Source organism: Pristis pectinata, chromosome 20 (assembly GCF_009764475.1).
Source record: "Pristis pectinata isolate sPriPec2 chromosome 20, sPriPec2.1.pri, whole genome shotgun sequence".
Taxonomy (NCBI): Eukaryota; Metazoa; Chordata; class Chondrichthyes; order Rhinopristiformes; family Pristidae; genus Pristis; species Pristis pectinata.
This window is the reverse complement of record NC_067424.1, coordinates 33,461,312-33,727,197: the sequence shown is the minus strand read 5'-3', so window position 1 is coordinate 33,727,197 and position 265,886 is coordinate 33,461,312. Positions and strand designations below refer to the sequence as shown.

The 265,886-nt window shown below is 40.9% G+C and overlaps 1 protein-coding gene across 1 annotated transcript; it reads left to right on the top strand.

The window, feature by feature from the left end:
- The first annotated feature begins 40,250 nt into the window (after window positions 1-40,250).
- Window positions 40,251-225,002, top strand: LOC127580771 (AT-rich interactive domain-containing protein 2-like). Its single transcript, XM_052034618.1, has 21 exons — window positions 40,251-40,931; window positions 41,662-41,755; window positions 99,418-99,515; window positions 148,440-148,573; window positions 151,293-151,511; window positions 155,201-155,268; window positions 167,296-167,365; window positions 170,243-170,490; window positions 175,862-175,958; window positions 182,416-182,625; window positions 184,776-184,937; window positions 187,181-187,250; window positions 190,115-190,249; window positions 193,276-193,481; window positions 200,590-202,973; window positions 208,756-208,952; window positions 210,138-210,276; window positions 212,156-212,244; window positions 218,062-218,185; window positions 221,504-221,595; window positions 221,936-225,002. Exons 1-21 carry the CDS (start codon window positions 40,846-40,848, stop codon window positions 222,066-222,068), a joined length of 5,055 nt encoding a protein of 1,684 aa, XP_051890578.1. The 5' UTR covers window positions 40,251-40,845; the 3' UTR covers window positions 222,069-225,002.
- Window positions 225,003-265,886: the final 40,884 nt, after the last annotated feature.

Genomic DNA, 265,886 nt, shown 5'->3' with positions numbered 1-265,886 from the left:
AAAAATCTCCGCCATACTCCAGAACCTTCCACTTCATTTTTCAAGTACTGGGATAATACTGGGAATGCAAGGTTACATACAATTTTGAACTAAAGTTTCAGGTGTTGACGGATAAATATTGGTCAAGACATTACTCCTAACATCACAGGAACTTTTACAGGTGAGAGAACACTTGGATTGTCTGTATGGTACCTACATGAAAGGTAACAGACCATGTAGTGTTTCCAAAGTACCAAGTTGACCGACAATGTCAGGCTGCATTTTGAATTCTGTCTGTGGCAAAATTGTCACCAGTTAAGCCACAGCTGATCCACTGCTAATGGTTTGTAATTGGTTAGGTCAAATAAATGGAGTTCACTATCAAATTGTCCCACCCAAATATCAGTAATGTTCTGAATATTTGATGTGGGTTCCTTCCAATTTGTTGCTAGGGTTGGATCATTTAAGATGCCTAAACAGCAGGACTTCAGTTACTACAGCAACCATGACTGTTGTGTGTTGATCCCAGGTTAAGATTAAACTCTTTTATGAAGTAGTGACTGGATGCTGGAAGAGGTACCAGCTACTCATCAGGAGCTCTGTCCTGCTCCTTCTCATTAGGAGCCAGCCTCCAACACAATGCAGCCCAGCTGGGAAACTGGTGAAAGCAGCAAGTTTTGCAAAAAGGTGACACAAGCCAGGGTAGAGAGGTGACCTCACCCACTGCAGCAGAATGTTTTTTTTAAAGAAGTTTTCTTCTACCCAGGGCTGGCACCAGCTCTGGCTTTTTATTGCTTCAGGATATTTTTCCTGTTCTTAAAGTGGTGTGGCTACAATAATAGCTGGGAGCTCCAGCAGATCTCTTGCCAGATTGGGGTGTCCTTAACCATGATAAAATGGATCATTAAGAGATTGGTAAGAATGTGAAATGGTTAACTGCCAAAGTTGCCTTGGAGTTGTAAGGAATTAAAAATAAATCTGGTGCTTTTCAAAAACTTACCAGTTGTTTAATATATGGGTTAAAGTTGACAGGGATTGTTCAAAATTCTATGTTAAAGCAAATCAACTCATGCTTTGGCCTGGATTCTGGTGTTGGGGCTCCAGATACACAAGTCGTGGGGAATAAGGAAACAAAACAGCATCGAGGTTCTTCAGTCATTGAAAGTGCAATCAAACTTAACCCATCAGTTATTTGTCCATAAAGTGATAAAGCAAACTTTCCAGTTTCTGTTGTGCCTTCTAACAGCACAGCAAGGGTCAAACATGAGGTCAACAGTTCAACAACATGAATGATGTATTCTTCAATTTCAAGTAACCCACACTCCATCTGTTCCCTTTCTCTCCTGATCAACCCAGGTCCTCTTGCACATCATTTCTATCCTTACCCTTTCCCCTGTTCACACTGGCCACCATCCCTCCCTCATCTGGTTCCACTCATCACGTTCCTTTATCTGGTTCTATCATCTGTAACCCTTTGTCTCCTCTAATCACCTCCCAGCCTCACGATCTCGACCCCTCCCTCCACCACCTGGATCCATCCCCCTATCAAGCCCTCCTCACCTGGATCCACCTTTTGCCTGCCAACTCCTGCCTCGCCCCTCCCTTCAATTACTCTTGAATTGGTGCAGCACAAATTGCCTGATCTAGTGCACACCAAAGGCCAAGAGTTGGATGGTTTTCTTAAAGTATCAAGTACTTACTACGTGACAAACCAACAAGACATTTCCCTCGAGGACTAGCAGCTGCAGACTACATATACTGTGGTCCAGAGTAGTGCTTGCACAGTCAGGGAGAAAGGAAATCTGGTACTTTGTAATTCCAGTTTGTGGATTGGAGTGGAGTAGGGATAAATTGTGGAAGGAAATTAAGGATTGGTGAAGGAGTCAAACAGTAGATTGGAGGGGCATTTAGCTTCTGGATTAGTAAGCAGATGTGGTCATGTGATGGGCCAAAAGGGAGGGGGTGGGGGAAATCTGGAGAAAGATTGTGGGGCTGGAAGTGGTGCGGGAGCCATGCTTCTGTTGTCCTTGAAGTCTACACTGCCTAACTTTTCAGTGGTAACCACTGATCCAAGGAACAGACAAAAGTTCCCTTTACCTCTGTGGCAAATGAGGATTGTGCTGAGCATGGATATGACATCTATGGACAAAGATGATCAGATTTATCACGGAATTAAATGACATGAAATTTGTTTTGCAGCAGCAGTGCAGTACAAGAACAAAATTACTATAGGTTACAAAAAAGAAAAAAGATAGTGTTCATGGACTGTTCAAAAATCTGATGGTGGAGGGGAAGAAGCAGCTTCTGAGTCACTGTTTGTGGGCTCCTGTACCACCTCCCCGAAAGTAGTAACGAGAAGAGGGCATGTCCCAGATGGTGAGGGTCCTTGATGGATGCCACTTTCATGAGGCAGTACCTCTTGAAGATGTCCTCTGATGGGGAGGGTTGTGCCTGTGATGGAGCTGGCTGAGTCAACAACCCTCAGCAGCCTCCTGCAATCCTGTGCATTGGAGCCTCCGTACCACGTAGTGATGCAACCAGATAGAATGCTCTCCATTGTACATCTATAGAAATCTGTGGAGAATCATGATATTCCATTGCCACCTTCATCCAGCCTATACTGCACTACATGCCCAACCTGTCTGGAGCTTCCGTTGCAGTGACCTCCATGGTGTGTAACCTGGTTACTGAGAGGTAGTAGCTGGTCCCTGAGAGAGAGCAGCCAGGAGCCTCAAAGCCTGAGATCCAGGCTGCACAATCGGGATGAGCAGGACTGTGATGCTATGCAGCAACATGATCTTCACCTTGCTCAGTAAAAGAGAAAGAGCATGGTGAACAACCTCTGCAAATATTGAGCCTCTGTGTAGATCAAAGTGACCCTCTCTGCTTTTCCATTCATTACTGTGACTGTCAACAAATTGCCAATAGACCCCAGCTGCTGCATTTTTTTTTCCTCATTCTGCTTTTCAGTTCTTGATCCCTTCTATTAAATGGCACACCACAATATCTCCATATTTTTTGATGAATAGCACATTGAAGTAGTTTGACCAATGCAGAAAGTACTCTGCCCTCACCAACTGTTAACTGTGGTTGAAAGCCTTCGGGCTGTAGCCTACTGATCAGAACAATGGTGGATATTCAGCATTGTAGCCCATGAAGCTGAGCATAATGGACATCACAATGCATTGAGTGTTGTCAAAGTTGAGTTTATTGTCATGCCTAGGTGCAATGAAAAACTTGCTTTCAGCAGCATCACAGGCACATAGCATCAGATAAGCACCATTCACAAGAAAGACATAAACATATATGCACAAGTTTTACAAGAAAGAACACAATTAGAACAAAAAAGTCCACTATAGTACAAAGTGGTCATAATGTTGCTTAGCTGTAATGATTAGGGTTTTGCCGGTTAGTTCAAGAACCAAATGGTTGAAGGGAAGTAGCTGTTCTTGAACCTGGTGGTGTGGGACTTGAGGCTTCTGTACCTCCTGCCCAATGGTAGCTGCAGAAAGATGACATGGCTAGATGGTGGGGATCTTTGATGATAGATGTTGCCTTCTAGAGACAGCGCCTCCTGTAGATACTATACCAATGGTGGGGAGGGATGTGCCTGTGATGTATTGCGCAGAGTCCACTCCTCTCTGCAGCTTCTTATGTTCCTGTGCATTCGAATTGCCGTACCAGACCATGATGCAACCAGTCAGGATACTTTCAACAGTACATCTGTAGAAGTTTGTTATAGTGTTTGATGACAAGCTGAACCTCCTTAACCTCCTAAAAGAGTAAAGACTTTGGCGTGCCTTCCTTATGATTGCATCTATGTGCTGGGCCCAGGACAGGTGGATTAACGCCCAGGAATTTAAAGCTGCTGACTCTCTCCATTACTGATTTTCCCCCTACGTAGACTGGTGCATGTTCACCCTCCTTCCCCTTCCTGAAGTCAACAATCAGCTCTTTAGTTTTGCTGACGTTGAGCGAGAGGTGGTTGTTGCAGCACCACTCAACCAGGTGTCCTATCCCGCTCCGGTAAGCTGACTCATCGCCACCTGTGATTCATCCAACAACAGTAGTGTCGATGAATTTGAAGATGGCATTGTAGCTGTGCTTAGCCACACAGTCGTGTGTATAGAGAGTAGAACGGGGCTGAGCACGCAGCCTTGAGGTGCACCTGTGTTGATGATCAGTGAGGAGATGTTACCAGTCTTCATTCATTGAGGTCTGTTGATGAGGAAGTTGCAGAGTTCCATTTGCAGAGGCCCAGGTCTTGAAGCTTGATGATGGGATTGGATAGGATGATTGTGTTGGACGCTGAGCTGTGGTCGATGAACAGCAGCCTGACGTGTGAGTTCCCATTGTCCAGGTGGTCCAGGACAGAGTGAAGAGCCAGAGAAATTACATCTGCTGTTGACCTGTTGTGACGGTAGGCAAATTGGAGCGGATCCAGGTCATCTCTGAGGCAGGAGTCTTGATGAAAAACGCGATGATGCTGGAGGAACTCGGCAGGTCAGGCAGCATCCGTGGAGAAAAACAGGTAGTCAAAGTTTCAGGTCAGGACCCTTCAGGACTGAATGAAACGGTACACACTGCTCTGAATGTGGATTCACCAATGCCCTTCATAACTGAAGCAGAATTTCCCTACTGTTGCATTCCCTCACCTTGCAATAAACAATAACAGCTTTACCTTTCCTATTTGCTTGCTGTAGACTTTTGCAAATCATGGACCAGGACCCCCAGGTGTCTGCAACTTCTGAAGCCATTTTTTAATTTCATTTTCCTTTCAAAATGAGCAATCCCATATTTTTCCATTGATCTTTATCCACTCATTGAAGGAAGCCACAGGAGATATGGAGAAATAATGTCCTCTTCACAACCTAGAAGATATGGGTATGTTCAGAACTACACAGTCTAAATTGGAATTGCACAAAGTATTCTTAAAGTAACATGAGAATAACAGCACCACATCCTCCCGTGTTAATTAAAAGAACCATTCCCGTCCTCCTTGTATAGACTTTGTAGCAATGTGATTTGAATACCATATGAAGAATTGATGCTGTGTCAAAACTCAGTAGAATATCAAGTCACCAGAGATTACATAGAATGTTATGTTGACACCTGGATTTGAATGTCATTTACAATGAAGTGTTTCCCAGAACTGTCAAAGCAGAAGTAGGATTCTAAGGAAATGTCCTGCCTTTCCCTCACAATAGGGTGACAGTGAAGATTGGTGATAATGTGTTAGTTCATCACAGTGACAGAAGTTCCTTTTTCAGCCACTACATTGATTTGTGAGTTGCAAATGTTCTCTTCTGCCTGTATCAGAGAGCTTGGACACAGACCGTGAACAACAAATACAAACTCTGGATTGTTGTTGATTTTTGCATCGGCTTTGACACTCCCCACAGGGTTTGCTGGTTGAGGAAGTGGCCTGAAATAGTTGTTTTCCTCATAACTTGTACTGTTACGGAACATTCTGCTTCGTGAGGGAAGCACTGTTGAACTCTGTCTCGGTGATGCTGGTGAATGTTCCTTGATGATAGTTTCAAGCTGGAAGTTCATCTCTGCTGTTTATCTTCTCCTCTGATCCTACTCACAACAGCACCTTGAGTTCTTTCCTATTTCAACTGCTCTATATTCTTACTAATCAAAAACAGCTCTGTTTCAAGAGATTCCCGACAAAGTTATTTGAGTATGCACGCCTCACTGTTTTCTCAGACGTGTTCAATGTTGATCAGTTGTTTTGTTCACTTCTTGCCTTGTGTGATTGAACACAATTGCTTCATAAACCACATATGCAGTTGTGCAACTGTTTCTACTGAATGGATAGCAGTTGTAGGTAATAATTTTTCAGAAATATCCTGTAATTCTTCACCACAGTCTATTTCAAGTGCTTTCTTACCTCATCCTTGATTTCAAATTGTGTTATTGACCCTTTAAACAAGTGAAGCAACTTTTCCCAGCAGAGAGAACCCAGGATGGCTTGGAACACACATTGAATGGATAAGGTTAGGCATGGATGTCACCGTCTTAACAGGATATGAAAGCAGAAATTGGTGCACAGAACATACTGATATCACTGTTTATTCAAGCATATGTGTTCTTTGTTGGTTGTCCTGCACAGATTCTGATTAATTAGATTAGGTGTCAAAATTCAGTGTCTAGTTGGCAGCTATAGTTTACCCAGCAGACCAACACAATACAAGGGATCCTACACTGGATTAAAAACCAAGGCAAAAGAACACTCTGGATGGTCCTTACAAATGCAAAATGTTCAAAAGAACAGCAACTGTACTTCCAGTTTCTTCATCTTTCATGCCGGTGTATATTACAGTCGATAAGCTTTTGATGTGATTAATTAGATTACCTCCCTACCTCCCTGCTGTATGATTGGGAACAATAGCTGCTTTCTTTATTGCCACATCCAAGATGTAAGGCGTGTTCAGATCTATATAAGTAGATCTTAAATCTTATAAAGGAAGCATACTAACAATAATAATCAGTGAGACCCAACGCAGACTGGAGGATCACTTCATCGAGCACCTTCCTCCGTCCGCCAAACCAGCCGGGATGTCCCAGTGGCCAACCATTTTAATTCCACTTCCCATTCCCACACCGACATGTCTGTCCACGGCCTCCCCTACTGTGCCAAGTTGAGGCTAGACGAAGATTAGGGGAACAGCACCTCATATTCCACCTTGGCAGTCTCCAGCCTGGTGGCATGAACATCGATTTCTCTAACTTCCAGTAACCACTCCCCTCTGTCCCCCCTTTTCCCACCAGCCCCATCGCCCATCTCTTTCCCCTCCCCCATCCCCTCGATCTGCCATCACCCACATGTTCCTCCCTCTGGTTCCCCTCCTCACCTCCTCCCCTTTATTCCATGGTTCACCGTCCTCTCCGATCAGATTCCATCTTCTTCAGCCCTTCGTCACTTCCACCCATCACCTCCCAGCTTCTGACATCATTCCGACTCTGCCCCCTCCCTCAGCTGCCTCTCACCCCCTCACCTGGATCCATCTATCACCTGTTGGCTCTTGCTCCACTCCCTCCCCTCACCATTTTACACTGACTATCTCCCCTCTTTCCAGTCCCAATGAAGGGTCTCGACCCGAAACGTTGACTGTCCATTTCCCTCCGTAGATGCTGCCTGACCTGCTGAGTTTCTCCATTGCTGATAATAATAAAAACAACTACCATATTCATCATTCTCTCCCTGAATCTGCCTCCATCTTATCATCCTCCTGCCTGGTGTCCTATTATGGCAGCGAGGGAGAAACAAAGGGCAATGGCAAAACAAAGCAGTAATGTACATATAAGCTGCACCCTAAATTGGTATTGATTTTTCATTGTGTTGTGTGAAATCGTTCTTCTTTGTCTTAAGGATCAAGGACTCTGGACACGAGCTTTGTAGACCGAAACTAGTTTAATCACAAAGGCAAACGCGGGACAGAATAGATGGGAACAGACACACAGTCACTCTCACGCAGGATACCATGAACACGAAAGGTGATCGCAACTAGTTTAGGATACGCACACACACACACTAGCACACAGTAACAATGTACAACTTCAGGATATAACACTTCAATACCTGACCCACATTAGCATTGGCCCTTAGCGCTTCCTGAGTTTGAGTGAAATGCTCCCTGACCATGCACTCTTTCCAATGATCTCTGCAGCGTTGTCTCACTACTCCTAGGGCCACCAAAAGAGGAAGTGCTAGGGGATGCAGCCCTTTTTTATGGTGCTAGGAGGCTGGGTGGAGCCTCACTGTTGTGATTTAAATGAGCCAATGGTGTGGAAGTCAACGACAAAGGTTCCTGCCACAGCCAATGGTCAGGCAGGTTCAGAGACAAAGGGTACTGGTCAGGCAAGTTCAGAGGCAAAAGGTACTCTCACACCTGAGGGGTGGGTGGAGCTGCACCTTGATTGACAGTAGTATCACTTCCGATCAGAGGAGCAATGCTGTCCTCCGGTCAGCGGGGGTCATTGCCGTTACTGTCACGTGACAGCCATGTGGATTTCTCTCAATATATTGTCACTTGTACTGAGGTACAGTGAAAAACTTGTCTTGCATACTGATTGTACAGGTCAATTCATTACACAGTGTAGTTACATTGAGTTAGTACAGAGTGCATTGAGGTAGTACAGGTAGTGTCACAGCTACAGAGAAAGTGCAGTGCAGTTAAGTGCAAGGCCACAACAAGGTAGATCGCGAGGTCATAGTCCATCTCGTTGTATAAGGGAGCTGTTCAATAGTCTTATCACAGTGGGATAGAAGCTGTCCTTAAGTCTGGTGGTATGTGCCCTCAGGCTCCTGTACTACTTGATGGAAGAGGAGAGAATGTCCTGGGTGGGTGGGGTCTTTGATTATGCTGGCTGCTTCTCCAAGGCAACGAGAGGTAAAGACAGAGTCCAAGAAGGGGAAGCTGGTGTCCGTGATGTGCTGGGCTGTGTCCGCAACTCTCTGCAGCTTCTTGCGGATGCTGATGCAGCATCACACATACTAACTACAATGTACTTTGCTGGTCTCTACAAAGGGGATCACTGGTCATTGTTAATGAGCAAACCAGGCAGATCTTGTATAGTCTCTGCTCGTGACACCCTGATGGGCCCTCTGCCCATGAGGAGGAGGATTACCATCTTCCAGTCTGGTGATGCACTCCCATCTTGCTGGCCCCCCTCTGTTACCTCCCTGTTTTAGCCTAAAAAGGGGAGATGAAGGACATTGAATAAGCTTGTTGTTATCCTATATTTTGAGGTTTACCATTGTGTGGAGGATTGAGGGGAGTGAGGAACAGTGGTTGGGAAGGAAATGATGGGACATTTGGATGGATTGTGGTATAATGGTTTAAGTGTGTGCATATGAGTGCATCTCTGCAGTCTGTATAAGAGAACAGTATTTTTAGTGGTCTGTAGACCACCTTCATGTACCTTCTGAGATCATGAAAGTTCTTGCACAGTACTTCACTGTGCAGGGATTCTCACTCCTGGCATAGACAAGCCGCTTCCTGCTAAACCCTTCCTTTGGTAATAATGCTGGGCCTCCTGGTACACAGCGACCTTCCTCCCACTACTGAGAACACATGATGCTTTCTCTCAACTTAGGAACTTCCTCCCTCTCCCCTTGGCCTCTCTCTCCTCCACAGCAGCCACAGTGTGTGTTGCTGGCATGGGGAATGAGCATGTAAGGGCTGACACACCTCCTGCTGTTGTGCAGCAAAGCCATGGCAACTGTGGTGAATTTAGGCTCCATCAGGAATCAAGCAGGTCACATGTTGGAGCTGCTTTCTGAGTTGTGATGCACAATTGATTGCAATTTAATGATTACTCAATGGAGACCCACTACGAGGCTGCAGCAACAATGTTCAGACAGGTGCAACAATTTCCAGTGCATGGCATACATGTTGATTTGAATTTGGACTCAAGATCTGGCATGCACAAAACAATGTTAAAATGCTAAATGGTATATTTTAAGATGTTTGTTTATTAGTCACACGTACATTGAAACACACAGTGAAATGTGTCTTTTTGCGTTACTGAGAATGTGCTGGGGGGCAGCCTGCAAGTGTCGTCACTCTTCCGGCGCCAACATAGTGTGCCCACAGCTCCTAACCTGTATGTTTTTGGAATGTGGGTGGAAACCCACGCAGACACAGGGAGAACATACAAACTCCTTACAGACAGCAGTGGGAAATGAACCTGGGTCGCTGGCGCTGTAATAGTGTTATGCTAACTGCTACACTACCGTGCCGTTTAAGCTTATTACAAGAAGATCGGAATACAGGAGGAAGAAAGTATTACTATAATTGTGCAGGAGCCTTTGTGGGAATGCTCCTGAAATATTGTGTACGTTTCTGCTCTCCTTATCTAAGAGGAAGTGCAGCAAATATCTACCAGATTAGTTCCTGCGAAGGCAGGTCTGTCACATGAGGAGAGATTAAACAGGCCAAGTCTCTTTTCTCTAGTACAGTGAAATGTACAAAATTCTTGCAAGGCTTGATGAGGTAGGTGCATGGAAGATGTTTCCCCGGGACTATGGATCACAATCTCAAAGTTAGATATAGGATTGTGAAATGAGGAGAAATTTCTTCACTCCAAGGTCGGTGAATCTTCAGAATTCTCTGTTCCAGAGGGTTGTGGAGGCTCGGTCACTGATTGTATTTAAAACAGATTCCAATATATTTCTGGATATTAAATGAGGAGAGGATAGCAACATGATGTTTGATACAGAAGGTCAACCATGATCTCTGTCAAAGGACAGAGCAGTGTCGAGGGGTCAAACAGGCTCCTCCTCCTATTTCCTATGTTTTATGCAACTTATAAGGCTGAGTTTCCAGTCTGAGTCATTCCTAGCTTTAATATCTGACTTCCACTATGTCAATATTGGATTAGAGCCAGCAGAGCTTCTCAACACTGCTACATTGTCAGAGTGAACTATTCCTATAACACAGATGCTGGCTTTACCCAATCCTCCAGAGGCAGTGGTAAATGACTTTGTTTCTGTGTAATAGAAAATCGTGCAAATTTATAACAAGAACAGCAACTGCTGGAGATACTCAGCGGGTCAGACAGCATCTGTGGAGTGAGTAACAGAAAATGTTTCACTTCGCTTCAGAACTGGAGAAAAATCACAAGTCCATGTTTTGAACAAACAGAGCAGATTGGCAGCTTCAACTTATCCTGATTCATGGAAACCAGTGGTAAGACTCTGCTTTCAACATATAGAACTGGCTATAACCACTTAATGTTATATCACGTTAACACTATTGCAATGTCGTAAGATTTAACAAATGCAAACAGTGGTGATCTTTAGCAGCTTCATTGTAGTTTTTGTAAACTGTAACAGTAAGTTGGCACTGATACATGGCACTACATTTTGTACTCACCCTTTTGACTACCAACCCACAGCATAGTTTGGCCAGGCAGCTGTTTTCAGTAAAACCAGCTTAATTTGTAAATTAATAACAGCTTGTGACATATTATACAACAACTTTAGTTTAACAAAATATCTCAAATACCTTCATGGGAGAATTATTGAAAAAGTTCGGCACTGACCTACTCAAGGAGATATCTGAATGATGACCAAAAAAATATTAGTAATGAGGTTTGTTTGAAGGAGTGTCCTAAAGGAGGTAAAAGAGGGAGATAACTGGAGAGATTTAGAGAGGGGATTCTAAAGTTTAGGGCCTTTGTATCCGAAGGCAAAGGGTGGAGTAATTACGTTTGGGGATAAAGTTTTATACAGCTGCAGCATGACTTCCTTCCTCTTATACTCAACGCCCCGACCAATGAAGGCAAGCACGCCATATGCCTTTATCACCTTATCCAGTTGCTTAGCCACTTTCAGTGAACTATCAACCTGGACCCCAGGATCCCTCTGTACCTCAATGCTATTAAGGGGCCTACCATTAACTGTATACTTTCTCCTTTCATTTGACGTCCCAAAGTGCAACACCTCACTCTTGTCTGGATTAAACTCCATCTTCCACTTCTCTGCCCATATCTGTATGTGATCTATATCCCGCTGTATTCTTTGAAATTCCTTCACACTGTCCACAACTTCACCAATCTTGGTGTCATCTGCAAACTTGCTAATCAACCCATCTACATCTTCATCCAAATCATTGATATACATCACAAACAACAGAGGTCCCAGCACCGATCCTTGCAGAACACCACTGGTCACGGACCTCCAGCCAGAATAACAGCCTTCCAGCCCTACTCTCTGCCTTCTATGGCAAGCTAGTTCTGAATCCAAACTTGCAATTCAGCCTACAACCCACCTTGGTTGGTATGGACAAGTTTGGGCTGAAGGGCCCTTTTCCATGTTGTACAACTCTATGACGACTTAAATCCAATCAGATCTTTCCAAGATCTGGCTGGACTGGGATTGCTGTAAGGTAATCCTTGCACATAACTTTCATTTCCACAGCCCACTTCACATTGTACCAACCCATCCAGCACAGCCAATCTTGCTGTTGACCAAACAGAGGCCCAGGACCTGACCACCTGACGTTCCGATCTCCTGAACCAACAATCCCTGAACACCCATAGTCTAGGTGCCAATCTCAGTGTTTAGACCACTGAAACACATGATTAAGAAGCATTTAGACACACATGAACAGGCAGGGAATTGAAGAATATGGATCTTGTGCAGGCAGATGGTGTTAGTTTAGATTGGCATCATGGTTGGTGCAGACATTGTGGCCAAAGGGCCTGTTCCTGTGCTGTTCTATGTTCTATTCCCAATCCTCTAACAGCCTCAGTCTCCAATAATACAAACAAATGAATCAGGAGCAGGAAAAGCACAACTTGACTAAACAGAAATGTTTATATCTAGTTTCTAATTTCTTTTTTATGAACATATATATTGATTGGATCCTTTATTTCCTACCTTGTAGAACTCATGTAGCCAGAATTTAATGATTATTACCTGATTGCAATATGTTGTTAGTCATTAATGGTAGAATATATAACACCCTAAGTAGCTTTGAGAAATAAGGATTAATACAGTTTATCTGTAATTAGATGAGTTTCAATGGCAAAATCATTAGTCATATACTGTACAACAAAATAAATGCATAGAAAATAGCATAAATCAATCACATGGGGTTGATTCACCCAGTTCGAGATTCAGACACTCTCTAGGGAAATGGGTCTCTGTTTCAAATCTTCTTTTACAACAACTCCTTTTCAAGAACATAAAGATAAGAAAAGAAATAATGTTTAAAATGGTGCCTGGTTATGTCTATCATACAGATCTCAATGCACTTCAGATAAAATTAAATAGCTTGAAATGCTGATTGGCATTGTGATATTGTCAAACGGCAGATGTCATTTGTATACAGACTGCCATCGAATAAATGTTGACCATGAAACTGGGAGACTGTTGAGACTAAACAGCCTCAGATATTTAATATGTGCCTGAAAGAGCAAATGGGGTAAATGTTAGAAAATCAAAAATTGCAGATGCTGGAAATCTGAAATAAAAACAGAAAATGCTAGTAACACTCAGCAGGTCAAGCAGCGACTGTGGGGAGGGAAACAGCTAATGTTTCAGGTCCGAAACCCTTCATCAGAACTGGGGCCAGTGTTAGAATTACTTTGGAGGGTCAGGCAAGATTAGGTGCTCAGTCCCTAAGTAAGGAGTGGCACACAACATGCTAATTCAGGACACAGCTGTACCTGAAGCCACTTAAGCAGACACCAGAAACTCAAACAGACTGCTGTTTGAGAATACTTTTCCTATAACCTTGATTCCTTTGGGATGTTAATGACCAAAGCATCAATGCTGATTTGTGCATTACAAAGTGTTAATGCTCTTTTTTTCTCTCTATTGTGGAGAGCAGCCTCTGGAAGAAAATGATAAATTACAAATTATCTGCAGTCCTTGTTGAATGAATGCTTGCAGCTACAAGGCTTTATTTGGCAATAGATCACTTTGCCATTTTTATATACTCAAGCCAGCCATTATTGACACAAAGCCATAACAATGTTTTTATATTACCCATTGATCTAATTCCCACCAATAATATTCTTGATTCTACTTTGATTAGAAATCTACTTAATACATGTGCCACACAGAACCTGACCCTTTGTGTTTTCCTAATGGGATTATACCTTTTAAAAGGGCAGATGGTGCTGCTTTTTTAGATAAAAAGAAGAAACCAATGTGAATTCAACAATTTGTGAAATGGCTATGGGTAAGTATATTAACCTATCCCGCTGTTATAAAACTATTGAACGGTCCCCTGGTACAATAAGGTGGACTCTTGACCTCACAATCTACCTCATGGCCTTGCACCTTATTGTCTGCCTGCACTGCACTTTCTTTGTAACTGGAACATTTTATTCTGCATTCTGTTGTTGTTTTCCCTTGTACTACCTCAATGAACTGAAATGATCTGTATGGATGGCATGCAAAACAAAGTTTTTCACTGTACCTTGGTACATGTGACAATAATAAACCAATTTACCAACCATCCTGGTTTCACACATAAGTGGTGATCAGATATCCCATCTTTATTTTGACAGTAAGGGTGACACTAGTAAGGCAGTCCTCTCTGGTTAACCTAAAGCTGTTAAAGGCCAGCCATCCTTTTAAACTGGTATTGGTATTGTATTGGTTTATTAGTGTCACTTGTACCGAGGTACAGTGAAAAGCTTGTCTTACAAGTCGATCGTACAGGTCAATTCATTACACAGTGCAGTTACATTGAGTTAGTACAGAGTGCATTGATGTACTACAGGTAAAAACAGTAACAGTACAGAGTAAAGTGTCACAGCTACAGAGAAAGTGCAGTGCAATAAGGTGCAAGGTCACAACAAGGTAGATCGTGAGGTCATAGTCCATCTCATTGTATAAGGGAATCATTCAATAGTCTTATCACAGTGGGGTAGAAGCTGTCCTTAAGTCTGGTGGTACGTGCCCTCATGGAAGAGGAGAGGAGAGAGAATTGAAGTCAAGCCAAGTGTAGATGGTGGACACCCTTCCCTGAACCAGTTAGATTTTCATGACTACCTGTAAAGTTCCATGGTCATCTTTCCTGGTGCTAGTTTGCAGAAAACCAGATTTATTGAATTTAATTTCAAGATATGATGAACTGAGAGTTGATGCTGTTAAATGTAGCAGAATCAGGGAGCAGTTTGAATTTTGTTTTTATGAACACAGACTGAACTCCTTTAAACTCAGAACAGAAGTTATTGGGAATGTGTATACTGTAACTGTGCATCAACATTACATGTGTGAGCTGAGTTGAAGGAAAATTGTGGAACTTGGTCAGATGTTTTGCTTTAATTGCGAAAAAAAAACAGAATGTAGCAGAATCAGTTAAGACCCAAACTTGCTGAATCTTTCATGAGCAGAACCAATTAAATATTTATAGAGAGTTCTCAGCCTGTTGCTGGGAGCTCATCAAAGTGGAAGGTGTGAAATTGTCAGAAAATCCAACCTGCATCTATAACTATCTGTTAATTGAATTTAGCAATTTGCATGTGCAACCACATAAAAGGAGGCTAAACTATTCAACCTTTATCACTTTAATGATGTTTAAATTGATCTGTCACTAAAAAGACTATTTGAGATAAAATATGCATCAAAATCTCCTGAAACAAATTGCCACAGTTAGACTATTGACTTGTTCTTTTCCAAATACATGGCACAAGAATGCGTGCACCAAGTTTTGTGTCCATTCATTCCTTGCTGGTCCACGTGCTATTATAATACACAGTAACAATACAAAAGCACTTTCTTTTCTTACCTATTTTACAGCTCTTTGACCAGTGCTTATTGAATCTTGCAGTTTATGGGGACTACATTGGAGTCACAAGTTACAACTGAAATCCTTGGTACATTCACAGTTCAAAGGCTCTATGTGTGGCTAAGTATCCCAGACACTGAGTTTGTGCCTGTCACTGTGTACGTATTACAATAAACATCAACTGGAAATAACTCTTTGTTTGAGTGGGAATTTGGCACGGAGTTGTTTCAAACTGAAAACAGAAACAAGTGAGGAAACAACCCTGGACATTCTGGCATAGAACAGCACAGAGGATGAAGCAACAGGTCCAACAAATTCAGGACCATCCAGTTCCTATGTTCAGGCCTCACATTTCTCCACTGTTGGAAAAGGGATACAAAATACTGGACACTGTTAGGACTCTCTTGGAAGGCTCTAACAATAACTTTGTTCTTATCCTGTTATTGCATACCTAGCAAAGGATTCTGAGAGGCCACAGTAGCTGTTACATCCCTTTCATCAAACTTTGCAGAATTCACAACTCCTACTCATATCGTGGAAGATGCAGTTTGTGTACTTAAGGTTTAGCATGGGTCACAGCACACAGATGAAGAGGATCGAGAAGCATTAGCAAAGGGGAGGTAGAACTGGTTGCATCCTCCACCTTGGGGCCACAGTAAGATTAAAGAAAGAAAGCTGCTACATTTTTACATGGAACTTCTCACATTCTTGGAATTCACAAAGCATTTGGCAGTTGATTAACTGCTGTCAATGAGTCATTTACCCAGTGTGTCAGGCTCCCGCAGTTCTGGGGAAAAGGAGAATGCAGCTGTCCTAATGCACATGTGAGACAACACTGCTGACAAATTACACATGTGGAGCAGTGCTGACCATTACTGCAGTTCTTTGAAGTAACAAGTGCCATAGATAAAAGTGAACCAATAGATTCATTTTATTATGTATTTAGATTTAATAAGATGATCACACAAAATAAAAGCTCATGATATAGAAAGTAACATATTGGTGTGGATAGATGATTGGCTTGAAAGTAGGCATAAAAGGACCTTTTCCTGGTCGACAAGATGCAATGAGTGGTGTACCGCAGTGATCAGTGCTGTGGACAAAACTTTACAGTTTATAAAAATGTCTTGGATGAGGGCACCAAAGGTACGGTTGCTAAACTTTCTGATCACATAAATTAGATAGTGAGGCACCGAAGAGGGAACAAAGGGATTTAGAAACATTGTGAATGGGCAAAGATTTGGAGATTGGCATATAATGTGGAAAAATGTGAAGTTGTTTATATTACAAGGAAAAATAAAAAAAGCATATTATTTAATTGGTGAGAGGTTGTGGGGTTCTGAGATGTAGAGGGATCTGAGTGTCTTAATGCATAGATCGCCAAGAGCTAAATAATTGAGAAGGCTGACAATGTTATCCTTTATTGCTGGGGGAATTGAATACAAAAGTCAGGAGGTTATCCTTCAGTTATGGAGGGCAGTGGTGAGACCATATCTAGAGTACTGTAGCAGTATTGGTCTCCTTATTTAAGGAAAGATGTTCAGTGGGGGTTTACAAGAATAGTGTCTGAAATAGGTGGGTTGTCTTATGAGGAAAGGTTGGACAGGCTAGGTTTGTATCTGCTGGAGTTTGGAAGAGTGAGAGGTGACTTGATTGAAAGATCCTTTGGTGTCTTGACAGTTTGGATGTGGAGAGGATGCTTCCTCGTGGGAGAATCTAGAACTCAGTCACTGTTTAAGGGCTGCCCATTGAACATGGTTGTATTAATTTTGATCTCTTGGAGAACTGAGAGTTTTTGGAATCCTCTTCCTCAAAGGAAGAGTCTTTGAATAGGTAGATAGGCAGATAAATATCTGATAAGCAGGAAGGTGAAAGGTTACTACCGATAGACAGGCTGGTGGAGTTGGAATTAAGATCGGCCATGATCTTAATAAAAAGTGGACTGCTCTCTCACATCTTTTGAAACTCCATCCATGTGTGACAAAGATTCTGTAACAAATGTACACAGCCAATTCTCCTACCTATCAACCAAAAGCACCTCCAATATCAATGAGACTTGAAATAGCACAGGTTCTAAACAGGGGGTTTCCCATGGGTTTTTAACAGAAAGTGTTAGCTGGGCCACCGGGCCCAAATTAGCAATGATGATGTTAAAACAGCAATGCACTAAGACTGATATCAAGAACTGCCTGCTCTGCACATTTCTCTCATGTGTGAGTGACTCCAATATGCTCCACTATGTAGACTTGTTGGCGGACAAGTGAGCTGCACATAATTTGTGTGTTCACAAACTACAAATAAAATTGGAACCAAACCATAGCAATGATGAAACAACAACACAGTCCAGTTCAGATTTGAAAACTAGTAGGAGCTTTACACCACAGACTATAAACCACACTACCAAATAATGGGCAGAAGAGAGAAATAAAATGGTAGGAAAATTAAGAAAAATGTAATAACTGTGGCGTTCTTGTAGAACTTCAAGTGTTCTAATGTGGATTGTGATAGTAAGGATGCAAAGAGGGGGATGAATTCCTGAAGTACATCAACAAGAACTTTCTTGATCAGTGTGTTTCCAGTATAACAAGGGGGGAAGCAATCGTGGGTCTACTTCTGAGATATAAGATATTTAGTTGTTAGTCACATGTAAATTAAAACGCACAGTAAAATGCGTCTTTTTGCATTACTGAGAAGGTGCCTGCAAGTGTCGCCACGCTTCCGGTGCCAACATAGCATGCCCACAACTTCCTAACCCGTACACCTTTGGAATGTGGGAGGAAACCCATGCAGACACGGGGAGAACGTACAAACTCCTTACAGACAGTGGCGGGAACTGAACCCAGGTCGCTGTCGCTGTAATAGCGTCATGCTAACTGCTACGCTTCCATGCCAAGGAATGGTGTGGGGCAAATTTCAGTGGGACATGGAATCATGACATTATTGAGCTGGGAAGGATTACAGGTCCTCCCCAACTTACAAACACCTGACTTGTGTACAGCCTATACGTATGAGTGAGCATTTGGGAGATGGGTGGGATGGATTTGCCAGCTGCTGCGGGGCTGCAGGTGACTGTTCTTGACACAAGCTGGAATTGGCCACATCGAACCCAAGAAGAATACATTCTAGTTAACAAGCTGATGTCCATTTTGCGCATCCTAGCTAGAGACACACCATCTGGGCCAGCAACAGTGTCCTTTTAAAAACCGTCAATAGCATTAAAAACCTTGTCTGCAATAAAATCTTATAAAATATCATTATTAGCCTGAAATAGGCTTGGGCTAAATTTGTTAATATCAGCTTTATTATTAAGAATGGCAAATCAAGATTTAAAATGCTTCTGCAGACTATCTTTTCCTATGGGACAACCTACTTCCGCCGGCATCTTCTGCCTTATGGGACCTGGATTGCTGCTGCATTTCCGACTTGCAAACAGTTCTCAGGAATGGAACAGTTCTCAGGAATGGGAGGACCTGTATGGAGAATGACAGGGCACAGACAAGGGTGAAAGAATATTTTGTAGGAAGACTAACTTCAGTGAGTTGAAATGGGATCAGGCCAAGGTGAACTGGAATCAAATTTGGCAGAACAAAAATGGCAATTGAACAATGGGAGGCTGTTAAAGGAGAGGTCATTTAGATAAAAAAGGAGACATATTCCCACTGGGGAGAAAGGAAGGGCGTCCAAATCTAAAGCTGCCTTCATTTCTAAAGATAGAGTGAAGTTAGAACGAGGCAGAAAAAATGCACTGTGTGACTATTTTGATAAAGGCTGGCCTTAAATCTGTTTCTTTTAAGAAGATACTGGATTTTATCATTCTTGCTTGTGCTTTTTTCATATAGGAGCTAAAGTGAGCATATTCGTAACCCGCCAAAATGTGGTTTAGCACCAGAAGCGATGCCATCAGTCAGAATGTCTCAGTGGTCTTCATTTGCCAATGTGTTAGCTGCTCAGCTGAATACTGGAGATCACTGACAACATTTCTATCAAACAGCACAGCCACTGGAGAAAATTCCTTCAGACTAAGCAACTTTGGCAAAATCTTCACTTTGCAAATGAAGTGTACACCTTTGTTTCTTTTTTTCCCCATTTCCTCCCATGGTTTTACTCTTTGGTTGTTTCTTAGCCATCATGAGGCCATTAATCAACACATCCTACAGACAGATTACATTGGTCAGTACTCTGTGCAGCAGTTTTGAAAGCCATGTAAAGCACTCAGAGAGCATGGTTGCTATTTAGCATTAGTTGTATCTTTAGTGAAATAAAATGTTAATTTCTCCAAGTTTGTCTTCTGAGATTTTTTTGTTTGTTAATTTTTTAAATCACATAGAAGGCAGCTATTTGGCCCATCAAGTCTATGCCAGATCTGAGAACAATCCCATTGCCCCACTTATTGGTTAAAATTAAAAACATTCCAGCTAATAATGCAGGTGAAAGGTATGCCTGAGTACTTTACATTTGGCTGTGCTAAAGAAGATGCTGCCAATGTAGAAGTATATCTTTATTAGTCACATGTACATTGAAACACACAGTGAAATGCATCTTTTGTGTAGAGTGTTCTGGGGGCAGCCCAAAAGTGTCACCACGCTTCTGGCGCCAACACAGCATGCCCACAACTTCCTAACCCGTATGTCTTTGGAATGTGGGAGGAAACCGGAGCACCCAGAGGAAACCCATGCAGACATGGGGAGAACGTACAAACTCCTTACAGACAGCGGCCAGAATTGAACCTGGGTCTCTGGCGCTGTAATAGTGTTACACTAACCGCTACACTACCGTGCCTGATAAAAATCAATAGAGCGAATGCACTCAAGGTTATTGAGGATGGAAACTGTGGAGCTGGTGCCACAATCTTCCAGTCCCCCTTGGATATGGGAGAGGTGCCAGATGATTGAAGGGTTGCAGTCCTTTGGTGTAGGATTGGTGAGGGATACTTCCAGCAACCACAGGTAAGCACACCTTTCACAGTTCTGGGGAAATTTTGATAAACAGAAAAATAATTAGAATTTAGAAAAATATAAATGTAGGCACAGATTTGTTGAAGGCAATTTGTGCTTGATTGACTTATTCAAATTCACGATCAAGGATGAAGAGAAGACTTACGGGAATGATAAGAGGGATGAAGAACGTCAGTGGAGAAACTGCACCATTGTACTGCTTAGAGCAGAGAAAGTTACAAGGAGATTTGATAGGAGTGCTGAAAATCCATAAATAGAGTGAGTAGGGAGAAAATGTTTCCAGTCGAAGAAGGGTTAATAACAAGAGGACAAAGACCTAAGGCAAGGCAAAACTACAAAGAAGGTATAGGAAAACATTTCTCAAAAAACAAATTTGCTGTTATCTAGAATGCATTGCTTCAAAAGGTTGGTGGGGTAAATTAATTAGTAACAACAAGAGGAGAATTTGGCTATTACCGAGAGATTAACAGAGAGCCATGGTGAAAGAAGGTGGAGTGGAATTAATTGGATACCTCTACAAAGTCCCAGCACTGGTAAAATGGATCCAATGGCCTCCTTCTGTATTTAATATTCTCTTGTTCCATTGTTGTGAATTGAGTTGGATTGGTTGCTCTTTTTCCTCTCTCTCTTTTATTGATTTGTGGTTCTATTCAACTCAATAAGGATTGTCCAAACAATAATCAGAAGCTTTGCTTTAAATAGTTTAACCATGTTTTGATATGAGATGAAAGCCTAAAGCAAGCAAAAGTCAAGATAATAAAGACCAAAGAAAAGTAAATTCTTGCAGAAGTTCTATTTAAACGTACTGAATGTATAGATGGCCCTATCACAATGATTTGAAATTCCTTGTGTTTATACATTTCAAGGGTTAACTTAAATATTTAAAAAGTTCATCCACAAGCTGTACCAGGCAGTATGTAGTGGTATGCCCAAATCAAAAATTGTAGTCAGTGGGGACCCTAGGAGAATCAAGTGAGATCGGGTGACCATCCCTTTGCTTCCACAGATGCTGCTTGACCCGAGTTCCTCCAGAACTTTGTTTTTGTTCCAGCTTCCGGCACCTGCCGTCCCTTGTGTCTCAAGTGAGATCACTGTTGAAGTGCCCAATCTCATGGATCATTCCAGCAAGGTTAATTACACTTAGTGAAAAATTTCTCCCACTTTTCTCACTGGTGACCCAGATCCTATTAATCATGATCCAGAGTTCAGCACTTGAAGGATAATAAGAGAAAAACAATGATAGGACTATGGGGAAAGAACAGGAAGGAGAATGAATTGATAGTTTTTTTCTAGCACAGGCATGTTGGGCTGAATGGCCGTCTGTGCTGTATTATTCTATGGTTACTTCTGTTGCTCACATATCTTGAGGTTATTGTCATCTTGCCTATTTGGTTGGACAATCAGCCTTAGTGAACTTCACCTCAGAGCCTGGGTGGTTACGATTTAACAGTACTGACAGAAAGTTACACTGCCAAACGTTGTATTTTCATAGATAGCTGGTCGTCATAAATGATAGCAGCTTTAACAGTCACCTCCAGAGGTTTTAGATATCAAAATCAAAAAAACTGCAGATATTGGAAATCTAAAATAAAAACAGAAAATGCAGGAAATACACAGCAGGTCAGTCAGCATCTGTGGGGGAGAAACAGGGTTAATGCTTCAGGTTGAAGACAAGCTTCTTTTTTCTCCTTTCCAGCATTTTTCTTTCTTGTAGATATCAATGTTGGGGCTTCTACACTTCATAATTTACATCAGTGACCTGGGTGAAGGCTGGTTTAAGAACAGAGAAAAGGAATATAATATTCTTGAGAATCAGTGGCAGAATCAGGACAGGTGAAATGTAAGGCAGAACCATGCAGACTTATGCTTATGGCTAGGGCTAATGACAACAACAACTACCTGTATTTACACAGTGCCTTTCACAGAATAAAACATGCCAAGGCACTTCACAGGAGCTTTAACAAACAAAATTTGACACCAGCTGCTGGCATTTCAGGCAACAATTAAAATCACGGACGTTCATGAAATCACTATTGAAGGAGCAGTCCAGGAGCAGGGGTGCGTGGGTGCGGAGCTGTACACTGGAAGAGATTACAAAGACAAGAGAAGTGTGAGACCGTGGAGGAATTAGAAAAGCGAAGATGAGAATTTAAAAAACTGATGTCTTGCTTAACCAGCAGCCAAAATGGATCCGCAAGCACAGGGGCGATGGATGAACAGTATCTGACACGAGCTAGGACTGCAGATGACCCCAAGTTTATGGAGTTCAAATGAAGGAAGAAAGCATCAGAGGCAGCTGATTGGCCGGTGCAAAGCAGATCATGAGGATCTCATATGCTGTTATATTTGCATTCCACAATAATCCTGGAGCAGTAAACAGTTTCAGCTGATGAAAGCGGTGCTTTATGTGGTCTAGCAGTTCTGGTAATGTTAAATCGGTCGTCTGCGTATTTAAACAAGTAAATACCTTGCATTGAAAAAAAGGGGAGATGGAGGTTGTACCAGTGAGAGAAAGCAATGATTTTAATCAACTGGAGTATCAAAGGTGGAAGTAAAACAATGGTTGAACAGATTGGTCACTGCAGAAATACGAAGGAGACTGAAGAACTAAAGTTTGGAGAGTTGGAATTCTGAAAGCCTAGTGCAATTATTTTGAAGTTTGATTTGAGAACATAAAAACAAGTGGGGTTGGGAGCAGGAAGGGTGACATAGGTGGACAGCAATCTAAAAAAAAGCAAATAAGGAAGTGATCAGAGATGAATTTAATGTGTCTGATATGATGAGATTAGCAAGGCTAAGTGGTTAGAGCTGAATATAGGTTGTGGAGCTTATATGGAAAGAGGCTAAGGATAGGAGGGCAATGAGTGCAGAGGAAAGAAAACATGATTTATTGAGATGGAGTTTAAATAAGACGTTTTGATTTAGACTATGAGAGAAGAAAGCAATGGAAATACCCCAGGAAAAAAAATGTTTATGGTACTTGTTTGGCCAGTAGAAAATGAGGATGTTAAATGGAAGGCAAGAGAGGTGGAACAAAGTGAAGAAGAGAAAATGCCAGGGTAGGGGAGCAGATCAAAGTGTGATTTAAGAAGAATCATACACCATGCTGCTGGCCTGACTGGGACAAGTGGTGGAAGGTAAAGACAAACAGTGTGGCAAGAAATATTAAAAACAAAGATTTTAAGAGCTTCAACAATTATGTAAAAAGGATTTCCTGTGTGACAAAGCTTGGTGAAATTATGGAGGATGGGAGGTGACTTGATAGAGGTGTACAAGATGATAAGAGGCATAGATCAAGTGGACAGTCAGAGACTTTTTCCCAGGGCGACAATGGCTAACACGAGGGGACATAATTTTAAGGTGATTGGAGGAAGATATAAGGGGGATGTCAGGGGTAAGTTTTTTACAGAGAGTGGTGGGTGCATGGAACGCACTGCTGGCAGAGGTTGTGGGGGCAGATACATTAGGGACATTTAAGAGACTCTTAGACACATGAATGATAGAGAAATGGAGGGCTATGTTGGAGGGAAGGGTTAGATAGGTCTTAGAGCAGGATAAAATGTCGGCACAACATTGTGGGCCGAAGGGCCTGTACTGTGCTGTAATGTTCTATGTTAATTAAGCAATGGTGGAGGCATTAAATATACAGTATGTTTTCTATCTGTCTCCAGTTTAGAGGACATAATAAATGTAGCAGAAAGAGAGGGAAACTTAGGATCTAATGACAGTGATGAATTTAAGGTAATTAATAGGATCAGTGAAAAGAACTGAAAAAATAGTGGAGAAATTGCAGCAATTAAAATCCTGAGAAACCTCCTGGACCTGAGAGCTGACATCCCAGTTATAAAAGAGGTTGTTACAGAGAGAGCAGATTAGTAATGATCTTCCAAAGTCTCCAGATTCTGGAACAGTTCCAGCAAGCTGAAAACTAGCAAATGCAACACTGAGGATTTAGGAATGAGGGAGGGACAAAACAGAGAACGATTGACCAGCTAGCACGACATCAGTTGCTGGAAGAATATTAGAATGGATGTTTAAGTATGTTGTAACAGCACACTAAGAAACTCATATGATTTGACAGAATCAGCATGGTTTTGTGAAAGAAAATGTTTGACATACAGAACCTTTTTTGAGATTGTAGTTACCAAGTTGCTAGAGTATAGTGAAGAACTAATGAATATATGTAAATTTTCACTTGACAAGGTACCACATAAAAGGGTATCATGAAAAACAAAGGCCCTTGAAGTTAGGGTAAGATATCGACGACTTAACTTGCCGATCCGTCCTGCCTTGAGTGGGATGGCAAGATCTGAATGCTGACCGGACCATGGGTGGTGTAATGCAGAGGTCCCACCTGGAAATCCCTGAAATTAAAAGCATAAAACTGAAACAAAATAATTTAAATGAAACAACATTTCCTCTTTACCTGCTAATGTGCAGCACTACAATCCCAATTGAAATCAATGAGGTCTCAAATACCATGCCAGGCCTGGCTGGGACTGGATCGGGACTGGATCAGGCCTGGTAGGTAAAGTTAGGGAATCTCAGCAAGACTGACCCCTGCTGTTAGACTCCATGGGAGAATCCAGAGGCAGATCACAGTGCAGATTCAGCCCCTGAATCTGTTAATAAATCCTTCCATTTGGAGTCACAGCAACTGAGTGTAGTCTGGTGCAGAAATATAATCTTGAAGTCTAGGAATCTAAAACCCAGATTTGAGAAAGGGTATAGTGTTCATGCAGAAGAGTAGCACATAGGCATGGCCAGAGAATGAGCATACCTACAAGTGAAAATTGCTGATCAGATAATGCACCTTAATGGAGCCTGGTAGCATTCAACCTTAGCTGGATCAATGCAAATTTGTGAGGTAAGTTCTAGAAAGTAACAGGAAGTAAACAGTTCAAAGGGTTTATTAATGCCTTATTTAAATGTTATAATTGGCATTGTACTAGATGTGGCAAGAATTCGTAGGATGACATTCTGGAATCATTCAACACTAAATTTCCTGATTCTCTGCTGCTCAGATCAGGGAGGCTGCCTGATTCTCTCACTAAAGAAATCAGTTGTTAACATGCATTTTCTTTTATCAGTATACTTACAATCAATGAGCACCTCAAAGTTAGGCACTCCCATGAATGGTGGCAAGATTCATTTCCTTCTAGTAAACTCTATAAACTCTGGAAGTAAATGTACAAGTGCTAGTTAGAATGCAATACTTATTTCCATTTTCCAACTGAAATCTAAAAGTTATTCAGAATCCAAACTTAAATTAATGATTCACAAATCCACCCAAAAGATGGAACATTAGAGATGCAAGAGAATGTCTTAGAGCAGTTAAGAAGTATCTAGATGAGCACTTGAATAGAAAGCCACGGACAAGGTGCTGGTAAATGGGATTAGAATAGATAGGTTCTTGATTGTCTGCATGGACATGGAATGCCGGAGGGCCGTTCTCTGCGCTGTACAACTCTAGAAATCTTAGATATTCTCCAATAATGAAGCTCATCCCAATATACTTGTTTATTCAAGAAGTTTGGAGGTCAGCTGTACACTTCATATATCTTCATTATAGAATCTTTCTGGCTGTATCACATGCAACCTTGGCCAAATATGTCAGCTCCCTGTTTAGAGCTATATACTTTTTTGAAAACAAATTGGCTATAACAGGCCTTTTGCATTACATTATCTTTAGCAGTAATTTTCCACTGGATAATGATCAAGGAACTCCAAAAACACATAAAAGGTAAGAATTCTGGCTGCCTGTTGAGAGTGAAACAGGCCTGAGGCTCTAAATGTTTGCAAATGCTGAATATGAAGCATTTGAAGAGGTATAATCAGGGAAATATAAAACAGAGAGCCATAATCTCCCTGTACAAGGCCTTTGTTAGGTCCTATCTAGATTTATGTCCAATTTTGGTCCTACAAAAAATTCAGAGAAAGGTAATTAAGTTTGATATCTAGACTCTCAGAATCATAGAGAGATATAGCATGGAAACAGGGCCTTCAAACTGCCTCAAGAAGGCAACATTTATCATCAAAGATCCCCACATTCTGGGCCATACCACCTTCTCGCAGCTACCATTGGGCAGGAGTTACAGAAGCCTGAAGTTCCACACCACCAGGTTCAAGAACAGCTTCTCCCCTTCAACCAGTTGGTTCTTGAACCAACTGGCAAAACCCTAATCACTACGGTTTAGCAACACTATGACCACCTCAATCACTTTGCACTAAAATTGACTTTTTTTGTTCTAATTGTCTTCTTTCTTGTAAAATTTACATATAATTTATGTTTTTCTAGTGAACAGTGCTTATCTGATGCTATGTGCCTGTGATGTTGCTGCAAGCAAATTTTTCATTGCGCCTGTGCAGACATGTACTTGAGCGTATGACAACAAATTGGACTTTGACTTTCAGCCCACCAAGTTCACACTGACCATCAACCACCCATTTACACTAACTGACATTAGTGGTTTGGTTAAAGAGGTCCTCTTTAACCAAACCAATCTCCTCATACAAGACTTTTGTTAGGTCCTATCTAGAATTGTGTGCAATCTTGGTTTTGGAAAGGCCATTAGTTTAATGTCTAGTTTATAAACCTTTATAATAGAGCCAGGGAACTCCATTTTTAGCCTTACAAAGCATTGGCTCTGGAAGATTTAATTGATGTACTTAAAATGCCACTACACTTGTATTCATGTGAATTATATAGGTCAGTAAAAACTAAGTGATATATGTATAAATAATATTGAACCATGTTTGGAGATTTCTCATTTCACAGGTCATTGATCTTTAGAATAAGTTGCCATCTCAGGCAGTGGGTGCAAGTTCATTCCAAGTATTCAAAGGGGAGCTTAATTTCCTGGCGGAGACTGATATTTCTGTGTACAAAATATAGCGAAGATGTTTGGAAGCATATACCCTGGTCACTATTCTTCTTGAAGTCATTTTGGATTGATTTGAGATTCTGGGAGAAATTTCCCACAATTCTTCATCCCAACTCGCCTTTGGAGTGTTTTTCTTTAAACTAATTTTGGACTATGGTTATAATATGTGCCATTTACACAGTGCACTGCAAGAACAAGCAAATACATCCAAATGCAACAACATCTCCCTATTCTCCAAGCTTTACCACCTAGAAGCAAAAAGGCAACAGGTACATGGCAGTATCATCACGTCCAAGTTTTTTTCCAAATCACACACCTTCCTAACTTGGAAATAAGCTGATTTCCTTTCACTGCCTCTGGGTCAAAATCCTAGAACTCCATACCTGGCAGCACTGTGCGAATCTCAGCACCACAAAGATTGCAGCAGTTGAAGAAGGAGGCTTACCACCCTCTTCTCAAATGCACACGGGGATGGGCAATGACTACAGGCCTTGCCAGCATTGCTACATCCTATGAATGAATAAATAATTGATAGTGAAGCGCTTCAGGGTGATCCTGGGGATGTGAAAGATATACTATAAATACAGGTTCTTTCAATTACCATTGTTGTTTGTGGGACCTTGCTGTGTACAAATGGTCTGCCACATTCACTGGGATAAGAACAGTCATTGTATCTCAAGTAATTAGTGGTATAAAATGCTTTCAGATATTTTGATAAGTTGCCAAATAAATGAATGTATTACTATTATGCATAGTGCAACTGGATATACAATATATATCTTTGGATTATTGGCCCAGATCTTGCAGAATAACAATGGCAAAACTGTCAGCATTCACTGACTCTACCCCACATAATTGACAGCAATTAAGAAACTTCTGTGACTGTGGATGCAAAAACCGAGATACAATAGTTGCTATTGGCAATTTGTCTCTGGCAACAGGCTTTTCTCCAACATTGGAATCTGCATGGAGTTCAGCATGGGAGAAGGAACTTAGGCTAAGTGCCCACCTGAGAATTCTGTGCAAGGTCCCAGGATGCTCAAGGAAAATTCTCCGTGGTCTAACAGGAACAAAATAGTTGGAAGAGCCTCAGGTTAAGAGTGTGGTATTTAGGAAGACATTTAGATAGGAGTTAGTTTAAAAATATTTTCCTAAATTTTTCTAAAACTTTTGAAAACATCTCTAATGGTTTGCTAAATTAGATTTTTTGGAAGTGTTCTGCATTGCAGATATGTGGTTTTAAATTTAAGTTATTTTGTTTAATTTTTTAACAAGTTTTGGGATGCCTCTGACATGTTCAGAACGTTTATTTAGGTCGTCCCATGTGATGCTTCTTCTTTGGCATTCCCTTAGTTAATGGCAGTTGGTTTCAGTCCAGTGGTGAGGAATGCAAGATGCCTGTGCATGACTTCTCTTAATGTGGAGTGGCTGTTGTACACCAGCTATTACGGTTTTATCACCAGACCAATCCTTGATCTGATAGGGAGGTCCAAGGCAATTGGAAATCAGGCTCTACTGTATATACTCAGTGTGTGTACACACGCATACACACACACACACACACAGATGCATTCTGACCACATGCACCGCTATCTTGCTTGCTCACTTTTCTACAGCCTCCTTCGCTGCAAACCCCGATCACCTTCCTTCTTCAGTCCATCCTTCGAACCCCTCCTTCAGTCTCCGTACCACTGTCCCCTTCCCTTAACTGTCTCCAGTCTCTCTCCCCCCCACAAACCCAGTGGTTTTCCATCTCCTGCACCCCTCCCAAACCCAGGGGTTCTCCATCTCCTGCAGCCCTCCAAAACTTAGGGGTTCTCCATCTCCTGCAGCCCTCCAAAACTTAGGGGTTCTCCATTTCCTGCAGCCCTCCCAAACCCAGGGGTCCTCCATCTACTGCACCCCTCCCAACCCTAGGGGTTCTCCATCTCCTGCACTCCTTTGGCCTCTGTCTTGTAGCAGATCCAGGGGCCTCTGTCTTGTAGCAGATATGCTGAGGTATGCGGCCCCTTTCTGTTACACCACTGCAAATCCAGTCAGAGGTTTCCCACAGCTACTAACCAGCTGGGAGTCTGCCTGGATCTAAATGAGGTTTGGAATGTAACCTACTGGAGAAATTTAAAGTGAAATTTATTGCAATATTCAATTATGTTTGACGGTGCCTCTTTGCAGCTGAATGGTTCAAAACTACCTGCTCGTGACCTGCAAGTTATTAGTGTGAAATAAATGCAGAAAATGCTGGAAACACTCAGCAGATCATGCAGCATCTGTGGAAACAGAAATAGAGTTAACATTTCAGGTCATAAACCCTTCATCATATTTCCAGCATCTGCAGTTCTTTTGACTTACAAGTTGTTAAAGTTAGTTCTTGGTTAAAAAAATGAATCCTCGAAGTAGGAAACATTATTTTAAATATTTATCATCTAAAACCGTGCAGAAAACGCATTGGTAAACCTGTGTTCAACATGTTCATTTAAACCATGAGGTCTAAAGAGATAAGGCCAAAGAGAGTAATTGCTGTTTGCTGCCTCTTCAACACAGGGCAGTACAGAAGATGACGCATGTTTCCCATGTTTCTCTTCGACACGAGGGAGAGGCTCTCTATCCTGCACTTGCCTTCAACTCAATGGTCCTTAGGACATGGATGGCTCATTCAATATACAGGCCATGCCACTGAAAATTCTTCCAGCAGTTTCTGCAAGTTGCCCCTTGGATAACTACCAAAGGTATGTCTGTATTTTTTTGAAACAGAGTCAGTGTCAAGCCAACATTGGTTGCCCCTGACCTTAAAATATGCTCCATTGAAACCAAAGCAGCAATTTGTTCAAGATATTAACTGTGGAATCAGATTGGCATGAAGGATCCTCACAAAAGAATCTCACAAAGCCGTCATATGAAATTCAACACTTCCGTGCAGTAGCTATTGGATAGTCCTTAAAAGTGGGACTACTGTTAAGATATACAGAAAATGTTGAAAAAATTCAGTAACTCAGTAGATTCTCCAGGTTAATTCCTCAGACAAGAGGGTTGTTCTATCAAGAGAGGCCATATGGTTCAGGTTATTATTCCTTGGAATTTAGAAGAATGAGGGGGTAGCCTTATTCAAACATATGAGACCCTAAGAGGAGTTGGCAAGGTAGATGTTGAGATGGGAGAGTCGCGAACAAGGGGAAATATCAACAAAATAAGGGGCCAGTCATTTAAAACTGGTGCATAGAAATTTCTTCTGTCAGAGGCCAGTGAACCTCTGGAATTCTCTGACCCCGAGGATAGTGGAGGCCAGATCATTAGATATATGTGAGGTGGAGATAGATAAATATTTGAAAGATCGAGGGTAAAAAGGAACTGGCACAGAAGAGGAGTTGAGGCCAGCATAGATCAGCCATGGTTATACTGAATGGAGGGGTAGGCCTGAGGGACAGGCCTGAGGGGCCTAGTAGCCTACTCCTGTTCATATTTACTTGTCAGGCAACATCTGTGAGGAGAGTTAGAATCAATGACTTGAAATCCTAACCTTTGGTTAGAACTTTGATGGAAAGTTAATGACCTGAAACTTTAACTCTGTCTTCACTTTATTGATGCTGTCTGACCAAATGTCTCTTTATCTATCAATGTTCTTAATCCTAATGATTATCATAATATGACACCACATGGAACTGTCCATTTCAGAGGAGGTCAGGGTATGCAAGGTTCATGTGTAATGTTTCTCAGATCAAAGCTACATTATGGACAATATGTACCATGGGTTTCAAAGAACCATTGAGATAGTTTTGACCAGTAACTCTGTGGGTGAATTTCCTCTTCTTAAATCTGTGGTGAGGAAGCTAACTGTGGTGCAGTGTAGTCTTGGGAGCGATGAAACTAATAATTTCCTGCTACCCATGCCTCTCAGGCCATTTTATTTGACTACCCAGTGCCTATATTGTCTGAGGCATCAACACTCATCTTTAAAGAGCAGAGAGAACTGGATTAGCTATGGGGAGGACATTCCAAAGACTAGGACCTGGACATCGGAAGGTACTCAATCCCCTGTGGCAGGGTAAAAGGGAAAGGATGCATGTGCAGCTGGAGGCAGAGAGAGGATGCCGGAGAAAGATGCTGATAAGGTACTGAAAAGCCATGTGGGGGATTTAAAAATGCCTTATTTAAACAAGATTTGCTACAAGGGAAGCCATGGGATTACAGAAAATGTATTCCACATGCAGGGACCATCTGCTGCACAACAAATCCATGTCAATATACCAGCACTCATACTACACAAGACTTCTCCCAGCATTTGTATATTCTTCCACTTATTTCTCCCTCCTGTATATGTCCTGCTTCCCTTTAACAAGAATCTATACAAGTGGCCTTATCTACTTCGTACTAGGGAATTACACATTTTCACCAGTCTATAGGTAAAGAAACTTCTTCAGAGTTCCCTGTGGATTTATGAATGACCTTGTTTTTTGTTGTTCGACATAATGTGGGTATCATTGGCATTTATTTCCCACTATGGATTGCCATCCTCTTGAACTGCTGCACTCCTTGTGATGAAACTAATCACTTAGTCCTACCAAAAAGGAGCTGCAGGAATTTGAACAAGTGATGATAGGGAGTTGATATATTTCCAAGTCAGAATGGAGTATGAATTGGAGGATAACTTGTTCCAGGTGAGTTTTCAAAAAAAAAACATTCTCCCATCAATCATGTCAGAAGTGGGGATCTTCGCACAATGTTTAATTCTATTTGCAACATCTCAGCAAACAACTTGTTCCTTCATCATCAATGGGTCTAAATCCTGGAACTTCCTGCCTAATGGCTTTATGTGAGCACCTTCACCAGAAAAATGCAGTGGTTTCAATACGGTTGCTCATCAACTTTATAAGGGCGATAATGGGATAGACGAGAAATATCGTCCCTGCCTGTGACACCCACATTCCATTTTAAGAGGTGTTTAAAAAGGTATATGAGATGCATTTTTTTGTATTGGCTAAGACAAAAGATATTATAGCAGGGAAGTTATGCTAGAAATATAGAAATTAGTTAGACCACAGATTGTGCACTGTGTATGGTTCTGGTCACCACATTACAGATTACAGGAAAGTGATTGCTCTGCAAATAGAAAAGAAGAAATATATGAGCATGTTGCCATGGCTAGAAATGTTTAGTTATGAGGAAGACTCGAGTTGTTTTCTTTGGTTGCAGCTCGGGGAGACTTATTATTAAGTGTCTAAAGTTATGAGGGGCCTAGACAGACCAAATGAAAGAAACTATTTCTGTTAGTAGAGGGGTCAAAAAGCAGGGGCCATTAATTTAAAAGCAATTCATAGAACAATTAAATGGGAGAAAAGGAAAACATTTTTCAAGATAAAGGTGGTAGAAATCTTGAATTCACTGCTTGAAAGAGTGATAGAAACAGGAGTCCTCATAACTCTAATTGTACTTGGATCTGCACTTAATGAGGTGGAAATAACAGGGCTATGGACTAAGTGTTGGAAAGTGGGATTACGCTGGTACGGATACAATGGCCACCTCCGGATTTCTCCATCTCCAGATCGAATTTCAATGATTTTCTCTCTGATCCTATAACCTTTGAGATACATCTTTTAAAATTTAACACATATTATCTTTAACACCTCGAGGAAGACTTGTCGTTTTTTTGTATTTGGCCCCAACATGGCTTACAACTGGATCCTTTCTAATACTCTTTCAAGCTAGATTGAGATGTCCCTCACCCTGGCACCCAGAAAATGTAACAGATCCAGTGCCTCACATCTCCCTCATTACAGAATCCTTGTAAATTGCACAAAATCCCTGCTACAATAAGATGGACTCTTGACCTCACAATCCGCCTTGCACCTTATTGTCTACCTGCACTGCACCTTCTCTGTAGCTGTGACGCTTTACGCTGCATTCTGTATTGTTTACCCTGTACTACCTCAATGCACTGTGTAAAGAATTGATCTGTAGGAATGGTACGCAAGACAAGTTTTTCACTGTACCTTGGCGCAACTGACAATAATAAACCAATTCCAATTATGCCTCTCCTCCTTCCCATTTTGGATGGCCAAGTCCGCTACTTCAGCTGTCCTTCCATTAGTCTTTATGCTTTTCCCACAGACAGCAAATGCATTGTGCAAATTGGATCGATTTCCATGGACACTCATCTTCCAGGGCATAATGTTGCTGCTGCACAGCTCCAATGACCGAGTTCGATCTGTGCGGAGTTTGCACATTCATGCCGTGGCCATGTGGGCTTTCTACAGGTGTTCCAGTTTCCTCCCACTTCCCAGTGTGGTAGGTTAATTGACCTCCGTAAATTGACCTCAGTGTACCTGGGTGGCAAGAAAATGAGGGGGCAGCAGGTGGGCTGCCAAATGTTTCCAGCATTATACTCCGCACTCCCTGCGTTACAGCCATTGGGGTTATGGAAATTCGCCCTTACAGAATTCACAAATCACTACCCAAAAATTTGAGAAATAAAATTCACTCTCACAGTATTTATTCTGTATGATGTTTTAAAGACTTACTTCCTCAAGCTTAAATAACCACTACAAACACTGGAAAGATGTGGCAGCACCTTATTAGTCTTCTGCATTGAATTCCCTATTGACCAATTTCTCAACACGCTCTTTAAGACGCACTCCATTTAAGACTAAACATGGCAAAGGCAAGGCCTATTAGTTGTTAGAAAGGCTTTGCGGAAATCAGGAAGTTGACACATTCACAGCAGATTACAAACTTTCTCAACTGTTATTGTAGCCACAGTATCTACATGGCTGTTTCAAATGAGTTTTGAGTCATTAATAATCTTCTGAATGGTTTGGTGACTGTAATATTGTTGAATGTCAAGGAAGAAGGGGATGGACTCTTGTTAGAAATGGTTAGTTCTTGGGTCAAGTGATGCAAATATTACTTGCTGCTTTTCAGCCTGAGCCTGAATGTTGTTTAAGTAATACTGCATATGGGCATTGACTACTATATCATCTGAGGAGAGTGGAATAGAATTAAGCCACTTGAGTGGCAAACTGTAATTTGTTTTTAATGGACAGTAGAAAAACAATAACTTGGTAAAGGCCATATTCTGACCCTGATAGAAAACAATCCTCAGTTTAATTTCCAATGTTACCCAAGGTGTTTCCTGACTCCTTTGTAACAAAAATAAAGAATTTTGGTACTTTGCACCGTAAATACTACTTCTACCCAGGAAGGATTTTGCTTTCATAAAGGTTGTAGAAAATGAATCCTCCAGAGTTGTAAAGATCTTGATTAAGTATTGAGAGTATAATCCATTCTTGTTGACCCATAAAGCACCTATTGAGCCAAAATCCTCGTGATTTATGAAACAATTTTATTGGAATTTGACAGTTGTCATTTTCACCAGCAGTAAGTTTGATGCATGTGTCATTGTTGATACCAGTTCACGCCATCTTTCATGACTACTGTCAATCCTTCAAATCTACTTTTAGAAAAGTAAATTCATCTTCATATAATTTCAAGATCTCCTCCCCTCCCCAATCCATAATGATAATTCTTCTGACAGGGCACATATGCAGTGGACCCCAAGTTAGTAAATCTTGACGACTGAGTAATGCTGAAGGTTACCATTACCAAATTAGTGCATCTACTGTGATGGTCAGCAGATCTACCAACTCTCTCATGTTATGCAGTAGATTTACCATTGTTTAAATGAAACCTCTGGCGAGGGTGAGCATGGTAATTCTAAAGCTAGCACAGGAATTACTACAAATAAAAGGTCCACTTGTTATATTCCACCACACTAGAAGTGTTGAGTATCAATTAGCTTACAAAAGTCACAGATGTGTTGTAAGGAAAACACTGTAAGATGGTGGAAAGCTTTGGGAACCATAGGTCCCAAGTTATGTGTTTTTCGCAAGCATACTACACTAATTATACAAAGGTATCACAAATGACTTGTATATCTATATCATAAAATATTCTTCAACACAATGTTGGTTTGAAGTCCAGATATTTCACAAGTAGGTACCATAATACACAAATGAAGCACTCTCTGTTAATTAGTCACCTTCTCTCTGTGGCACAATGTTTTGTTTCACATTGGGGGAAGGGATATTTTAAAATTAGTTTTAATAATTAGTTCTATTGTTTTCAGGCCGAGAATTAACATTGGAGTGCTAGAATCAAAACCAGCAGAATAAACTAAGATTAAAAAAAGTGCAAGTCAGTTGATCTGAAGCAACGAATTCTGCCTACAGGGACTTTCCTGTATGTGTCACTACACCAAAAACTCGAAATAAAATGAGATTAGACTGTGCAAGATGAATCATTAAAAACATTCTCAAATTCACGCTGAATTTATTGTTCATCCATAACTATACTGATAATAGTGAACTGCCTTCCTGAATACGGCGAAAATGCTTAAATGCTTGAATAACGCAGATTATCATTTCTTTCAAAGCATGGGCATTTTTAAGAAAATACACATACTGTTGAGTTAAATTAGTTTGGTTGAATTAGATTTAAAAAAAATGTTTCACTTATCTGCTCTGACGTAACTCCAATGATTTCTTCCTAAAAATTACCCAGTATTCAAATTTGTTTGAATTACAGATTTTCTGTAAATCCCTTTCCTTACTGTATATTTTTGCTTATAAAAATGTAGCCTAGATATTATCTAAACTTACAAAATTCCAGCCAAATCATTACTTGTTACTACCATCTGGGAAGAGGTACAGGAGCCTGAAGATCCACACTCAATGATTCAGGAACAGTTTCTTCCCCTCCACCTTCAGATTTCTGAATGGTCCATGAATCATCAACACTACCTTTTTATTTCCTTTGTTTTGCACTATTTATTTATTTTTGTAATTAATAGTAATTTTATGTCCTTGTACTGTACTGCACTGCAAAACAATTTTTACATCATATAAATCAGCGATAATAAATCTGATTGATTACCAGTTTACAAATGGGTTATTTTGCCTTTTGTTCCTCACAGTTGCGATCTTCTTTATCTGAGAGTTCTACCTAGAGTCACATCCATGAATGCGAGAGCTCCCAATCTGATCACTGACCGAATCTTACATCTCCAAACAGCCAACTTCCCTACAGTGACGAAATGAATGATCACTTAATTTGATAATATTGATTAAAGGGATGAATGCTTCAAAAAACAATTCTGAATGTAATAAAAGTGCCAGGGTACTTGCTTAAATCTTTAATATCTTATCTGAAAATGCTGCATAATTTGTTATCCAATGACAAATAATTTGTTGAAACTCTTATTTTCTTCCAGTTACACAAATACAAATAGTTCTGATTGAGTGTTCATTTTATATCTTTGAGCAATAATTAGCCTCCATTATGAGAAACAGAATTTTGAGAAGACAAAAAAGGAAATTAAGAGCCATTTTCTTTTGACTCCTTTCCAGCAATAAGCTATGCACAGCCACTTTATCGTTATCTAAACAAATAAATCAAATTGTTTAACAGATTATTTTCCAATCAAGTCCCTCAATGGGCAAGTGGCCAGTATCATCCTGATACATATCCGATTTATCCAAAACCTGCTTAAAAACTTAACATCAGAAAATGCATGACTTTCATAGGTTGTCCATTTAGCTTGCGTAGAACAGAGTTTATCACTAACTCTGCACATTGTGCAGATAAGTTACAAATAATTAAGATCGTAAGAAACAGGAACTGGAACAGGCCTTCTGGCCCCACAAACCTGGTCTGCTATTCAACAAGGTTATGGCTGACCCAACATTCGTCAAATCCACTTTCCCACCTTTCCCCCATTACCCTTGATTCTGTTATTGATTTATCGCCTTTCTCAGCTTTGGATATTTCAGGGATTCAGCCTCCACAACTTCTAGGTCAAGGAATTCCAAACCCTTTGAAAATAAATTCTTCTTCATCTCAGTCCTAAATGGGTGCCTCTTATTCTAAGACCGTGTCCACTGGTCCTAGACTCTCCCACAAGCGGAAGTATTTTCCCAGCATTTACCCTGTCACACCCTCTAGAAATCTTATGTTTCAATAACATTGCCCCTCATTCTACTAAACTCCGATGAGTACAGACACAACCTCTTTAACCTTTCCTCATATGACAATCATTTCATATCTCCTTTGATCTAAACTTCAATGTCAACACATCTTTCCTGAAATAAGGGGACAAAAACTGTTCACAGTATTCTACATGTACCCTTGCTAGTGGATTGTACAGCAGTGGTAAGATACCTCTACTTTTATACTCCAGCCCTCTTGAATTATCAGCCTTCCCGATTACTTGCTGCACCTGCATGCTAGCTTTCTGTTTCATGTATGGGGACTCCCAAATCCCATTGTGCTGCAGCTTTCTCCATCTAAATAATAACTATGTATTCTCCTTCCTTCCAAAATGAATAGCCTTATGCTTTCCCATGTTATACTCCATTTGCCAACTTTCTGCCCATTCACTTAACCTATCAGTATCTCTCTGTAGACTGTTTGTATTCTGTGCACAAATGCCTTTCTACTTACTTTTGTACTGCAATTTTGCCACAGTACAGTCACTTTCTCCCTCTTAATCACTAATATATATTGTAAGCAGCTGCAGTATCAGCACTGGCTTTTGAGGAACCACTGGTTACAGGATGCCAACCTGAAAATGACTTCCTTATTACTGCTTCCTGCTAGATAATTAATCCTCTATTCATGCTAATATATTACCTTCCATACTATCAGGTCATTATTTTGTGAATATCTTTTGAAACCCAAATGTATTACATCTACTGTAAGGCTTAAAAAGATGAGCTGGATTATCATAAATGTAACTACTGTACCAAATCCCATTAAAAAACCTTGGGACAATTAATTTCTAAATAATATATATACACAAACAAAATATAGATATAATACTCATAATAACCTTGCAGTATTTTTAAGACTGCATTGGTGCTGCTCTCTGCACTCATACGTAACTCAAAAACTTCATTACCTTTGCTGCCAATCTGCATCCTGCTCTCACCTTCACATGCTCAATATCTCTCTGCTTCCCTTTCTCAACTTTCCATATCAAGAAATGGTCAGCAATCAATATCGGTTACAAGTCCAGTCTCACGCAGCGATTTTGATTCCCACCCAGCTTCTGCAAGGACTCCATTCCATTCTCACAGATTCTATCACATCAGTTCTAAAGAGATTTTCTACACCAGTCCTTCTGAGATATCTTTCATTTTCCTTAACAGTATCCTCCCCTCTGCCACAGGTGGACAGCCTCTAAACTGCATCTGTTCTGTTCCCTACTCTCTTCACCTCACAGCCAGAACAAAGATAGAGTTCCCTCCATCTTCACTGTCCATCCTAAGCAGTCATTCCAGGATAAGCAGCAATCCACTTGCACTACTTTCAGCCTAGTGCACTGCACTAAGATGTGGTTGCCTCTATGCTGGAGACACCAAATGCAGATTGGCTGACCGCTTTGCAGGACTTCTCCATTTAGTCCACAAGGATGACAATGAGTTTCCAGGTTATCATTTTCATTCTTTTTCTCACTCTCTGACCTCTCCGTTTTTTGTCTCCCACAGTATTCTAACGAAGCCCAATGCAAGCTCAAGGAATAGCACCTCATCTTGTTTAGGCACACGGCAGCCCTTTAAACTCAATAGTGAGTTCAATAATTTCAGATAATCAGTCCTTCCTCTGTGTCAGAACTTGTCAGTACTGATGTAAGGTCACCTGTCTGCAACATTAATTCAGTTTCTCTCTTTTCACAGACTGCATGACCTGCTGGGTATTTCCAGTGTTGTCATTTGTGGCAGGATCTCTAGCAACTGCTGGGCTCCATTTCTCAGTTTCCTTACTTTTTTTCTGGAGACACAAGAGACTGCATATGCTGGAACTTGGAGCAACAAACCATCTGCTGAAAGAACTCAGCGGGTTAAGCAGCATCTATGGGTGGAAAAGAAATGTTGACGTTTTGGGTCAAAACCCTGCATCAGGATAGGACAAGTCCTGATGCAGGGTTTCAACCTGAAACATCAATTCCTTTCCTCCCACAGATACTGCTCAACCTGCTCAGCAGATTGTTTGTTGCTCCATTAATTTTTCTCTCAAACTGTTCTCAGTCATGTCCCTCCCTTTACACTCCTCCGGATAGATTAGCTATGATTAACTTGCATTCATTTCCCTCCCTTAGGTGGAAACAAAAGCAAACGAATAACCTTGGTCTCCACCCTGTCAGATATTCCCTGGGTTCTCTCCGCCCCTCCCTGCAAATCCGTGTTTTCTCACTTTTCCAATTCGGTTGAAGGGTCATTCACCTTGATACGTTAGCCCTGTTTTTCTTTCCACAGATTCAGCCTCACCTGGTAAGTATCTGACCTGACCTGACATTTCTTGCAGTCTTTTCACACCAGCAATTTTACGTTTCTCATATTTTAAAGGAGTGGAAAAAAATAATGTTGTAAAAATATACAATGTTTACAAACACAACCATCTGTACTCAACGCCTCCAAATTTATCTTGTTATAAATAACCGTCCAAATATTTACTATAAGCCCAGCGACAGCAGGTGCCAACTATACGATTCAACTTTCATATTTAGGGAGATAACAGGAACCCAACTACCAACGATCTCTTGCCTGATCTGCACAATGAAACCTTAACCCATCTTTTTTTAACACCAAAAATTAGTTTCTGTAGCACAGCCCAACGCCAAACGCTGCACATCGCCATTTTGAGATTTTGACGGAAACAAATTAGCCGTGCGCGTTGCATGGTGGCGGGTGAAGTTCGTCGGGTCGCTCCCTTTCTCTCTGTCGGTTGGGATTCAGAGTCCGAGGCAACTACACGACGGCGCCGGACGCCGCCAACCTCCGTTAACGACCTGCGCTCCTCGAAGCTGGGCTCCTCCACCGCCCCCACGGACTACACTTCCCGACCGCCCGCGCGCGCTCCGGCGCCTGCGCCGTCGTCTCCAGCGGCGCCTCTGGCGGCCAGAGGAACCCGGAGAAGCGGCCGCCACGCACCCCGGGAACCGTAGTCCACCCCTCCGCCGCTTCTCCTTGTTGCCCGGCCCGACGGAACTCCAACTCCCAGCCTGCCTCGGATCGAGCAGGCAGCCATGGCGGCGGGCTGTTTGGTAGAATTGCAGGACCCCCCCTCTGGCGGGTAATTGCTCGGCCTTCATTGTCTGTGAGGGAAGACAGCGAGAGAGAAAAAAAAATTTGAAAAAAATTAAAATTCGATTCGTTTTTTTTCGGGGGGAAAAAATAATATCTATAAATTTCAACCAAAAAATCGGAGCCGATGGAGAGAAACGAACCGAACTCCTGCCAAAACCCCCGGCCCTTTGAGAGAAAAAAAGCAGGCGAGAGACGGTGATAAGGAGATTAAAATCTCCCCCCTCCTCCCCCCTCACAGGCTGGCAGGATTGTTATAGGAGAGCGGCGGAAAATATAGTCTCCCCGGTGAATCGGACGGCGAGGGCCGAGCCGCCTCACCGCGCTCCGGCTAGCCTGCGATCAGCGGGCTCTGGTGTCGGCGAAAGCCTTGCGCTCTCCCTCTCCCCGGCGCTCTTCCTCCTCCTCCCTGTCTCTTGTTTAATTCCCGTCGTGGCCGGCGATGGCTCGGGCTCCGGCGCCCGACTCTCCGGAGATGAGAAAGAAGAAACTGTAAAAGAACATACAGCAATCCTGTATATAGATATATATTTAAAAAATATAAGGATTGATTCACCTCCGGAGTTCTCCCTCCGACCTTTTTGTTGTTTTATTATTTATTTGGGGGAGTTTTTTCTTGTGTGTGAGAGGGATTATTATGGCCAAAACTCCGAGTAAAAGCGGCGGCTTGAGGACTGGCAGGAGTTTCATGGATGAGCTGCGGCACTTTCACAGGAGTAAAGGGTAAAAAGAAATATATTCACCAGAAAATAAATACAACTTTTAATGGAGGGGGGGGGGGATGAATTAACCGTCTAAAATAATACAAGGGGAGGGACGAAATGTGTTGTTTTTATTCAGCGGCCTTCAAAGGCTTTCACTTGTCACTCGGTGTCTGAACAGGCACCATAGGCGACAGGGAATGAGAATTATTTCATTGTAAAGGATGAAATATGTTCACTTAAACTTTTTTTTTAAATGGTGAGGGAGGTCGAGGACCAGAGAGGCTCGAGTATTAGCAGCCGTTGTTGCCTTGTGTTGCCACCTTTTTGCCAACAGTGATTCTTGGCAAGGAAATTGATTTTCATTCGAACTCTTTTTAAACAAAAAAATCATTCGAATTACAATTTTAAATTCTGCGCAGTGTGGAGTTGTAATTATCTGTCAGGTTGAAGGGGGAGTGGCGGGGGGCTTCTGAATCGCCGAGAGTAGGAGGGATGTCAAACTTTAAACATACTTTTTCATTTATTGAAATGTATTTTTATAATTTGGCTTTGGATTTGACTCAAAGATCTGACTAACTTTGAGATGGTATTTGCAATAAAAAGATTTTTTTTGTATTTAAATTCATTACGTTAATTTTGTTCTAAACTTTGAGTGGAACTTGAGTTTGTATTTTTAAGATGTTTGCTGCCTTTTTTAAACAATTGCTGTAAAAAAGGTGAAACTAAGATGTATTTAACAATGTTTTTAGGACATCCTTTAGAAAGATCCCGATCATCGGAGGGAGAGAGTTGGATTTGAGTGCTTTATACAGCAGAGTTACTTCACTCGGGGGATTCGCCAAGGTAATTTGGGTATTTATTAAGAGTATATATAATGCTGTCTAAATTTTATGGAAGTTCATATTTGATGCTCCAGGCATCGAAATGCATCCTCGTTTCTTAGAAGTCATGCGTACGTTTGTTTACTACTGGGGTGACATGTAGTTGGATTAAGGAATATAAAATGTTGATTATTGTGAATTTTGTTTTTACAAATAGATTCCATTGTTTACTGAAAATAGTGCGGACCTCACAGATCTCTGACATAACTCTATATGTATCTAATAAAAATAATCCCACAAATTTAAAGAACATTTTCTGCTTAATAAACTTGTGGATTCACAATCTTTATCGTTATTAACTATTAAAGTATATAAAAATGTCTAATTTTGATATTTTTAAAGGCTGACTTCCAATGTAGTTTACGTGAACCGGTACAAGGTTTGCCGCCTCTTTCAATATACAAATAATGTGTACGAATATAATATATGAATAAACAAAATTAGGGGGAAAAAACAATCGGGCCGCCTTAGAAGAGAATTTATAGGGTCATTTGAACCACTTTGCTTTCGCGAAATGAAACGGCTTGTGTGAGCCCTTTTAAGGCCTGTCTCCCAGTCGAAGTGTGGGAGCGAGTGAATGAACTGAAAATTAGCGACTGTGTAACATCAGTAATGTGAGCGGGATCCGTGAGAGTTAGCAATGCAACCGTCTGCTGCAATTAAGCTTAACTCTTAAAGGGGATTTGATCGCTTATTTTGTTAAAGAAAAAAAATTGGTTGTTAGGCTTCTTGCCCAGCTAGGCCTTGTAGAGGCCTCAATCAATATAAATTAAAACAAGAATCTACAAAAGGCGTTTTTGACTTTCAGAGGCATTTTCTTTGCAATTTGGAGATTGGATAACTATTTTTTGACCACATGTTGAATATTTGTAAGAAAAATACTTAGCATTAATGAAATATAAACGTTCCCTTTTATAATTGCTTTCCACATTATCTTTGAAGAAAATTACTTTTATTTGGTGCTGTCATTGCCATAAAACCTCATTCCGCTTCTCATTCTTTTACTCGGTATGGGGGGAGGGGGGGCAGGCGGGTGGTAGAGAGTCTAATTATTTGAATCAATCATAATGGGAATAGTAACCTGGTATTCATTTAAACAAACTGGAATTACTGATGAATTGCTGCAGTGTATTTTCTTGCATTGATTACCAAGATATCTGCATGTTGGGTGAGAAACTATGCCAGAGTTTTTGTGAATTGTGTACTTCTATTATCCTTTTGAAAGGAAAGAAAAAATTTGCAGTGGTATAATATGAATAGCTGAAAATCAAATTGCAAATCTGGAAATCTGAAATAAAAATAGAGAATGCTGGAGATACTCCTCAAGTCAGGCAGCATCTGTGGAAAAAGAAACAGAGTTAATGTTTTGGGTTGAAGGTGTTTTGACTTTAGTAACTCTATTTCTCCTTCCTTGGATACTAGCTGACCTGTTGAGTATTTCCAACATTTTCTGTGTTTAGTTTGTGGAAGGTTGTAGGTTGGAATGAATTGCATAGCCGTGGAAGGATTTCAACGTGGGTAAAAATTTCAAATTTGAGGTGAGATGGATCAGAATTTCATACGTCGGCGAACGCATCGGTGATTGAGTGGGATCTGATGGAAATTGGGATATCAGCAGGAGTGTTTTGGGTGAGCTAAGTTCATGGAGGATAGAAGATGGCTGGCTAGTTTGGACAGCTTTGGAATAGTTGGGTGCCAAAATATGGATCAGGATTTCAGGAGCAAATCAGCTGAGCCACTGGTAGAAATGGGCAATAGTTTGAGGCTGACCTGGGTGGGAGAGGATATGGGATTGTATGTTTACCTTGATGTCAGATGCCAGGGTTGAAAACAGGTTAGTTCAGCCTAAAACAGATGACCAGGAAGAGATGTATAATTGGTGAAGGGACAGAGTTTTGTGTCTGGGGCAGTGTTTGATGGTGGGTGAGAGGGAGGCAGTGCACTCATAATTAAAGGTGCAGGCTCTGATCTTTCCATTATTTAACTGGAGGAAATTTGGCCCATCCAGGATTAGATATTCAATTAGCAGATTGCATGCTTAATAGTAATAACTGTGAGGTAGAAATAAAAAGCAAATGCTGGAAATACACAGCTAGTTAGTCACCATTTTTAAACAGTTAATGTTTCATTAAAATAGGTGTCATCAGCCAGAACTTGACATCACCTTGGGATAATGTCGTCAAGGAGTAGGATGGTGATGAGAAATGGGGGCGGGGGGGGGGGTGGAAATTAGATCTGTAGAAGTAATGGTGCTTAGTATATTAACTATATTAATATACTAAACTAATTAGTATACTAACTATATTAATGGATCAAAATAGGCATAGTGTTATAGCTTATTGTGGTTAGGTCAGCCTAGTATGATTCCATCCACTTCAATAGTTAGAAATTATATTTGCTTTGTTTTTATGGAGAATATAGCTTGGCAAATATGATGGGGTTATGGACTGATAAATGGATTTAAAAAAAATTTGGTCTTTAATGTGATTTTTGCTTTGGCCTGAGGTCTCTGATTTTTTTTTCTGCACCTCATTTCAGAGAATTTTTGCTCTCTATTGAACAGAAACTTTGTTTTACATTTGTACTTCCACTCCCTCAACTTTACCATGCTCCCTTAGGGAATCTACTCACAGTTTGAAAACCTAGGGGCCAATGATAAGTGAATGTGATTTGAAGTAGCCTGAATCTATGCTATTCGAATCTATCTATCTCGAACCATGTATTTGGATAATGAACTAGATAGATCAATCAGCTATCCCAATTTTTAGAAGGGGGCTTCCAGAAATTTCCTCAATTCTGTGGAGACCTCTTTGATCATACTTCTTAAAAGATACATAAGTATTGAGTGTTCTCTCATTACAAAGAATTGTATCAAAAAAGTTTATTTTTTTACATACAAGTTGGGAGCATTTGTGAACTGAATGGGGTATAAGGGAATGGTAATATTTTAAAAGTGGGGCCCAATTTCAAGTTCCGAGCTTCAAGTTCTCAGGAGTGAACATTACCAATAGCCTGTCCTGGTCCAACCATGTAGATGCCATGGCCAAGAAAGCTCACCAGCGCCTTTACTTTCTCAGGAGGCTAAAGAGATTTGGCATTTCCCCTTTGACACTCACCAACTTTTATTGGTGTACCATAGAAAGCATCCTATCTGGATGCATCACGGCTTGGTATGGCAACTGCTCTGCTGGTGACCACAAGAAACTGCAGAGAGTTGTGGACACAGCCCAGCACACCACGGAAACCAGCCTCCCCTCCATGGACTTTGTCTATACCTCTTGCTGCCTTGGTGAAGCAGCCAGCATAATCAAAGACCCCACCCATCCGGGACATTCTCTCTTCTCCCCTCTCCCATCAGGCAGAGATACAGGAGCCTGAGGGCACATACCACCAGGCTCAAGGACAGCTTCTGTCCCGCTGTTATAAGACTGTTGAACGGTTCCCTTATATGATGAGGTGGACTCTTGACCTCCCAATCTTACCTTGTTATGACCTTGCACCTTATTGTCTACCTGCACTGCACTTCCTCTGTAGCTGTGACACTTTACTCTGTATGCTGTTATTATTTTTACCCTGTACTACCTCAATGCACTGTGTAATGAATTGATCTGTACGAATGGTATGCAAGACAAGTTTTTCACTGTACCTCAGTACAAGTGACAATAATAAACCAATACCAATTGGGTTGGAAATCCTGTTTGTTTTTCAACCTAACAGAAAAACGGTTCCATACCTTTTTGCATATTATCAGTTTAAATTTATAATTTCATACTGCAAGCCTTTAGAGTTATAGTATCATTCTGGTACAGAAGGAAGCCATTCAAACCAGAAAGTCTGTGACAGCTCTTTGAAAAACACTTATGTCAGCCTCAACTCTTACCCTACAGCCTTCAAATTATTCTGTAGGGTACTTATCCCTTGCCCTCTTGAAAGTTATGTTTCCACTAGTTTTCCAGGCAATGAGTTCCAGATCATAACTGTGCAAAACAATTCCTGACATTCACTCTCTTTCCATCACTTTGTGTTCCCTTGTTTTTGAACTATCGTCTGATCTCAATTTACTCTATCCAAACTTGTCATGATCTTGTATACCTGAACAGATCTCTCAACCTTTACTCTAAGGAAAATGACCCATTGCTGCAGTCCAGCTTCATTGCTGAAGTACTTCATCCCTGAAAACAAATCTCTTTGCACCTCCTTGAGGACCTTCACATCCACCCTAAAATGTGATGATCAGAATTGAATGTAGTAATCCAATTGTGGCCTAATAAGAGTTTTAAAAAGATCCAATCAATATAACCTCCCTGCTTTTGTATGCTTCTATTTATGAAGCCCAAACACCCATATGCTTTACTAAGGTCACACTTTCAACCACTGTATATTTGAGAGCATTTTTAAAACATGAAAAGTCCTTCCCCCTCCTCACCTAAACATGCATCTTGGCTTTGCATTATCTGATTTTGAGCATTGGCAGTCTTTGGGCAATTTGCCCAATTAGCCACTCCTCATGTTTGAGGCTGAGTGGAATGGAATTGGGTCAGATTCCGTCCTTGCTTGAGCACTGGGTTACATCAGGGGTAGTTGTGTTAATCATGTGGGAACTTTGATTGATTTGTGTTCTCTATACTATATTAGAGCTAAATGACTTGCTATTGTCTGCCTACAGTTGTACTGTCTGGTATCGGCAAATCAATGTAAAGCAGGGATTGAGTGTAGTCTGTAAGGCTAATTATCTCCCCAGGTAGTAAATTTACCAGTGAAACCACTGAGCAGGACATTTTCAGATTTATCTATTTGTTGTTTCGAGGAGGTGAAATCCCAGGTGGATCATGACTTTATGTACCTGTGGCATTATTTTATATGTAGACTTCCAAAAATCTCTTGACACAGTTATGCACAAAAGGCCTTTAGGTTAGCTCTGGTTAATCAAGTGGATTCACATCCTTGGTGATTTCATTCTCTGTCTTTGCTCTCTCATCCAAATACACTGTCCTCCAATCCTCCTTTGATATTTCTCTCTCCATGTAAACTCTCTTGCTCATATTTATGTTCAGTCTCTCAACTATGCTGTCAGATGTGGTCTTGTTGCTCTAAGTGTGTCAATTGATGAAACCTTCTCCAGTCATAACTTCCTTGTATTGCTCTTTCACTATAGACCGGCCCTCTCCTTATCCCATTTTCTTCAATCCATTTCTGAAAATAGCTTTCCCCAACATATACAGTGGCATGCAAAAGTTTGGGCACCCCGGTCAAAATTTCTGTTACTGTGAATAGCTAAGCAAGTAAAAGATGACCTGATTTTCAAAAGGCATAAAGTTAAAGATGACACATTTCTTTAATATTTTAAGCAAGATTACTTTTTCATTTCCATCTTTTGCAGTTTCAAAATAACAAAAAAGGAAAAGGGCCCGAAGCAAAAGTTTGGGCGCCCTGCATGGTCAGTACTTAGTAACACCCCCTTTGGCAAGTATCGCAGCTTGTAAATGCTTTCTGCAGCCAGCTAAGCGTCTTTCAATTCTTGTTTGGGGGATTTTTGCCCATTCTTCCTTGCAAAAGGCTTCTAGTTCTGTGAGATTCTTGGGCCGTCTTTCATGCACTGCTCTTTTGAGGTCTATGTACAGATTTTCGATCGGGGGGCCATGGCAAAACCTTCAGCTTGTGCCTCTTGAGGTAGTCCATTGTGGATTTTGAGGTGTGTTTAGGATCGTTACCCTGTTGTAGAAGCCATCCTCTTTTCATCTTCAGCTTTTTTACAGACAGTGTGATGTTTGCTTCCAGAATTTGCTGGTATTTAATTGAATTCCTTCTTCCCTCTACCAGTGAAATGTTCCCTGTGCCACTGTCTGCAACACAAGCCCAAAGCATGATCGATCCACCCCTGTGCTTAACAGTTGGAGAGGTGTTCTTTTCATGAAATTCTGCACCCTTTTTTCCCCAAACATACCTTTGTTCATTGCAGCCAAAAAGTTCTATTTTAACTTCATCAGTCCACAGGCATCCAAAATGCATCAGGCTTGTTCAGATGTTCCTTTGCAAGCTTCTGACACTGAATTTTGTGGTGAGGACGCAGGAAAGTTTGGAGAAAAAAGGGTGCAGAATTTCATGAAAAGAACACCTCTCCAACTGTTAAGCATGGGGGTGGATCGATCATGCTTTGGGCTTGTGTTGCAGCTAGTGGCATGGGGAACATTTCACTGGTAGAGGGAAGAATGAATTCAATTAAATACCAGCAAATTCTGGAAGCAAACATCACGCTGTCTGTAAAACGATCCTAAACACACCTCAAAATCCACAATGGACTACCTCAAGATGCACAAGCTGAAGGTTTTGCCATGGCCCTCGCAGTCCCCTGACCTAAACATCATCGAAAATCTGTGGATAGACCTCAAAAGAGCAGTGCATGCAAGGCGGCCCAAGAATCTCACAGAACTAGAAGCCTGTTGCAAGGAAGAATGGGCAAAAATCCCCCAAACAAGAAATGAAAGACTCTTAGCTAGCTGCAGAAAGCGTTTACAAGCTGTGATACTTTGCCAAAGGGAGTGTTACCAAGTACTGACCATGCAGGGTGCCCAAACTTTTGCTTCGGGCCCTTTTCCTTTTTTTGTTATTTTGAAACTGTAAAAGATGGAAATAAAAAAGTAATCTTGCTTAAAGTATTAAAGAAATGTGTCATCTTTAACTTTATGCCTTTTGGAAATCAGGTCATCTTTTACTTGCTTAGCTATTCACAGTAACAGAAATTTTGACCAGGGGTGCCCAAACTTTTGCATGCCGCTGTAACTGCATTTTAAAATTCTTAACTTCATAGGGTTTGGCATTTTCCATAATTTTGTTTTACAGCGACCAACACCTTCACTTCTACCTTTTCTCATTACCCTAGCCCCAATTAAAGCCATTGCACACTCGGTTTAGCTGTTTTTCACTTTATCTGGCCAGACCATGTAGAGTAATATTGGATCAAGTCCCCTCTGCTGAAACAACTTGTTATTCCTGGATTGTCTTGAAATATAAGTATAACCCCCGGCTCCTCTTCAACACAGGCTGTTCTGCAGCATGCTGTTGTGCAGAGGGACTTGGGAGTGCTTGTGCATGAATCGCAAAAGGTTGGTTTGCAGGTGCAACAGGTTATCAAGAAGGCAAATGGAACGTTGTCCTTCATTGCTGGAGGGATTGAATTTAAGAGCAGAGAGGTTATGATGCAACTGTACAGGGTACTGATGAGACCGCACCTAGAGTACTGCATGCAGTTCTGGTCTCCTTACTTGAAAGAAATACTGGCTTTGGAGGTAGTGTAGAGGAGGTTCACCAGGTTGATTTTGGAGATAAGGGGGTTAGCCTGTGAGGAGAGATTGAGTTGTCTGGGACTATACTTGCTGGAATTCAGTGGAATGAGAGGGGATCTTATAGAAACATATAAAATTATGAAAGGGATAGATAAGATGGAGCCAAGAAAGTTGTTTCCACTGGTAGGTGAGACTAGAACTAGGGGACATAGCCTCAAGATTTAGGACAGAAATGAGGAGAAACTGTTTTTCCCAGAGAGTAGTGAATCTGTGGAATTCTCTGCCCAGGGAAGCAGTGGAGGCTACCTCATTAAATATATTTAAGACACAAATCGATTTTTGCATAGTAGGGAAATTGAGGATTATGGGGGAAAAGGCAGGTAGGTGGATCTGAGTCCACGGACAGATCAGCCATGATCTTATTGAATGGCGGGGCAGGCCCAGTGGGCCAGATGGTCTACTCTTGCTCCTATTTCTTATGTTCTTATACCTTTCAGTCTCTATAAAGATAGTGAGGAGCATGGGGACTTTTACTGCTTTCTTCTCTTTTCCCTAGCTCATTGAGCCTTAAGCTTTACCTAAACCCCACTTCCAATCCCAGTCTGATCTGTCATCTTTCCCTAGTCTCTCTCCTTTTTTTTTTGCTTGCACCCCTTCTTGAATCCACCTTGTCCATGAGACAGCTCCTGCTCCTTTGATTTAATTGTGATAAAACTATTAGCTGTTATTGGTAATGGTTTTCCCCTCATCCCATTCATCTTTAAATCTGCTGTCAGCACTCTTCTCAGGAAAAAAAACAATCTTTGAACCCTCTGTTCTCATAAAGTTAGGATCCATTTATGCTCCTTAGCTACTGAACTCTGCTAAGTGAAATGGGTCCTTATTGCTTATTATATCTCAGGCTCTCATAATTTTATACACCTCAATTAAATTTATTTTGTTACCTTTTGTCAGAGAAAATTATCCCAGCTCCTAAGACAATTTGTTCTTTTACTGTAATTCTCCAGCCTTGGCACAATCGTCATATAGTTATCTGCACTCGGTCTTGTGCTGTCACATCCCTTCAGTAGTGTAGTGACTGGACTTGTAGCCTAACTATGTGTCCTCTCTAGCATGACTTGCTGCTCTTTCTGTTCAGAGCCTCAGCCAGTGAAGAAAAGTATCCTCTATGCTGCCTTAACCAATTTATCTCTGAAGGTATCCTGCTACCTTCAGAGATTATGGACATGCATTTCCAAATCCCTCTGTTTCTCTCTGGTTCTTAATAACTACAAATTATCATTTATTCCCATGCCTCATCTGCCCCCCATCAAATGTGTTTACGTTGCACTCTAATTTGAATTCCATTTGCCACTTTTTGTCCCCAACTAACTAGTCCATTGATACCTTTCTGGTTCTATCTTGACTTTCGCTGTCAGTGTTTTTCTTACATCCTCTTTGTGTTCCTAAATTTCTTTATGATTGCACCCCAGCATCTTCTGTACTCTAGGCATTTTGCAGTGTTGAGCTGTCAACATCTGTTGTTTTACCCTGCCGTGTTTGTTTTTACATCAATGGGAATTTAGATTTGGGAGCTCCCTTTTTCTTTTAATTTGCCTCCTAATCTTCAGCATTTCCTGTGTAATGTGACTCTGACTGCTCTGACACTGATCATTATCAACTGGCTGCTTTCAGTCCATTTTTACTAAATTGTATCTTAGTCTAGTAAAAGTGGCCTTGCCCCAATTTAGAACTTATTCTCCAATCTATCCTTGTCCTTTTTCATAACTGCGCTGATCTAACTGCATTATTATCGCTGTCCCAAGTGGCCCCACTCATTGCTGTTTTTCTTATTGCTTGGGTTCATTTCTTAAAGTTAACTTTAGAATTGCTTTATCTTTTGTTGGGTTTGCTCCGTACTGACTAAAAAAGGTTCTCTTGAATACATTTCAAGACCTCTGGTCCTTCTGTACCCTTGGGTGTTGTCCAGTAAATTTTAAGCAAAGTGAAATTCCCAACCATCACAGCCTGGTTATTTTTGCACATTAGAAACTTTATTGCATATTTTTCTCTTTTAAGTCCTTCTGACCATTAGATGGCCTATTGTACACTTCAATCAATGTGATTGCTCCCTTTTTATTCATTTGTTGACCTTTCTAGTCTATCATCCCTCCTCAGAGCGGTAATTATTTCCCTTACCAACATTGTTGTGCCTCCTCTTATTTTATCTCCTGTGTCTTCCTTAAAAACCCTGTAACCAGGAATGTTCAGCTGTCACTCTTTCCCAGCTTTTGCCTTGTTTTTGTACTCCACAAGTTTATCTGTGCTCTCAGTTCATTGCGTTTAATTCACTACATTCATTGCATTAAAGTATAAATGAATAAGCATTGCCAAAAAATGGTTTCTGATTTCTGGGTCTTTTTCTCCTCTGCCTTCTAATCTCATTCTTCTACCTTCTAATCTCATTCTTCTACCTTCCAGGCTGGTTTAATTCCCTATCTTTGACATCCAATTTTGCCTAGTTGTTTTCTGAAGCCTAGCCTGTTTTCTGAAACGCTATAAAGTCCATTTTTCCCCATGCCAAACACTCAGCAATGGCATTTGCAGATCTCTGCAGAAGAATGTTGGTCTCGCGCCTCTTGAAATGCAGCCCACCGGGCTTACAGAGGTTCCACCTTTTTTAAAACCATTCCCAAGAATCTAAGTCCTCTCCTGCACCACATCTTTAGCCATTTTCACTTTCCTCCTATTTCTGAACTCATTGGCTTGTGACATAATCATTGTCTAATCTAACTTGTGAGTAACTTGACTTTAAATAACTGAGAATGACTTTTTACTACAGAACTACACAGAACTGAATATTAGTGTTGGTGTACACCAATCAATTTCTTTGTAAATTAAGTAAAAGTTCAAAAGTTCGTTGAATGCCAATTAACCTTTTGTGTCGAAGGATGTGTTTCAGAGCATTTTATGTGCAAAAAGTAAACTGGCTTTGGTGTTTAATTCAATTTGGGAGCCTGTTTATATCATTATATTTCTTAGAGTAGAATATCACACAGACTGAATGTGAATTTGACATAGCCCTTATGTTAATTTAGATGTTGGGGAAATCTTTTTGAAGGCAGTGCAACCTAGTGAAAATTGCTGCTTTAATGGGAGTCAAGTACAGGCAGATCTGGGATTAAAATCAATCATATTTTATCAATTTAATAAATCAAAGTAGGCTAGTGCTGAATTTGATGGTAATTATAGTGGCAGTGAGGGAGGAAATCAAATACAACCACAAGTGAACACTTTTCCCCAGAAAGGGGAGTTGGGCAATCTGTGGTCTCAGTGTGGGGGAAATGTTAAATTGCAACTCATACATATAAGAGGAACTATTTATTCTTACAATAATGTGTTTGGCAATCTGGATAGTTCAGTGGAATAAATTAAATGAATGGCTGTTGAAGTAGTTACATTTATCTGAGATGCCATGGAAGAATGAAACATCAGTTCTTAATAAGAGTGAACAAGGATTCCTGAAGGTATAGTCTTTCTGGAAAGGAAAGGGAAGCCAAGGTAATGTCACTAATGTGGAAATAATGTGATGTGTTGTAGCAAATGCAGAAGATACTCCTGTGGGGGTAGGACTCAATCTTGCCATTGTCAAGGGAGAGAGAATGTGGAAAATTATTACAAGCGTAAGGTCATAGCCCTGTCATCATAGGTGAGGGAGAAATCCCAACTAAGGAAGAGGAGAATATTTCAGAACCAGCAGTGTGGAAGTTATCATGACAAGTAGTTTTAACTGGAGAAAACTGATAATTTACATAGAGAAACGTGGGGGAATGCTTGGTCAAGTAGTTTCTTAGTCAATTTCTGATGGAAAGCTTTAGTAAGTCTTAGCCAATTTTTAAAAGTGTCAGGGAAGAGTCGGAAGTTACAGTAGTACAGTGTTCGAGTTACCAGACCAAGCATCCGGAGGTCTAGAACATTGATTCAGAGACATGGTTTGAATCCCAGTCTGGCGGTGGGAATTTTATTCCTGTAAATAAATCAGAAGAGGTAATTTGGTGCTCATGCCAGTCCAAAAAGAACTATTTAACTTAATCTCATCTCAAGCATTGGTTCTGTAGCACTGCAGGCCATGACTCTTCAAGTGCACATTAAGTAGCTTTTACTTATGACAAGAATCTGCCTCAATTATTGTCTCAGCAGAGAGTTTCCAGACCCTTACCAACCATTGGGTAGGGGAAAGAATCCTTGACTCTCATCTACACCTACAAATAACTTTAAATCTGTACCTCCTGGTTTTTAAACCCTTTTGCCAAAGGAAATTGGTCCCTTCCATTTGCTTTCCCTCGGCCCCTTCTAATTGTATACCTTTTCAGTTAAGTCTCTGCTTAGCCCCCTCTGTTCAAAAGCAAATAAAACTTTTCCTTCTCTTAAGTGTGGATAAAATGTTAGTTTTGGTAATGATAATCATGAATCTACTAAATTGTCATTAAAATCCCATCTGGTTCATGTCCTTTTTAGTGGAAGGAAGGAAATCTGTCATCCTTAACTGGTTTGGCCTATATGTGGCCCTAGACAACCAAATTTGGGGTTAAATGATAAAAACCAAAATTGTTAATGACATTTGCATCCTATGAACAAAATTCTGAAGATAAAGCAAACTCAGTACTTTCATAACATTGGTGTAATGAAGATCCAAAGGTAAGATTGTAACTTGCATTCAGACATCTTTTTATTCTGAGCGAATTATGGAAATATGTTGCTGGAAAGACCAGCATTTACTGCCCATCCCCAATTGCCAATGAACTGAATGGCTTTAGTAAACAATCTGGTTTGCAAGTTCATTGTCACTTATAGAAGATGCTAGTTTTCATTCCAAATTTAATCATATTTAATGTTTTGAATTTAATTTCACTCCTTGTTGTGTTGGAATTTGAACTTGCTAATTGCTTAATCATCAGATTTTGGGTAATCCATATAAATGGCGAACTGTTCCAATGCAGGATGGCATAATGGATACAGACACAAATCAAGTTGGATCATTTGAAGTTAGTACAGCACTGGGTGTACAGGAGCTGTATTGGAGCTACATTTTTTGTGGTGAACTAGGTGGTTTTACGGCTGACAAACTGAAGTGGCCAAGAGCATCAGAAGCTCTTGCATATGGGGAAAATGGAGACTGCATAAAATGGGAAGGGAGAATAGATTGTGGTCTGGATGCAATTCCTGATGTGAGTCTACTTCAGTGTAATGAACAAACAAAAACAATGCAATGGATGGAACAATCTTTTTTTCTATGTATTTTGGAGACTGGAGACTGAATAACAATGAGAATTACTGGAGTCAGGGAGAGGAAGAATGTGAAATATCTTTAGAAGAATTTGGACAATTTTATCGTCTGGGAGTTGATAGTTTGGTGGCAATGGAATTGTGGTCTAGGTAGAGAGAGGAGTTGATTGCCATTAGCATCAGGCACTGTGGCGCTGCGGTTGGCACAGTGGAGCTGTAGGTAGTATAGCTGCTTCACAAGTCCAGCAACATGAATTTGATTGTGACCTCCAGTGCTGTTTGTGTAGTTTGTACTTTCTTCCTGTGGCAGTGTGGGGTTTCTGCTGGGTGCTGCAGTTTCCTCCCATATTCCAAAAATATGCAGGTTGTTGTGTTAATTGCTACATTAAACTACCCTGGTATAGGTGAAAGGCAGGAGAACCCCTGGGAGTAAATGGGTATGTGAGAAAGGATAGGTTCCAGGAAAATGAGTGGGGAATGGGAATGATGCAGTTGCTCCAGGATCAGACATGGGCTGGATGGCCTCTTTCAGTGCCGTAAGGAAATATGGACGCAGTCTGTTTTTTTTTCAAAAGAAATTTTTTTTAGGAGAATTGGATGTACTGATACAGAAAGATTAGTGAATAAAGGGAGTAGAGATGTTCAAATGAGGTCACAGAGGAACAGGACTGGGCTATTTAGTAGGCCACTGAATGGCATTTCTGCCATTCAGTCTGATCGTAGTTGGTCTGTGACAGGTCAGACCTGGTGTTGGATTTGTAATCCCATTGATTGGGGATTTCAGGCCTGTAGATTAGGAGGGAAAGAAGTGTCATTAAAAAAAAAATTATTTGTGCTTGTGCTTTTAATTGCAATAAATTTATTGAAACAATTTTTTAAATTGTGCCAGAGAAAACTTAATCCTTGACAACTTTGGAAGGCAAAGCTCTGCCTCCAACTTTACTTTCTGTTAAAACTTCAGGAGTATGACCTGTGCACTCTGACACTTGTCTAGCTTTCACTGAGACCTTGCTGCCTGAAGGTGAATGAAGTTGACCTATCGAGTCTGGCTCACTGATACTGCCAGAGGTAAACTTCCCCATGCTTGTCCATCCCCTTTTTCCCCATCAAAACGGTACAATTAAATTTAGAGCCAATGCATAAATATTGGAGCTGTTCTTTGTTCATTTGAAGATATTGATTATTTGCTAGCATATAGTTGTACATGTGGGGCTTTTCTGAGTAGTAAGACAATAATATCTGAGGAGCGGGTACCGTTTAAGAGTGAATGTTCAAAGATGACCTTTTTTTGGTTAGTGACGGGTGGTGGGAGTGAGGAGTTTGTCCCTTCCACTTTGTAAGCTGCAGCTGAGAATGCTTAGAAGTAGCCAGCAGCTTCTAATAATTCTTGTTGTAGGCAGTTTAGTAAACATACTTGCCTAGAAATCCTATCATGTAGTGATGCACATAAATAAACTTGTCTTTGGGAGTACAGCATAGTTATGCAGTTCTCTTCAGTGAATCATGCTCTTCCAGAGATTTGATGGGGCATTTTCCATTGGAAATCATGCTTGTGCAGTTGAGTTATTTTCTGTGTCAAATGTGCATGTAATGACAACGTTCATAATGCTGGGAGAAATTAGGTCATGCTGAACCAAAGTGTACCTGTCATGGGCTTTTTGCAATGCAACCAGATTTACATAGTGCTGCTTGCTCTTCACCTGTATAATTTTAAGAGGGTTTTCCTATACAGGTCTCAAACTGGTGCTGGGAAGTTGAATAGGGTAGGTCCTCTGTTAGTTACTTATCAGATCTCTATTGCCCACACCCCACCCTAGATAATGGTACGGATCTCCACCCCTCACACCGAGCATGCGACCTCCTGTGTTAGACCCTGATCATCTGATACAAGCCACTGCCTCACTGCTGATTTTCTTTCTTCATGACCCCTCCTCTCAAAAAACACCATCAAATATAACACTTGATCTACAACCCATAACATTCAGACTGGCAGTTGGAGCCCCACCATCGCCTGCAGCTGACCTTCACTCTGATCCCACTAATGACTACCCCCGCCCCCCCCCCCCCCCCCCCCCCCCCCCCCCCCCCCCCCCCCCCCCAACAAGATCTAGAACCTATAACCTTCATGGTGCCTTTTGCCTTTGGGTTCTACTGAATTTCCAAGCAGATGACTCACGACCTTAATAGTTGTTGGCCTGCCACACTTCAACTGATCAATGCACCATTTGATACACCGACAAAATTCTAGGCAGCTGAAAATTTCATACAGCTGACTTTTTTTTCTTTATCAGGCCCAGTTAAGATCTGTCAAATCTACTGTCCAGTGAACTTGCAAAGCACCATGCATCTGAGACCAGGGTCAAATTGATTTTCCCAAAGCCTATTCTTGGTGAATATAGGACATTAACATTATGTTTCTGGCTTTGCTGGATATGTGATTGGGAACTGGTAGTGCAATAAACCATCGGTAGACTAAAACTTCTCTTGCATCCTGGATCTTTGTAAAGTTACAGATTTAAGTGTGCAGAATCATAACTGCATGGCAATTTCATAGTAGTTTGGAAGCTTGGACTATTGATCTAGAGAAATCAAGTTCAAATTCTACCACAATGGAATTTTAAATTAAATTTTAAATTTTTAAATTTTATTTACAGCGTGGTAACAGGCCCTTCCGGCCCAACGAGTCCGCGCCGCCCATTTTAAACCCAAATTAACCTACCCGTATGTCTTTGCTATGTGGGAGGAAACCGGAGCACCCGGAGGAAACCTACGTAGACACGGGAGAACGTACAAACTCCTTACAGCGACGGGAATCGAACCCTGATCGCTGGCGCTGTAATAGCGTTGCGCTAACCGCTACGCTACTGTGCCGCAATTTAAATGCAATTTTATGAGAAAAGTATGAAATTTTAAGTTGGTGTTGGTAAAAAGTGTCCATGGTACTTTTAACCCAGTTAGATCACAATTACTCTTGAGGAAAGAAGAAATATTGTTCTTACCTGGTCTGACTCTGGTCCTACTCCAATGTGGATGACTTTAAACAGCTCTCTGGAATGACCCAGTGAGCCATTAAGTTATATTATCACTTTTTCATGAATTCCGAGATGGGCAAAAATGCTAGGTTTTCCAGGGAAAGTCGTATTCTAAGAGAAAATAAATAAAACCTTGCTCATTCACTTTTGGTATCCAGTGTCAGCAATTGAGCTTCTGGTCAGATATAATAAGATCTTGAGGGGGTCTTGACAGGGTGCATGTAGGTAGAACTTGTTTGAAAATAAATAATTGCCCATTTAAGGCAGGCTTTAAGTGATTTTTTTTTTCCCCCCTGAGTATTGTGAATCTTTAGAATTGTGTTCTTCGTGGGCCTGAATATTTTTAAGGCAATGTTAGGTGGATAAGCAAGGTGGTGAAAGGTTACCCGAGATGTCAGAATAGAGAGTTGAGGTTGCAATCAGAGCAGCTATGATCTTATCAAAAAGGCAGAGAAAGGTTGAGAGGCCAAGTGGCCCATTTCTGCTCCTATTTTATGCATTCATTTAGAAAATTTATGATCCAGAAACATTTGGCCTATTGTTTCCATTCTAGATGGAAAAAGAGCTACCTGGTCTAATTCTACCTTTTAGCACTAGGTCTGTGGTCCTTCAGGGACGTCAAGTACTTTTCATAAAATTAGGGTTTCTGCCATTTTTGGCAGTGAGTTCCAGATCACTACCACCCTACAGGTGAAAACAATTTTCCTATTTTTCAGTGATTTTTAAATGCCTGGGGTTTTTGACCCTTCAGCTGAGGGGGGGAAAAGGTCCTGCCTCTGCTCATTTTAGGTACCTCATTTTATTTACCTCAATTAAGTCTCATTTCAGTTGCCTCTGTTTCAAAGAAAAACAATTACAGCTTATCCAAGCTTTATTCATTGCTAGTTTTCCAGTTCTGGCAACATCATCGCAAATCTTGGCACCCTGTTCAGTGCCATCACATCTTGCTTGTAAAGTGGTGACCAGAATTGTATGCAGTATTCAAGCTGTGGCCTACCTGGTGTAAACAGTTCTAGATAAGTTCCCTGCTCTTGTCTTAAATATGTCAGCTAATGAAGGAGAGTGTGCCTTTGTAACCACCTTTTTGACTTGTCCTGCCATCTCTTAAGGATGCATGGACATGCACCCCAGGGTCCCCTTGTTCCTCTTGAGCATTAAGTACCATGCCACTTATTGTATGTTCCCTTTCCTTAATTCACTTTGCCTTGCACTCCTCTGGATTAAATTCTACTGGCTATTTTTCTGCCTAACTGACCAGGCCATCCACATCTTTCTGCAGTCCCAAACTTTTCTCAGCCTTGTCAACCACAGTCAGTTTTTGTATCTACAATTGTAAACTTGCAGACCACATTCAAGCTGATTACCCTTGACATTGTTCACGGTGAGTCGCCCTGTACAGTGCCATACTGCTTATTAACTGTTGGTAATTTATAATTGGAATAAATTTTATTACTTGTTTCACCTTGGAATTAAATTAAAATAAAAACATTTTTATTACTGCAACAGTTACTTCACTAGTTTCTCCAATAAAGTCTGCTGCATACAGTACATCTTGGATATAATCCCTTTATACTGGAGTTAGGACTAGGACTAGGGCTAGGTCACATTCAGTGACAGGCTGTACAACACTGATCTTCAACACTGGAAATGGCAGTCAAAGCACCGGTCACAAACACGATAGACAAATAGCAAAATACCCTTTCCACTTGAGTCAGACACAAGATTTAATATTTTTTTGTGAAGGGACACTTAAATACAATAGAAGTCTGTGTATGTCAAATAATGCTATTGCACAGCCTTGCTCTCTGATGACTTGCTTACTGAAGTCCAGTTTAAATTTCACCAGGACCACTTGGTGCTAGACCTCATTAGAGCCAAGCATGGAACAAAAAAGTCCAGAGATGAGAGTAACTGCCCTTGACATCAAAGCAGCATTTTTCCTGGACTCCTTGAAGTGTGGCATCAAGAGCCCTGGTAAGAGCTAAAACCAGTGGTTGGTGTTGTAACAGGGGAAGATGGTTGTAGTTGTTTGAGGTCAATCAACCCAACTCCAGGGCGTTGCTGGAGGGGTTCCTCAGGACAGTGCTCTAAACCAAACGATCTTCAACTGCTTCAACAATGATCTGCTCTCCATCACAAGGTCAGAAGTGGGGATATTTGCTGACTCACAATACTTAATTCCATTTGCAATTCCTTTTAAATGAAGCAGTCCCTACTGTTTACAGGATTGAGACAACATTCAGGCATAAGTAGCAAGCATCATTCGTGTCATGAAAATGCCAGCCAATGACTATTTCCAACAGGAGAGTCTAACAATTTACCCATGATGTTCAGTGGCATTATCATTGCTAAATGCCCTGTCAGTATCAACTAGGGGTCGCCATTGACCAGAAACCTAACTGGACCAGCACACAAAAACTGTGACAACAGCAGCAGGTCAAAGCTTGGGTATTCATTGTGAGCAGCTCACTGTCAGATATCCCAAAGCCTTTGCAATAATTACAAGGTGCAAATCTGGAGTTTGTTGGAACACTTCTATTTGTCCAGATGTGTGCAACTCCAACATTGCTAAAGGAACTTGACACCATTGCAAAGAAAGTAGCCTGCTTGATTGAGGCCATGCCAACTCTGCTAAATATTCATTTGTTTCATTGTTGTCACATGTGGCTATAGAGTTTACACACTACAAAATGCACTGCTGTTACTTGCCTAGACTACTCCAGCAGAACTTTCCAAATCTGTATCCTCTATAACCAAGGAGGATGAGGTTCCCCATAATATCAAGCACCATCCTGACGTAAAAAATGTACTGCTGTTGAAAATTGTATCTCCTTTTCTCCTTCATTCTTGAAATTCCCTACCGAATAGCATTGTGAGAGTACTTTCACTAGATGGACTGCAGCCGTTCAGGAGGGTGGATAATCACTACCTCCCCAGGAATCAGTGTGATAGACCTTTGTTTGCACTCCCTCTATCATAAGTATATTCTTAGGGAGACCAGACCTGTAGGTACTGTCTTGCTGGGGCCCTATATAACTGTACTAAGATATCTTTCATCTTGTTCTCCATTCCTCTTGTAATAAAGGTCATTATGGCATTTGCCTCCTTAATTGCTTATTGTAGCTGCACATTACCTTTCAGTTATTTCTGTATAGGAACACGCAGGCCTGTCTGAACACCAGCTTATTTTGCTCTCTCCCAGTCTCTTGCCTTGCTGGCTTGGAAATACATGACCATTGCTGGGCTTAAATCCATTGCTGGCTAAGGTATTCTTTACAACACTGTCAAAATGCCTCTGCCAAAAGAATGGCAGGGAGTGAGAAGGCAGCATGTAATCGTGCTCTCAAGGGCATTTGGAGCAGGGCAATAACCGTTGGCTTTGGCAGAAAAGCCTAGAGCTGGAAAGTGAATAAACAAAGATGGTCAAATTCATAGTGGTGGGTTATAGGAAAGGTATATTCTAAACAGTTCAAAAATGTACAGCATCAAGGAGCATATTGATTTGTGTTTTTTTTATATAGTATTGGTGTGGTCCAAGTTTCTAAGAGCCATGGAAGAAGTTGGTTGGACACTGAATTTATTAGGAAAAGTCAGGCAGCATCTGTGGAAAGAGAAACAAATTTTAGTGTTTCAGGTCAGAGACCCCTTGTCAGAACTGGGAAAGAGAAAACAAATTAGTTTTTAGTTGTAGTGAAGATGGGAGAGAGGTGGGAGAACAAAGAGGAAATCTGTGACAGGGTGGTACAAATTGGGTTAATGTGACAGAAGCACAATGCTTTTGTTTGTTATGTGTTGCTAATAAGAGAACTGTGGGACATGCCCAGCAAGCCAAATGCTGCCTGACCAGCATTTCCTCTCTTGATTTGAGATTTCCAGCACCTGCTTGTTTTTTTTTGATTTTTCACATATTACCTAGAGTTCTTCATGGCTTGAATATGTCAGTGACAATGTAGAAGTTGTTTTGGAGCTCTGGTGGAGCAGCAGTGGGAATGCAGTGGAAACTGATTATTCTGGATATCAGAAGGGGCTTTTCCAGGCTTGTGTATAATGAAAATTGTTTTGCAGGTACTCTACATGAAAACAGTATCGAGAGTCCTCAAACAATAGTAAATTGGATGTTCAAAGGAGAAGACTGGGTTGTAAGCATCTAGGAAGCACGTCAGTTTTTTAGCTTTACTAGGAACATGAGAACATAGGACATAGAGGGAGCAGGCTACTTGGCCTTTTGTATGGTGCTGGAGTGTGGCAACTCTTCACAAGCTGCTCTCTGCAGATCCACTCATTACTTCTATTATAATTTGAGAATACCAGTCATTTCATTCAATAAAATAATGGCTGATATTTTTAACTTCCAGTGCCACTTTCCTGTGCTAATCTCCATATCCCTTCATTCCCTTAATACCAAAAAAACCTAATGATCAAGTTCTTGGCTTAAGCCCCATAGTCCTCTTGCGTGGAGAATTGCAAAGACCACCTGCCTTATGAGTGACCAAATTTCTTCCTGTGTCAGTACTGAATGACCAACTCCCTATCCTGAGACTCTGATCCCTGGTTTTAGACACCCCAGCCACCAGAGCATCACATACCCTATCAAGTTCTAAGAATTTTGTATACACTTAGCCCTTGTTACCTGCTGATTGTCATACTTGCAAGGTCAGCCTCCGGTCCTAAATTTTTCTCTAACAAATGTATCTATACACATACAGATTGGTTCCTCAACATGTATCCTGTATAATCAGATCAGCTTCCAGATCGCTTGTGTCTAGCCCCCTGCTGTGCACTTCTACTGGAAAGCTGCTTTTGATTATATGCTCGCAACCTGTGATTTCAAAACCCATCACGACTTGTAAAGTTATCGAGTCATACGGTACAGGAACAGATATTGATCATCTGGTAAGTTAGACAGAGCAATGACAGGTGGTATTTAATCCTGATAACTGTGCAATGATGCATTTTGGGAGGTCAAATAAGGGTAGATCATACATGATGAGTATAGGACCCTAAAGAAGATTGACAGTATGCAAGTCTAAAGATTGCTGAAATTGGCAGTATAGATAGAAATGGTGGTAAAGAGGGAATATGGGATGCTGGTCTTTATTAGCTGGGCAACGTCCTGGTAATCTTTTCCACACTTTCCAGAGCAATCCTGTCCTTGCTATACTGTGGTGGCCAAAGCTGCATACAATATTCCAGATGTGGCCTCACCAATATTTTATAAAGTTGTATCATAACTTTTCTGCTTTTGTATTTTATGCACTGACAAAGCATTTTTCAGAAGTTCAGCTGGAACCAAATTGATTTCCAACTAATGAATACTTTGGAACTGTAATCACTACAGCAATAATAGGGCGAAAAGCAATAGCTAATTTGTATGCACCAAGATCCTGTAAGCAACAATTTGATAATAATCTAATCCCCTTTTTTTTAGGTGTTGGTTAAGGGATAAATATTGGCCACTTTGAAATAACATTGGGATCTTTTACATCTACCCACAGAGGTCCCACCTCACCTCCACCCACAGGGGCCCTCACCATATTTCTTATTGATAGGAGTACCTGTTCCAATTTCACCAACTCTCACAAGCATCTAACCAAGTCATCTCAAGGGCTTACCATGAACCCAAACTAGCTTATGCCCCCATCCCACCCACACACCCATGCACAAACCCTTCTCCTCCATTCTTATTGCACCCTTTCCCCACTCTAATCCATTCCTTCCCAAACTTTCACTCCTACCAAAAACCCTTCCCCACTCTCTCCTCACTTTTCTCTCCGACTCTTCACCTCAACTCTCTCCCCAGCCCTATTTCAGCTTGCACGCAAAACAACCTTTCTGAGGTTGCTTGCCTTTTTGCTGAATAAGTCCCAGTTTCTACACCAGTCATCTGAATGGCATCTCTGAATGCAGTTGCTAATTAAGTATCAAATTATGGGTGGTATTGTGCAGTCTACTGGGAATTGGACTGGCATGTTACTTACTCATTTCCCATGAAGCTTCACAGTCAATTTTGGTCAGTTAAGGCTGCTTTCAAATCCATTTCCAAAGGTGAAGTAAAACATTACAACTCAGTAGGATACCTAGTACTCTGTAGTATTTTAGTAGATGATTCCACCTGATTCTACAAGTAACGAGTCAGTACTTTCATTGTATATTAAAGGCTTAACCCTGCTTTATAATCAAAGGTGCTAATCTGTGTTGATGTATCAGTACATTTCATCTTTGAGTAGAGATGGTTCATTATAGATTCTCCTGAGTGACATTTATCAAGCCCCTTTCTTGGGAAAGGTATTGTCTTTTTTTCCTCACTTGCTGCTTCCCCTTTAGTTGTTTTTCTATTCTTGCTGCTTTAGTGGACTGGGTAATTTGGTCTCTGAATTGCCTTGCGTAATATATTGATCCTCTTATATTTCTAAAGCTGCATAACATTTTTAGACCATCCAATTACAGCATATCTTTTTGCCTCTGTGTTAGGGTACAATATGCTGTAAAACTTTGAAATAATACTGACTAATTTAAGTATGTTTATTTCATTTGCTCTTTGAACAACCACAGATACCAAAATATTTCTACTGATTTTTACTAAGAAGGCATCTTGCATTAGGCTTACTAACGTCAGCCTGCCTTTGCAGCCAGCTTTGGTGGGGGGGGAAAAACTCTGCAAGTGAATGAAGAAATGCAGTGCACATGGCTTTGGGTTTCTCAGGCATTCTGTTATCAGAACAAATGAAATTAAATAAGCTGGTTTCAATTTAGCTGGCCAATATATCAATGACTGGGAGTATTGACTGCTCCAGTGAATGCATTCATGTAACATCATGTTCTTAGTGCACTGAGCTATGTCACAGCAACCTGAATGCATTGGAACTGTTAGTGAAAAGTGTGCACCTGTTCATGTAGTACCTTTTTGGTTTTGAACTTGTACTAGTAATCTTTGGTGGTCTTAATTTCAAGTCAAACCCTTCTTTTAAAAAAAACCCTGCAAACTACAGTTCATATTTAAAGTTTAAATTTTTCATCCAATAACATCTGTGAAATTTTGCCTTTCATCCATATCCATTAAAATTCACCTGCTTTAATGCAGGTTAATGTATTTTAATGTTCGGAAGCTATGTGAAGTGTTTATGCTATAGTTACTGAACAAACATGGATATTCACATAGAGTAACTAAGTGAGAGAAAGTGGAGTGGGGAAGGGGCAGAACAAGTGTGATATACCATAGAATTCTTAAAAACATGAGTTGTGAAACACCTGAGGATTTAAAAAAAAATCCACATCCAGGTATTCAAAAACTAAGCAGTGTGTGGATCTGGAAATTAAATTTCTCCTCATTTTTCATTATCTCATTCCTCTCTGTTATTCACACCATTAATGAAATGACTTGAAAAGATCTTCATGTCAAAAAATGTAACATGACATGACATGACATAGACTATTCAAAAACATCTTTCCCAATTAAGTTCAAGAGCAAAGATGTGATAGGTGGATAGTGGTAAATTAATGCTGTGTGGCCCTCAAACAACAAGTGTTCGTAGACTCAAATACTGCAGCAGAAGTGTAATTGTTGAGGGATCTGGATGTGAATAATCATTCACTGGAATTTACTATAATAATCTGGTTGTCAACAGAATAGTTAATACAGGCTCAGCATCTTAGGGCAGAGGTTTTCTACAAAAGAAAACTAATGTCAGCTTTGTAACATTGGGGAAGGAGATTTTGCAGATCATGAAGTTTGACCAAAGTCTCATGGCTTGAGTAGGGCGAGACATCTTCTAGGACATAGGAGCTTTGCAGATATAAACACTGGATTCTCCAACATTCAGGAAGTGAAATCTTATGGACCGAGAGCATTGTGAGCAGATAATAGAAGCACCAGGCTAGTATTTTTATGGTATTAGTATTTTTATAGATCTTTTGATAAGATGGAGCAACTGGGGGAATGAGGTTTAGTTTTCTTAGACTTTGCATTATCAATGTACTCTGTGTCCCATCCATTGACCCCTCTGGATCCGCTACAGATAGTAATCACAAAAAGGGAAAAAGATGATCAATATGCCAAAGAAGCAGCTAATGTCATAAATTGAGACTTGCTTGTTTCCTTTTCCTCCTTGTGTTTTGTTTCCATTCTGATCTTCTCTGTGCCTTTTCTTAAAAAATTAGATGCTAAATGTAAACCTAGTAATAGAGTCATAGTTACACAGCACGGAAACAGGCCCTTTGGCCCAACTCATCAATGTCAACCAAGTTAGTCCCATTTGCCTGTCTCTCTCCAAACCTTTCCGACCCATGTACCTGGCTAACTGTCTTAAATGTCGTAATTATACCTGCCCCTACAGCTTCCTCTGGCAGCTCATTCTATATACTGTGCGTGTGTGTGGAGGGTGGAATTGCTCCTCAGGTCCCTTTTAAATCTTTCCCCTCTCACCTTAAACCTATGCCCTCTAGTTTTAGACTTATCTACTCTGGGGGGAGGGGGGGTGCGGGAAGACTGTGACTGTCTACTTTATCTATGCCATATTATGCTATATCATAATTTTGTATACCTCTATAGGTTGCCCCTCAGCCTCCTACGCTCAAGGCTTCATGCAAGCAAGAAATTTCGGTGAACCCTGGTGTATGTGACAATAAACTAATCTGAAAAAAGTCCCAGCCTATCCAGCCTCTCCTTGTAACTCAAGCCCTCCAGTCCCGGTAACATCCCCGTGAATCTTTTCTGCATTTTTTCCAGCTTAATGATATCCTTCTAAGTATGGCACCCAGAACTGCACACAATTCTCCAAGTGTGGTCTCACCAATGACTTTGCTCAGTTGTAACACAAAGTCCCAACTCCTGAATTCAGTGCCCTGATCAATGAAAGCAAGTGTGCCGTGTCTTTTTCACCATCCTGTCTACCTGTGTCTCCACTTTTGGGGAACTATGTACCTGTATCCCTAGGTTTCTTTGTTCTACCACAGTCTCCAGGGCTCTACCATTTGTTGTGCAAGTCCTGCCCTGGTTTAACTTACCAAAGTGCAACACCCTGCACTTGGCTAAGTTAAATTCCATCTCCCATTCTTTGGCCCACTTCTCCAGTTGATCTAGATCCTGTTGTATTCTTAGGTAACCTTTTTCACAGTCCACCAATTTTGACGTTATCTGCAAACCCACTAACCATGCCAGTTACACTCATCCAAATCACCAAGATAAATGACAAACAGCAGTGGACCTAGCACCAGTCCCTGCGACACACCACTGGTCACAGGCCTCCAGTCTGAAAACCGACCCTCCACTACCACCTTCTGACTCCTTCCACCAAGCCAATTTTGTATCCAATTGGCTAGTTCACGCTGAGTCCCATGTGATTTAATCTTCTGGACCAGCCTACCATGCAGAACCTTGTCAAAGGCCTTGCTAAGGTACTTGTAGACAACATCCACCACCCTGCCCCCATCAATCCTCCTTTTCACCTCTTCAAGAAATAACTCAATCAGCTTTGAGACACTATTTCCCACACACACAACCATATGGACTATTCCTAATCAGACCCTGTCTTTCCAAATGCTGGTAGATGCTGTCCCTCAGAACCATCTCCAGTAATTTTCTCACCATTGATGTAAGGCTCACTGGCCTATAGTTCCCTGGCTTGTTCTTGAGCCCTTTTCAAGTAAAGGCACAGTATTTGCTGCCCTAATTCTTCAGTATCTTGTGTGTGGCTAAAGATGATGCAAATATCTCTGGCAGCGTTCCTGGTATTTCTTCCGTAGCTTCCCGTGATGTCGTAGGATGCAGTTGATCAAGTTTGGACTATTGCATCTACCTGTGAATAACCTTGTGTTTAAAAAAAGATGATAAAATTAAAAGGACCACTATAAATTAACAAAAATAACTGCAAGATTTTAAAACTGTGTTTTAGGCAAATATTTGTATGTATCGGTTGTCATTAGAGAAAGGATTAGTTGGATTAAAACATCTATTTAGGTGAGTCAAATGCAAGGCTTTTTGAAGCTATTAAGCATGAAACTAAAACATTCAAAGCTAGGGTGTGATTAGGAATTTAGAGAAAGACACTTGCAGCAAAATTGCTTAATGCCTCTTTGGATACTTTTCCCATTATTGTTACAAAAACTCTGGGATTGGTAATTGCAAATGGACTGTGTTTAGTAGAGCAAAATAGTCCTTGCTGTTACTTTGAGTAAGTAGGTGGAAATAAATTGCTTGCAGGCGAGATATACTTAGTGAAGCTGAGAGAATGAATAAATTTGTTCTTTGAGATCAGGATGTACTTGTACATAATTTTTTATCTGAAGATTAAACAGTTTAGGCCATTTGATAGGGTAGAATAGATAGAGCATTTGGAGTAGAAACAATAGGTTTGAGCATATAATCCATAGTAACACTTCAGTGCATTATTAGAGAATAACAAATTTCAGTGGAGTAGCAGGCCTTTTAGCCCAATCAGGATGTGTTGGAGGAACTCTTACAAGAAAGCAGTAGTCATAAACACATGAAAGTCAAAAACTATGGATGCTGGAAATACTCAACTGGTCAGGAAGCATCAGTGGAAAGAAACAGTTAACATTTCAAGTTCAAGTTTCAAGTTCAGTTCTCAAGAACTGGGAAAGAAAACAGCTTAAGTTTCATGTGGCAGGGAGGATGAGCAAGGGATGGCTAGGGCAAAGGTAATATTTCCGATCGGATTGGGCTAGGTTTCTCATGATCATTAGCTTCTGATGAAGCCATCTGGTTGATAGATTAATGAGTGGGGGAGAGAGAAAGGGAAAGGTGAAAGCTATGAAATGCAGGTTAGAACTGTAGGAAATGCCCAATGCATCAGGCAGTGTCAGCAGAGAGGGGAAAAATTGGTAAATTGGTTTATTATTGTTACATGTACCGAGGTACAGTGCAAAACTTTGTTTTGCATGCCATCCATACAGATCATTTCATTACAACAGTGCATTAAGGTAGTACATGGTAAAATAATAACAGAATGCAGAATAAAATGTTACAGTTACAGAGAAGATGCAGTGCCAGGCAGATAATAAAGTGCAAGGCCATAAAGAGGTAGGTTGCGAGGTCAAGAGTCCACCTTATCATACTAGTGGAACATTCAGTAGTCTTATAACATTGGGATAGAAGCTGTCTTTGAGCCTGGTGGTATGTGCTTTCAGGTTTTTGTATCCCCTGCCCAATGGGAGGGGGGGAGAAAAGAATATCTGGGATGGGTGGGGTCTCTGATTATGTTGGCTGCTTTACAGAGGCAGCGAGAAATGTAGGCAGAGTCCATGGAGGGAGGCTGGATTCTGTGATGTCCCGAGCTGTGTCCACAACTCTCTGCAGTTTCTTGCAGTCTTGGGCAGAGCAGTTGCTGTACTAAGCAGTGATGCATCTGGATAGTGTAGAAAGTGGCAATGGAATGATTTTTTGCATTCTCCATTGAAAATGCAGTTTTAGCCAAGTTGGAAGTTTTGTGATACCATTAGCATTAACTTTCTGGTGTCAAAGTTGTACAATCAAATAAATGTTACCAAAGGACTCAGCACCATGAAATACATAAAATAAAGTGGTTTTCAACAAGTTACTATGTTGTTTTATTGTAGAAAGTGGCAACTTTCTAAATGTTGTATTGATTAAAAATTGGTGAGGGTCAAAGAGGACATGCCAATTTTCTTTAGCCTTCTGAGGAAGTAGAGACGCTTGGTGTGCTTTCTTGGCTGTGGCATCTATGTGGTTGAACCAGGACAGGCTATTGGTGATGTTCACTCTTAGGAATTTGAAGCTTTCAACCCTCTCGACCTTGGGACCATTGATGTAAACAGAGCGTGTGCACCCCCCATTTCCTGAAGTCAATGACCAGATCTTTTGTTTTACTGACATTGAGGGAAAGGTTGTTGTCATGACACCATGCCTCTGAAAAAGTAACTAGTACAGATGGATAATCTCCAGTAAATCTGGTCTGTTCTGATACAAACTGAGAAAATGAGTTACCTGAACTTGTTGAGTTTGATTTGAGTCCTGATAACTGCAGTGTGCCCAGATGGAGAATGAAAGGCTGTTCCTCAATCTTGCATTGGGTATTGTTGAAACAGTGAGGAAAGCTGCAGAGTGTGGGAGTTATAAGCTTAATGTGCTCCTTTATTCCCATTTACATTCATTGCCTCTCTATGCTATTCTTCAGCGTTGATTTGCTTTATTTCCAGTAGTAATTCTAGCAGTACATTTCAAATCTTCTCATTTCTGCCTCATCCCTCACAATTATATTTGCATCTGTCCTTTCATTGTAAGCCACTTATCCTCTGCAAGTGTGTTTTTTTCGATCTATTTTGTACCATTTCTTGTGGACCTTCTCTCTCTTGTATCTGCCAAATCTTCTTGTAATCCCTTCTGTTCCAATAAAGCTGGTCCAATTTTTTGAGTCTTCAAATTTATATTTCCTCACACTAGACAGTATTCTAGTGAATCTGCACTGAATCCTATCTATTATCTGAACATCCTCCTTGTGCTATGTATTTAATATTTAAGCTGTTATTTTACTTTGGTTTATATACATTCACTAATAATTTGTATTTTTATATTATGTACTACTTGTCATAAAACTTTCTAATTTCCAGAATATTAAGATTTTCTATTAATCTCCTTGAAATGTATAATATTTAAAATGAGTCCTTCCATTGCTGTGGCTGACATTTCTTCCTAATCAAAAATGACAAAAGGCCTTTGACCCAAAATGTTTATTCAGTTTCTCTTTACGCAGATATTGCCTGACCTGTTGAGTGTTTCTGGTATTTTCTGATTTTATTTGTAAAAATATTCCTTGCTTAATTTATCCCATTATGATGGGATCATGCTTGCCATGCTTTTCCATACTTGCTGCTGAACCTGTTTAACCCTTGTCTGTGAGCTTCAAACACAACTTTGTTTACTATTATTTTAGATTTTCTCTCATTTTAGTCCCCATATGCCATTTAACCATGTTCTGATCTATGTCAGTACTTTACAAGTATTTTGTGCATGTATTCTCTCTGTCTTTTCTGTTCCTATGCTTTGTGGTAGAATCCAGTTTAAGTATTATTTTGCTTTCTGGTAGAATCCTGTTTAAGTATTAAATTTGTTCTGTGCTGGGTATGTGTAAGGAAGGTTGGGTGGGTGTTTTGGTATTTCCTTATAAGGAAGATGTTACATTAGAAAAGGAGTATTTGTAGATCTGTCTTTCCATCATTCCTCCCCCTAAATTTTACATTGTGTGTTATTAGTAGTATGTCACAAAAATACATCTTATTTAGCAGGCAACACTTATAGCTTCTAAGAAATCTTATTTTGCTGAAAGTTTGGTTAAGAAATGTCTTTTAAAATGTTACTGATTTAGGAGAGAAGAAAAATCTGAAATAAATCTATAGCAGATTCTTCAGGAGAAAAAATGGCCTTTGACTCTGGTGAAAGAAGAAACACAATTAATGCAAGTTCAGCAAGAATTCTTTTGCTATGCAAACAACAGAATTGGAGAAAGTGCGGGGCATGGGTGACTGGATCTTTGGCCTCTTGAGGATTGATGCAAAATGAAGGGATGATTGAAATGAAAATAAAGCATCCTGTTCAGACAGCAATTTTCCAAATACATTTTTATATTGTCTGCAGATTTTCTTGTTCATCTGCAGTGTATTAACTGAAGTTTGTTATTCCTGCCTTCCAGCAATGAGTCCAAAGAACAAATAGTTGTAACGTTATAGTGTTTCTTGACAAACTACTCTCAGCAGCCAGATTTCTTAGCACACAGTTGAGAATAATAATTTGGCAGAATATTCTTGTGGGCAAGTTATTCAAAGTGACTTTACGCCCATTTAACGAAACATTTGCTTTCTTTGCTGCTGGTTATGTAAACAAAAACAGATACAAAACTGCCTGTTGAATAATATAATTTTTTTGCCATGGCGTATGTTTGCATAATCGTGTGCAATGTAAAGTGAGGTTATATATTTAGACTGTTCCTTTATTGCTATCTTCTAGTTATTCATCAAGTTTCATCATTTTTGAAACTTTAATTTGAAAAATTAAATTAAGCACACTTGTTCCTCATTATGATTTCTACTTAATCTTTAGATGACACAGGCCATCATGAAGCAGTGGTTAATTAAGTTGTTACTATATTATTCAAATTCCCACTCTTGAATGGTACTATTGGAGAGTGGTACATCTGGGAAATTACTGGTTCAGTGAATTCAAAATACAGTTTTCCGCACTGACCTCTCCCCCTGACCCCCAAAGAATATTTCATTTGTTGCCATCATGATGGCCATACTTATAGAAAATTGCAGTTATGCGTATGCAGTCATTGTCATATAGCGTGAAAACAAGCCCTTCAGCCTGCCGAGTTCTCACTGACCGTCAGTCACCTAATTACAGTAATCGTACATTAATCCTATTTTTTAATTTTACACCATATTCCCATCAACTCCCCACAGATTCTACCATTCAACTAGGGGCAATTTACAGTGGCTAATTAACCTACCATCCTGTATGTCTTCTGGATGTGGGATGAATCCAGAGCGCCTAGAAGAAACAGTGCAGAGTCCACACAGACAGCACCCAAAGTGGGGATTGAGCCCTAGTCTCCTGCGCTGTGAGGGAGCAGCTCTATGAGCTGCATTACTGTGCCGCCCACTTTTCAAATTGAATTTTTGAATTTTGCTCAGTTGTATGGTGCTAAACTTTATATGATGCATTATTTGTAAAGCTGCTGCTGTATTTTCCCCATATTAATGTAAATTATTGTATTGTTCCTGGCCAGTACTTCAAGTATAGCAATTCTAAAAGCTGCTGTGCAGACTGCATAAGTGCAATTTTATAGTTTTATGCAAGTGTTCTATATATAGTGGTACCTTGCTAAGCAGTTGGGGTGCTTTCCCAGGATTGAGAGTGCTAATGGCAACAGACCGAAAATGGGTCATTAGGATATTTGAGAGATGTGTTGTTGACAACATTGCTGTGATATGAATCTGGTATGAACCTCTGCCTTCCCTGTTACTATGTGTTGCAGTGCCAGGAATCTGAATGCCTGTACTCCCCATGGTTATTTATTACTGTGCCTGGAACTTGAGAAAATTCCTGTCCTTTGCTGGTGTTCTCACAACAATCGATCGCCCCATGCCCTTGAGGGCTGGGGTTGGGCAGGCTGGAGTGCAATGTCCACGCCAACAAACCACTCTGTCCTGAGGTGTAGGGCTGAGGAGCTGTAGGGCTCTGCCCTGAACAGCATGATAAGTGCAGGCCATTGCTGGGGAGTAGCGCAGTGTGTTCTGTTTGTTGACAGACTGCAGGATCCTTTGGTCTCTCTCGTCACTTGTTAAAGAAGCTGCCATCTTCTCCTATTTATGCTTGGTTGCATGGCTTACCCAGCCAAAAGATTTCTCAGTAGTGCAGCTAGTCCCCAGAAATGGCCTGCACTTGTGCTGGTCAGGATGCAGCCCTGTGCCCCATCTCTCATCATTGAGTGGCCGTGATGCTCCCCCCAAGCCCATTGAACACCAGCTCTCATGGGCAGCTTCTCTGCACTGAACAGTGAGGAAATTCATTGCTCTGAGTGCCAGCAGAGAACGGAGGGCAGGAGTTTGCGTCAGGTTCCTAGCACCCTAGTTCCTGGCACACCATTAAGCAGGGTGAGGATTCGTGTCAGGTTCCTGGAACAGCAAGGGTAAGGGATCACCCTAGGTTCCTGGCACAGCAGTGCATAGCCTGTTTGGGTGCCTTTTTTGGGGGGGGGGGGGGAAGAATGAATATGTGAGTATTACAACTGAAGGATTGAGAGCACAGTAATGAATCAGTGCTCTGCTGGATAGCACTAAGTGGGACACTGGTGTAAGTGCAAGTTGTTTAATTTATGTTATTTTAATTTGTTTAAATATTTGCTGATCACTCTTCTAAAGGAATTGGGAGCCGTTTATACTTGGCTAATATCCTTGATATGAGTAATTTGTCGATGCGGAGCATGAAGGGTAATTTGGTTTCAAAAATTTGAATGAGAAATTGTGTTGAAAATCTGCTTCATGTCTGTTTTTTGTTAATTTTATTCTGAACAGTGTTAAGAAACGATTGAAGCCTGGTCATAATTTAGTTGAGAGAAAAATGTAATACTTTAAAAAAAAATTATGCCTTTTCATATTCTGGGAATAGTTCTCGGTGCTTTATAGCCAATGAAGTACTTTTCCAGTGTAGTCACTACTGTTATGTAGGAAGCCCACTTCCAATTTACATGCAATACAGTCCCACAAATTGTATTGTGATAATACCCATTGAGGACCAATAACAAGCAAGGTTACGTTACTGTCCTAACACTTTTCTCAATCTTTCTCACCATGTTGTTACACCTTACCTTCAACAAACTTCCTGTGGCAGCTAATCTTCATAACTAATGGGAAATTGCCCGACCTACACTCCAGAATCGAGGTCAGCCAAACCTTGGTAGTTAAGTTGCAACAAGCAATCAACACGTGCTCAGAGGCTGAACTCCAAGATATCTTTTACTCGTTCACTGAAGCATGTGAGAAGATGGGCTTTAAACTTGAAGTTTGCAAACTCTTCAACCAATATGCCCTAACTGTATCACGCTGTCCTTTGACAATAAAGGTTTACAATGAGATTCTGGAAAATTTGGATCACTTCCCATTTCTCATGTGCAACCTCTCGACAAAGGCAGACATCGATGATGAAATTCAATACAGCTTTCAAGGCACCAGCACAACCATTGGTTGATGGTGGAAAAGACTATTTGAAGATTAAGATAAGATATCTTTATTAGTCACATGTACATCGAAACACACAGTGAAATACATCTTTTGCGTAGTGATTTTGGGGGGCAGCCCGCAACTGTTGCCACGCTTCTGGTGCCAACATAGCATGCCCATATCTTCCTAGCCTGTACGCCTTTGGAATGTGGGAGGAAACCGGAGCACCCGGAGGAAACCCACACAGACATGGGGAAAACGTACAAACTCCTTACAGACAGTGGCCGGATTTGAACCCAGGTCTCTGGCGCTGTAAAGCATTATGCTAACCACTATGCTACTATGCCTGCCAGATCTCCTTCAGATCCCTCAGTCAGACCCCTCAGATCTGGCACAAAACTCATAGTGACCAGGGTAGCAGCGATTCCTGCCTTCCTATATGTTCCTGTGACTTGAGCCACCTATAGTAGTATCCTAAAGAAAGGGGAAAATGCTAGTTTGCAGGTTTGCTTATGCTGCCAGTAACAGTGTCCTCATCCTCACCATTTAGTTCCTGGTTATTGTCAGTTGGCTATGTTGGGGTAGCTATTATTCTGCAGTCTGTTGTTTTACTTTGTATTACTTCAATGCACTGTTGTAATGAATTGATCTGTGAACAGTTGCAAGACAAGTTTTTCACTGTACCTCAGTACAAGTGATAATAATAAACCAATTTAATTTACCATGTTATTCATGTGCCTGACATGAGACTGCCATGTCAGACTGTCTGTTCTTAGCCTTTGTCGGAAGGGGGGGGGGGGGGGGGGGGGGTGGTGGGCGGGAGGTTACCAGGTGGACAGAGAGAAAGATTTGAGGGTGTGTTCAAAGCTGCTTGGAGAAATGCAAAATTCCCATCAACTTCTGGGAGCCTCTGGCCCACGATCACTCAAAGTGGAAGAAGAGCATTCAGGATGCTATTGAGAATCATGAGGCCATGCATTGGGAGGATACAGAAGCCTTGTGTAAGTGAAGGAAAGAATATACCACCTGACAGCTACCAACCTGCTTGCCATGTCTGCTCTCTGTGGAAGAGTCTGCAGTTTCCACATTAGCCACCTCAAGAATGCACTAAATCCAAGTGGGAAGCAAGTCCTCCTCGATCATGTGGAATGAGCTAAGAAATGAAGATTATCTAAATTTTAATGAAGTCAGTTGGCCTGAACACTGGGATTAAACTCTGCTCCTCATTGAACTAGTACCCCTGAAAGGGAGGGAGATTCTCAATTTTAGCATCTCATTTGAAGGGCTCTTTGTGCTCAAATCTTTGGGGTCTGATTGCACTTCATAACCTGATTTAGGTAAGAATTCTACCAATTACACCTTAAATGACACACATTTCATTAGAAGATAATCGCTTCTTCCCTCGTCTGTGCCCTTCCCATTTTTATCCAGAATTTTATGCAAGCATTTGCTTGCCTTGGCCTTTTTTAAAACAAAAATCACTTTATCAATGTGCATTCAGCCTTGTGTAGCCATCAGAGCAAGGTGAATATTTATGTGATGTTAGATACACTGCAACTGTTACATTTAACTACTTTTTTGTTATGCCATCAGATATTCAGAAGCTTATGAGCCATTTCTCAGTGTTATTGCTCAATAAGTGGATTCTTTCTGCCTGTCTGGTCATTTGAAAAGACTGCTGCTTTTAATTAAATTCTGTAACACTTAATGGAAACACATTAATGTGAGGGACAGCCAATGATGTTTATTTTATGAAGGATTATTGTGAAGTGTGATCCAGATCTTGGTCTGTTCATCCTGACCCATGTTTTTCCAGAAAGCTTATATCCAGTGGGTTTCATCTGGTGTTGTAATAAAGTGCCACAGGAACAGGTCTGAGTGTTTCCCTAGTGATTTGGTTCACTTTTGCTGCAATCTCTTCCAAGTGCTTAAGAACTCCATGTATAAATGAGTTTCATGGGTTTGCTCCTTCCGTTACTAGTTAATAGAACAAGTGATCTTCATATCTTGCCTTGTGACCAGTAATGCAGTTGGATTCTATCATCCTGTTACTTAGTTTGATGCCCAAGTACAGGAGGTAAAACTGATTGATTGCTTTCTAGTTGTGTAACATGTTATGAGTCTACATCATTAAATACAGGTGTTAAGTGTAATTTTGTAGAAGTGTGCTGTTCTATTGGTGCGTCTACCATGATACATAGTGGTTCAATTGCTAAGTCATGCTGGCATGAGATGGCAGGTACCAGTGCAGAGGCTAAACTATGAATGTTCTGAATGGGATGTTTATAGATCAGAGAGGTTGGGATATGCACATGGTGAAGAGTGCTTCTGTTCTGTAATGTTCATCATTCTTTGGCTTGATGATTATTCAGATAGAATAGTGTTGCTAATTTATTGATGTTCAACTGTTAGTGCCATTTGGAGAGGTACTGTAAAACTCCATTAATCTGGTATGCTTGGGACTTCGGTTGTGCAGGGTAAATAGATTTTTGACACTACTGCATGTATTCCTGTTGATACTCCAACACATTTTAGTTCACTTTCTTTGCATGTTATGTAGTAAAATAATATATTTTCAAGTGAACCAGGTGAGTTTCAAGGGAGTGTGGGAAACAGAACCACCTGAGTTTTGAGGGAATGCTGGAACTGGGGTGTCGGTTAGCCATGTGCCAAAATATCAGGATTTCTGTTGGATAGCGGGTTATCGGAGTTTTTCTTCTACTGTAGACAATGGCTTCAATATCAATATTTGGTATTCTCACCAATTCTGTTCTGTTGCTTCTGCTGCTCATGGCTGTATTGTTGGTATACATTGGGGTGGTGGTTATTGGATCAATAGTCCAGAAGCTTGGATCATCATTCTCCCTTTTCTCCCTCTTTCTCTCCTCCCCACCACCCCCCCCCCCTCCCCCACCCCACCCTGCCACTGGGACTGAACTCCTATCCAACAGCACTGCAGGACTGTCATTCAGAAAGGTGTCTCTTCACTACTTTTTCAAGAGCATTTGGGGGTGGACAATAAAAGTTGGCCTTGCCTGCTATGACATCATTGCACAAATGAATATATTTTTAAAAAAAGCCCTTAAATCATAAGTAGAAAGTTTGAAGTGTATGCGTTGAAAAGAACTGGTGCTGGTACTAACTCTCGAAGGACTCCATTCATTCCTCAGGGTTTATACAATGTTTTATTTTTTCTTTGACCAGCTATGAGTTTGAAAGGCCTGTTTGGTTTATAGTGCATAGTTTGAAACGGGGACTGGAGAGTGTGATTTCTATTTGATGCCCTGGTCCCTTTCAGTCAGTGACCTTTAAGATCAAGATACCTCTTTTCTGCTTCATTTCAAATACATTCTTTGCATCATATGTGAGTAATTTAATTTTGGTTGATAGCTTTTTTTCAATATCTACTTTGTTCTTTGTCTGCTCTTAGTGTTTACTGTTGTATTCCATAGGTTTGCATGCAAAACAGAGCAAGCTGAATTGGTAATTTTTTAGATCCCTTTAGCTATGGTGTCAGCTTTTCTCCAGATTTTTGTGAATCATTTACTTTTTAGGTATTTATAGATAAATTGCTGAAACTAATGTAATATCAAGCTTCTTAATATGTTCTGGGAATTTATAATATTGTAGATACTGAAAATGCATATCACTTCCAGAGCTGTGCTAAGAATTTGTTTTCAACTTCTACAGTGCTGAACTTTCTTTAAAATTAAAATCTCAAGAAGTTAACAGAATAGAAGGATACCATCAAGATTTGCACTGGGTAGTTTCCCTGTGAACATATTGCAATATCTGTCGTATGACAGGGGTCAAGGGCAAGGCATGGGATATTGATGTGCAAAACTATTTGGAAGTATCTTGTTTTACTTTTAAAGATTTCCTTTTTTCCCTAATCATTCAATACTTATATCATCATTTTCTCCAGATTTCAGGTTAATAACATTCCAATATAATTACATTTATCTGTACTAGAAGTGTTAAATAATTCTGCAACCTATTGTGATCTGTTTAACTCTGATTTGTATGAAACTGACTTTATCAGCAGTAGGAAAGCTGGCCATATGTAGCAGCACTGTTGGACCATATGTGATATTTTCAATGTAGTGAGCTTGAAGTGTTTAATGATGTAAGCTTCAATGGTACTATTTCTCTCAAATTTAACGTGGAACTGCAATGCTTGTATATTTAAAATCTTGTTAATGTGCAAAGTAACTGGATAATCAATCACAGGGAAAATTGACAAGATTCTATATAACATTTGTCAGAATTAATTGCTGTATAATGTTATCCTCGTGGAATATTGTAAAATTTGTGTTTCATCTTTAAGTGTTTTAGGATCACTACATAACAGATCAATCTGCCCATACTGAGATGAATTGTATTTCTCGGTGGACAAATTATTCTACAGTAAGAAAGAATAGCAACTATCCTGGTGAAATCTAGATTTGTACTAAATAAAATGAAACTGAAGGTGATGTAAAGTTGTACACTTCTGGAGGTAAATGTTAATTCGGATTCATGTGAAACTGATGGAGTTAGTCTTGCAACTTTTCATAGAATCTGTTCAACCTGTTGAAATCATTGGAACATGAATTGTCTGGGTTACAGTGCATGTGGGCAATCCATTTGCCAAGCATTGCTCAATACTTGGACAAGTTGTTATGCCAAGCCATGCTTGAACTTCGGGTGAGTGACTACACCGGGCTTTATCCATCATCTGTAGTGCCCTTGTATCCTGGGCATATTGTATGCTCCATTTCCGCAGGGTGTGACCAAAAAACAGTGCAGAATCTTAGTTGATTTCTTTCTATTGGCTGAAAGGTTCAGGGATCATCTGCAGTACAAAATTGCACCCCTTTTAACTCAGAAACTAAGGCTAAAATCTAGGCCACTTAATCTATATGGCTAAGTTGCATGATGGTTTTGTCAAATTGCCTCTGTTTTAATGTGTAAAATAAACATAATTCCACCTTCAAGGTTATTACCCAAACACCTTTTTTAAAAAAAATATTTGTGTATAGGCCTTCAGCTTGGAAGGGTTAGAGAGGTAGAGTGATGAACTGAAAGCCTCTTGTCTTATTCTGAATAGATCAGTTCTCAAGAATTTTCGTTGAGCAATAAACTTCCTTGATCTTAAAATCATTATTTGTGATGAACTGAATTGTCATTGTTTGGGAAGGAAGCTGCTTTTCCTTTTAATGTATTTTTAGTACATAATGTAAAGCCATGATTTCATACACTCTTGATTCTATACAAATATATATACATTGCTTATTTTCAGAGTTGCTCTGATATCTGAAGTAATATATCTCTGGCTTGAAGCTGCATTTGCCAAACCAATTATGTGAAAGTGTATATGAAGTAAATGGATTCAATTTCATGTAAAATCAAATGGAATTTTCAGTAGCACAGATTTTCTTGCAAAAGAGTTGCTTTCACCAGAAATTCACATTGGATTATTTATGGAATGTGGCATTGTGCCAGTTGCGCTTTGGTTTACCCATAACATTTTGGAAAAGGTCCATTACAATTGCAATAAGTCATTCCCCGTATAACTCTAGTTGACTATTGTATTTATCTTGCAGTTTGTTATTGCAGATAGAATATTGCTTGGATGCCTATATATAAAATATTTTTAGTTGTGCAATTAATATGTTCTGTCTATGTTTCCTTCATTGCTTCATCCAAGTTGTTTTGAGTATGAAAATCCCTGATTTGTCAGTTGAGAAGTACAGTTAGCAGGTTGTTTTCTTGAGCTTCTTTGACCTGAGATTTTAGAGCCAGTATTGTGAGCTATCAGATACATGCCTATCCAGATGTAAAGCATTTTCTTTCACCTGTAATTTCATTCCAGGCACAGAATTGGGAAATAAAAACTCCATGGGAAGAATAGTCCATTCATGATTAATTGAAGATGATAGGAACAGTGTTAGAATTAGCTGAGACTAGGTATAAGCCAGCAAAGGAAGGCCCAAAAAATGAAAACTGGAGGAGATGGAATTTAGGAATAAATTAACATGAAATATACAGAAAATATTATTCCAAGAACTTCTACAAGTACAAGTATTTTATGATTTATGAAAGGGTGTGTTCCTGAAAAGATTTCGTTTAGCAAAAATTCTTAAATTGAAAAGATGTTTCCTATCGTTTCAATGTAAAAACACTGGTTGTTGTCAAGAGATCAAGAATCTCTCAAAAAAAGTCCAACGCATACATCATCAAAAGCATTTGTAATAACAAAATATCATTTTCTTAACAAAACTGGAGCTAGGGAGCACAGTCTTAAAAGGGCTTAAGCTTTTAAGATGGTGATAAGGTGAAAGTCTTTTTAATGGATGTAGGTCTTTGGAATTCTCTCAATGTTAATCAGATGTCCAGAGGCAATATTGTGATCCAAGTTACCTAAATATTGTTGTCCGTTAACTGTTGTCCACGTTATTCCTTATTGTTCGCTAAAGTGGGAGAGAAATTGTGATATAATCTTGGAAGAGCAGTGCTGGCATCCAGGCTTTTTTTATTAGGACATCACATCACTGAAAGACTGAATATCCCTTTAGTGCCCTTGGATTCTGAGGGGTAGTTTGAGAGGTTTAAACTTAGTCATCCTTGGCTTTGGCTCCAAGACGAATAGTAAGATGGTCTTTGGCTGCTTTGAGCCTGGAGCAATTTTCTCATCCTTCAAGGTGAATGTACATGAGGCATCCTCTTCCAAAAGAGGCCTATCTCGTCCACGTCAAACACTTGCTAGGGTGAGTTGCCATCTTCCTACATGATTCGTTTCAGCTTTTTGGGAAATTTTTCTGCTATTACAATATCTGCATTTCATCCTCCCTGGCAAGAACTGGTTTCACATGTATCAGTACTTTCAGAGATCCACTATCCACCTTGCATTTTTTTCCAAGTCTTGCCTTAACTAATTTGGGTTTTCCTGGATTATCGTCAAACATGGACACATGCAGTTGATCCTAATCTATTTCTATTCTCCCTATTATAATGTTTCTGCCTATGTGACGCACTTCCAGGGGTAATGTTTCTGGCAATGTTTTTATTTTCCATTCATCGTGTTCATATGATGGATGTAACTGATGCTCACCAACTTTGCTTCTGTTCTTTACATCCAGTTTAATATTAACACTTGTAGTTTGCTGAGATCTCTTTGAAGAGGAGCAGACATATGATTTGCTGTGGTACCCTGAAGCCGTGTTGAAGGATGCGCAGAATAAATTATGATGAATCACAACAGCATTGTGCTCTCAACAATCTCAACAAAGACAAAATGGCATGAGAGGGAGTATGATATGCATTATATGTAGAGTTGGTTGCACATTTCCTGTGGAAGCTTTGTAAATTGAGACTTAATGGTGAAAATTAAAATGAAAGTTTATAAACTGTTCATAAACTGAGGAGTATCTATGTAAAATGTAAATCTTGTTCCCTTGGAGGCAGAGGCAGGAGGAATTATAATAGCAAAATGGCGTGGATAATAGGTAAATTAATATTAATAACATTAGTAAAGAGAGTGTATTAGATTGAGGAGACCAAAGGTGATGACATCTTCTAGATTGGATTGTCTACATCCTAAGGTTGCAATGATAGTTAGATACACCAGTCTTAATTTTCCAAAATTCCCCACTTTCTGGAATAATCCCAATGGATTGGAAGATAGGGGTCTAGAAATTCCTTTGCATCATCGTGGAGTATAAGAACGGTATAATATGTGTTTAATATGCCGTAGAGTTATGATGTGCTCATTTCTAGGCCAGTTGGCAGCCAGTGCAAGCCTTGATCCCTGAAACTTTTTTCCAGCATGAAACTCTGCAAATGATGTCAAACAGTAGTCCAAAGCTCAAAATCTGTCTTCAGTGTGAGTTTCAGCCTTGCTAATCTGAAAAGTGACCGTTTTTTATTTACTTGCAGGTTTTACGAACCTGTTTCTGCTCAAGTGACATTAATTAAAAAGTATTTTGTTCAAAATGCATTCTTTGACCTCACTCAGATCTGCAACCTACTCAGATCTCCAACCTCCTCTGACCTTAAATACAGGCTTGCACGAGTGTCTGGACTATTTTGTCAGTGGAGGGCTAGATCCTCTTTGATTTCTATCCTCTGTTTTTCCAGGCTGCTTCTGCTGATCTCTGCCATGCTTAGTTTTCTGATTAGTGCTGTATTAGGAAGGTCGTCCAAACTCCATACTTAAGGAGAAGACAACTACTTCAACTGTTCTTTCAGTCCATTGGAACAATGAAAATTGTGGTCTTTCACATCATGTGTGCATTCATAAACTGCACAGAAGTGCTGCTCCACAACTATCCTATTGGCAATTTGCATTCTTCTGTCATAATGGTTGGATTTCAGTTCTGGATCTCCCTCCCTGATGCATACTGGGAATACCTTTTCCCAGAAGGACTGCAGCAGTTCAAGATAGAAGCTTCTGGAGGATTATTGGGGATGGGCAGTAAATGCCGGCTTTGCCAGTGACTCCAGGATAATGTAAAATGACTGAGTTCCAAAAAAAGGTAGACAGGGTAGTTGAGGTAGTGGATGTGATGTATCTGAATTTTCAAAAGGCATTTGATGAAGTATTACAAAAGTCATGCCAGACTATGCTGGTGATAATATTAGCATGGATTGAAGAAAATGGTAGAGAATAGATGGAATAAACAGGTTGGTGGATTGTTACTAATGGGGTACCACTAGGATCTGTACTGGGCCTTCAGATGTTCACAATGTCTTAGATGAAAGAACAGGGTAATATATCAACCAGCAAAACCTACTTACAAAGTAAGTGGGAAAGTAAGTTGTAGGGAGGTTGTAGAGCATTGCAGATTGGTTTTAGTCATTGCACTCATTGCATAGTCATACCACCTTCTCGTGCAGTAAGAGACTTTGGCACAAAGAGAAGTAACTGGGAATTTTTCTCTTAAAATGATAAACTAGTGAACGTTAGTGTTTAGGGATCTGAGAATGGATGGTATACAAAAGCAGTAAGTTAACACAGGTGACGCAACACTGATTAACTAGATTGACCCCTGGGATGAAGTTGTTGTCCCATGAAGCAATCAAATAGGACAAGCCTATACTTACCATAATTTAAATGAGGCAATCTTACTGAAACTTGAGATTCTGTGATAGGTTGACTAAATAGATGCAACAATGGTGTAGCAAGCAATTCTGGAACTAGGATACATAGTTTTAAGATATGGGTTTGGTCATTTAGGACAGATGAAGAGAAATTTCTTTACTCCCTTTGGAATTCTTTATCCCAGAGTGCTCTGAATGCTCATTGATTATATTGCTGGGTGGAATAGTAGTGCAGCTAGTAGAGCATTGGCCTTAAGGCAGCAGCGATCTGTGTTAAATCCTGATCTAGGGTGCTGTCTGTTTGGAGCTTGCACATTCCCCCTGTGATTGCATGAGTTTCCTCCCAGTGCTCTGGTTTCCTCCAAGTCCCAAAGATGTGCCACTGCAAATTGCCCCTTGTGTAGGTGAAGGGTAGAATCTGGAGACAGTTGATGGGTGTGTTGGGAGAATAAAATAAATGGGATTATTGTAGATTACTGTAAATGGGTGTTTGGTTGATCTGGACTTGGTAGGCTTATGGGCCTGTTTCTGTGCTATATAACTTTGTGACTATGACTCTATATTCAAAGCTGAATGATATTTATGGAAATCAAAGGGAATGGGGATTGGACAGGTTCAAGGACTTGATGGCTGAATCAGCTGTGATAAAGAATGGTGGAGCATTCCAATTTCTTAATAGGCCTATTTGCAGTTGCAGAAGAACATGGTGATGGATTCTGGGATGCTGGCTAGTTGAAATGGTTGAGTACAACTGCATTGAGGCATCACTTGATTAATCAATGAGATGGCTTACCTACGTTGCATGATTAGTTAAAAATGATGTTTTAAAGTGATATTTGGATTTTTGATTATTTAGCATTTATTAGAGATCGTCAACTCCATATATAGACAATTTTAACATTGTCCTTCAGCAGGAAGGCAATTAAGACTGTAATCATTTTAACAGTTAAGCAACAATGGGGTTGCCCATAATTCTTACATGTGCTTTGGCCATAATTAAGAGAACTATTAAAAGCACAATGGAGACTGCAGATGCTGGAATCTGAAGGAACACACAAGGCTGGAGGAACTCAGCAGGTCAGGCAGCATCTATGGAGGGAAATGGACAGGTGATTTTAAGGTTGGGATTGGTGCGAAGAGCAGTTCGTTCAGAGGGGGTGTCCACTTCCCTCCATAGATGCTGCCTGACCCACTGTGTTCCTCCAGCCTTTTGTGTGTTGCTATTAAAAGCATAACCTGTCCTTCCGAGTCCATCTTTGTCCTCCCATGCTGCATCTATGCTGTTCCCACAGCAATGTGCCCTCCCCACCCCTGCCTCGATTGACAACCTAAATGTGAGTAGGGTCCAGTGCCAATAAATGAAGGTTTTAGGTTTAGGTTTGAGCTAGTGGGTAGTCTTCTCAGTATTGAGGCAGTCTGTATGGTGGAAATATAAGCGAACCCAGGCATAGTGTTGTTTCCTGTTCTAAAATTTACTAATGGCACCAATGGCTAGCAGGTCTTAATTTTTCCATCCCTTCCCCAATAGTGAGTCACCAGAATGGCTTGATTTGTGCAGTGAGAAAGTCGCTGGATCTGGGCCTATATAGGTGAAATTATGAGACGAGCCTTGTAACCAATGCTGAAAATGGTGGTGGTATTCATTTTGGGTGCTTATTTTGTTTTATTAACACCCAACAGATGGTTAAATCACATTTTCTCAAAAACAAAATTACAAGTTTGGGATGCATTGCTTATTTTGATGAAGCTTGGATCCTGATGTTACTGACTTATTTTCACATCATATTTTGCATGTTTGCATTTAATTCTTAAGCAATGCCCTATTTTGCACTACATAAAAATACAGAAACATTTGTAATTGTAGTCTATGTGCCTCAACTCTCCAGCTTGTGTCCTGGAGAAGATTTTAGAGGGGAGACAGCATTTTCACTCAGATTGTTATCCCTGACAGAGTTGAGGGGTTCATTGAATCAAATTAAGGCTGATTTACCATTTCAATAATGGAACTTCACTTAACCCAACATCCTGACACTGGATGATTAACAATATACATAGTAGTACACAAATATAAGGTGACAAAATGTAGTTTAAGAAATGTCCAAACTTGGCAATTACAGGGTATATGACAAAGTTTATGAAGTTAAGAGTTGTCTGCAATGCAATGGACATTACAATGTGAAATATTTCGCAGTTTTTACCATGTAAATACCTTTAGTGATTAAAAGTTACCCTTGTTCAATGATGGCATAGCCAACTATATGAGTGACATTGCACTGGTGTTTGTATGCCTGCAGAAAATAGTAGTTGAATTTGTATGTTAATTTTCTGAATAATTTGTCATTATCATTTTAAACCATAAGCTTTTTGAAAAGCCTGGAAGTAGAACTGTGACATGTAAAAGAAGTAATAATTAGCCAGAGCTGTTAAATTAGATCTAAGTTTAAAAATGTGCACTGCTTTTTTGGTTCATTAAGTAGCATTGAAGTACAATTCTGAAGAAGTTGCATTATAGTTAGGTAACTATACTGTTCATCTCAGCTGTACTAAACTTAGGATTCTTTAAGATAATTCTACAGATCTTTAATAGGACCTTGTATGCTATCACCTACCCCCTAGGACCTCTCTTGGTCTAGCTTCTTTTGCTTGCTATTTTCTTTGCCCATTTTCTCCAGTCCTGAAGTTTGTTAGGATATGATAATCTATCACAAGGGTACCAATACAGACTGAACCTCGATCCTGTCTCTTCACCTTTCCCCACCCCAAGGCGTTTACATGCAGTTCACTATGAAAGTTTCTGACATAACATTTGATAAGGATAAAGATCATGCAGGAAGGTTGACTTCAATGGAATAAGGTAAATGCTCTGCATGTTAACTTGGTTCAGAGATAAATCAACAGTGAGGGGTTTTCAAAGTGTCTTTTGGTGCTATAACAATGCATCTCTAAAGAACCAAAATTTCCACTTTATGTTAAAGATCTTGATTATATTATATTGTATAACGTCGTAATACTACTGAATACAGAGAGGATGAAACCTTTTCCTTTGATTTCAGTTCAGTATATTTTTTTGTACCCTGATTTTGTTTTATTTCAAAATCTAGATTAACAATCCAGAGACATCAGTTGAAGCTGGTGACAAGCCACCCTCTTTTCAAGGACAGTTGGGGAAGGGTATAAAATGCTGGCTTCCCCAATGACACCCATATTCTGCCAACTAATTGTGTATGGTAGCTTTCTTACCACCTCATGTATTTTTTTTAAATACCCAGGACCAGTTAAGCACATGTGAGCTACACTTAATGATGTTTTTTTTGTTTTCTTGCATGCCCTTGTCTATACCCTCCCTCTTTTACCCTTTGGAGTGGCAAAAATGAATGACAGTTAATTTTTGTTATCCATTACAAACTTCTTTCCATCTGGTTCCTTGAGTAGTTAGGAAAACCCAACCCCATATCTTGCATGCCTTGATCACATCATCTAAGATTTTTTTTTCACTCTTTTTGTCAGGAATGTAAAAGGTCATTCTTTACTACCTTAAAGCCTGAACTATTAGTCAGTCACACTAGGATAACAGTAAAGACTTCGATCATCTAACCCTACTGTTGTTTTATTTTCATTTTGTATGGTTGACTCCCAATTATACTCAATTGATACGAAGCATACTGGACTTTTACAGACCTTTCATGTTAAAGTACCTGCAACCAGTCAAATTAAGTCTACCTCCTCCTATTAAATCATAGTTTAATGATATAAAATTAGGAATCATCTTTGATGTCTTTCTCTGTACTTTTATTAGAGTCACAATGTCCTTGTTTACTCAGGGGCGCCAAGGTTGCTCATGATTTTTCAAATGAGGTAACTTGCTAACAGACACATGGATTGTGTTAAACCTGGATTGTGTAACTCTTTATTGCTCTGTCCCTCCGTTTTGTGTTATGTCTACCAGGCAATACAGCTCAGAACCCTGTTTGCTATGGCTGAAGATTTCTGACTTCATGGTTGAACTTTAAGGAAGCAGTTAAAGGCAATCCTCAAACTTTCTGAGCAGTCATCTATGTTCTTGTTCATTTAACTAAATTTTAACTTATTTTCAGATTTGGACATAATTTGTTCAGACCCTTTTGCAGATTTGTTTTCACTGACCTCTGTCCTGTTTCTGCCAGTCATCTGACATCACTGGTGAATTTAATTGTGGCTGTCAATGCCATTCTCCAGATCATTAATGAATATATAACAAAAAGGAGCCTAATATAAAACTATCTTAAGGAACTGGTTGCCTTGTGTTACTTTGAGTTGGTTGTTGATGTTTTTGCATTTTTTTTGGAAAATTGAATGTAGTAGAAGTATAGGCAGGATAATTAACAGTTTGACAGGTTGTGACTTAAATTTCCCTTCTAGGTTTAACACAATCCATGTGTCTGTATAACAAGTGCATTTTAAGGGTCCCACAATGCCTGTAATTGTGGAGGTTGCCCTTGCAGTCCTTCAGTTGAGGATAATGTGGTAGATAAAGACCCAGAATTGACGGTTAGCATTCCAGTCTCTAATTATTAGAGCAACCTGGAGTGGGATTCGAACCTTCCACATTTTGGTTCAGTTTATGCCATTACTAGGTTAAAGCTCTCTCTGTTTTGAACATATTAAATACTGTTTTTTGGAAATAATTAATTTTACATTGTTTTTGTTTCTTGGTTGTAGTAACTTCATGTGTATACTCCTTAAAGGAATGCTGGTGCCTTCCAATGTCTCTTCCAGGTGGCAGTTCTTTGTGACTCATTATTTACTGTCTTTCATGTGTGGCATTGTCATAGTGGTGGAGTTACTATTGCTGCTGTAAGTGTACTTGTTGGAGAGTCATTGGAGTTGAAGCTTGGAGCAGATATTCTGGGAGTATTTTTTCTTCTCTTGCTTCTGTACACCCTACCCCTCCTTGCTACATACAAGTCTTCGATCTGAAGGAAGTTTTCTTTTATAGCTTTAATTGGTTTAGCTCAAATTTATAACCAAGATATTTTGAGTCATTATAGCTCAGTACCACTACGTAAATGTATATGTCTAATGAGTGAACACTGCTAAATTCAGAATCAGATTTATTATCACTGACTTGTATGTCATGAAATTTGTTGTTTTGCGACAGCAGTATGGTGCAAAGACACAAAATTACTATAAATTACAAAATAAATTGTGCAAAAAAAGGGAATAACGAGGTGGTGTGCATGGACGGTTCAGAAACCTGATGGCAGAGGGGAATAAGCTGTTCCTAAATCGCTGAATGTTGGTCTTTAGGCTCCTGTACCACCTCCCCGATGGTAGTAATGAGAAGAAGGCATGTCCTGGATGGTGAGGGTCTTTAGTGATGGATGCTGCCTTCTTGAGGCACTGCCTCTTGAAGATGGCCCCTGGTGGGAGAGTTGTGCCTGTGATAGAGCTGGCTGAGTATACAACCCTCTGCAGCATCTTGTGATCCTGTGCATTGGAGCTTCCATACCAGGCTGTGATGCAACCAGTCAGAATGCTCTGCACCATACACTCTATAAAATTTGCAAGTGCTAACGAAGTAGAGCCACTGGCGTGACGCCTTTGTGATTGCATCAAAGCTATTTACACAATTCTTTGAGGAAGATCATCTTTTCAATTTTTGTTACAAATTCCTAGGGTACTAGTTTTTCTGTCATATGTTGCCTTAATGCATCAATGATATTCCTTCTCAGATTAATGTTTACTGCGATTCTTATGTGGGTTCCAATTTTTGCCAGAAATACCGAAAATATGAGTTGTAAAAAAATAAGTTCTACCAATTGCTATATTTGCTAACCTCATCCTTGGTTAAGTAGATTCAAAAAAATTCTGAGCCACATATTTTTTAAGAAAGTGTATGAAATTGGCCCATAACTAGTTAAGATGTTGAATTTCAGCCCCAAATCATAAGTGTTCCTTTATAGCAGAGCCTTGTAAGGAATCTGATGCCAGATATGTTTTGGTGTTACTGTTCAGATGAAGCTGGGCTATGGATAGCCATGAAGGTTATAACAAGCATTCTATTTTAGCTACATTCTCTGGAGAAAATAATTTTATATGTTCGTGAAAGATTTTCAAAAAAGCAGCTAGATATAAAAATGTACTGAGATTTTAAAACTATTTTGAAAGTTGTTTGAATGTTACCTCTTATACTTTTTGGTATTGGTATGGACAAGGAAGCAATTTATGCTTCAATTCAAGGTTAACAATCTGTTCAGGTGAGGTGGTATTGAACAGTTGTGACGTTGCTGGTATTGGATCTTTCTGTGCAGGATTCAATATGTGTGTGATGGTCTGACTTTGGCCACAATTGGGTTTTTCCTAATATTGTCATTGTAGAGTGGGTGGCCACAATTTCCATGGCCTTGAGTGGTTGATGGATGTAAGGTTTTCCTTGGAATCACTTCATTGTTCAATCAATTACCTGGTTTTGGTTGGTGATGTTTGTGGTCAGTCAATTTGTGTACTATCAAGAAGTGAGCTGGCATTAGTTTTGTGAAGTTTTGATTTGTTCCAGTAGGGACTGCAAGATTTTGGATGAGAATGTTGGGGGTGGGCATTGGTGAAATGGTGCTTGAAGGAAGTGGGAGTGCTTTGTTGGCTGTCAGATGGTGGTGGTCTTTACGAGAATGTTTTTCCTGAGGACATCAGGGTTCAATGTGGGTTAGCCTCGGAAGCTATTGGAGCTGTGCTGGACTTAGTGCTCCGGATTTGATCATTGATGCTTCCTGGAGATGGCTGTCTACCATGTAATGTGCGAATAGCCTCTGAGCTAGTTTGAGCAGCATTACTCTGTTGTTGGGTAGATCAGAGCAAGTGAAGCACTGTATATCTTATCAGTTCTTTCCCCCACTGGTACCAGTCAGTTTCTACATGAGATTTGTCTTGACCTTGGCTCTGATGTCCAGGAGGTGTGGAAGAGTCAACACAGTCAAGAATGATACCAAGAAATTTTGATTTTGGATTATAGTTGAGTGGCCAACCACAGAAATGAACATGGAATTCTCTGCTGGCTTTCAAATTGTTCAAATGGAAGGCTGAAACAACTTTCTTGGCAGGGTTTGTCAAAGCCACCATTTTCTGAAGTAGCTTTCCAGAAAGTCTAGAACGTGAATATTTTTTCAATGTTTTGAAGTACCTTAGGCTGGCAAGCCAGGATTAATGTCATTAATGTGTGTGATGAGCTGTGACTTCGTGGGATGAAAGTCACTGGTATGAGCATTGAAGAAGCCTGGTGCCGAAACTGATCTTCAAGTGAGCCCATTGTTTTTTTTTGCGCATTTGTAGCTGATTTGATTGCCAAAATGCAATTGCTGATCATGGAATTATTTGTAGGATTTTCAGCCAGCAAATGATTTTGGAGAGCTTCAGCAACATGCTGCATACCACATTTTGTCAAAGGCACAGGGGATGTCAACAGATACATCTCCTGGAATCCAGCCTTGATGTGGGAGATCAGGGACAGGACCTACTCAGAACAGCTATCCCTTGTACAGCAATCTTCCTGCTGAGGGGGCATTGCTCCTTCTAGATTAGGGGTCAGTCTATTTTGTGCAAGGTATTCCAGGATATGGTCAGTTATTGAGAGCAAGGCAATGAGTTGTAGCTGTGCGAATCATCACATTTTCCCTCACTTAACAATGGTCACTTTCTTGGGTTGATGACAGATCTTTGGAATGGCGCCTATGTGGTGCTAACTGCTTCCTTCCCTATGATCGGTTTAGGAACTCTGGGTAGGTTCCATCAGCCTGTGCTGCTTTCCCTGACTTGCCATCAGTGCACTGTCTGTTTGCTCTCTTGTGAGAGGACTTTAAAAGCATCTATGCATTGGGACATTGAAAAACTACATCTTGGCAGTTTTATTGGCTGTTCATCTCTGCTGCTGGTCAGTGTCTGAGTTTATTAAACCTGTGAAGGCATGGCATTTAGTCTCTGGGCAGTTGGCTCCTCCCAGATAGTGCAGGAGTTCCCATACTCCTATGGATTGAGTTCGTGAAGCCAATGTTCTCTATGGTTTCCTCCTATCTTATGAGATGACCTTCACTGAGGGAATTGAAGGCCACTTTTGCCACATCAGGGTCATCATTTTGCCATTATTCTTCCAGGAGCTAACGACTTATTGCAGTGCAGTAAGGGGAGAAAGTTTTTCTAAACCTCTAGGTAACACCATTTCATTACCATTTTGAGAAGTGGAGTAAAGCAGCTGTTTCGGAGTTGGGGCAGCAGTCAGTTAATGGTGTTTTTGTGTATTTGCTATAGGCCTAACTTTCTTTCTGCTGATTCCAGCTTGATTTTGCTTTGAGTTCATGGTTGGTAGTTCCAGGCCAATGTGAATGAGACTTGGGCAGTGTTGGGAGTTGAGGTATGATGGGTAGTGCTCTAGGAGCATGTCAGTATTTGGTCCAGAAGGGCTCAGCCTGTGAAGCCCACAGCCCTTGAAAGAATGATGATAAGGATGTATTTATGAAGATTAATCATCTTTCCTCTAAGGTATTTTAATGTCAGCTGTTACTTTAATGTTGCTGTAATCTCTTAAAGTACAGCACCGCAGAATGAGGAACTCTATTCTGTCATTTATTAAATCTCTAAGTTGCACATCTGCATAGCCAATAGGAATTCAGTCCCTGCCCAGTATAAAAGTGGGTGTACTGGGAAAGAAACTTGTCCTATGGGAGTCGATTAAAGACCAGCTGGTCAGAATTCAGGACCAACGTGTTTGTGTGAGGAAGGAAGATGTTGGACATCAACATTTGGGAACCTTGGATGATGAGAGATGTTGCTAACTAAGTCAAAAGAAAAAGGAAACGTTTGTAAGATTTAGGAAGCTGAAATTAGACAGGGCCTTTGAGGAATATAAAGGAAGAAGGAAAAAACTTAAACAGTGAGTTAAGGGGCTATAAAAGGGGCCATGAAATGTCCTTGGCGAGTAGGATTAAAGAGAATCCCAAGGTATTTTATACATTAAAATCAAGAGTAACTAGGGAAAGGTAGGACCGCTCAAGGACAAAGGAGGAAATGTGTGCCTGGAGCCAGAGAAAGTAGATAAGGTACTAAACAAGTACTTAGCATTGGTGTTCACCAAGGAAAAAGATATAGAAGATTGCTAGATTGGGGAGGGGTATGCTAATAGTCTAGGGCATATTGGTATCAAGGAGGAGTTGGGGCTCTCAAAGAACATTAAGGTGGATAAGTTCCCAGGACCTTTTTGGAAGGTCAAATGTAAGAGGAAAGTGCACATTAAATTGCTGGACCCTAAGGAGCATTGATATACAGGGGTATCTTAGGGTACAAGTCTTTAGCTTCCTGAAAGTGGCAACACCAGTAGATAAGGTGGTAAAGAATGCATATGGCATATTTGCCTTCATCATCAGTTGAGGTGTTGAGTATCAAAGTCAGAAAGTCGCATTGCAGCTGTATAAAACTTTGGTTAGGCCACATTTGGTGTATTGTGTGAAATTCTGGTTGCCTCATTACAGGGAGGATGTGTAGGCTTTGGAGAGGCTCAGAAGAGGTTCACCAGAATGTTGCTTGGATTAGAGAGTATTGCTTATAAGGAGAGCTTCAACAGATTTGGATTGTTTGCTCTGGAGTGTCAGGGGCTGAGGGAAATATATAAAATTATGAGAGGTGTAGATAGGGTAGATGGTCTTTTTCCCAGGGTGGAAATGTCAAATACTAGAGGACGTAGGTTGAAGGTGAGAGAGAGGAAAATTTTAAAGGAGATTTACGAAGCAAGATTTTTCATATAGAGTGGTAGATGCCTGGAACGTGCTGACAGGGAAAGCGGTGGAAGTAGATATGATAGCAGTGTTTAAGACAGGTACGTGAACAGGCAGGGGATGAAGGAATGTAGTGTCTGTGCAGGCAGATTGGAATAGTTTAAATTGGCATCATGGTCAGCACAGACATCATGGGCTGAAGGGCTTGTTCCTGTGCTGTACTGTTCCACGTTCTATGTTGTTGAAGTTGTAAGTGTGGGTCATTGTTTGGCCACAGATCATTTGGTTAATTGTAGACATTTGTGATGGTTAGTTTGTTGATTTTGATTGAGATGGAATGGGGAGGTGGAGTCATTTGATTTTATGAAAATCATGTGCAAAATGAAAGCTTGCACTTAGGATGACAAATCAGTAAGTACATTTGCTGTGGTGTTTCAACATTGACTGAGGCTGTCACCAGTTGCTGTCTTTCATCTTTCTTCTCTTCTTTGTGTGATATAACCAAGTGCTGAATTCTTGGTGGAGCCAGTTCACTAGTTCCAGACTCTCACCTGGAGGCTGGAAACTAATGAAGAGGGATAGGTAGGAAGCTGTAACAATGGCTTAATGGTATGCATTCAGCATGGCAAAACATCAATACAAACTTTTTGATTATCTGTTGTGACTAAGAACTATTACAAATCACAGACAGCATTTACCATGCATAGAGACTGATTAATGAGCTGAAGTTTTGAGTTTTTCTTTTGTTTGGGTTAGCACATAGCCCAAGGGTTCAAATATTTATGTAGGAATACTCCATTTTAAGATCATGTTAATGAAATGGCATTTGACCATAGAACTATAGAAAGGAAACATTTCTGGTGATAAACTTCATTAGGCTTGCAGTGCAGTTGAAATTGCTTGCTTTATTTACAGTGTTATCCTCTGTATACTATGAAACTTATTGATCTTAGAATGAACAATGCATTATTCTCCCCATGTAGTTATTTTAAGAACAGTTTTCAAGGCATTTATCAGCTGTGTGTTGAAGTTGATAACTGGGGAGGGAGTTGTGGTGGTGCACTGCAGTCCTGTCACATTCAATAATGAGTAGTGATAGACAATTAACAAGTAACATGAGGAGTAGCTCTTTTAAAAATATTCCCATTTTCAGTAATTGTGAATCCTTCACATCTCTGAATGATGTTGAAGCATTTGTACTTTTCTGACATTGCCATGTGAAAGAACAGTTTCTCCCCTCTTTGTACTGAGCTCACAGCATGAAGGTTTTTCTACACTTGTCCCTTTTGTCTTCTCTCCAAGTTTATCTTGTCTACTACACCTTTGATCCTATTGTCACTGAACCTATTAGCACCCAACTTTCCTTTCTGCTCCCAAGTTTACTGATATTAAGTTTTTTTCCCCCTCTTTGGATACTCATATATTCACAGTGTCTTACAGCACAAATGGGCCCTTTGGCCCACCATGTCCAAGCTGACGATTTGCCCACATTAGGTCCATATTCTTCTACACTTTGTCCATTCAAGTGCCTGTCAAAATACCTCTTAAATGTAGTGATGTATCTGCCTCCACCACCTCCTATAGCAGCACATTCCAGATATCAACCAGACTGTGTGGAAAAACTTCACCTCAGATCATCTTTAAAACTCCTCCCTTACCTTAAACTTGTGCCGCCTTCATTTTTGCATTCTTACCACGGGGACAAAGATTTTGACCATCTACCTTATCTATGCTCCTTAATTTTATATATCTCTTAGGTCATCCCTTAGCTTCTTTTGCCCCAGGGTAAATTCTGGCTATCCAATCAAATTCTATCTCCTTCAAATCTGCCATCACCACCCCTTTCTTTTCAAAGAAAAATCCCTTGGCCACCCTTTTTGAAAACTGACATTACAACACAAACATACCTTGCATCTTAAGTCCTTGAATTTGATGCAGTTTTCTAAACCTGTGCCCTTTTTCCCCACAACTCTCTTTAAATCAGTCTTGAGTGATAGAAAACAGAATGATAGAAAAATAGGGGGCTATGTGGGATGGAAGGGTTAGATAGATCTTGGAGCAGGATAAAATGTCGACACAACATTGTGGGCCAAAGGGCTTGTACTGTGCTGTAGTGTTCTATGTGAGTAGGCTTCTGTTCCTGCCAATGTACCAAAGAGGTTCTTGTCAAAGTCACCGTGACATGGGTAATCCACCATGAAAATCCTTCTCCAACTGCATACAGTTTTTGATGTTATTGAATGAAAAAATGGAGAAGAGTACATCATTCACAAGGTGTAGGTGGCATTGGTAAGGCCAACTTTTAATGCCATTTGCTCATTGCTGCTGAAGTACCTTTTCAAACAGCAGTCATATTATTGAATGGCAAAAACACTGAACAAGCTGCAGTAAAAACAGGAAAAGCTGATATACTGAGTAGGAGAGAAATAGTTAAAATTTCAGGTTAATGACCTTTTCATCAGAACCAGATAAATACAAAAACAAATGTGTTCTAAATTGCACAGAGGTGGAGAGAATAAATGGGATGATTGGGAAAGGGCAGAGATCAAGATTGTCCAGGTGGCGCAAATGCTACTGAATGCTGTCTGAGAGGGAAGTGAATATTAGTTAATCATAGCTAATCTGTCTGGAGGAATGTAAATAGAGGGAGATAAATGAGGGTCATCAGAAGAAGAAAAATATATACTGTGAAATGTAGGACACAATAGTTGCTAGAAATCTGAGCTATAAGAGAATGCTGGAAACTCTGAGCAGATCAGTTATTATCTGTAGAGAGAGGAAAAGTGAATCGAGGTTCTATGATTTGATGTGCTCCTCCTGTTTATACTCCTGAATGTAAAAGCAGACACATTGGCAGCTGTGTCTTCAGCTGCCAAGGTCAGAAGCTCTAGAATTCCTTCCCATACCCTCTCTGTATTTCAGAATCAGGTTTATTATCACTGACGTATGTCGTGAAATTTGTTGTTTTGTGGCAGCAGTACCGTGCAACATGTAAAAATTAATATAAGTTACAAAAATAAATAGTGCAAAAGAGGAATAACGAGGTGGTGTTCCTGGACTGTTTAGATGGAGGGGAAGAAGCTGTTGCTAGAATGTTGAGTGTTGGTCTTCAGGCTCCTGCACCCCCTCCCTGATGGCAGCAATGCGAAGAGGGCATGTCTCCAGATTTCTTCAAAGTCATCCATAAGTCCAATCCCTTTGATTTAGTTTTTGGTCACTGGCTGTAAATTCTATGTCTACTTGCATAACTTGGATCATATCTTTGTTTGATGATACCTCTTTGGCAAAGCTGGGATATTTTACAATATTAAAAGTGCTACATTAAAACTCCGATAATTTGGCATGCTTGAGACTTCGATGCTGGACAGGCAGATTTTCTGGACTCTTGGATGTTACTTGTACTAATACTCCAATACACTTTAAATTCCTGTTTTTAAAGATATTATACACTATTACAGTAAATCTCCCAGTGAATTAAGTTTAAAGGATATTTACCGGGCTCCCTTTCCACTTTCTGGGGCTTGGGGTCCCAGTAAGTGGAAAGGGAGCCCAGTAAACATCACCTGATTAGAATTGTTCTTCTGCTTCTTTAAACTAGAAGTAATGAAGGTAATATAACTTTAAACACGCAAACAATGAAAAAGTTAGAGGATTTCCATACATGGTAGACATTGGTAAACTCCAGATTTAATTTTTCAAAAAAATGTTCGCATATTACAGGTCCTCCCCAAGTTATGGTAGGGTTCTGTTCCTGTGAACTACTTGTAACCTGAACAGTTTGCAAGTCAGAAATGCAGCCGAGAATTGAGTTCCCAGGTGGCAGAAGATGCCTGCAGCAGCTGGCAAATCCATCCCACCGGTCTCCCAAACGCTTGTTTGTATGTACAGGCTGTAAATAAGTCAGACATTCATAAGCTGGGGAGGACCTGTAACTTCACTGGGCATCTGTAAGCTTTACAAAGATAATATTGTTATTAGTGAAATTTTGGAGAAGTAGAATTGTAGCTATGTATGTGAAAATAAAATTATAGATTGTGTCCTTTTAAATTATGGTTGAATCTAGAGAGGGTATTAATGTTAAAGGACTGTTCCTCAGACATTCATGCGGTGATATTTTGGGGTTTTGGTGATTTACCTCCACTAATTGTAAATCTTATGTCATGGTAGTAACAATTATTGGAAATCTTGTTCCTATGACTATCACTCACTCTAGCTTTAGTATGGTTCCTTGGTTTAAAAATTCTTCCTGTTCAATGAACAGGCCTATAGTGTGTTATTTTTTCCTTGTAGTCGATTCCAATATGACTGCTAGCTCTTCCCTTCGTCCTCCTAAATTTTACACCTGATACCTCTTGCCCTGACACTTGGGATTGAATTGCATCTGAAAAATTGTCCATTCCCTTAACAGTCATCTATTATCATGACTACATTTCTGCACCTCACATTCTGCTTTTTGGCAATAATCTACTCCACTGTACTATAGATTTGTTTGTTGCTTTCAGAATTGCTATCAATGTCACAAATTATTCAATAAAGACAGTTTTTAAATGGTGAGAAGTTGAAAGGTGTTATGTGTTCAGATGATCCTGCAAATTTTTGTACACTAAAAATGAACATTCAGGTCCAGCAAGCAACTAGAAATGGCACATTGGTCTTTACCGCAAAAGGATTTGAGTAGGGCCATCTTGCTGCAATTACATCAGGCCTTGATGAGACCACATCTAAAATATTGTGTATAGGTCTCGTCTCCTTGTGTAATGAAAGGTGTCTTGTGGGACTATGGTGAAGGTTCACTAGATAGGCTTCTTGGATAGCAGTTTTAATTTAAGTAATAAATTTAATTTAATTAATAGATAGTAATTTAAGTGCACTGAACCAATGCTCTCAACTGAAGAAGAATGTTAGGTGATCTCATTAAAATGTACAAAATTCTTAAATGGATTGACAGGATAGATGTGGAATTGATGTTACTCCTGGCTGGGATATCTGGAACCATGGGTTGCAGTCTAAAATAAGGGGTCTACCATTTGGAGCACAGGACATTTCTTCAGAAGGTAATGAATCTTTGGAATAATCTACCTACAAGGGTTGAGGAGGCTCAGTTGCTGAGAATTAATAGATGTTTGGGTGTTAAAGGAATCGTGGCTATGGGATTATTGCAGGAAAATGGAGCTGAGTCAAAGTCAACCTTTGATCCTATTGAAGGTGGAGCAGGCATGTGGGGCTGAATAGGAATGGCCAACTTGCCTAGAACAGTACAGCATTGGACAGGCCATTTAGCCCATGATGTGCCGATCTTAATTTCTGCTGATCTTAACTGCTGCTATTTGCATACTAATTGATTGTTAGTGTTCGTCAACACATGATACCTCCACGTGTTGTAATGTTTAATTTGACTTCTTGAACTGAGGCAATTATAGTAAAGTATACTGTAATTTTTATATTTTTCATTTTTCTTTCTTGGATTCTTTAGTAGTGATCAGTGAACCAGTAACTTGTTTCTGTCTTGTAAGATGAAATGAATGATTGAATATTACACTAGCTGCAGTTATTTGTCATATCTGATCTACATTTAAATAGCAGGAATACACCAACTTTTCTTTGATATCTACTGGACTGGAGTAGAAATTTTTTTTTCTGTGTTGCCTTTCTTGATTTTATTACCATATTTTGTACTTTTTGTTTGGCCTCTAAGTAGCTAAGGTGGACAGGGAGCGACTTGATGTATAGGAATAACTATTACAATGGTATCAATAGGTATGTAGACATTCAGAGTGAGATGCATGTGACTCTTAGGGTGCCCAGGTGCCCGAATTGAATCTGAATGTCCTGTGCCAGAGTCTGAGGTAGAGGCATGGTTATTGTTATCCTGATGCATGTTCTAGACTTGATGTAAACTTTCCCTTCACCTCCACAGCTGCTGCTGAGTTCCTCCAGCAGTTTGTATTTTGCACCAGATTCCAGCATCTGCAGTCTCTTATGTCGCCATGGTTATTGTAATGTTCAATCATATAAAATGCAAACGCTCGAAATATCTGCAAACACTCAGTAGGATGGATAGCACGTGTGGAGCAACAATTTTGGCTTAATCACTATTTGTCAGTTGCAGTGACAGCTCATGACCGGAAATGTGAATTCATGTTCTTACCATTGCATGACTTGCTTCGCAATATTGTTTTTGTTTCGAATTTCCAGGGTCCGCAGTTTATTTTTTATATAAATTGATTTGGATTCAACAAGGTTAGCAAGAAAATCCTGTTTTAGAGGCTTTATTTAAAAAAAACACCAAGATCGTAATTTTGACTTGTTGACTTGTCGATTGTTGTTTTTAATATTATGTGACATCTGACTAATAACGCGAAGAAGAAAAAGAAATGTCAGCACACGATTTATTGAATTGGCTGAGCATCAACTCTAGTTACCATACTAGATTTTGGCTGTAATTTTATGTTTGCTAAATGTTAGTAGTTGGAGCATGACAATTAGTATCAATTTGGTGTGCACAACCTTAATATCCCTACATTTACTTTTCAGGTAACAGATAAAGGTCTCTGGGCAGACCTTTTGGAGGAGTTCAACTTTCCAAAAGGTTGCGCCAATGCAGCTTTTGCTTTGAAGCAGTACTACCTGAGGTGAGTGAAAATGAGAAGCAATTGCTCCTTGTCCTATTTGCATGTTGGATTTTTTTCTTGCTGACTCAAGTATGTGTGAAATTCTACGGGTTAACTAAACGTTAATTGCTTAGCCATTTAATTGTTGATATCTTTATCTCAAATTAGCCATTTGTATTTTATAATTCTTTCAGAACTAAGTTTTCCATCAGTATTTAATTGTTAACTTTCTATATTAAAATTTTGGTGGCTTGTAATTGTACAATACAACATCTGAAAATAAGCTTGATGTGATGAATGGATAGGCTATGCAATTCTCCTTCTACTGAGTGCATGTAGATAGAAATCAAGAATATTGTCATGAAGTACAAAAGTCATGCTTCCAATTGATAATGGACGAAGAACCAAGGGAAGAGAGACTTGAATTTTCAGGGCATTACAGGCACCATGCCAACAACAAAAATACTGGAAAAAAAAATATAGCTCTACTAACTAAGATTCTGAGATGGTAGTGCCATGTGGAAAAATAATGCAGTGGCAGTAATGGAGATGTGGTTTAAGAAAGGTAGGATTGGATACTAAATATTTCTGGTTACAAGGTGTTTAGGAAGGTATAAAAGTTTTGTTGAGGTTAAACTATTTAAAGATAATTTGGTCTGGCTCTTGCTGGCCTTTACCCATTTAAATGTAAGCAAGTTCAAGACTTCTCCCAGTGACTTGTCAAATGTGGAAGTCCCAAGCCTAATGATGGATTTGAAATGCTGAATTTGTCAGATTGCTTTGCACTGGGACTCCATATGAATCAACTCTTAGAATCTTCATAGTTAAATGTGAGTAAGTTCGGTAACCTCATTGATTGCAATGTGGAATGTAGAACTGCATATTACCAAACAAAGAGGATGGTGTTCCTTCTCTAAATGTATTTATATTTTTTATGATGATTACTTAATTTATAATAGTTTTTAAAAATGTTAAGATCAGTGTCATGCAAAAACCCTCTCAGCTTTTGTAGTTGGCAATGCAGGGAGTGGGGATTTGCTAGCTGATGGTTTTCAGAGACATTTCAGGGTGGGGCATCACTACATTCAGGATGCTTGGAGTCAGCAAGAAGGGTCCCCTGCATCTGGACCCTTGTATAAGACTTCTGTTTTTAATAACAAATGGGGTGACCTCGGGTGGTGATTGTAGGGTCCGTGCCAGTGCCAGCGAGATCTGGCTTGACAGTGCAGGAGAGAGGAATTCCTTGAGGGGTTGATAACAGAATCCATCTGGTGACACTCAAACAGTAAGGGTCTCATTACTCAACTGAGTGTACTCTCATTAGCTATTGGCCACCAAGTAGTGGAAAGGAAATAGCTGAGCAAATCTGCAGCAAAATTACAGTGGTAGAAGAACTAGTTTAGTGATAATGGAAGACTTTAACTATCCAGAATGTTTAGGATAGTATTCGAGGAAATGGTAAACAATGGGAGGTTTTTTTCTGAAGCATGTTCTGAAGAACTTTTCTGGATCAATAGTTCCTTGACCAGAGAGGATACAGGAATTGCTGGATCTGGTTCTGGGGAATGATGTGGGTCAAATTGATGTAGGCTCAGCGAGGAGAGCACTTGGGGAATGGTAAACTACCCTAAAGCTTGGATTAGAAATGGTACCAGGCAGTGAGAAATCTAGCAGTAGGCCACTTGGTCCCTCAAGGCTGTCCCTTCATTCATGGCTGATCTAGACATCAACTTCTCCTTTGCACCAGATCCCTATGGTCCTCAATCCCCTGATCCCTCAAAACTTATTTACCTCCACTTTAAATACTTCTAATGAGATGGCCTGCATAACTCTCCAGGCAGAGAGTTCCATAGATTCACTACCCAGATGAGATCCTCAAAGTCTTGTAAGTTTTAATCAAGTTCCCTCTTGTTTTTCTATACTCCAGCAGTTACAAACCTGTGTGTTCTTTCCACATAAGACCACCTGACCATCTGAGGTATCAGTCTAATAAACATCTTTGAACTGCTTCCAATCACATCCATCCTTAAAGACCAATGGTGTATATAGTATTCCATATGTGGTCTCACGAATGCACCATATAAGTGAAGAATCACTTTCCTACTTTTGTATTCAGTTCCCCGATGATAAGTATAGCATTCTCTTAGCTTTCCTAATTATTTGCTTTAGCAATATGTCAGCTTTGTGTGAATCATGTACCAGGGCACTCAGATCCCTCTACACCTCAAGTTCTACAATCTCTCACCATTATATGCTGTTGTTTATTTTTCTTATGAAATGGACAACTTCACTTTTTCCCTTCATTATACTCCATTTACCCTATCTTTGCCCACTCATTTAAACTATTTATGTCCTTTTGTATCCTTGATCTTTTCACTACTACTTTCCTTCTAGCTTTGTGTCATCAGTAAAGGGCTAAGGGGGCAGCTTTAATATGGAATTAAATTTAAAAAGCTAGTCTTAGTTATGGAGACCATCATACTCCTGAACTGAACCTGTTTTGCTCAAAAACATCCTTCAGGGAAAAAAAATTTGGTCTATATACGACTCCAAGTCCAACAGCGTACTCACTCGAAACTGCTCTCTGAAGTGGCCAAGCCAGCCATTAGTTTGAAGCAAAGCTGTTACATTAAAACAGAATAAGATCACCTGGCAACAATCTAGACACCAAAATTAGACACAACATAGTCACACACCCCAGCCCAATCAACCTTGCAAAGTCTTCCTCTCAGACATCTGGAGACTGTGCCATAGAGAAATTAAGCAATAGCTTGATATAGTTAGACTTTGAATCATACCTTGCAGGCACTGTGCCAGATTGCCTTGTCCAACTTCCAGCATGAACCCCCAAAAGTAATGTAGTGATATGCAGGCTAGAGGGAGCGATTCTGGAAGTCCTGGTCCTTAAACTTCAGACCTCCATGAAGTCAGGTAAAATAAATGTGAGGAGACTCCCTCCTAATTACCACCCAGCATGCTCTCTCAGCTGAACCAGTACTCCTCCACAGTAAATAGCTCTGGGTAGAAGACAAATGCCTGTCACCATTAGTGGCTTGGGAGACACCATTGCCGAGCTGGGAGAATCCTAAAAAACATAGTTGCCAGACTGGATCTGCGACAGGAGAACCTGCACAAAGGGATATCTATTTGGCATCATTGTCCCCAGTCTATCATATGCATGACAGTATTGTTGGTTGAATCCACTTAATCCTTCATTGTGTTGTATGACATGGTTATCATGCTAGCAGAACTAGCAGTTGCAATCTATGGTTATGGAGTTGTATTTCACCATAAATTGTATCTCATGGTCTGGCATATTCTGCACACACTATTTCATTCAAACCAGAGGACCAGTTCTGGTTCAGTGAAGAATGCAGAAGAACATGCCAAGTACATCACTGGACATGTTGAAGGGTGGGGTGCTGATCTAGTGAAGCTGACATTAAATTATTTGCATGCTGAGCAACATACAATAGATGGAGCAAAATGATCACCACAACAGGTCAACGGCAGATGTGATTTCTCTGGCTCTTTGCTCTGCTCTGGACCATCTGGACAACAGGAACTCGTATATCAGCTGCTGTTCATCGGTAGATCAACTACAGCTCGGCGATCAACACAATCATCCTGTCCAAACTCATCAGGTTTCAAGACCTGAGCTCTGTACCTCCCTCTGCAACTTGATATTCAACTTCCTCGTCGGCAGACCTCAATCAGTGAGGATTGGTAACAATATCTCTTCCTCGCTGATCATCAACACAGGTGCATCTCAAGGCTGCATGCTTAGCCCCCTGCTCTACTCTATGCACATGACTGTGGCTAAGTACAGCTCCAATGCCATCTTCAAATACACCGCCGACACTACTGTTGTTGGACGAATCACAGGTGGCGATGAGTCAGCTTACCAGAGTGAGATAGGACACCTGGTTGAGTGGTGCTGCAACAACAACCTCTCGTTCACTGTCAGCAAAACTGAAGAGCTGATTGTTGACTTCAGGAAGGGGAAAGGGGGTGAACATGCATCAGTCTACATGGGGTGGGGGGGGGGGGGAGAATCGGCAATGGAGAGAGTCAGCAGCTTTAAATTCCTGGGTGTTAATATATTGGATGACCTGGGCCCAACACGTAGATGTAATCATAAGGAAAGTGCACCAGTGTCTTTATGTAGGAGATTAAGGAGGTTTGGCTTGTCACCAAACACTCTATAACAAACTTCTACAGATGTACTCTTGAAAGTTTTCTGACTGGTTACATCATGGTCTGTACAGCAATTCAAATGCGCAGGAACGTAAAAAGCTGCAGAGAGTAGTGGACTCTGCCCAATATATCACAGGCACATCCCTCGTCACCATTGGTAGTATCTATAGGAGGTGCTGCCTCAAGAAGACATGTCATCAAAGATTCCCACCATCTGGGCCATGCCACGATTTCACAGCTACCATTGGGGAGGAGGTACAGAAGCCTGAAGTCCCCCACCAGGTTCAAGAGCAGCTACTTCCCTTCAACCATTCGGTTCTTGAAGCAACTGGCAAAACCCTAATCACTACAGTTTAGCAACACAATGATCACTTTGCACTAAAATGGATTTTGTTTTATTTTGTATGTTCTTTCTTGTAAAAATTGTATATAATTTATGTTTAATTTGTTTTTCTTGTGAATGATGCTATGTGCCTGTGATGCTGCTGCAAGTAATTTTTTCATTGCACCTGTGCATACATATACTTATGCATATGACAATAAATTTGACTCTACTTGAAACCTACTGGATCAGATAAAAACTCTGCAATCCTGTGCCCCATGTAGTCATGAATGAAGGTGGACAATTAAATGTTATTGGAGATGATGGCCTCAAGAGCATTCCCATCTTCAATGGAAAGGCAAAGCATGTGAATGCCAGAGGTAAGGCTGAAATATTTGCTGGCGAATTCACCCATGAGTGCAGAATAGATAATACAGCTAAGAATACAAGGATGTAAATAGGAACAGGAGTAGACCACTTGGCCTCTCGAGCCTGCCCCGCATTAAATATGATCGTGGCTGATGTGCCTCAGGCTGCCTTTCCTCTTCTGCACACAGGAAGATGTTCATAGTTGTGGGTCAATTGTCCCAATTCCATATCATCACAGGAGTTTCTAAGGACACTATCTTTGGCCTAATTGCTTCATTAATGACCTTCTTTCCATCAAGTGGGGTTGCTTCTTGCTAATTGCACAACCAGAGTACAATATTCAAATCCATTCACAATTCCACAGATAATGAAATGGTTCATGTCTGCAAGCTGAAGGGCTTGGATAATGTTCAGCCATGGGCTGATAAATGGCAGATAACATTTGCATCACATAAGTGCCTCCAACGAGAAAGTTTCTAACCACCTGCCTTTTTATTTCAACTGGATTTTTGGTGGTGTGCAACTAGGCAACAATGTGCTCAGGACCACCATTGACCAGAAACTTAGCTAGACCAGTGATATAAATACTGGTGACAAGAGAAGGTCAAAAGGCTAGATATCCTGTAGCAGGATTTTGCCTTGTATCCCAAAGCCTTTCCACCTTCTATGAGACAAAAATTCCAGAAAATGGAATAATCTCAGTTTTTGTGGTAGAGTGCAGTTCCAAAAACATTCAAGAAGCTCAACATCTATCAATTTAGCCATTTTACTTGACCCTCCATCTTCAACAATAACATTCACTCCCTCTATTATAGGTGTAGGTTACCATCTACAAATGCACAAAAATCAAAAAAAAACATAATTACTTGTCTAGGCTCCTCTGACAGCAACTTCCAAACCTGTGACCTTGCTCACTGGGAAGGGCAGTGGCAGAAGATGCATGGGAAAAGCATTTGCTGTATACCATCTGTCTCAGACCATCTGGAATATGCTGCTGTTCCTTCATTGTCTCTGGGCCTAAATGTGGTTTTGCCTCATGTTTCTATAGGATTGCTTGAAGGACTGCAGTGATTCAACAATGTCACTCATCACCACCACCCTGTGCAATTATGGTTGGGTAACAAATGTTGACCTTATTAGCCACACTTGTGTCACTTAATACCAAGTTTTTATATTAAAAAAGAGAGAGACTAGAGAATCTTGAAGCAGAAAAGTTTGAAAGGAGGTTTGATAGCAGTGTACAAAATCATGATGGTTTCACATAAGCCAGTGAGATCCCAAAATTTCTATGACATGCTCGTGGTCTCAAACAACTACTGTATTCAGTGTTTTTGAATGATTTTGCTTTATGTTAATATTTTTAATTGCATGTTTTAAGAGCTTGTAAAAGAATTTAGTTAATTTTTCATTTTTTAATTTAATAATTGAGTGGCACAGTGGTACAGCAATTAGCACTGCTGTCTGACAGATCTCAGGATCTGGATTCAATCCAGATTTCAGGTCTTGTTTTATGGAGTTTGCACATTCTCTCCCTGACCATGTAGATTGCCTCTGGGTACTTGATTTCCTCCCATGACTCAAACACATGTTGGAAGGTTAGTTGGCCGCTGCAAATTGCTCCTTGGGAGTCAATAGATATATGAAAGGGAAGGACAGAGGGAAATAAGGAGAAAAATAATGGGTCTTATGGGATTGCCTTTCTGAGAATCAGGATGGGTCCAGTGGACTGAACCGTGAATGCAAGTCAGATTCAGTTAAAAACTGTTTAAAATTGCTTCAGCTTCTGCGGCTGGTAGAGCTGGGGTTAAGGATTTGTCTGGTCTCAGTAGCTGTCAGGGGTACTTTGGGGAGTGGGGCCTCTTCACTGAATTGTCAGAGGTCCTCTCTCTTGCCAGACTCTTTGCTGCTTTGGGCCAATGAGATGCTGCTCTGCATCTGGATCAGTAACATTCTGGCAGGGAGACCTTGCCTGTGAGGTTTGGGTCATTCTGTTCTCTATCTCAGATGTCAAGGACTAGTGGATTTGGATTTGAAGTAATTGGCAAAAGTGTGAAGGGGATGTGAGGAAAGATTTTTAATGCAGGCTGTTGATGTATTTGGAATACATTGTGTGAAAGTGTTGTAGATATCGATTTGGTTGTTACTTAAAGAAGAATTGAATAAAATATTTAAGGTAAAAACTGGATTAATGGCTTTAACTGCTTTACTCTATAAAGTTACTACAAATTTAACTGGCGTCTTGTTCTGTAAACTGAAGGACAGTTGGTGTATTTCAGGAAAAACTAGGAAAAAAGTCAAAAGGATGCATGATACATCAGGATCTGATTCCATGAAAGGCAGAGATCTGTTTAGATTTTCTGACTTCAACATGAGTACTCGTCTTCCGTAGACTGCTTTGCTATTTGTACTCTCTGGTTACCTACCTATAAATCTGCTTTTAATTGGAGGAGATCCCTATTGTGAGCCTCAGATCTCTATAGATCTAATTACACAGGAACAGCAAGCAAATTTTCCAGCTTGAGCTTGCACTTTGTTTAACTGTCAGAGCTCAATTGGAAAATCCCTGTAGATTGGTTGTGTGAAGGTTTTGGACTTCCATATTTGTATGGATGTCCTGAATTGTTGCATGGTAATGGTGCTAAGAGGATGGTGATGCACTGGATTAGAGAACTTAATGTTAATGTTTGTAGTCAATTAAATTCAAGATAAATGTTGAGGTTAAAGGTAGCATTGTTGGTAAACAAAACACCAATGTCTAAAGCTAAAAGGCAGCAAGCTTGTCTTGGCTTTCTCCAGTGATTTCTGATACACTTGATCTGTAGTGATGACACATTGTCCTTATTGATAGGCATCAGTCTTCACCATCAGATCTCCCTTTTAAAAATGATCAATTCAAAATGATCAAGTTCTGGCTTTTATTTCTCTTATAGCCAGGAGAGCTGTGTTGCTTAAATGGAAGGAAGTTACTTTGCCTACTCATGCTCAATGGTTACGGGATGTTATGTCATACCTGAATCTAGAGAAGATTCATTGTTCAGTTTTTGAATCTAATTTAGACTTTCAAACCCTGTGGGGACATTTTGTGAATTATTTTCAAAACCTTTGATTTGGTGACTAAAATACAGACATTGGCTGACATTGTTACATTAAAGGTTTTTCCTTTTGTTTTTAATCAAACAGCTTCAGTTTTTGGCAGTGGGAGTAGACTTTATTACAAAATATTCCAATTTTTCCTTTAACTTACATGTGATTATTAATTTAGAGTTGTGATCCTAAGTATGATTTAACACAATGTATTCAGTAGTATTATTACTCTTGATGCATGTACTGTATTTTCATGGATTTAATAAAAATATTGTAAAGAATGATTAGTTTACTTTCTTGACTCTGCTTCTTCCTTTTGATTATTAAATTGATGTTGATCTTCTGAAATATTCTGAAGACTACACTCCTTACCATTTCTTACTCTGCAAATATTTTTTGGTTTGATTTTCTTGCACATTCTGCTGGACCTGTGAATTAAGATGAAAGGCAGGATCTTGAAAACATGGAAAAAACTGGCAAGGCAATACATTAGTCAGTGTAAATGGATAGAGAAAAGTGATAGTTAAGATGCATATGCACTGGGACTGAAAAGTAGAACAGACATACCAGAAAGCAAGGGAGAGTAATACTATCAAAAATAGTATCATCAGAACATCTGTAGTGAATCACTCTCAAGTAATGGGAAAAAAAAATCTGTACTATAGGCCTTGCACTTCCTTATTCAGTTTTTTTTTAAAAAGATCCCTCCCAGTATTGTACATGCTTTTAACTGCCAGCTGTGGGGTGGTGTCTGTAGCACTGGAGTAGTGGGCTTTCAAAGCAATATACCAGTACTTGCAAAGTAATACACAAGTTATGAAACAGTCATCAGTATGTGTGTTAACAACAAATCCTGATATTTTCATGAGAGAATTCCATGTTGGAACCTAGATAAAGTTGGCTGGGAATGAAATAGCAGTCTCATCTCTGAGAAGGGGAGTATCCCTCAGAGCTTCCACAACGTATGCACTCCATGCTGAACAAGAGAATCAGTATTTCCCTAGTAGTACAACCAATTGTTAGACCACTGGTTGCAAGCATCCTGCTGGAGTTCTTGGACTCCAATGGAGCATTGATGGTCTGACCTTCACACACTGCAATTGCTGTGCCTGGCCCCATGTCATTGTTTTAGGAGCTGCATTCAAGATGGAAAAATTGGGCTTTAAAATAGAGCCCAAATCCAGTGTCCTCCAGATTGATGGGAAGTACAAAATAAATGCTCAACAAGTACACTAGTCCTGTGATCTTGAATAAAAACAAAGTACTAGAAATACTCAGATCACTCTGCATTTGTGGAGAGAGAACCATAGTTGATGTTTCAGGTTGATGATCTTTCATCATAAATCTTAAACCTGCATCAATAATCTCTCCACAAAATTCCACCACCATAAGAAAAAGATGCAGGAATAGGCCATTTGGTTCCAAACACACCATTTAAGGGAAACATCAACCCTGTGAAGCCCTGTAAGACTTTAGTACATTTCAATGACATCAGCATTCATTCTTCTGAACTGGAGTATACATCTATTCTGCTGAATCCCTCTTCAGATTTTTCCATTGATATTCTTTCTGCCCTGCCAACAACTATTTGCTTGATCTCTGCTCACCTCCCCTGAAGCCCCTTCACAGCTAACTTTTAATATCTGCAAACTTGGATATATTACACATGATCCTCTCATCCAGATCATTTGTCTAGATAATGTAAAGCTGGGACTCTAGCAGCAACTCTGGTCACAGCCTCCCAACCCAAAGTGACCACATCGTTTCTTCTCCCTTTTCTGTCCGTTAACCAAACCAGAGTATATTATCCCATTGTGCGCTCCAATTTTGTTTAATCTGTTGTGTTGCACTTTTCAAAGGCCTTCTGGAAATATACAAGATCAACTGGTTGCCCATATCTGTTCACTAACAAATTTATTAAACAATTTACTGCTCTCAGAAATCCATGTCAACTCTTACCAATTGTATTATTTTCAAAGTGTCCTTTTACCATTTCTTTAATAGATTCCAGCAATTTCCCGTCCATGAATATTAAGCTAACTCTTCTATAGTTTCCCCCATTTCACCCTACCTTTCTTAAATATTGAGATTATGTTTGCCACCTTCCAGTCTGTGGAAATCATTCTCAAATTGTTATTGGTAAATGTGCAGTGTGGATAAAGTGCTTGATCCATCTGAAGTCAAGTGCTTTTAGACCCATAGGCTTAAACTACATTGTTTAGAGCTGAAATTCTTGGAGAACTGAGATTGGAGATGGGCCTGGAGTGTATTGGAATAATCTAGTTTGGGAAAAAAAATAAAGATTTCAGCTGCATATCAGCCAAGGCGTAATAGATGCAGGTGATATGATAGTGTGCAGTCTTGCTGTAGTGCTGCTCTGATGAAGTGGAATGCCAGGGTATTGCAGTTTGATTCTACTGGAGACATTTGCTTTAGCAAGGAATTGGATTAGTAGTGGGGAATGGAGGTGAAAATTTGAGTAATCCAAAATTTAGCTAGAGAAAATTGTGGATCTTGCAAAATATGTTGGGCATCCAATCAATAGAACAGTGATGAATCAAGAAATGTTGGGGACAGATGAACTTGGATCTTGTCAGAATTCACGTGGCTGCTGACTCCACATGTATGGATGAATGATGTAGCTAATGAGTAAAATCTAGTTGGGGAAAAAACCAGAGGCTATGAATAAATTCCTGAAGGGAGGAGTACCTTGATTGGCAAGAGATGGCTTTGCTTGAAATGCTTCAGCTGTGATCAGATGGGCAAGTACAAAACTAGAAATTGATATGTGAGATGGAGAATGGAAAAATTGAGGGTGGTGTGGTCAATAATGTTGAAAAAATAAGTATAGGTGGCATGTTAGGCTGGTTTGGAGGATGTAATTTGTTTAAAAAATTTCATTGCTTTTAGGTAGTTAAGTGTTAGCCAGCTGCCTCTTCTCTCTGGTAACTATTGTATTAAGTGCTGCCTCTGTTACAGATTTTTTCCTGGTTGTATTCTGCAGCTACGTCATCAGATCTTACCCAATTTGTCTGCATAATTTCAGGGTCTGTTTCTGCTTGGGTTGTTACTTCATGGTGTTATCCATCAGATGACTTGGGAGGAACCAGTTCATGATAGACAGGAGCAAAGAAGATTGGTATTTTTGCACTAGAATTTGAAAATGGAAATAAAAAGCAACCATTTAGTAATTGATGGATTAAATAGTGGATGTGCTTGTGTTTTCAACTGAAATTCAAAGTTAAAATTTTAGAACAATTGGACACCTGAGATGAAGGAAATTATGGAATTTTAACAGAATACTATAGTACAGGCCCTTCAGCCCATGATGTTGTGCCGACATTTTATCCTGCTCTAAAATCTATCTAACCCTTCCCTCCCACATAGCCCTCCAATTTCTCCATCATTCATGTGTCTGTCCAAGAGTCTCAAATGTCCCTAATGTATCTGCCTCCACAGCCTCTAGCCAGTGTTCCACACACCCACCACTCTATATAAAAAAAAACTTACCTCTGACACCTCCCCTATACCTTCCTCCAATCACCTTAAAACTTTGCCCCCTCATGTTAGCCATTTTCCTCCAGGTAAAAAGTCCCTGACTGTCCACTCGATCTATGCCTCTTATCATCTTGTATACCTCTGTCAAGACACCTCTCATCCTCCTCCTCTCCAAAGAGCAGAGCATTAGCTCACTCAACCTATCCTCATAAGATATGCTCTCCAATCCAGGCAGCATCTTGGTAAATCTCTGCTGCACCCTCTAAAGTTTCCACATCCTTCCTAATAATGTGACCAGAACTGAACAATACTCCAAGTGTGGTCTAACTAGAGTTCTATAGAGCTGCAACATTACCTTGCAGCTCTTGAACTCAGTATCACAACTAATGAAGGCCAACACACCATATGCCTTCTTAACAACCCTATTGACCTGCACAGCAACCTTGAGGGATCTATGGACATGGACCCCAAGATCCCTGTTCCTCCACACTGCTAAGAATCCTGCCATTAACCTTGTATTCTGCCTTCAAATACAATCTTCCAAAGTGTATCACTTCACACTTTTCCAGGTTGAACTCCATCTGCCACTTCTCAACCCAGCTCTGCATCCTATCAATATCCTGTTGTAAACCTGCAGCAACCTTCTACACGATCCACAACACCAACCTTTGTTAGTAGCAAACTTACTAACCCACCCTTCCACATTCTCATCCAAGTCACATATATATAAAAATCACAGCAGGGGTCCCAGAACAGATCCCTGCAGAACACCACTGGTCACCAACCTCCAGGCAGAATACACTCCATCTACAACCAACCTGTCTTCTATGGGCGAGCCAATTCTGAATCCACACAGTTAGTTTCCTTGGATCCCATGCCCCCTGACTTTCTGAATGGGTCTTCCATGAGGAACCTTATCAAACTCCTTACTAAAATCCATGTTACACCACATCCACTGTTCTACCTTCAATGTGCTTTGTCACATCCTCAAAGAATTCAATCAGGCTGGTGAGGCATGACCTGCCCCTCAAGCTATGCTGACTGTCCCTAATCAGCCTATGCTTCTGCAAATGCCCATAAATTCTGTCTAAGAATCTTCCCCAGTAATTTGCTTACCACTGAAGAAAGACTCACTGGCCTGCAATTCCAGGGCTACTTCCTTTCTTGAAACAAAGGAACAACATTTGCCACCTTGCAATCATCTGGCACTACTATGCCCAGTGAGGACGCAAAGATCATCGCCAAAGGCGCAGCAATCTCTTCCCTCGCTTCTCGTAATAACCTTGGATATATCCTGTCTGGCCCTGTTGACTTATCTATCCTAACGTTTTTCAAAAGTTCCAGCACATCCTGTTTCTTCACATCAATGTGCTCTAGTATCAGCCTGTTGCACGCCATCCTTAAACATAAAGGTCTCTCACTGGTGAATATTGAAGCAAAATATTCATTAAAGATCTCCTCTACCTCATCTGACTCCAGACATGTTTCTTTATCATTCCTAATCAGTCCTACCCTCACTCTAGTCATCCTCTTATTCTTCACATGCGCATAGAACACCTTGGGGTTTTCCTTAATCCTACTCACCAAGGCCTTCTCATGCCCCCTTCTAACTCTCCCAAGTCCATTCTTAAGGTCCCTCCTGGCTACCTTGCAACTCTCTAGGGCTCTCTGATCCTTGCCTTCTAAACCTTAGGTAAGCTTTCTTCCTCTTGACAAGATATTCTACGTCTCGTCAACCATGGTTCCTTCACTTTACCATCCTTACCCTGCCTTAATGGGACAAACCTATCCAGAAGTCCATGCAAGTACTCCCAAACAACTTCACATTTCCATTGTTCACTTCCCCCAAGAACATCTGTTCCCAATTTATGCTCCCAAGTTCCTGCCTAATAGCATCATAATTCCCCCTCCCCAATTAAATATATTCCCATATCATCTGCTCTCATTCTTCTCCAAGGCTATGGTAAAGGTCAAGGAGTTATGGTCACAGTCTCCAAAATCTTCTCCCACAGACAGATCTGAAACCTGATTAGGCTTATTGTCTAGTACCAGGTCCAGTATGGTCTCTCCTTTAGTCGGCCTGTCCAGATACTGCATCAGGAATCCTTCCTGGACACACCCAACAAACTCTGCCCCATCTTATCCCTTTTACACTAGGGTGGTGCCAATCAATATTAGGGAAGTTGAAATCACCCATGACAATAACCTTATTTTCGCACCTTTCCAAAATCTGCTTCCTGATCTGCTCCTCAGTGTCTCTGCTGCTATTGGGGTGGGTGGGTGGGGTGGGTCTGTAGAATATTCACAATAGAGTGATCGCTCCCTTCCTGTTTCTGACTTCCACCCACACTGACTCAGTAGGTGATCCCACCAGGACATCCTCCCTTTCTACAGATGTGATACTGTGTCTGATCAACAAAGCCACTCCCTACCTTTTTTCCCTCCATCCCTTTTGAAACATCTAAACCCCAGAATATCCAGCAGCCATTTCTGCCCTTGTGACAGCCAAGTCTCTGTAATGGCCACATCATAGTTCCATGTATTTATCCATGCTCCAAGTTCATCACCCTTGTTCCTTCTCGCATTAAAGTAGACACACTTCAGCCCATCCAACTGACCGCAATTTTGCCCTTTCAACCACCTATCCTTCCTCAGTCTTTCTACACTCTGCATCTACTTGTCCATTAAATGCACCAACCTATCATTCTGGTTCCCATCCCCCTGCCAAACTGGTTTGAACCCCTCCCTCCCCCAATAGCTCTAGTAAACCTGCCCAGAATTTTGGCCCCCCTCCAGTTCAGGTGTAACCCATCCCTTTTGTACAGGTGTTACCTTCCCCAGAAGAAATCCCAATGATCCACAAATCTGAAACCCTGCCCCCTGAACCAACTCCTCAGCCACACATTCATCTGCCAAATCAACCTATTCTTACCCTCACTGGCACAGGCAGCAATCCAGAGATTACTACCCTTGAGGTCCTGCTTTTCAGCTTCCTACCTAGCTCCCCATATTCCCTCCCAAGGACCTCATCTCTTTTCTTACCCATGTCATTGGTACCAATATGTGCCACAACATCTGGCTGTTCACCCTCCCCCTTCAGAATGCTGTAGGCCCAATGCAAGACATCCCTGACCCTGGCACCTGGGAGGCAACATAACATTCCAGGAGTCTTTTTCACATCTATAGAAAATTCTGTCTGCCACCCCCCCCCCCCCCACCACACAACCAGGCTAAGTAATAGAGACCTGGTCACTGCAGCTTTCCCATGGTAGGCCCCCCACCCCCAAAGCAGTATGCTTGTTATTCAGGTGAATGGCCACAAGGGTACTCTGCACTACCTGCCTATTCTCCTTACTTCTCCCAACAGTCACCCAGCTATCTTCCTCCTGTAGAGCCAAAGGTCATCCAACTGCAGCTCCAGTTCCCTAACAGTCTGTAAGGAGCTGCAGCTGGATGCACCTCATGCAGATGTAGCTATCAGGGAGACTGGAGGTCTCCCAGAATTCCAAACATATCACAAGATGAACACACCACCTACTCTGGAGCCATTCTAACTACTCAAGCCTGGGAGAATGAGGAGGTGATAGAAAGGAGTTATAGGCAGGTGGTCACACCAGGGCCATGGGAGTCAGGCAAGTGGGTCACAGTCAGGAAGGGGAAGAGGAAGAGTCAGGTACTAGAGAGTACCCCTGTGGCTGTAACCCCTTGACAATAAGTACTCCTGTTTGAGTACTGTTGGGGGAGACACCCTACCTGGGGGAAGCAACAGTGGCAGTGTCTCTGGCACAGACTCCGGCCCTGTGGCTCAGAAGGATAGGGAAGGAGAAAGGAAGACAGTAGTGATAGGGGACTCTATAGTTAGGTGGGCAGACAGGCGATTCTGTGGACGCAGGAGAGAAACTCGGAAGGTAGTTTGTCTCCCAGGTGCCAGGGTCCGGGATGTTTCAGATCATGTCCAAGATATCCTGCAGAGGGAGGGAGAACAGCCAGAGGTCGTGGTACATATTGGTACCACTGACATAGGTAGGAAAAAAGATGAGGTTCTGAAAAAAAGACTATAGGGAGTTAGGAAGGAAGTTGAGAAGCAGGACTTCAAAGGTAGTAATTTCAGGATTACTGCCTGTGCCAAGTGACAGTGGATATAGGAATAGAATGAGGAGGAGGTTAAATGTGTGGCTGCGGGATTGGAGTAAGGAGCAGGGATTCAGATTTCTGGATCATTGGGGCCTCTTTTGGGGCAGGTATGACCTGTACAAAGAGGACGAGTTGCACTTGAATCCCAGGGGGACCAATATCCTGGCAGGGAGGTTTGCTAAGGCTACTGGGGGGAGTTTAAACTAGATTTGTTGGTGGGTAGGATCTGAACTGGAGAGACTGGGGAAGGGGTGTTTGGCCCTCAAATAGAGAAAGCTAATAGTAGGTACGAGAGGGAGGATAGACAGGTGATAGAGAAGGGACATGCTCAGACCGGTTTGAGATGTCTATTTTAATGCAAGGAATATTGTGAACAAGGTGGATGAGCTTAGAGCTTGGATAAATACTTAGAGCTACAATGTGGTGGCCATTACAGAGACTTGGATGGCTCAGGGACTGGAATGGTTGCTCTAGTGCCAGGTTTTAGATGTTTCAGAAAGGACAGGGAGGGAGGCAAAAGAGGTGGGGGAGTGGCACTGTTGATCAGAGTGTGTCACGGCAGCAGAAAAGGTGGACGTCATGGCGCGACTGTCTATGGAGTCTCTGTAGGTGGAGGTTAGGAACGGGAAAGGGTCAATAACTTTACTGGGTGTTTTTTTTTAAAAAATAGGCCACCCAATAGTAACAGGGATATTGAGGAGAAAATAGGGAAGCAGATCCTAGAAAGGTGTGATAGTAGCAGTTGTTGTGATGGGAGATTTTAATTTCCCAAACATCGATTGGCATCTCCAGACAGTGAGGGGTTTGGATGGGGTGGAGTTTAAGTGTGTTCAGGAAGGATTCTTGACACAATATGTAGATAGGCCTACAAGAGGAGTGGCTGTGCTTGATTTGGTATTGGGAAATGAACCTGGTCAGGTGTCAGACCTCTCAGTGGGTGAGCATTTTGGAGATAGTGATCATAATTCTATCTCCTTTATGATAGCACTGGAGAGAGATAGGAACAGATAGACTAGAAAGGTGTTTACTTGGAGTAAAGGGAATTATGAGGCTCTCGGGCAGGAAATTGGAAGTTTAAATTGGGAACAGATGTTCTCAGGGAAAAGTACGGAAGAAATGTGGTAAATATTCAGGGGATATTTGTCTGGAGTTCTGCATAGGCATGTTCCAATGAGACAGGGGAATCACGAGATGATACAGGAACCGTGGTGTACAAAGGCCATAATAAATCTAGTCAAAAGGAAAAGAAAAGCTTACAGAAGGTACAGAGAGCTAGGTAATGTTAGAGATCTGGAAGAGTACAAGGCTAACAGGAATGAGCTTAAAAAGGAAATTAGGAGAGCCAGGAGTGGACATGAGAAGGCCTTGGCGGGCAGGATTAAGGAAAACCCCAAGGCATTCTACAAGTATGTGAAGAGCAAGAGGATAAGATGCGAAAGAATAGGGCCTATCATGTGCAGCAGTGGGAAAGTGTGTATGGATCCAGAAGAAATAGCAGAGGTACTTAATTAATACTTTACATCAGTATTCACTACAGAAAAACGTCTGGGGGATTGTAGTGAGGCCTTGCAGCAGGCTGAAAAGAGGAGGTGCTGGCACTTTAGGAAAGCATCAAGTCGGATAAGTCGCCAGGACCGGATGGGATGTACCCCAGGCTGCTGTGGGATGCGAGGGAGGAGATCGCAGAGCCTCTGTTGATGATCTTTGCATCATCGATGGAGACGGGAGAGGTTCCAGAAGATTGGAGGGTTGCGGATGTTGTTCCCTTATTCAAGAAAAGGAGTAGAGATAGCCCAGGAAATTATAGACCGGTGAGTCTTACCTCAGTGGTTGGTAAGCTGATGGAGAAGATCCTGAGAGGCAGGATTTATGAACATTTGGAGAGGTATAATTAGGAATAGTCACATGGCTTTGTCAAGGGCAGGTCCTGCCTTACAAGCCTGATTGAATTTTGAGGATGTAACTAAACACATCATTGAAGGGAGAGTAGTAGATGTAGTGTATATGGATTTCAGCAAGTCATTTGATAAAGTACCCCATGCAAGGCTTATTGAGAAAGTAAGGAGGCATGGGATCCAAGGGGACATTGCAATGTGGATCTAGAACTGGCTGGCTCACAGAAGGCAAAGAGTGGCTGTTGAAGGGTCGTATTCTGCATGGAGGTCAGTGACCAGTGGTGTACCTCAGGGGTCTGTTCTGGGATCCTTACTCTTTGTGATTTTTATAAACGACCTGGATGAGGAAGTGGAGGGATGGGTTAGTAAGTCTGCAGATGACACAAAGGTTGGATGTGTTGTGGACAGTATAGAGGGCTGTCAGAGGTTACAACAGGACATAGATAGGATGCGAAGTTGGGCTGAGAAGTGACAGATGCAGTTCAACCCAGATAAGTGTGAAGCGCTTCATTTTGGTAGGTCAAATATGATGGCAAAATATAGTATTAATGGTAGGACTCTTGACAGTGTGGAGGATCAGAGGGATCTTGGGGTCTGAGTCCATAGGACGCTCAAAGCAGCTGCACAGGTTGACTCTGTGGTTAAGAAGGCATATGGTGTATTGTCCTTCATCAATTGTGGAATTGAATTTAGGAGCTGGGAGGTATTGTTGCAGCTATATAGGACCCTGGTCAGACCCCACTTGGAGTACTGTGCTCAGTTCTGGTCACCTCACTACAGGAAGGATGCAGAAGCCATAGAAAGGGTGCAGAGGAGATTTACAAGGATGCTGCTTGGAAATGCAGAGAATGTCTTATGAAAGCAGGTTGAGGGAACTCAGCTTTTTCTCCTTGGAGTGACAGAGGATGAGAGGGGACCTGATAGAGGTGTACAAGATGATGAGAGGCATTGATCAGGTGGATAGTCAGAGGCTTTTCCCCAGGGCTGAAATGGTGGCCACAAGAGGACATAGGTTTAATGTGCTGGGGAGTAGGTATTAGAGGAGATGTCAGGGGTAAGTTTTTTTACTCAGAGTGGTGAGTGTGTGGAATGGGCTGCCAGCAACAGTGGAGGCAGATACGATAGGGCCTTTTAAGAGGCTGTTGGATAGGTACATCGAGATGAGAAAAATAGAGGGCTATGGGTAAGCATAGTAATTTCTAGGGTAGGGACATGTTTGGCACAGCTTTGTGGGCCAAAGAGCCTGAATTGTGCTGTAGGTTTTTCTATGTTTTAAGAAAGAAACTTACCAGAGATTTACCTTTGCCTCCACCTCCTGTCACCAAAGCCTCAAACACTCCACTCCACTCCAACAATAGCTGCTCAGCTTATACCTACCTTCCTTTTATTGGCTGCTGTTATTTAGCCAATCAACTATTAACAATTTGCAAATGTGCCTCTTTTAGACTCCTGCAAGGTGAAACTCTCAAGCACAGAACTCCTTTTTTTTCCAGCACTTTTTGTTGATTTTTATTTCCTTGTGTTTGTGCCAGGTGTTCAGTTGTAACACTTCACTCCATTCATCTTTCTGTGCTTCACTTGTCTTTGTACCTCAGCCAGAGTTTTTGCAAATTGGCCAGTCAGCGTACTTGTACCTCATTTGAATTATGTCTGGATTTGAGGATTAATTTATAACTCCTCAGATCTCATTATTCTGGAATGCTTTTGGTTGTTGATGGTTTCAGGTCCTTCTGTTCTCTGGTTACTCATTTGCTGGTTAATGAAATAATTCACTGTTTATTGCATCAACACTTCTCAGATTTTGAAAGCTTATTTGTACCCCTTGATCTCATTTCTAGAGGGAATGAAAGTGTTCAGTGTTCAATTGTTGCTTAGTAACTCAAGCTTCCAATTCCAAGTATGCCAAAGAATTATATCAACTTGATACAGGTGGGGAGGAATCATTCTGGAAGATGATTTCAGATTGAGGTTTCCTGTCCTGAGTTTTCCAATAAACTGTGATTGCAGGTGTTTTTTACAGTGGGGTATTTTGTGTATGATTCAGTTTCTATTGTAAGTTATTTTCCCAGTGATTCTTGAAGTATTTTGTTGTGGTTGCTGTGTTTCAGATCTTAATGTTGCCGTGAGCATTGGATATGGCCTGACTCTCACTAGTCAAGCTGGAATTTACAAAATTCGGGGGAGAAGCCATGATATAGCAACTCCCAGTGATATGAACATGATTCACAAATTTGAATATTAGAATGTTGTTTAGAGAACAGATTATTACATGGTCTTTTAATTAATGAACAAGACCACCTCCTTTGTGCATCATGCCATTCTTGCTGATCTCCACTGGTTTTTTTGTGTAATAAAAATCAACATGCTTGTCTTGAAATCCCTCCAAAGCATCACTCTACCTTTGAAAATTTTTCTGATCCCAACACCTGTATTCTTGTTTTGTGATGCTCAGCCAGCATTGGCCACCAAAAATAGATGCCCAACCATAAATGTTTTATCACGTAGATTAAGTTTGGTGGAAAATGCCTTTGTGTATATATAAAAGTATAGGTTGCAAAGACTGGACGTCTGAAAGGAAAATGGAAAATGCTAGAAGTGTGTGGATCAGGCAGCATCTATGGATCGAGAAGCAGTTCACTTGTGTAACATTGCACGTAATCTATCACTGTTTTGATATGCCTTTGTTACCTTGGCACCTGTTCATTCCAATTTACTATTGGCAAGCCTTTCTCATTATGTACTCCATAAAACAAAGAATGGTAGCAGCATGGTTATGCTGCTGGACTCAGTGTAAAGATGGAGTTCAAATCTAACTATACGGAAAGGGACCTTATTCCATTAATTAAATGGAATCCTAGAGTTGTGCAGTGCGGAAATGAGTCCTTCTGCCCAACTTGACCACACTGGCCAAGATGCCTATCGATGTTAGTCCCATTTGCCTGTGTTTGGCCCATGTTCCTCTAAACCCTTCCATTCCATGTACCTGTTCAAATGTATTTCAAAAGTTGTAATTGTACCTGCCTCTATCAGCTTGTTCCACATACCTATCACCCTCTGTACGGAAAAACTTGCCCCTCAGATCTCGTTAAAATCTTTCCTCTCTCGCCTTAAAACTATGCCCTCTAGTTTTATAATTCCCCCACCCTGGGAAAAAGACCGTGACTATCTATCCTATCTATGCCCTTCATGATTTTATAAACCTCTTGTCGCCCTCAGCCTCCTTCACTCAAGGGAAAATGGTCCCCAGCCTAACCAATCTCTGCTTTTAACTCAAGCCCTCCAGTCTAGGCAACATCCTTGTGAATCTTTTCTGCACCCTCTCTAGCTTAGTCATATTCTTCCTGCTCATAACTGCACACAATACCTCAAGAGCAGTCAAACCAACATTTTGTATGACTGTAACATAGATGTGGAATAAAATGACAGCATCAGTAATGATGCCATATGATACAGCTAAGTTATCGTGACCCACCCAGTTCACTACTGTTTGAAAAGAAGTATGTTGTTCTTGCTCACGCTGATTAATAGTTGACTCAAACCCAAGCAGTGTGTTTAATTAAACTCAAAGTAATCCAGAAAGTAACTTAGTTATACCATTCAATCTCAAGGAATTCAAGAAGGTAGCTCGCCACCAATTTTTCAGGGCATTTAGAGATGGGCAATAAATGCCGGCTTTGTCAGTGATGACCACATCCTGTGAATGAATAAAATAAAACAAGTTCATTGAAAATTCTGCTCCCCGTGGCCTAACTTGCATTGAGTTCCACTCTCTTCTTCCCCCTGTGCTTGCTTACACACACTGACCCCAGTCAAACACTAATTTTAAAATGTATTTTTTTCTCTAATCTCTCCTCAGTCGCTCGCTTATATCATTGAAATCTCTTTCATTTGAACCTGCTGAGTGCCCAGACTTTTTCAACTTAGTCTCTTGGTCAGTTCTAGCATTCCTTGAATCTTGCTGCCTCTCATTCTCTTAAACCCAGCTATTGCTTGTCTGCTGTAGTACTTCACATGGTGTGATGTTGTAATTTTTTCAGTAACACTGCACTGAAGTGCTCAGAGGGTTTTTGTTATATTAAAGGTACTATACAAATACAAATTGGTGGTGTTGTTATCACATATAGCACATTAAAGTAGGTCCAGAAGTAGCAAGCAGTACTTGGTGATGCACTGGTTGCAGAGAATGTTGATGTGCTCAAAAGGATTCCCACTTATCAATCCACTTTTGTTGTTGGTTTGTTTTGCCTTCTTCTATGGTCTAGCTGACCACAGTGTAAGCTCCACTCTCATTTGTGTTTCTTTGGTGCTGAATGCTTTTCTGATTTTAAAATTTATTCTTTTTTTCTAATCTCTCCTCAATCTCTCACTTATATCATTGAAATCTCTTCCATTTGAACCTGCTGAGTGCCCAGACTTTTTCAACTTAGCCTCTTGGTCAGTTCTAGCATTCCCACCCTGCTCCCCCCCCCACCTCCCGTTGCATGTTACAGTATTTAAACACATAACAATCAAGTAATTGAGAAAATGGAGTAATTGCAGTCATGCATAACTGAATTTCCAATTTTCCACATAGATTTTGGCAAATGTATTGAGTAATTGGTTTTGTATTTTTTCCTGTTCTCCATGGTTATTGACAGAATAACCAGTTACCATTCTCTGATCTGGGGAACTCTTTCTAAATATCTTTCTAAAGCTACACTAGGATGTGCTTTATCTGTTATCAACAACAATTTATATTTATTTGGCACCTCTATGACTTGAGATTTCAGATTTATGCAATGCTAAATGATAAACTAATAAGCATTTTTATGAAAAGCTATTTTGTGATTTTTGTAGGGATGATTCGCTCTGCGGGCCATCCCCAAGAAAGCCTAAGTTGTGCTTCTAAAAGGCATTTCATAAGTTCTGTACAAATGGCTATGAATAGGAAGCTAGCTAAAGGTTATCAAATTATGGATATTTGGATCAAAGTAATATGACCAAAGTTCAGAGAGGTGGTGGGATGGACAGTGAAAAAAGATGAGTACTGTAGGGCTCCACAGATGTCATTGTTTTTCTTCGTGCCAGGTCCCTTGCCTCTTACAGGGCCCCAAACATCTTGCAGTGTCCAGATCAAAGAAAGGCTTTTTGTCATGTGGGCTTGGCAGTGAGTGCAACAAAACCATTTGACAGTGAACCATTTGGTTGCCAATGGTGGAGGGGGGGTGGGGGGGGGTTGAAGGAAGATGGGGATGTACAATCAACTGGAAATGTAGAACCACAGGCATTGAAGCTTGTAGGCTTGGGGAAGGTTACAGAGATGAGGGAAAAAATGTTGATTGCTGAGAATGTAAATCATTGTTTAACATTGCACTTAAAACTGAATAATAGCACATATATAAATTTTCACATGGCCAAAGGGTTAGTTTCAGTACATCTTCTACGGAATGTTGTGTCCACCAGGTCTGTTCTCTTTAAATTCTAGCAAATCAGATTGTTTAGACATCAAAACTGACTAAAGGCTGCATGCAGTTCAGTGCCGACGTGATATTGTGGCTTAAAGCACTGACATTTCATCTCCTGTGAATTAAATTCAACCACGTTGAAAATTGTGGTTCCACGACTGAGATCCTACACAAACTGAACTTTGGGCAGCTGAGAAATTACTTGTGTTTCCATTGTGCAAAACTGCTAATAATTCTGCACTCGTTGGGCAGTCTTAGGGAAATCTTATGCAAAAAGTAAAGAGTACAGCAAAACTCTGATAATCTGCTATCTGACTATTTGAAAATCCTGATGGTTCAGCATCTGGGCCACCAGTCGATGGTTCCTGCATTTTCTTTCGACTTGTTGGGCCTCGGTACCCGCACTTCCTTCCTACTTGCCAGTTCTCTCTGAACTTTATTCATATTACTTTAATCCAAAAATCCATTATTTGATAACCTTTAGCTAGCTTTCTATTCATAGCCATTTGTACAGAACTTTTTTTAAAAAAAGGTCTTTAAAATGTGTTGCAGTATTAATAACATTCAGTAGTACAGAAAATCTGTGTCTGACATCACAAAAGTCCTGAGCTTGCTGGATTAAAAATTCTTCACTAGCTCTTCACTGAAACTGAGGTTTTAAGCATGATGTGGAGACGTGATAAGGGAACATTTTTATAAAATTGTAATATTGTAAAAACTTGAGAGCACAGAGGGGAAACCATTTAGTACAATAAGCCCATACTGTTCTTTGTAGATCTATCTATTTTGTAGATAGAATAGTATGATTTTCCTTGGAGGACATGGTGTTGATGGTGAATGCTTGGGATAGTCATTCTTTTTCTGTAATGCTATCCTTCCAAACCTGTTTTTCTAAAAAAAAATCACTCTGTATGCTCAAATAATTCACTAGATAGAAATTTTCAGGACTTGAGATGGTTACATACATGTTTTCAACCTCCTTGTGCAAGTACATGCTAAAATCAGACTTTTTTATATATTGGATTGCATAAACTTGTACTTTAATGTACTGTGACATCAACCAGGTTTTCATTTTTTCCTGTAATTATGGTATTATGCAATCCTCAGATTCTGAATTTGTTAAAAAAATACTTCTGAATTTCCTCACAGCTCCTCAAATTCTAGCAGATGGTGACATTTCTTTGAGCATACTTTAGAAATCAAAGCTACTAAATTTCTCATAAAAGGTCAAAAAATCTATTCTTTTTACATTAGAGTTCAGCAACCCTTTGTAACTATAGAAATACTTAGAGCAACTTGGGAGCTTGCTGCTGTGGTTAGACACAGGTTTCTGCTGGAAAATTCTAATCAGTAACTGTTGAGAGTCTTAAAATATGCTGACAGGCATTCCTCCACTTGGAAGAAAATTGTCGGCTGGTAATCCTTGTTATGCTTTTGTATGTTTCTGTTGTCTGCTGGTAATGGTGCTGTTAGCAGAGGTTTAGGAGTAGATTGCCTGATTTGCATTCTCGTTTTCACTTGTCGTAGCTCATTTGCAGTTGCTACAGGATTTGCAGTGCACTGCAAAATAAATACATTTGTTGCTGTTTTCATATAAAGCTATACAATATACAGTTAAAATAATCCATTTGCAAAATAGACTTGGCCACAAATCAGGTAATCATTCTTGTCACTGGACATGACGTTCACAGTTGTGAACCATGTGTTAAGACTAGTTTCTCTTGATTTTCTTTGCCACCAGCACCACTCCCAATCCCGTTATCTCTATTCTCTGTTCCACTGATCTATATTAGTTTCTACTCCAGTTTTGATTTTTAAATTCTCAGCTGTTTAGTCAAATCCCTGCATAGTCTCATGTCTCCCTATCTTTCAAACCACCCTAAGCTCAATAATGTTTTGTTCCTTGTGCTCTCACATATCCCACATTTTCAATCCATTATTGACACCACTATCTTTGGCTGTGCAGGTCCTTGATTCTAGCATTCTTGTTGTCCACACCCCTCTGTCCTCCCTGCCACCCCACCCAAGCTCTCATACACATTTGCCTGGATGATTACAACTCCAACAACATTCAAGGCTCAACACCATCCAGGACAAAGACTGCTTGATTGGCATTCATTCCCTCCACCATCAGTGTGACTGCAGTGTGTGCCATCTACAAAATACATTGTAGTTACTCGCCTAAGCTACTCAAACCCTCAAACTCATGATCACTATCACAAGGAAGGCTAAGGGCAGCAGATGCATGGAAACAGCACCACCTGCAGGTTCCCCTCCAAGTTGCACACCATCCTGATTTGGAAATAAATTACCTTTCCTTCATTGTGGCTTGGTGAAAATCCTACAACTCCTACTCAACAATGTTATAGGGGGATCTTTATCAGAAGGGCTGCAATGCTTCAAGAAGGTTGCTAAACACCAACTTCTCAAAGTTAAGTAGGAATGACCATTGCACTTAAAAAAGTAAATGCCTCTCGAGTTGTTCTCTTTGATCAAGATTTTGGTCACGTGCCCTAACATTTTACTTCTGGTGTCTGGTTTTCTGTTCCTGTGAAGTTTCTTGGAATGTTTTTATTGCATTAAAGGTAATTCAGGCTCCACTGCGCGCGTGCGCGCGTGTGTGTGTGTGTGTGTGGTGGGGGGGGCGGGGATGCGTTCTTAGAAAACAGTCCATATTGCGATTTTCTTGAATTGCATTATCTGCGCATGCTTCAAGAACCATAGAACACTACAGCACAGAAAAACAGGCCATTCGGCCCTTCTAGTCTGTGCCGAAACGTTATCCCACCAGTCCTATTTACCTGCACCCAGTCCATAACCCTCCAGACCACTCCCATCCATGTATCTATCCAATTTATTCTTAAAACTCAAGAGTGAGCCCGCATTTACTACATCAGATGGCAGCCCGTTCCATACTCCCACCACTCTTTGAGTGAAGAAGTTCCCCATAATGTTCCCCCTAACCCTTTCCCCTTTCACCCTAAAGCCATGTCCTCTCGTATTTATCTCTCCTAATCTAGGTGGAAAGAGCCTATTCGCATTAACTCTGTCTGTACCCCTCATAATTTTGTAAACCTCTATCAAATCTCCCCTCATTCTTTTGCGCTCCAAAGAATAAAGTCCTAACCTGTTCAGTCTTTCCCTGTAACTCAACTCCTGAAGACCCGGCAACATTCTAGTAAATCTTCTCTTCACTCTTTCAATCTTACTGATATCCTTCCTATAGTTAGGTGACCAGAACTGCATGCAATACTCCAAAGTTGGCCTCACCAATGTCTTATACAACCTCACCATAACATCCCAACTCCTGTACTCAGTACTTGGATTTATGAATGCCAGGATGCCAAAAGCGTTCTTTACAACCCTGTCTACCTGCGACGCCACTTTCAGGGAATTATGTATCTGAACTCCCAGATCCCTTTGTTCCTCCACACTCCTCAGTGCCCTACCATTTACTGTGTATATCCTACCTTGATTTGTCCTTCCAAAATGCAACACCTCACACTTGTCTGCACTAAATTCCATCTGCCATTTTCTGGCCCATTCTTCCATTTGGTTCAGATCCCTCTGCAAGCTTTGAAAGCCTTCCTCGCTGTCCACAATGCCTCCAATCTTAGTGTCATCAGCAAACTTGCTGATCCAATTTACTACATTATCATCTAGATCATTGATATAGACAACAAACAACAATGGCCCCAGCACAGATCCCTGAGGCACACCACTAGTCACAGGCCTCCAGTCTGAGAAACAGTCGTCCACTACCACTCTCTGTCTTCTCCCACACAGCCAATTTCGAATCCAGTTTACAACCTCTCCATGGATACCTAGTGTCTGAACCTTCTGAACTAACCTCCCATGTGGTACCTTGTCAAAGGCCTTACTAAAGTCCATGTAGACAACATCCACAGCCTTTCCTTCATCTACTTTCTTGGTAACCTCCTTGAAAAACTCTACAAGATTCGTTAAACACGATCTACCACGCACAAAGCCGTGCTGACTATTCTTAATCAGCCCTTGGTTGTCCAAATACTTGCATATCCGATCTCTCAGAACACCTTCCAATAATTTACCCACTACTGATGTCAGGCTCACCGGCCTGTAATTACCTGGCTTACTTTTAGATCCTTTTTTAAACAACAGAACAACATGAGCTTCCCTCCAGTCCTCCAGCACCACACCCGTGGCTAAGGACATTTTAAATATATCTGCCAGGGCCCCTGCAATTTCTACACTAGTCTCCCTCAATGTCCGAGGAAATATCTTATCTGGCCCAGGGGATTTATCTACCTTTATTCGCTGTAAGGCAGCAAGCACCTCCTCCTCTTTAATCTCTATATGTTCCATGACTCTATTGCTTGCTTCCCTTCCTTCCATATCCACTATGCCCGTTTCCTGCGTAATTACTGATGTAAAAAAATTGTTTAAGGTCTCCCCCATCTCCTGAGGCTCCACACATAGACGACCACTCTGATCTTCTAGGGGACCAATTTTGTCCCTTACTACCCTTTTATTCTTCATATACTTGTAGAAACCCTTCAGATTTACCTTCAGATTATCTGCCAAAGCAACCTCACGTCTTTTTGCTTTCCTGATTTCGTTTATTAGTATTTTCTTACTTTTTCTATACTCTTCAAGTACCTCATTTGTTCCTAGTTGCCTATACCTGCTATACACCTCTCTCTTTTTCTTAAGCAGATCACCAATATCCCTTGAAAACCAAGGTTTCCTATGCTTTTTAACTTTGCCTTTAATCCTGGCAGGAACATGCAAACTCTGTACTCTCAAAATTTTGCCTTTGACGGCCTTCCACTTACTGAGCACATCCTTGCCAGAAAACAACTCATCCCAATCCACTCTTCCTAGATCCTTTCTCATTTCCACAAAATTGGCCTTTCTCCAATTTACAACCTCAACTCAAGGACCAGACCTGTCCTTATTCATAAGTAACTTGAAACTAATGACATTATGGTCACTGGACCCAAAAATGCTCCCCTACACATACTTCTGTCACCTGACCTGTCTGGTTCCCTAATAGGAGATCAAGTATTGCATTCTCTCTCGTTGGTACCTCAATATATTGATTTAGAAAACTTTCCTGAACACATTTGACAGATTCCTAGCCATCCAGCCCTTTCACTGAAGGAATCTGAGGAGTGACCTTACAGATGTTTATAAAATTATAAGGAGCACAAATAAGGTTTTGATGGTTACATTCATTTTCCCAGAATAGTGGAGCCTAAAACTGGAGGGCATAGGTTTGAAGTGAGAGAGGAAAGATGTAAAGGGGACCTGAAGGGCAACTTTTTCCACAGAGGCTGTTGTATATATGGAAAGAGCTGCCAGAGGAAGTGATAGAGACAGGTACAATTACAACATTTAAAAGACATTTGGACAGGTGCATCATTAGGAATGGTTTAGATGGGATATGGGCCAAACACAGTCAAATGGTACTAGCTCAGGTGGACACTTTGGTCAGGATGGATGAGTTGGGCTGAAGGGCCTGTTTTTGTGCTGTATAACTCTGACTATAAGAACAGTTTTCAAAATAGGTTCATGCCATCCCGTACAATCCCAAACAGATTTAATTAATTACGAATTGATGTACTTATTAAAGTGGTACCCATCAGGAAAGTCTTGTATTAGATTGATCTGTGTCTCTTGGCTGAAGTTGCTTATTGGCAATGTAATATTAGTGGTGATTGTTGAACTGTGATACTATGTTTTTGGGACTTTTGAAATGCTGAACGTGGTGTTTTTGATATTGGCTGTAAAAGGGTGACCTTGGCTTTAAAGCTGCTAGCTCGCTAAACATTGTGTCAAGTGATTGACTGGTTTCTTGCTTGTAACAATTGTCTGTGGAAGCTTGCACAGCCATTCCAGAGAGTGGAAAAAGTCATGCTGTGCTAAACTCCTTAAGTTCCACGCCCATACATTTATACAAACAACCCAGATTCTATACACAGTGTAAAATTTTGTTTGTTAAGCTAAAATTTCAAATGCTGTTTTTTAAAGCTTGGATTTTGTACTTGTCTTTGAAGTTTGTCTTGAACCCTCAACCTTGTGACTCAGTTGAAAGTGCTATGATGAGTAATGATTGATGCACGTAATATACTAATTTGTTTAGCTTCTATATCAGCAGAGAAGGTAATGTCATCTGTGAACAGAAGTTGAGCTATAGACTCAATGACAGGAGAAAATTGGCAGGGATTTTAAACAGTTAAGTGAAGGACTTTTGAAAAGTTTGATTTTGTAAGTTTAATTTTTTTATATGTTTATTATGGTAGCAATGTCACTTTTAATACCGTTTCTCTGATAACGGCAGAGAGCACTTTCAAGAAGTGTCTAGAATTATTTCACCGGTTTCTCCCTTCCCAGGTAATACACCCACTGCACTGTCATTCCTAGTTAAATGATTATGAAGATGCTTCTTTAATAACTACATTGAATTTAACATTTGTGATGAGCAATTGAAATATACCAGTCAGGTTGGCCAAATGTTACAAGGCACATTGGAGGCAAATTGCACATGGTTGCATTTGTCCATTTGTAGAAATGTCTACCACCACAGTCCCATCTTCATGCTAAGGACACCCTCTGCTGTGTGACACTAAATTTTTATGCTAAATGGAATAGACACAGAACAGATCTGGCAGCTCAAAACGGGGCATCCATGGGGCACTGTGGACTATTGTTGTCAGCAGAAATGAACACCACTACAATCTAGCCTCATAGCCTGGCATATCCCTCACTCTCCCATTACTATTAAGCTAAGGGATCAACACTGGTTCAGTGAAGAGAGCGGAAGAACATGCCAGAACAGCACTAGACATGCTTAAAAATTATGAGTTAACAGCCTAGAGATGCTACAACTCAGGACTAAGCAGCAAAAACAGCATTCTGTAGCCAGAGCTAAGTGAACTCAATCTACTGGATCAGATTAGGGCATTAAATTCTACCATATTGGGTCATGAAATATGGTGGATATGGTAGAATCCACAGGAGGAGGAATTCCTCATTAATGGCAGGGCCCAGTATATGAGTGCTAAAGAAGGGGTTAAGCATTCACTCTCATATTCAACAAGAAGTGCTGAATAAATGGTCTACTTTGTCTTCCTCTTGTGATCCTTCCATGTGATAATCAGGAAATTGCAGAAAACACTAGATACTCCAAATGCTATGGAGCTGGGAAATATCCCAGCTGTCTTACTGAACATGTGCACTCCAGAACTAGCTGTGTTTCCATTCATGTTGTTCCTGTATAGTTTCAAAACTGGTGTCTGTCAGGCATTGTTGAAACTGGCCCAGGTATGTCCTGTCTACAAGCTGTAGGACAAATCCAAACTGGGCTACTTATCGCCCAATCAGTCTACACTCACTCAACCTTCAGCAAAGTAATGTAAGATGTCATTGACAGTGATATCAAGCGGCACTAGCTTACCAATAACCTGCACACTGATGACTTGTTTGGACTTTGCCAGAATCACCACATCTGGACCACAGCACAACCAAGGATAGATCAAAGAGCTGAATTCCAGAGGTAAGTTGTGAGAGACTGCCCTTGATGCCAAGGAGCCCTGGTAAAACTGAACTCAGTGGACATCAAAGAGAAAACATTTATATGGTTCAAGTCATTTTTCACACAGAGGAAGATTATTATGATTGTCTGAGGTCAGTCATTCCAGCCCAAGACATCACTACAAAAATTCCTTGGGGGAGTGTCCTAGGGTCCAACCATCTGTAGCTGCTTCATCACTGAACTTCCTTTTATCACTTTCGCTGATTGTGCAGTGTTCAATATCTTCAATTCAGCCTTTTAGCAACTGAAGCAGCCCATGCGAATGTGCACCAAATCCAAGAACATTGAGGCTAAGTGGAAAGTAGCATTTGTGCTACAAAAGTTACAAGCAATGAAATATCTCCAACAAAAGAGAGTCCAACCACCTAACTTTGAAATTCAATGGTGTTACTTTCACTTAAACCCCACCATCAACCACTTGAAGGATCACCATTGACCGGAGGCTCAACTGGACAAGCTGCATGAATAAAAATCAAAAAAATTGCAGATGTTGGAAATCTGAAATGAAAATAGAAAATGCTGGAAATGCTCAGCAGATCAGGCAGCTTCTGTGGAAAGCAAAGCAGAGTTAATGTTTCAGGTTGAAAAACCTTTGTTAGAACTGAAGGCTTTTGAGTATTTTCTGATGAGTGGTCTTTGCCATGAAACATTAACTCTATTTCCCTTTCCACAGGTGCTGCCAGACCTGCTGAGCATTTCCAGCATTTTCTGTTTTAATTTCAGCTGCATGAACATTATGATTACAAGAACATGCGAAAGGCTCTATATCCTGTGGCAAGTGATGAACTCTAGACATCCCAGAGCCTTTCCACCATCTATAAAGATCAAGTCATGAACATGAATGAGTGTGGAATACTCTTCACTTGCCTAGGTTTGTACGCTCAGGTAGTTTGACACCATCCAGGTAAAAGTAGCCCTGCTTGATTGGCATCCCATTAGGCATTCAAGCATTCATTCCTCCACTACTAGTGCACAATGGTTGCAGGCGTACCTGTTATAAAACACACTACAGTTACTCACCTAGGTTACTCCAAGATTTGCACCGAAAAACATGACCTCTACCAGTGAGGAGGACAAGGGCGGCAGGTGCATTGGTGAAGAACTCCTTTTTGGTTGCCCTTTAAGCTGCACACCACCCTGAGTTGGATGTATATTGTCAACCTTTCATCATTAGCGTGTCCATATCTGGAACTCTCTCTCCAGTAGCCTTGTGGGAACACCTTGACCACAAGGAGAGGCAGTGGTTTAAGAAGGCGTCTCACTGACACCTCAAGGGCAGTTAGGATGCGTAATCAATGCTGGCCTTGCCATTGACAGCCAGATCTCAAAATAAGTAAAGAAAATTATTATATCATCATTCCTTAAAAATGAATCCTGATTTATTCCAAATAAACCTGTTAAACTTTACAGTAATGTTTTAGTTATCACAAAATGAATTGTGTCATAAATCGTATTCAGGTTTGTTATCTGGGAGCTACCTTAACTCTAAACAGACTCTATTTACCATTTGCTCTGGAAGATGTTCACCAATTGATTGTCAGCCTACTGACAAGTGTATATTTGGATCTTTGGCGTGCCAAGAGATCCTCAAAAGGGCTCCTCATAACTTGTATGAATGAATTGTCACAGTTGTCAGTACCGCATGCACTCTCTCTATATCCCCTTGAATGGTGGCTCTGCTTGTTGGTAGTGTGTGTCTGCTGCAGCAGTGGCTGTCAATTTATGTCAGCCAGCAAAGCCATGATACATGTATATCTTGTACTGGGCCTGCAGGCAATTACTCAAGCAGCATGCATGCCAAGTTTGCTTTTTCATGCAGAAAACAATAGATACCTACTTCTAGTAGCATGAGAGGACCAATACAAACTACTGAAAGAGATAATATTAGTAGTCTCTCAGTGTAGAGAAGACACAGAAAGTTGCTCTGATCTTATTTAAGGATTTTCATTCCAAAATATGCAAGTTTCAGCATATTATGCAAACTTGCCTTGGAATACCGTTGCACATGTTGTTTGTTGTGCCACATAGTCCCAAAACTGTCAGAATATTAGGAATGCAGTGGTAGAATCTAGTAGCAGATCTGTAAACTTTGTACTAATATCCCTCTTGTCAATGTGAAATCACTTCCATTTAAGTTGGTTCCTGATTCCTATCAAGGCAGATTTGCCCAATGTATATTGAGGACGGATGTGTCAATTTTGGAACAATACACTTGTGCAAGATTTATTCATGGTTAGTTGATATTGCTTGTTTTGAGATTTACTTGTTAAGGCACTGCCCAAATCTATACTTCTCAACTGAATGAATAGTTTCACTTGTGTTCAGAATATAATTCCAAATCTTTATGTGGCAAGTTTAGTTAAAGTTTTGGCCAATGAAGATTCTCAAGACGTTAATGATAGGAAAATCTGTGATGTCATTGAATATAAAAGGGAGGTGTTTAGACTCATTGGAGATGGTTATTCTCTGGTGTGTGTGTGTGTGTGTGTGTGTCTGTGTGTGTGTGTGTGTGTCTGTGTGTGTGTGTGTGTCTGTGTCTGTGTATCTTAATTATCACTAACTGGCCTATGCCTAAAAATTGTCCAGGAGTTGCTACGTGTAGTCATGGGCTTCTTTATTATCTGATGTTATGAATGGAATTGTTCATTGTGCAATTATCAGCAGTCAAACCAATTTCTGATCTTATGGTAAAAGAAAATGGAAAATAAGGCTGAAGGTGGTTGTGTCTTTAACATTGTCACGATGAACTCCTGCAGTGATATCCTGGAGCTGAGTTGATTGACCTTGGCTGCAACCACCATTTATGGTGATTATGACTTGGATCAAAGGAAAGTTTTACTTTAATTCTTACTGTTTTACTGAAGCTTATTGATATTAAGTTGAGTTATTCCCATTTTGCTCAGGAATTCAACCCTTGTCCATGACTGTTTTAAGGTGATCTGGAGCCAAGTGGTCCTGGCAGAATCCAAACAGAGTATCTGTGCAGGTTATTGGTGCGTGAATTGTTGACAACAAATTCCATCACTTTGATGGTTAAGTGTAGTCGGAATGCTAATTTTACAGATTGGATATGAATAGCAGGTTGTGGACAGGACATGGCTGGGAAGTTTCTTGCTTTTTTTGATACATGGCAGTGTAGAAGTTATACATGGGCAGCTTGGCTGGAGATCTGGCTACTTATTAAGCATGTGCTCAGTACTAATAATGGAATGTTATTGCGTCACCTAGCCTTTGCGGCAGACTTACTTCTGTAATGGTGGAGACCTAAGGAAGAGGTCAAGGTAGATTATCTACTTGGTACTTTAGAAGAAAAAAACTACTCAGCTATGGCTTTTACACTCATTTGCAGTGCTCCACCATCACTGAGAATGGGGGCATTCATGAAGTCATTCCTCTCATTAGCTGCTTGATTGTCTATAACCATACACCGCTGCCTTCACAGTTTTGATTGGGGCCATTAGTTATGGGATTGGTTTGTATTTTCATTGCTTGCTTGCTTCTACTGTTTAACTTGTATGTAGTCCTGTGTTACATTTTCATCAGTTAATTTTCAGGCACCATTGCCCCTCCTGACTTCTGTTCTATATTCCTGTTTGATCTGTGGTTTGTCCCGTTGCTGAATGGAAATGTAGAGTGAGGAATTGATGTAATCAAAATCATTGATACAAATTATAGATAGCTGAGGCCCAAGCACCGATCCTTCCAGTAACCAGATAGTTACTGTATACAAGCATTTTTTTATTCTTTTGCTGGATTTGGGTATCATTGCTAATCCTTCCTTTTGAGATCATGGTGCTAATTGGCCTCATTGAACGACAGCTGTCCATGTGGTGAATTATGTGGCTTCCTTGGCCATTTCAGACAGCAGTTAAGACTAAACTATATTGGCATATGCCTACATATGTATGCCAGCTGGATATGGACAACAGAATGCACATTAAAGAGCCAGATGGATTTTTAGGACAATATAGTGGTTAAGTGATCACCATTACTGATGCTAGCTTTACATTCCAGATGTAAATTCTGTTGCTGTAGTGAATAAAACCAAAACTTTTGAAGTATGTTGAATATCACGTTGTAATGTTTTTTCTATATTGGCGTGTGTTCCATATGATTGTGACATTAACACAAGAAAATTCTATGTGCTAACTAGACCATTGTATCTTGGAATACTTATACCATACAATGGGCATGCCTTGTATCTGCATGGAAAGATGGTCAATTCTGGGTTTGGCATGTTAAGAAGCCATATGAAAGAAATTGAGACACGAGATTCTGCAGATGCTGGAATCTGGAGCAACACACACAAAATGCTGGAGGAACTCAGCAGGTCAGGCAGCATCTATGGAGGGAAATAAATAGTAAATGTTTCAGGTCGAGACTCTTCATCAGGACTGAAAGAAATTGCTTGTTTGGGCGAATAAAAGTACACCCGTGTCTCTGGATCTGCACTTCATTGTTAGATGTTTGCATGAGATTCAGGCTGTGCTCCAAAATATTTTCTACCTTGTCATCCAAGCAGGGTGCAAAATTCTGAGGAAAAAATAGTAGGGGGTATTTTATTTTTACTGAACTTGTTTAGTTAGATTTATCTATCTTAGGCATGCAAGAGAAGTGTAAAATATTTAGTAGTGTTAGCCATTGTTTTGAGTTACTACAATCTTTCTGTCAGTAAGGGCAAGAAAATTAGTACAAGAACTGAAGAAATCATTTTTACGGCTTAAAATTAAAAATGTTTTAACAATATTTCATTGATGCATGTTCCTAAGTCTATTTGTTATATGCTGGACATGTTACTACTATTTCAAAGAATATGTTTAGGTTGATGTATTTTTAAACAGCCTTTGTGATATACTCTCATTCTTGCTTACAGTTAACTATCAGGAGTGATATTTAACTGTAGCAAGAATGAGAGCATATCATTTGTTTATTGGAGCCGTAACTAAATTTTTTGTTCTACTTTGTTCATGAAGATAAGTTGAATTTTAACAGTCTACATGTCTGGATCATGCTGTGGTTCTTTTGTCTGTGTCTCGATTTAGAGACTGATTGTAGGGGCAATACATTATTACGTGATCATAAACTTGTGTTAAATTTAGGAACATTTTTGGTACGACTGATGATATTTACGATTGAACTGGAGCATTTACCAAAGTAGAGCCAAATGGGATTTATTGTTAGAGTGAGAGGTTTGTCTTGTGATAGAGAGTTTCATATATATTCTAGAAATATGTTTTGTTATTTACTTCATAAGAATGAATGAGTTATAGTCTATTGCATTGGAGAGAATACTTAAAGTTCAGATGCAGGTAGAGCTGCAAGCCAATAACTCTTGATGGATCATTAAATGAATATTAAATCAAGTGCTGGAACAGCATGTATGTTTTTGTGTGCTTTTGGACACAATATATTTTTACATATGCAAAATAACTTGGAGTGTAGAATTAAATAGAACCATTCATTTGTCTGAAATGGCTGAATACTTAAGTCAGGGCACCAAAATCAACTGGTTTAAATATTTGCAACACAGGCTTCTGATTTACTTTTAGCCTTTAATTAAGATATTTTGCGCATTTGACCCCCTTTCCAAAGACTGAGTGAAGGACAAAAGTCATACAGCATGCAAATGGGCCCTTCGGCCCAACCCATCCATGTCGACCAAGATATTTCTGAGCTAGTCCCATTTCCCTACATTTGGCCTTTATCCCTCTAAACCTTTCCTATCCACGAATCTGTCCAAATGTATTTAAAAGTTGTAATTGTACCTGTCTCTACCACTTCCTTTGGCAGCTCATTCCATATACCTATGTTGGAAATTTGAGCTCTTCTCTAACTTCATCTTGTTTTTAACCTACCCCCTTTAACTTGCCTTAAACCTATTCTCATTTGAAGAACAACCCTATTGGCCCACCCCTCTGCTTTTTGCCCCCCAAAGAAGTGCCAATATTTCCATTTTGGAAGTAATAATTGAATTTGCTTCCACTTTACTTTTGAGTGTGCAGTCCAGATTGTAACAAGTTGTTAAGTAATGTGCACTTCTGTTTTACTTTGAGCCTGCATATAATGAAACTCAAGACCTCATTACTTTTGTTTCCATATTGCGTTTTTTCCTGTTTTCTGTGTCTATACTGTATTTGATTAACTTTTCAGCTCTGTTTTTATTACTTAGATTTCTGCTTTTCTGTTCAATAAATATTTTATCAGTCTTCGTCATTTTGCCCATCAATTTCTATGCTAAAAGCAACTTCTGTGTATAGAGTTCCTGCTTTGCTGTCTTCCAATGACTCCTTGTGATTACTAATCTCTTGCTTTATATTTAAAGTAAATTTCACAAAATAGGAAGGTGCAGTTTGCCCTTGAGCAGCATTGATAGGAAAATTGCTGTATTTTTGTTGTAGTTTGCACTGTTAATGTACTGGGTTTGGAAAACTATGAATGGTAATAACAGCAAAGTCCTGCAGCAATAATAAAGCAAATCAAACTTGAGATCAGGAGTCTTCTGGTATCTGATATAAAGTAACAGGGCATACTCTTGTAATGTGATTTTTTAGAATTAATTTGGATAGGTGATACGCTCTATGCACCCCTGCTCCATTCACCCACTTAGCTCCATTTCCCTTGATATCCTAGCCCTACATAAGAATTTCTATCTTGAAAACTTGTATTGATCCAGTATCCCTTTGGATTTTGGGGGATGTGTTTGATTTCTGTTACCCTTTATAGAAAATTGCTTCCTGATTGTGCCTCTAAATAGTTTTGCTCTAATTTTTAAGATTCTTACCTTGTTCTTGGTTATCCCATCAAGGAAAAGTTCTTTATTGACTTTCCATATCTACCTTATCCAAACATTTTAACCACCACCTGTGACAATAAATTGGGTTTGCTGTTGAAGTGTTCCAAACTGAATATTTGATTTGAGGGCATTGATCTATGGGGTGGGGGTGGTAGAAGTATACTTCTTGAGACTTTCTCTCAACCTCATCATTTACTTGGCCAAAATATCATTCTGCTCTTAAAAATTTAAATTTTTAAGCTTCAAAACTTTCTGCAGCTTGGGTGATGCTTGCATTTGTTTTTAGAGTCGATGCCCATTGTAGCAAGTGGGAGAGCATAGGGGATGGGCTGTTAGGTTTTAAGATTTGGCATGTGGTTACAGTTTCTTTATCCTTTTGCTCTTTTTGATGGACAGCCATGAGGCTCATTTTGCAAGTGATTAGTGTAGTGAAGATTGATTTTTTTTTTGGTCCTGAGTGAACTGAAAATTTTGCACAATGATTTGAAGGAAATTATAGAAGTTACAGTGAAGAGGGAAACTGTATGTCCCATCATGCTTCTTTTTCTACTCTGACCTCATTTACGAGCTATTTCCTCATATCCTTTTAAATTCTTCTATAAAAAAGAATCCTTATACAATTACCTTTTGAATGACATTACTATCTCTATAGGCACTCATAATATATTCTTCTTTATTATAAGAACTTAGGAAGATTAAAGGAGCAGCAATATTGCAAACAACAATGGGAAACACTTAAACATGTTCCAACAGAGTACTGGAGAAATATATTCCGTAAAAGGAAAATCACATTAAACAATTAAGAGACCCCATAGATGAATATATACAAAGGAACAACTGAAGACAAGAAGAGTGGCATACATAAAGTACAAAGACAGGAGAGTGGTGCATGGTAAGAAGGACTAGGGGAGATCAAAAATAGGGACAGGAAAAGGATCTATGAAATTAAATTATCAAGGAACATTGAACAAAATACTAAAATACTTTAAAGATAATGTCAGTATGAAATTTGCAGCAGCAAAAATCATTGATTAGACCACAGTTGGAGTATTGTGTACATTTCTGGTCACCACAGTATAAAAAGGTTGTGGTAGCAACAGAGAGTTGCTGGAGTGGAGGGCTATAGTTACAAGGAGCAATTGAATAGGCTGGGTTTATTCTTACTAGAACATAGGAGGTTGAGGAGTGACCTTGTATAGGTTTATAAAATTAAGATATGATAGATGATGGTCAAGTCTTTTACCCAGGGCAGGAGAGTCTAGAACGGGAGGGCACAGGTTAAAAGTGGGAGGACAGAAATTTAAAGGAGATCTAAGGGAGAAGTTTTTCACACAGAGTGTGGTGGTTATCTGGAATGAGCAGCCAGAGTAGGTGGTAGAGGTAGATCAGTTACAACGTTTAAAAGACATTTGGACAGATACTTGGGAAAGGCCTAATGCGGGCAAATGGGGTTAGTGTAAATGAACATCATGTTTGGTATGGAGGAGATGTGGCCTGTTTCCTGTGCTGAACAATTCTATAACTCTATGAAATGGAAATCTGTACTTGGAACAGGGCCATTAAAGCATGGACGGGATAATTCCAGAGATAAACGGAAATGGCAGAAATAAATCGCCTCGGTTTGGTATTCTCTGGGGTGATGGAAGAGAGGGACATGAGGCTAGGTGTTGAGCTGAGTGCATTTAAAATAGAAATAAGCTAATGAAACTTGGATAAAACTCTTGGTGTGGATGGATTGCATCAGAACATTTTAGAAGAATGTAGGGAAGAGATAGTAGGGGCATAGTGCATGTTTTTGATATTTCCCAGGAAGTTGTCAATAAATAACACCTATATTTAAGAAGGGGAATAGAAAACGCTAAAGGAATTATAGATCATTCTCCTTAACCTTGGTGGTGGAAACAATAATGGAATCTCTACTTAAGGAGAAAATAATAAAGAAAAACACAATGAAGAGTATAATAAAGCATAGTCAGCATGGCTTTAAAAAGGAAAATTTTGTGTGAACAATCTTATTGAATTTTTGAAGTGGTAACAGATAGAATTTGCATGCAATTTAGATGGATTTTCAAAAGACCTTTTTCTAAGGTACTCCAAAGCAGACTAATATTTAAGGTCAGATAAACTAGAGTTGGGGGGTGGGGGGGGGGGTGGGGTGGAAGTAGTAGAATAGAATTGCCAGGTGATTTCAAAACAAAAAAGCAGAAAGTGTGAGTGGAAAGCAGCAATGCGAAAAATGGATATTGGTGATCAGTCCTGGGACTACTGCTATTTACAATTTACTGTAATGATTTAGACTCTGCAATCAAAACCACTTTTTAAAAAATTTGTGAATGATACCAAATTGGAGTGGGGAGGGGAGAGGAAGACAAAGTTAAGGACTGCAACAGGTTACAAGAAGTCATTAATAAGCAAAAAGGACAAATGTTTTTATAAATATTACGTCTATTTTATTGAAAGAATTGTGATGTCACTTATTGCTTGGAAGCTGTGAATCTATGGAAGGTAGGGGGCAATGGGATTTTGGAGTACAAATACACCAATCGCTAAGCTGCACCACAGGTTTAAAAACATAAAGTTCTGGGATTTATTTCTTGAAAAGTAGGGGATTTATGCTAAAACTGCACTAAGTCTTAGTTAGGTCATGCTTAGATTATTACATATAGTTCTGGTTGCTATATAAGAGGGTAGAGAGGCACTGGAGAGGCTGTAGGGAAGATTTCAAAGGATGATACCAAAAATGTGAGGGTATACATTATCAGAAAAAGTGGTACAATTTTTCTCTTGACAAAGTAAGGCTGAGGGTATCTTAGAAAGATCTTTGAAAGATTTTGATAGATTGAATACAGAAGGAATGTTTCCACTTGTGGAAATAAAGCACAACTAGAGACCATTGTAGTGTCATTAAGGAATACAATAGGGAATTCTGGCAAAGCTACTTTATCCAAAGACTGGAGGAAATGTGGAACTTGTTACCTAGGGAGTGATTGAAGTGAGTAATAAAAATGCATTTAAGGGAATGCAGGAAAAGGAAGAAGGAGAAAAAATAAAGGGTTGATAGTTTTAAGTGAGGAAAGATGAGAAGAGACTCAAGTGGAGTATTAATGCTGGTATGGACTGGCTGGGATGAATACAGTGTTTCTGTACTAGATGAAGTGGAAGTGAGGTTACCTGGCCAGGCCATCACAGGCTCTCTGAATGTACAGGATGAGTTCTGATCACTTAAAAAAAGACTGCATTTTGAAAAAAAATATCAGTTGTCCCCTTTAAAATGCATGAAATTCTGTCTGTGTTTTAACAAAAAAAATCCTGAATATTTAACATTAACTGGACCTCTGCCAATACTGTCATTATTGTTTTTCTGTTTTTATATGTTGGCATATTTAGCAGGTCACTGAGTTGGTGTTCATTCGAAAGTATATAATGGAAAGTTTACTAAAGTTAATCTAATGGAGTGTCAAGGTAAAAGTAAACAAAGGATAGCCATCAAGAAGAGGCCACAACACTCTTAATTTATTTTTGTATAATTTTGAGGTTGAGAAAAGGAGCTTGATGGCTCTGAACATATGTGTTATGTACTTGGATTATAGTAAGACCTTTACCATTCCTTTGGAAATGCTGGTACTGAAAATAAAGCATGAATCAGTGTATATATATTGGAATGAAACTTAATTGATAGACCAAAGCAACCCAGGAGGTAATAATACAGGGATTATCATCTGCCAGGGAAAACACTAACAATAGTGTTCCAACGTGGTCTGGTTGGAGATTCCATGTTGTACTGACTAACTTTTATGGGCAGACACAGTGACACAACTGATAGAGGTGCTGCCTCATAGATCCAGCAACTCAGCTGCTGTCTGTGTGTAGAGTGCGTGTACTCCCTGTGACTGCATAGGTTTCCTCCCTTTTCCTCCCATATTGCAAAGATGTGTGGGTTGGTAGGTTAATTGGCCATTCTCAATTGTGCCTAGTGTGTAGATGAGGGGTAGAATCAAGGAGGAATTATGGGGGTGGGAGAAGGGATTACAGGGAAAATTAGTGGCAGAAGAGGATTGTTCATTAAACCGTCATAAATTTCATTGGCCCAAATGACCTCCTATATTATAAGGAAATATGGGAAGTATATGAAATTTCACAGACAACAGATTGTACCATATTGCCGTCTGTTTTTGTTGCATAAATTGGTTGCCTTGTTTCCCTCATTGCCACAATAACTATTAAGTTGACATTATGCCATAATAATGTAATCTTGCAGTGTTATAAATTATTGGTTCCCTTGGACTTCAGTTGCTATATTCAGTTCTGGTTGCTGCAGCTGTTATCAACTTGCATGTATCTATTTGAGCAGCAGGTTAAAGTGCACGTTGACACTGTGAATCCACTTAGTAGCTTTAGGTATAGCTGTTTGGGCAGGTATTAGATAACATTGAAGGAGTGTTGAGGAAACACATTTGTGAAGTGAGCCACAATCGTAAAGCTCCATGGTTTTCTGGGGCTTTAGTGGAAAGTAGCCATGTCCTCCCTGGCTGTTCTTCAAATGGTTCAAAATGGACAGATTTTCTAAGAAAGGATAAACTGGGACTTCCATACTGTGGTCCTTTCCTAGGGCAGAGTTGCAATAGGAGCAACTGTGCCACTGAGTGGAGTAATATTCTTGTGTTTGAAAATTATTGACCACTTTGCAGAAAGATGTACAAGTTTGGAGCTGCATTCATGGAAGGTGTTTAAGGACTTCTATTATTGAAAGTGCATCATTTACTGCCAGTCAATTGTACTGTTAAAATCTGTTCTCAGCAGACATTCGTGATTCATTGTATGAAATTATGGGAATCTGGATTGATATGAACAAGCTCTCATAATATTATTAAGTTCAAAAGTCTGACGTGTTATTATGAATGGTAGAACTAGTTTCCTCTCTCCACTTTTAGTAATTATTCTTTATTATCAGTCTTGTGTATTTATGATGCTATTCATTACAATTACAAAATGTCAACTGTCCATTTCCCTCCACAGATGTGGCCTGACCTGCTGAGCTCCTCCAGCAGTTCTCTTTTTACTGTGGTGGTATGGTTACCATATTGAGTGATTTTTTTATGGACAAAATTGATTTAAGGACATCTGTAAAAACAGAACCCGTTTTGTTACCTGGGGTCAGCCTGCCTTTTAACATTGCTACTTTGTATCTGCCTGTTTACGACAAGGCTGATTGGAGGGTAATTAATAACAGAAAATATTGGGAATACTCAGCATGCCAGGCAGCTTCATTAGAGAGAGAAACAATTAAGGTTTCAGATCATTGATCTTTCATCAAACCTGGGACTGACATGACCCGAGACATTGGTCTATTTCCCTCCATAGATGCTGCCTAATCTGCTGAGTTCCTCCAGTGCTTTGTGTGTTGCTCCAGGTTCTAGTATCTGCAGTCTCTTGTGTCACCATGGGCTCTTATTTTGTTTAGCAACCACGTATGTGGTACCCTGTCAAAGGCCTTATGAAAATCCAAGTAAATAAAGTCCATGGACTGTCCTTTGTCTAACCTGCTTGTTACCTGCTCAAAGAATTCTAACAGATTTGTCAGGGAAGATCTCCCCTTAACAAAACCATGCTGACTTCATCCTATTTTATTATGTACTTCCAAGTACCCCGAAATTTCACCCTTAATAATGAACTCTAAAATCTTACCAACCACTGACATCAGGCAAACTGGCCTATAATTTCCTGTCTTTTGCCAGGAGTGTTATATTTGTCATTTTCCAGTCCCCTGGGATCCTCCTCTAGTGATTCTTGAAAGATCACTACTAGTGCCTCCACAATCTTTCAGAACTCTGGGGTGTAGTCCATCTGGTCCAGGTGATTTATGCACCTTCAGGCCTTTCAGCTTCTCCAGCACCTTCCCCTCAGTAATGGCCACTACACTCACAGGTAGTGTGATGTTGGTGTATGTTAGTCTCATATGATGTTAGAAATGTGGGCACCTGGGCTGTACTTGTCAGGACCGTATTATTCCTGTCACAAAACAGACCAGGACAGTACTCTTTCACCAAACTGAAAGGAAGGTGTTGCACCAGGATTTATTTTTGCAAGGTATGGTGAATTCCTGCCTATGGGCCTTGTCTGATAGCTGTTCACTATTGTAGGTATATCTATAGCAATTTTTATCAGTCATCATTGTTATGTAATGTAAATGGCTACATGAGACTTAATCTGGAGTGTGATGTTTGGTCACAGGTGATTGGTGACTTGTACGTATCTGTAATCAATTTACTTACTATGGTGGAGATGGAAAGGGTAGATTGAACTTGAGTATCATAAAACTGTAGATTTGGGAAATCTGAAATAAAACCCAGAAAATACTAGAAACACTCAGCAGGTTAGGCAGTATTAGTGGACATCGAGGAGTGTTAACATTTCAAGGAGGAAAAAAAGTGTTAGTATTAAGTTGTAGGGAGGGTGGGAGAAGGATAGGTAAGACAAAGAGTATATCTTTAATAGGATGAGGCCAGGGTTACCCTGCAGTTGACCTGTAAATGAGGTCATCTGATTGATGAGGTAGTTAGGAAGAGAACATGGTCCTTTATTCATAAATGCTGTGAAAAGAGGATATTTAGAGAGTAAGAACATAGATAAAGGATTGTAGAAGTTGCAGAATGCAGGGTTACAGGAAATGCCCAGCATCTTAGGCTGTGCTATTAGAGAGAGGAAAAAAAGAGTCATTATCACTGATGGACGACCTGGACTGTTCTGATGTAGACACAAAGTGAGTTACTTGTATTTCATATTGAATCTCGAAAGCTACAATATGCCTAGACAAAAGATAATGTTTCTCAAGTTTACATTGGCCCTTGTTTTTACAGTGCATGAGACGCAGACTGGTCAGAGTGGAAATGCGATGGAAAACTAACATGGCAGGCAACAGGAAGCTCAGGGCCGCCTCTGCAGTGTGAACACAGGTGTTCCGCAAAGTAGTCACCCAATCTGCATTTTGTTTCTCCAATGAAGCGATCACATTGTGAACATTGAATGCAGTACACTAGATTGATCTTTAGATCTTCCACATCATTTGTAGACCTGCCTTGATGTAGTAAGCAATGACACATTTGTTGTCTCTGGATAAGAGTTGATATCCAGTTAAGTTGTGTCAACAATTTGAATAGTCATTGAGTTGGATCCGCTGCAAGTCAGCAAAATCCATGTTCTTTTCCCCAAATAGCTTTCATGGATATTAGGTACTTTACATACATAGTCCAACAATGTTGAGCTGATACTTAATTGTCACTGGTCTGGTTTCTTGGATCCTGAAAGGGATCTTTGTGATTAAATAGCTGCGTGCCTGATGTCTGGGGTTCAGTTGCTGTCACGATGATGTTGGTCGGTAGACTGTTGTGGAGTTTGTTGTAACGTGAAGGTCACTTGAAGGTTTTTTTTCTCATGTTGCAACAGTGATGGAAATGTGGTGTATGAGTAATTTGAGACTTCAAGTACAACATGCTGGGGAGGGAATGGTTCCAAAAGCTCTCCATCATTGGGGCTTTCCTATATCATAAACAAATTGATAGAGATTGATTGCCTTTATAGAAAGAATGCAGCAATAAGTAACCAGAATTATTGAAGGGATGGAGGGAGTAGATTTTGAGGAGTGATTATAGAAATTTGGCTGTGTTCCTAAAAGGGAATGTTGAGTAGTGATGATATGATTGCTCAGTCTGGGATTATTAAGGCTCTAAAGAGTTTCAGCCACAATGACCAACAGGAGAAACGGGGGAGATGGTCAGTGCTTGAAATGGTGTAAATTCCAAAATAAATTTGTGGAAGCAATATTGCAGTTGTCAAGTTGTCAGTCTAGTGGAAAGACTCCCTTGGGAGATGATGGTAGCAATTAACATCGATTCATTCAAATGGAAATTAGGTTACTTTCAGAATATAACATTTTGAAATATGGATTTAAGAATTTAGTATACTGTGGTAGTATAGAGAAAAGGTGGTTCTAAAAGCTCAGCATCATTTGGGTTTTCCTTAGGCCATTTCTGAGTCTATTGTAGCTTAATTGAGAGATTGCCTGGCACGATTAGTCAACAATTACATTACCATTTTGTAATTGCATGAAGCAATGGTAGAGGGCAAAGTAGATGAATGCTTGTAAAGCATCCACTAGATTGTTGTTAAAAAAAAATCAGTTTGAATCACTTGTGTCCTTTTAGGGAAGGAAATTTGATCTTGCTAATCTGCTCTATGTGTGACTCCAAGCACATAGCAACATTGACTGTAAATGTTCTCCAATATGATCAAGCAACCCATGCAGTTGTATTAGAATTTCCTTGAAAGCCAATGATAAGAAAACCTGGTAGAATATCTGACATCAACCTAGACAGGTGCATCCAATGCAAGCTGCAGTATGAGCATTTACACTAAAGTTCACGTTTGTTCATGTTTTGCCACATTCTTAAAAAGCAGGACAAATCTAATCCGGTTAGCTACAAATCCATTTACGCCACAAATAGAGCTTGAATTTTTGCCTTTAAAATGGAAAACACCCCTGAAGGCCTGCTTGGAAAATGTAGTTTGTATTTTTTTACACCAGCATTACACTATGCTGGCAATAAATGATGACCATGCAGAATCTTGTTTTCGATATGCTGCACGTGGATTTGAAAATGCACTGGTAGACCACTGACCTATTTCCGTTTGTCTGTGTGATGCACTAGTCAATGTCATTGGTGAAAAATCGAAAAGTGCAAAAGTGCAGGTGGAAGTGCTGTGAATAACCAAAGCTGTGTGTGATTGTGAAAGAAAATCAGATTTCATCAATATTGTTCAGAATGACAGTTTTTCTTCCAGAAACTGTAAAGTAAAACTTCAATAATTAGTTATCTGATTATTCAGAAATCCTGAAGGTTTGAAATCTGGCTCACCAGGTGATGTTTCCCATGCTCCCTTTCAACTCTCAGGGGCCCTGGTTCCTGCACTTCCTGTCGACTTTCTGGGCAACTGGAAAATTTATTCTAATATTGTATAGCATGCTTTTAATGCTCTTTTTACAAAAATGTTGGGGTTTTAATAGGAATAACATCCAATAAACTGGAAAATCTGCCAGCCCTGCATTGCTGAACTCCTAAGTATGCTGGGTTATCAACGTTTCACTGTATCACTTAGAAAAAAAATTATGTAATTTCCAGGATTCATCTGAACAGCTAGTTGCCTTGGTAAAAGAAAACCAAAGACACCCAATCACTTAACATACTTATTTCCTGGCAGATTGCAAAATAGGTCCCCTTCAACTCACAGAAGTATCAGATTGAATGATGAAATCCACCCTTAAATTAGGACTAAAATTAAAGCCAGCTTTTATCACTGCGTCCAACAAGTGGTGAGGGTTCTGGGTGTTTACTCTTCTAAATAATTTTAAGTACTTTTTAGTTTGCTAAAGGACTTCACCCTATAGATTGCAGATAATATGCAGACACATCACATCAGCACCTAGACTTTGTTGTTATTTTGACTTGGTTGCACTTATAGAGACCAAAAGTTAACTTATCTTATTAACAGAAGTTTTTCAATAACAGAAATTAATCAATTTTGCTGGACACTTAAGAAAAACATTTAAAAACTGAAGCCAGAAAAATTAAAAGGCCTAATCAATGAAATGTTGGAATGCTTAGTGGTCTGTGCTTTCAAGTACTGATAAGTCATCAATCACCTACTTACTGGCATCAGTTGAATACAGCTCTCTCAGCCCCAAACCATACTGTGGCCTTGGACCAAGCATGGAGGTGAGGTAAAGGTTCTTGCAAGGGCTCAGCATCAAAATAGCATTTAACCAAGTATAGCATCAAGAAGCTCTGGTGAAATGGAAGTCTAAGAATCTTTATGATGAGGTGTTGCAGACCAAAAAAGCTCACTGCATATTGCTGCAAGAGTTCCTCAACACAGCAAGGAAGGAGACCTTTTGAGCTGCTTCATAAACTAACTCTTCATCATGTTAGATGTAGAAGTGCTCACTGAGAGAAGAGTGTTTCCATTTGAAACTTTTTATGACGCAACAATTCATGGCCATATGTAGCAAAATCCGGATAGTTCTGGCGAGAAAAAGATGCTCTCATTTTGTGTGGGGGGGGGGGGGGGGGGGGGGGGGGCAGGAAAATACTGATGGAAATTATAGTGATTGTTCTTTCAGTACTTTTTCAAGCATATTAATGTCCCCACTTTGTCATATCTCTAAATGAGTTAGAATAAGTTTTGTTATATATATTTTCTAGTGAATAGTTATCATAATTTCTCCAAATGATATTACATATCAAAAATTACTTTGCTTTTGAATATTCATGATTAAGGTAAGCTCAGTGGAAATGTTTTTGCAACAAATCCAGCATTCTTTTCAGCTGTATTTGAAATTGTGGAAGCGTATAGAGCACCATTAACTCTCGTTCACTTTTACATTGAAAATGCTGTACAGGACTCTCTTGGTGGCGCTAGATGGAGTAGGTTGCATCTTGGCACTGCTCCATTCACTTTGTAATATTTTGTTCACCACCCTCTTAATATCTATGCTAAGGTTTTAACAAGACTTTTGTAATACTTTTATAAGATTGGATTTTGATTTTTAACTGCTGGAAATGAACACCAGAGCTAAAGGTGCAGCTGAAAATGCTGTACTTCGTGAAGACCTATGTTTTTTATATGCAAAGTGATTTAAATGTAAAGTAGTTGCCAGGTATGGTTAATGTAAGATTTCTTCACGCTCTGCACTGTAGTCTTAACTCTTCTACTGTGCAATATAATATAACCCGTAAAACTTTAAAAGCGCAGTGTTTACTTGGATGCTGTCAGTTGCTGTTGAGATCAGCTTGTTTGAAAAATGTGAGTTCATTTGGGAAAAATCATTGCTTTGATATAGGATTGTAGAATTTATGGTATGGATAGTTGGCCATTTTTTCTCTGGGTGGTCTTGCCACCTATCCTTGTATATTCTTTCTTTACATACATTTTAACAATTACTTTGGTTTGATGTTAACTTATGATAAAGCAATTCATGCTTTAACAATCCTATAATTTAGTGAAGGTGGGCATGGAAAGTAGCCTAATTTTCTGGTTTTCTAATCTTTACCATAGTTACTGGAAATGATCTTTCACTTTGCATTCCTAAGTTGTGTCAGAATTTTGGCCATGTGTAGATTTTTTTCTCAGCCAGTGAGAAAAGGGTTCAATAATTTTCACTCTTTCACAATAACACTGAATTAATTGTTCCTTTCCTTTATCTTCAATGCCTTTTAAAGTTCCTTTTGTTGTACATTTTCCCAAATTACATTACTTCATATTTATTTAAGTGAAATGTGCTGCAACTGACCTATTTCTTCCCTCTTTTATGTACTGTATCCTTGCAATCTTTGTCAATTGCTGTGCTGGTAATTTAGTATATGCAAATATCAATGCCACTCTATATGTTGTTGTAGTTTTCTATCTTACCTTCTGTTGCCCATCTGCTTGGTATTAAGCTATTAATAATTAAAGATTCCAGTTTTGAGATGTATTTGTGAAGAGATTCAATTATAACAAATAACTTTGTTCTGTTTTGACTTGTCAACTGCAGTGTAACCTCAAGAAAGTATATATTCAATTCAATATGCTTTGTGCAGGTACCTGGAGAGTTATGAAAAGTTGCATCACTTTGGTGAGGATGAAGAAGTACTCACACCAACTAATTCTCGACCACAAGCTGTTGTCTCTGGGGTTCATTTGTTTTATAATCGTCATCAGCACATTATCCCAGGTAAGTACCAATAAGACAAAGTCTAGAAGAAATTAATTGAATGACTTGTGTTGGAGATTGATTTTAGACTCTTTCAGAGAAGATACAAGTTCCCAGTTGCTGTTTTTATTTTCGGATGGTTTCTCTTAACCCTCCACTTTTAAGAGTGAGCTAACTCCTTGTAGGTGAAAAACACTATGATGCTGGAGGGACACAGCAGGCCAGGCAGCATCCGTGGATAAAAGCAGGTGGTCAACATTTCAGGTCAGGACCCTTCTTCAGGACTGAAGATAGGAAAAGGGGAAGCCCAATATATAGGAGGGAAAAGCAAAGCAGTGATACGTGGAAAAAAGAGGGGAGGTGGGGCGGGCACAGGATGGTGATAGGTAGATGCAGGTAAGAGACAGTGATGGGGAAGTGAGAAGAGCAGATACACTGGGGGGTGGGTCAAAGGTAAGGAGGGAAAGGAAAAAAAAGGGTAGAAAAAAGAGCGATAGACTAGGAAAGGGAAGAAAAGAAGAAGGATGGTGGGGGGGGGGGGGAGGTTGTGGGGAAAGGGTTTTGGGGGTTACAAAGTGGGAGAAATCAATGTTCATGCCATTAGGCTGCAAGGTTCCAAGATGGAAAATGAGGTGCTATTCCTCCAGTTTGCGCTTGGAATTCTCCTGGCAGTGGAGGAGGCCGGGGACTGACATATCTGTGATAGTGTGGGAGGGAGAGTTGATGTGACTGGCAACGGGGAGATGCAGATCACTGTTACGGACAGAGCACAGGTGTTCTGCGAAACGGTCACCTATTCTGCATTTGGTCACACCAAATGAGGAGAGACCATTGGTGACACTACATGCAGACTAGGTGACCGTTTTGCAGAACACCTGTGCTCTGTCCGTAACAGCGATCTGCATCTCCCCGTTGCCAGTCTCTTCAACTCTCCCTCCCACACTATCACAGATATGTCAGTCCCCGGCCTCCTCCACTGCCAGGAGAATTCCAAGCGCAAACTGGAGGAACAGCACCTCATTTTCCGTCTTGGAACCTTGCAGCCTAACGGCATGAGCATTGAATTCTCCCACTTTAAGTAATCCCCACACCCCTTCCCCTCAACCCCCCACCCAACCATGCTTCTTCTTTTCTTCCCTCTCCTAACCTATCTCTTTTTTCTACCTCTTTTTTTCCCTTTCCCTCCTTACCTTTGACCCATCCCCCAGTGGATCTGCTCTCCCCTCCTCCCCCGCACCTGCCCATCACTGTCTCTTACCTGCATCTACTTATCACCACCTTGTGCCCACCCCACATCCCCTCTTTTGTCCACCTATCACTGCTCTGCTTTTCCCTCCTATATATTGGGCTTCCCCTTTTCCTATCTTCAGTCCTGAAGAAGGGTCCTGACCCGAAAGGTTGACCGCCTGCTTTTCTCCATGGATGCTGCCTGGCCTGCTGAGTTCTTCCAGCATCATGGTGTTTTTCATCTAGATTCCAGCATCTGCAGTCCTTTATTTCTCTAACTCCTCGTGGATGCTGGTGCCTACAAGCCAGTAGTACAACAACCTTTATCTGTCTATTTCAGTTAGTGTACATGTGTGAAGTAAATGGACCATGGGATTTCTTCAGAGCAAATATAAAGTGGCCTTTAACGGTAGTAGAACCATAGAATGATGCAGCACAAAACAGCCATTCATCCCATCGTGCCTTTGATAACTATTTGCAATTGGTTCCATTCACCAGCCCAACAATCTTTTCCCCTTAAGCTGTTTCTCCCATTAAAGTTAGTGCTGAACCTACACCATCTTTTGAGTCATTCCACATCAAAAAAGCTCTCTACTTAAAAAAAAATACTCCTAGCAAAGTCCTTGGTTCTTTTAGCAATTACAATAAATCACGTCCTCTTGTTATGGTCCTTCTGCCAATGGAAACATTTTCTCATTTTGTGACTCCTGTTAAATTTAAGTTTGTTCTTTTGAGAACAGAGAAGGTTAAAACCCTCTTCTCTAGTCTTTTCACATAACCAAAATTCTGCATCCCTGGTATTGTTGACGTAAATCACCTCTGCGTCCTTTCTGTGGTCTTTATGTTCATCCTAAAGAGTGACATCCAGAATTCAACAGTGCTCCTCCTGGAGCATGAGCATTTATAAAGGGTATTCATTTCTATTTCTAAAAGCCATGGATTCCAGTGTGGATTATTCTAGTTTTTCAACCTGTGCTAACATTTCCAAAGATCTCTAATATAGTTGTAGTGGGCATGGAAAGGTCTTTCTGTTTCTGCAAGTTGTGCCATTTAATTTACATTGCCAATCTTTATTCTTTCTAACAAAATCTATCAGTTCAACGCACTGCAATAATTTCCCTTTATCAGTCTGTCTGTGTTCTTTGGAAGTTTGGAACTTACCTCTTCACATTTTTTTTTGCATTGTCATATCATTTACAAATTGAATTTATGCCCTACATATTCATATCCAGTTCATTAATGTATGTCAAAAAAAGCAGTAGTGTAAATGTGGGTACAGCTAGGACATGTCACATCATTCTTCACTTTATCTGGTAAAACAACTTTTCACTGCTACACTCTATTCTGACTCTTAACCAATTTTGTATCCACATTACTTCCATTGCCTTCCCACCAGATGAGCTATTAAGCTCTACCTCTAACATGACATGTACAATTTTAAGCACAGCTTTGGCAATTGGAAACTATTGTAATTTAGGGAGGAAAGATAAACTAAAACTTTTCTTTTTTCCAGAAAGTGTACGTCGTGGTTATGGCCTGTTTACAGAATTTACCACGATCAGTGACTATAATAAAGTGGTGCTCTCTTTACTCTCCGGACTTCCCAATGAGGTGGACTTTGCAATTAACGTTTGTACATTAATGTCACATGGAAACCAACAAATTCTGCAAATGGAAAAAGACCCAAAGGTTGTTACACTTCTTCTTGCACATGCTGGGATTTTTGACGATAGTAAGTAACACTTTTTCATCTGTATATGCAAAAATAAATTATAGCATTTAAATCTTGGGAGTAGTAATATTCCTGAAGTCATAGCTTAGGAGAGGAGTACATATGCTTTTATCAGAGCTGATTTATCAGAAGCTGGGAGATCCTGATAAAGAGCAGCAATGGTAATTTTGTAACAGTGGGAAATCATTGATAAGTAGCAAATGAGTAGTAAAATTGTAGTTTCAATCTGAAATGTAGTAATTCTTCTTGAAAATGTAGAAACTAAGGTGTTGGCTAATTTAAAGTATAGTAAATAATTAATTAACCTCACCAGAGGAAATAAAAATAGTGACCTTGTGGTTGACACTAAGTGGAGTGGCAGAACTGATGGAAAATGAGGGAAGCATATGGTTAAGAATTTAAATAACCTGGTGTTTAGTTTTAAGTGTGAATCACCCAAGTAAGTCAAAGGAAAACAAGTTTTGTGTTTAAATTTGAACTGTATTTAAATTTGCTGCTAACTGATAATTAGTGAACTAATCACAGTAATTATAAATTTTAACATCAAGCTAAATCCACTACTTTATAAATGTAGATCTCAAGTGATTAACTTGTTCAAGAAATAAACTACAGAGGAACTGCAAATGAATGGAGGTATGAAGGTGTGGTAGTGGAGGCAGTGTCAGGATTGCTGGAGCGTACAGTGAGACTGTGAATACTTTTGTGCTCAATCATTAACCTAGCCCAACACTGTCATGTGAGAGTTAGGAAGATACATTGAAAGCAGTGCACCATGAGTCAATTTGGGATAAATGTCCTCATAAAAATGGATTACAGGACTACAAACAAATAACATGGGAAAAGTGCACCTTTGACATTACAGAAATTCCACTTTTCTAAGATGATGCTATGGAAGGAAATAAAAGAAATGACCAGAGATGCATGTTCATAGAGCATCAAGGTTAAATGACATTTTAAATAGAGTTTTAAATTATTGTTGCACCAATGTATATGGTACACCAGTATCCCACTTAGTGCTGCCCTGAGAAGCTCTGATTTATGAGAGGACTTATAGTCCTCCAATCTAAACACTCAAAAGGTATGTACCCCACTCTCAGCTCTGGCTGCAGGCTGTTATGCTAGGCACCTGATGTGAACCACTACCCTCCCCATTGCTGTACACTGCTGTGCTTGAAATCTCATTTGCAGATGCCTGCCCTCTTCTGGCACTCAGTAATTGCACCTAGTAGCCAATGACCTGAATAACATAACTGCTTGATTATGCTCCAGTCAGGTGATGAGTGAAACAAAGGAAATTTCATGCATTCCTGGTCACCTGTTGCAGATGTAGCTATCCATGATATTATTGGTAGTGGTAACCATTCTGTAGCTGTTGTGGAATGAAGTTGATTATGCATACCATGAACACTCCATGTTAAGTGGCACTGCCACCATTTTAAATGGGATATGTCTCGGGGAGATCTAGCTGCCCCAAACCTGGCATCCACTGGGTACCAAAAGTGTCCAGTTGCGGAACTAAGTTTTGCCACAATTTATAATTTTGTAGCATGGCATGTCCCCCCCACTCTGCCCTACCCCTCAACCCTGGTTCAAAGAATAGTGCAGAATAGCATATCAGGAGCTGCACCAGGAATAACTTGAAGCTGCAGAACAGAAGATTACAAGCATGCTAATCAGCAGAAATGACAATGAAATCCATATGCAATGAAACAAAAAAGCCAGAAAATATTGGGAATTCATTTAGCAAGGTACCTGTGTATCCTTTTTGCAATTACCCCATGGAGCACTGATTTGTTATAGTGTTCTTGATCTGAACATTCACAGGTACATATCCAATGCTCACTTTATAAAAGGCATCCACTCTCTGCGCAATGTTATATCAGGAACATGGTGCAAGCCCATCAGCTAACACTACCCTGCCAATGAATTGCCCATACTCAGTGTGAAGAGCTTGTGAAGGCTGATGCTGGCTGGGCCAGGATGAGTGGTGCAACTGCTCAGTGCTGGGATGTAGGCTCAGAGCTGCACTTTGGCTTCTGCAGTAAATACGGGCCACTGCTAGGGATTGGCAGCGCCTGCTCCATGTGTTGATGGACCACTTGGTCTCTCTCTTCCCCTCTTGGCTGTTGTCTTTCTCCCCTCCTGCACCTTTCTGTTTGCCTGCACAGCTTCTTCAGATTGGGGATTTTTCTATGGTGACCAGCCCAGTGGCCAATGAGCACCAAGAGAGCTGCTTCCATCATATCCCACAGGAGGGGATGAAGGAAACCATAGGATCCAAGAACTCGGTCAACACATGGAGCAGGTACTGCCTGTGCCCTACAATGGCCCATGTTCATGATGCTGGCTAGAGCGCTGCTGCAAGCTGCACATCTCAGTATTGAGTGGTCGCACAGCATGACCCAGCCATTGTAAGCATCCTCTCAAAATTGAGTTGTTGCTAGTTCATTACAGGCCGTCCCTGGGTAACAAACAGGTTCTGTTTTTACAGATGTCCTTAAGTCGATTTTGTCCATAAATCAGAAAAAACACAAAAATCACTTGATATGATAATCATACCGCCACTGTATTGTAATGAATGACATTAAAAGCACATAAGACTGATAAAGAACAATTACTAAAAGTGGAGAGAGAGGAAATTAGTTCTGCAGTTCATAGGAATATCAGACTTCTGAATTTAATAATGTTATGGGAGCTTATTCGTATGTATGGGTGTCCGTAAGTCGGATGTTCATAATGCAGAGACAGCCTGTACTGGATTTGTGCTGGGTCTCTGGCACAACAGTGGGGAGGACTGGTGTTCACGATATGTTTCTGGCACAGGAGCACCATTGATAATGCAACTCTTAGTGTATAATGTTAAAATGACCCCTTTGAGCACCAATTCCAATGGTGCTGTCAATCCTAGGAAAGCATCCTGTGCACTAAAAGTGAGGTGCCAAGAAATGAAGACACCAACAATGTAAAAGAACTAAAATAAAAAAAAATTAATAAAGATACAATTTCTTGGATTAACAAAGGAGAAGTTGATGAAAGAGAATTGCAAAAATGTTGAGAGATGTTAATGCAGGCTAATCCAGGAAGGGAGGAAGAAACTGAAGTCACTTACTTATTCATGGAATGTGGCTTGTTGTTGGCGAGGTAAGCAATTATTGGTGGTGAGCCAGTGTTTTGAACTGTTCATTTAGTGTGGCTATTCTCATAATGACTGGTAGAGTACTCAGAATTTGGAGCCACTACTGTTGAAAAGTGGCAGTATGTTTCCTAATCAGGATGATATGTGCCTCAGAAGGAAACTTGGAAGTGGTGGTATTCCCATGTGCCTGCTGCCCTTGTCCTTCTAGGTTATGAGCTTAATTATGGGATGTGATGTTGAAGAATCTTGGTGGGTTGCTGCAGTTAACCATGTAGGTATACACACTGCATATACGGTGATGGCAACACAATGCATAAAGTGAAGGGGGTGCCAGTGAAGCAGACCATTTAATCCTAGATGGTTGTCAATGACATTTGATATTTTTCCAGATACATTAATATGCTGGCACTCGTGTGCTTTCTCTGTCTCTGCCCAATCTTCTCAATATATAGACATGTTTATAGTTGATGACAACAGTTGCATATGTGTAATTTACAATTTGTTTCAAGTTCCTGGTCCTCAGTTTGCATAATGTATATTCTCTTTGTTTTAGGTCCAGGAAACTATTTAAATGTATATGAATCAGAATGGAAAATAAAGTCTGGAAGAGACTTCATAAAGGTGACTATGTTTTTGGTAGATCACAGCATGCCTTTGTTGTAATTAATCAGAGTGCAGTTCTCCAGAATCTCTATTTAAATTCATGTAAATTAAACCACTGTTTAAAATGTATATATTTTGAAAATATTTTTGGACTTGCATTGTACAGCTTAAAGTAAATTAAGAATAGCATGTGTATACTTTACTATCAAAGTGGTGAACAAGGCAGTTAAGCTGACCTATTTGCCTGACTAGTTTACAGATCCAGAAGTATTGAAATGATGAATTCTTGTGGAATTCCCTTTGGAATTCACTTTCACTGGAGGAATCTCATCTTTAAACTGAAACAAAATGAACCAAATTCCAAAGATGAGTAGTGTTCTTTTGAACTATCAGTTTAAACAGAATATAGTGCATTATTTACCTAATCAAAATAAAATGGACCATGAGCATTGGTATTACTTCCCTACTCCCTGTTCTGGTTTCCAGGACATAAAACCTCATTTGAAGGTGAAACTATTTCCTACAGGAATTTGTTAATAAATGTACCCAGCCTGCTCAACCCCTGTTCACCTCTTTCATGCCTGCACTTACAAGCAATGGTAACTTGCCTCCCAAAGACAGTTCCTGATTGATAAGATGCTATGGAACCTGGAACCATTCTGCCAAAAATGGTAGGTCCTGCTTCCAGAAATACTTTGATTACTGATTATTTCCCCCAAGACATACCTGCTGTAAGAACTGTCTTTGAATGCTTTGAATGTCTACAAATGTCTCTGACAAACACACAGACTTTAACATTCATCATGTTTTAAGCGCATTGAAGTTACCAACTGAGTAACTGATTCAATTCAGTTTCTAAAAACAAAATGAAATTATTTGAAAGTTAACCTATCTCTCTCAGACCAATTTCTTTCCATGCAAATGAGTGGAGTTACTGAACTTAGACCAGATCTAATTGGTGCCGGTTCAGAACCAGATTTTTGTGGAAGATTGACAAACTGCCACTAGATTTTGTGGGGAGTCCAACATTGGAGATCAGAGGAAATGACAGTGCTGAGGCTGTCTCAGAAGGTTTGGGTCTTTCATTTTCACATGGATAACCTTGGAAGTAATTTGGATTATCAGTCTGATGCTTATTTAAAAAAAGTGAACCACAATGTTAAGTGCTGTTGAAGTGGATCGTATTCAGTGGAAAGTCAGTAAACTGTGATCTCATTTATATAGTACATCAGGTTTATATTAAAAATATTTTCATGTTCTTGAAATCTAATATTTTATACAGTTTAAACAATTCTGTGCTCATGGTACACTCAGAGTGGCCAATTTACTGCATATCAGTTCTTACTCTGTGATCCACGAGAAGTTCTGTAAATCTTTTATTAGTTAAATTGGACTGTATTAGTTATCAACTATACTCTAAACTTTTGTATTTGTTTCTGACTGACACACTAATATATGAAATCCATACGTGACAAAACTTTGAGTGATGGTAAAGTCATTGAATGTGTCAGGTTACCTAGCAAGGGTTTTTTTTGTTGTATTTATTAAGTTTCAGTGCAAGCCATAGCACTCTGTCTTCTTGCCTGATGTCTTGGGTCTGGATGTGCCTGGATTGAGAGAGAAGGGTAGTCTCACAGGCCAGCAGCATGTTTCTAGTAATGCCATTTTTTTTCTGGTGGAGAGACGAGAACAACTTGGTATTAATATAAAATCAAACAAACAGGTTTAATGCCAGAATTAGGAACATGTCAGCATAGGCGATCAGCCATCTTCTTTCACCTCTGGCACAAACTCAAATCCAGTCAAGAATGAGAAGATACAAATCTCTTTTGTTAGCTATATGGGTTCTGTATGAAATAGTTGGTCAGTTTCTGAGCTGTCATTACATTATGTTCAGCACTAATTTGCAGGATCATTTTGAATGCTAGTAGAATGGAAGGTACAAGTCCAGGCAGTAAGCAGTGGTGGGAGAAGGACTTCCGCACTAATGCTGTAGTGGCAATTTTAATGTGCTGCCTTTAAACCTAACACAGGATGCCTGAAATGAAAAGTCCACCATCTGTAGCATTATCCTCCCTTGGATTAGCAGAAATTGATTTATTTTTTAACTTTATAGCCAATGGAGAGAGGTTTTTTCAAAGTTTTCCTGCCATGTTGTAATTTTATATTGGAAGCTGAGAGAAGGAAAAATAGGACAGAATTGCAGGATGTATCCACTGGCACAGACTGACCTCAATTTTCTCTTTGTCTCGCCTTGACTTGAAAATGGGAATTGCAGGTTGACAGCTTTTTGAAGGAAAATACAGTAATTACCTTTGTTTAATTAGATTTATAATTGGAATATGTCTTTTGCCTTGTAAGCTGATAATTAAACCAATTGGCCCTGAGCAATTGGAATTTACCTTAACCTTTTGGCAGCCTGAGAGTTAACAATTAATGTATTAAGCAACATTAATAGAATAACAGCTCAGCACAAATGTACCATCTATTTTGCATCACTTTTAAGTACTAGAAAAATGGTACAAAAAAACACTCGCATTTTCTTGATTTCAAAGAAAAATACTTTTTTGATGACAATTGAATAGTGCCGGTGTACACATGCATTATGTACGAGTGGATATTTATTAATATGAGCATTATTAAAAAAAGTATAAACAGCAACTGTTTCTCTGCTGCTCCAGTGAGTGGGGAGATCATTGCAGGCCAGCAGGAGGAAAAGCTGCTTGCACAGGATAGGTGATGTTATTTCCGCCACTTTTGCAGTGCCGTGTGTTTAGCAAATCATTGGATATTCTGGCTCATCATGGCAGAGCAAGAAAAGGTCATTATTTGCCAGTACAAGTAGTCAAAGGATTTGTAGGAAGAAATCCTACCTATTGTGATAATCCTAAGCTTCTGTCAAACAATGTAAAATGGACATTAATTTAGCATTGAGTAGCAATTTTGTTAGCCATTATCATCAGTGTTTAAACAGCTTTCAAAATAACACTGCACTTGTTTAAATTGAGGAATTGTATTCAAAGTGAATGCTAAAAATTGGTGTGAAGGGGAAAAGTTCATGATTGTATGGATGATCATGATCAAAGCAAAATCCTGTCGTGTTCGAGGAAAGACCATTTTAAAGAGGGGAGGCTATCTGAAAAGTGAAATGATCTTGAATTTAAGTGACGATGATTGTGGCGTGGAAGTTAGATGCATAAAAGGAATAAAAATTTAATCTTAAGTGGCAGTCTGTAACCAATATAGTAAAGATCAGTTAAGGTCATTTCCCTAGATACTTAATATACTGCATTAAAACAATAATTAGCAATGCTTAAACAGATGTTAAACTATATTACCCGTGTCCACTGGGTAGAGCACACATGCCAGCGATGTCCAACTGGACCTCAGGAACAAGTTCTGCAAGTATATCCTGGTCAAACCAGTCCAGGCCCTTCCTGTTTTCTGTGAAACTGAAAGGGGCGATTGGGTTTCAGCCAGCACTGGTGCCCCTCTTAAAGGCCCCAGATGGCTGTTCTGTTTTCAATGATCATAAAGCTTTGCTTCTAAGCTATGTTTCTATCATAAATTTACCCAAAATCTTCATGCTAATACAAGCTAAATAGTAATTGGAAAACTTTTCTTCCAGTAATCAGAAAAATCAGACTGCATTTTCATGTCTTTATATCTTTCATCAATTTTATTCTCATTAGCACAATAATAATATAAAAGTGACTTGACTGCTACAAAGATCTTTCTTGTCTGTTGGTTTCCAAGTACAGGGTTATTCTCATAGCCTGTCTTCCAGCTGCCTGAGCATCTTAAGCTTAGCATCTCAGTTCTGGCCTTTCCTCCCAAAATTCCTCCCAGCTATTTCCATTTTACATTTGCAAGATTTTAGCTGGTGTGTATGTTCTTAAAATGATGGGTCCTTACTACTCCATTCAAGACATTTTGTTTTGTGGGCTAGATGTTTTGTGCACTGGAATTAATCAGTATATTTATTCTACTGGAATCTTGATTTTTCATGAGAAGAGCTAACAGTAGCAGTTATTATCAATGGTCTCTGTCTGCATTCAACTCCATTGATTTTAAGGTTTAAAGCACCACTGAGATTTGTGCTGCAGAACTTTGTGGCACATGATCCAGTGTCTGGCAAGCTGCCTGAGCTCACCTCACCAGTCACACACAACTAGGAATATTCTGTTTCTTCTGGAATGCTTCCAGGTGCAATCTTCTGAAGGGAGGCCAATCCCCAGTCTCCAGTCCCCACCTGATCAGTAAGGAATTGTGCAGTCCAGGACTTTTCCAACCGTAAGTGACTGTCTCTGTCCTAGTATGGATGTGACAGCTGGTGACACTCCAACCCCAGGTTCACCTGCTGCTGAGGTAACTCCATATTTGGATCCCTGGCTATTTGAGTAATGATTTGCTTGATTTGAAAACAAGATTTAAATGGATCTCATGCATTTATGTTCCAGCTGCCTGTTTCTGGGGTCTCACTGAACCAATCACCACTCCCCGAAACCCGCTGTATCTATTTTTTCACTCAAATTCCATGCTGAAGATAGCTCCACAAGACCAAATTATTACATGTAGCTAATTAGCCCAGGAACTCGGGGCTGTGCCTGGGATGGATTAGGTCAGATGGCCAGAAACTGCAAATGTGACACTGGCCATCCAGGAATGCCAGCCCATATTGGCACTGCTTAGATCCTCAGTATCGTGAGCTGTTGACAGGGCAGTAGTCAGGAGATTCCATTATGTTGCGGAGCATTTTGAATAGATAAAAAATGAGGCAGAGATCCCCTCTTGGGTGGATAGGTGGAAGATGGGCAAACATGAACAAAAGCCAGTTTGGTTGTCTTATGATATGAAAGAGCCTGTATTTGCTAATTGCCAAGGATAATTGCTGGTACACCATCATAAAATTGGCCCTATTGTTTGCATCATTGAGGTAAATTAAGCTTGTTTAAAATCTAACCAGGGATCTGTTATTGCAATTGTCATTAGCCTGGACTGTGCTGGCTTCGAACCTGTGCTTGAACTTGGAGTCTATAGTATATCCAAGCCTATATTTACTGGGGCTGGAAGTGGAACATTTATCTCACTTGCCCTCTGCATCCCAGAGTTCAGCGGTTTGATGGCATTGTTGTTAGGAGGCTTGCCCCAAGTGCCCTCAGCCTTTGAAGCTGGAAAAGCTGGGATCACAGCTTTGCTACCATAAAAGTTCTGTTCAATATTAACAATCGTTCAATATTGATAACATTCAGAAACATTTTAAAAAATTTAAACTTTAAGTAAATGTTAATAAATCAATATTTTTAAGAAATAGAAAACTGCGTAGATAGTAAAACACTTGTGAATAATTTAAAAACTAATGCAAATTAATTTTTAAATAAGCAACTTCTCCTTTGTCTCCTAATTCTTTGCCCTATGTTCCTTGATGAACTCAGTGGGTTCATGGATCTTGGGCCAGCTCTGACCTAGCACAGGGTTGAAGTGGCAATTCCCTGGAGTCCAGCAGTTGGACAAAGATTTGATCTTCTGAGTCTGTCAGTAAATCTCAGATTTCTACACTTCACTGTCCAAATGGAACGAGTGGTTAGGACAAACTAGCCCAACATTCTTGACCAGTTCACTTGCATCAGTGGTGAGCCCAGCAGCCATAAGTTTTTCGATTTGTTGTTCGCTATTGCTGGAATTAACAATAAGGTCAGCACAGATGAGTGGTGATAAGAGGACTAGAGTGAATGGAGGTAGTGCATTTATAAATGGCACAATTTGAAAACTTCTAATTACCAATATTAGTGTAGGTAATTGAAGTCTCACAATAACATGTATGTTTATGAAGAGTTTTAATAAAAGTTTGTGTTACTTGATAAATTCATTTTGTAGCTGACGTAATAAAGATGTTTTCAAAAGTACACTTTTCTTGAAAGAAAGCATAGACATGAAGCATTATTCATTATATAAAACCTACAGTCAGGTCTTTTGGGCTTTTTGAGTGTTACAAGCTGAAATAAACAGATGAAGTTTTTAATAAACTAACAACAGTGTTGATTGAAAAAAATTATTTTCGAGAGCTTCGTATTTGCACCCAACCTGAACAGTGCAGTCTAGGCACCTTGGTACTGTATTAAACTCTTTCTTTTGCAGTTCCTAAACTTCTCTCAGCTGAACTTTTTGTAATGTCTTAATGGGTCCCAAGTCACAATTGTTTTTGCTTGTTGCAAACAGTACTAATGCCAGCTTATGTAGCAAGTCTGATATACGATGTGCTCACTCAGATCAAACTGCAGTTAGGTAGGAAAAAAGCCTGTTTTTGAAGCTCTATGTGTCTCCATTTATCCTATGGTGTATATTTATTAACACTGTAGTCTCAGTATGAAAACTGCTCAAAATTGCAGAGTGAATTGCACTAGAATTATATAGCACAGCAGGAGCATTCAAACCCATGTTGCCTGTGCTAGCTCTCTGAAAACCTATCTAATTTGCCTGACAAGTTTCAAGTGTGTTTCTTTAATTCATTTTTGTTCTAAGATGTGAATGTCACAGTCAAGGCCAGCATTTGATATACACATCCCAATTGGCTCTGAACTAAGTAGTTTGCTTGGCCATTTCAGGGAGGCAGATTTGAGAGTGGTAAGGATGGTGAGCCAGTGTTTTCTTTTACAGCAACCTGGTAGCTTTGTGGTCATCATCATTATGACTAGCTGCCTTTTATTTACATTATATAGCATAGGATTTGAGCTTGAGACTCTGAATTACTAGTCCACCACACTTTCAAAAATGCTGTTGAAGTTGTGTTGCACATGCTGGCATGCAGTCCTTGTTTGCCTTCTCCCCTGACATTGGAAGTAGCTTCTCCTATTTATAAAAGCATATCATAATTTTGGTCACCAAAATTACATATTACAGTGATTTATTTTTTAAATCTGCTCTCAAATATGCTTTCTTCATTTGCATTGTACAGATTAGTAAAGTTGCCCTGAATGGTCATTTAAGTTTTTAATATTTGTATGCTTGGATCTTCCCATGTGCTTTTTGTTAATAAATAAATAGATAATTGAGCCATTGTTGTTCCTTTAAGAAGGGCAATAGGGAAAATGAGGAAATTATGGGTTGGTGAGCCTTACATCAGTGGCAGGGAAATTATTGGAGAAGATTCTTAAGGGTAGGATCTCTTTGCATCTGGAAAAGGGTTTGTGTGGGGGAGGTCATGTCTTACAAACTTGATTGAGTTTTTGAGGAGGTGACAAAGATGATTGACTGAGGGTAGAGCAGTGGATATTGTATACATGGACTTTAGTAAAGCTTACGACAAGGTCCCTCATGGTAGGCTGATCCAAAAGATTATGGCACATGGGATCCATGATGACTTGGTAGATTGGATTCAAAATTGGCTTGGCCATAGAAGATGGAGGGTTGTGATGGAGGGATTTTATTCTGACTGGAGGTCTGTGACCAGTGGTGTTCTGCAATGATCAGCACTGGAATCTCTGTGTGTGTATATATATATACATATATATATATATATATATATATATATATACACACACACACATACATATACATATATATATATACATATATATATACATATACATACATACATATATATATATATATAAAATGTAGGTGGGCTGATTAGTAAGTTTGCAGACCACACAAGAATTGGCTGAGTTGTGGACAATGAGGAAGGTTGTCAAAGGATACAGCAGGGTATAGACCAGTTGGAAATGTGGGCAATGAAATGGCAAATGGAGTTTAATCCAGACAAGTGTGCGCTGTTGCACTTTGGAAGGTCAAATGTAAGAGGAAAGTATATAGTAAATGGCAAGACTCTCAGGGTCATTGACATACAGGGGGATTTTGCTCTGTCCCTAGCTCCCTGAAAATAGCAACACGAGTAGATAGGGTAGTAAAGAAGGTGTACAGCATACTTGCCTTCATTGGTCAGGGGACTGAGTATAAAGGTTGGTACACTGAGTTGCAGTGTATAAAACTTTGGTTAGGCCACACAAGGAGAATTGTATGAAGTCCTGGTTCCCATTACAGAAAGGATGTGGAAGCTTTGGAGAGGTTGCAGAAAAGGTTCACCAGGATCGTTGCCTGGTTTAGAGAGTATTAGCTATAAGAAAGGTTGGACAAACTTGGATTGCTTTCTTTGGAGCATCAGAGGCTGAGGGGCGAACTGATAGAAGTATATAAAATTGTGAGAGGCAGAGATAGGTTAGATAGTCAGTCTTTGTCCTGGGGTGGAAATGTCAGATACTAGAGATTACTTAATTTAATGGCAGATACTCAGCATAGCTTTAAGGCGAGAGGGGGAAAGTTTAAAGGAGATTTATGAGGCAAGTTTTTTTTTGCACAGTGAGTAGTAGGTGCCTAAAATGGCATGCCATGGGAGCTGCTGGAAGCAGATACGATAGCAATGTTTAAGAGGCATTTAGACAGGCATGTGAACAGGCAGTTTAACTTGGTATAGACATTGTAGGCCAAGGGGCCTGTTCCTGTGCTGTACTGTTTTATGCTTTAATTATGCAGTATGATAAATGTAACTCCACACTGGTATCTTTTTGAAGCTCTACCTGCTATACAAAAGAGCTTAAGCTACAGTTTATTTTGGGACTGAAAATGTCACTGCAGTGTTTATTATGGGGAAAAAGGCAATTGTGGAATGTGATTCCCAAAATACTTACTATAAACTCAGGAATCCCTTGCAGTAGTACTAAAAGAAAGTTTCAACTCTTAATGAACTTGAAAATTATCCACCTTGCAATACGTGATAGACTTCACAACAAAGGAGTACAGTTTATTTGGGGAGGGCCTTATTGGCTGTCCAGATAACTTCAAAGGGTACTAGTGTAATTGAGGAATTATTGAACTTCCTTAGAAACCCTGACCATTGTTATCCCCCCATGCTCCAATGTTGAACTCTTCATGGACCGACAAAGTGCCAACTTTCTACAGTTTCCCAGCAGTTATGTCAAGGAATCTTGGTGCTGAACCTGCACCAGACTAGATTTGTTGCTGATTCACTGACTCCAGTCATTTTAGTGAAGAAGAATGGCTGCGAGGGAGGTGGATAAACTTCAGAGCATTTACATTTCCTTAAATGAATTTAGTTAAATTAAATGTATTTAATTGTATTTAATTATTTTTAGATTTCAGGTGTTTTAATGTTTATAAATTATTAACCATATTACATTTTTAATAACATAATTAATTTTGAAAGGCATTCAGACTCTAGTAAGTGTTTGAATGTCTTAATTCCCAAAGTCTTCTGATGGCTGTAAGTTTGTGAGTGAGACTTAACCAGCTGTCAAAGCTTTTATGTGCGTTGGGTTGCCTTTTCCAACAGAAGGCTCTGCATGCAACAGGGCCTCGCAATTCGAGGTGAATTTTTAGGGGAATGGTGCTGTGGCAGGTAAGTGTTGCTTGGGGAATGGCAAGCCTGGTTAGCCAGTGGGCTGGACAGAACCATTCTCGTGTCAGATGCGGCCCATGAGCATGTATTGTTCACTGCTTAGAACAATTGTGTTTGATTTCCAATTGGGCAGAGAGGAAATGAGAAACCAAGCTTCCTGACCTGGAGACCAGTGTCTGGGGCAAAGCGGCTTATTAACTCATTTGTTAGCATTTTATCAAGATGGCAGCCAGCAACTGAGCAACTTCTGATGTAATCTTAAGGAGGCATGAATCTTCATAATTTTTAAAGGTTTTGTATATTTAAATTAATTATTATCTTGTAAGCAGAATGTATAACAGATGGTTTTTTTCTCATTAGGTGCTCTGTTCTAAATGCAATAAGTTATGCTATTGGCTTAGCAATAAGATAGGGATTTTCACAATAATGATTCAAAATTGATTTCCCTGCTCCCCTCAGCTTCCACACGCAGATTTTAAGTACAAAGAGAAATAACTACATATTTCATCTAAGAAATTTCAGTTGTTTCAAAGTAAATAACTACAATTGCTTTGGAAGTTTGAAATAAAATCAGGAAATGCTGGAGATACTCAGCAGGTCAGGCAGCATCTGTTGCAGACTGATGACCTTTCTGAAATGTTTACCTGTGTTTCTCTCTCCACAGGTGGTGCTTGACCTGCTGAGTATTTCCAGTATTTTCTATTTTAAATTCAGTTTTGTTAAGTTCCCTTGAGCTTTTAAATTGTATAACCTAGGAGTTTAGGTTCAGTAAGGAACCTTTGCTGATATTTGGTCCTGAAACTGATTTTTTTTTCAACCATTCACCTATTATACAGTTCTATTGTAAGTAAGGCATCTGCCAACTGGCGAATTTCTCTGTGTGGTGACCTGGCAGCAGTAGAAGGAGCAGGAATAGGAGTTTCCAGCTGGAGCACAATTAGCATTGCATGATTGCCAGCTTTGCGCTTTTGACTTGAAAGTAAACCTATCTGATTTGAAATAAGAGACCGTCATATTTTATTTCATGTACATTGCAGTGCTTTATGGGGGTATTGTGGTGCCACAGTGATTAGTCAAGTAACTTGATCAAGAGGCCTGGAGAAACAGTCCCTTTATGGAATCTGTGGAAGTTAAAACTAAAATTGATTTTTAAAAAAAAATGCAGAATTGGCAACCATGAAGCCACCAGATTGTTGTAAAATTCTGTCTGGTTGACTATGGCCGTTAGGGGAACAAAATCTGTCTTCCTTGCCTGATCTGGCCTGTTTGTGACTGCAGACCCACTTCACTATGATTGACTGTTGACTGTCAAAATGACTGTCAAATGTCCAGTTGCATTGTGATCCAAAGTGGCCTGTACCTGTTCAAGGGAAATACACAAAGCCCTTGCTGGTGGCACTAACCTCTCAGTTGCTGAAAGCCAAATGCAGATGCAACAAGCAATTAGGAAGACAAATGCTATGTTAGCTTTTATTACAAGAATATTTGAGTACAGGAGTAAAGATATCTTACTGCAGTTATATAGGGCCTGTACGGAGAATATTTTGTAATTTTGAGTGCCTCACCAAAACAAAAGGATATACTAGCTGTAGATGGAGTGCAGTGGAGATTCACTATCTGGTTTCAAGGATAATGGGTTTGTTGTAGGAGAGATTGAATAAAGTTTAGAAGAATGAGGAGAGCTCATTGAAGCTTAAATAATTACTGTAGAGCACAATGAACTGGATGGAGGGAGATGTTTCCCTTAGCTAAGGAGATTCGACCCATGGGTCACAGCCTCAAATAAGGTTTAAGATTGAGAGGAGGCAACATTTCTTCACTCATTTGGGGTGGGGGAGGGTAGGGGAGAGAATCTTTGCAATTCTATGTATACTCTGTCATTAACTATATTCAAAATGGAGATAAACTAATTTCTGGCTATTAATAGAATCAAGGGATATGAACAGTGAAGGAAATGGCGTTGAGGTAGAAGATCAGCAATGGTCTTGATGAACGGTGGAGCAGGCTCGAAGGGCCAAATAACCACTATTCCTTGTATTCTGTGCCTCCCTACTTGTCTTCTTGACTTTGTTTCCTTGCTCTCTTCCTCCCACATGCTGTGCTCTTCCCGTTCTTTCTACGCCCCCCTCCCCTAACCTAGTGCATTGTAAAGTCTTGGTTTAACTGACATCTCTGGTCATGAAGTTCACTCTGACAGCAAAATATACAATTAGATTTGTTAAATTGCATCAAACTTTTCAGATGGAGAGTTTTTTTAAACTGATACCATTTTATATCTAATCTTGTTCCATTAATTATTTTACATTTATTTACCCAATGTGCAGTTCTTTACATAAAGTGTGTGTTTGCAAGTGTGTTCTTTTGTTGTTTAGCTGTATGCTTAATATTATAGTCTATTTTAAATGCACCATACATTAAAGAAGTTTAAAGAACCCTGATTTTGGATAACTGAATTTTCCTGAAATCATGTTTCAATATCAAGCCAAATTTATCAATGTTTTTTAAAATGAAATTTACAAGGTAAACATCAGTATTTGAAGGCACTGAGTTTGGTGAAAAATAAAATAGTTAAAATGATATATGTCTAACGTGGTGGTATCCTGCAACTACTAAACTTAGAAAATTGTTAACAGTTTTGGAAAGATACAGTTGAAGACCATGAAGTGCGGGAGCTTATCGGAGATAAAAATCACAAATCTAAAGGTAAGACAGAGTTGATAAACAGCAATTAGGATGGCTAATATAAATGGTTAAAGGAGAATGCAGTGCAGCAGTCCCAAAGGTCGCCTAGACTTGCTTAAGTGTTCATGTGCATTTGCTCAGCTGTCTTTCTTGTTACAAGGTAAAATTCTACTTGGAAATGAATCCTCCTACGTAGGATGCATCTTATCCAGTGTGAGACTACTGGCCAGATCAGTAATGGAAATATCAGTTTAGAATGTGTTGGTTTCAATAAGAGGTTTTAGCAGTAACACCCTGCTTTGATAGGGATGAATGCTAGGGACAATTGGAGCAATTTTTGAGAGCTGCTATTAGGATGTATATTCTGGACTAGGGTGAAGCAAGAGAATTGGAAGTCTTTTAATGTTAAAAATGAAATAAAAGTTGAATTTTGTTTGAAAAGGGGTGTTGCTCACAGCAGATGGTGCTATTGTGATTCTATCATAAATAATACTGGTTTATGTAGCTTGGTAGCTCCACCTACTGACAGAAAGCCACACTGCATTTAAAAAATTGCTGCCACCTAATGAATATGTAATATGGATTTTATTCAGAGAAAAGAAAAAATGATGGTTAACATTACAGTACTCAACATTAAAAACATTGTTTCTGATGCTTTTAACCCTATTAATATTTAAAGTAGGGTTACATGTTGAAAAATTGATTGGGATTTCATAAAATTTGAGTTTTTTTGTAGCCTGATAGTAATCAGTCTTAAGTAGGTATTGCTTATTGAACACAGATTCTGCCAGAATATTTATATTCTGGAAGTTGCTCCAAAATGTATCAAAACAGTTGGTGCCAGTCATTTGTACAGAATGAATTTTAGAACACTGGCAATAGTAAAGGAACTGTGCACTTCATAAGTCACAATTGTAGCACTCCTTTGTTCAGCCTGGTGCTTCTTCCATAGCCTAGTGCAAGTGAATTCAGAGCTGAAGAGCTAGTTCACTTTGAGGATTTATCTTTTTTTAAAGGAAAAAAAAATCATTCCAATCAACATTTTCTACCTGAGAGGACAAGTGGCTTTCTGACAATATTTGTGTTGAGCCTACTACTAGGAGACAGCTAAGTGAACAAATGACACAGAGATTCGTGGAGTGACAGTGTGGAGGATAGTCTTGGGCTATAGGGTGTTTATTGATGTGTTGGTGAAATGGGCTGAGAAATGGCAGATGGAGTTTAGTCCTGATAAATGCGAGGTGATGCATTTTGGGAGTACTAATGAGGCTAGGAGGTGCAGCATGAATGGCAATGTCTTGGGGAATATTGAGGGACAGAGGGACCTTGGCGTGCAAGTCCAAAGATCCTTAAAGGTGGCAGCACAGGTAGGTAATGTGGTTAAGAGGGTATATGGGATACTGGCCTTCATTAATCGGGGCATCGAATACAATAGCAGGGAGATTAAGCACCAACTTTATAAAAAAAATTTGGTTAGACCTCAGCTGGAGTACTGCGTGCAGTTCTGGTCACCACACAATAGGGAAGGATGTGATAACGCTGGAGAAGGTGCAGAAGAGATTCACCAAGATGTTTCCTGGGACGCAGCATTTCAGTTATGAGGAAAGACCAGGGAGGCTATATCTGTTTTCCCTGGAGCAGAGGAAGTTAAAAGGGGACATGATTGAGGTATATAAAATTATGAGGGGCATAGATAGAGTACTCTGTGTGTGTGTGTGTGTGTGTGTGTGTGTGTGTGTGTGTGTGTGTGTGTATTTTTTATTTATACAGATATATATATATATTCACCTCTGTACTTAGAGGTGAATATAACTAGAAGATACAGATTTAGAGTAAAGGGTAAGATCCTCAGAGAAGATCTGAGGGGGACAATTTTCAGCTAGAGATTGGTGAGAATGCACTGCCAGAGTGAGTGATGACACCATTTAAGAAATGTCCAATGAACATTTAAATCGTCGAGGCATAGAGGGCTATGGACCAAGTGCTGGAAGATGGGATTACTGTGAATGGGTGCCTACTGGTCTGTGTGGACGTGGTGGGCTGAATGGCCTGTTTCCATGCTGTATGACTTTGAGTCTATGAACAGGTAGCCGCTCTGCATTCCCTTTTCCCTTCCTCTGTGGAAAATGTTTGGACGTAACATGATGACCTACGTGATTGATATTGAGAAGAGTCGTTGCATTTAGAAGTGAACACCTAAAATACGTGGCAGTGCCATACAATATTTTACATTATTTTCATCTTCTACTTACACTAAAATTTGTATGTGTGTTAGACAATGGAAAGGATGTTAGCTGTTCAAGACTAATCAGCTCCAGTGCCAGGACGCATCAGCTAATTCAGTGTAGTTTAAATTGCACACATGAAATTTAGTAAAAACACAGGCAAAATTTTTTTCCCTCTTTGTTCTATGCTTGGTTTAGAATTAGAAATGTGTGTATTTAACACACAGGCCCTTCTGCCAATTGTATCTGTCAGGCTCTTTGCAACAAATCCCACTTTATTTTACTGCCCATGTTGGCATGTGTCTTCCTTGCTTCAAAATAATTCGTGCATTTACAACAGAAAAGGAAATTGGAACTGATTCTATAAATTTGGCCTGGTGTACATTACTGGCATAGATTTCAGTTTGCTTACTGCTTTTATTTGTAGGCGAGTTAAGTGTCCAAATATTAAATGTAATGATTCCACTTAATGGGATATATTTAAATTGTTTTATGATTTCTCCTTTTTTAATTAACCATTTGTGTTGTGGTAATGAATCAGTAATGTAGTTCTATACTGGAATTAATGCTACTTAACAAAGATTTTAAAGCATTTATTATGTACTGTGGAAAAGTGGCCTCAAATGTCAAAACGATTGAATAATTGTGTTTCAATGTTTGTCCCCAATACTAGAAGCTGCTAGCGATGATGGATGGGACTCTGTCTTGTTCCATCCTCCACAGAAATTGGGTATTAATGACCTGGAAGGACAAAGGGTGCTGCAGATAGCTGTTATTATCCACAATTTGTCCATGGAAGAAGGGAACGCCAAGTTATTAGCTAACCGAACGTGCCTGAGGTTTCTGCTGCTATGTGCTCACAGTAAACACGTATCACTTAAGCAAATGGGATTGGATACACTGGGAAATGTAATGGCAGAGGTAAGATAGTTTTTTTTAATTTCCTTTTGTGGATGGAGCTGCTCCTTGTTGAATATGTTGCAATTGCAAAATGTGATCATCATTTACTGTTTGGGACTTGAAATATCTCGATTTGTTTTTGAGCACCAGAAGTATTTGCATTTTTTCAGCATAGCAAATTGACTACAACATCAGAAATTATGGATTATTCAAACTGAACGTTTGCATGACACAACATTGGTGTTTGACATGCAAATGTAATCAGTCACCACCATTTATTTGAATTGCTGATGAAATAATAAAAGATCTTTAGAAACCAGTGTATTAACTTCTCAATACTTTGAATGTGGTCAATCCACAGCCAGATTTTGCACATTAGGGTGAGGAAGTTGGATTAAATGATTTGATTGGGATAAAAATACAGTCTTGTGGACATTAGTTATCTTTATTTGTTGATTTTATGAAAACCTTTTACCTTGGTGAAGCAGTTATAAGGATTTTATTGTTTTGTATTCCACATATTATCTGTTAAATTTCTGATTTTTACATTATTTGAATAGGGGAAGATTTTGGATAATTTACATTTCAGATGCTTCAGTTAATTTGAATTCAACAGATAAGGGGTCTTATCCACAGACAACTTTTTGAGAATGAAATTGCATCTCGTTGATTTTCCTGGAGGAGAAACTAGCGTCCTGTATGCCACACTCACTAGAGACAATGGAGGTTGTGGAGCTCAAACATGCAAACATGATGAGTTGGAATGGCTTTGTTCCCATGAATTTAGTAGTGTGGGGTGGGTGGGTTATAGCCAATATCATTGGCAGCTCACTGGGCCAACCCACTGATCCACAGTGCTGTAGAAGGGTTGGACATCAAGTTTATGGCTTCTTGAAAAGCTAAGAAAGAAGTCTGTGAAACAAAAAATGATGTGGTAGATAAACAGAATAGATGACAACAATCCACTTATATTTATCGCAATTTTTTGGGTTTTCAGTTGAAAGTTTTAAACAAAGATACCTGGCTAGATAAAATAGACTTTCTGTAACTGGCAGGACTACAGTTGAAATTACAGATGCACAATTGTTTAGGCATTTGCTATTTTCCTGCATCTGATAATCAAGAAGTTCATGCAAACAAGTTGTAGAATTCATCAACCTGAACTATCAGTCTCTGGGTGATGGTTGAGTAACTGAAAGAATAGAAGTTTCCACTTGAAAGCATGGCAGATCTTATTTGTACAGCACTTTACAACACCTCGGGATATTCCAAACTGCATTACAGGGTTTTCTCAGTGTAGTCAGTGTTCTTATGTGGCTATTGATTGAGCATTGGCACTACCAAAGAAATGAAATTCCACGAATCACTTAATAGTATTTGGTAAATTAACATACAGTAATTGAACTAGTAGTGTGGGGAATCCACAGTATGATGTTTCAGAAACATGGTGTAATTATCATTGGATAACAGGCAGTTAGGTGAAACTCCAGTGAAGCCAATGTGATCCAAACCACAGTTGGTATTCAAGGTCATGTTCACTTCTCATCCTATCATACTTAATAGATGTAAAAAATTATTTAAATCCTGAATAGAATATTTCATTGTTGTGTTTAAAGCCAAAGAAGCAATCTGGAAACCTGTATGCACTGGTCATAGATTCATAGTTCATTTTGGAAAAATCATAGCTGTTCTACTGCTGAAAATCTTGATTGATAATTGCAATTAATTTATTCCAAATACAGTTAAACTCCAATAATCCACTATCCCAATTGTTCCCAAACATTGGAAAACCTGATGGCTTGGCATTTGGCTCACTGGGGCTCCACATCCCATGCAACTCACTGGAGCCGCATTTCCTGCACTCCTTTTAAATTGCACCAGGTTCACTGGAAGGTTTATTACACTATTATGTAACATCTTATAAACAGTTACTTAGAAGTGAGTTATGGTATTAATAGAAGAAATGTCCACTTGGCCAAAAAATCTACTAATGCGACACCATCAAATTTCCAAGGGTGTTGGATTTATAGAATTTTACTGTGGAAAGTTGTGTAACACCGTGATAATAGTTTAAAATTTGCTGCAACTTTTCTGAAATGCCAGAACATTTTTATTCCACTGAACTGTCCTTGCAGTTCCCACCAGAGAATTCCCATCTAGTTTGAAGGCAGTGCCCAAAGAGGCAACCTACAGCAGAGAGTAAAGGGAGGAAATTTCATGTTTTAAAAAAAACATTAATTGCTATATAATAGTCATAGATTTGTACAGCATAGAAACAGGTCTTTTGGCCCATCACATCTACGCTGACCATTAACCCTATTCATAATAATCCCACTTGCCTGCATTAATCCCATATCCCTCTATACCAAGTACCGAGATGCCTCTTAAATGTTGTTATTATTCCTGCCTCCACCACCTCCTCTGGCACCTCATTCCAGACACTAACAACTCTATGAAAAATCAGATCCCTCATATCCCCTTTAAATCTCCCCCCTCTCACCTTAAACTTACGCCCTCTAATTTTAGACACCCTTATCATGAAAAACAGACTCTTGCTATCTATCCTATCTATGCCTCTCATTATTTTATATACCTCGATCACATCACCTCTCAGTCTCCTTTGCTCCAGGGAAAACAGACCCAGCCTATCCAATCTCTCCTTAGAACTCAAACCTTTCAGTCTAGGCAACATCCTTGTAAATTTTTTTCTAGATTAATCACATCCTTGCTATAGTGTGGTGACCAGAACTGAACATAATACTCCAGTGCGGCCTAACCAACGATTTGTACAACTGTAATGTGATCTCCCAACTCTTGTACTCAGTGCCTCGGCTGATGAAAGCAAGCATGCCATATGCTTTCCTCACCACCCTGTCTACCCATGTTGCCACTTTCCGTGAACTATGTACTTGTACCCCAAGGCCTCTCTGTTCAACAATACTAATTCAGGGCCATAAGGCCTTGCCATTCACTGTGCATGTCCTGCCCTGATTTAACTTCCCAAAATGCACCACTTTGCATTTGTCTGAGTTAAATTCCATCTGTCATTCCCTTGCCCATTTTCCCAGTTGATGTATATCCTGTTGTAACCTCAGACAACCTTCTACACTGTCCACTACCACCAATTTTGCTAATCATGCCACCTGCACTCTCATCTGAATCATTAATATATATGACAGACAACAAATGACTCAGCAGCAGTCCCTGAGGCACACCACTGGTCATAGGTCTCCAATCTGAAAAACAGCTACCACCCTTTGCTTCCTACTACCAAGCTGATTTTTTGCATTCAGTTAGTTAGCTCACCCTGGATCCCATGTGATCTAACCTTCTGGACCAGCCTATCACGCGGGACCTTGTCTAAGGTCTTGCTAAAGTCCATGTGGATAATGTCATCCACCCTGCCCTCGTCAATCCTCTTGGTCATATCTTCAAAAAAACTCAAATTTGTGAGATGTGATTCCCCACATACAAAGCTGTGCTATTCCTAATCAATCCTTTCCAAATGCAAATAATTACTGAAATCAGCATCCCTTCCAATAACTTTTCCACCACTGATGCAAGGCTCATGAGCCTGTAGTTGCCTGGCTTATCCCTGCTGCCCTTCTTAAATAAAGGCACATTACCTTTCCTCCAGTCTTCCAATAGTTCACCTGTTGCTAATGGAGATGCATAAATCTCTGCCAAGGCCTGAACAATCTCCTCCCTTGCTTCCCATAGCATCCTAGGATACACCTGGTCAGGTCCTGGGAATTTATCCACCTTTTTGCATTTCAAGACCTTCAACACCACCTCCTTTGTATTGTTGATATGCTCCAGGATATCACTGTTCTGTCCCCAGAACTCACTAGTTTCCATGTTCTTCTCCACAGTAAATGCAGAGGAGGTGTACTCATTTAAGATCTCGCCCATTTCCCGAGGCTCCACACATAGATTACCGCACTGATTCTTAAGGGGACCTACTCTCTCCCTAGTTAGCCTTTTGCCCTTTATATAGTTATTGAATCTTTTAGGATTCACCTTTATCTTATCTACCAGGGATATTTCATAGCCCCTCTTTGACTTCCTAATTTCGTCAAGTGTACTCCTACATCCCTTATACTCAAGGAATTTGCTTGATCCCAGCTGCCTATACTTATGCTTCCTTTTTCCTTTAACAACCAAAGTTCCCTAATCTTGCCGTCCTTGCCTTTCACTCTGTCCCTGAATTCCTATCTCTCTTTTAAAAGCCTCCCACTTCCCAGACATCGTTTTACCTGCAGACAGCCTCTCCTAATCAACTTTCGCCAGTTCCTGTCTGATGCCCTCGAAATTGGTTCCCAACCCCCCCCCCCCAATTTAGAACCTTAACGAGGACCAGTTCTTTCTTTTTCCAAAATTATCGTGAAACTGATAGAATTATGGTCACTGGATCCAAAGTTTTCCTCTACTGACACATCAACCACTTGCCCAGCCTCATTTCGTAAGAGGAGGTGAACTGTTGCCCCTTCACTAGTAGGGCCATCTACATATTGCTTCAGAAAACTTTCCTGGACATGCTTAACAAATTCTGCCCCATCTAATCCCATGGTACTAAGGCAGTCCCAGTCAATATTAGGGAAGTTAAAATCACCTACTATTACAACCCTGTTATTCCTCCACCCATATATGACTTCCCTACATATTTGCTCCTCTAACTCCCGCTGACTATTGGGAGATTGCCAAAGTGATTACCCCTTTCTTATTTCTAAGCTCTACCCATATGGATGTTTCCCCTGGGGATATCCTCTGTAGGTACTCCTGTGATGTCCTTGCTAATCAATAGGGCAGCTCCCCCTCCTCTTACCTCAACCTCATCACTCTGGAAGCATTGATACCCTGGAACAGGTGCTGCCAGCCTTGCCTATCTCTCGACCATGTTTCTGTAATAGCTATAATATCACAATCCCATGTGCTTATCCAGCCCTGAGTTCATCTGCTTTACCTGTAATGCAGTTTTAGCCTCTGAGACATTCCACACTCTCCTGCCCCTGCCTGGACTTGCCTGTTTTAACCTCTAAACTTCATCTTTCTCATTTGCTATTTTGGGGTCCCACCTCCCCACCCCACACTCAGCCATCCAGTTTGCCAGATACTCTCTAAAAGTCTCCCACAACATCAGTGATTTTTTTACTCTGCACTTAATGGTGCATAAAGTTACCCGCAGCACTGCAGATAAGGGAGCATTGTGGTGCAGACTCCAATTTGATAGGACCAGATGCAGGATATGACTTCCCTCAACTTTTTCTTAAAACTATTTAATTTGTTTCGTTGGATTCAATCAACGTGCACATTTTGTAGTTCACAATCTTACTGCATGACTTGTTCAGATCAGTTGAGCTTTCAGAATTCTCATGTTTATTTTTCTTTTCAGCTGCAATTGGATCCCATAGACTTCCAGAGTACCCAGGTGATTTTTCACACCATTACAAAATGCCTTCACTCTTCAGACAAATGGTTTCGAATTCGAGGTATGTCTGCCATTCACTGTCTGCCCCACTTCCTCCCTTGTGTTTCATGACCTTCCTGTTCTCCCCCCATCTCCTGGCCTCCCTCCTGGTCTCGCTGCTTGATTTTCCCCTCCCCACCTTCACTTCCAGTCTCCTGCCAGACACTCTCCCTCTGCCCCTCACTGCTCCTGGTCTCGCTGCTTGCTATCCTCCCTCCCTCAAAGCTGGCCATACTACATGCCTCCCTCACTCTTGGCCTTGCTGCTTGCCTTCCCTCTTTGCCCCTCACAGTCTCGTTGCCTGTCTTCCTCCCTGTTTGTCCAAAGATTGATGAATATGCAGTAAAATTAATTGTACATGGGATGGATGTATGTTTCTAAATGAACAACCCTTTGGATGGTCAAATGATTGATACTAATGGTTATGTTGGAAAGTTTATTATCTGTCTTCCATAAGTTAATAATCTACCAACTTGCCCTGCTATCCATTGGCCTCCAACAGTAAAGGTTCATGGTGTGATCCTGGAAAACGTGGATCTCTTCCCATATCTTGGGAGCCATGTTTTCCAGGATCACATCATGGAGGAATTTGCATTGAATGCTTTATTTCATCATCAACACCTCCGTGATGTTGATGATGAAATAAAGCATTCAATGCAAATTCCTCATCTCCAGTACAAACTTTTCGCCTTCTACAGCATAGAATGTTGAAGATCTAGACCTCAAACTCAGCACAAGTGTAATAGTCTACTGAGCAGGAGTGATTTCCTGTTCCCCCTATATGTTCCTGAGACTTGGACAGCAGGCACCTCAAAGCACCAGAGAGAGGTCATCAATGCCGTCTCAGCAGAATCCTCAGGATCTATTGGCAAGATGAAGAGACCATTTGAATGAACAACACCATACTGCCAGAACAGATATCTTGTTCCAAGCTCTTAGAGACTGTCATGTAGACAGAGGAAACAATTCAAGGATGTTCTCAAAGCCACCTTGGAAAAACAGTAAAATCCCCACCAATTCATGGGAATCCATGGCCCATTACCACTCAGTGTGAAGAAGGAACATGAGGAATGGCAATGAGAACCCTGAGTCCACACAATGTATGCACACAGAAACCCAGAAGGAGCACTATCGCACAAACTGCCCTCCCGTTTTCCCCACCTAGAGCAAACTGTAAGAATAAGTGTCATCAATTGCCTGAGAACCCACAGAACTGAAGTGAGAGCAAACCATCCTTGATCGTGAAGGACTGCCTAAGAAGATGAAGGGTGCAGTGAAGCAACTTTTACTTAGCTTTTCAAAACTGCTTTAAAGATGTGCTTTCAACATGAAAAATGGATATTGTATATTTAATAGAAAATCAAAAAGTTGTAGATGCTAGAAATCTGAAATAAAACAAAAAAATACTGGAAACACTAAGCTAGCCAGACAGCATCTGTAAAAACAAAAATGGTTGCCATTTCAGGTCAAAGACCCTTCATCATAAATGGGAAAGAAAGCAACTTAATTTTCAAGTTGCATAGAGGGTGTGGGAGAAGTTCTTTGCTTGACCCTCAAAATGATCTTTTTTTCCCAATCAAAATGTTTTTTGGTACACTTGTGCATTTCCCTAGTATCATGTTAAATCATATTGTAATGTAAGTCTGTCTGATTCTGTTACAAGAATGAGGATGAGATAACTCCTCTCGGCAAGTTCAAGGAGCAGTTAAGTGTTTGGCACTTTTAAATATCACCAGTGACTGGAGGACAGTGAGACTCGCTATACGATGTGATTCAACATGAGGAAAATGCATCAGTATTTCTCAAACCATTTTGACTGGAAAAAATATAATTGAGAGGGGCAGCAATAGAATTTGAAAAGATAAATTTGTAATAGTCTGGAATTAAGGATTCTGAGTTTATCTGTTGTAAGCAAAAAAGCAAAACATTGCAGATGATCAGAATCTGAAAGCAAACTATAAAATGCAAGAAATGGCCAGCAAATACAATGAGAACAATAGAGTTAACACCTGAAGTGTTGGGCTAGGGCCTTAGTTTACGTCTCATTGGAAAGATGATATCATCAACAGCATAGCTCCTGGTCAATCCCTCTTTCTACTGCTGTTAGAAAAACTAGCAGATTCGTAAAATTTCAACAGCAAATCATTTTGGTGAAGGAATTTCTATTGAATGCTTTATTTAGCAATCCAATAATCACATTCAATGTATAATGATAACATGATCTGAAATAAGATTTCTTTTACTCTTGCCATATTTGCCAGACAGTGGGATTGGTTGCTAATCATTTTGGATCTAACTGGAGTGTTAAAGCCAAAGTTATCATGGTTTACACTCGGTCTTTCTTTCCACTGCCTGTGCTTTGCTGATCCCTTGGCCTTGAAGTAATTTTTGACCATTGTTCTGCATGTCTTGTAACTGGCATCCATTCTCTCTATGCTATTATAGCAGCCCCAAAACCATTTGGCTTCTCTGTAGTTCAGTATTACGAATTTGTACTATAAATTATTGCCCTGGAAAAACAAACTTCTTTGTTCCTCAACAGGTTTCCTCTAACTAATATTAACTTTTATTTCCAATTGCTATGTTATCCTACAAAACCTTCCATGTTTTGTAAGCAAAACTTCTCTGTAATGTCTAAACAAACTCGCTTAATCTCTTGCCAGCAGCATTTACGACCCCTTAGCTGGTGTTTCATAAGAATCAGGACCAGGGGAAGGCCAGCTTTCTCTTCGACAATGCTCTGCCATTCAACAAAATCTTGGTTGGTCTTCTAGCTCCATGCCACTTTCCTGACTACCGCATCTTCCTTGATTTACCAAGTACCCAGAAATCTATTGATCTTTGTTTTGAATGAGAATCAGTGACTGAGAGACCTTCTGGGTTAGGGAATTTCAGAGATTCCCGACTATTCCTTCTTATTTCAGTCCTAAATGGATTTCTTCCTTTTCTGGCACAGAGACCCCTGTTTCAAGACTGAAATGACTCGGCCCAAAATGTGGACTGTTTATTTCCCTCCATGGATGCTGTCTGACCTACTGAGTTCCTCCAGCAATTTTTGTGTGTTGTCAGCCAGGAGAAACAGCCTTGCATCCACACTGTGAAGACTTCTTCTAATTTTTGTTTTAATTTAGACACTAATTAATATTCTATATAGAACAATTTAAGTCCATGTTAGAATGGTGACTTCCATATGATAGACTTGCATTATCCAAGCTTTATTCTTCACCTTCTGTGAAAATCCAGTGATTAAGGTTTATGATGATAAAGTCACGTGTTGTAATTTCACAATTTGAACTCTAAATTTTTGAGTGATTGGATCAGATTCCACCCTTACACCTCATCTGGATGTTATATGCTTGATTCATAAGAAGCGACAGCTACTTTCATTCTTATAGTATACTCTCCATAAATGAAGTCGTCAGAGGGCAAGAAAGGGAGAATTGCAATACTAGTAAATTTTGGCCACATCCAAATATGTTTCAATGTCAACCTTAATTGAGCGATGCACTTGATAGGTAGCTATGTAATTTTTTTTTCTCCGTATATTGCTGCACATAGAGTCATGGAGTCATAGAGTGGTACTGCACAGAAAAGGGCCCTTCGGCCCAACACTGCCTACCTATGCTAATCTTATTTGTGTGCATTTGACCCTTATACCGCTACTCCTTTCCTATGCAAGTACCTGTCCAAATGCCTTTTAAACATTGCTTTTGTATCTGCCTCTACTACTTCCTCTGGTAGCTTGTTCCATATAACCACCACCCTCTGTGTGGAAAAATGTGCCCCTCAGATCTCCTTTAAATTCTTCCCTCTCACCTTAAACATATGTCCTCTAGTTCTAGACTCCCCCAACCTAGGAAAAAGTCTATCTACCCTATCAATACCCTTCATGATTTTATAAACCTCTATAAGGTCACCCCTCAGCCTCCTATGTTACAATGTGAGTAAGTCTAGTCTATCCAATCTCCCCTTATAAGTAAAGCCTTCCATTTCAGGCAGCATCTTGGTGAATCTCTTTTGCACCCTTTCTAATTCTATTACATCCTTCCTGTAGTGTGGTGACCAGAACTCTACATAATACTCCAAGTGTGGCCCGACAATATTTTGTACAGCTGCAACATGACATCCCAACTCTTGTACTCAATTCCTCAACGTGCCGAAAGTCACCTTCACTACCCTCTCCATCTGTGTTGCCATTTTCAGGGAACCAGAGTTTGTACCCCAAAGTCCCTCTGCATCAACATTCCTGAGGTTCCTACCATTTACTGAATATGTCTTGTTCGTATTTGACATCCTAAAATGCATTACCTCACATTTGCCTGGATTAAATTCCATCTGCCACTGCTCTGCCCAATTTTCCAACTGATCTATGTCCCTCTGTATCCTTTCACAACCTTCTTTACTATCTACTACTCCACCAATGTTTGTGCTGTCAGCAAACTTGCTAATCAGTCTACTACAAACGATAATTGTCCCAGTACCAATCCCTGCAGTACACCACTGGTTACAGACTTTCAGTCATAAAAACACCCGTCGATCACTATCCTCTGCCTCCTGCCATTAAGCCGATATTGGATCCAGTTTGCAAATACACCTTGGATCCCATGTGCCAAACCTTCAGGACTAGCCTACAGTGTAGGGCCTTGTCAAAAGCATTGCTAAAGTACATGTGTAAACCATGTCTACCACTCTGCCTTCATCAATTTCCTTAGTTATCTCCTCAATAAAAAAAACTCAATCGGAATTGTGAGACAGAGTTTCCCCTGCACTAACCATGTTGACTCCTAATCAATCCCTAGCTTTCCAAGTAAACATAAATCCTGTCCCTCAGAATTTTTTCCAATAATTTCCCTATTATTGATGTAAGGCTCCATGGCCTGTAGTTTTCTGGCTTATCTCTACTGCCCTTTTTGTATAACGGGTGAATAACATAAGCTATCCTCCAGTCTTGTACCTCACCTGTGGCTGACAAAGTTGCAGAAATCTCCATCAGAGCCCCAGCATCTCTTCCCTTGCTTCCCATAGCATCCTGGGATAAATCCTGCCAGACCTGAGAGATTTATCCACCTTAATGTGTGCCAGTATCTCTAACACTTCTTCCTGATATGGACAAGTTCCAGGATATCAGCATACCTCTCCCCTAACTCTCCATCCTCCACATCCTTGTCCCTGGTGAATATTGATGAGAAGTGTTCATTTAAAACCCGACTCGTATCCCCTGGCTGATTTCGCTTTTGGTCCCTGAGGTGACATACTCCTTTCTTTAGCTACCCTCTTGTTTCTAATATGCATTAAAAAATTATGGGATTCTCCTTAATCCTAAGGCCAATTCATGTCCTCTTTTGTTTTTTCCCCCTTCTAATTTAAGTTCATTCCTACATCCCCAATAAAGCTCAAAGGACTCGCTCAAAACCTGATATATGCTTCCTTATTTCTAATCAAACCTTCAATTTCCTTTTTGCTATTTGTAGATTATCTCAAGCCATTTCTCCATTCTTATTAAAGAAGTTCTTAATTATCAAATATTTCATTTGTCTTTGAGCAGAATTCATCCTCTGGCTATGCTCTGCACTGCATAATAAAGTTAAAGCAAATTAAAACAAGTGAATTTTTGCCTTGACATTATTAGACATCTCACATGGTTTACTCTATAAACTATATTGTAAATTCAGATATTTAATAGGCCTGGAAGGGTTAGTAGTGCAATCCTGGCACAGAGCCACCATGGTTGACCAATATTGCAAAGTCAGCAGATTGATATATTTCTGTGGCACCCCTATATCATGGCTTAAGAAACACTGATCACATCATGTGTTTGGGGCCAGAAAATTATATGTCTATGGTCAGTGCAGCACAGCACTCACCTAGTGAAGCAACTTAAAGGCAGAGTGTAACTATTCCAGACATACCATGAGCCGGCCCCTACTTTGTATGGTGTTCAGAGTTTTGGTAAGCAGGTGCCTCAGTAGTTCACACCTGCATTGTACTGTGTTTAGTGCCTCAGGCACATCATTGTTCTTTGATCTCCACATTCATGTATTAAAACCCTGACTCCCATAAGGGCAGCAGGTTGCATTTTTAACCCATAGGTAGTGAATACTTTGGCCCTTATTTCTCAATTTTTCTGCTCGAAAGCCATCTGATTTACTTGAGTTAACATTCAAGGTCGCTGAGATTTTGTCTGAATTTGGCAATACTGGAGCAGGTTTGGATGAGAGTTCACATAGCCAAAATAGATGCTGTTTGACTAGCATATTTTTCCTGTATTTTCTGTTTTACTTGATTTCCAACATTTATAGTGATCTTAAATTATAATTTCCCTCCTGGGAGTGACTTGAGTTTGTAGGGTCACCGCTGTTATTTAGTTGTAACGATATGATTCATTGTCTTACTCTTTAATGCAAAACTATTTACAAGATGCGTGTTAAAATGTTTATTTAATATTAATGTTTAATGTTGATTTTTTTTCTTGATTCTAGGTATGGAGATCTTGGCTAAACTTTGCAAAATTGAAGAGAATGTAGATATTATCTGTGAATGTGTGGAACAGGAATCCTATCGTGAGATTGTGAACCATTTATCTCTCCAAGATATATTGCTATTACTTGCTAGTTTGGAAGCCCTGTATATGCTATCAAGTCTGGGAGAGATGACCTGCACCAAAATCATCAAAGTGGAAAGAAGTATTGGTAAGTTAGAATGTTGAAATGTGGTTGGTGCCTGCTTTTCATTCACACAGGACATCACTGAGATTTTAGTAGTTATTGTGTAAATACTTGGTTGGAGAAAGACTATAAGTCTAAGTTCCCCATGATTTTATCACCATTCAGCTGTGGTTATTTTAGAAGGTGCATTTTCCATGCCTCCTCATGAGATCTGTATTTCCAACAGAATATTCCTTTTTGATATCTTGGCTAATAGATATTATACTGTGTACTGGTGCCTAGTTTTATGCATTGAAGGGCAATGCTTAAAGAACAAGTTCAAAAATTAGATGAAGCACAAGAAAAATAGAAAGGCTGAATGTGAAAAAGGTTGTAGTGAGCAAATAAGGACATGTGGGCAGAGCATTCAGGTAGCTTATAAACTTCAGTGCTTCCATGTACAGTAGTATATTTGTCCAGTTGCCCTGGACAAGTAATTAGGACATTTTGTTTTTGCTTAATTAGAAAATGCAGAGCTGAGGATCATCATTTCTCTAATTGCCATGTAAAATTTGTATTCTTGAAAGAATAAAGTTTGGTGAAATCCAATTTGAATATATCTCCTATATGTATACATACAAGAGAAAGTGCTGAGTTTGTAATAGATAGTGAAAATTATTTTAAATGCCATCACTTGAATTTCCACAGAAGAAATCTCAAAACCGTTACAGTCCTTTGCATTTAGAAGTATAAAGGACTTCTTTACACTTTTAAAGTCCCTAACTTTATCCCCAGAACGCCTGGCAGTAATATTTGTAGCATGCCTCTGTGCATCCAGCCTCACATTCCCAGACTATGTAGCCCACAAAAATAGTTTATCTGTATACTATCAATTGTCTTTGATAATGGACCAAAACACCATCTAAGTGACTGAATTTCACAGAATATAACTCCCTTGTACTTTAGTTCTTTGCGGTCTAGAACAATATCTTGAGACATGGTAATCAAAACTGCTCTCAGTGTGTTCTAACTTGGGCTTTGATTAGCTGTAATGTTGCTTCCGCACCATTGTATTCCAATCCAGGGCCAGAAATCCATTTTGGTTATTTTCTGTATCTCTCCATCATATTGTTATGACATAGATGTGTTGACCCTTCATTTTCTTTGGACCTCAACTTTTTTTTTAAGTGTTTCACTATTTGGAAAATCTCTTCTACACCTTTTGGGTAACATGGTTGACTTCTCTTTACTTTTATTGAAATCTAATGTTTTGGTTTTGTCCCTGTGCTTAATTTATTGATTTTTCTAATTTTATGATTACTTACATTGCACTGCTTCTGATGTCTCCTCATTATATTATAAGTAAGCTTGTACAGTTTTCCATCACATCTTTCTTTAATTTATAACTGTAAGTTGATGTATCCAAAACACAGATTCTGTGGTTTAACTTTGGCTGCATATGCCATCCTGAGAATGTGCCCACCATTCCAATGCAGTGTGTTGCTCAATTTTAGAAATGTTCTTAAACAGGTTCCATGACCCCACATTCCATGAACTTCAAATTTCTTAAGGAGGACTATATCAAATGCCTTAAGGAAGTCCATGTAAATGATTTTCATAGACATTTTCTTTTCCACCTTGTGGAATAAAAGAAATCCTTCGGGTTTGTCAGTCTACCATTTAGGAAACCATGCTGCCTTGTCTAATCAGCTTGTCTTGTCAAAAATTCAAGGTGTTTAGCCACTCTCACCTTATTTATAGACTTGGGTAATTTCCCCACAGCAGATGTTAGGCTAACTGACTTATAATATCCTAATCCCCCTCTTTTTAACTTTCTTAAATAGCAGAGTGACATGCACTATTTTCCATTTGGAATGATTCCTGAATCTAGAAAATTTTGGAAGATTTTAGTAAGGGTATCTGCAATGCTACCCAATTTTTTAAAAGCTATGGGATGAAAGCTTGCCAAAAATTTCCAAGTCCTGGAAAAAAAATTGAAACCACTTATGTTGACACTTGGGTATCTGCAGAATTTATGGCAAAAACTCAGGAGACTGTTTTTGAAATTCTTCTTTATTCATCTATATGTTCTATATGTTTGGCATAACATTACATTTGTGCAGTGTAGCTAGTGGTATTAGGTATTCTGATTCATATGTTATTGTTTTAACTTAATACTTTAAAAAAATCTTCAGATCAGCTTGTTTGCCTGGTGTCTGTGGATATACAGAACTTTCCTCCTGATGCAGTAGCAGCAGTCAAAGTAGTTGAACAACAGAGCACTCCTCGACCAGCATCCGAGACCAGTTGGTCAGTTACAACAGACAATGTTTCAAACCACAATGCCCCTGCAACAGGTATAGTATTTATTTCCATTGCATCTTGTTAAAATAGCATTTAATTGATGTGGGTAAAATGCATGAGATGAAAGATAAGATTATCTTCCTGAAGTTATTATGACACAGTATTCCAGAATGGTGCATTGGATAGCTATCTGTTCTTATCCCATGGTTTACAGAAATCTTATCACATGATTAGAATTAACCATTAGTTCTCTTTAGATATCATATTAGATAACATATCATAACCTGATCTTAACCTATGCCATGGTGGAGTAGCTACATTTGGACCCCAGCACCCTTAGCCTAGAAAGGGAAAATTGAATTGGCTTTTTGGTTCTAATCTCTTTAAGTGATTCGTGCTGATCTGAAAGGATGCTACTGTGCTTTTTTTAAAATTCTATAATTGCAGTTGTTTATCTCAAAGCTTTTGCCACATTCAGTCTTTACTTTGGGTAGAAGGAGCTCTTTGCAATTCCTTAATCTTTAGCTGCTGAATTATATATTCCACTCCCTGAAAAGTCATTTTTTGTTCACATGAGGATACCATCTTTACCTGTGATATCAGCCATTGAGGATTCATGTTCATCTTTTTTATGAGTGTTTCTGTTCACAGATTAATTCAGTTTTTAATCGTGGTGAAAGCATTAAACTATTCAATATATTATTTTGCCTTTTTAACTTCTCAGTTTTGCTGCCTAATTTTCCAAATATGATGTGAAATATAAGTACAGATTTTTATTACTTGGGATATTACAATCTGACATTTTCAGATAATAAATAGCACAATAGTTTCATTGTAGACAGGTTTGATATAATTAATGCTGAATGGTTTTCAGTACTACATTGTGGCTGATATTGAGTGCCATTTCTTTACATTTATTATCCTACTGGTCCTGTGCAGAGAAGTTTACATTTCATCCTACATGAACATACTTGTGCATTTAACCACTTTATGGCATGAAATATGCCTTGCATCTGTGAAAGCGAGTAAAGTTTTCTTGTGTAATGTGCAAAGGGTTAATTTTGTGCCCAGTTATGAAGGAAAAAAATCCTTAGTTTTCACATAGCTCTTCAAAAGTTTTAGTAACTAATCCCTGAGGAGAACTTCATTTCTATTGGCAATATTGTATTTGAGATTAAGAATTAGCAAGTAAATTACTAATCTTGTATTACTGAGCACATTTTATCTAAAGGGGCAACTTTAGAACTCTTTTTACTATTAGAAAGACAGCAGTAAATAAATCATGTAATCTTTTATTAAGTCCAAGCTATGTATTGCTGGTTATGCACTTTTTCCAAGTCTTTACAGATACTGTTTGCAATGCTATAAAGCAAGAATTAAAAATTTTGTCTAAAATGGGTTAGGTTGGCTACATTTAGTGCAATCTAAATACAAGTAATCTTTCCTGTAAGCAACACCTTGAGAAGTGTTGTTTTAATGCTCATAGTAATAAAGTTTTTGGGGCTTTCAATAGTAGATATTTTCTCAGATTCGGTATCATTGCCAAGTCTCATTAATAGATTATTACACCCACTTCTGCCGAATATCTAATGATAGTTGACCTTCAAAATTGTAAACTTGAACTTTAAGCACTGAAATTTTGAAATTTATTATGTTCTGCCACATGAATTCTGCTGTTTATAGGGAACAGACTGTAGAATTATCATGGTACCAACAGCGGTTCCACAGGACTTGGCTGAGCAAATGGAATATCAGGTTTCTGCTTTGGAGTAAGCGAACTTTGTAGCTGACAGAGAACTGGCCCCCTTAGCCATAGCTCAATCATTACAGCCCGCAACTTCCTCAAAATGTTTTTAGGAATGAGCCAAACTACATAAGCACTCGTTTGCTGATATAACTTTGCATCACACTGTACAATATTTGTGTATTGTTGCGAAGTAACTCGTTACCTTTATTACTATGAGCATTAGAACAAATATTGTGTAGTGGAAAAAAATAATTCCAGTGTTAAACATGCTCGATAGCAGTGATCTTTTGATAGAATATCAGGAATTAATCTAATTGCATCCAATTAATGTCTTCCTCTTACAAATGTATCTTTTAATTACTTTAACAGATTTGGTTGCTATGGAAGAATAATATTTTAAAGAACTAGAAGGGGTAACCAGGAAATAATTTATTTGGTTGATTGGAAAGTTAGCAAGTTCAGTCTCCTGCTAGTTGATTGCACTTGATTATTCCAGCTAATTTAAAACTAAATTTGCCTGACTGGTGGTATGTCTTCTGATTTCCACAGCACCAAGACCTGTTGCAGTCCCTTCTGTTGGCCTCTTGGAATTAGACAGTGAGACTTTTACATGCCAGTGGTAAGTGAACTTTGTTTTCCCAAAATCCTCTTTGTTTCATTCTCCTCAGAATTTTATTTTTAAAAGCACATTTTCCAGTCACTTTTGACATGAGGTTCTCACTAAAACAAATGTCTAGTTTGGCTAGATAGTTCACTGCAGTCTCATAATTTTATTAATGTCTGTGCTCTCTTATACCTAATACCATTGTAATGCCATAAACCCATCATGATTTATCTTTTCTCAATCCATCTTTCCTCATTTGTGTTAATTCCTTGGTGCAATCTAATTTCATGCACTTCCATGAGCCAACTTGTCTGAGCATAGTCCTGACTAAACCAGTGCTTCTAGCAGGGCTGCAATGTAGCAGTAATGGAGAATTGTTTGCATTGGTATTGGTTTATTATTGTCACATGTCTAGATAGTGAAAATCTTTTGTTTGCATGCCATTCAGTCAGATCATGCCATACATAAGTACATCGAGTAGTAAAAAGAGAATTTTCTTTACCCATTGACTGTAAAGCTGAATTGCCATTTGGATTAAATAAATGAGGTTTGTGTGTCGGTTTACCTCGACGGTTTAACTTATCTCCTTCCTCCATGTTCTATGAAATGATAAGATAGTAGCATAAAAAGAGGCCGTTTGGCCCATATCCCTATGCCTCATTTTTGCTGGAGCAGTTCAAAAACTAAATCCAGGGCCCTGCATAGTTTACATACCCCAAGTTATATCATCTGGTTCAAGTATTTATGTAGTTATTCCTAACATGAAATGTTTCTGTATCAACTACAGAGTCTAACAAAAGAGACTTTGCCCCAGCAGCTCATGTTTAAATCCCTCAATTATAGTTGCAGTATTGAATATTACTAGTGACACTCAGTTCTCTAAAATGAAAGTTAATAACCCTACATCAATGGCTCCTAACCAAAAAATAATGTTTTGTTTCCTAATCACAGTAACAATCTCCACATTATTGAAACCATTCTGTTCATCCACGAAAGTCAGTGTCTTTCAATGACGTGTACATTTCTATTTGCCATTTTTGTCCCACCTAGCTATAAATAATGTTGCATCTACCAGCTCTATTTACCTGTTCCATTAACCAGATTACCTTATTTGATCATAGTCGAACAGAGGGAGCCCATTTGTGCTCATTGTGTTGGCTTTTTGAAAGAGCAGTTATTAGTATTGGTTTATTTTTTTTTAAATTTTATTTACAGTGTGGTAACAGGCCCTTCCAGCCCAATGAGTCCGCGCCGCCCATCTTAAACCCAAATTAACCTACCTGTATGTCTTAGCAATGTGGGAGGAAACCGGAGCACCCGGAGGAAACCCACACAGACACGGGAGAACGTACAAACTCCTTACAGACAGCGACGGGAATCGAACCCCGATCGCTGGCGCTGTAATAACGTTGCACTAACCGCTACGATACCGTGCCGTTATTATTGTCACTTTTACTAAGGTACAGTGAAAAACTTGTCATGCATACCGTTCGTACAGATCAATTCATTACACAGTTGCAGATACATTGAGCTAGTACAGAGTGCATTGAGGTAGTACAGGTGAAAACAATAACAGTACAGAGTAAAGTGTCACAGCTACAGGGAAGTGCATTACAGGTAGACAATAAGTTGCAAGGTCATAACAAGGTAGATTGTTAGGTCAGGAGTCCATCTCATCGTATATATGGGAACCGTTCAATAGTCTTATCACAGTGGGATAGAAGCTGTCCTTGAGCCTGGTGGTACGTGCCCTCAGGCTCCTGTATCTTCTACCTGATGGGAGAGGAGAGAAGAGAGAATGACCCAGGTGGGTGGGGTCATTGATTATGCTGGCTGCTTCACCAAGGCAGCGAGAGGTGTAGACAGAGTCCGTGGAGGGGAAGCTGGTTTCCATGATGCACTGAGCTGTGTCCACAACTCTCTGCAGTTTCTTGCGGGTGGTCCTGGGCAGAGCAGTTGCCATACCAAGCCGTGATACATCCAGATAGGATGCTTTCTATGATACATCGGTAAAAATTGGTGAGTGTGAAAGGGGACATGCCAAATTTCTTTAGCCTCCTGAGAAAGAAGAGGTACTGGTGAGCTTTCTTGGCCATGGCATCTACGTGGTTGGACCAAGACAGGCTATTGGTGATGTTCACTCCTAGGTACTTGAAGTTCTCAACCCTCTTGACCTCAGCACTATTGATGTAGACAGGTATATATAGACCGCCCCCTTTCCTGAAGTCAATGACCAGCTCTTTTGTTTTGCTGACATTGAGGGAAAGGTTGTTGTCATGACACCATGTCACTAAGCACTCTATCTCCTTCCTGCACCAGTGTTGAGAATAAAGTTATCTTTCCATCCTTCATTTTCATAAGCTGCAACTTCACTAATGGTCTTTATCAAAGGGTTTTCTCAAGTGTTCTGTGTTCTGGAAGCATTTATAAAGTTCAGAAAGGACAGCATTAGCAAAATTTAGTTTGTCTAAACCTTTTTGTTTTGATTTAGTGGTCCAAAATCATACTGAAGTTTTTAAAAAAAATGATTTTTTGATTTTTCATGCTTGTCTGTGTTATTTTGAACTCTCTGGGACATATCTTGAATCTTTGCCCCAAAGTTCATTTTCTTGCCATTCCTGTGAAAAGGTTTCAAACCACCTGTTCTTTTACATTTATGTAAGAATCCAGATATAAGCATGGCATTTGATGAAATTAATAGGATAGAAGGCATAACGTCATTTGGGAAAGCACAACTGATTATATATTCAATGCAGTGCTGGAAAATGGGCTATCCCAAGCTATATTTAGGTTGATTTTAATTCCTCTACCCCCATCCCTAATATGACTCTTGGAGGAGTAGAGGGATGTCATAACAAGTAATTTTTGTTCTGTTTTAGGTTGAAAGCCAACTTTGAAGAAAGTGCAGATAGTTCAATCTATCGAGTAGACCTGTATTCTGAGTACCTCTCACTGTGCAGTAAACTTGGAAGTGGTGCCATTCTGACATCTACAGGGTTCACTAAATGTCTCCGGTATGTTGAATTCTAACTGGTGGTGCTCAAAGTATTTATCAGATAGATAGTCATTTCAAATGAGGGTTACAAAACTGACAAATTTTAAACTGATTTAATGATGCTTGTATATCTACTGCTTTCGATATCCAAAATCCCATTTACTACTATTTATCTCATCTTAACTATTTTAGAATCACTATATAATGCTTTTTTCTGTATTTTACTCCATTCATCTTATAAAATGGGATCCTGAGTTTTGTTTAGATTTATTTAGAAGTGTGTGATTGCAGAGAATAGAGAATATTTGGGGAGGTTTGTATGTGTGTATGCACACAGCAGCATGGGGGTGGTCTGTCATTTGGGGCTCTTATTTCTTCACTCAGAGGTGATTCTTTAGAATCTACTCCAAAAGCATCATTAAGAACTTCATGCAGTGGCTCATCAATAGAATCTAAGCTAGACCAAATGCATCAAATAATGACTTACAAGATCAGATTAATTAAAAATTCTTTTTGATTACTCAGTGCCTCAGTGGTTGTTACAAGCCTTGAGGTCCAGTAAAATTCTGCTTCGGGCTAGAGATTGCACAGCATCTTAAGTTAATGCATGTTCAGATAAAACAAAATAATGCATCTGAACAGGAGAGCAACAACTTATTATTGAATGCTGCAGATTCCATTTGCTCTTCACATTTGCATTATTCATGTTGAATCCTGTGCAGTATTCACTAGATCTTAAACTACAACACCTGTAGTAAAGGGGAGGAAGGAGGCAATTTGGAACTAGTTCAGGGATATGAGAGCTGGACAAGTGGAGTTTGGTTCAGTGGAAGAGTTTTTGAGGAAAAGTAATCAGTAACTTCATGTTCAAAATAGAAAAAGGTGCAATTAAGTATAAGGGTCATTAACTGGAGTAGGGACAAATTCAGGTGAGTTAGGATCAAAAATTGATTGACTAAATAATAGTTGAAAATGGAAGACTTGAAAATAAAGAAGTCACTCAGTCCAGATGGGAAGCATCCAGGTACTGAGGAAGTTCCTTGGATATGGAGGATTAAAAATGTTACATTAATTTTTTTTTATTTTAAAAAGGGTAGAGGGATACACAAGCTTCTCAGCCACTGGTACAAGAAAATTCATTCAAACAATAATCTGGGAGAAAGTTAATTGGTATTTGGGAAAATGTAGGTTTATAAATTGATATTCAGCAAGGATTTGTTAAAGGCAAATCGTGTTTTACCAACTAGATCTATTTATAAGCCACTTTTGTAATGAGAGTTGTAGTGTGAATGAAATGTATATGGATTTTCAAAAGCACTTGACAAAGTTACATTTGCGAAATTAAGTTTCAAGGGTCAGTGGCAGGATGAATGCAAAATTAGCTAATGAACAGAAAAAGAAGTCACAGTAAATGGAAGAATGTATTCCATGTTGTTTCCAGGGGTCAATGTTAGGAGTTTTCATTTTGATACACATTAATGCCCTGGACTTTGCAGACAATATGAAAGCCAGCAAGCCCTTAACAATGAGGTGATGATAAACTACGTGAAGGACAGAAAACAGACTGATAATATGAGCAGATACAGAACTGAAAACCTAAAGTAGGAAGCGAAACAATATGAACCAACTGGCACAACTTTAAATGAGGCATAGGAACAAGGAGTCCTGAGAAGTATATGTATGAAGGTCTTCGAAGGTGACAAGTCTGAAAAGTCAGTTAAGGACATAAGAAGTAGGAACAGAATTAGGCCTGATGGCTCCTCATGCCTGCTGAGTCATTCAGTAAATTAATGGGTGATCCTTGTTCTTCACTTCATTGCCTCATCTCCATATCCCTTGATTTTTCTTAATACCCAAATCTGTGTATGGAATGCACTTAATAACTAAGTTACACATCTTTTTGGGATTGATTCTAAAGACTTATCTTTGAGTGAAGAAATTTGAGCCCTAAATGACTGACCACAACACCACACAGGCACACGTGCACACCTCCTTCATCTTGTGACTGTCTCCAAGTTCTAGATTCTCAAGGCAAGGAAACAACATCTGGACATTCATACTACTAAATATTCTCTGCATCTTATCTTTATCATGCAATCACACATGTTTAAATAAATGTAAACTTAAAACTAAGGATCCCGTTTTTTTTAAAAGTGAATGCAGGAAGAAAATACAGAAGCAAGGAAGTAATGCTAAACCTTAATGAACATTAGTTAAGCTTCTGCTAGGCTACTGTGTTTATTTATGGGCACTCTGCTTTAGCAAGGTGGCATTGGAACATTTACAGAAATTTACTAGAATAAAAATGGTAAAATGTTGGAAATACTCAGCAGATCAGACACTGTCAGTGAAGAGAGAAACGGGAGTTAACATTTCAGGTTAATGACTTTTCTTCAGAATCTTTCTTAACCACCTGAATATTTTCAGGTTTTTTTTGTTTTTACTTCAGATTTCCAGCATCTGTTGTTTTTGCTTTTTGCTTGGGTAATTACTAAAATTGGACAAGGGCATAGGGATTTCAGTTATTTAACATGAGAGGCTCTGTGATTGCTTTTAGTGTAGTAAAATATAGAGAGGTTGATAGTTTTCACCATCATGAATGATCACAGAAAGGTCAGTAATTAGAGGACACCAATTTAAGTTGATTGATGAGAGGTGACATGAGAAAATAATTTTTACTTAGAAAATTGTTGTTTTCTGGTATGCACTGTTTATAAGGTTGTTGAAAGCAGTTTCAAGAATATTCCAAAGGGAGAAGGATAAGTACTTGAAGGATGAGACATTTACAAGACTAGAAAAGCTGGAAAGTAGTGTTAATTGAAAATCTCCTCCAAAGACCTGGCACAGTGGTCTGAATTGGCCTCATTCTGTGCCCCGTCATTCTAAGATACAAAGTCTCTACTAACTCAGTACTGTGTAGCTTATTGTGGTGACTAGCCTGTGTACAACCTGCAAACTAAGAAGCATGAGAAAATCATTCTGAACAGGTTATAATCATTCAAAAACCATTACAGATTTGGGTAACACTTTTATAATCTGAATTAGGTTGACTTTTCCGAATCATACAATAAAGAAGATAGAAGATGCTGGTGCTAATGGTCAGTCACAGTTTCACGTGGTTGGGATCAAACGTAGAGCAGTACCTCTACCTATTGGAGCATTTCATCAAGAGCAGCAAATGCTAAACCATTCCTCAGTCACGATGAAAACTGGCTCTACTTCCAGTACGACACTGAATTCCACTGCTATTGGTAAGAAAATAGGGAATGACATTTATATTTGGCATTTAATTGCATAACCGCTATTTTCAAGAAAAATAAATGTTAATGCACTGAAGTAATCATCCTCCTGCTTTTAGAATATTTTAGATTGTGATGAGAACATTTTCCTCCTTCAGGAATCAAAGAATGGTTACAGTGGCCCAGGATGCTCTGTACACTCTGCCTAAGTAGTTGCTTTGATAACATTTTCATTTGATGTAGACAATAAAAACTAAGATATTTTCAATTCATTTTACACTGAACTTTAAGGCAAACATGCCCAATTTACATTTAGTTCTTTGTGCACATCTTTTCATGCGGAGGGCCAGATTTCCATCCAGATCACTCCTGATGGTACTTGTGCGAGATATATTTTAGCCATTCATAACCAGACACTGATATTTTCAGTAATGTATATGAAGACACAAATACTAAAGTTTATTAACAGCCCTTCAGATTACTTCCAAGCAACAGCAAGCCAAAAGTGGTTTTCTTATTTGAGATCCAGAGAATTATAACTGGTGCTTTTGACAGAATGTTTGAAATCATTTTTAAAGCCCATTTTTAGCTCTGGAGATTCTATAACTGTCTGGATACTTGGTAGTCTGATGGTTGATTTTAATATGTTCACGGCTTTACAAATTTAGTATTCCTGGGTTGTATACAAAATAATTTGGCATTGTTATTTTAATCTTACTAAATTTTCTATAGTTTCCTCTCCTAAATACTCTCTGAATTATACATTTGTATTTGTTTATTCTTTACGAAATCATCCCACTATTCATTCATGGAAAACTGTCTCACATATTTACAATTTCTGTTGGAAAAAATTCTGGTATTCTTCAGGAAACAGCCCTGAACCCAAGGCATTGACTGTTTTTTTCTTTCCACAGATGCTGATTGAATTCTTCAAGCATTTCTGTTTTTGTTTCTGGTATTCTCAAGTTCCCATGGAATTTTAAAACTTGCAATTAAAAATAATTTGATTTTTGCTTTCAATCTGTATATTTGTAATTAAACAATTTCCAATTACAATTGTATTTTCAGTGGCTTTCTGAAATATTTGCAAGGTGAAAAATGGAGACAGAAAGCAGGAATCTACACCCAGTTGGTGTAATATCAGTCATTAGAAAATTGTTGAAATTCTTTATTAAGTAGCAGAGCATTTAGAAATTCATAATTAGGCATGGTCAATATGACGTTTGACAAATTTGAGTTCCCTGTAGATATAACAAGCAGGGTGGATGAAGAGGAACAAGTAGATTTTGAAATGTGCGACATAAAAGTTACTGTCCTTAGTATTGGGTGGGTGCAGGGGAGTGTAACACATTAGTATGGACAGTAGATTGGCTTGCTACAGAGATTTGAAGTAAATGGTCATTTTCTGTTGGCTCGTTGTAATTGGAGGGATGTTGCAGGGATCAGTGCTGTGACCTGAACTATACTGCCATTTTTATTAATGACTTCAAGAAAGCAACCGAGTTTATTATGATCAAGTTTTGTGAAATTACAAAGGTAAGAAAGCAGGTTTTAAGAAGGACACAGTCTGCAAAGGAATACAAGAAGCCTATATGGCTAGGAAAATATAGGCAGGTGGAATATTAGATGGGGTTATCCACTTTTGTAGGAAGAATAGAAAAGGATGTTATTTAAATGGAGTGAGACTGCTTTACGGTATGATCTGGGTGTTCACATAGATGAAGCACAAGTTACCATGTAATTAGGAGGGCAAATGGAAGTTGGAGTACAATAGTAGCAAAGTCTTGCTATAGCTGTTCAGGCTACATTTCTGTTCTCTATTTTTAAATATATTTGCATTCGTGATAGTTTAGAGAAGGTTCTGTGTTCGTTCCTGAAATTAAGGGTATGTCTGTTTTTTTAAAGAAATGGTTGAGCTTAATGGATATGAACTCAATGGGAATATATAGGAATGAATAGTGATCTTATTGAAACTGAGATTCTGAATAAGATCTACAAGGTAGATGTTATGAGAATGCTTTCCCTTGTGAGGGGATCGAGGGAACATAATTGCTTAATTTATCCATTTAAGATGGAGGTGTGGAGGAATTTCTTCTGAGGGCCACGAATCTTTGGATTCTCAAGTCCAGAAAGCTGTAGAGGTTGCGTCACTCTCCAGCCTAAACATATTTCAAACTGAGGCCAAGATCAAATCAGCCATGATCTTGTTAAATGTTGGAGCAGATTTGACGGGGCTGGACAGCCTATTCCTGCTCCTTGTGGTCTGAGGTGTATCTTTAATTGTTTCTCTCACTATAGGCAACATGAGCAACAGATTGGGGGTTCTTGGAGAAATGTGCAGAAACATGCCCTTATGGCCATGTCATGGGTTATTGGGCAGGCTAATCCCAGATGTGTGGGGTTATGTTGTACATCACAGATCTATGATATCTTTATACTGAGCGACCAGCAGTCCTCTGAGTTGGCTTGTGAGGGAAAGCATGTGTATATCTTCAATTTGCAGTTATTCAGAAATGCCCCAAATTAATTGGAGAAGTACTTTGCATATATTAGCTGGCTTTCCATTGCCTTTGGTATCAATCCTATCCAGCCACTTCCTCTAGAACTTTGGAATGCATGTTTCTTGGGATAAGAGGATTTGTCCAATTTTTGTTAATTTTTTTTAGGCTTTTTTTAGAACTCTCTCTATACCCTTCCTCTTATTTTTTTCTACATTTATTGTCTTCTGCATTGAAGGAAGATGCAGAATATTTGTGTAATGCTCCAGCTTTATTCCTTCATGACTTTTTCTTTTATTGTCTCTAATGGGAACCACATTTATTTTTGCTACTGTTCCTTTCTTACATAGTTGCAGAAGCCGCTACAATCTGCTCTATCTTGCTGATTTACTTGGACATTCTGTTTTCTCCCTCATCATCAATTTTTGTCATTCCTTGCTGCATTCATATTCTCAGGCTTGCTGCTTTTCTCAGCAACATTATAATCCATCTAATACAACTATAATCACCTTTGATGTCCAGAGATGGATTACTTGTTTTTATTTCTCAGAGGAATGTGCATTTGTTCAGAATATTGAAATATTTCTTGAAGTGCTTGCCATTATTTATCTACTGACAAACTTTTAATCTAATTCCCTATCTATATCATTGGCTTTTTATTTTGGTTCTCTAATTTCTGACTGATCTGTATGTCTCTTCAGCTGCCTACTGAATTCTGTCATTTTGTGATATTTCCTCAGAGAATCCCCTTTTATGAGGTTACTATTGATTTTATCTCATTGCAGAATATAAGGCCTACTTCAGTCTGTTCACTGGATTCTTACATTATGTATTGTTCCAGAGAACTTCTCCAAATGAATTCTTTGAGCTCCTACTCCAAAATGTATTTGCCCATTTAATTTCTCAGATGGCATGAAGGCTAAAATTCCAAGATGATTGCTATTATTTTTGTTACGTCCTTTTCCTATTTCCTGAGTAATTCTTCGTCCAATTATATTACTGTTGTTAGAGGCCTGTATGCCACTCTTAATAGTTTTTCTTGTGGAAATCGATAAAATTGCAGAGGCTAGAAATCTGAAATAAAAACAGAAAATGCTGGGAATACCCAGCAGGTCAGATAGTATCTGTAGAAAGAGAACCAGATTAACCTCTCGTGTTGAAGACCCTTCATCGGAACTGGGAAGGAAAAGACTAGATACGAGTTGTAGAGCAGCACGGCGGCGTAGCGGTTAGCACGATGCTATTACAGCACCAGTGATCGGGATTCAATTCCCATTGCTGTCTGTAAGGAACTTGTATGTTCTCCCCGTGTCTGCGTGGGTATCCTCCGGGTGCTCCGATTTCCTCCCACATTCCAAAGACATACTGGAGGTTAACATGGATTTAAATGGACGGTGTGGACTTGTTGGGTCGGAAGGGCCTGTTACTGTGCTGTAAGTAAAGTTAAAAAAAAATGGAGGGTGAGATGGAAAGGAGAAAGGCAATATCTGATAGGGTGAGGCCAGGTTACCATGGGGATATATAGTGGTTGATAGGTGAAACGCGATAATACAGACATCAGAGTGAAAAATGTTGTGGAAAAAAAGTCCGTCAGATGTGCCTAGCAGGTCAGGCTGTGCTACTGGAGAGAGAAAAACTGAGCCAGTGTCACAGATGCATGACTTGTAGCAGAACTGGCCAGTTGTGATACAGAGAAAACAAGTTACCAGAGATTGTGGAACTCGACATTGAGTCCAGAAGTCCATAGGAAGATGGGGTGCGGTTCCTCGAGCTTGAGTTGGCCCTCATTTGTAACAGTGTTGGAGGCCACAAACAGGTTAGAGTGGAATGGAGAAACAAGAAACAGGCAACAAGAAACTTGGGGTCAATCCTGCAGGCTGGTTGCAGGTGCTCTGCAAAGAGGTCACCCAATCTGTTCTTGGTTACTCCAGTGTAGGGGAGCCCATATTGTGAACACTAAATTTGTACATTAGATCAGAAGTTGTTTTTGCCTCTTGTTATCTTTTATCTCCCCCCATTCTAATTCTATATTTTGTTCTTCTAACAAGGATCATTCTTATTACTATCCTAGTGTTTACCTCCACTCCTTTTGCACTTTGGCTGTCCTTATTAAGCAGCAAGAACTCTGGAATATTTAACTCCTGACCTTGCTTGTTGTGAGGTCATATAATAGGTTTTAGGTGCTTATCTATTTTGTTACAAATGCTTCATGACTTCAGAAACTTCTGTAAATTTAGCTTTTTATCATTTGCAAATCTGCTTTTACTGTTAAACTCTCACTGTGCTTATTATTCTGAAACTTACTTTACTCTTTAGCCTCATCCTTTCACTTTAAATCTATAAGCTTTCTCTACCTTGAACTCTGCTTTTCCTCTATGTATAGCCTTAATTTTCTGATTCTCTGGAATATGGGCACCAGGCTGGTTTAAACTTGAACCCATCCCAATGGAATAGCTTTCAGTTCTGCAAGTATTGATGACAGTGTCCCATGAAATAAAACTCTCTGCTCGCACCACTTTTTGAGTCATTCTAACCTTTGCCAATTTGTACAATTATTAGTTCTGAGGTGATTATTCTTCATCTGGAGAATTACAGTCAGTTATTTCCTTCTCCCATTCCAAGATTTTGTACAGTTAAGAATTGGTGTCCAAAACAATACACCAGACAGATAATATAGTCTTTGGGACTTGCAGTGAAAATACTGTGGATAATGCAAATGCAAAATAAAAAGTGAAATACTCAGTCAACCTGAAATATTAACACTGTTTCTCTCTCCTGAGATGCTATATAATCTGCTTTCAGCATTTAGTTTTCATTTGTCTTTGGGTCTCCCAGTCATACCTGTACGGAGCCATTTCTATCCATCTGACTGCCAGTTCTATGTCCATTTTACTCCCGCTCCCTCCACTTGAATGGTCTCCAATGCCATGTCAAATCAACTATCCTTCCAACAGTCTTTGTTCCCATTCTTGGAGGCATCAAGTGCCTAGTACCCATTGAACTAGGTCTTTATTACCAAGTCCTGGGTCCTCGTACTTGCCTGATCTGCAGCGCCATCCTTTTGTGTCTGACCACTGGGCAAATCGAGTATCTCTTTATCCCTTTAACATGACCACTAACTAGAAAACTGAACAAAGAAGCAATAGGCAAACCTATGTAACATTTACTTACAAACCTTTAACCCTTTACATTATTGAAGTTGTGCTCTCATCTACTCATTGAGCTTCCTAAACTAGTGCTATCTATATTTGATAGGCTGTTTGTTCATCCAGATCAAGAAGCTTGTGAAATATTGCTTATCACATCAGTTTACTTATGCTCCCTATCTACTTATGATCCAAGTAACTAGCAACCCAGGACACACTTTGGGAGTCATTATTCCATTGGTTATTTGAGCAATAACCTATTTATATGACATGTTGGTACTAATGCAAAGCATCCTCAAACTGGACCTAATCAGTCTTAAGCAGATTGTTTGAGAGCTGCTTAAGGAGTACGTAAATTGGAGAATCTTCAGCTTCATAAGATCTATATAAAAAGCTTGCAACCCCATAGAGAGTACTGTGTCATATTCAGGACACTGCATTTTTTGGAATAAATTGATGACTTTGGAAAGGGTATGGATGAAATAGGTCCTGTTTCCGTGCATTGAATTTCTATGAATCTATGAAATTTACAAGAATGGATTCAGAGATGAGGGGTTGCAATTACAGGGATGTGTTGGGTGCTTGTTTTCCTGGGAGAAGAGAAAAACTGAAGTAATTCAAGAAGTTTAAAATTATGAAAGTTTTAGATCAATTTAATAAAAAACTGTTTTTATTGGTAAATGTTTGATAAGCAAGGGCATAAATTTAGGGTGACTGGCAGAAAGAACAATGCTGACATCAAACTTTTTCTGTGCATCAAGTGGACAGGGTTATAAATGCCTTGTCAGGCTGATAAAACAAAGTCAATAGTAGCCTTCAAAAGTGTACATGATTCTTGAAAGGTAATTTTAAAAAATTGCAGAGATTTGGAGAAATGGCAGGCAGTGGGAAAAGGCAGTGCAGACGAGATTGGTTGAATTGCTGTCTTCTATACTGTATTATTTTGCTTCTATGAAATGGGCCACAAATGTCATATTCAAAATGTTGTCAGGTAATCCAACTGACTGGCAGTTAAGTTTGACATATTAAGGCAGTAGACAGCTGACAGATCACCAGTTATTTGCTTAGGTTACAAGCTATCCTCCATCATTTGTATTTGAATATGTGTGACCAATGTAAAGATTGGGCTTGCTGTAATGCCCCAATGGACTAAAATACCACTATACCCTGTCCAGGCTCTCTGCTGTTGAACAGGTGAAGAGTTGTAAATACTTTTTGCACTGTACTGTAGTGAAAATGCTAGAACACTTTCAGCAGTGGAAAAAATTGAGAGGAAAGAAATTAAATTAGAGACAGTAATATCAATACGAAGATTAGTGGGGAAAAATAAAGCAACCATTTTTATGAATCGTTCATGAAATGTTTTAATACAGTTATATTTGGATTAATGAAAATAGGCCAGTTCCATCTTTACAGAATGCTATTGCAATAAAGTTAAATATGTTTTGTATTTAAATACTTTTTTGTTCCTTCTAGGTACTGCTGCTCCTCCTGTCCAAAGCCCTTCTGCTCCGATGCACAGAACCCTTGTATCTACCTTTTCTACAAGTCAACCAGTCACACAAATCCTCTACACAACTCAGACCCAGAACGTTACCCAGCTGCCTCCTGTGATAAGTACACCTGTCCAGCAGCATCAGTACTGTACTATTGCAAACAGTAGAGGAATACAACCTAATACTCTACTAACATCTGCTGTTCATCCAAATTTTCATTCTGGAATAACCACAGCGGTTTCTGGAAATGCTGTAGTTCAAGTGGCAGCAACCAAAGTTACTACTGCAGTGCAGCTGCCCACCATGACCACTTCTGTTCATCTTCCTCAGGTTGCAGTTGCTCACCAATCCCTCACTGGACAGCAGCATGCCTGTTCAACCTCGACAGTTTCTGTTCTCCATCAGACACTGCCTAATTCACAATTAGCTTCAAGAACACAACCCATTACAAGTGCTGCCTTATTCTCCCAAGGACCGCTGATCCAACCTTCTACCGCCCAACCTGTGCAAGTGCATCTTCAATACACAGCAGCTCCCACCACTGTTGTATCTGCTGCTGCACTTCAGCTACCAAGCAATCAGACTTTTACCATAGCAGGCAGCCAAAACTCTGTCTCTTCACAGACATTTCAAAACATTAGTCCAACGCCATTAACTATTGTCAGCAATTCCACCCAGCTTCAACAACAACAACAACCCCAGCAAAGTGTCCAAGTGATAGTAGGACATCAAGGCCAAGTTTACCCTGCCAGTTTTCATCAGATTGTTCTAACAAATCAGGGTGGAATGTCATCTGCCCAAATGCCACCATCCTCCATAGTGAACCCCAGTACTTGTGGACAAATGGTTTCTGTCCAGCAGCCTCCAATTCAAGTCCATGTTCAGCAGCCTTCCATGGGAGGTCCACAAGCTAATACTGGTGAAACCAGTGTAATTAAACAGCTGCTACTTCCTAAACCACCACCTCATTCACAAGCTGGCAAGCTCCTACTTCCAGTCCCACAAGTATCACCTTCTGTTACCAGGGCTCAAAGTCCTCAGATAGTTTATCAAATGATGACCAACACAGTACCAAGTGTTCAACCCCAATCTCAGCAGCTGGTTGTGAGCCAACCAAACTTGCAAATCTTACAGCCACATGGAGGCCTACAGACTGTGCAAATTATCCCTGGCCAGTTCATTTCTACCACCAGCCCAAGCACCATTCTCCAGGGACCGCCTCTCAATCAACAAGTCACAGTCACTGTCGTACCAAATACTAATTTAACCAATACAGATGTGAACCAAGTAAATACAAGTTCAGCAAACAGTCTTTCTGGAGATCTTGGTGAAAAGTTAGTCACCAGTACTCAACCTATCCAGTCGTCCTGTGTCTCAATCAACCAAAGCAACTCAACGGTAGATGAGTTTGAAGGAGAGAAAAAAGTTTGTCAGAAAACTGAAGATGTTACAAAAATGTTTAGTTCACAATCTCTAGAACAAACTTTTGGACAGATTGAAAATGCTTTTGTGGCTAATGCTTACAATTCGAGCAATGGACACATAAATGGAAAACTTGATCAGACTGGAAAACTGCTTAACGGGGAAAGTAAGAAGGAGAGCCCCAGCTCAGGGATGAATCATTGTAATTTTGTGGAGAGCACACCAGGTTTGCCAGAATCAAAAGCTAGTAGCGAGACAAACTTGACGAATGGAGATCCAATTTTAGGGAAAGCTGGTGCAGTAGAAGTTAAAAATGCATTAAAAAGGCCTATGATCAATGGGGATTCTGATTTTGCAAAAGGTGATCGTTCACACATAGGAAAGGACGTTCCCAGTGAGAAGTCAGTTGGGTCTAACCACTTAGGGAATGGGGAAATTCTTAACCAGGAACAACAGGATATCAAGTGTCATCTGGACGGTGAGACTAGTCAACCGGGCAAAATGTGCAATGGACCTTCTTCAGTTTCCAGTTTGAAAGTGCATGGACACACTACAGTAATAGTACCAAATCCTACGGTTCAATCACACAGGAACTCATTATTAACTACTGGAACTTCAGCAGTCACTTTTAATGTAACCATGCCTCAGCCTCATCATAACGGCAATGTGCTTGTACAGTCCAATCCTACAGAGTCTTCTCAAGTGATCTCCTGTCAGAACAGCAGTACAGTCTCTGCTTCAAAGCTTTCTACCTGTGAAGGTCAGCCATCTCGCCAAGCAATTAAGAGGCCTGGTGAAGACACGACTGGTGTTTCCATGGCAGGTATCCCAAATAAAGTAGGGGTGAGAATCATGACTGTTAGTGACCCTACAAAAGCTGGTAGCAACACCATGATGGTGGCTGTTCCTGCTGGAGCCACCATTAATACAGCAACAATAGCAGTAAGTATATAAGATTCACTGTTAAGTTAAATTATTCCAAAATTATGTAAAAGATACTTGCAGGCCTTTGACTTGTCTTGAACGTTTAAGGAAATTCCAGTATCCCAGTTGACAATACATACAGAATATCTACATTAATTGCCTAGGATATTAAGAAAACGGCTAATTAGATTTAATGCATATTGCCAGCAACATGTAGCACTTGTTTGTAAAATAAGGATTTAGAAGGATAATCCTGGAAACAACACAGCAATACATCTTGAAAAAAGAATATTAAATGGCCTTGATAAATGTGAACCCAAAGAAAGGTGAATCAACATAGCTTTTGTTAGAAATGACCTTTAAAGTTAATTGACTTTTTTCAGGGAGGTAACAGACTCGATGAAGAGAAGTTCCAGTTCAATATTCTGACACCACACTGTGGGATATTGTACATACCAATAAATAAGCAAATATGGGGAACGCTCCTAGAATGGTCAGAAATTAGTTTAATCATAGGAATCAAAAAAGTAGCTACATATGGATCTGTAAGGAAGCTAGAAGATAGGTCATTAGTGCGATGTCTCAAAAGTTGGTGCTACAGAACTTAAAGGGAATTAAATTTTGCAGAATAGGAAACGCAGATCAAATGTGGAGAAGTAAGGATGTGGAAGTAAGCACCTGTGATGAATGATAAAGGCATTATGCTAAAATTTCAAATAAATATGATAGCCTTGATTCCATGGTAGTGCCCTTTGAGTCAGAAAACCATGGAATCGAGCCTCTCTTGGTTTTTGAGCATGTGTTTTTGATAAGTCTTAAAAATTGTATTGTATTTTTGCACTAAGATTTTCTACAGAAAAAAGAAGGGAGGTTAAAATTGTGAACTAGAGAAGTTAAAGCTTTCTTTATTGAAGCTGAGTAGTTAAGGACAAGTTTGAGTATGCAGCACAGAATGCAGGTTCAATGTATTGTAACTTCCACAATAGAACAAGAATTTGGTGAGCTGGGAATCCCGTGAAGCTGGGAGGAAAGGTGCTGCTTTATATTTTTCAAAAAAACAGGGTTTAAATCAGAAAATAACTGTAAATTACATTAACCAGTTAACTAATTCTTCACATTGGATTTTAATTTAATAAATGGCTTCATGGATGGTGAAAATACTTTAGGATGCCAGGATGTGAGTTACGGGCTGCAGAATATCCAGCCTCTTGCTTTCTGCTAATGGAAGGAGCCTGACTTTGGCAGTGCTGTTGAGCTTTAAGATGGTTATATTACAACAGATATTGCTTCTACAAAAAAATGCATCGTCACCCCCGAAGTCTTCTAGGACATTAGATTTTGAAAGCTACTATATAAATACAGTTCCTCGTTCTTTAAAATATAAGGGTGCAGCAGGAACACATTTGAGTTAAATTAGGTAGATCTTGTCAAAAAAAATTGATGCACACTCGATGGGCTGTCTTGCCACTTTTTGTGTTGTTTTGATTCTGAAAAGTTCTGTAATCAGGAGACGAAAGCTGGAGTTGTGAAGAGAGAAAATGATTAGATATTGGATTAAATTAAATAGAGTGGTCACTGTTGAACATCTTGGGAAGTTTGAGGCTTAATTTTTTTTTTGAATCTCACTGCTGAACATCTTGGGAAGTTGAGGCTTAATTTTTTTTGAATCTGGAGAAACCAGCTTTTCAAGATGGGCAGTATAGATTTGCAATGCCACAGAAGGAAGTATGGCCTTATCTCATGCTCCAAGTATCTGGGTATGATCTATGAGGAATGCTTGAGCAAGAACTCAGTGACTGGGATGACATTAACCATGAGTGATTAAAGCATACCTTTAGCTAAAGTAATAAATATAGGCAGAGAGGCCCATTAATGACAAATAGGAAATGATAAACTATTAAAATCATTAGTGAACAGTTAAGGCATTGTGTTTTGAAAGAATTGTCTTTAGTCTGAACAACCATGACTGTATATCGAGAGTTTTTTTCAAAATATTCAGTATCTGATACATACTTTTCAAATTATGTAGGATGAATAGGGTGCAGTAACTTGCTTGTCATAGTTATTTAGCAGATGAGAGAGCTACAGAAGTTGAAAAACTACTCTTTCCACATTGTTTGGCTGATCACCTGTACAATACGTCATAGTTCCATCCATTTACACCACTATCAAATGCTTGCTTAAAATGTGTTATGAACTATAGAATAAACCTAACAAATGTATTGTGCAGTTTTCCCAGATAGACAGTAAATTCAGAGATCTAGAACTTTAGACATAAAATATGATGTTTGGTTATAATAGTAGAATGCTCTTTTTCTCTTAATATTGTAACTATTTACATAACCCCAAGGGCCTTTTCTGTTCAAGCACATCTTCCTTCTTGCTTTTCTTGATCAGGCTTGGATGTAGGGATGGGAGAACAGGACTTGTGCATTAACCCTGGTTGGGTTCCTCCTCTTTATTTGAAAAAATATTAAATTTCAAAATAGTGACAATTGTCTTTTTACTGTCCTATAATGGGCAACTATATTTCTGTGTAAGAACTGCAAGATTCTGCTCACTGTAAATAGACTGTTCTAAAACACAGTCATTGTAGATGCATTCTGCAGTTGGCTAGTATATGTGAGAGTTCAGTGAAAGTAAATCAAGCTGTCATGAATGCTATTTGAATAAAAGTAGTTTCCAGCAAGAATAGCCCAAGACTGAGGATGTTCACATACACTAGTGGGTGCAAGGACCTTAAATTAGAATCAACACACAAAATGCTGGAGGAACTCAGTGGGTCAGGCAGCATCTATGGAGAGAAATGAATAGTCAATGTTTCGGGTCAAGACCCTTCATCCAGTCAAAGTTAAGGGTCTCAATCCAAAACGTTGACTGTCCATTTCTCTCCGTGGATACTACCTGACCCGCTGAGCTCCTCCAGCATTTTGTGTGTTGCTCTGGATTCCGGTATCTGCAGTCTCTTGTGTCCTTCAATTAGAATGTTGGTGTAATCTGCTCAATGGCTATGGCATCAGATAACACCATTTATTTCTTATATTCTCCCGTATGAAATTATTGAAGTCAAATATTTTCTCTTCTGCAAAAAAATATTGGGCATAGACCCTGCTGTTTAGCATACCCTAAATTAGTGTACCTATACTTGGCCTCCACAGCTCTATATTAAGTGGAGAAGAAATTGTCCTTATCAGACTAACTGAAGGTACGCACTAATAACATCCAGGCTTTGACTTGGCCACAGCTTTTTTTTTGCAGTTATAATTACCAATGGCTTCAGTGCTGGAGTGCCAAATATAGTCCATTGTTTTCAGAACACTGCCATGACTGCAGGAAACTGAGATTACAAATACCTTAAATTACCATGATTTCAGAAATAACCATTTTGAACTCTGATCAATATTTTATAAATAAATCCTCAAAATATTTAGCATTTTCAGTTAGGACTCTCAGCTGTGACAAAGTTATGGATATAAAATCCAGTGTGCATGTCCTTTTTTGTGATGGAAGTTTATACATATCACATTTTTTGCATCTTAATGAAAGTAGTTGCAAATTCCATTCACATGTAGTAAAATGAAGTGCTTCTGCACTCGGCAGAGCTGTGGAGTTCTTGTAGTTTGTTACCTAATAAAATGCAACTCTCTAAACTGCTGAATAGTCCTTTACCAATAAGACAAAAAAATTAAGTATTCAAAAATTGAAAATTTTCTTGCCATATTTGTTGATTTTCATATCCTATACATGACATAGTGCTGCCTGAAAGTGTTGTAATACAAATAGAGGAATAAGCATTCCCCTGAAAGCTGGGTACATCATCTCACTAATGTGAGTGTTGCCATAGTGCTTGTTCAGACTTCATGCAGACTATGTTCTTTTCCACTTCCAGATTCCAAGTCTGTAATTCTCCAATGCCAAATGTACTTTCTAACAATTAAGCTGATTAAAAGTAAAATTGTACATTTTAACACCATGGTAATATGAAGCAGAACTTTCAGAGGTAGATATGTGCGTAAAATGCATGCTTATTGGTGCTGCAAAATAACTGTCATTGTAAACTATACCAGAGGCACACTGACTATACCAATTCTGGTAAATTTTTGAGCTATAGATCAAATATTACTCCATTTTTCAACACCATCACAACTCCTATATCTGAATCTGAAGTTTGTGATGAATGATTATATTGCTAGATTCCTCTTTGGCTTGCCTGTATTGAGATTTGAATGGTCTATTGCAACTGCTGACCTGGCATGAAATTGTTTGAGTCCCTGTTGGCCCCAGGGATTGAAGCTCCCCTGTGGCCGCTGTCCTTGCCTTCACTGGGGTTTAAATTGTCTGCTCATTTACTAAATTGTTGTTGCATATTGTTAGTTTGCACAAGATTATATTCCTACCCCCCACCCCCAGTTACTTGTGTGCTGCTGACTGGTGTTGACAGGCTAGAACCTTTACAACCAAGTCTAATCCATGTCCAATGTACTTTCAACTGGAGTATCGTGCGACAGAAGCACAGACCTTGTTTAATCCTTCTGGTCATCCTGAAGAAAGTTTGAGGTCAGTTGTAGCACCAACATTGCTGAAAAATGGCTAATTCAGCACAGACAAATGACAAAAATAAGGACTCTTATACTTATGATACAGTAACTTAGTGTAGTTGTTGTAATATCTTCATCAGTATAATGTAAACAAGTGACATTGACAATTTTGAATTGCTGTCTGTGAGTTTGCAAACATGCAGCCCCCTTTTCTTCATTACAGTAGTGATTACACTTCAGAAGACCTTCATTGACTGGAAAGAATGTTGGGGTGTCCTAAAAGGCATTATCTAAATGCAGTTCATTCTTTGTTTCTTTACAATTTCATATACAAATTTAACATATATCTGATGTCTTAAATATATAGTTTTAAGAGTATTGCATCATATCCAGATTTGATGATTGTTACTCAGCTAATTTGGATTTTCCCAATTCAGTCTGATCAGGCAGATTGTTCAAATATAGGTGCTGCATAGATGGTACTGGGAAGTCCAATTGATCACTTTTAAAAATATTATCTGGATAAGTCAATGAACAGATTCATTTAGTATTTGAAAATATTAAGGTGAGTATTTAGCTTTCTCTGAAACTTTTCTAAAGTATAACTTTAAACTGCAAATGAAGTGCCATTACATTGAGAGTTTGGGTGTGACCAGTTACTGGGATGGAATAGAATGAAACTTGTTCGGGAAAGATAAATAGTTAAGAAATGCATTAATTATATATCCTTTATTGCATTGCTAGTTTAGGGAAGGCAGATTTTTCTTGCCCTTTGTACTAGTTAGCCAAGAACTAAAATTGTTTTCATACTAAGCAACATACAAGCTTACAAAAAAGGAGTCACATCTTGATATAACATGTAAAGTAGGCAAACAATCACCCTTTCCTCCTGTAGAATGATCATATGATAATTTGCTCAATTCCAATGTTTGAATATTTGATCTGGATCAGGGACCTGAAAGGATCAGGGAAATGGAGAAGTATTATTCTGCTTTCTGGCTTTGGATTAACCTGACTATCTGTGGTTCACTAGGATAACTCAAGTCACTTGATATAATTGGAAATGCTTTTAAGTAGCTTAGCAGATTTCTGTCTACTTCTGCAGTTTGTGATGAACTGGCATGGTGAGCCAATTGAGCCAATATTTTCTGTTGAGATTTATTAAAGGTTTTTGACATATAAATTTGATTGAATTTGATATGATCTTCTCAGCAACCTTGAAAGTATAGCAGTTTGGTTATAACACTTTGTCTTGTTTACAGGGAGTTCCTAAAGTGGGTTCTCCTGCTCCAGTGTCCATTCAGCAGACAATGACCCAGCACCCACAGTCGCAGATTTCCCCTGCAGTGGAACAGTTTACAGGGTCCCAGACCTCTGAGGTTTCGGTCTCCTCTACGGAAACGGAGTCTGTCAAGAAAACTAGCCAGAGTTTTATGTGTTTGTGGAAAGGCTGCAAGAGGTCAGTCACCTATTTAACTTGCAAGAAAGATACACAACAGCAACCCCTGAGCAATGACTTGTGTCAGCTTAGAAACAGTACAGCTAATTTTGCTAAATGTGGTGTTCAGAGCAGTTCCACAATTTAAGCTGGGCAGCTCGAATTTATTTGCACAGATTGGAATTTTGCAGCCATCCTTAGTGGAACTTTCTTAATACCAGGCGATTCATTGTGTTGATATTGAGCCAATTTCTGAAAAATCACTTTACCACGAAAGATGTAGTGAACAGGATATAATAAGAGTAGTTTTGCTGATGTGAATTTGCTACAGAAGTGTGTTGAATTAAGCTATTAAACTATTGGCACAGTCACCATTGTACTGAAATGTGATGCTGTAAATACACTTGTATCATACTCAGTTCCTGATTCAAGCTGCCCTTCTGTGGGACTTTGCAGAAATCTTATCAGATATGTCTCTTTTACAAGGAGAAAATATCCACCTCAATTGTGAACCCATCTTGCCCTGCTCTTTCCTCTGCTACTGGCTTGTTTGCCTCCCCACTGAAACCATTGGATGCACTCACCCCAATGCTCACTATTATCCCCTTGTTTCACTAAACCACTCTTTCACTTCTAGCTTCTTGCCTTCTCCTCTGCCATAGTCCTGTGAAACATTGCTATTCTAGCCAGATTGAAAATATCATTAGACAATATCTCTGGTTTGATTGCCACATTTTGCATTAGTTAATCTCAGTTAGAGCAGGGTAGTCTATATGTCCAAATATGTCCAAATCAAATTGTCCAAAGCTGGAGGTGAAGAATCTAAAATTTTACAAAATGCTATTGGGTAGTCTTTTGAAACATTTTTGAGTAAAGGAGCCTTTGCCAGATCTGGTGAGAAGATTTCTAATCCTGTTCTTTTTCCTCTGAGCATGAAGGCAAACAGTTGCTAAATAACTATTGAGTTAGTCCAAAATCCCATTTCAATCCTGGCCTCTAGTGCTGTTTGTGTGGAGTTTGCACATTCTCCCAGTGATCACATGGATTTCTCCCAGGTGCCTAAAGAGGATGACCTATATATGGGAAAAAGAGGGAATTAAGTTGACCTTGGTGGGAGTTTCAGAATATTTTGACGTGTTCCCTGTATGGATGTTTGTTTCAAGTGTAAGTGATAACGAGGTTCATTTTCGTTTTGATTATTTGTAGGTGGTTTGAGGCACCCTCGCAGGTGTTTTACCATGCAGCCACGGAGCATGGAGGAAAGGATGTGTATCATGGTCAATGTCTGTGGGCAGGCTGTGAGCCACTCCCTCGGCAAAGACTGTCATTTATTACACATTTGCAGGTAATGTGACTTACAGTTAACAGTTTACTTACTACCCAGTTTAAACTGATCACTTTAGCCTATCTAATAAATTGTCATTGTGTTTGCACGAACAGCATGAAACATGTAGGAAAGAACAGAAGTGGCTGAGAGCACATTCACTATTACTTCCATCCTCTCTGTAACCCTTAATAAGTAAACACAATTTTTGTCAGGGTTGTCAAAATTTGACTGAAGTATCAAGCGTATAAATGTGATGATGCTGTGAAATTTATTTCTCTCTTCCTCCACCTCACTCCCCAGTTCTCAAGCATCTGATCTATTGTTCCATTAGACAATAATTAATAAACAAATAATTGGGCAGCCTGTTGTGCAATTAGACACTAAAGAATAGCTGACAAAAGGCTGAGCGAATAACAATTTTAAAACTACTTCCATTGCTAGCTATGAAACTCAGACATATTTGGTTGAAAAAAAATAAATCAAAGTTAAACATATTGCAAAGTGCAGCAGTGAAGTTGTGGTCACTTGGCCCATAGCACCATTTATTATGAATTTTCTCATTCACTTTGTGCCATTTCTTTCGGTCTAATTGGATAGATTTTCATATATTGAGATGGGGCTTCAATATATAAAACATAAAATTAAGTTGGTTTTTTGGAAGTTTTTGGGTTTTTCAGAAATTTTCAGGAATAAATAGACTTGAATGATATTTACAAGCTGAACAGGTGCTAAGGCCAACTGAAAGAATTGTTATCTAAATCTTAATATTGATAACATATTGGAGCATCAGTTTCTGGAGGAGCACTGACACAGGTTGGACTGGCCCCCATCCTCCAGAGGTTGCTGCACTCTTGTGGCTTTTGACTTAAACACTTATCAAATGATGAACTGTCTCTATACTCTGCAGGCAGAGAATCAGAGGATTTGGAAGCAATTAGGTTATTCAAATGCATGCTATATTCACACAGTGGCCAGGGAAATGTGATTTCTAGCAGCCAAAAGGTTACTTTAGGTCAGTTAACAAAATGTTTAAAATTCTAATCGAGGTTTTTTTTTCTAGAAAAGCCCCAACAAGGATTACCTGTTAATGTTAGCCCAGGAATGCTGGATAAGATTGGTCAGAATTATTTCTCTGGTTCTTTAATTCAACTGAATAAGTAATGCAAGCATGCTGAACAAAGGAGGTTGCTTTGTTCAGTATACCTGCCGTTCAAGGGAAGTTCAAGTTTATTATTGACACAGACGTACATACACAGGGTCTAAGTGCCATGAAAGTTAGCTTTTTCCAGTCAGTACTGCATGTGTAGAGTTTGGAAGTATATTGAAGATAGATTACTACTTACTTGCTCTCTGATACTTGCTTTACAGATGTGAAAAATTTAGCCAAAGGGAGGTTGTGTAAATACCATTGTGAGACTACAGCAAAGTTTCTCCTGACTCTCAGGAAGCTCTTGATGCAGGGTTAGGGTAAATAGATACTTGGATAGGATGCCAATTCTTTCCTCCGTAATCAAGTTTTTTACAAAAGGAAATGCTGTATTTCTCTGACTAACTTTAGATAGGGAAAGTTTCACTTAGTGGTTATGATGTTACCTCACTGTTTACTCTCGCATTGGGAAAGGCAAGACAGACATAATTTAAGGTCAAGATCAGAAGGTGAAGAGCTGTATACCTTTCATACCCACTTGGCAGACTGTGAAAAAGAAAATAGACGTTTTATTTTAGAGATGGGGAGAAGGAAAATCTTTTTAGTGAAACATTTAAGAATGTCATTAGCCTTATAGCATTGCTTATAAGTTGATTCTGCTGAAAGTCTACACTATGTAGAAACTGAATGCTTTTACTTTAAATTCAGAACCTCTGTCATGGTTTTGCTAATTACATGTCGTTTCAATAGGACAAACACTGTTCAAGGGAGACTTTGCTCAATGGACTGAAGAGGTTGGAGCAGAAAGCACAAATGAGTAATGCACAAGGTGCAATAAGGTAAATGCCCACCTCCTGTTGGGCTAGTATTGATTATTCAATGTATGAAGGTACTGTTAAAAGATGGGTTCATATTTGCAGATCCTTATGTAATTGATCCTTCAGCTAGGCTTTCTATTAGTGAATTCTGACTGGAGAACTAACTTTTTTCACAGCAAGACTAAAATCAGCAAGGAAAAAGTTGGCACAAAAACAGTGAGTTGAATAATGGTTTCGTCTGCTGTAAACTTGTACGGCTCTGTGACGGATCATACACATACACCTATGTGCATGAAGTGAGTGGATCATTTTGCTGGTTGAACTGGAGTAGACATGCAATGCTGAACAGAGTAGGGTAGTGGGAGGAGGAAGAGCATTCTTTTGGATTATTGGAGTGTGATGTAGATTTAGAAAAATTCTGTGTTTAAAGGTTATCTTTCCTCTAGATTCTATTGTAATGATTCTGATGTTAACTACAAAGTGTTGGCATGGCGATTTTATCAAACATCATTTTCATAGTTTTCTGCGCATGTTTCTTAATATAAGAAAGGATGCCAAAACAGAGACTAGGTTGAAAGATCATTTGTGTGGAGAGCAGAGAAAGATAAAGCTAGATGTAATAGGAGTATTCAAAATCTTGAAGGGCCTTGAATAGAGTAAATAAAGAAAAATTGTTTCCATTGGCAGAAAGATTGATAATTAGAGGTCACAGATTTAAGGGAATTTGCAAAAGCAGCAGAGGTCGTACAAGAAAAAAAAATTATGACATGATTTGAAATACTTTACCTAAAAGTATAGGAACAGATTAAATAATGACTTTTTAGGGTAACAGGACAAATATTTGATAAGGAGAGGTTTGTTGGACAGGAGAAATCACTCAGGATCAGATAGCTCAAAGAATTGATGTAGGTATACCAGGCCACCTTCTGAACTGTATTATGCTTAGATGATCTGGCACCAATTTTGAACCTGTTTTGATAATAAATTATATACTACTTGCCATGAATCATTATATATTTGAAAATTAGGCCTTCAGTCTTTCTTTCCAATATACACACGAGTATTTAAAAAGCCAAGAGAACAAAATTGTTACTCACTGTTTTCTTCTGCTGTGTTTCTTTGCACTTTGTCCACATATTACTTTGCAGCAAAAGCTTATTCCAAAATAGGGGTGTGATCCTATTTATTCCCAATGACTACTTATGATTTTTACTCTTAATTTTAGAAATCTAAAGGCTGGAGAAGGACCACCAGTAGTTACTGTTTCAGCAGTAAGCAAGTTGTTCTGTGTTATAGGATCTGTTAGCTCCTATCAACTTCATTTTGGTGAACTTAATGCTAGTGGTCTTAGAGCTTAATAACTATAATCAGTTAAAATGCTCTGAGGGGTGCAATACCTAAATGAAGTTAGGCGGCCACCCATGAGATCATTAGAGCAGTTGAATCTGGGGATTTAAGTGTGTTTGAAGATTTCAATGGCAGATGTTATATCTCAGGGTAAACGTGATTGATAATTAGTTGCAAAATCATTTGTTTTTTGAGGTGCTTCATGTTGGTCCACTGGTTCATTTCCATCTATAAATTTAGTATTATGTCTGTGGATGTAGCACCTCACCATTTTGACTGTCACAGTCAAATTCCATTTTTTCTGTTGTGGAATCAAGTGCCCATAAGGTACCACTTCCTGAAGCAATTAAAACTTTTAAAGGATATTGTGTTTGGATTACAATAACTGTTCCAGTATGACCGTGCTTTCCTTAAATTCAGCCTTTGCCTATTTTGAATCCTTTTTCACAGCAACTGATTTTGTGAAAGGAATAGGATATGACCAATTTATTGGAGTCCTTTGTAAAAGTAACTAGTGTCGTGGAATTCTTTCTTAAGATGCATTATAGGGGAAAGGGTAGATATATTTAGATTTACAGAGGTGTTTAATAAAGTACAACATCAACTGTTATTGTGGGAAATAAAATCTCGTGGTACGGGAGGTGAAATTTTGGCATGGATCGAAGATTAGCTTGCTCAGAGTAGGCATAAATAGATGTTTTACTGGTTGGCAAGATGTAACGAGTGGTGTGCCACTGAAATCGGTGCTGAATGCTCGGCTTTTTACAATTTACATAAATGATTTCGATAAAGGGACAGAAGACATGATTACCAAATTTGCTGATGACACAAAGGTGTATATCAGAGTAAATTGTAGAAAGGACAAGGGATACAGGTATGTTAGGTGAGTGGGCAAAGATCTGACAGATGTAGTATAGTGTGGGAAACTGAAATTGTCTACTTCAATAGGAAAATTATAAAAAAGAAAATTTATATTTTTAAAAAAGCACATTACCTGAATGGTGAGAGATTGCGAAGAGATCTGGGTGTCTCGTGCATGATTCACAAAAGGCTAGTAAGCAAGTATAGCAAGTAATTTGGAAAGGCAACGACATTGTCGTTTACTGCAAAGGGAATTGAATAAAAAGATGGGCAGGTTTTGCTTCCATTATATAGGCATTGGTGACACCACATCTTGAATAATGTGTACAGTATTGGTTTCCTTATTTAGGAAAGGATGTTAATGTGTTGGAAGAGTTTCGGAGAAGGTGAGCTAGACCAATGAAAATCAAAAATACCTGTAGATGCGCGGAACCTGAAATAAAAACAAAAAAAATACTAGAAATGCACAACAGGTCAGGCAGCATCTGTTGAAAGAGAAGCAGTTACTCTTTTAGGTCTGAGAAGCTTCTGGGCCCATTTAATAGACTAATAAAAGGAATAGTCGTGTTGTCTTCCGAGGAGATGGACAGGCTATGCTTGTATACACAGGAGTTTAAAGAGTGAAAGAGGACTTGATTGAACTATATAGAATCTGATGTGTCTTGACAATGTGAGTGTACAGAGGATGTTTACTTGTGGGAGAACTAAGAGCCTGGGGTCACTTTAAAATGGGTTGTCTACTAAAGAAAGAGATCAGGTTAATTTTTTTTGCCCAATAGTCATGAGACTTTGCAGCTCTCTTCTTCAAAGGGCTGTGGAAACGGTCTTTGAAAACTTCAAGACAGAGTTGGATCGAAACTTAATAAGTGAGGGGGTTAAAGATTATCCCAATTTAATTGGGGAAGGGCAAATTATGAAGCTATAAGGCTGGAACTTGCAAGAGTAAATTGGGATGATATTTTTGAAGGGAAATGTACTATGGGGATGTGGTCGTAATTCAGGGATCTCTTGCAGGATGTTAGGGATAAATTTGTCCCGGTAAGGCAGAGAAAGAATGGCAGGGTGAAGGAACCATGGGTGACAAGAGAGGTGTAACAACTAGTTAGGGTGAAGAAGGCAGCATACGTAAGGTGTAGGCAGCAAGGATCAGATAGGGCTCATGAGGAATATAGGGTAGCAAGGAAGGAACTTAAGAAGGGACTGAGGAGAGCAAGAAGGGGACATGAAAAGGCCTTGGCGAGTAGGGTTAAGGAAAATCCCAAGGCTTTTTTCACTTGTGTGAAGAGCAGAAGGATGACGAGAGTAAAGGTAGGACCAATTAGAGACAAAGATGGGAAGATGTGCCTGGAAGCTGTGGAAGTGGGTGAGGTTCTCAATGAATACTTCTCTTCAGTATTCACCAAGGAGCGGAGCCGTGATGACGCTGAGGACAGTGTCAGTAAGGTTAATGTTCTAGAGCATGTAGATATCAAGAGAGAGGATGTGTTGAAGCTGTTAGAAAATATTAGGACAGATAAGTCCCTGGGGCCTGATGGAATATTCCCCAGGCTGCTCCACGAGATGAGGGAGGAGATTGCTGAACCGTTGGCTAGGATCTTTGAGTCTTCGTTGTCCACGGGAATGGTACCGAAGGATTGGAGGGTGGCAAATGTTGTCCCCTTATTCAAAAAAGGTAGTAGGGATAGTCCAGGGAATTACAGACCAGTGAGCCTTACGTCTGTGGTGGGCAAGCTGTTGGAAAGAATTCTTAGAGATAGGATCTATGAGCATTTAGAGAATCATGGACCAATTAGCGACAGCCAGCATGGCTTTGTGAAGGAAAGGTCATGTCTCACAAGCCTGATAGGATTCTTTGAGGAGGTGACCAGGCAGATTGATGAGGGTGGTGTAGTAGATGTAGTCTACATGGATTTTAGTAAGGCGTTTGACAAGGTTCCACATGGTAGGCTTCTTCAAAAGGTCAGAGGGCATGGGATCCAGGGAGGCTTGGCCGTGTGGATTCAAAATTGGCTTGCCTGTAGAAAGCAGAGGGTTGTGGTGGAGGGAGTGCATTCAAATTGGAGGGCTGTGACTAGTGGTGTCCCGCAATGATCAGTTCTAGGACCTCTACTTTTCGTAATATTTATTAATGACTTGGATGTGGGGGTAGAAGGGTGGGTTAGCAAGTTTGCAGACGACACAAAGGTCAGTGGTGTTGTGGATAGTGTGGAGGACTGTCGAAGATTGCAGAGGGATATTGATAGGATGCAGAACTGGGCTGACAAGTGGCAGATGGAGTTCAGTCTGGAGAAGTGAGGTGGTACACTTTGGAAGGACAAACTCCAAGGCGGAGTACAAGGTTAATGGCAGGATTCTGGGTAGTGTGGAGGAGCAGAGGGATCTGGGGGTTCATATCCACAGATCACTAAAAGTTGCCCCACAGGTGGATAGGGTAGTTAAGAAAGCTTATGGGATGTTAGCTTTCATAAGTAGTGGGATCGAGTTTAAGAGCCGCGAGGTAACGATGCAGCTCTACAAAACTCTGGTTAGACCACACTTGGAGTACTGTGTCCAGTTCTGGTCGCCTCCTTATAGTAAGGATGTGGAAGCGTTGGAAAGGGTGCAGAGGAGATTTATCAGGATGCTGCCTGGTTTGGAGAGTATGGATTATGAGGAGAGACTAAGGGAGCTAGGGCTTTACTCTTTGGAGAGAAGGAGGATGAGGGGAGACATGATAGAGGTATACAAAATATTAAGAGGAATAGATAGAGTAGACAGCCAGCGCTTCTTTCCCAGGGCGCCAGTGCTCAATAGAAGAGGGCATGGCTTTAAAGTAATGGGTGGGAAGTTCAAGGGCGATATCAGAGGGAGTTTTTTTACCTAGAGAGTGGTTGGGGCATGGAATGCACTGCCTGGGGTAGTGATGGAGGCAGGTACGTTGGTCAAATTCAAGAGATTGTTAGATAAGCATATGGAGGAATTTAAAATAGGGGATATGTGGGAGGAAGGGGTTAGATAGTCTTCGGCGTGGTTTAAAGGTCGGCGCAACATGGTGGGCCAAAGGGCCTGTATTGTGCTGTGCTGTATGGATTCTATGGATTCTATAAATGAGAATGCAGAGTTGAAGTTCTAATCAGATCAACCATGACCATATTAAATGGTAGAGTGGGCTTGACGTGCTGAGGGACCAATTCATATATCCATGTGACCTTCTTAAACCTGCAAGCAAATTTATAGCTTTCTGTACATCTGTAATTTAATACCAGAGATCTAATGTTTGAATAATTCATAATGGTGTAATTGTTGATTTTATTAAGATGTCATTTATACAGGCTAGATTTGCTACTTGTGGCCCTTTCAATGGATCGTAAGCTGGACAAACATCCCATGTTGAATTGTATTCCATGAGTTTATTTTCAGGACCTGTTTAATGCTCAGAATAAAGTTATTAGTCTTTGGTGGCATTTCAGTTCTTAGTTTTCTTCTTTATTGTAATTTTTAAATGTTCTGAGTCCATACATGTCAGTTATCATTTCTTTGAATGAATTGCTGATTACTATTTATATATGACTCATAGTTGTCTTTGAATTAATAATGCACCTGTATTTTGAAGTTCCACACATTAATGTGTCTCATTATTTTGTTATTCAGGCAGTCTCCATCAGAGATTACATCTCCGACACCTAAGACTCACAAGGCCTTGGCTAACCATCCCAGTGCTGCCCTAATGGCTCTAAGGAAAGGCTCCCGCAACCTTATTTTTAGGAATTACTTGGTAAATAATCTGCACAAACACCTTCTGGAAGGGAAAACATTTTATTTTAACTTAAGTAACTTCTGAATGTCTGCTTAGCATAGTTTGAATACAATCACTTCTAAGTCAGACAGCTCTGCATTCAGACTCCCCTCCAGGACTTGAGCCCATAATCCTGGCTAATGCTTCAGTGTACCGCTGAAAGGATTGCCGCCTTTCAGGTGAGATACTAAAAGGAGGCTTGCAACTAAATATGAAAGATCCCATCAAGAAAATTAGCAAGTTGTGCTAATGTCCAAGTTAACATTCCTGTCTCAACTAACACCACCAAAGAATTGTAAACTATTTGCTGTTTGTGAGACCTTGTACTGGGGTTCTCATGTTTATTCTTGTATTAAATTGGTTACCAAACTCCGAAGTATGTTGAAGACTACATGCAGATAAATATATTGTATTTATTTTTTATGTTAGACTCCAAAACATTAACTTACCACAATTCTACAGATGTCATGCAACAATAATATCCATTTCCAAACACAGAATGAGATTGCATGATAGTGATTAAAGATGAATATTTCTATTGCTTAGCCACCAATTGATATTGGGCCTTGATTGGATGATGCTTCTTTGTGTTCAAGTACTCTGAAAATGAGGTGTTTTTAAGCCCTTAGCAAGCTCACTACCAATTCTTTTGAAATGTAGTTACTCTTGCATACAAACATATACAAGACTCTCTAATAAAAAATTGATGGGTAAATGACTTAGAATTGAATGGAGTGAGGTGGGGCAGATCTGTGAGCATTTGTGTTCAAGAATTTGTCATTGTATGGTGTTATGTGCAAAGGAATAGATCTTTGAAGGCCTAAGGCCTTTCCTTCACATTGTCTGCCATGGCAGAGGCATTACAGAAGAAATCAACCCTAGGAAGGGAAGGAAAGGGAAGGAGAGTTCCCTTCATCAACACACACACCTTAGGACTTAAAGACCACGTAGCTCTCTGTAATTGATTTGTCATAAAATTTATGAATGGAGAATTATGAGCACAATTCCCAGTCTAGTGACAATAGGATTTGATGACTAGGGGGCAGTTTTAGTATTACCTTGAGACTACCTGTTGCTCTCTCCAGTTTGGTATCCTTACAATTCAGGGCAGCAACATTAAATGAAAGCAGGAGGATATTGGAATTGGTTTATTATTGTCTCTTGTACCGAGGTACAGTGAAAAACTTGTCTTGCATACCGTTCGTACAGATCAATGCATTCCTTACACCTAATCCTCATGTTTTTCCTCACAGACACCAAGGTGTTGATTAGTGAACTCAACTTCTGCCTTCTGTAAATAGTTGGCATTAATTAGATAACTACTATTGGGGCTACTTTTGAGCGCTAATCAAGATGAGGCGGTTCCTTCATGTTCAGCCAAAATATCTATCTTAAATAAAACAAAAATTCAATAGATACATAGTAGCTTTCACTGTGGAGAGGGAAAAACTGAGTTAACGTTTCAAATTAGTGGCTTTCATCAGAATTGGAAAAGTAGAAAGACAAGTGTGATTTATATTGCAGTTAGGTGGGAATGCCTGCAAAAGGCTGGAGACCAAGGTTGTCCAGGTGATGCAAATACTGTTGTTGCCATCAAAGGCAGGATATTGAATACTTGTTCATCACAGTTGAACTACCTGGAAGAATGTAAATAGAGGGAAATGATTTAGTGCAGTGGAGAGGAAATAACAATCCAATTTCAGAAATCTAAAAGAAAAAAAACAATGCTAGAGATACTTAGCAGAACAGCATCTATGGAGAGAGAAAAACTGATGTAATCTTTCAGGTGAATGAACTACTGTTGGAAATGGCCAGTCCTGATGCAAACAGGAAAAGCTGTTCATCTGAAATTGATGAATTCAGTATTGAGTCCCAAAGGCTGCAGTGTGTCTCGGCTGCAGTGTGTCTCGGCTGCAGTGTGTCTCGGCTGCAGTGTGTCTCGGCTGCAGTGTGTCTCGGCTGCAGTGTGTCTCGGCTGCAGTGTGTCTCGGCTGCAGTGTGTCTCGGCTGCAGTGTGTCTCGGCTGCAGTGTGTCTCGGCTGCAGTGTGTCTCGGCTGCAGTGTGTCTCGGCTGCAGTGTGTCTCGGCTGCAGTGTGTCTCGGCTGCAGTGTGTCTCGGCTGCAGTGTGTCTCGGCTGCAGTGTGTCTCGGCTGCAGTGTGTCTCGGCTGCAGTGTGTCTCGGCTGCAGTGTGTCTCGGCTGCAGTGTGTCTCGGCTGCAGTGTGTCTCGGCTGCAGTGTGTCTCGGCTGCAGTGTGTCTCGGCTGCAGTGTGTCTCGGCTGCAGTGTGTCTCGGCTGCAGTGTGTCTAGGCTGAAGATGAGGTGCTGTTCCTCAAGCTTGCATAGGACTTTGTTGGAACAGTTTAGGAGGCCAACCACAGAGATCAGAGTGGAATGGAGGATTAAAGTGACAGGCAATTTAGAGGATTAGGGGTCATTCTTGCAGACTTAAATGTCCTACTTGTCTAAGCTAAGGAGCAGCTGCCCTGTTTATTCAGGTGAAGGTGGCCATGAAAAAAATGAAGTACTCTCCTATTGGTGTTCTTAGAGACTTGGGAAACCACACTGCGTCATTTCTCTGTATCTCACTGGTCTGAGTTTTTATTGAGTGCAGTGCTGGCAGTGTCTGTTGAATCAAAATCCATGTTCCAAAATACCATGATCTCTATTATAAACTTGATAACCCTGATGGCATACCTAATTTGATATACATGAACGCCAAAGCTTCCTACACCTAATATAAAATTCCTGTGAGTATGATACACAAGTTTTAAATCTGCAGCAGACATCATTTTCCGTTTACCTTTTTATACTTTCAATAAGCAAGGTATTGGAATGTCACTTGGAATATAAGCAACCCCTCATTACAGTCATTCAGGTAACAGAAATTCACCTTTACAGAATTCACAAATCACTACCCAATAATTTGATATATGAAATAAAATTCGCTCTTACAGAACTTATGTGAGAAGAAAGGTAAATAAATACAATTTATTTTTTGTCAACTCTTGTTTCTTGACATGTGCACAGATGACATGCCTTCCATAATGGAAAATCATGATATGGACTGGTTTCTAGGAACACAGCCCACCACCCCCCCACCCCCTCAGGAGAGGTCATTAGCCTTTTCAGTTACTGCTAATTTTCATGTGTGCTGTTGGAATGGCTGAGACAAGAGTATGGGCATGAACCTGAAATCTTATCTCTGTTAGGCAAAGGTCTGTTTCTCTCCATATTAAGTTATCAGATCAGGTTTATAGTTTCCTGGATTTTCATTCTTGTTCTGTTCATTGGCAGGATGAGAAGGAAGGGCCGATTGTGAAGCACATTCGTTTGACCTCTGCCTTAATCTTGAAGAATGTCGCAAGATACTCTGAACTTGGGCGAATGTAAGTTGCATTTTGCCTCTTTATAAAACATTAGAAATCTTTCTATAAAGATGACCATATATGCAAAAGAGTGTGAAGTTCAATTCCTTCTACAGCTAACGCTGAAGTAAGAGCAGCAGCTCTTTTGAGTATTCAAATACACAATTCTCTGATAATGGCTTTCCACTGAGACAGCCTGCTTGTGTTTATTTAAAACATTTTTTGTCTGTCATTTTCTCCTGATAGTAGAGCACAGTTCAAGACTTCTTGGGAATAACATTGATGTGCAATAATTAAAAACTTTATCCATTTTATACTCTGATGAGCAATAGATATAAAGCTGTTTTGCTTCCCACCTCAGGTTGCTGAAGCGGCATGAGAACCACCTCTCTGTACTGGCCATCAGTGGTATGGAGGCTTCCACTGCACTTGCTAAATGCCTTTATGAACTAAACTCGCAAGAACAATCAGAGCCAACAGAAAACAAACGCTGACAAGGATTGGACACCATAAAAATCCAGCAACAGTAATCAAGGGCCAAAGGAGGAAATGTAATTATTGTGCAGATGAAGAACTGGAACCTTGCTGTCTACGTTTTGTACCCGTTTACTATAACATGAAGTTAAAAGGACTGATCTTTTTAAATTATTGGTTTTGCAGGAAAGTCCCTGTTTTGCCAGAAAACAGAGCCTCCTGCATCACCTTAAACTCTCATCTCGCTCTAGATGTTTCCGTCAGAATGGAAGGTTTTATGACACCTGAAGATGTGATCAGTCTAAAATGAGAACAGTAGCCTGATCACATGCATGCACGCACACACATCAAAGAACCTGGACAGAAAAACTGCTGGGTACTGTCTCCAGGCAACTGTAAAACTGTGCAGTCAGTCTAGGCACCTGCAACCTGCCTCTGGGAGCCTACAACTCGACTTGCTATTCTTCCTATGAGAGATTTGAAAGCAAAATGCCCAAGAATGTTTGTCCATATATTTATAAAAAATCTCATTTATATTTCATTTCTTTGTACTTTTTCAAAATGTTACAAATTTATCGCTCTTAAGAGCATCAACCTCTAGTATTCCTACTTTGTAGGTTTCACTTGCCCTGAAATCCTGCACGAAGCCCATTGGCTGCTGGTCACAACTTGTGCCAAGAGCTACGGTCCCTTAGCTTTCTTCCAGGGTAGAATTTCGTACATTGAGATGTCTGGATACAGCTTTGCGTTTAATGTTTACGGTTTTAAAAACTGCAAACTGCACAACACTTGAAGTTTTCCCACTCTGTCCCCTATTTGAAGTGGAGCATTTCCGATTATTTATTGTCTATAACTACCACAGATTTGATGTCCCCATTTCAATCTTGTAAATATTTGTGAATATCAAAGATGCCTACATACCATCGCAGGAGTATGAAGGGTGGAGGAGTGCAACATTGCGAGTAGTGAAATCTGGGTGAGCGCTCGGATAGAACCTGAAACAGCCACAGGTCAGAGACATGAGGTGTCTTTCATCCGTACCAAGTGGCATTTTATCAGTTGCAGTGTGAACTTTGTGCCACTAGATGTCACCAGCATTCTTTTTTAAAAAAAATGCAACACTGAAACAATAACAAGTTTACCTGATGCAGGTAACCTGAGAGTGCAGCAAATTTCCCACTGCAGTCGATTCTAGTTATTTGGGACACCAGGGTGATATTTAAATCTTCCTATTTATCAAAAATATTTTGCTTCAAAAGGGACAATCAGTACAGATCGAACTGCACGGAATCGATTGGTGCTTGAGGAAAATATTACATATGAAAATTTGCACCCATTAACCCTTGTCCCTATTAATGGCATGAATTTCATTTTGTCTTGATGGCACCTTTTTTTATTTTCTTTGGTCAACTTGCATTCATTGCACCTCTGTCTAATATGAAGAGCAAGCGCCCACCTAGAATCAAAGGATCTAAGTTTTTGTATGTTACCTGCCATATGTATGTAAAAGCATATACATAAGACACTGCAGACAGTGTGGAACTTTGTACATAACTTCACAAAGGTACTGATGCTGTATAATAAGATTGGCACAGTTTTGTGCAGCTGTGGTTTTTGTATTATACACCATGTAAAGCTTTTGCTTGTTATGAAATAATATATCACATCATTTTTCTATAAAAGGTAAAAATTCCAAAAGAATTTTAAAAAAAGATCTGTTATAGCATTTTTCCTGAGATTAGGGCCCATTTTAGAAAACCTTTAGTCGCAGCACAACCTTCAGAACTTGTATAGGATTTTTTTTTTAATTTGTAAATGTATTTAAATACATGATGTTTTATACAGCTTTATTTTCACCTGTTATATTTGTAATTTGTGTAGGTGTGATAGTTCCCTTGTTATTCCTTCGTTCTGTTTTTTACCCGTGACATATTAAAGTGTTTTTTAGTGTACAGTATAGTGCCTCCGCTTTTGGTACAACGTGACTTTCCTGCCTATGGCCGGTTTGTGTTCCCTTGGTTTCTTTGTGTGCCTCACCACTGATGATCCTGGAATGGTTGAGTAAAGAGGGAATACGTCATAATTAAAACACACTACTCATAGGATTTCATTTTGCTCAACAGATTAAATCAGTGAGGATCAGACATTCACAGACCAGCAGTCTCCTGAGCTTGACAGTGTTGATCAAAGTTAGCTGATCTCATCCTCTTAGTGGTCGGGGTTGCAAATAGCCTTGGCACCCCTGAGCAAGTGAAATTAGTTATGTTCCCACTCCAATAACTACTTAGCAGCATCTTCCAGAAGCGCATGTGAAAGATGTTGAGGACCACATCATACTCAGCTACCTTCCCAAATATGAGTTTGCAAAAATTCTGTCTGGCCTAGGCTTGAGAGAGGTACCTTCCAGAACTAAATCCCGACAATGACTTGAATGCCATTTGGAATGTGGGGTGGTGGAGGGGAGGAGGAGGAGGACGAGGAGAAACAGTAGGAAAGGGGGAGCATTCCTTGATTACAGGGCAATCTCACAGTTATTAATTCTCCAGAAAGAGCATCACTGTGCAGTGCACACTGCAGAAACCAAAATATTCTGAATAAACCCATCTTTGCTTTAAAGCTTTGGAATTTTTGGAAGGCACTTAGCCAGTCTTGAGGTTTGGTCAACTTTTCACAAACTGCTTGAGATTTACTCATTCAGTTTATGAGCAACATCTGAAGCCATTGATTAGATTGCCATGTTGTAAACTGTCCCAGATGTCCATTATTCTTTGTGTAATTGCAAGTATATACAAATAATTTAGTATCTCCTAGTACGTTCAGCAGAACATTCACCAAACTGCAATGCAAAAAAAAAGTTTTTTTAAAGAATGTATTTTAAGATGTATGTGCAGTACTGTTTTTTGTGCACTGTATGACCCAAGTTCTGTTTTACAGTAAAAGTATAAAATATGGAACATTTTGGTCTTCTTTTACAACCTAATTTCGAAGTTTAATGCAGGAGAGAAAATTTCAAAGAGAGTTTGTGTAAACCGTCTAATTCAAGGTCCTGATTATTAACTGGAGACACGAGACTGCAGATGCTGGAATCTGGAGCCAAAGAACAAGCTGCTGGAGGAACCTGGCAGGTCAGGCAGCATCTGTGCAGGCCAAGGGACAGTCAATGTTTTGGCCCAGAATGTAGACTATTCCTTTGCCTCCACATATGCTGCCTAACCCACTGAGTTCCTCCAGCAGCTCATTTTTTTTGCGCATGAAACCTCTTACTACTTAGGCAAGTATTGTACACCACCTCATGAATTACTATGGGATACAGTTACTAGAAGTAGAGTGTGGCTACCCGACTCAAGCCTGATAGGCCAACTTTATGTCACATTCAAGTCGGGTGTATCGTTCTGTTAATGCTGTTTCCGTTAAAGTATTCAGGTTCCTGTCCAAGTCAGGATGATTTGCTTAGTGTTATGGTGTGTGTCTTCTGTTCTTGATCAATAGCAATATATGTACAGTACAGCAAGTCTTTTTGCCAGCTGGTTTGCAAATACACCAGTTTTGGGTATATGATTAATAAGTGCTTCATTCAAGTTATGATTGGCTAGGGTTGGGATCTGGTCAGATTTCAGTCTTATACTTTGGCAAACTAATAACCAGCAGTAGTAACAATGTATCTTGTTTGGATACATTTTCATTGATACCAGCAATTCTTTGTAAAGTAATCAAGTGGCCTTTTTTAATTACTGATTTCACAATGGACGTTGGAAACCTTTGTTGCAAAGGGTGCAGTCTGAATAAAGTGCTCATGAGTCATGCACACGGGTCTCCCAGTGGTGAGGTCACTGAATCGCAACAGGGAGCAGGCATCCTGGTTAATTTTCACTTCTCTAGTTCACATGCACTTTAACTGCAATAGTCTTTACCAAGATCAGTTAATGATTAGCTTGCCAAAATCAGATGACCAAATAAGGATGAAAACCATGATGATGCTGGAGGAACTCAGCAGGCCAGGCAGCATCCGTGGAGAAAAGCAGGCGGTCAACGTTTCGGGTCAGGACCCTTCTTCAGGACTGAAGATAGGAAAAGGGGAAGCCCGATATATAGGAGGGAAAAGCAGAGCAGTGATAGGTGGACAAAAAAGGGGAGGCGGGGTGGGCACAAGGTGGTGATAGGTACATGCAGGTAAGAGATGTTAGGGGAGGAGGGGAGAGCAGATCCACCGGGGGATGGGTCAAAGGTAAGGAGAGAAAGGTGGAAAAAGGTAGAAAAATAAGAGGCTAGGAAAGGGAAGAAGAGAAGCATGGTGGGGTGGGGGTTGTGGGGGTGGGGGCTGGGGATTACCTAAAGTGGGAGAGTTCAATGTTCATGCTGTTAGGCTGCAAAGTTCCAAGACGGAAAATGAGGTTCTGTTCTTCCAGTTTACGTTTGGAATTCTCCTGGCAGTGGAGGAGGCTGGGGACTGTCAAATCAGTGATAGTATGGGAGGGGGAGCTGAAGTGACCGGCAACGGGGAGATGCGGGTTGCAGTTACGGAGGGAGCACAGGTGTTCTGTGAAACGGTCACCTAGTCTGTGTTTGGTCTCACCAATATAGAGGATGCCACACTTGGAGCCTCGAATGCAGTAGATGATACTAAGGGAGGTGCAGGTGAATCTCTGTCTCATCTCAAAGGACTGTTTGGGTCCCTGGATGGAGGTGGTGTAGGGGCAGGTGTTGCACCTATGACAGGGGCAGTGGAAAGTTCCTGGGGTGGGAGTGGGATGTGATGGGTGGGTGGGGGAGGAGTGAACTAGGGAGTCGAGAGAGTGGTCCCTGCAAAAGGCAGAAAGGGGTGGGGAGGGGAAGATATGCTTGGTGGTGGGGTCCCATTGGAGATGGTGGAAGTGGCGGAGAATGATGTGTTGGATACGTAGGCTTTTGGGATGAAATGCGAGGACAAGGGGCACCCTATCCCTGTTGGGTCTGGGAGGGGTGGGGGTGAGAGCAGAGGTGCCGGAAATGGCAGAGATGCGGGTGCGAGCTCTCTCGACCACAGTTGGGGGGAAGCCCCGGTTAGAAAAGAAGTTGGACATCTCTGATGTCCTGGAGTGGAAAGCTTCATCATGGGAGCAGATGCAGTGGAGGCGGAGAAATTGAGAAAACAGGATAGTGTCCTTGCAAGAGACAGGGTGGGAGGAGCTGTAATCGAGGTAGCTGTGGGTGTCAGTGGGTTTGTAGAAGATGTCAGTGGATAAGGAATCTCCTGAGATGGAGACAGAAAGATCGAGGCAGGAGAGAGAGATGTCAGATATAATCCAAGTGAATTGGAGAGCTGAGTGAAAATTAGTGGCGAAATTTATGTTCTCCACGGGTACAAGAGGTGCCACCAATGCAGTCATCAATGCATCTCCCACCCCGGGAACTTTCCACTGCCCCGTCATAGGTGCAACACCTGCCCCTACACCTCCTCCATCCAGGGACCCAAACAGTCCTTTCAGATGAGACAGAGATTCACCTGCATCTCCCTTAGTATCATCTACTGCATTCAGTGCTCCAAGTGTGGCCTCCTCTACATTGGTGAGACCAAACACAGACTAGGTGACCATTTCACAGAACACCTGTGCTCTCTCCGTAACTGCGATCTGCATCTCCCCGTTGCCAGTCACTTCAACTCCCCCTCCCCCACTATCACTGATATGTCAGTCCTCGGCCTCCCCCAGTGCCAGGAGAATTCCAAGCGCAAACTGGAGGAACAGCACCTCATTTTCCATCTTGGAACCTTGCAGCCTAACAGCATGAACATTGAATTCTCCCAATTTAGGTGATCCCCACCCCACTATGCCTCTTCTCGTCTTCCCTTTCCTAGCCTCTTTGTTTTCTACCTTTTTTCTACCCTATGTTTCCCTCCCTCTCCTTACCTTTGACCCATCCCCCAGTGGATCTGCTCTCCTCACCCGCCCATCACTGTCTCTTACCTACATCTACCTATCACCACCTTGTGCCCACCCCGCCTCCCCTCTTTTGTCCACCTATCACTGCTTTTCCCTCCTATATATTGGGCTTCCCCTTTACTTATCTTCAATCCCGAAGAAGGGTCCTGACCCGAAATGTTGACCGCCTGCTTTTCTCCACGGATGCTGCCTGGCCTGCTGAGTTCCTCCAGCATCATTGTGGTTTTCTTCTAGATTCCAGCATCTGCAGTCCTTTGTTTCTCTGGCCAAATAGGGATATGTACATCCACCTCCAGATCTCTCAGTTCTTGTACCTATTTAGAATTGTGCCCTCAAGTTTATGCTCCCTCTTCTCATTCTTCATAGCAAAATTCAATACTTGTCCTTTCACACATTAAATTTCATCACCTCAGTCTCCACTCTGCCATCCTATCTTTAACTCCTTGAAGTCTATTACTATCCTCACATTTCACAGCAGTTCCAGATTTTGAGTCATCTGCAGATTCTGATATTGTGCCCTGTATACTCTAGTCAAAGTCAGTAATTTATATGTTAGGAAAAGTAGTGGTCTTTGTTTTGATCCCTGGGGAACACCATTACATACTTCCCTCCAGTTTGGGGAAAAAGTCTTTCATTGTCTCCTGTCACTTAACTAATTTTCTATGTTACTATAGCCTCTTTTATTCCACGGCCTTTCATGTTATGATGGGACTATAATGTGACGTCTTATGAAATGCTTTTGGAAGTCCATCTATACCAAACCCGGTGCATTTCCCTTTTCCATTCTCTCTTGATCATTAACAAGCTCTTATCAAGATAGTTAGATGTGCTTTGTCTTTGATAAATCTATGTTGTTCTTTTCTGATCAACCCATACTTTTCCAAATAACTGCTTATTCTGCATGTGATTATTGTCCTACACTGTCCCCACTACTGAGACTGAACTGATTTGTAGTTGCTGGGTTTATCCCTGCACCTCTTTTTGAACAGGAGTGCAATATTTGCAATTTATGGATGAATCTACCAATGTTTGGAAGATCATGACAAGGGGATCTTCAATTTCCTCCTTCCCTTGACAACCAAGGATGCATCCATCTGGATCAGGTGATTTATCCAAATGTAGGTATATGGAACATGATCAATTTTTAGCCCATCCAGAAGTTTCATTACAGTTTACTGTGCTAACACTCCCATAGCAGCATCTTCCCTAATGAAGGCTGACATAATGTACCTCAACCTCCTGCCTCCGTGAGCAAATCTACCACTCGACTGTACACTTGGGGCAAAAGCTGTAGAACACTCCAGTTGGAGAAGGGCCAATTTCAATGAGATGAGAGCACATCTGGCCCAGGTACATTGGAATTGAGGCACAGCAAAGTGGCCAATTAACCTACCAACTCACAGTAGCATAGCGGTTAGTGTAACACCATTACAGCGCCAGCGACCCAGGTTCAATTCCTGCCACTGTCTGTAAGGAGTTTGTACGTTCTCCCCGTGACTGCATGAGTTTCCACCAGGTGCTCTGGTTTCCTCCCACATTCCAAAGACATACAGGTTAGGAGCTGTGGGCACACTATGTTGGCGCCGGAAGAGTGACGACACTTGCAGGCTGCCCCCCAGCACATTCTCAGTAACGCAAAAAGATGCATTTCACTGTGTGTTTCAATGTACGTGTGACTAATAAATAAATATATCTTTGGGGTGTGGGAGGAAACCTGTGTAAACTCCACATAGACAGCACTGGAGCTGTGAGCTAGCAACTCTCCTTGCTGCCCCACTGTACCGCACCAGAATCTATATGTTAAAACTTCATTCTGCCATTGCTGCTGTGCCTGGGCCCAATTTACCTGAGCCAGATCTGCTCTCATCCGATTGAAATTAGTCCTGTTCCGGTTGACTTTTTTTTAAGCCATGAAGTTTTCTATATCTTTTTCCACAGTTATTCTAAACCTTATGTATGATGTTATGGTCAGTGTGTGTGAGATGTTTCTCTGCTGAAATTTGGTGCACTTGCCTTGGCTCATTTCCCAGACCCAAAGCCAGCAATGCTATCTGCCTCATTGGTTAAGAAACCTACTGATGAAGGTTCTCCTGAACACCTTAGAAACCCCTCCCTTTCTTTGCCCTTTGTTTTATTGCTAGTCCAGTCTATACTTGAGTATTTGCAGTCCCCATTATCACTATTCTCTGGTATTTGTGCAAATCTGCAATTTTCCTGCAAATTTGCTCTTCATTTTCCTTCCCACTAGTTGGTGGCCCATTGTTCACCCAAGAAACGACCGTCATTTTTCATAATATACAGTGGCATGCAAAAATTTGGGCAGCCCTGGTCAAAATTTCTGCTACTGTGAATAGCTAAGCGAGTAAGAAATGACCTGACTTCCAAAAGGCATAAAGTTAAAGATGACACATTTCTTTAATATTTTAAGCAAGATTACTTTTTTATTTCCATCTTTTACAGTTTCAAAATAACAAAAAAGGAAAAGGGCCCAAAACAAAAGTTTGGGCACCCTGCATGGTCAGTACTTAGTAACACCCCCTTTGGCAAGTATCACAGCTTGTAAACGCTTTCTGTAGCCAGCTAAGAGTCTTTCAATTCTTGTTTGGGGGATTTTCGCCCATTCTTCCTTGGGCCGTCCTGCATGCACTGCTTTTTTGAGGTCTATGTACAGATTTTCGATCGGGGGACCATGAGGGTCATGGCAAAACCTTCAGCTTGTGCCTCTTGAGGTAGTCCATTGTGGATTTTGAGGTGTGTTTAGGATCATTATCCTGTTGTAGAAGCCATCCTCTTTTCATCTTCAGCCTTTTTTACAGACGATGTGATGTTTGCTTCCCAGAATTTGCTGGTATTTAATTGAATTCATTCTTCCCTCTACCAGTGAAGTGTTCCCCGTGCCACTGTCTGCAACACAAGCCCAAAGCATGATCGATCCAACCCCGTGCTTAACAGTTGGAGAGGTGTTCTTTTCATGAAATTCTGCATCCTTTTTTCTCCAAACTTTCCTGCGTCGTCACCACAAAATTCAGCATCAGAAGTTTGCAAAGGAACATCTGAACAAGCCTGATGCATTTTGGAAACAAGTCCTGTGGACTGATGAAGTTAAAATAGAATTTTTTGGCCGCAATGAGCAAAGGTATGTTGGTATACTGTAAAAGATGGAAATAAAAAAGTAATCTTGCTTAAAATATTAAAGAAATGTGTCATCTTTAACTTTATGCCTTTTGGAAATCAGGTCATCTTTTACTCGCTTAGCTATTCACAGTAACAGAAATTTTGACCAGGGGTGCCCAAACTTTTGCATGCCGCTGTATGTAATGACTTGAGAATGTATGGGATCTGATTAATAAGTTTGCAGATGGCACAAAAATTGGTGGAGATGTAGAGAACAAAGCAGGTTGTTTAAAGATGCAGTGATCAGCTGGGAAGCTGGGTGGGACGGTGGCTGATGGAATTTAATCCAGACAAGTGCAAAGTAATACACTTTGGGAGATTAAATTCTGTTAGGACGTACAGAGTAAATGCCAGGAATCTTAGGAACATTGATGTACAGAGACACCTTGGGGTGAAAGTCCATAGCTCTCTGAGAGTGGTGACACAGGTGGATAGGGCAGTGAAAAAGGCATTTGGTATGCTTGCCTTCAGAGGCCGAGGCATTGAGTATAAGAGTTGTGACGTGGTGTTGTGGTTATGCAATACATTGGTTAGACTGCAGAGTGTTGTGTCTGATTCTGATCACCACACTTCAGGAAGGATAATAGTAGCAATAGAAGGTGTGTGGAAGAGATGCACCAGCATGTTGCCTGGGATGGAGGCTATGTTCACAAGGAGAGGTTGGATAGGCTGTGTTTATTCTCTGAAATGTGGGAGGCTGAGGGGTAACCTTGTAGAGGTTTATAAAATCACCATCAGAGGCATAGAAAGGATGGATAATCAGAACCTCTATCCCAGGGCAGGGGTGTCTAGAACTGGAGGACATAGGTTTAAGGTGAGAGGGGAGAAATTTAAAGGAGATCTCAGGGGTAAGTTTCTCACACAGGGTGGTGGTTATTCGGAACGAGCTGCCAGAGGAGGTAGTGGAGGCAGATACTATTACAACATTTGAAAGGCATTTGGACAGGTACTTGGATAGGAAAGGAGTAGAGGGATGTGGGCCTGATGTGGGCAAATGGGATTAGCATTGGTCGACATCACAGCCACATGGATGAGCTGGACCATAAGGGCCTGCATCAGTGCTGTACATTTCTGTGATAGAATAATCCCAGTGGTGTAGTTGCATCTGTATTCTTAGCTCTAAATTGATTTATGCCAGCACATCCTCTCTCCCTCCAGCACTGCAGTGTTCTCCTTATCAACACTACCGCTCCCCTCCTTTCTCCACTTCCCTGTCTCTTCTCAACACGTTGTATCCAGAAATATTTAGACCCAACTCTGCCCCTTTAGACAGATCTGTCTTCCTTCACCTTGTCGAGCAGGATAAGTGAACAGTGCCAGCATCGTACCTCAGCCCAACCACTGAGGCTCTAATTGGCTCCAATTACACTCAGCTCTGATGCATAGGCCATGTCATGTGCATGAGCCCTGATGTGGCAAGAGTTTAGTAGGAGAACAGCTGAAATAATTCTCAGAGCCTCCTTGTGTAACGTCCCCACTGTCTTGTGAGAATCTCTGGCCCGTGACACTCCTACCAATGAAGGAACGTGTGGATGGCAATGAACATCTTGAGCCCCTTCAAACACCCCTCTCAAGTTACTCATGATTTCCCCCATTCAGCACATCTTGAACCACTATGGATCCCACTTTACTGCCTTGGAGTGGAAGGTAGTCATCCCTGATCCTGAGCTACTGCCTAAGAATAATAAGTAGAAAACACAGCAGCCAATATGGTCTTAGCAAATTCCTCGAGGAGCAAAGTGTTAATGTCAGATAATTGGATGTAGTGAGCTGATTTTGAGGGATACATCTTCTTAGAGGCTCTTAGATAGGCACATGAATGTCTAGAGAATGAAGGGATACGGACACACAAGAGAGACTGCAGATGCTGGAAGTCTGGAGCAATGAACACACAGTGCTGGAGGAGCTCAGCAGGTCAGGCAGCATCTATGGAGGGAAATAAACAGTTGACGTTTTGGGCTGAGACCCTTCATCAGGACTGGAAAGGAAGGAGGCAGAAGCCAGACATTGATATGGACATTGTGTAGGCAGAAGGGATTAGTTTAGTTATGCATTTAATTAATTTGGCACAACGAAGGGCCTTTTCCTGTGCTGTACTGGTCTATGTTCTGTGTTCTCCGGGACACTGCTCTTCTTCAAAATAGAGCATGTAATTTTTTTTTGAAAGAACACCCGGTGCCAGTGTTTGATGTCTTAGTCAAAAGGCAGAACCTGTGCTGGTAAGAGCTGAGATTTTGTGCTCAGTTCTCTTGAGTGGATTTGAAACCACAACCTATTGACTAAGCTACCAGCTGAGCCACAATTCTCAGGGAAATCTGAGCTAGCTTCTTTCCACTGAGATCATTAATGAGATGGTTTGTTATCTGTGGGGCATGAGATTCCTTCACAACAGTTCATAAAATCTACATAATTCCCTACCACATCTCCAGGCCAATTACAGATGGGCAATAAATGCTGGTCTTGCCAGCTATGTCTAGATCTTGAAAATGAAATAAATACTAAGAGCATAAAAAATAAGATCAGGAGCTCAAGCCTGTTCTGCCTTTCAACAAGATCGTGGCTGGTCTTCCATTCAAACACCATTTTTCTGCCCTGTCCATTGATTCCTCTCCTATCATGAAACAATCAACAACTGAGATTCCACAACATCCCAAGGCAGGGAGTTCCAAAGGAGACACAAGAGACTGCAGATGCTGGAATCTGGAGCAAAAAAAACCAAACTGCTGGAGGAATTCAGCAGGTAGAGCAACACCTGTGACGTTTCGGGTCGAGACCCTGCATGTACAAGATGGTAAGAGCATAAATCGAGTGGACAGTCAGAGACTTTTTCCTAGGGCAACAATGGCTAACGCAAGGGGGCATAATTTTAAGGTGATTGGAGGAAGGTATAAGGGGGATGTCAGGGGTAAGTTTTTTTACACAGAGAGTGGTGGGTGCATGGAACGCACTGCCGGCAGAGGTTGTGGGTGCAGATATATTAGGGACATTTAAGAGACTCTTAGATAGACACGTGAATGATAGAAAAATGGAGGGCTATGTGGGAGGGAAGGGTTAGATAGATCTTAGAGCAGGATAAAATGTTGGCACAACATTATGGGCCGAAGGGCCTGTACTGTGCTGTAATGTTCTATGTTCTATCAGGACAGAGAATTTTAAAGCTTTATCATGTTTTGAGGAAAAATGATCCCCCTCATTTCAGTCCTAAATGGCAGTCCCATAAATGGATGCAGCCGCTGCTTTGCAGAAGGGTAATCAACATAAACGTTATGTGGTGCATACATATTTTGTCAAGCAGCCATATGTATTTTTTTGCCCTCTGATTTAACGCAGATGAAACAGATTCTGGGGCACAGACCAAATTGATAGGGAGAGAGGGGCACCAGTGCTGCTCTTGTACTTTACATCTGCGTAGTAAGTTAACTGAATAAATAGTGCAAGCCAGGGCAGGTCAGACTAATGAAATTCAAACCCTGTGCCAAGGGGGAGTCTCAAATGTTTCCCATGTCCCAGAGAACTATATTGTCAGTTGGACAAGTTTGTGAGATCCAGGTTTTGGAGCTTGAGCATCAGTTAGAGTCCCCGCAGTCCATCTGCAAGGCCGAGTCTTTCACGGGGAGTACATTGGGTGTCACACCGTGCCCCCTCCCCTCACAAGTTCAAGAGTGCAGGCAGAGAAGGGTTGTGTGACCACCAGTCAGACTAAACTAGAGCAGATAAGTAGTTCAGGAGATACCTGAGGATATCTTGTTCAGTTTGGACTGCTGAAGGGAGTGAGGTTTCCCTTAGGGAGTCCAACCAGAGCCAACAGACCTTAGCACTAGGGTTGTCTCACTTGTACAGCAAGGGAAGGGAAGGTTCCAGAGAGCAATAGCTATAGGGGATTCTACAGGGAGGGCAGCAGACAGAGAGTACTGCAAATGCAGATATGATTCCAAGATAGTTCATTGCCTCCAGGTGCCAGAGTCAAGCACGTCACTGGGCATCCTGAACAGAAATCATGATCCATTTTGGGACATGTGACATAGGTGGGAAAAAGGATGAAGTCCTGCAGACTGACATTAAAGACATAAGAGGTAAAATCTCAAAGGCAGCAAGTCTCCTAGTTACACCTGGTGACAGGCATGTATGAACCTAGAAATAGCAGGAGAGTGCAGATGAATATATAGCTGGACAGATGGTGCAGATGGGAAGGCTTTAGTTTCCAGCAGCATTGGGACCAGTTCTGGGGGTCATGGGACCTGTACAGGACAGATGGCCTACTCCTCAACAGGGCCAGGACAATGTACTTGGGCCAGGTCTGTTGGTGTTATTGGGGAGGATTTAAATTAGTTTGATGGGGGAGTTAGGAGCTGACTGTAGATTCAGAGGTGAGAAAACAGAGATCAAATGGAAGGCATAAAATTAGTGAGACAATTTGGAAGGCAGAGCAAACAAATGTTGACAATAAAAGGGGCTTGGCTGTTGTAAAATGTGTATCTCTGTGTGCCAGGAATTCAATGAAAAGAACAGATGAACCAAAGGCATTGAAAGACCCATTGAAATATGATGTGTTAGCAGGGATAACCCTTAAAGAGGGGCAGATCCAAGAGCTCACACATGAGGTAACAGGGATTACAAACAAGATGATAGTTAGTTAAGATGTCCCTGTGTTGGCTTTGGTTGGTGAGGATGTCCCTGTGTTGGTTGGTGAAGATGTCCCTGTGTTGATGTTGGTTGGTGAGGATGTCCCTGTGTTGGTTGGTGAAGATGTCCCTGTGTTGGCTTTGGTTGGTGAAGATGTCCCTGTGTTGGTTGGTGAGGATGTCCCTGTGTGGGCGTTGGTTGGTGAAGATGTCCCTGTGTTGGTTGGTGAAGATGTCCCTGTGTTGGTGTTAGTTGGTGAAGATGTCCCGGTGTTGGTTGGTGAAGATGTCCCCGTGTTGGTGCTGGTTGGTGAAGATGTCTCTGTGCTGGTTGGTGAAGATGTCCTAGCGTTGGTTGATGAAGATGTCCCTGTGTTGGCGTTGGTTGGTGAAGATGTCCCTGTGTTGGTTGGTGAAGATGTCCCTGTATTGGTTGGTGAAGGTATTCCTGTGTTGATTGGTGAAGATGTCCCTGTGTTGGTTGGTGAAGATGTCCCAGTGTTGGTGTTGGTTGGTGAAGATGTCCCTGTGTTTGTTGGTGAAGATGTCCTAATGTTGGTTGGTGAAGATGTCCCTGTATTGGTGTTGGTTGGTGAAGATGTCCCTGTGTTGGCTGGTGAAGATGTCCCTGTGTTGGTGCTGGTTGGTGAAGATGTCTCTGTGTTGGTTGGTGAAGATGTCCCTGTGTTGGCGTTAGTTGCTGAAGATGTCCCTGTGTTCGGTGTTGGTTGGTGAAGACGTCCCTGTGTTGGTGTTAGTTGGTGAAGATGTCCCGGTGTTGGTTGGTGAAGATGTCCCTGTGTTGGTGCTGGTTGGTGAAGATGTCTCTGTGTTGGTTGGTGAAGATGTCCCTGTGTTGGCGTTAGTTGGTGAAGATGTCCCGGTGTTGGTTGCTGAAGATGTCCCTGTGTTGGTGTTGGTTGGTGAAGACTGTCCCTGTGTTGGTGTTAGTTGGTGAAGATGTCCCGGTGTTGGTTGGTGAAGATGTCCCTGTGTTGGTGCTGGTTGGTGAAGATGTCTCTGTGTTGGTTGGTGAAGATGTCCCTGTGCTGGTGTTGGTTGGAGAAGATGTCCCGGTGTTGGTTGGTGAAGATGTCCCTGTGTTGGTTGGTGAAGATGTCCCTATGTTGGCGTTGGTTGGTGAAGATGTCCTAGTGTTGGTTGGTGAAGATGTCCCTATGTTGGCGTTGGTTGGTGAAGATGTCCCTGTGTTGGGTGGTGAAGATGTCCCTGTGTTGGTTGGCGAAGATGTCCTAGTGTTGGTTGGTGAAGATGTCCCTATGTTGGCGTTGGTTAGTAAAGATGTCCCTGTGTTGGTTGGTGAAGATGTCCCTGTGTTGGTTGGTGAAGATGTCCCAGTGTTGGCGTTGGTTGGTGAAGATGTCCCTATGTTGGCGTTGGTTGGTGAAGATGTCCCTGTGTTGGTTGGTGAAGATGTCCTAGTGTTGCTTGGTGAAGATGTCCCTATGTTGGTGTTGGTTGGTGAAGATGTCCCTGTGTTGGTGTTAGTTGGTGAAGATGTCCCGGTGTTGGTTGGTGAAGATGTCCCTGTGTTGGTGTTAGTTGGTGAAGATGTCCTGGTGTTGGTTGGTGAAGATGTCCCAGCATTGGTTGGTGAAGATGTCCCAGTGTTGCTGTTGGTTGGTGAAGATGTCCCTCTGTTTGTTGGTGAAGATGTCCCTGTGTTGGTTGGTGAAGATGTCCCTGTGTTGGTTGGTGAAGATGTCCCTGTGTTGGCGTTGGTTGGTGAAGATGTCCCTGTGTTGGCTTTGGTTGGTGAAGATGTCCCTGTGTTGGTTGGTGAGGATGTCCCTGTGTGGGCGTTGGTTGGTGAAGATGTCCCTGTGTTGGTTGGTGAAGATGTCCCTGTGTTTGTTGGTGAAGATGTCCCTGTGTTGGTGTTGGTTGGTGAAGATGTCCCTGTGTTGGTGTTGGTTGGTGAAGATGTCCCTGTGTTGGTTGGTGAGGATGTCCCTGTGTGGGCGTTGGTTGGTGAAGATGTCCCTGTGTTGGTGTTGGTTGGTGAAGATGTCCCTGTGTTGGTTGGTGAAGATGTCCCTGTGTTGGCATTGGTTGGTGAAGATGTCCCTGTGTTGGTTGGTGAAGATGTCCCTGTGTTGGTTGGTGAAGATGTCCTAGTGTTGGTTGGTGAAGATGTCCCTATGTTGGTGTTGGTTGGTGAAGATGTCCCTGTGTTGGTGTTAGTTGATGAAGATGTCCCGGTGTTGGTTGGTGAAGATGTCCCTGTGTTGGTGTTAGTTGATGAAGATGTCCTGGTGTTGGTTGGTGAAGATGTCCCAGCATTGGTTGGTGAAGATGTCCCAGTGTTGCTGTTGGTTGGTGAAGATGTCCCTCTGTTTGTTGGTGAAGATGTCCCTGTGTTGGTTGGTGAAGATGTCCCTGTGTTGGTTGGTGAAGATGTCCCTGTGTTGGCGTTGGTTGGTGAAGATGTCCCTGTGTTGGCTTTGGTTGGTGAGGATGTCCCTGTGTGGGCGTTGGTTGGTGAAGATGTCCCTGTGTTGGTTGGTGAAGATGTCCCTGTGTTGGTTGGTGAAGATGTCCCTGTGTTTGTTGGTGAAGATGTCCCTGTGTTGGTGTTGGTTGGTGAAGATGTCCCTGTGTTGGTTGGTGAAGATGTCCCTGTGTTGGTGTTGGTTGCTGAAGATGTCCCTGTGTTGGTGTTAGTTGGTGAAGATGTCCTGGTGTTGGTTGGTGAAGATGTCCCTGTGTTGGCTTTGGTTGGTGAAGATGTCCCTGTGTTGGTTGGTGAGGATGTCCCTGTGTGGGCGTTGGTTGGCGAAGATGTCCCTGTGTTGGTTGGTGAAGATGTCCCTGTGTTGGTGTTGGTTGGTGAAGATGTTCCTGTGTTGGTTGGTGAAGATGTCCCTGTGTTGGCATTGGTTGGTGAAGATGTCCCTGTGTTGGCTTTGGTTGGTGAAGATGTCCCTGTGTTGGTTGGTGAGGATGTCCCTGTGTGGGCGTTGGTTGGCGAAGATGTCCCTGTGTTGGTTGGTGAAGATGTCCCTGTGTTGGTGTTGGTTGGTGAAGATGCCCCTGTGTTGGTTGGTGAAGATGTCCCTGTGTTGGTTGGTGAAGATGTCCCTGTGTTGGTGTTGGTTGGTGAAGATGTCCCTGTGTTGGTTGGTGAAGATGTCCCTGTGTTGGTGTTGGTTGGTGAAGATGTCCCTGTATTGGTGTTAGTTGGTGAAGATGTCCTGGTGTTGGTTGGTGAAGATGTCCCTGTGTTGGCTTTGGTTGGTGAAGATGTCCCTGTGTTGGCGTTGGTTGGTGAAGATGTCCCAGTGTTGGCGTTGGTTGGTGAAGATGTCCCTGTGTTGGTTGGTGAAGATGTCCCTGTGTTGGTGTTGGTTGGTGAAGATGTCCCTGTGTTGGTTGGTGAAGATGTCCCTGTGTTGGTGTTAGTTGGTGAAGATGTCCTGGTGTTGGTTGGTGAAGATGTCCCTGTGTTGGTGCTGGTTGGTGAAGATGTCCTAATGTTGGTTGGTGAAGATGTCCCTGAGTTGGCGTTGGTTGGTGAAGGTGTCCCGGTGTTGGTTGGTGAAGATGTCCCTGTGTTGGTGTTGGTTGGTGAAGATGTCCCTGTGTTGGCGTTGGTTGGTGAAGATGTCCCTGTGTTGGTGTTGGTTGGTGAAGATGTCCCTGTATTGGTGTTAGTTGGTGAAGATGTCCTGGTGTTGGTTGGTGAAGATGTCCCTGTGTTGGCTTTGGTTGGTGAAGATGTCCCTGTGTTGGCGTTGGTTGGTGAAGATGTCCCAGTGTTGGCATTGGTTGGTGAAGATGTCCCTGTGTTGGTTGGTGAAGATGTCCCTGTGTTGGTGTTGGTTGGTGAAGATGTCCCTGTGTTGGTTGGTGAAGATGTCCCTGTGTTAGTGTTAGTTGGTGAAGATGTCCTGGTGTTGGTTGGTGAAGATATCCCTGTGTTGGTGCTGGTTGGTGAAGATGTCCTAATGTTGGTTGGTGAAGATGTCCCTGAGTTGGCGTTGGTTGGTGAAGGTGTCCCGGTGTTGGTTGGTGAAGATGTCCCTGTGTTGGTGTTGGTTGGTGAAGATGTCCCTGTGTTGGCATTGGTTGGTGAAGATGTCCCTGTGTTGGTGCTGGCTGGTGAAGATGTCTCTGTGTTGGTTGGTGAAGATGTCCCTGTGTTGGTGCTGGTTGGTGAAGATGTCCCTGTGTTGGTTGGTGAAGATGTCCCACTGTTGCTGTTGGTTGGTGAAGATGTCCCTATGTTGGTGTTAGTTGGTGAAGATGTCCTGGTGTTGGTTGGTGAAGATGTCTCTGTGTTGGCTTTGGTTGGTGAAGATGTCCCTGTGTTGGTTGGTGAAGATGTCCCAGTGTTGGCGTTGGTTGGTGAAGATGTCCCTGTGTTGGTTGGTGAAGATGTCCCAGTGTTGGCGTTGGTTGGTGAAGATGTCCCTGTGTTTGTTGGTGAAGATGTCCCTGTGTTGGTTGGTGAAGATGTCCCTGTGTTGGTGTTAGTTGGTGAAGATGTCCTGGTGTTGGTTGGTGAAGATGTCCCTGTGTTGGTGCTGGTTGGTGAAGATGTCCTAATGTTGGTTGGTGAAGATGTCCCTGTGTTGGTGTTGGTTGGTGAAGATGTCCCTGTGTTGGTTGGTGAAGATGTCCCTGTGTTGGTGCTGGTTGGTGAAGATGTCCCTGTGTTGGTGTTGGTTGGTGAAGATGTCCCTGTGTTGGTTGGTGAAGATGTCCCTGTGTTGGTGCTGGTTGGTGAAGATGTCCCTGTGTTGGTTGGTGAAGATGTCCCTGTGTTGGTGCTGGTTGGTGAAGATGTCCCTGTGTTGGTTGGTGAAGATGTCCCTGTGTTGGTTGGTGAAGATGTCTCAGTGTTGCTGTTGGTTGGTGAAGATGTCCCTGTGTTGGTTGGTGAAGATGTCCCTGTGTTGGTTGGTGAAGATGTCCCAGTGTTGCTGTTGGTTGGTGAAGATGTCCCTGTGTTGGTGTTGGTTGGTGAAGATGTCTCTGTGTTGGTTAGTGAAGATGTCCCTGTGTTGGTTGGTGAAGTTGTCCCAGTGTTGCTGTTGGTTGGTGAAGATGTCCCTGTGTTGGTTGGTGAAGATGTCCCTGTGTTGGTGTTGGTTGGTGAAGATGTCTCTGTGTTGGTTGGTGAAGATGTCCCTGTGTTGGTTGGTGAAGATGTCCCAGTGTTGCTGTTGGTTGGTGAAGATGTCCCTGTGTTGGTGCTGGTTGGTGAAGATGTCCTTGTGTTGCTCATGGCTGGTGTAGATGCCGACCTCCCCTGTCTGAGACTGTACGCCGAGGGCTCTGCTCTACTCCTGCAGATGTCGCTCCTGTGAGTGTATCGTTGCCCTTCCCCAGCTCTGAGGCAGGCTGGAACCGCACTACGTGCGCTCCCTCACGCACACAATGGCTCCATGCACAGCCCATCGGCAGAGAGCAGCAGCGAAACTTCGCCAATGCACCTTGACTGAGTGATTCTCCGGATGAACCCGTCTGGGGAGAGGGCAGAGTCTCCGCAGTGTGTGGGACACGGCCGCCGGCTTCCACTGAAACGCGGCGGGGCTGCCAGAGATGGGAGCGGGCTGTGTGCCTGGAGTAAGGAAGTGCCTCCCTCCTGCTTTTTGTCTTGTCTTGAAACCTTCCCACTTTGCCGGTGTTTGCAGAGCACCAGGCGAGCCTCCAGGTGAGTGAGAAACTACTTGAGATGTGTTGAAGTGTTGGAGGATGTCTGGCGAATCCGTCCCCTACCCCGTCCCATCCCTCCACCGGCCCCACCTCCACCAACTCTTGCTCGCTCTATTTTCCTGTGCACTGTGTAAGAGGGAGTTGTACTTCACTCCAAATGTAGCCTGAGGGAAGAAACTGTCAGGGCAGTCCCCGCGCCCCTTGTCACCTGGTCCCGTTACGGTTTCACACCGTTTGAACTGAAGTCTTGGGCGACTCCTTTTAAACAAGTCTACTCCTTCATAAAATCGAATTGCTCTAACCTTTCCTCTGAAGCTGACCGCTGGCTGGGTCCCTCTCCTCCCATCTTCAGCCCTATTGAGTGTGGCCATTCTAAAACATTGTTAGTGGTCAGTAGGGGCTGACCAAGGGGCAAGTCAAACCTGACCTGGTCCACCAATGGATGGCCTCCCACGCTACTTTCAAACCATGGTCAATGGTTGGTGGTAGTAATGGGGGTGCTGACTGGGTCCCCCACCCCTCACTTGGGCACGTTGAGACCTCCCTCCATCAGCTAAATCAGCGACAGAGGGATGGCTGAACCTGACACCATTTGCCTCAACTACCAGCAGACTGCACCTGCCAAACCTTCAGGTGACCCCCCCCCACCTCCGTTTGTTTCTCAAACCAAGTTGTTGTTCCGGCTCCTTCCTCGGGTGAGGTTCCTCCATGCAGATGTTTCCTGCTCTCTCTCTGGCAGGGTTACTAACGGGAACTGGTCTGAAGATAAGAGAAGGTCCGTTCACCTGGATCCCGACACTTTCCCGAGTTAGAATTGTGAGCTAGGGTAGAGACTCAGAAGCATATAATTTAGTTTGGAAATGAACCCGATTATTAACAAAATGTTAGTAAAACCTCCAAAAAATAGACGTTGACATCATCATTTGAGAACTTAAAGGTCTCTGTGACACCGTACACTGACTAACGGCAGCCCCTGGGACTTTGCCAGGTGGATGTTGCTTTTATATGAGTCTGCTCCTTCCTTGTCCTTACCTTACCGAGCTGTGCAGCACAGAAACAGGCCCTTCAGCCCATCATGTACCTGCTGACCTTCTGCCCTACACTAATCTCATTAGCCCACAGTAGGACGATATCTTTCTATGCCTTGCTTAGTTATGTGTCTGTCTAAACGCCTGTTAAATGTAGTAACTGAATCTGACTCTACTACCTCTGGCACTCATTCTCGATATCAGCCACTTGTTGTATAAGAAATTTATCCCTCAGATCTCCTCTAAACTCCTTTCTCTCACCTTAAACCAATACCCTTCTTGTTTTTGATGCCCCATCATGGAAAAAAGATTCTGACTACCTACCCTGTCTATGCCTCTTATAATTTCACACACCTCATAACGTAACAGACCTGCTAATTTCATAACAGGTCACCCCACATCCGCCTGTGGTCCAGGGAAAACAAGCCCAGGCTATCCATTCCCTCCCCATAAACTAAAGCCCTCCAATCCAGGGAACATCCTGGTGAATCTCCTCTGCACTCTCTCCAGCACAACTACATCCTTCCCATACCCGGCAACCAGAACTGCACACAATATTCCTAAGTGCGGCCAAACCAGATTTATTAACTAAATTTAAAGAACACTCAGTAAAATAGACATTGATAACATTTCAAGTCCAGTTCAAGTTATACTCTATTGTCATTCACCCAGATGCTATTAAAACACATGGAGGAACGAAATGTTGTTTCCCCCAGACTCACACAACAGAGGACATACAATAAATGCAGACAGAAAAATTGTGCAAGCACAAATAGTGTAAAAAACGGTATATACAGAGTACAAAATGAGTGCAGGGTTAGTGCAAAACCGAGTTGGACGAAGAAAATACTGAACTCAGTGTGTTGCACTAAATGTATAAACATGCTCAGCAGCAGCCAACGTTCTTACACGCCGTTGTGCAAACCAGGGCTTTTGACGCGGCATTTGTCTGAGACTGCCTCCAGGGTATTCAGGAGCCTGACAGCCTGGGGGAAAAATCTGTTGTACAGTCTAGTAGTTCTGGCCTTAAAAAGGTAATCAGACAAGTAAAACTGAGTAGGGTCCAGGTGGAAGGGTAGGTGAAGTGTTATAGATGTGACCCAAAGAGGCAGGTGGAAACCCAGTGAAATCTCCTGCACTTACATCTGCATGACGTGCCCGGACCTGCTGGAACTGGTGTAGCGTTGGTGAGCTGGAGTCTGCGGGCAGGGGAAACTTTGGAGCACTTCGTTCCAGGAGGTGTGACCTCCCTTGGTAATGAAGTGCTTTAGCTGTAGTCGGTGGACTTGAAACGAAAGGACGTCGTTTCAGGATAAATGGCTGGTCATTTACAACCGAGGTTTGTAGAAATTTCTTCTCACAGGAGGTGGTGAACCTCTGGGATTTTCTGCCCCAGGGAGCTGTGGAGCCTGGCTCAGTAAAAGTGGAGGCAGATACATGTCTGAAAGATCAGGGAATTGAGAGCAATGGGCATCTGATACAGAGGAGGAATTGAGGCCCGGGGTAGATCATGGTGGGGCAGGCTGGAAGAGCCGAACGGCCAAATCCTGCTCCTATTTTCCTGTGTTCTTGTGGTGGTGGACAAGGGTGTGTGACTCTGAGTTAAAAACAAACTGCTGGAGGAACTCAGCGGGTCAGGCAGCATCTGTGGAGGGAAATGGACAGTCGATGTTTTGGGTCGAAGCCCTTCATCTGGTTTTGACCCAAAGTGTCGACTACCCACTTCCCTCCACAGATGATGCCCGAACCGCTGAGTTCCTCCAGCAGTTTGTTTTTTTGCTCTGGATTCCAGCATCTGAGGTCTCTTCCGTCTCCGTGACTAAGAATTAGCCAGGCACAAGGGCCCAGGATGAAATGATGGAGGAGCGTCAGTCTTAGAATTGCCCGAGGGTCTTAATGCCTGTTTGGGTGAGATCATGGAGAGTAAAAGAGAGCTGAGCAAACTGCTACAGGGACTTGTTCAAGGAGAAGGGGTGAGAATGAATATGGTGTGGAAGGGGAGTGTATGGCCAAGGGGGTAATACTGTGCCCTTTGGGGAGTGTTACATGCCCAATGTTGGGTCATCTTCAAGGAGCTCAGGAGAAATTCAAGTTGTTAGGTGAGGGATCTAGTTGCAATTGTCTGCATGATATAGGTAGAACTCAGAGAGGTTCTGTTGAGGGTGTATGAGGCAGGGTCTTAATTGGCAAGCAGAACCTGTGGAGCTGTGCGCAAAGGGTCCAACAGTACTGAGAGCTGATGCACGATGTGGGAGAAAGGTGTTTCCGTCATGGGGCATATACCCCAGTACTGAGGAGATAGCTGCTTCATTGGGATGTTGAATTGAGCTGGGACCGGTGTCTGGACAAATCAAGTAACCAGGGCTGTAGGTAGAGCTTTAAGTTAAATATTGGAAAGGGTTGTCCAGTGAGAGGAAACTTAAAAGTATAAAGATAAGATAAAGTAATAGTGTAGCGGTGTAGCGATGTGGGCGTTGATAAGTGGGGTGCAACCAGAAGAAACAGTGCACATCGTGGTAAGAGTACCATAGCAATCAGGTTAAAGTAGAGAACAATGGTGAAGTGAAGGGCTCTTTATTCTGAATTCATGGAGCACTTGTATATGGATTAGTGTATAGGTTGAGATAAGTGGTTTGATCTGATAGCCATTATGGAGTTATGGTAGAGAGGTAACAGAGATCAAGAACTGAATATCCCACGATACTTAACATTGCGTGAATACTGGAAGAATGGAAAATGGTAAAGTTGATGTTAAAACGATAGTGGCAAAGGGTCCAGAAATAATTTTGAGTGGAAATAAGAAGTAAAAAGGAGTAGTGTATCAGTCTCTGAAGGCAGCTATGTTATTTGACAAATTATCAGTTCAAATGTGACAAAGGTAATCAATAGCCATGGGTGACTTTAAACTTCATGTAGATTAGACAAATCAAATTGTCAAAAGTAGTTTTGAGCTCATGGAATATATCTGAAAGGTATCAGCATTAACTCTGTTTCTGCCTCCACAGACGCTGCCTGATCTGCTGAATGTCCCCAGCATTTTATGTTTGTATTTCAGGTTTCCAGAATCTGGAGTTTTTTTTCTTTTTGATTCCTGGAACTCTGTCAGGGAAGAAGCTGTTTCAAATCTGGTTATTGTAAAAAGACAGGGATAATTAGTAATCACGTAGTAAATGGTCCTTGTGAAAGAGCAATCATAATATGATGGAATTTTACATTCAGTTTGAGAGACTAACTGACAGTTGAAACAGAAATGTTAAGACTTAAATAAAGGCAATTACATAGATATGAGGGGCATGTTGGTTATGATAGATTAGGAATTAAGTTATAGGTTTGACAGAAAATAAGTAATAGGGGACATTTAATGAATATAAATGCCATTGAGAAATGAAACCTTAATAAGAAAAAGTAATTTATTCATGGTTAAGTAGGGAGGTTAAGAATAATATTAGATTAAAAGAAACTTGTAATGTTGCCAAGAAGAAAAGTAGGCCTGTGGATTGGAAGAATTTTATAAACCAGCAATGATAGCTGAACAAAAAATGACAAAGGGAATAAATACGACTCATCCGGCAAGGAATATAAAACATTGTATGTAAAACAAAGCAGCTAAAGTCAATATTGGTGCCTTGCAAGCTGAGACACTAATTAATAAAATGGAACAGTAGACCAGCTAGGCTAAATTTGTTGCCAGGAAGATGTGGAATCTTTCATTGAGAAAAGTATAACATGATTAGGCAGAGTCAACATGGCCTTATGAAAGAGAAATAGTATTCAGAAATTTATTAAAGTTCTTTGAGATGGAACCATCAGGATGGGTAAAGGAGAGCCAGCGAATGTAGTGGTGGCACAGTAGTGTAGTGGTTAGTGTGATGCTATCACAGTGCCAGTGGTCCGGGTTCTGTAAGGAGTTTGTGCGTTCTCCCCGTGTCTGTAAGGAGTTTGTGCGTTCTCCCCGTGTGTCTGCATGGGTTTCCTCTGGGTGCTCCGGTTTCCTCCCACATTCCAAAGAGACGTACAGGTCAGGAGCTGTGGGCATGCTATGTTGGCGCCGGGAACATGGCGACACTTGTGGGCTGCTCCCCAGCACATTCTCAGTAACGCAAAAAGATACATTTCACTGTGTGTTTCGATGTACATGTGACTAATAAATAAATATCTTAGTGCATTTGGATTTCCAAAAGTCATTCCATAAGGTGCAGCCTTTAAAGTGGCCTGTGACTTCTCAACAACAACAGCATGGCAAGATCAGGTATGTCTTTTGGCAAGGGCATCGATGGAGGCGGTCGCTACTGAGGTCACTATTACATCTCAAGGACAGCAACATCTTCTGTAATTGCAGGCTGGCAACGATACTGGCCCCACACACACAACGCTGCCTTTCCATCAGGCTGGGAGCTGAGATAGTCCAGGATCCAGGTTAGCCTCTGTCCAGCGCATACTGTGTTTCTGAGCTCACTGTGCGTGTGACAGCGGCTGATGAAATTCTGGAGGGTCATCGTTTGGACAACTCCATCTTCTCCTTCTCAGACCGTGCAAGGAGGGGTCATCAGTTCCAAAATTTACTTCTGATGTCTACCTTGTTGCATCTAGTTATCCTTGAACCCACCTACCCCTCTCCTAACTCTCTCTTGCCTCTATAGCTCTATTCTTTGGTTGGATAAGCAGCTGGTCTTTCACAACACAGAACTCCTCTTGTTCGGCTGCAGGGTTCCAATCTGTCTGTTTATGGCCTCTGAAACAAAGGCTAAACACTACCTTACTGAGGATTTATATTACAGTGATTACCAAAGTTAACTGAATCATATCATTCCTTCATCTGTGTAATTATGTTTGAGTTGGACAGTGTGTAAACAGGCAGATTGATCCCCTGCTGAACACTAAGGTGCAGCTGGTGTCATCTGTGGGTGCAGTCTGAACATCATCCTATCACCTTAGGTGATCTGTTAACACTGCTCCTGCACACTGTCATTCTATTCCTCCAAAGTCGATGCCTGAACAAGCAACTGAGCCTAATCGGTGTCTGGGTGCCTTCTTGTTAAAGGGCTGTTTGTGGGTCTCACTGACACTGCTGCTTGCTGCACTTATTCCAGTAACAAATAAACACCTTCCCTAATTCCAAAGTGGTGGATGGATCTCCAGGTCTCTGCGATGTGATCTCTCTGCTTTTGGTGAATGCCCTTTTAGCTTGGTACCAGCACTCTGACGTCCTGCACTCCCTGTTCCTCAGCTTCCTCTGGGAGTGGCACCTACGCACCCTCTCCTCCCTCCACTAACATTACACAGTCCCCCCAACCTTACGAGCTGCAAGTGGTAGCATTGGCAGCCTGGGAATAAAGAAGTAAATCAGGGAGTAAGATTGGTGCTGAGTAACTAAAGATCATTTTTTTTGGCCCAGCGACTTTGACCACCATACCTTGTACCTGATCACCACCACCATTGTAATTTTTGACGGTCCTTGGCTTCCTTGTCATTGTTATTATCCAAATCCCAGGCCCTCCTGTTGTTTATGAGCCAGGCGAGGTGAGCCGACTGGATGCTGGTATCTTGGAGTCAAGGAAAAGTTCAGCCTTGTGGTATCTTTTTCCCAGGGTCGACGTGTCTAATTGTGAGGACATTCAGAGCCATTTAGAAATGACTAAGATTGTAATATTTAAAGATGTGGCGAAATTTTCAATGAATTAATACCAAAATACTTGTAAATAATTAAGATCAAAAAGTACAGCCCTTGGTTCCTAATCTGTAGGCCAAGAAGGCTCATGAAGTCAACGGGCCTTAGACTAGGTGCCATAAAACATAGAACACTGCAGCACAGTACAGGCCCTTCGGCCCACAATGTTGTGCCGACATTTTATCCTGCTTTAAGATCTATCTAACCCTTCCCTCCCACATAGACACATGAATGATAGAGAAATAGGGGGCTAAGAGTCTCTTAAATGTCCCTAATGTTTCTGCCATGTCAGACTGACTCGGGAACTGAGAACCAATTCTACAGCATAGCAGTGGGGGTGGGGGGGCAGGGTGGGGGGAGGTTCCTTGAAAGGCAGTGGCAGCACTGCACGCTATTTGTATTTGAAAAGGCGTGTAAGGAGGTCCAGGACCTAACAGCACCAGCATTATCAATAGTGGCTCAGTAGCTCATTGTGCCATTGTCCTTTAAGGTGCAACGATGCACTGTGAGAGGGGGCAAGTTCAAAGGAGATGTGCGGGGCAAATTTTTTTATGCAAGAGAGTGTTGGGTGCGTGGAATGCGCTGCCGGGGTGGTGGTGGAGGTGGATACAGTAGAGGCATTTAAGAGGCTCTCAGCTAGGCAGAGAATGGAGGGATCTAGACCATCTGTAGGCAGAAGGGATTAGGCGTCAGTAGCTTCATTAGTTCAGTACAATTTCGTGGGCCGAAGGGCCTGTTCCTGTGCTGTACTGTTCTATGTTCTGTGTGCTGCCTCGCAGGGAGGAGATGCCAACTGACCAGATATGAGGCACCAACTTGCTGCCCACCGTCTGTGATTTTGCTGTCTCTCACTCTGCCCAATGCCCATTCCACATCCAGGGGGAAGCAGTGGTTCCCATACATGGCTCGCCGCCGGAGTGTGTGCCCAGTGCAGGGGAGAACGGCATGTAGTTGTCAACCTGGCTTTACTCAACTGAGTGATTATCCAGCTAGGCCACAGGGGAGCAGGGCATTGTATAGTGGGGTCCTGTTACGGTATCCTGGAGCACAACAAAAACTCACTTAGACTTGGAGCGTCATTGGATCACATCTGTACCCTGGCAGACAACCTTAAATTGAACTGAAGTATGGGACTGAGAATGTTGAATTAACCACGTCTCACAGCTTCTGAATGATGCATCATGGCTCGGTACGGCAACTGCTCTGCCCAAGACCACAAGAAACTGCAGAGAGTTGTGAATACAGCCCAGTCCGTCACGGACACCAGCCTCCCCTCCATTGACTTTGTCTACACTTCTTGATGCCTCAGGAAAGCAGCCAGCATAATCAAGGACCACCCCCACCCCCCCACCCTTGACGTTCTCGCTTCTCCCCACTCCCGTCAGGCAGAAGATACAAAAGCCTGAGAGCACGTACCACCAGACTCAAGGAAAGCTTCTATCCCGTTGTTATCAGACTCTTGAATGTACCTTGCATACGCCAAAAGATGAACTCTTGATCTCCTAATCCACCTCATCATGGCCCTTGCACTTTATTTGTCCACCTGCAATGCACTTTCTCTGTAACTGTAACACTATATTCTGCACGATGATTCTGGAGGAACTCAGCAGGCCAGGCAGCATCCATAGAGAAAAGCAGGCGGTCAACGTTTCGGGTCAGGACCCTTCTTCAGGACTGAAGATAGGAAAAGGGGAAGCCCAATATATAGGAAGGAAAAGCAGAGCAGTGATAGGTGGACAAAAGAGGGGAGGCGGGGTGGGCACAAGGTGGTGATAGGTAGATGCAGGTAAGAGATGGTAAGGGAGGAGGGGAGAGCAGACCCACCGGGGGATGGGTCAAAGGTAAGGAGAGAAAGGAAAAAAAAGTAGAAAAAGAGAGATAGGCTAGGAAAAGGAAGAAAAGAAGTGTAGTTGGGGGGGGGGGGTGGTGTGTGGATTATTTAAATGGGAGAATTCAATGTTCATGCTGTTAGGCTGCAAGGTTCCAAGATGGAAAATGAGGTGCTGTTCCTCCAGTTTGTGCTTGGAATTCTCCTGGCAGTGGAGGAGGCCGAGGACTGACATATCAGTGATAGTGTGGGATGGGGAGTTGAAGTGACCGGCAACGGGGAGATGCAGGTCGCGGTTACGGACAGAGCGCAGGTGTTCTGTGAAACAGTCACCTAGTCTGCGTTTGGTCTTATCATTGGTCTCACATTAGTCTACATTTGGTCTCACCAACCGTGATCTGCATCTCCCCGTTGCCAGTCACTTCAACTCCCCCTCCCACACTATCACAGGCATGTCAGTCCTCAGCCTCCCCCACTGCCAGGAGAATTCCAAGCGCAAACTGGAGGAACAGCACCTCATTTTCCGTCTTGGAACCTTGCAGCCTAACGGCATGAACATTGAATTCTCCCACTTTAGGTAATCCCCACACCACCCCCCCCCCCCCCCCAACCATGCCTCTTCTTCCTTTTCCTAACCTATCTCTCTTTTCTCTACCTCCCTTTTTTTCTCTCCTTACCTTTGACCCATCCCCCGGTGGATCTGCTCTCCCCTCCTCCCCCACACCTGCCCATCACTGTCTCTTACCTGCATCTACCTATCACCACCCTGTGCCCACCCCGCCTCCCCTCTTTTGTCCACCTATCACTGCTCTGCTTTTCCCTCCTATATATTGGGCTTCCCCTTCTCCTACCTTCCGTCCTAAAGAAGAGTCCCGACCCAAAACGTAGACCGCCTGCTTTTCTCCACGGATGCTGCCTGGCCTGCTGAGTTCCTCCAGCATCATCGTGTTTTACATGTAGATTCCAGCATCTGCAGTCCTTTGTTTCTCTTCACTATATTCTGCGTTCTGTTTACTTTTTACTCCCTCGATGTGTGCATGATCTGTCTGGATGGCACGCAAACAAAAGCTTTTCACTGTATCACGGTACATGTGACAATAATAAATCCAGAATGTATTGGTAATAAACCAATATAGTGACCCCATCAATCTCGAGTAACTGTCCCATAGCTTGTAGATAGAGGTCCCAAACCAACAAAAATGCATCACTCTATCTCCCCTAAAGGTGTGAAGAGTTGAAGGCTCAGGTGAGGTTCTGTTAAGTTCTCTTTCTTTCTTTATTATTGCACAGGTAGAGCAGTGGGAACGACACCCAGCACAGTGGTGGGCTCCTCTTGCATGATGTGGGAAATCAGGGAGACCTCCAGTGTCCCTGATGACTACACCTGCGAGAAATGCATCTGGCTGCAGCTCCTCACAGACTGTGTTAGGGAACTGGAGCTGGAGCTGGAGCTGGAGCTGGATGACCTTTGGATTATTTGGGAGACTGAGGAGTTGATAGACAGGAGTTACAGGGAGGCAGTCACACCTAAGTTGCAGGAGGCAGGTAGCTGGGTGACCTTCAGGAGAGAGAAAGGGAATAGGCAGTCAGTGCAGGGTACCTCTGTGGCTGTTCCCCTCAATAACAAGTATACTTAGATACTTAGAACAGTATTTAGATACTGTTGGGGAGATGACCTACCAGGGATAGCCACAGCGGTCAGGTCTCGGGGACTGAGTCTGGCTCTTTGGCTCAGGAGGGAAGGGGGAGAAGAGGCAAGCAGTAGCGATAGGGGATTCATTGGTTAGGGGAGCAGACAGGAGGTTCTGTGGGTGAGAATGAGAATCTCGGATGGTATGTTGCCTCCCAGGTGGCAGGATCAGAGATGTCTTGGATCGAGTCCATAGCATTCTTAAGGGGGAGGGTGAGCAGCCAGAGGTCGTGGTACACGTTGGTACCAATGACATAGGCAGGAAAAGTGACGAGGTCCTGCAAAGTGAGTTCGGGGAGTTAGGTGCTAAGTTAAAAGACAGGACCTCCAGAGTGGTGATTTCAGCATTGCCGCCCATGCCATGTGCTAGTGAGGCAAGACATACGAAGATACTGCAGTTTAACATGTGGCTAAGCAGATGATGCAGCAGGGAGGGCTTCAGATTTTTAGATCATTGGGCTCCTCCAGGGCAGGTAGGACCTGTACAAACGAGGCGGTTTGCACCTGAACTGGAGGGGGACCAATATCCTTGCGGGAAGGTTTGCTAGTGCTGCTCGGGGTGGGGGGGGGGGGGGGGGGGGGTTAAACTAGAGTTGCAGGGGGGTGGGAACCAGAGTGACAGAGCAGCAGGTGGAGAGGCCGTGGGGAAAGTAGATGTTAAGACCACAAGCAAAGATGGAAACTGAAAGGTTGAGTGTGGTGGGACTAATGTTCTGAGTTGCATCTATTTCAATGCAAGGAGCATTGTAGGTAAGGCAGATGAACTTAGGGCGTGGATCCATACGTTGAATTAAGATGTTGTAGCCATTAGTGAGACTTGGTTGTAGGAGGGGCAGGACTGGCAGCTCAATGTTCCGGGATTCTGCTGTTTTAGACATGATAGAGGGGGAGGGATTAAAGGGGGAGGGGTGGCATCACTCATCAGGGAAATTGTTGGGGCAGTGCTCAGAGAGGACATACTGGAGGGCTCAGCTACTGAAGCAATATGGGTGGAACTGAGGAATAAAAAAGGGATGACCATGTTAATGGGACTATATTATAGACCTCCCAATAGTCAGCGGGATTTAGAGGAGCAAATTTGTAGAGAGATAGTAGACAGTTTCAGGAAATATAAAGTTGTGTAGTAGGTGATTTTAACTTTCCACATATTGACTGGGACTCCGATACTGTAAAAGGACTCGATGGGATTGAGTTTGTCAAATGTGTTCAGGAAAGTTTCCTTAATCAATATGTAGAGGTCCCAACTAGAGAGAGCGCGATACTGGATCTCCTCTTAGGGAATGAGACAGGGCAGGTGACAGAAGTGAGTGTAGGGGAACACTTTGGATCTAGTGAACATAATTCCATTAGTTTCAAGACAATTATGGAAAATGATTGTCCTAGGGTTAAGATTCTAAACTAGAGGAAGGCCAATTCTGATGGCATCAGAAGGGATCTGGCAGGCATGAATTGGGATCGTTTGTTTTCTGGCAAGGAGATGCTTGGTAAGTGGAAGGCCTTCAAAAGTGAAATATTGAGAGTACAGAATCTGTATGTTCCTGTTAGGATAAAAGGCAAGACTAACAGGTTTAGGGAACCTTGGTTATTGAGGGATATTGAGGCCCTGGTAAAGAAAAGGAAGGAGGCGCATATCAGGTATAGGCAGTTAGGATTAAACGAGGCACTTGAGGAGTATAAGAAATGCGAGAGAACACTTAAGAGGGAAGTCAGGAGGGCTAAAAGAGGACATAAGGTTGCTCTGGCAGAAAAGGTGAGAGAGAACCCAAAGGGTTTCTAAGGCTAAATTAAGAGCAAAAGGGTAGCAAGGGACAAAATTGGTCCTCTTGAAGATCAGCGTGGTCATCTATGTGTGGAGCCGAAAGAGATGGGAGAGATTTTAAATGGATTTTTTGCATCTGTGTTTACTCGGGAGACACACACAGAGTCTCTAGAACCAAGGAAAAAGAGTAGTGAGGTCATCGACCGGATTACGGAAGAGGAGGTGCTGGCTGTCTTGAGGCTAATTAGGGTGGATAAATCCCCAGGGCCTGATGAAGTGTCCCCTTGGACTTTGTGGGAGGCTAATGCAGAAATTGCAGGGGCCCTGGCAGAGATATTTAAAATATCCTTAGCCATTGTGCCAGAGCACTGAAGGATAGCTGATGTTGTTCCATTGTTTAAGAAAGGCTCTAAGAATAAGCCAGGAAATTATAGGCCGGTGAGCCTGACGTCAGTCGTGGGTAAATTATTGGAAGGTATTATGAGGGACAGGATATATAAGTATTTCAATAGATAGGGACTGATTAGGGATAGTCAACATGGCTTTGTGCGTGGCAGGTTTGGATGGGTACATAATGGGAAGGGTTTGGAGGGCTATGGTCCAGGTGCAGGTAGATGGGACTAGGCAGAAAACTAGGCTGGCATGGACTAGATGGGCTGAAAGGCCTGTTTCTGTGCTGTAGTATTCTATGACTCCAAGAAAGATCCCACACAGAGATGAACATATTCACATTAAGAACTTATGCACACAGGTGTGTTAACATTTGTCAAGAATGAACTTCTAAGTCTAGTTACATGGCAAGAACTTGTACACACCTGTAGGTTTCTTACTCTGTCCTGTGTCTCAACTCATTCTGGCTTGCCTTCTGTTCTACAGGACCACACTCTAGATCTGCTATGACTTGTATAATCATCAAGCTCATGTTCACTGAGGTGCACTTATTCCTTCAGACCCTTTTGGGGAAACCTCTGCACTCAGGACTGTGGAATTTCCCTCTGCACTTCAATTTGTACTCAGGGTCTTCTCATTTCTTTGCTGCCTCTCTTCACAGTTTGAAGCTCCTCCAATGGACTTGATTTCTGCTTGCTCCTGGTTTTGTTTCTCATGGCTTTAATCTTCACCTGAGTCCAGTTCTGCTCTATGTGGGAACTGCACTACCAGTGATATTCCGGCTTCAGTCTCTTGTTCTAGGCCCTGATGCTGCTGCTGTAATGCCACAGGTTCTACTCACAACTTGTCCAAGTCAATTTACATGAGGTTGGTTCATATAAGAGTTTAAAGATCAACAACAACCAACAAGTGCAGTACAACATAATCTCACCTGGGCTTCGAACCTTAAGGGATGGACATGTAGTCAGCAGCTCTGCATGAAACAGATGTTTTATTCAGACTCTGGAGCTTGTTTGATCCTGCTTTCAGCTTGCTGTGTGACCACAGTTAACTCTGCCATGGATTTTGTTTTCTGTGGAGCTTCCAGGGTTCAGATATGTTTACTCCAGCCTACCTGAAACCAGCTAATCTCCATGAGGATTTCCACCTTCCTTCCTGTCTTTACAAATTTGACAGATCCCAGCAGGATTTTTCTGCAAAGCCTGAGATGAATAGTTCCATTTGTCTGTTGTAGTGAGATCAGTGGAACCTCTTGGTCCCACACTGGGATCTCCTTTCAGGGCCCTCATTCATATTTCTCTTTTCAAGTCTCTTCTGTCAATGCCTGGGTCATAATGGTTGTACTTCACTATCATTAAACTCAGGAAGTTTTGGCAAATGTTCATCAGTTATGACATTTGTATCCTCCAACTTTCGGCACCCGAGATCTGTGGTCCGAAAGAAAGTTCTCAATGCCCCCTTTTAAATCCTTGAAACTTCTTCTCGATGAGCATCAGAAAACCCTGACCATCCTTTCCTGATTCCCCTGGGACATCGTCACTTTCGACCGCTTTATCAACTTTCTCATAGAATTGCAATCCGTTATCTTGAGTGAGGGAACCATCCACTTGTCAAGTTGTGCGTCCTCTGCTTGGTTGGTCCATACACTGTTTTTCACTGTGAATGTGCTGCAGGTCTTTCCCATGACCACTTCCTTTCTGATTGCCTGACACTCCCAGGCTCTGTCGGTTTGCTTAGGGTCTTTCTCCACCTGACTCTGATGAAACAGGGACAGAGAGACTGATTCCTGAGGGAAAGGAGATCCGTCCATTTGCTCCTTGTATTCTACTTCACTGATCATAAAGCTCAGGCAGAATAAGCTCTGCCCTAGAGCTGTGATATAGTCCCTTCCAACACTTAGTTTCTAGTGTAGTCTGCCACAACTCCCAGCAACTGATTTCCCTGTCATCTCAGATAATGGTACACTCATATCTTCCAGTGTTGTTAATACCTCTCTGCAATATGTACACAGTAGGACATTGCTCTTTATTAGCAGGACTTGGATGAAGGTGTCTCCTCACATTACTGAGTGATCTGCTGTGGTATAAATACATCACACTGACCATTTCCCTTGTGGGTAGTTTTAAATTCACCTCTACCTGTGAGCATAATAAAGCTGTAACTGCCCCATTTGTCTTGGTCTCACCCTAACACAGATACTCCCTCCATCCTATCCATCCCTCCTGCCTCTTTCCCTGCAACTTAAAGTTACCTTTTGTATCCCTCTGGTGCCGACGCGAGGTCTCAGACCTGAAACGCTAACTCTGTTCCTCTTTCCACCGATGCTGCCTGACCTGCTGAGTATTTCCAGCATTTTCTGTTTCTACTTCTCTGTCACCATCTATGGGGTAAACACTATTTACTCCTGTGGCACTTGACGCATTCCCCTGAGATTTGCTCTGCACATTTGCTTCTTTGCCTGCAAGACCTTCACTCTCAGTATTTGCTGTATTCTGCCTGCTTTTGCGAATTAGTGTAAGATGGTCTACTTAATTGTAATTGTCGCAGTGGATTGTTCTGAGGGGACACACCAAGGTTGTGTAATTTCCCTGGGATCAACAGCAGAGTCTCTCACCTGCAGTAATGCAACCTCAGGGTTTATTGCCACATGTCTCTCATAGAGGGCATGCATTTAAGGTGAGAGGGGGTAGGTTCAAAACAGACGTGAGGGGTACGCTTTTTTTACTGAGAGGGTGGTGGATGCCTGAAATGCGTTGCCTGATGGGGTGGTGGAGGCAAATTCATTGGGGGCTTTTAAGAGGGGCTTGGATGGACACACGAATGAGAGGAAAATGGAGGGATATGGGCATTCTGTAGGCAGGAGGGAATAGCTATGTCGGCACAACATTGTGGGATGAAAGGCCTGTTCTGTGCTATACTGTTCTATGTGGCGTGCTGAACACACAGCTGTAGTATAACATTAGCACCGTGCCGTCATATCTGTGCTACAAGCTGACCAAAACACTCACATTCTGCACTGTTTCTTCCAGGACAGTGGCAATCCTACTTGCCTACGTCTGGAACATTAAAGAGCTGAACCTGTTATCTCTCTTCAGCCAATCTGCACTCTAATTCGTCCCTCACTGCTCAGTCCAGGAATGTTCTGACATGACCACATCTCACGTGGTCTCTCCAATTCACCGTGTGATTACTGAGCACCTGTGCTGGTTCACTGATGTTTGTGAACCAGACTTGTGGTTTCTGACGGCGCTGGCGTTGAAGTGTGACTTTAGTTTCCTGGCTGCTTCATCAGACAGGCCAGCAGCATGACCAGCGTCGCTAAGCGTCCGAAGCCACGACTGCTGAAGGTAGGGATTTCTTTTGTTTGCGGATCACCGCATTTTGTTCTTTGGAACTTTCAGTCACACCTCCTATAAGGTTATTGGCTTTGAACGTCCAGTCAATCATAGAGTTGTACAGCCTAGAAACAGGCCCTTTGGCCCACATTGTCTATGCTGACCATCGTGCCTATCGATACTAATTCTACTTGCCCGCATTAATTCCATGTCCCTCTATGTGCCCTGCTCATTCGAGCACCTGTGAAGAAGCCTCTTGACTGTGGTTACCATTCCTGCCTCCGCTTCCTCCTCGAGCAGCTTGTTCCAGATGCCAACTACTCTTTGTGTGAAACATTTACCACCCCCCCCCCCCCGGATCCCCTTCAACCCTCCTCCCTCTCACCTTAAACTATGCCCTCTAGTATTGGACACCCCTACCATGAGAAACAGGCTTATCTGTGCCTCTCATAATTTTATACGCCTCTATCGTGTCACCTCTCAGCCTCCTTCACTCAAGGTAAATGCCCAATGGTTCTGTCGTGTTTGCCAGCTTTCCAGATACGCCCTGTGTATGGCACCACTGCCCTCACTGTCAACCCCTTTATTTCCGTGTTGAGGGGTTGCTGTGTTTCTTTGAGGCACAGAGTCACCAGTCTCGGTTTAGCAATACAGTAAGTGTAGGGATCCATTGCCATCCGCCTCTGCGGTGTATGGTCCTCATCCTGTACTGCGGATTGTAACGTGAACTCTCAGGGATGATCAAGGGATCACATCTTCATTGTGGCCAGTGACTCTCCTAACCGAGGTGAAGCATGGCACTTACAGTGTTGCTGGTTCAGCCTGCTGACCCAGCTTCCCAAGGGTGGTGGGGCCACAATTACCTTCAAGTAACAGGTTCCCAAAGGAGCTGTACGCGGGAGCTGCAGGCCTGTGTCAACACTGCGGAGGATTTGAGACGTGACCATGGACTGATCATCAATGGCAGTGAGCAGCCGTCTTGGGGAGGGGGAGGAGGGGACGAAGCGGAGGAAGGGTCGGGAAGGGTGGAGGGGTTGCGTCAGGACACCGGGGCTGGGGTGCGGTCAAAGCCTCAGGCTGGGGTGGATTCAGGACAGGATGGAATGGAGTCGGGAACCCAGGATGGGGTGAAGGTTGATCCAGGACTCCAAGGGGTGAGGAGTTGAGCCAGGTGCCCAGGCTGGGGGTGGGGAAGTCTCATGATGAGCTGGAGTCAAGGTCAATGCTGGGATGAAGAGAGGCCTCAGGTCAAGATGGAGACAGTTGGGTTGGAGTCTGTGTCCTGGGTCAGGGTGGGGGGGGGGGGGGCGGGGGTGGGGGGGGTGATGGTGGTGGGGGGTGGTGGTGGTGGTCAGGCCCCACATCGTGATGGAGACGGGGTTGGAACCAAGGCCTTACATTGTGGATTGAGCCAGGCCCTTGGGCTGGTTGTGTGGCCCAGGGGTGGAATCAGAGCCTTGGGCAGTGGGACTGGAGAAGGTTTCAAGGCAACAGAGAAAGGGAACAAAGTTCAGCTCACTGAACAAGTACATTGGACTTTGATTGGATTGAAGGTTAACAACATATGATGTAAGCGCTGTACCTACATGTAATCAAAGTGTGAGTGTGTTGGGCACCACTGTGTTACAGAGAGTAGAGCTGCTGCTTCACAGCTCCAGAGACCTGGGTCCGATCCTGACCTCTGGTGCTGTCTGTGTGGAGCTTGCACGTTCTCTTAGAGACCCCATGGGTTTCCCCCGGGGCTCCACTTTCCTCCCACATCCCAAAGATGTGGGGGTTGGTAGGTTAATTGGCTGCTGTAAGTTACCCCCAATGTGGGCGGTTGGGTGGGAGGAGGATCGGGGGGAAGTTGATGGGCCCCTGAACAAGAATGGGTTACAGGGAAATAATGAGATTGATGGGATTGTTCTGAGAGATAGTGTGGACTTGATGGGATGAATGGCCTCTCTCTATGCGGAAAGTATGTATGAAGTTTCCTGGTAGTACAGGACCATGTGCTTTCTGCAAAGCTGACACACAGCCTTCACTTCACTGCGGCCACACTGGGATTCCACACTCGGACGTCCTGGTGAGGGAGAGGGGAGGAGAGGGCCACCAAGGCACACCTCAGGGCTTCTGTCTCTGCTCCTGGTCTTCCGTGGAATCGGTTCCCAATATATTTCAGCATTGAGCAACCTCCCCTCCGTTGACTCCGTCTACACTTCCCGCTGCCTCGGGAAAGCAGCCGACATAATCAAGTCACCCCCCACCCCGGTCATTCTCTCTTCTCCCCTCTCCCATCAGGCAGAAGATACAAAAGCCTGCGAGCAAGTACCTCCAGGCTCAAGGATGTGAGTCTGTTATCAGAGTCTTGAATGGACCTCTCAGATGTTAAAAGATGAACTCTTGATCTCCCAATCTAATGTCGACCAATGCCAGAGTTTGAGTTCCACACCAGCCTCCTGCACCCCTCCCCGAACTAATGGCTTGAAATATTGGAAGCAAACTAAATGTTGGAAGGAAGCCAACACTATCAGCATTTCCTTGGACTGTTCTCTCACTTATCTGGCTTCCTGTTGCATAAGTGAACTATTCCATGTGACAACAGGCCCTGATTCTCACCACCCTCTCTGCCAGAGAGTTTGCTTCTGAATGTCCTACAGTTATGATCCCCAGTGAATACTGTACACACACGGCCCTTAGTTCTGGCTCCCCCATTGTGATATTGCTCTCCATCTATTCCACGAAACCCCTTTGAAGACCTCAGTCAGGTCATGACCGAGCCTTTCCAAAGCAGAGCCACAAGGGACTGCAGATGCTGGGATCTGGAGCAAAAAACAAACTGCTGGAGGAACTCAGCGGGTCGGGCAGCATCTGTGGAGGGAAATGGACAGTTGACATTTCAAGTCAAGACCCTTCATCTGGACTGAAAGAGTAGAGAGGAGATAGCCAGTATAAAGCGGTGAGAGAGGGGTGTGGGGCAAGAGCTGGCAAGCAATGGGTGGACATTCCAATGTAGCCCCAGAATCTGGCTCTGGTTCCAAGTGCCATTCACCTCTCCCCCGATGGTTCCCATTCTCACTGCCTCTGCTGATCAGATCCCCTTTGTGTTTCTGTTTATCTCCCTCCAGCAATCTTCACACTCCCCTCAACCCAACTTGCTCCATCTGCCTCTCCATATATTTCGCTCTCCTCTCTCTCTGTCTCTGTCTCCATCTATCATCCACCCGCCACTGTCTCCCAACTCCACCCCTGCTCCTCTCCCCTACCTGGCACAACCTGCCTGTCATCTTACACCCCTCCTCGGTCCACCAATCGCGTCAGACTCCTTTCTCACCACTCCCCTCCTCCTCTTTATACCGTCCACCTCCCCCCCTCCACTCTCAGTCCTGATGCAGGGGTTCAACCCAAATCATTGACAACTCCTTCCCTCCCACAGATGCTGCTCGACCCAGTGGGTTCCTCTAGCAAATTGGTTGTTGGTCCAGATTCCAGCATCTGCTGTCTCCTGTGTCTCCTATGTGGCTCCCAGCCTGTTCAATCATTCCCGATAACTATAACCTTTTGGAGCTTTCTTTCCATTTTATAACAGAGGCCAGAACTCTGCAAATGATTCTCAGAAATAAACTGCCCCTAATTAATAATACAACAAGCCTGTGTAATATAACAAGCCTATATACTGTGCCCCTCAGTATAAGAGGACACCAGAGGTGGACTTGTTCCTCCACAAGGGGGCAAAGTTCCTCGGGAACCTTGTGGATGAAAGGGTTTGGTAAGGTGCCAAGAAGGCAGTGTCATGGGCCCATTCACGGGGCGATTAGGAATTTCCCAAGTTCCCCCATAGGCAGCATTCCCAGGGTGGATCCTGACTGCTTCTGTGAGGTGTACTTTCCACAGGGAGCTGACTGTCCTCCTGTGACTGTATAGCTGAACAGCCTTTCTAAGGCAAAGCAAGTATGTAACTGCAGGACTCTGCTGATCGAAACCATGGAAGATCCCAGATTCTGTCTGCCTTCCGTGCTTGCAAATGTGATCCGAAACATATGTACAATGCAAAACTTCTGAAAGACCACCAGTCTTTGGAAACAGATTAAAATGTTACTTTGCTGAGATTAATTCCAATTTATTTAAAAACAAGCAATTGGCTTTGTGCCTGTTTATAACAATCTGGATATTTGGAGAGGTCCTGTAGAAGGAGTTCAATTAGCATCAGGATGGGGAAGCACCTTTACGCTCCTGTTACTGACCTATTAAAAATGGAGTCACACAGTTGGAACAATGTGCATTTATATAGCACCTTTCACCTAGTTGTTGAGTTAATTTGAAAATTTTGATGTTCAGTGCTGGAATTGATGGTATTAGTCAAACAGTTTTGGTCCCCTAACCTAAGACAAGATATAGTTGCATTGGAATCAGTCCGAAGGAGATTTCCTCAGCTAATTCCTGGGATGAGAGGGTTGTCCTATCAAGGGAGACTAGACAGTTTGGGTCTGTAATCTTTGGAGTTTCGAAGAATGAGGGGGTGGCCTGATTGAGACATATAAGATCCTGAAGGGACTTGATGAGGTAGATGTTGAAATGTTTTCACAAGTGGAAGAGTCTTGAATGAGGGGACATAGTTACAACACAAGAGGCTGATTGTTTATACTGGAGGTGTGTAGAAATTTCTTTCCTCAAAGGGTGATGTACCTCTGGAATTCTCTGCTTGAGAATGTTGTGAGGGCTAGATCGTTAGAAGTATTTAAGGTGGAGGTAGATAACATTTTGAAAGATTGGGGAATTGAGGAATATTTTTGAACTGGCAAAGAAGAGTTGCTGAGGTCAGTGTAGATCAGCCACGATCACATTGAATGGTAGGGCTGGCTAGAGGGGCCGAGTGGCCTCCACCTGCTCCTGTGTACTTGTGTTTCTATTCCGCTGAACAGGGTGGGCTGTGAGAAGACTAACATCTTCCACACCAAGTTTCACCAGCCTCGAACGTAGCCCTTCCGACTACCTCAACACCATGGACATCCTGTCTCTATGCAACTCCATCCCTTTGATCAGGAAGGCCTTGGGACTCTCCACTTCTTCTTGAACAAAGAACCAACCAGTTCCCCTCTACTAACACTCTGGTCTGCCTGGCAGAAATTGTTTTTACCCTTAATAACCTCTCTTTTGATTTCTCCCCACTCTCAGTGGCTCGGTGGCATAGCCCTGGGCACTTGCATGGGCCCCAGCTGTGCCTGTCTTGTTGTCAGCTACGCAGAGCTGTGCTTGTTCCAAACCTACTCTGGCACCCGTCCCCAACTCTGTCTCCGCTGCATTGATGGCTGCATTGGTGCTGCTTCCTGCACTTGGGTGGAACTCAACATTTTATCACCTTTGCTACCAACTTCCACCCTGCACTCAAGTTTACCTGGACCACTTCTCGTCCTTTTTCTGGATCTCTGGGTCTCCATCTGAGGATATAAACCCACTGACTCCCACAGCTACCTTGACCACACCTCCTCCCACCCTACCACCCATGGACACCATCCCTTTCTCTCAGTTTCTCTGTTGCTGCTGCCTCTGTTCTCAAGATGAGCCTTTCCATTCCAGGATTTCTGAAATGTCCTTTCTATTCCCCCCAGACACCTGCTTCCCTTCTATCGTAGTTGATGGATACATACTTCCACTATTTCCCGCATATCTGCTCTCAAACCCCACCCCTCTCCCCAGACAGAACAGAGATATTCCTTGGTCCTCACCTCTCATCCCACTAACCTTCTTCACCATTTCCACAGGATCTCGCTCTGAAGCGTCGACACGAACCTTTTGCCTCCACAAACGCTGCTTGACCCACTAACTTCTTCCAGCAGTCTATCTTAAGCACCAAAAGAATATATTTCAACATTTTCGAAGAGTATATGACAAATGAAGACTAGGGGCACAAGAGACTGCAGATGCTGGAATCTGGAGCAAAAAACAAGGAACTCAGCGGGTTGGGCAGCATCTGTGGAGTGAAAGAGCCTCAGAATAAGGGGACACTTTTTAGGGTCTAGGATCTGAGGGTACAGCCTCGGAATAAAGGGAGTCCCTTTAAAACTGAGATGAGGAGGAATTTCTTCAGCCAGAGGGTGGTGAATCTGTGGAATTCGTTGCTACAGAGGGCTGTGGAGGGTGTATTTAAGGCAGAAATTGATTGGTTCTTGATTGGTAAGGGGGGGGTTAAGGGTCACAGGGAGAAGATAAGATATCTTTATTAGTCACATGTACATCAAAACACACAGTGAAATACATCTTTTGCGTTGAGTGTTCTGGGGGCAGCCCGCAAGTGTCGCCACGCTTCCAGCGCCAACATAGCATGCCCACAACTTCCTAACCCGTACGTCTTTGGAATGTGGGAGGAAACCGGAGCACCCAGAGGAAACCCACACAGACACGGGGAGAACGTACAAACTCCTTACAGACGGCGGCTGGAATTGAACCCAGGTCACTGGCGCTGTAATAGCACTACGCTAACCGCTACACTACTGTAAAAAATCAACCATGATTGAATGGTGGGAGCAGACTCGATGGGCCGAATGGCCCAATTCTGCTCCTATATCATTGGCTTATGGATGTGGACTGTTGATCTTTTGGGTCGAGACCCTTCAGCTGGACTGGAAATAAAGACCATTTCATCTGCAGCAAACAGATTTTAACAAAAGAGGTTCACAGCATTGCCAAGAGTAGTGGTCAGCCTGAGCAAGTAGCAAAAGGTGGCCAAAAAATTACTGGAGACTTAACTTAGAATAAATTAGCAAGAAATATAGAAAAGTACATTTTTAAGAACTCCACAAATGAAAGGAAGAATGTAACAAAAATAAATGTTCTTTGGGATCGTGGATGGTTTGCTTTCACTGTGGTTCTGTGGGGTCTGATGAGGCCACTGTGGGAACAGCAGGCTCTTCCAATAGATGAGACAGCAGGAAGCTGACAGGACAGGCGGCTGGGTAGTTTGTGTCACGGTGTGTTCCTTTCACCTCATTTATACTGAGCTGAGTTCCCCTGATGCATGGATTGAAGACTCCCAGTGCTACACCTAACATTCATCCTCCTTTATGGGGTTATGGGCTAGGGATTCCCAGGAGTTAATGGGAATGTTACATATTTTTCCCCCAAGGAGCACATACTTAAATCTTTGCCTCTGTCAAAATTAAATGTCGTTGCAAAGGGTTGGCAGGAGAGATTACAGTGAGGAATAAGGGAGTGGCAGAGGCATTAAGAAAATATCTTTTAATCTGTCATGGTAGTGTAGTGGTTAGTGTAACGCTATTACACGGCCAGCGACCCGGGTTCAATTCCCACCACTATCTGTAAGGAGTTTGTACATTCTCCCTGTGATTGCATGGGTTTCCTCCCACATTCCAAAGACGTACGGGTTAGGAAGTTGTGGGCATGCTATGTTGGCGCCAGAAGCGTGATGACACTTGCAGGCTGCCCCAGAACACACTATGCAAAAGATGTATTTCACTGTGTGTTTTGATGTACATGTGACTAATAAAGATATCTTATCTTACACATCAATGCAGAAGAAACAGAAGGAATTAGGGTCCTAATGACAGTAAAGAACACAAGCTAAAAATTGGACATCACTTGTTTTTTTTGTGTGCTAAACATCCATTTGAGCCCTCCACAAAAATCAGTGAAGTTGGCCAAAAATATGTTTGAAACAGCTTTAGGATAGCTTACACCCAGATACATGTGCTAAATCAGCACTTGCAAGCTGCTTGACAGGACCACACTCAAGGGCACATTCCCCTCTGGGGTTGGGTCAGAACAGGCCAGGCTCAGTGCTTCACCCAGGTCAGGATGAAGAGCTTCGTGTCACTGCATGAATCATCTGCTTGATCAACAGCAATGTGTGTGCAGACCAGCGAGACATTCCCCCCCTTTTCTGCAAATATCTCTGGGCCACATATGGAAAATCATTAAGGCCCCGTTCTTGGCTCAGATTAAGATTGGCAATGGTCTAACTTTAATGTTATGGCTATGTGGACCCCACAACCCAGATGTATTGCAACAATTCACCAGGGGTGCTCTGACATCTTCTCTCAAAACCATAACCTCTACCACCTAAAAGGGCAAAGAAAACAGAGAACCAGCACCTTCAAGTTACCCTCCAAAACATTACCATTCCCTCAGTGTCACTGCGTCTAAATCCTCGAACTCCCACCCCAACAGCACTGTGGGAACACCTTCACCACAAGGATTGCAGAGGTTCAAGTAGCAAACCATCACCCTTCTCAAAGGCAATTAACGATGCCAAATAGATGCAAAAAAAAATTACCGTAAGTAGAGTACAGTTCACCAGTGGTTCATTATTCTGCTTAAGTCATTGAAAAGCAATTGATAGCAATGTGTTGTAAATTATTTTAATGCATTTTGCGGCATTGAACAGATTGAAGACACAGACAAGCCAACTGTGACCCTACGGACTTGCTTGGTGGCGGATGAAGGCTCCTTTATTTTGGCTGCAGTCATGTAATTGCAGAAATAAACACACTCTGTGAGAGCGATGTCAGGAAAAGGAAGCAATGGTTGGCAGCGTAAACACCAGGAATCCACGATAAAATGGTGCAGACAAAAAAAAAAGCAGCAGAAAATGACCATTGGGAGGTTCCAGGTCTGCAGGACACAGTTATTGAAAGTACAACCTCATTGAATCAATGTCTAGGAATAGGGGAGAATTGTCAGGAAAAGTTATTTTTCCTGCATTGTGCAATTTTATATGGGTTCAACAATGGCTCCAACTGTTCATG

Excerpts from the sequence above, each read along its gene's own strand:
- LOC127580771 (XM_052034618.1), top strand. The coding sequence starts at position 40,846 with ATGGCCAAAACTCCGAGTAAAAGCGGCGGCTTGAGGACTGGCAGGAGT. Across the intron at positions 40,932-41,661 it reads CACTTTCACAGGAGTAAAGG|GACATCCTTTAGAAAGATCC; the intron begins GTAAAAAGAAAT and ends CAATGTTTTTAG. Across the intron at positions 221,596-221,935 it reads TACTCTGAACTTGGGCGAAT|GTTGCTGAAGCGGCATGAGA; the intron begins GTAAGTTGCATT and ends TTCCCACCTCAG.